Source organism: Tenrec ecaudatus, chromosome 16 (genome assembly GCF_050624435.1).
Source record: "Tenrec ecaudatus isolate mTenEca1 chromosome 16, mTenEca1.hap1, whole genome shotgun sequence".
NCBI classification, from domain to species: Eukaryota; Metazoa; Chordata; class Mammalia; order Afrosoricida; family Tenrecidae; genus Tenrec; species Tenrec ecaudatus.
In genome coordinates, this window is record NC_134545.1 from 24,188,396 (window position 1) to 24,470,066 (window position 281,671).

Consider the following 281,671-nt stretch of genomic DNA (forward strand, 5'->3'; position numbering starts at 1 on the left):
CGGAATACCTGTTGATTGTCGGTGACTTGCCCAATGTTGTTGGGCCGCAACAGAACAGTCTTCTCCAGTGGGGGGATTCAGCTGGTTGGCACCAGTTTTGGAGAACTGATACCTATCATGGCGAACTAGTTGTTAAAAATGGCCCTTGTAATCAGGGTTCTCTCTTAAGGCAGCGGTTCTCTACCTGTGGGTCACGACCCTTCCACAGGGGTCACCAGACTCATAACAGTAGTAAAACGACAGTGAGGTGACAATGAAAATAATTTTATGATTGGGGGGGCGGTCACCATAACCTGAGGAACTGTATGAAAGGGTCTCGACCTTGGGAAGGTTGAGAACCACTGCTCTAAGGTGAGTAGTAGGGCAGCTACCCAATGTGGAAATCACAAATTTACATTTCTTAACTCTAATCACTCCAACTGTTACTCAAATTTATGCAGCAAACATGAAAGCTAATGATGGAAGAAATTGAAGTTTTACCAAGAATTTGGCAGCAATCAGTCTGAAATGGACCGAACAGACATGTTAAGAGAGTGATTAGATGTCCTTGAAAGCAGACACATAAAATCTTTTCAGATAGATTTTCAAATGTCTCTCTTATTGGACAATGAATGCAACGCTGTTCCTCTGGACTGTCCATTCCCGCCATTGGAAACCATGTGATTTTCTGATTAAAAATGGCCACTTATGCCTAGAATATCCATCGTTACGCGTTCCATTTCATTTGACAGCCTCCACATTTCCTAGATTTATACTTTGTACATTCCAAATTCCAGTGATGAGATTTTTGCACGTGTGTCTTCTCCCTTTGAGCTGTGCTCCGTCGCAAATGAAGTCCCCGAAGGCTGTAGGCTGCAGGCTGGTGGGCTCTGCGTGGAGAGAGCAGCGCCACCTCAGTCCCATTTCAAGTGCCTTCCCGCCGGAGGAGCCCGTCCTCGGGCGCCATCTCTGACAAGGTTCTGCTAACATTCATTAGGCCTTTGGTATCTGACAATCTTTCCATGCTCTGCATAAGGTGTTCAGGGGCTCCTTCCCCTGAAGTGGGCAACTAAATTCTTTGTAGTCTGTTCTTAGTCTGGAAACTCCGCTGAAACCTGACATGTGAAGTACCAGGATCACAGCAACACACAAGCCACCACAACAAATTGGCAGACAAGTGATGGTGTCCCCTTAACGGTTGCTATGAGTTAGAATTGACTCATGGTATTGCGTTTTGGTGGAATTATTTTTTTTCAAGATTAAATTGTTTATTGATTACACATGATAATGAATGATACAAGTTCCAACTCCATCGATAATTGTATCTGCTACCATTATTCAGTTTAGATAGAGTGCACAGGAGGTTCCAACAACCAGTTTTTTAAATTTTCATCATTTTATTGGGGTCCATACAACTCTTATCACAATCCATTCATCCATCGTGTCAGGCACATTTGTGCATTTGTTGCCATCATCATTCCCAAAACATTTTCTTTCTACTTGAGCCCTTGGTATCAGCTCCTCATTTTCCCCTCCCTCCCCCACCCTCCTTGCCTCCCTCATGAACCTGTTAGGTAGGCTTGGTAGGGCTGGGGGATGCATGCCCAGAGGGCCAAGCTACGGAAACAAAGGAGTGGCGCACTGCACATGCTCAGAGGTTCAGGTTTCCCGCAGGTAGGCGTGGGTGGGCGCTGAACCTGGATTGGCCCACCTAGCCCAGGTGAACTCAATTCAGCCAATGGGGTGGTTCAGGGGTCTTCCACCATGCCTCCCCGTGGAATTCTTGAAGCCGAGTCCAGCGACACTTTTTCTGCGTGATGCCAAGCAGCTTCCGCCAGGCTGCATGGTCGGGAGGAGGCCTATGGGTGCCGTGTAAACCTGAAACTTCTAACTCTCATAAAATTCACTTGGATCACAAAACCAGGCTTCGGCGTAAATTCTTTCTCACGCGGAGCCAAGGACCAAGGTATAGGTCTAGATCCAGAGACATCTAACAAACCCTTGATGATTTATAAATTATTTTTTTCAACAACCATTTTTTATAACCAAATAAGCTGATAACTTGTTTGGGTGACCATTTTAACGGTGAACGACAGGTCTGCAATAGTTACACCCAAGGTTTCAGAAAATGATGGCTTCTCAGCCCCCAGCAGTCTTTTAAGGTTATGTAGAGAAGTATGCTTCAAATCATGCTGCCATCGCCCTGAAGGAATTCCACACTTCACACTGTCAGGCAATTTTTCAAGATGGCTTAAAAGTAGACCACGCAGCGTGGGAAACAGAAAAGTTATTCCCCAGGTTGTCCCTCCATAATATATGCCAAACCGAAGGCTCGGACTATACACTTGGAGGTCAACTGCTTAAAGGTTATCTGCCTGAAGGTCATCAGCCATCTAGAGCAATCAGACCCTATAGCCTGTCCCACCCTAAGCAGGGCCAACTCCCTTCTGATAGGAATAATGGCTGGTTCCCCTGAAGGAGAGCCCCAAGACACCTATGGTCAAGCCAACTCAGGGACAACCAATGTTAAGGTGACATCTTAACTCTAGAGCCCGCCCATCTTGTTACATTTGTGCCTACTGTCACATGTATGTCCCTAGTGCCTCCCCTCCTATGGCATGTACACCCCTAGCTCATCCCCTTCCTGTTATGCGTGTGGTTACCTGCAATTGGGGGGGCTTGCATGTCCCCTAAGTGTATCCAAGCCTTGGTTGGAAATATATTCTCTCTCTGCTCGGACCTGGCTCTTGAAGTCATGGGGTCCTGGAGGTGAGCACCCGCATGCTTTATCTTGTCTGATGTCTCTTTAATTTTACCCCTCAATTAACAGTCACCTCTTGGATCCTTTTCATTGTGGAGGCTGGTACCCCACAATGCAGCACGTTTTAAAAGACGTTTACTCAGCGTCATGAACAGACTATTACATTTGGCAATCAATATCATGGGTGCAAAAAAAAAATAGAGATACATTAAATCTCTTTGGAATGCTTTACACTTTCCACAGAACAGAAACGAAAATAACCTGTTTATACTTAGTCACAAATGCAGTCCTCAAGTTCCTTTGTCCGTGCACACGGGTATTGTCTAAAACATGTCTGCTTGGTAGCAGCTAGGCCCTGCCACACACACACACACACACCCATGGTGCTTGGCTGAGTTCACACTTCTGTTGTCACCTGTAGCTTCCCTGTCTCTCCTCTCCTGCTAAGCTTTGTGTCCTGGGAGTCATTCAAATCTGCCCCTGCCACAGCGACTGCTACTGCTAGACCCACTACAGCCACCTTGGTTTCGTGGTTTGGCAAAGTATTGACCTGCACCACCACGTGGGCCAGAGTTTCTGCCTCCAAAGTTTCCTCCCCTCATTGGTCCAAAATTGGAAGATTGGTTGTTGTAATTGCTGTAATCATTGTAGTTTTTCCACCACCTCCAAAATTGCTTCCACTGCCACGCCGAAGCAGCTACGCTCACGATAGCTACTGCCCTGGCTTCCATAACTGCACCACTTCCACAGCCTCCAGAGTAACTGCCTCCCACATAACCACCATCGCTCCCAAATCCTTTCCAACCATCCCCACTGCCACCGCGTGTCCACGGAAGTTTCCACCATGACCCAAATTGGCATGCCCAGCAAAACCACCACCATGGCCACTGCCAGTTTCCAGGACCGCTTCGACTTCTTTGGCTGGAAGAGGCATGGCCATCCCTTGCATCGACGGGGCTTTCCATACTTCACCGTTGTGGCCATTCACAGTAGAGTATTTCTGAGTGACAATTCTTATCTACAAAGTCATGGTTGTCAACAGTCACAAAAGCTAAGCCCTTCTTTTTGCCACTGCCTCGATCAGTCATGATTTCGATTCGATTTTCCCTTATTGCTCAAAATAATCTCGTACATGGTGCTCGTCAGCGTCAACTTCAATGCCACCGACAAAGGCCTTATGCCTAGTTGCGTGGGCACCTGGTCTTTGCGAGCCTTCTCCTGAGACAGCGGTCTTAGGCCCCACAACTCTTCCATCTGCCCACCCCCTTTTCAGCAAAACAGCCTCTGGAGCGCCTGGCATTTGGAATCTCCCATCGCCACATGGTCCCTGAGTGACCCATTGCTCAAAGCTCAGCCCCGTGAAGAAGAGTTCCCGTAGCTTAGACATGCCGGTCATGGTCATGGGGGTCTGGGGGGCGGGGTGGGATCCCAAGGATGCATCCACAGGCAGAGAGGAGCAACAGGCTTGCTTTAACCTGGAGCCCTGTGCACCTGAGCGGTGGCTCTGAGCCCTGCCTGATTGGGGCAGCAGGGGTGCTGGTCCCCAGAGTGTTGATTAACCTCGGAGGGTCTTGCCATTAAGCTGCGGCTGTAATGATTAATGTCATACACTGAGCAGCTACAAAAGAATGCCATCTTTTAAAAATAATTGTGCGACCCAAAGCGCCCATAATAAACACCCAAGAAGTCCTTCTCTCTCTCTCTCTCTCTCTCTCTCTCTCTCTCTCTCTCTCTCTCTCTCTCTCTCTCTCTCTCTCTCTCTCTCTCTCTCTCTCCCTCTCCCTCTCCCTCTCCCTCTCTCTCTCCCTCTCTCCCCCCCTCCCCACTCCCCACTCCCCTCCTCCCCACTCCCTGCAAGAAAAAATAAAAAACACCCAAGTCCTATCGATTGCCTGCTTTAAGCAAAAGCTTATGACTTTATAAGCTTACGCGTGCCCCTCCTGAGCACGCTCATTTCCGCTGCCCCCCTGCTCCAAGAGAGCTACCATCTTGAATTCTGCATTCATCTCTCTTTTTTTCGCTCTTCTTTATGTTTATACCTTTTTTTCCTTTTTAATAAATTTATAACTTGATGTGTAGTCCACGATAGTTGTCTTGTATTGCCTGGCTTTGAGCCTGAACAGATAGATTTTATTTACTGCTTGGTAGCTTGCTTTCCAGCGCTAGGCTCCAGAAATACATCCATGTTGTTAGACCAAACTGTGATTCATTCCCTTAGTTTATTGGGGGCTCTTACAGCTCTTATCACAATCCATACATATATCCATTGTGTCAGACACATCTGTACATTTGTTGCCATCATCATTTTCAAAACATTTTCCTTCTACTTGAGCCCCTGGCATCAGCTCATTTTTCCCTCCCTCCACCACTCTCCCTCCCCCCTATCCCCTTGATAATTTATAAATTAGTCTCTTTCTTCCCCAGGTCTTAACACCAACTGCTCTCTCCTTTCACCCTTTTTTCTGCTGTCTGTCCCCCTGGGAGGGGGGCCATGCGTCAATCATTCACTCCATTTTCCTATTGGTTAGCGTACCATCACTGCTGAATGCTATATAGCAATGAGCATAAATTAATTAGATCTATAGTTAAACATATCCCTCCTCTTTTTTAAAATCCACATCTCTGTGACTGACCTGTGGGCTGTTTAGTTATTATAAGTGCTGCTGGGAGCATTCCTGGGACAGAGGGGCTGCTCTCTCTAAAGTTTGAGACCATGATATACATTGCTCCTCCGTCACACCCATTTCAACTCCATTAGATAACGCCAAGTTCTCTTAAGTGCTTGTTAATTTACACACCCACTGGTGTATTAAGTGATTCATTCCTCCACTCCCTTGTCTTTAATTGTCCTTGATAGCCTTCTTTTTCCCCCCCCCCCCCAGTCAGACGGGTCTCACTGCCACTGAGTCAATGCAGACACATGGAGACCCTATGGGACAGGGTAGAACTGTCCCCTGGGGGTTTCTGAGACTGGAACTGTTTACCTGGAGTAGAAAGCTCCATCTTTCTCCCAGGCAGATGGATAGGTGCTAGTTTTTCATTGTAGTTTTAATTTGCATTTCTCTGGTTTCTAATATGATTGAACATCTTCTCATGTATTTACTTACCATTCAACTTTCTTAAGGAAGAACTTGTGAAAAAATTTGGTCCACTTTCTATTCTTTCATCTCTTCCTTTGATTTGTATTTTTGTATGTTCTGGATACACATTCCTTGTAAATTATGTTTTGAGAATTTATGCTATTGACATTCTTTTTCGCTCTTTATAAGGTCTTTGGATGAATAAAAGCCCCTAGTTTTAATGTATCAGCTTTTATTTTTTATAGTTTTACCGGTCTTTTTCTTTAGTTTTCATTTCTTGTCATTTGATTTAGAAATTCTTTCCTACCCATAAATCATGAAGACACATTCTAAAACCTTTACAATTTTGACTTTCTCATGTGGATCTGTAATTCTCCTGGAATTGAGTTTTATGTATGGTGTGAGGCTGAGCCCCAATCCATTCTTTCTGTTTTTTATATGTATGCTCAATTTTCTCAGCACCCCTTATTAAAAATTCTGACCGTTCTTCATGGGTCATATGAAAGAGCTTTAAAAAGTTCATGAAAGAAATGAAATTAAAAGATAATACAAATTTGCCATTAACTTTTTGAAGCCCCCTCATATGTCCAGTGTTCATATATATTTGAATGTTTCTGAATTGTTACATTTGCTAATTGTTCATTGTTTTCTTGTTTGCTGATATCACATTGATTTATTATAGTTTTATACTGTTTTGATATCAAATAGAGCCAGTCCTCTATTTCTACTTCAAAAGTGTCTTGACTATTCTGTGTTCTTTATGTTTTAGTGTAAATTTTAGAATCATCAAGCTCCTAAGAAAACCAGTAGGGATTTTCATTGGAATTGATTTTAACAATTATCAATTTTAGAGGAATATCAATTCCTCTAGATAAGTCCTCCAAATCATGAGGTCAGTATTCTTCTCCATTAATTAAAATCCTTATGCTCTCTAAAAACTGAAGTAATTAGTTTATTGTGCCAACCTGGCTGATAAACACATGCGGGGTTAATTGAAGGGCAAAATTCCATCCTCCATTAGCCAGGATTTCCCTCATTTCACAGCCTTTTCTGGTTCCAGCTTGAATTTCTGATGGCTCCCAGGTCTGTTTTGAATGATCTCCAGCAACACTGTGACAGGAACGATGCTGTTTGGTGATTTCTGCGTTTGGTATTTTAGTGTCCTCCTGATCGGGGCGTTGTTGAAGAGAAGTCAGCGGCAACTTCATAACAGAGAGAGCCAGTTAAAGAGCACTGGACTCACCTCTAGCCCTATTGCTTACTGTGTTCCACTCTGAGATCTGTCTTTTGGGATGCCTCTTCTGTCCACCCTCTCATGCGTCAGCATGAGTCACCCTCAGGCTTCTTCCCCCACCTCACTATCAGGAGCAGCCCCTCCCCCCTCCCGTTACCAAGATTAGGAGGAATATTGGCTTCAAGTCTGGTGAAGGATCTCTGGTGCTATGGGCTAGATATTGGGCTGTTATTTGCAAAGTGGGCAGTTCAAACCTCCCAGCTGTTCCTCAGGAGGAAGACGCTGCTGTCTGGTCATATCTCGGGAAATGCAGTTTCTAGCACTTGCAAGTGTTTTGATGACAGTGGGTTTGGTGGATGCGAGAGAGGCCCAGTTCCCCCAACCCCCAATTCCTCCTGTGGGCCCTTTACAACTGATACTACAGCCACAGTCCACGTTGGACCCGGGACCTGTCCTCTGATCTCTAGCTGGCTTCCTGGCCTGGTAGACATTCAGTCAGCAAGTCTTTATTGCGCAAGCAGTCCATTTAGGGTGAGGTGGAGAGGAGACAGACAACAACAAGGTAGTTAGTAAAACCGGTAGTACGCCGGTCGATGATCAGCATGCTCTGGTAACTTAATAGCATATTTGATTATTGACATGTCTAGTCCACGTCTCACCCTGTGATAGGTAGGTTTGTTGTGCCAACATGGCCAATGAGCACACGTGAGATTAGTCGAAGGGTGAAGATATAAATGGCTTGGCGAGCCTTGCCTCTCGCTTGCTTGCTCTTTGGTCATCGGACCAGTGTGCAGCTGCCTTGCTGGTTCTGTGCCTCCATTAGCAAGCTGCACTACCTGTGGGACAGCTAACCCATGAACCGTGTCACTGTAGTTTGAGGTTCCTTCAAGACCTGCTTCTCCACGCTATTGGAATTTACATCTCTTGAGCTGGGGACTGTTGGAACCTGTCATCTGGCTGACCGTTGGTGACCTGCCTTGCTGTTTGCTGCCTGTGGTCGGATAGCCTGAATTGCTCTACGCAGGACTACCCGGTGGTCCTCAAGGCTCGAAGGACTGCCAGTGTACTAGCTGTCTCATGGAAGTGAGTTGCACTGAGTAATTTGTACTGCTTTATAGATTATTTCTTGTTATCTAAATATATATAAAATTATTAGTGTCCTGGTTTTGTTTCTCTAGAGAATCCTAACAATCCCCACACCCCCCAGCTTTTCTGAATTTTTAGAATAATTGCTTTTGATTTCTTTTGTGTGTGAGTTACATAATCTGTCAACTTGAGTGAAGGGGTGGACCTGTCAATCAGGTCATAGCCAATGAGGCCTCTGTGTAGGCATGGCCTTCTCCTGAGGATTCTGGGTACTCCTCCTGCCTTCCTCTCTGGAGGCAAACTCTCTGCTGGGACACATACTCTCTGCTTTCCCTTTTCTGTGGTTGAGACACTCAGAGAGCTGGAGGAGACACTTGGAGACCCGCACCAGTGTTGAGATGCTTCCGGCCTGTGATCTTTCTGCACTTGGCGTCATTGCATGTGCTGCATGAGTCTAAAGAGGAATTTATTAACTGATATTGGACATATGGGCTAATATAGGACTTATGGACTTGATCTGGACTGGGCTGGGATGTTTTCTCAATAGACAATTGCTCTTTTATAGAAAGCTCTTATACACATATGCGTGGCTCTGGATTTTTCTCTAGTCAACCCGGATGAACACAGTGTGTAATTACTCTTCCATGGAAATTTAATAAGCAAGTTGTCAAGGTATTTTCGTCAAAAGAATATTGGGTGGGATTTTTACTGGGGTCACGTTGAATTAGTAGAGCTGCTAAGAACTTATATAATTGAGGTTGCCCATTCATGAATGCAGTCGTTTTACTTTTAAATCAGGTCTCCTGTCATTTGCTGACGTTTTATACATAAACCCTTTTACATTTGTTGCTCAGATCTATCCAGAGACTCCTTAGCCTGGGCTGTAGAGCCTTTCTTTCTTTCTATCGTTTTACTTGAGGCTCTTATAGTTCTTATCACAATCCATCCATCCATCCGTGTGTCAAACACATTTGTACATCTGTTGCCATCATCATTTTCAAAACATTTTCTTTCTACTTGAGCCCTTGGTATCAGCTCCTCATCCCCCACTCCCTCATGAACCCTTGATAATTTATAAATTTTCTTTATGTATTACACCAACCACTGTCTCCCTTCACCCACTTTTCTGTTGTCCGTTCCCCCAGGGGTGGTGGTATTATATGTCGACCATCATGATCAATTCCTCCTCTCCCCCCTCCCCCCTCCCCTCTTGGTCACGCTACTCTATTGGTCCTGAGGGTTTTATCTGTCCTGAATTCCCTGTGTTGCCAGCTCTTATTATCTGTACCAATATACATGCTTTGGTCTAGTTGGATTTGTAAGGTAGAATTGGGATGATGATAGTGTGTGTGTGTGTGGGGGGGAGCATTAAAGAACTGGGGGAAAGTTGTGTGTTTCATTGGTGCTATACTGCACCCTGACTGGTTTGTTACTTCTAAGGGGATGTCCAGTTATCTACAGATGGGCTTTGGGTCTCCACTCTGCACTCTCCCTCATTCACAATGATATGATTTTTTTTGTTCTGGGTCTTTGAAGCCTGATACCGGATCCCATCGACACCTCATGATCACACAGGCTGGTGTGCTTCTTCCATGTGGGGTTTGTTGCTTCTGAGCTAGATGGCCACTTGTTTATCTCCAAGACTTTAAGACCCCCAATGCTATATCTTTTGATAGCTTATGCACCCGTTTTGTCTTCAGCGATTGTGTGGGGAAGGTGAGAATCACAGAATGCTGGGTTATTAGAACAAAGTGTTCTTGTGTTGAGGGAGTACTTGAGTAGAGGCCCAATGTCCGTCTATTTTAACATATAAATATATGTGCCTAGATCTATTTCCCTGTCGTTATATAGAAATATATTTACATATGAACCTTTCTTTCCTATTACAAATTTCCCACTCAGAAGTGGCTAGCGACTGAGGGGCTTGGCAACTCAGGACAACCGCAGTGGCCCAGGTCCTGACTGTGGGGCGACATGACACTCACTAGCCAGGCCTTCCCTTCTCAGGGCCAGTGTGTACTTTGGCCTGGCCCGGGCACCTCTGGAACTAAGAGAGAGAGATGGGTGGGTTGAGACCTCCATGTGCCAAAACACTGCCCTTCTGGGGGAAGAGCATATCTGGGTCCAGGACCTGAGATATCAGAGCAGCCCCGGCCAGAACTGGCCTCCTCCCCAAGCTGTGATCTAGGAGGGCTGGAGTGCTGACAGAGTCTCCCTGCCCCCACCAGGTCTTCCACACACCCCTCTTCGGTGTCAGATGGCTCAATATACAGGGTCAGCATGGATTTATTTGTGCAGATGACTGTCCTAATCTGTAGTGAACGATTTCACATTTCTTTCACCATATAGAAGATTCGGCCTCTCAGTCTGGCTTGCCTCTCTCCCCCACCCCCCCCACCCCACCCCACGCCACCTTCCTACACAATCAAAGCCTCTCCTCAAGTGTCCAGTCCAGCATGGCAAAGAGTACCCAGTAAGCCTGGTAAACCTGGGCTTCTTTACTCTCTGTGATGTGGTGAAAACCTGGTGTCAACTGTCCATTACAGATTCGTATGGAAGCACAAGGAAGCCCGCGTGTGCCTTGCTTCCTGAGCAACCACCCTGTCCTTCCCCCCACACCAATGCCCTGCCTCCCTGTGGGGTACTGCTATTCCACCCGAGTCATGCCGCGCCACCCACCACAGACAGGCAAGTGGGTGGAAAACGCCAAATCCGAGGTTTATTGTGACCAGTCAAAAGGTGCTTGCTGACAAACAGGGTCCGGAAGAGGTACATTCACCAGCACTGCTGGTCCTCAGCCCAGAGCCCAGGGGAGGCCTGGGAGCTGCCTGCTCACTCAGGGGGTGGGAGTGGGGGGCCCTGAGGCAGTGCACACAGTGGTGTTCTCACTTTGAAGTTGTTATTTTTACATATAAAAACCAAACCAGTCCTGGAGTAGAAACTAAAACCCTATGATGGACTTTCAGGGCCCGAACTGAAGTACAAAGGGCTGGAGGGGGCTTGTGGAGGGGCTGAGACCCGGCTGGGGTTACCTCCCCGCCCCCGCCCGCAACCTGTGAGCAGAGCCTTAGGAAGTGGGGTGAGGGAGAAGGCAGGGTTGGCGGGAGGGCCAAACTCAGACAGGAGCCCTGCCGTCATCATTTTTTACTTTCACATACTATAGAAAGTTAAGCAAAATAGCGATTTCATATACATTTATGTATCATATATATAAATTGGGCAAAGAAAGGGTTCAAGGGCAGCACTGAGATGGGGGCACACACACACCCTGACCTCCCCCTGCTCCCAGGCCAGTGGGAAGCTGGGGCTCTGGGGCTTGGTCACCAGCCCAGGCCGAGCGCAGAGTTGGTTCGTTATTGCTGATCGGGGGCCTGGGTCTGGGGGCAGAGCACCTGCAGGCCCAGCTCACGGGTCCTCCTGGCCTTGGGGCGGGGCTGCCGGGCACAGCCAGAGCCTGGCAAGGCCTTTGGCCCTCACATCCCCCTCTGGCCCCTTCAGACCCTTGGCGGGCTGTAGATGGGCGGTGGCTCTAACCCCAGGACTCTGCCCTGGGCTCCTGGCAGGTGGGCAGCTCAAATGTAAGAGGGCCTCGCTATGTTGAGCTGCCCATTCTCCCAATTCAAGGGGTCGGACATCCCGATCCCATTAAATGAGGGGCTCCTGCCAGCGCCCATCAGTGGCAGGAAAGCACACTTGGAAAGTTGTCTGCTGCCAAGAGTTGTACTAAAAACACAGGTATGTCACTAAATGTCATGGCTGGAAAGAAACGGGGTCTTCTTTAAAAAGTCCACCACAGAGAGGCTCCCCGGGGAAGACCAGCAGAGTGCCCACCCACCTCCCGACCCCAAGCTCCCCCGGGTTTGGGCGGGTGCCAAGGCTGCCCACGCCCATGCCAGGCCTGAGTTGTGGTAACACAGGGAGCTTGGATCCCGGGAAGGGGCCTCAAGTCCTGTGAGGAGAGGGGCCCAGAGCGACCCGGTGCACCTGGGGGCTGGAGAAAACTCGGGTCAGTGCTCTCTCCTCCTGATGTGGGAGCCCCCAAAGAATGTTTAAAAACAAACAAACATTAAATTAAACAAAAAAAGAAGAAAGCAAAAAGGGTGAGGAGGGGCGGGAAGAGAAGGGCATAAAAACAGGGGGCCTGGGCTTGGCAGGAGCCTGTATTTGGGAGGGAGGCGGCGCTCAGAAGATGTTGGGGCACATGTGCCAGTCCTGCTGCTCCTTGGCCTCCCAGTAGCCGCCCTTGTACATGCAGGCCGTCTCCCCGGTCAGCGGATCCAGCCTCTTCTCGAACCACAGCGGCGAGTACACTTCCGCCTCCTTCTCCGCTGCGGGGTGGGGGGAAAGCCATGTGTGGGCCCGGGCACCCCCCGCCCCGCCTCGGGCACCCCCCTGCACCCCAGGCCCCGCGCGCCGGCCTCACCGTCCTCCAGGCCGCCGAAGTGGCCGCCCCGCGTGCTGGCCTCCAGCCGCCGCCGCCGCATCAGGCGCTGCTTCTCCTCCAGCCGCTGCTTCTCCGTGTTGGCCTGGTCCCAGTGCCCCTTCTCCATGAGCCGCTGGTCCGGCCGCCGGCGGCTGTCGGTGGGCGCCACGCCCTCCTCCTGCTCGTTCAAGGTCAGCGCCAGCTCCGAGAAGTAGTACATGTTCTCGGCGTTCTCGCTGCACCGGGCAGGGGCGGGTGAGCGTGCCGCTCCCACCCCCGGGGCCCCTCGCCTCCCTCCCGCTGCCGCCACGCAGAGGGGGCCGCAGACGCCCACCTGTCCACGCAGAGGGGGCCGCAGACGCCCACCTGTCCACGCAGAGGGGGCCTGCAGCGCCCACCTGCCCACGCAGAGGGGGCCGCAGACGCCCACCTGCCCACGCAAAGGGGGCCTGCAGCGCCCACCTGTCCACGCAGAGGGGGCCTGCAGCGCCCACCTGCCTCCACACAGAGGGGGCCTGCAGCGCCCACCTGCCCACGCAGAGGGGGCCGCAGACGCCCACCTGCCGCCACGCAGAGGGGGCCGCAGACGCCCACCTGCCCACGCAAAGGGGGCCTGCAGCGCCCACCTGTCCACGCAGAGGGGGCCTGCAGCGCCCACCTGCCCACGCAGAGGGGGCCGCAGACGCCCACCTGCCGCCACGCAGAGGGGGCCGCAGACGCCCACCTGCTGCCACGCAGAGGGGGGCCGCAGACGCCCACCTGCCCACGCAAAGGGGGCCTGCAGCGCCCACCTGTCCACGCAGAGGGGGCCGCAGACGCCCACCTGCCGCCACACAGAGGGGGGGCCGCAGACACCCACCTGTCCACGCAGAAGGGAGGCCGCAGACACCCATCTGCCCATGCGGGGGGGGGGGGGCCCGCAGGCGCCCACCTGCTCACGCAGATGGGGTCCACAGATGCCCATCTGGTCCTTGCTTCCCGGCCCCAGGTCCCTGGCTCCATCACTGCACTCGCCGCCCACCTGCCGCTAGCTGTCCCACCCACTCCATCCTGCTTCCCCGTACACCTCCATGTCCATCCACATGTGACCAGCATCGTGCTGTTTCATAACATCCTTAAAGGTCGGGGACAAACTCTGTCCCAGCTGCATCTCTGATATTGTGCGTCTTCTATTTTAAAGTGCGTGTCTAAGGTTGGGCCGGTTTGTTCTAGTTTGAGGATCCACTTTTGGCTCCGTTGGTGCCATTCTTCTGTGTCCTTTGGAGTCTTTCCTTCTACTTGCTGGGGGTTAATGTTGCTCTTCCTTTTAGTGCCCCTCCCCCCAATATATGCATCTTAAGGCTACGCATTTCCTTGCGGGCACGGCTTTAACCGCATCCTCCCATTTTTGGTAAATATTTTCATTACCATTCAGTTCTAAATATATCCTTTATAACTTCCTTGACCCATGGATCGGTTGGAAGTGTAACTTCATGAACATTTGATAATTATGTTTTTCTTGAATAACCACTTTGGAGTCGGCCAGTAGGCACGGTCTAATTTTAGTCCTCGGAAGTTTCCTTTTGTCATGGCTAGGTGCCATCAAGTCAGGGCCAAACCATAGCGACCCTGTGCACAACAGAATGAAACACGGCCTGTCTCTGTGCCGTCCTCGGGGGTTCCCATGCTTGAGCTCATTGGTGCAGTCGCTGCATCCGTCCACCCCCCGTGAGGCCTTCCTCTTTTCCACTGCCCTTCTCCTTTACCAAGCACGATGTCCTTCTCCAGGGACTGGTCTCTCCTGACGACATGTCCAAAGTATGTCAGATGAAGTCTCACGATCCTTGCTTCTAAGGCAGCAGTTCTCAACCTGTGAGTCTCAGCCCCTTTGGTGGGGGGGGGGTCAAACAACCCTTTCATAGGGGTCACCTAAGACCATCAGAAAACACATATTTCTGATGGTCTCAGGAACCGAGATACCGCTCCTCTGTCCGTCTCCAGGCGGCTCTGCCCACATGCATCTACAAGTACCTGGCATAATAACATCATCATGCCAACCCCATCACATACACCCCGTACAAATACAGGTGCATGTGACAGGGCTGGCACCATAATGTACTTATGCGGACCAGTCACACAGAGCAGTTACTGTGTAGAAAGCAGCTGCTGTGTTGAAAGCAGCTATTCTGTTAAAAGCAGCTATTGTGTTGAAAGTAGCAGTATTGGAGGTAAGATGATACTTCATGAATTATAATTACTGGATAAATATAAAATCATGTACTATAAAATCATCAACTGCAAAAAATGGGAACTTAGTCTGGATGTTGATAGATCTTTATATATTCAGCTGTGGTCGATGTGAATACTGCCCCTTTGCGATAGTAACAGGTATGTAAAAAAACAACAGAGGGAATGGTAAATCATAGGAAACTTTAATGAACTGTATTGACTGAACTATGCCATGGGTAATGTTTTGTATTATGAAAGCTATTGTTTTATATTATTTTCATTAGCAATGACAATGCATCATGTAGAGAAGAACACTGAGAAAAGAAAATATAGTGAGGATTTTTTATAGCATGGTTTTACCTCAATGACATCAGGAATCGAGAAACCACAATGTTTTATCTGTTGTGAAGTTCTATCAGCCGAATCTATGAAGCCAAACAAACTAAAACGCCATTTTGATAGCAAACATCCGAGCTTTGTCAGCAAGGATATCAACTATTTTAGAAGACACATGTGGAGATAACTGAAGGGCAGAGGGATAAATGGCTCGGTGAGCCTCACCTTTCTAGTTTTTAGGTCTCTTGCTTGTGATGGTTGGATCAGGGTGCAGCTGCCTTAGTCAGTTCCCTGCTTCGGCTGGCAAGGCTCACTTCATGCCAGACAGCCCTGAGAAGAAGCCACATGGACCTACCTCAATGCAGCCTTGGGTGCTGGAGCAGCTGTGTGGAGATCCCTGCCAGTGCTGAGATGTTTACATGTTCACTTATTTGGCTTTCCTCCTGTAGCCAGCGTCATAGTGTGTGTTTTGTGAGATGGACGAGAACTTTGTGGATTGGTGTTGGACATATGGGTTAATGTTGGACTTGTGGGCTTGGGCAGCACTGGGCTGGGATGTTTTCTTGATGTGTATTTACCCTTTACATAAAACTCTCTCTTATATATGAGTTTCTGTGGATTTATTTCTCTAAAATACCCTAGACTAACACAATAGTGAGGCAGCGAGAACTGATTTCTCTGCAATGCCAGTTACGAAAATCTGGATTGAGTATTTGCAGTCATATCCTGTTCTCTCTGAGACTATGTTGCGCCTTCTTCTTCCATTTCCAACAACATATCTTTGTGAAACAGGGTTTTCCAGCTTGTTGGTTATTAAGTCTAAATACAGAAGTAGACTTGTGGAAGATGATCTTCGTTGTGCTCTTGCAAAGACTGCCCTGAGAATTTCTGATCTGGTAAGAAAGCAGCTATCTTAACCTTTGCACTGACGTTGCTTTTTATGCATACTGTAGCAAAATGTAGCAACGTAGTTTACTGTTATTATATTAAGACTGTTAGGCATACTGCATCATGCTTCAATTTCTTTTATTTGTCATTGGAAATAAATATTTCACAATATAGGATTACATGTTGTTTTTGTGATTAATCACTATATTTTAATTGTGTTCAATTTGTAACAATAAAAATACACCCCAAATATCAGCTATTTACATTATTGCTATAGTTTATTGTGCCAGCCTGGCCGATAAACACAAGCAGGATTAACTGAAGGGCAGAGGGATAAATGGCTTGCTTGTTCTGTGCCTCAGTTTAAAGGGGTACACAACCTGTGGGATGCCTAGCCTGTGGACTGTGTCGCTGTAAGGTGAGGTCCCTTTAAGCCCACACGATTGGAATGTTCATCTCTGGAGCTGGGGACTGACAGTTGACGACAATTGGGGACCTGCCTTGCTGTTTGCTGCCTGGGTATATATAGACCAGCTCTCTCTACAGAAGGGGACTGGTACCTGGCAGCTCTCAAAACTCGAAAGACTGCTAGTGTCTCACTGCTTTAAAATTTAACTGTTAATTTATTGTATTATCTATCTGTATATTATTTAATGGTTTATTTCTTGAATTATATATCTATCTTTATAAATATATTTATATATAATTACTAGAAATCTGGTTTGTCTCTCTAAAGAACCCTGTCCAATACAATTATGATTCATAATAGTAGCAAAATTACAGTTATGGAGTAGCAATAAAAATAGTTTTATGGTTGGGGGGTCACCACCACAGGAGGAACTGTATTAAAGGGCCGCGGCATCAGGAAGATTGAGCACCTCTGCTCTGAGGAGCACTCTGTCCATGCTTCTTCCAAGACAGATCAGCTTGTCCTTTTAGTACACGGTGCTTTTAATCTTCTTCTCTAGCAACCACGGTGCAAACCATTGATTCTTCAGTCTTCCTTATCCAATGTCCAACTGTCACATGCATAGGCGGCCGTGGAAAATATCGTGGCTTGCGTCAGGTGCACCTTAGTCCTCAAAGTAACATTCTTGCTTTTCGATGCTCTAAAGAGATTTGTGCAACAGATTGACTTAATGCGACCAGTATTTTGACCTCCTGACTGCTGTTTCCATCTTTTCTCTTTTTACTTACTGGTTCAGTTGTGAGGGTATTGATTTTATTGGGTTGTAATTCATTCTGACGGGTGCAATCCTTTTTTTTTTAATTAATAAATCTTTTTATTGGGGCTCATACAACTCTTATCACAATCCACACATACATCAATTGAGCAAAGCACCCTTATACATTCGTTGTCCTCATCATTCTCAAAATTCGCCTTCCACTTGGGTTCCTGGAATCAGCTCGGTTTCGTTTTTTTCCCCCTCCCCCTCCATCAATATTTTAAAAAACCTATTGAAAATATGTTTCTGTCTATCCAAGGCTGCAATCCTTAATCATCATTAGCAAGTGTTTCCCGTCCTCCTCATGTTCAGCAGCCAAAGTTGTGTCTTGTCACATGAATATTGCAGGTTATTAAGAAGCCTTCATCCAATCCTGATACTGCATTCTTCTTTATACAATCCATCTTATCCGATTCTTTGCTCAGCCTACAGATTAAATAAGTATGGGGAAAGAATACAACTTGTCACACGCCTTTCCTGATTGTAAACCATACAGTAGTCCCTTGTTCTGTTCATACAACTGCAGCTTGATCCATGTACAAGTTCCCTGTGAACACAATGAAGTGTTCTGGGATTCCCATTCTTCTCAAAGTCATCCGTGGTTGGTTATGATCCACATAGTTGAAAGCCTTGGCCTAGTCGCTAAAACCCAAGCAAGCATCTTTCTGTTGTCCTCTGCTTTCAGCCAAGGTCCATCTGGCATCAGCAATGATATTTCTTGTTCCCTGTCCTCTTCTGAATCCAGCCTGAGCCTCTGGCAGCTCCCTGTCAATGTACTGCTGCAACCATTGCTGTTGGATGATCTTCTACAAAATTTTACGTGCCTGTGTTATCAAGGATATTGTTCTATAATTTGTGCTTTCTGTTGGGTCACCTTTCTTCCACTCAGTTGGTCCAGTGGCTGCCTTCCCAATTGCCTGGCATAGAGGGGCGAGTGCTTCCAGTGTTTCACCAGCTGGTTGTAACATTTCAATTAGTATTCCATCAACCCCGGGAGCCTTGCTTGTGGCCAATGCCTTTTTGCTCCTATGCTTCTTCTACAATGGTGCAATGTCGACTAGTTCTTTCTGGTACAGTGATTCTACGTATTTTTTCCCCATCTTCTTTTGATATTTCCCATATCATTCTTTATTTTGCTCATAGAATCTTTCAATATTGCAACTTGAGGCTTAAATTTTTTCTTGATTTTTAAGATATCCTGAATGTGTTCTTATTTTGGGTTTTCTAACTCTAGGGCTTTGCACATTTCAGTATAATATTTGGCTTTGTCTTGAACTGCCCTTTGAAATTTCCTGTTTCAGCTCTTGGACTTCATCATTTCTTCCTTTAGCCTCAGCTGCTCTATGATTAAGAGGAAGTTTCAAAATCTCTTCTGACATCAATTTTGATCTTTTCTTTCTTTCCTGTCTTTTTAATGAGCTTTTGCTTTCTTCGTGGGTGATATTCCAGATGCCCTCCCACAGCTCATCAGGTCTTCTGTCATTAGTGTTCAATGCATGAAGTGTGTTCTTGACATGTTCATGAAATTCAAGGGGGATAGACTCAAGGCCATGTTTTGGTTCTCACGGACTTGTTTTCATTTCTTTCAGCTTTGTCTTGAACATGCATACGAGCAATTGATGGTCTGTTCCACAGTCAACCCCTGGCCTGGTTTTAGCTGCTGAGATTGAGCTTCTCCAGCATCTTTTCACAGATGTAGTTAATTTGACTTTTGTGTATTCCATCCGGGGAACTCCATGTTGTTAAAAAAGAGGTATTTGCTATGAACAAGTCATTGGTTTTGTAAAATTCTTTTTTTTGTAGTTAGTTCAAGGATTGTTCGTTGGCCCTTAGGAATGTTTTCCAGTCCAGTCTGTTGGGGCACCACACCCTGGTCCCAAAGAACACCCGCCGCCCCACTCCCCCACTGTTCCGCTGCGCTCCCCCAGTGCTTCGCCTTGGTGTGGTGGGATCAGGTCAGGTGCAATTCCCACACTGTGTCTCCGGTGCTGTCCCCTGTATCGCCCGTAGCCACTGAGGGGCAGCATGTCTCACAGTGGGGCCAGCCATGTTGTTCCCTCTGTGGACTGGCTGCTCTACTCAGGAACATCATCCTCACGGCCTCGTGGGCCAGGCTGTGCTCCACTCTCGCCTCCTGCCCCTTCATCTGCTCCCATGTGCTCCGATCAGACATGTCCCTCTCTCGGAGCTGCAGAATCAATGTCGTCCTTTGAAACAAATTCTTCTGGGGGGAGGGGCAGGCATCCACTTAATTTTTGATAAGGTTTTGTAAAATTCTATCGCGTGATTTCCCGCTTTGATTCTATCATGAAGCTCACATTTTTCTACTGTTCCTTCCTCTTTATTTCCAACATTGGCATTCCAATCACCAAATACTTATCAATGCATTTTGACTGTAGATTTTATCAATTTCACACTGACGTCATTGGTAGAATTCTTTAATTTCTTCGTCACTAACTTTTTTGGTTGGTGCATAAAGTTGAAAAATAGTTGTACTGATTGGGTTTCCTTGAAGGGGCATATATACAAGGGGGTAACCAACAAAAACCAGAATCTGTTTTTCAAAGCTATTTAATTTTTTTTAATAAAACAACCTTGTGACCTTCAAAGCACCCTTTCATTACACTTACATTGTCCTATGACTCCATCCTTGGAAACATGTTTCGAACTCATCTGTTTGGATGGCTGACAGCGCCTCCCATGTTTTTTTCCTCACCTCTTCTATGTCATCAAATCATTGTCCTTTTCATGTCCCTCTTAAGGAAACAACAACAAGAAGTCTCATGGAGTGTGGTCAGGCGAGTAAGGTGCATGGAGCAAGAGAGGCATGCTGATTTTTTTGCCCCAAACTGGTACACTGAGATGGCTGCATGAGCAGATACATTATCACAGTGGCAGAACCAGTCCCCTATCTGCTAAAAATCAGGGATTTTGTCACACTGTTACACAATCTTATCAGAACCTCTAAAGAGAAAGCTTGATTAACAAGTCTAACCTGGTGGAACAAATTTCAAATGCACTACGAGTCAACATTTTCATCCATTCAGCAAGTTGACAGACATCCAAAGTGAGGTTTGTCATCAATCAACAACTCACCTTTTTGAAATGAGAAAGCCACTCAGACAATTGAGTTTTTCCCATCATGCTGTCCTTGGGAGCTGTGCTCAACATCACAACATTTTTCCCGAACAGGAAACAAAATCTCACAGCCGCCCACTGTTCTCTTAAATTGGCCATCACAAGAAAATGAGGTTCAAGCGAAACTGCTTTTATGAAATAACTCGCTGTGGCCAGAGAGACCCTTCCCAGGCGATGCCACTGGGTGCACTGACTCAGGGCAAGTTGCTTGATGCTTTCCTAGTGGGAAAAACACGTTCCATGAAAGCTCTGCTCAATGGAGTTTTCCGTTTGCTTTTCTTGTGGCCCCTCATATTATCATATAATAGACAGTTTTGTACTTTATGATTGATTTGACAGCAAATGCCACGTTACTTATCTTGATTGTGTCATTCCCAGCATAGTAAATCATGTTATTTTCTGATGCAAAATGGGCAGTATCAGTCCATTTCAGCTCATGCATGCTTTGCATATCAATCTTTATCGTCCCATTTCATTTTTGATCACTTCCAACTTCCTAGATTCATACTTCCGCACATTCCACGTTCCAATCACTAGCAGATTTTTGCAGCTGTTTCTCCTTCGGTTGAGTTGTGCTCCATCAGCCAATGAAGCGCCTGGAGACTCCACAGGCTTAACCTGACTCATGTCACCATCGCTGGCTACAGCCTGAGAAAGCAGCTCCTATTCAAGGGCCCGTCCTGTACTTCCATCCATCAGGTCCTCTGTACCTGACAATGCTCCGAAACGATGCATAAGGTTTTCGGCGGTGGCTCCTCCCTCCAAAGTGGGGGGCTGAGTCCTTTGTTGTCTGTTCTGAGTCTGGAAGTCCGCAGAAGCCTGCTCACCCCGGGGGACCCTGCTGGCACTTGAAATAGCAGCGACACAGCTTCCAGCATCCCAGCCACACACAAGCCACCGCAGTATGACGGACGGACTGGCAGACACGTGGTGGTAATTTCCTACATGGTAACTTTTGCAGGTGTCCCATGTGCTGCAGGGGAATGCTTTCTCGCAGTGACCGAATGCAGTGGCAGAGGCGTGCTCCTTCCCCACGTTATCATTCTCGCGTTTCTGTCTGTATCGTGAGGGTACGTACAGGGTACATTCAAATAGAAAGCTCATCTTCCTGGTGAATGGAACATTTATCATGAACTTTCCTCTTATCCGCAGTGTTCCTTTTAGTCCTACAACCTGTTTGGTGAGATTAATAAACACAGCCACGCATATTTATGGAGGACGTCTTTCTAAATTTTCACTTCAGCCCGTCTTTGTCTTCCTATTGAAATGTATCTGCCGCAGACTGCATTGCCGACAGGTTTAGGGAGGAGGGCTGCTTATCCCGACTCAGAGTGGCCCACTGAGCTCCAGCTTTAGCGACTGGGACAGCGATTCAGTACCGGTGAGGGGAGCGGCTAGCTTGTTTCAATGATTTCCAGGGCTCCATGATTTGACTCTTTCATCTATTACAGCGTCTTCACTGACGCTGACACATTAAGTTACATAAACGCCTCTCACCGTTTTAACTCTAGGGGTCGCTGCACTTACTGGGATTCCGGGAAATATCACTTTAAACTTTTTGAGAGCTGATGAATCTTGCATTTTTTATCTTAGACGCTTAACTCTTTTAGGAATACTTCCATTCACACAAGACATAAGTATATATATATAATTATGCATGTGTGTATATAGGTATATGTTATTATATATTAAGCATTTGAATATATTTATATATTTGGAAATAAACCTGCATTTTTATATTCATATGTTTAAGATATAGTAAATATATAGCATATACATATTTTATATATTTATATATTTGATATCTAATGCCTATAAAATGCTATATAAATATAAATACCTATACATATATAATGTGTTGTCTATGTTATATTATATAAACATTCATATGTAAGTATACATACACATGAATATGTATATTATATGTAGCACATGTTATATATTAGGTCTATGTAAATATACGTATTGATGTGTATGCGTAAATAACAACTGCCACACAGCTGCCCTTGTGCCGAATGGACACGTGGTGCCTCACTGGTGTCGCCCTGTGCCCCAGGGTTTCTCAGAATGGGTTTTTCTGAGGTGCCTGTGGGAGGAGCTGAGCATGTGGCAGTTGGGTGGCCAGCAGAGCCCTCTGGAGGGACCTTCTTCCTCTGTGTGCTTACGTGTGTGCGCATACCTAGGGGTTTTAGAAAGTTTCTAGAAAAATTCCATTATCATTTAATTCCATTTTTCCCCACAAACTCTTTGGCGCTCCCTCGAGTACGTGTGCATACATATACACACCATATGTATGTATCCGTGTGCATGTATGTAAATAAAGCACTCGATTCAAAGAAGAGTGAATCGGCCCTCCTGCGCCTGCGGGGTGGACTGGAGAGCAGTTTGCCCTCCATCTGCTCCTGTTCTGACAAAGGGGTCATGTGGTCATGTTCTAACTCTATCGTGGAGATTTGAAATCTCGACAATATTGGCATGTCTGCACACACGCTGTCTTCTTGGGTTCACATATGTGTGCGCTCCGTGCATGTGGTCAGACAGCCGGAGCTTCCCTCGGGAATCATTTCCTTCCGCCTGCAGGATGCCCACTAGAGCCGGTCTGCGAGTGTGAGGCTGGCTGCGACGTCGGAAACATCTGTCAGCGTGGTTCTCTGGGCGACTTTCCATGAGTGCAGAGTGGGGGGCTCGAGGGGATTCCTGTGCTGAGTGGACAGTTATCTTTCAACTGTCTTCTTGACAGCCTGTTGTTAAGTCTCTGAGTGCTGTCTTTTCAAATCTGGTTGCTTAATATTTTACCTTTCATTGAGTTTTCAGCAGTTAAATTTCACTGTTAAATTCACCACTTCTCTTCAGAGGCTGAGGCAGTGACAGAATCTCCTGGCAACTTGAGCGAAGGGGTGGGGTCTAGCCTGTCAATCACGTCATGGCTTGATGACCTCATTTGGAGGAGCGAGGGAGATAAATAGCTCACCGGAGGCCAGACCCAGTCTCTCTGCCTCCCCTTTCCTGCTGTTGAGTCACTCAGAGAGCAGGAGGAGACATGTAGAGACCTGTCCCAGCACTGAGATGCTTCCACTGCCACTGGCTCCACAAGACCTTCCACCCATTGGCCTGTGATCTTCCTGCATTCGGCATCATTGCATGTGCTGCATGAGTCTAAAGAGGAATTTATGAACTGGTATCGGACATGTGAGCTAATATCAAACTTATGGACTTGATCTGGACTGGGCTGGGATGTTTTCTCAATAGACAATTGCTCTTTTATAGAAAGCTCTTTCTTATACACATCTGAGTGTTATGAATGTGTTTCTCTAGTCAACCCAGACGAACACAGATACAGTTTTTCTTCTTGGGACTAGAGGTAGGCTAGACCCTGTTCTTGAACTCCCTATCAAGAAGAGATTCCATGCCTGGTGAGGTACACACTCTGTAATTTCTAAAGTAACTATGACAATAATGCACTTAAGTAGAGTCCCAAGAGGAAAAGAAATAAATACAAATATATTTCCCAGAATAAAAATAGCCCCCCCCAAAAAAAGTTGCCATCAAGTTGATCCCAACGCATGGCAACTCCGTGTGTTGGAAAGGAGCCAGGCCTTTCTTCCACAGCCCTGATGGGTGGATTTGGACCACCATCCTTCAGCCCATTGAAAAACTGCTTGAAAGAGATGAAAGCTCTCTGATGGGGCCCCCAGGAACCCATTCTCCTTGCTGCCCTTTCCCTGGGCTCCTCTGGTGGTAGCTCTTCCTGACCCGCACTCAGCTGGTGGTGTCCTCTCTTCTTCATTGCAGTGGGCTTATATGTCTTTGTCGGATTTCCACTCAGTTTCCTTTAGAGCTGCCACCTTCCCATTTGCTTTTCTTTCAGCCTCGCAGGAGCTGTCCTGCAGCCCAGTCGCACTGCACGCACCATACTACTTGCTACGGAATGCCCGCTGCCCAAAGGCACAGAGCTTGGCAGGTCCTGCAACCCAGCCGGGGAATGAACCCACCCCTGCCTTCCGCGCCCCACTCCTCCAGCTCATGTGCCCCTTCTGCTCTCCTCCACTCTGTCCTTTTGGCCCCTGGCCGCCCCGCCGGCCCCACTCACGGCAGTGGGTACTTCTTCCACAGCAGCTTGGCCGGCAGTGTCTGGTAAATCGTCTTCTGCTTCCCGTCCAGGGTGGGGCTGCTGGGGCCGCTCTGCACCACCTTGGCGCACTCCATCTGCTCGTCCCACGAGCCGGACAGCACGTAGTGGGCCTTGCCCTGGCTGTCACTCACCACTCCTGTCACCTGGGCACATAGCAGGACCAGCACTGGCACCCGCACCCACCCTGGGTGCCCAGGCTCTGAGGTTGGGACGGCCCCTGCTTACCTTTCGGGCTGCCTCCTTGGAGAAGTAGCTGTAGGGCAGGAACTTCAGCTGGCACCGGTCCCTGGTCTTATGGTTCACAATCTCAATGTCGCCCGTCTGGGGAGAGAGGCGGTGGTCAGCGGCCAGTCGGTGGGCGGCCCCACCAGCCCACTCCCAGCGGGCCCCCTGACCTGGTCGATCCAGAGCTTGCCCACGATGATGTTGTGCACGGTCGAGGTGCCCTTCCTCCACACGTAGTGGTTCCCGCTGGCCTGGAATTCCAGGTGGATGGCACCTGGCAGACAGCACACGGCCCGGGGTCGGAAGTCAGGCCACGGCCCAGGGTCTTGGAGCGGCGTGCTGGACAACCCGCACTGTCTTCATAGGGATTAGGGTGGGGCACCCTGGGGGAAACCTCAGGGGTGCTGGGTTGGGACAGCTCTGCCCTTCTCAGGATGTCCCTGTCGGGAGCGCCGCAGTCTGCTCACCTAAGGGCATGATGGAGAGGTACTTCCCTCGGAATTTGCTGGCGATGGTGATCTCCTGCCAGAGGCTCCAGCCGTGCTTGGAGGAGACGTGGTGCGCCGCTGACGGCGGGTGGTGGCTCACCTAGGTCAGACCCACGAGCCTTGTGAGCGTTGGTGGGCAGGTCCCAAGTACCTGGCCCGGGCCACGTGGGACAGCTTGCCCAGTACCTTCTCCCTGCTCAGGTCTCAGGCCTAGAAGCCCCCAGGGGCCATGGTCCACCCATACCCACAAGCCCAGCCAGCATCGGCCCTGCAGCCCAGCTGGCTGCCCTGACCCTGCCTGGCTGGGACAACTAGGTCTGGCGTCTCTGACCTCCCAGCCCTGGGCTGTGCAGTGGGGTGATGGGAGGGCCTGCAACCCTCAGGCCCGCCCATGTGGAAGAATGCTTTCATTGCAGTGATCCTTTTGCTGTGTAATCTTCACAGCCGGCCAAGGGACACAGCTCTAACCAGGGGCTACTAAGGCTCAGACGGCCACGCTCAGGGAGGACTGGCCTCCAGTGAGTCCGGCCAGGCTCCAGAGTGACTGAGTACGTGCCCTTCCTCAGGCTGAGGGGGGCCTTATCTGGCCACCACACAGGGCCCCACGGACACCAGTGACCACCTAAGTCCTGTTCGTCCACCCCTCGCCCCCATGCCCCTGCTGGCTTCACAGCACCCTCCCTGAACCCTCCCCTTGTCACCTCTTCCTGGAGCAGCCTGCTCCCCGGACTCCCCACCTCTGCCCTCAGGCCGGCTCCCAGCTGACTTCACTCCCTCACACAGGCTTTCCAACCTGAGCAGATGACACTGAGCTCTGGCCACCGCCCTTGTGGGTGGCCTTCCCGCTACTGGCTCCTGCCTGAGCATGGCTGCACTGTCCCTGTGGAGGGTCCTCCACTGCCCACCAGCTCTACTTCAGGGGCACACACAAGGCATGGCCTCCCAGGAGATGATCAGTGCTTCCAGCTGCTTGTTCCAGACACTTTGGAGCTGCCCTGGACTCCTGTCCCTCAGAGTCCACAGCCAATCTTGTTAATACCTCTTGCCAGCCCACGTGCCCAGAGCCTGCTCCCTCCCCCAGGGTCACCTGGGGCTGAGGCTGCGGCCAGTCTCCCTGCTTCCACCTCACCCCACAGCAGCCACAGGAACCCCGGGAATGACAAGGACAGAGACTCTGGCCTGCCTGCTTTCCCCCGGGTTCTCCACAACCCACCCTCTTCCTGACAGTGCAGATTCTGCCTTGCTCACCAGTCCACGTGCACGGACTCTGCCCTCCAACCGCATTCGCCTCCTTCTCAGCTAGACCCTTGGCAGCTCCCGGTGCACAGCGGGTGCTGAGTCAACGCTTGTAGAACGGCTGAGCGCTTGGTGGGTGTGGTAGTTACATAATCTGGTGTCAATTTGGGACTTGAGAGGATTCAGAGTGAAGGGGTGGAGTCTAGTCTGCCAATCGGGTCATAGTCAATGAGGCCTCTGGGTGGGCATGGCCTTCTCCTGAGGATTCTGGGAATTCTGGGATTTCCTCCTTGGAGGTGGGAGACACTTGGCTTTCACTCCTTCACTCCCTTGGAGCCTCTCCACTGACAAGGCCGACTCCCTGTGAAACATCCCTGAGGAGAAGCCACATGGACCTACCCTAATGTAGCCAGAACCCTGGACCTGGAGAAAACATGTGGAGACCCCTGCCAGCGCTGAGATGCTTACAATGCCACTGGATCCAAAGACTTTCTACCCACTGGCCTGTGATCTTCTGCATTCAGCATCATTGCATGTGTTTCATGAATCTGAAGAGGACTTTATAGATTGGCATCGGACATATGGGCTAATAGCAGACTTATGGGCTTGGACTGGACTGGGTTGGGATGCCTTCTTAATGTACAATTACCTTTATATAAAACTCTCTCTTATACACATATGTGTGTTCATAAATTTGTTTCTCTAGTCTACCCAGAAGGTCTCCCCATCACATCCGCATCTACATCCACAGTATCAGCACCCCTTCCCTCCCTCCCTCCGAGTCTCAGCTCTGCACTCACTGATCCAGCCAAGTCCTTCAGATCCACACTTCCCTGCTTCAGCGGACTCCCAGCAGCCCTTGAAAACGCCTGCCTCCTCTGCTCCTCCACACGCCCTCCCTGTCCCTGCCCTAGCTGGCCCAGCCACTGGAGCAGAGAGATGTCCTGTCAATCCCTTGGGAAAGGTCAGAGGGCACAACCTGTTGACCTCACTGTCCCTGGTGCCTGGGGGGCAGCTTGGTGGCAGCCCTGGCCCCAGAGCACACCTGCTCGCAGAGGGAGCGCAGGCCCATGTCATCCAGGCGGTCCAGCTCGAAGGTCTCGCCCAGCATGGGGTTGAAGGGCTTGGCGATGCGGTGCACGGTGGTGGAGTAGGAGGACACAGAGAAGGCGGCCACCAGGCACATCTGCTCCATGGAGCTGGTGCAGCTGACCGCCTTGTCCAGCAGGTGGTGGTACTCCAGGTCCTCCGTCAGTCGCTGGAGCATGGACAGGGGCTCATTAAAGTTCACCTGCAGGGGGAGCGGGGCAGGGCGATTAGGCGGTGGTGCCTGGCCAGCCACTGAGGGGGCCCATAAGACACTGTCCAGCATGGGCCCTGGGGTCAGCCCGGCAGCAATGCTTCTCCCAGAGGCTTAGGGACATCCGGCCCCGATGACACCCTGGAGATCCTAAAACTGCAGCGCCTCCTGCACCCCCCAAACCTCACCTCCCTGCTACTGTTTGCGGCATAGCACCCCCACCCCCACCCCCCCACACACACGTTCTGAGGTGCCAAGCGTTATAGAGTTTTGTTCTAGTTACTGTCAGTGGCCCCTGCTGGAGGAGACTGGAAGCCCCCCACCCCCACCCCCCGCGAAGGCCAGGTCTCTGGCTTGTCCATCACGTTCTTCAGCGACAAATCACAGGCGTGTCCCATCGGCATTGCCTGCTAGCCCAGCTGGTTCTAGAACGGACAATGGGGGGTTCCAGTGGCGAGCAGGTAGGCAGGTTTCTGCCTAGGGGTGTAGTGGAGTGGAGTGGAGGGGCCAGGGCCTGGGTGTAGAGCTTTGCAGATGTTGACCCAGGGGCCAGAGATGTCCAGGGATCGCACAGGGTCACACAGAGAGAGAAAGCAAGCCAGGCCTGGAGCCACGGGCAAGGGCAGAAGGTCCAGGGACAGCGAGCAGCACAGAGAAGACTCCAGCCACCTCACCAACAAACTCCAATCCTGTGAGCCCCCAGCTAGGAGGTAGGCCCGGCAGACTCGGGAGGTCCCGTGAGCTCATGGGAAGCCCAGGTTCCCCCCACATCTCTGACCCCCTCTCTGGAAGCCTGGAGCTGAGCAGAGGCGTGCGCATGTGCTGCCCAGGGCCTTTCCTGATGAGAGTGGTGTGCAGGCTGCTGGCTCGCTCGCCCGGTGCCAGGCCTCATGGCACCTACCGGCATGGGGATCTTGGAGAGCTCCCGGCCAATGCAGTTCTTCATGATGCTCCAGAGGTTAAGGCTGTAGTTGGGCTTGTCGGGGATGCGGGATCTCCTCTTGATTGTGGGTGGAGCTTGGAGCTCAGACGAGGTACTGTCCAGCACCTGCCGGAGGAGCCGGTGCAGTTGTCAAGCAGGGCCCCAGGCCCTGCCCGCGCTCCTGACCAGCCTGGCCCAGGGCTGAGCGGAGACCCAGAGCTCTCCGCCGTGGGACACTCACATTGTCGGTGGCGGTCCAGTCGTCCACGGAGACGGATTCTGTCTCATCCTCGGCTTTACTGCAGAGAAAGAGAGGGACGCGCTCATGACACACGCCCGAGTCCCGTCCCCCCTTCTCTCCAGAGCACTCCTCAAAGAGCGGGAGGAGGCTCGTGGACTTTGGGAAATTGCAGGCGGAGGCTGTGGGCTCTGCCAGGGCAGCGACCGGAGGTGCTCCCACCCATGTCGTCGTTAGCTGGGCTCTGTGCACATGGCCCCCGGGGACTGCCTAGTCCCGGCTGAGCCCGAGGGTGGACATGGAGCAGAGCCCACTGTGTCCTTCCTGTCTATAGGTCTGCTTCCCTGTGAAGTGGCCTCCTTGAGGGCCCACGTGGACCCGGCCTGTCCCTGGACTGGACGTACATCTGTGTAGAACAGCGGGCAGGCCAGCAGGGAGGCACCCTGTCTGGGGGGCCCTGCTCCCGGGAGCATGAGGGAAGCGGGGGCCGCCGGGACCTCAGGGATGAAGAGCCATCAGGGTTACTAAGCTGACTGGGGGTGGGCGCTGCAGATGGGGCAGCAGGGGAGAGGCACTGGGCAGGACAGAAGTGGCCCGGGCACCCAGTGAAGCTGCACACAGAGGGGCCTTGGGAGAAGAGGCCCCGGGGACCATGTCAAGTGTCATGGGATGAGTGACAAGGTCCACCCGTGAGGACCCTCAGGTAGGAAGAGGGGCAGGTGGTGACGCTGGGCCCCTGTTTCCTCGCGGGGGAGCCAGGGGCTGCTCGGTAGGCAGAGCGGGAGGCCAGGACCCGGTGGCCGCTGGGTGACAAGACGGAAGGAGAGCCTCGTGCGGAGCATGTTCACCTTGAATGTCCAGTGCTACTGGACACGAGTCAGGGGGCTGCTTGCCTCATGTGGAGCACACTGCTGCCGGGGCCTGGCGGGAGAGAGGCTGTCCGGCTGCCTCTCTTTGGAAGCCACTGGGGAGAGGAGGGCGGGAGGTGCCCAAGCCTGGAATGACCTCCTTTCACTGACTGGGACGTCCTCACTGCCCTCAGCCTCTCTGGGGAGGTGTATGAAGGCAGCGAACATTGCGGGTGGGCAGAGGGGCAGATGTGGGTATATATAGACCAGGCTCTGGGTGTACCCCAAGCGGGCGGACTTATGCTGGGGCCCTGGCTGCTGGGAGTTACAGCTATGTGTCTGTGGGGGCCGGGGTCCCTGCCCGACCTCATGCAGGGACCCTGGTGGGGACATGGCGGGGCGTGCTGACTCAGAGTAGCAGCTGCCCATCTCTCCCACTCAAGGTCCCAGGCAGGGGCCCGGGTCCCCCGGGAGCTCGCATCCCTCCACATGGAGTCCCTCACCAACTGCTCTGTTAGCTGGAAATCTGAAAAGGTCTCAAGCAGGAGCGAACTCCTACTTTTGTCCCATTTTGTGGACATCCCCACGCCCCCACCCCTAACTGCAAGGAGCCTGCCTCTCGCTCCTTTCCCACCCAACAGGCTGTGCCCCCCCCTCCACCTCCCACCGCCCAGCATCCCTTCTGTGACTCAAGAACAGCCAGGTGCCCTGGGTCTTGCCGGGGGTACTTAGAAGCTCCCCTGGCAAGTGTCTTGGAGACAGAAAAGGGAAGTAAAGCCCGTTTTGTCTTCCTGTCGAATGCTCACTCAGCTGTGGGAGTGACCGGGCCCATGGGCAGCTCTGCGGAGAATCCGCGGGAGCCTGCTTCTCAGCCCTCGCCTGTGGTCTAGCGCCCGGCTACGGTTGGGGTCTCCGAGCCACCCACCTGGACTCCTTGGACTCTGTGATTACGGTGATGAAGGACGTGGAGTCTTCCATGGCGTCGAAATACTCGGTATCTTCATCTTCCTCACTGTCCTCTCCTTTGGAAGTCAAGAGGCTTCCTGAGGACACACGGGACTTGTCACTCGGCACGTGTGCCTCGCTCACCCCAGGAAGCCTGGAGCCCCAAAGACTTGCCGACTCCCCCTGTCCATCCTGTACCTCTCCATACTGCCCCCACCCTACCCCATTCCTCTCCCTGCTCCTGCACCTGGCCCACATGGCTGGCTGCCCATGCACGGCTGTGGTTCGGGCTTGGAGGCCTCCTCTGGGAAGCCTTCCCTGATTTCTCCATGGATTCCTTGGCCTGTCGGCCAGTGTCTAGTCCATTCCTAACGGGGCCCACAGCCCGAGGACAGGGGTGGTGGTGCCTGGGCTCACCAAACCTTTCTTCGGAGGGTTTGAACCCAGGTACAGAGACGGCGGCCCAGGCCAGGCTCCACTCACCCTCGCTGAAGCTCTTGGTGGGGTTGGCGGGCCGCCCGGAGGTGCTGTTGCGGAAGGCCCGCTCCAGGCTGTTGTGCTGCTTGGCTAGCTGCTCGATGGTCTCCTCCAGGTGGAGGCGCTGCGCATGCTCATACTGCAGAGCTCGCTGCCACTTCCGGCTGTGGGTCTCCGCTAGGTCCAGGAAGTCCCTGCAGGCCTGGGGCGGGGAGGCTGCCCTGAGGGCCACCGCCCCAACTCCCGACAGCCTCCCCAGCCCTCTCCAGGTGGCCAGAAGTGGGTCTGGGAGGACCTGAGCTCAGGGGCTGGCACCCACCAGGGCCAGCAGCATGCCGTTTGGGGGAGCACAAAACCAGGGACCAAGGCCACTCACTGCCTTCCCAGCAATAGCCCTGAACCAGAGGCTTGCCAGCGGCCCCCTCCTCACCATGTGCCGGGTCTGAGGTCCTATCACTGGCTCATGTCCAGCCACTAGCAGCCATGGTCAGTCCCTGGTTCTAGCACCCAAGAAACAAAAGCCCCTTCCTGGGCTCTGAGGGCCTCGTCTGGTGGAGCGACTGGATTGGGACCCTCCCTCCGTCATGTTGTCCTCTCCCCTCAGCCCCCCCTCCCCTCCCGGCCGTGGCCTGCTAGGATGACCAGATTCTTTGCACCTGCTCAGGTCTGTGGGTGGGAAGTGGGGCCTGTCTGTTCCACCTCTACCACCGTGGGAAGGGCCGGCCTCAGCCACCCCTGGCCGGCTGTCAGGTCTAAGCCAGCATGACCTCTCTGGCTCTGGACACCGGTGGGAAGGGACGACACATGCCTGTAGCAGCGGTCTCTGGCGGCTTCTTCCCTCCTACCCTACTGCCCCAGCTAACCTGGACGCCTAGCAGGCCTCCACAGATGCCCACGGTTCGGCTGCTCGTGGGCGGGAGACCAGCACAGGCCCTCCTTATGACCGAAGGCTCATGCAGGACCCGCCCTGCGGGCTGCTGGAAGGACAATGGGAGGGACGGGCGCAGAGTGTCTGGCAGAGGGAGCTCTTGTCCTTACTGCTGCCTGGCCGCCCCCACCCGCTAGAGCCTGTCCAACACCCTCTCCCCACCTAGCGCCCCCACGGAAGTCCCAGCTGGGACAGCACATTTGTACTCTCTGTGGATGGTGTTTGCTTTTCATCCCACCCACAGCGGCCATGATGTCCATCCCCACCGCATTCCGCCCTGGATCCGGTTGCCTGGGCTGCCAACCTCTGCGGGAGCAGCTGGGCTGACCCTTCTCATGCGGAGCAGCTGGTGGGTTTGAACCACCAACCTTGAGTTTGACACTTCAACGCTCACCCCAACAGCCCCACCCCCTCAGTAGTATTTGTCATCCCATGGGATCCCCAGTCGCAGAGGGCTGAGAGAGCAGGGGGTGCAAGAGCGTCTTACAGGAGTGCGTGCAGAGGGCTGAAGACTCCTTGTCCAGAGTCAGGAGAGCGGGTTTCTGTAAGACCCCTCGCCCTTGCAGGGCGCTGCCAACAGAACCTGTGCTCATGGCACCGGGTTCCACAGGAGGCTCAGGGGAGGGGTGTTCACACCATCGGGCCCCCACCATGGCCGTCTTCCCAGGATGGGCAAGGGTTGATACTGACAGGTGCCCAGAACAGTGGCGGGCGGAGGGGGTCCTTCGTGGGGGTAGGAAAAAATCTCCTTATCTGCTTAACAGGGCCCCGGAGGCGGGGGAGGCCGAGTCTCTGCTGTGGCCACAGGTCTGGGGCTATTCTGAGTTTGCAAATGACACACCTGTAAGGCTCACTGGAACTGGGTGGTTTAAGTGGCTATTAAGCTACAGGCTAATAGTTCTAACCCGCCCAGAAGCAGCCAGAAGACAGGCCCGGCAAACCTGGAGGCTCCACAGCGTAGCTCTACTCTGTAACAGATGTGAAAACTGGCCCAGTGGCCATGGGCTGGGCTGTTGACCAAATTCACCCGCATGTGTGGTGCAGTGGTCACTGGCTGGGATACGGTGGCCTGGGGTGGGTCTCGGGTGAGCCCAGGAAACCTAAGCTGCAGCTTGGCTGTACCTTGGTGGCCCTTCCCTCCCTGGTTCTACCGTGGCTCTGCACTGTGTGTGTGTGTGTGTGTGTGGTATGTGTATGTGTGTGTGTGTGTGTGTGTCTGCCCTCTGGGGGGGAGCCCTCAGGAACTTTCCAGGCCCTTGTAGGCACCCCATGATTTGGGATGACAGAGCCTCACTCTAACCCTCAGACAGGGAAACGGGCTACACCGCTTCTCTGTTACACAGACATCCTGGTGCCCAGGCCAGCCCTGGCTGCTGCCCTGTGGGTCGCATGTGTCCCACAGGCCGGAGCTCGGTCTCACCTGTGTGTTGACCAAGTGCAATGTCACTGGCATGGCAGTGCTGCTATTGATGGACAATGGCCGGCTTTACCACTGACCCAGGTGGCGAGCCAGCCACACACGATGTTTGACGATGGTGTGGTCAGCGTCACGAACGACTCCCAACCCTCATACCAGGCGGCCCTATTGCCACCAGGCTGGCTCACTGTGACCTGCAGGATAGAGCAGCACTGCCCAGAGGGTGTCCAAAGCTGTGCCTCATTTTTCTCCTACCAAGTGGCGGGTGGGTTCGAACCAGTGGCTTTTGGGTTAGTCACCGAGGGAGGCTGAAGCACTGTGCCACTGGGGCTCACTGGACTCGAGCAGGGAAAGGTGGCCATAGCATGACCCGCCCCATGCCCCCAATAGCTAGGCGCCATGTTGTGGCCATTTTCTCTGCGGAGGGAAATCCTACAGCCCAGCCCCCGCTCCTCTCCAGCCTCATCTCTAGGGTCCATCATCACCCCCACACCCCCGGCCCCTTGCGCATGGCACCTCAGAGACTGTCTCACTGGCTTTCCCTACGAGGCACCCTGGTGTCGTCCTAGTTACATGCTGGGTGCCAACCGCAAGGTCAGCGGTTTGAAACCACCGGCCGCTCATGGGGAGAAAGATGAGGTTTTCTACTCTCTCGGCGAGTTAAGTGTCTCAGGAACTCGCAGGGCTGCTGTGAGTGAGCTTGCCCTTCCCTGCCCCCAGAGGTCTGGCCCTGCCTCAGGCCCTGCACCCCTGGGCTAAGGGCCCCTTTGGGGTGTTTTCCTATGCAGTTTTTCTATAGTCAGAAACCAAGAAGGAACCTGAAGCTCAGAGAGGACAAGGCACTTGCCCATGGGCAGGCGGAGGTGTATGTGTCTGGGTGGGAAGGTGAGGAGGAGGCGGGGCTGGGGGGAGCTGGAGTCTGAGTCTCCCTGCACCCACTCGGACCGACTTGGTAGAAACTGCTGTGCCCTAATACTGAGGAGTTCACATGGCCAGACCGGGGCCTTGGCTGCTGCCGGGCTGGCCCTGGAGCTGCTGGGGGGCCTGTCCACCCACACCACCCCCCATGAGCCTACCTGGTATCCTGCCTTGACTGGCCAGGGGTCTCCTCTGCAGCCAGCGGCCTTTCTCAGGCCTCATCTTGGTCATGCTGTAGAGAAGGGCAGCTGCCCGGTCTGGCCCTGCTGCCCTGGCATGCTGATCTGGGTTGCGGATCCTCAAGGGCTAAGCCGGATTAGGCCTGGGCAGTGAGGGGGGACCTGAGGCCCAGGAGGGCAAAGGAGGGGCACTGACTGAGCCAGAGCCTAAGCTGGGGCCACATCTCACTCTGGGCACAGCTACGCCTGTCCGTGAGATGGAAGCCAGAGTGCCCTGACCCCAGAGGCAGAGTGAGGACTCGTCCCATCCTGCCTCTCGCCTAGGCACGCCGTGGTGGTGGAATTGAAAGGCCAGCCAGAGGCCTCCTCACAGGGAGTGTGAGCACCTGCCTGCGCACCTCTGTTGCTAGGGGTGATGAGAGGAGTGCCTGGGAGGGAGGGGGCAGGGGCAGGGGGTTGGGGGTGGAGGGAGGGGCTGCTGAACAGAGCCAGGATGGAAGAGGCTGTCCTGCTTGGCGAGGCTGGGGAGTTGGCAGTTGGCAGACTCTGCAGGGAGGAGTCACCGGCAGGCGGCCTGCCCAGGGGAGCAGGGCCGTGCACTGTATAGAAGGCAGCCCTACTCTGAGAGGTGGTCCTCGCAGTGCCAGTGATGCCCAGGACAACCGACACGAGTCATTCCTGCCTCTGGCAACCTCACCACTAGGCCCAGGGCACTGCCCTGAGCTTTCTGGACGTCTGTGGAGCTGGTGCCCAGCCCAGTCTAGCCCAGCCTCACAGGCTGTCCGCCCGCTGTCACTGCCCACTGACCCAGGGGAGAGAGCTGCTGATGGACCACGGCTGGAGGGGCAGAGACTGAGCATCCAGGAGGGGTTGGGGAGGGGGCCCTGTGCTCCAGCCACCCATGGGTTCTGTAACCTGGGCGCAGGGTGGGAGGGGGAAAGGGCTATTTCTGCTGCAGCAGGGCCAGGTTCCCCAGACGTCTGACTGCCATGCGTCTGTCCTGTTGCTGTGCTTGGGATCCAGAGCTCTTCGCCGGGGGCTGGGGCTGCCTGCCCAGCATACACCCCACACCCTGTCCTCACACATTGTCATGAGGACCTAAAATGTGGCCACCAGGAGGGAATAGTCATCTCCGTGAGCCTCTCCTGCCAGGTCCCCCAGGGTCTTGTCCCCTTTCCACTGAGGAAGCGACAAGCCGGCTCCTCTTTTAGGGGAAAGCCCAAACTCAGCATGCCTGCCATGTGGCGACTGGACAGGGGGTTCAGAGAGACTCAGGCTGGTCTCCTGGCTCCAGAGCAGGTTCCAGGATCATGGTGCACATAGCCCCGTGTGGCCACTAGTCTGGCTGACGGCCTTCCGTAGCTGTGACCTGGTTAAGAGGGGTCTCTGGGGCATGGCAGGGGCAGGAAACATCCCCTGGGAGCCAGTATACCATGCCCATGCCCAGGAGATTGGCCAGGTCGGGATGTGTAGGGTCAGGGAGGTGCTGGGGCCCAGGATCCAGGGGGCAGTGCTCAGCGTGGGAGGCCCTGCCGTCACACTGCTCAGTGGACGTTCTCAAGGCGACACTGACGGGAAAGGTCCCATAGGGAGAGAGGAGCCCCACCCTGTGATGCCTGCTGGGAGAACACTGCCGCTCGGGCGGGTGCTCGCCTGCCCCACCCCTTGGACGGGACGCATCAGAGGAAACTCGGCCAGCTCGGGCGTCCCAGGCCCAGTCAGAGGCCCAGCTCTTACCCGACGGCACCACCAAAACTCCTCTGAACACGTGCTACCAAGCCCCAAACCCAATGCCCCGGATCCATTCCGATTCACAGAGACCCTGGATGAGGTTTCCCAGGCCGCAAACCTTTACAGAATTGCCAGTCTCGGCTTCCACCCATGGAGCAGCTGGTGGGTTAGAACTGCCAACCTTGTGTTTGGCTAGCAAGCCAACGCTTACCAGACAGCGCCGCCAGGGCTCCACTGAACATGTACAAACATGCGTTAATTAATTCCGCTATGCTGCCTGTACATGGCGAATGATGGGTGCTACCACAGGCTCAGCCTGGTTCCCGGGAAGGGCACAGTGTGGGGGTGGGGGTTGGCTCTACCATCCCTGCACTGGCTCTGGCCAGCACCTGGACACAGGCACGCGGTAGCTGGAGACTCGTTTTTAAAGAGTCTCATTTAACAGTGTGCGGGGAGCTGTTCTCCTAAACGGCAGGCTGATTCCCGGTTACACAAAACAGCTCAAGCAGGGGACTGTGGGGCTGGATTGTATCAGAGTCAGAAAATTCCCCAGGAGGGGACGCTACCAGACACTCGGGGCTCATCCTGTGAGCCCAGCCTTCTTTCCTGGCTCTCAATCTCTCTGAGTTGGTCTCCTATGTGCCTGGCATGAAGGCTGCAGGGTTGTGGGTCTGCGGGGGAGCGTGCCCAGCCTGCAGGGTGGAGGGTCAAGATGTTTCCATGGAAAAGTCCCTAAGAAGGCAGACCCGCAGCCCAGTAGCCAGAGCTGTCCTGATGGCCTGGCTCCAATCGAGAGGAGGGCTGCCTCATTCTCTGCCAGGGCTCTCGACCAGGACTGCCAGCTGTGTGACCTAAGCAAGTCTCTCAGGGGCCGGGTGGTCAACAAGTGGCCCGCCCAAGCGGCTGCCCGCAAGCACCTGGCCAGCGCCTAAGGCCTGCAAAACTCCCTCCCTCCCTGCCTCGGTTCCCCACGGGGAGGCCCCTCACTCACAGCCCAGGTCCCAGGCAGGGAGGGCAGGGACGCAGAGGTGACTCTAGCGAGGTGGGACTGTGGGAAGGGGCCTGGCAGTAGCTGTGGACAGGGGGTGTGGGGGGCGGGGAAGCTTGCCAGAGGCAACAATCCCTCTGGGGTGTTGACAGGTGGGAAAGGGTCTGGGACCCCTGGCTGGCAGGGGGCTTCCTATCAGGTGGCTCTTGGGACCAGGGAGGGGAGATGAGGCCAGGCCAGGGGAGGAGGGCTGATGTCTCAGAGCCAGCCTGGCCTCGTCGTTGGTTCTTGCCAAGTGGCAAGCCGTGGGCCCAGCATTGTCCAACAACCAGGTTCTGCCCCAGGCGTCCACAGAAAAGGGAAGCCAGGGTGGGTCTTCAAGTCTGCCCGCACGGGCTTTCCCAGCTCAGGGGTCGGTGTCTGATCAGCTCAGCACCCACGCATGTGGCAGCCCACATGTGGCCACCACATGCCACCTGTGGAGACCCGCTTCTACTCTCCCAGGCCTGGTGTGAGCCCACCATGCTGACTCTGCTGGCCTCGCGTGATACACCCTAAAGAAGGGCCTCATTCCTGGGGTCAGGCGGCCCTGGCTGCCCAAGAATCTTCGAGGCCCCCCACAAACGTGCCTGTCAGAGGGGTATGCAGAGACCCCTCATGAAGGCTGTGCTACGAAACACAGCGAGACCTCATGTCACAAGGGCGTCCCGGGGCCACACCTGCCTGTCCTAGGAATCCTCGCCGGCCACCAGCAGCAGGTCTGCAGCTGGAGTCCAGTCAGACAAGACTTCCTGGCGCTTTACTCCCTGACCAGCAGGGGGCTGCCTCCCTGCCCATACGCGCCCTCCACCCCAACCTCTTTAAAAAGGGGTGCCCACGCCTTTGGACCAGTGCCTGAGACCTGGCCCATGGCTGCCAGCTGAACTGTCCCAAGAGGCAGGAAGGGGGTACCTGGGGCCCAGCACGGTGCTATAGGAACATCGGGGCTGTGGCTTCTCCTCCTGGAGCCCAGGTCCATTTCCCAGAGGGAGGGCTGTCTCCTGGGGGTGCGGAGGGGGCACTGGCCAGAGCTTCTGCTTTACAGGCTGACGAATGGAACCCGCAAATGTGGGGTGGCCTCCCCGGGGCACTGCTTCATCCAGGCGAGGCCCATGGGCTGCCTTGGGAACACCCAGAGTGACCTCAGGTGGCACAGAGCTTGGGGAGGGGGCTGACACCACACGTGGGTTTGGGTGGGGGAGTTCTCCCGGGCAAGGTGATGCTGTGGGAGTTTGGGGGACAAAGGGGACCTGGCCCGCCTCTGGAGGATGGGGACGGACAGAGAGAGCGAGCGAGCGCCATGGCGTGGCTCAGAGCCCCTTATTCTGAGAGCGGCCTCTGCACATTGCGAACCTCCACCCTCGAGGCCCGAGGGCCCAGGGTACATTCTGGAGAGGGGAGGGGCCCGGTGTGCAGCATGGACTGACACCACTCATGTGGCTCCTGGGCACTTTGGAGTTCTTCCCTGCCCTTGGTCACCCCGAGCCTGGCACCTCAAAGCTTATGATTCAGACACCCTTTCCCCAGTTTGAAGATTTTTTTAAAATCGTCCTTTTACACAACTTTTATACCAAAGGGGACAGACTTTGGAGGTTACCAAGGTTGCGGGTGTGTGGGATGTGGAGAGGACAAGGGAGAGATGAGGAGGCAGCGGGTTAGAGGTGACAGAGGTTCCCTTGGGTGACGGAGAAGACAGCAACCCTCAAGAGGGGGGAGAGGAATCAGATGGAGGGTAAGCCCTTGGGGGGGGGCTTGATAAGGAGTCTAAACTATTGCATACAAAATGAAAGATCGGAAATGCCAACCCCCCCACCAAACTCACAACATAGATTTACTGAACTGGGCTTTCCACATTCCTCGGGTGGCAGGAGACTCTCAGCACACTGCTGGTGGACAGAGAGGCCAGTCCCTCCCAGCCAGGCCCTCAGGGGCACGCTTTTCCTGAGGAGCAGCCTGCTCTGCCCCGGAGCCCAGGCCAAGCTTTGTGTTCACAAAGCCATCGCCAGGTCTAATGGGGGTGGTGCAGGTAGGGGACACACCTAACTGTGACGTGTCCCTGCGGGAGGGCCCACAGCATCGGGGCAGGGCCTGGGAGATGGCCATTCCCCTCCCTGAGTCCCCCACTTCTGGAGGCCTCCAGGGTTTGTGACCAGAGACCACATCTCAGCAAAAGAAAAAAGACCCCACACTTCCTCCACATCTTGCCCTCATGAGGCAGCCCTTGGGGGTGGGGGTGTCCGTACACTGCCTCCGGGCGGCACCCTGGCCTCGCTATGTACTGAACAGCGCGTGCGTGTGACTCCCTCAGCCTCGGTGTGCACATTGCTGGTAACGATGCCCCACCAGGATGGTGCCAGCGGGTCTCACACCTGGCTGCTACCCAAAGGGCTGGGGGTGCATCAGAAGAAATGCCTGGCGACCTGCGTCTGAAAACCCAGCTGCTGTGGGGCTGACATGCCCCTCAGACCCATGCTGGGTCGCCGGTAGTGGGGTCCGCTCAGCAGCAGCTGGTCTGACAGCACAAAGGCGGCCGCTGGGGCTGCTGGGCGGTGGGTGCCCCAGGCATGGGGGCCGGGTGGGAGCCGTGGTTTTACACACTCCCCAGGCCAACCAGAGACCTGGCTGGGGTGGGGTAGGACCCTCAGGCAGGTGGTCAGTCTGCCTAGGTGCCCGCCAGCTGCAGAGGAGCCACTAGGCATCTTAAGGGACTTGGGGGCGGGGGGCTATGTGAGGCTGACATGCCAGCTTTACCCCAAGACATGGGGCAGAGCCTGACGGGGGGCCGGCTGCGCCATCTCTAGGAAGCAGGCAGCCCGTACAGTCATTCATGACGCCCTTGGGTGGCGAGCTGCTTGATGGCGTCATAAACAGACTGCCTCCAGTGCCCCGTATTGCCGTGCTGGGCCGCCGCTGGTGGATAAATCGCTCCCTCGGGGAAGTCCACACTGGCGATTCGAGGCCAGGCTGCCTCCCAGCAACGGGCTGCCCGGCCAGACAGCGAGGGCAGCAGTGGCTTCTGGAGCGAGAGGCGCGCGAGCGTGTCAACGGTCAAAGAGAACGTGTCATGCCCGCGTGCACCCCAGGCTCCAAGGGGCTCCTTCCACAGCGCCACAGTGTCCAGTTGTGGGCAGGCTGGCCACTCCATGTGGGCCCTGGCCAGCAAGCCTTACCCACACTTGTGAGCCAAGCCTGCTTCCCACGACATGGACTGGGCGAGGCAGAGGGGACACCACGTGCAGGGAGGGGCGGGTACTGGGAGGTGACAGGATGCCCCAGGAAACGGAGCCTATCTAGTCCACATCCCCAGCCTGTGGGGACAGCAGCCCCTCTGGCTTTTGTCCTTCAATCTTTGTAGGCTCACCAGCAGGGGTGGGGCGGCTGAGGCAGAGGGACCACCATGTAACCTGCGGAGGGATGGGCAGCGAGGCGCAGCTGGAACTTCCTGGCGGTGGCCAGGCATGGAAAAAGGGAGTGTCCCCCTCATTGGAACATGGAAGCTGCCAACAGCAGTCCCTCCCAGGCCTCGGCTCATGGTCCTCTTTACTGAGCGGGAACTGTGGTCCATGCGGCTCATCCTGTGTGGGTTCCGTGAGTAGCTGGGGAATTCACAAGCCCCTGAGGAGGCGGTGGGCGGTAGTACGGAAGGAGGGGCTCTGGCCAGAGTGCTGAGCCAGGGCTGGGTGGCGGGTTGTCAGAGAGCCTGTGGGGAGGGACTCTGTGCTGGCCCTGGCCGGGCAGTCTGCCACGACGGTGGGGTTTGGGTTATGGAACTGGTGACAGGTGGGCACCCCTTGCCAGGAAGAGCCTTGTGGGAGGTGCGGGGGCGGGGGGGGGGGGGACTTACGTTGATCATAGCATTTGACGTGATGCGGAAGAGCGTGGCCCGTTCGTTCACCACCTTCAGCTTCTCGCCGCTCTCGGGAGGGGTCTTGAGCCCGTCCAGCTCGTTCAGCGAGCGCTGGAGGGCTGCGCCATGCTTGGCGATGAGCTCGTTACAGGTGCTCAGAGCGTCAAGTTTCAAAGAGAGGTTCTTAATGGTGTGCTGCAGCTCACTCTTGTCTGACGAGGTGGCGGCTTCGTCTTCGTCGTCCCCAGAGTCATCTGTGGAGAGAAGGGCAATGCTTGTGGTGACTGCTGGCCGACAGGGCAGGGTGCGGCCACCCAGCCGGGGCCGTGGAGGGCAGAGCAGCTCCTGTGCCCAGCCCGCCCAGCCTCCAGACTGCGCTGCTGCTTCCTCTGGTGGCACAAGACAAGTCACTGCCCACCCCGTCCCTCCCCGGACTGCGGTTTGATTGGCAAGGCCGGGCTCGGTCTCAGGAGAGGCCCCCAGATCTCCCTTCCAGTGTTACTCGGAGCATCCCAGCTGCACCCCTGCCCCAGGCTCTGTGTGGTTTCATTCCCTCCACAGGGCCAACAAGGCCGGCAGGAGGAGCAACACAGGAGAGCAGATGTCTGCACCAAAGGGCCCCAGCACAGCGCTGGCGCTGCCAGGTCAGGACGATGGGACAGCTAGGCGTGGTGGAGTCTGGCCAGTGGGAAATCAGGCCACAGGCCACACTGACAGAGGGCTTGCAGCTCTAGGGAACTGAGCAGAGGGCTGGAGGCCTGGACAGGTGGTAGTGGGCCCGCGCTGGCCTGCTCAGCTTTGCAAATCACCAGTCATTTTCTTGCTGACCCCCCTGCAGGGTGGTCTTTCTGAAGTCCCCTGGGATCAGCCACCTGCTCCAGGGGAGCCTGCAGGTCCAGGTCAAATCTCAGAAGGGGCCAACATGCCGGGCTCCACAAGAGCTGTTCGGCTACCCGCACGGGCTGCGACTTCAGAAACCAGGTCAGGGAAGGGAAGAAGACTGGCTGGGGCACCTGGGCCAGGAAGCCAGGGCTCTTCTCAGCCACGGAGGCACCCAGGCTAAAGAAGTGGATGTCAGAGCAGCCACTGACTGAGCTACAGTTGGGAGCAGGTCACAAGCAACAAACACGAGTCCGCCGCGCCCAGCCTGGTCTCAGACATGGCCTTCTCTCAGAGAGAGCGGGCCTCCAAACATTTATGAGTCATTTAAAGTCTGCCACTGAAATCCCACATGACACAGTTCCACTCTGTGGTAGTTCCACTCTGTGGTAGTTTTAATTGTCAATTTGAGAGGATTAAGAGTGGCGGGATGGAGTCTAGCTTGTCAATCAGGTCATAGCCAATGAGGCCTCTGTGTGGGCATGGCCTTCTGAGGATTCTGGGAACTCCTGTCTTCCTCCTTGGAGTCGGAAACACACTCTTTCTGCTCACTCCTGGAAGACATTACAGCTGACAAGACACATGGGACTACACTAGTGTCCAGAGCTGGAGGAGCCATGTGGAGACCCCTGCCAGCCCTGAGATGTCTCAGCCACTGAACCCACAATGCCACTGGATCCACAAGACTTCCCACCTACTGGCCTGTGATCTTCTACATTCAGCGTCATTGCACGTTTCGTGAGTCTGAAGAGGACTTTGGAGATTGCTATCAGACATATGGGCTAATATCGAACTTACGGACTTGATCTGGACTGGGCTGTTTCCTTAATGTATATAAAGCTCTTTGTTATATATGAATGAGTCTCCCTGGGTTTGTTTCTCGAGTCTACCCAGACTAACACACACTCCAACTTGTCCGGGTGAGGGGGGCGCTGTCTCAGGGCCAGGGCTGGGAGTTGAGCATCTGGGGTTTCCGTGAGTCACCTTGAGAGACAACCAGTCATTGATCTCATTGGCTGCACTGAAAAAGTCATCACCTTTAACAAGCGAGATGAAATCCAGGCAACTCAGACTGTCTGAGTGTGACAAGGCAGCAGGCACAACTTCACAGCTCAACAACACTGCAGCTCATTACCCTGGCGCTTTGGATGTCCGAGGTCCTCAAGTCCAAGCATGTTCCTTCAAGAGGCTGCCTGCATCCCTTGGCTTGTGGCCCCTTCCTCCATCTTCAGAGCCTGAAGAGTAGCATTGTCTCATCTCCCCCTGACTTTGGCCCTCCTCCCGCCTTTCTCTGGGAAAGACCCTGGTGATGGTATCAGGCCCACCCAGGCCATCCAGGGAGTGTTAGTCTGGGTAGAGTAGAGAAACAAACCCCCATAGGCACTCATATGTATATAAAAATGGATTTACATACAAGAGCAATTGAATATTGAGAAAATGTCCCAGCCCAGTCCAGATCAAGTCTGTAAATCCAATATCAGCCCATATGTCTGATACCAATCTATGAAATCCTCTTCAGACTCATGAAATAAATGCAATGATGCCGAATGCAGAAGGATCACAGGCCAGTGGGTTGGAAATCTTCTGGGTCCAGTGTAGTTGTAAACATCTCAGCGCTGGCAGGGGTCTCTGAGTGGCTTCTCCAGCTCCAGAGGTCTGGTTGCATCAGGGTAGGTCCATGTGGTTTCTCCAGCTCCCAGGGCGTAGCACCCTGAACCTTGTCAGCAGACCATCTCTCAGGGAGTGAGCAGAGAGAGATGTGTTTCCCGCCCCCAAGAAGGAAATACAGGAATTCCCAGAATTCTCGGGAGGTCATGCCCACTCAGTGGACTCGTTGGCTATAACCCAATTGACAGACTAGACTCCACCCCTTCACTCTTAATCCTCTCAAGTCCCAAACTGACACCAGATGATGTAATTACCACCCAAGGGCAATCCTCCCATCTCCAGACTGTCCATTTAGTCATGCCTGACATCCTTCCCACCACGTGCGCATGCTCGAGGGACCAAATGTGGGCATCTTGGAGGTGGCTCATTGGCCAGCCACGTCGACCTTCCGTGGCCAAGCTGAATGCCTCCCCCCACCCTGACCACGTGGCTCACCCTCACCTCTGCATCCATCATTGGCTGCTGCTCTGGGGATGGTCCGGGAAGTGCATGCTCTCTAGCTTGTCATCTGACAAACCCCCCTTCCCCCTGAGGCACAGTGTCCTCACAAGCCCCCCAGCCTCCCCTCAGCCTGGCACATGCACCTTTCTGAAGCTCCGGCCTGGGCCGGGGGCAGAGCCCATTTCTAGGCCGGGCTGTCCTGCTTCTAATGCCACACATCGGGGAAATTCATTATCGCCCTGCCCACGTGGGCTGGCAGAAAGGTCACCTATGGGCGAGGATGTGTTGTCCCAAACCCTGTGCCAGCGTGTGCCCATCTGGGCTGGGACGCCCCCTCTGCGCTTGTTGCAACACCTGGCCCCGCTCCCACCAGGCTCTCCCCCAGGGCTCTCCTTGAGAGAGCGAGTGGGGACGCCCCCCAAAGGAGCAGTCGCCATGGTGACAACCAGTAGACAGCTTTTCTCATTTCTGGAGAAAAGGAGACAAGTTTTTCAGCAGGGAAGCCTTGTCAAGGGGGCAGCTTTCTTAAACCAAGAAGCCATAAAAGCTGCCCAGGGTGGTCCTGGGGGTGAGGACAGGGGTGGCATGGCAAGGGAGCAGGAGCTGGCTGGTATGTCTGTACCCAACCACTTACAGGGCTCAGGATGACCAATGGGGCCGAACCCCCTCACATGGGTGGTAAGGGGTGGGCACCAGTCTCTCAGTGAAGACCCCAGGAAAAGAGTAGTGGGGGTCAGCTGCCCCACCCACTCCCAACATTAGCTGAGCCGCCCTTTGGGGAGGGGGTAGTATTGAGGTGGGGTCCAGCTGGGATGACGCTGCAGCTGGAAGGGGGAAAGGCATGGGGGAGCAGTGGGAAGAACAGGGGCCCAGGGAGAGGAGGCTGCAGACCCAAAGACTCCTGAGCTGGGGGACAGTGGGGGGTGGGTCAGAGTGGTGACTAGGTTTCAGATAACTACCCTGTGTCACGTAGGAGGGACTTCCACCCGAGGGGACTGCACCCATCTTCGGTGCCTGCCCAGGCAGCTCCATACTGCTGAATAGGTTTATCTTCTGCTCAACCAATCTGGGGTCACTGCAATGAGAGCCACCCTGCCCCCCTGGCCTCCTCTCAGGGCTGCCCAGCACTAGACCCTTGAGTAGGCCCTAGCCCACGGCTGTAACATTTGTGGGTCCCGATGTCAATAAAGGACACGGCATCTTAGAGGGGCAGGTGCGTACCTGGTTCATCTCTGCAAGCCCGGCAGCAAGCTGGGCTCTCGGCAGCCAGGCTGGGCTGGGCCCTGGTGACCGGGAGATGACCCTCACCTGCTCTATAGGGAGAGACACGGGGGTGGCAGAGACTCATGGGAACCCAGGCATCTGGGTGGCATCAGGCGGGTGGGCAGGCCCGCGGCGGCAGCATGAGGAAGATGTCTGTCTTCAGCCTCGTTACTCATGTGGGGGCTGGCCCTGCACCCTGTGTGAGCAAGGGGCCCACCACCCATCTGGAGCTGACTGTACCCATGCTACCTCGACATGATCCCTGGGCGGGCAGCACGGTGAAGGGCACCTCCCTGCTGAGCTCAGTCGCAAATGCCGCCAACCAGGAGGGACCCTGGCTGGGGCCTGGTGCCCGGAGCGGCCATTCCTCCCCAGGCCCAGGGCTCCCTCCCAGGGCCCAGCAAACACTGCAGTGGGGCAAGTATCCCATGCTAAGCAGCTAGTGTATCTGCCTGCTGGCCTCAAAGTCAGCGGTTCAAAGTTCCCAGTCATCCCTCGGGAGAAAGAGGAGGCTGTCTACTCCCGTGAAGAAGCAGTTCTCTCTGTCCTGTAGCGTTGCTATGAGTCACATGTGTGTGGTGGTCATGGTGGGTGTCCGGGGAGACTTGCAGGGCCCCCTGGGGAGGCAAGAACAGACTGGCAGAAGGCAGCCACTTGCTGGACTGAAGTCACTCTTGTCTGCGCCTCCACACTTGGGGACAGCAGGTTTTGAGTCTGGGCTGGGTTTCATCTGGGCTGATGACAGAATGCAGTCTGTGAAACGCCAACACCAGATGGGCCAGCACCCAAGACCAACCTCCTGTCGTCAAAGGCCCTGCCTGGGCGAGGCAAAGGTCTGAGCCTTCAAGAGAAGAGGGAGCTGGGATGAGCCAGGGGCGAAGACAAGGATTCTGTGGAGTTGGGGTGTGGGGTCCTGAGAGGGCTCCTGGGGAGAGGCAGGGACACCCTGCAGGGTGGTGAGCATGGCAGGGGCCATGGGATGAAGAGACCACCTGAGCAAGAGAGGCACAGACACTGTGGGGCGGTGGGCCAGGCCTGAGGCACAATGAAAGGGTCGGAGACGGGGTGGGGACACCTCGGGGCTGGAGGAGCAAGCCCCTGGGCACAGCCTGTCTTGCTTGTCTTCAGCACCCCCTGAACACAAGTCCTGCAGGGAGCTGAGCACACCTGGGGTCGCCTGCACCCCAAGCAAGGAGGCATCTCCCCAGCCACTGGCCCCTCCCAGGCTGATCCCTGGGAATGGGCCACTAACCCTCTAGGGACGAGGGCAAGGAGGTTGGAGAGTGGAGAAGCCGAGCGCTGAAGAGCTAATCTGATGGAAAATCGAGTGACTATGAATAATACATGGTGAAAACTCGCAGCCTGTCATCATGACCCTTACAGCCGCCCTGTGGGCCCACCCTGCCTACTGTCCCCACCGGTCATCAGCACAGGGCTGCAAGGGCATATTCTGGAGCTGGGTCAGACCAGGGCAGGGCTGTCCAGAGCTGCTCAGAACCCCCTCCGGGATTAACCCCACCAGAGCCAGCGATCTGCAAGGCCAGGTCGGGGACTGGGGAGGGTGGCTAAGGGTCAGGGAGGTGGGGACCTCCATCTCAAAGCTGGGACTGGGGAGGCTGACATTCTCCATTTCCTGGGGTCATTGGGACCCCTGGGCTGGCAGGGAAAGCACAGAGCAGGGGTACAGGAGGGTTCAAGGAGGGGTGCAACAAGGGTGGGAGGGGGCAGGATGAGGGTGCCCTGGGCAGCCAGGCCTGCTTCAGGGAAACGGACACAGGTGTGGAGGCAGGATGGTGGCATGTGTCAGCTGCTGCTACAGAAAGTCTGCTGCCCACAGGACACCCACCACCACTGGGGTTTGTGCCGAATCCTGGATCTAGTGCCCGAGGAACTCTGCTCCCACCTGTCTAGGTGCGAGTCCTGCTCCAAGCCCAGACCCACCCACCCCCTACCCCCCACATTCTTGAGGCAGGGGCTCAGGACCTGGCAGAAGGCTGTGATGCCGAAGCCCACTCCCCTGCTCCCCACGCGAGCCGGAGCCTGCTTGTACCTCAGCATGTATGGTGTGTCCCCTGGGGCAGTGACGTCCCCAGGTTGGTGTCTGTGAGCCCCCACCTCATCCAGCAGTGAGCCCTGTCTCAGATGGGCAGCGTACCGTCACCACTGTGGGCCTCTGAACCCACCTGTCTACCTGGCCACCGGGCCAAGGGGGCGGTTTGGTGACTTTGAGCAGCAGGGAATCAGTGACAGGGCTCTCCAAGAGGGGTGATTCTGCAGGCAGGGTGCGGATCACCGGGCCAGAGGCGCAGACCCCTGGAGCCCCAGGGTCTCCCACATGCTTGGCTGCTACCAAAAGGCTGTGCTCAACCTAGAGGGAGGGCCCAAAGCAGCCCCGGAAGACCCCCAGCGAGCTCATTCTCACCCTGCAGACACGGGTCAGGGTGGCTGAGCGGTTCGTCCATACGGCCACCAGGCCACATGGCCACAGGTGGCGTGCTCCCTCTCTCTAGTGCCCTTGGTCACCTGGCTGGGGACGGTGGGATCGGCAGCCCCTGGCCAATGAGAAGGCTCATTTGAGGAGACCCTCCTGCTGAGGTGTTTCCTTTCAGACAGACACGTCTCAAGGTCTAGGTGCGAGAGGGGCTACACGCTGCCGCAGGGGTCGGGCGGCCCGCTGTGAGGACGACCGGATGTTCCAGGCCACGCCGGTGCTGGCTCTGGAGCGGGTCACTGGACACTCTGGGCTGACATTTTCCTGGCATGAAGACAGCCACGCTGCTTCTCCTCGGACACCGCCAGGCGCCCACGTCACCACACCGTGGACTTTCCATGTACTCGGCTTCCTGGTGTCATTGAAGGAGATGCGCCGGCCCCTGGCTGCCCCGAGCTGGGGCCAGAGGCGTCGGTGGGGTGAGGCTGAGCCTGGGGCTGGCTGTCCACCCCCTGCCCCCAGATGTGTGGGTGGGCCGCCTACAACTGCCCGCTTTAGGCCCGTCTTTGGGTGGGAGCCCCTGCAAGGCAGAGCACGGGACCCCACTCCACAGCAGGTGTCTGGGGGGCTCAGGGTGAAAGCTGGGGTGCCTGGCTTCCAGCTCTCTGGTGTTTGACTCTGTCTCTGTGTCCCCGAAGCCCCCTTTACAACCACTGTCCTTCAGCTTAATTAGGCAAAGACTGCCTGTCTGGTGCTCTATTTTCAGAGCTACCTGCCGGGGCTCAGTGGTAAAGTTCAGGCAGGAGCTCACGGGGGCAAGGGGTTCCACTCACAGAGGCGGCGAGTGAGAAGGTTATTCAACTTGAAGGATGTCGACCTTGTCACTGAACTGTACGAGTGGACGGTATATGCTCTGCTGTGGGCATGTTCCAACCAAAGCGGGGGATGTGTGCATATGTATATATATGTATGTATGTATATATATATATAGATATATATATACACACACACAGTGACTCATTTTATATATATATATACACAGTGAGTCACAGCCCTGTTATCCTGTAATCTGCTCCCCTGCTCAGCCCTCAGCCCGTCGTGGCCCCTCAGAGAGCCCTCAGCCCCTCTGGCTGCAGGGTTGGCCGCACCCGGGTGCCAGAGAGGCACAGGCATTGACCGCAGGCTAAGCTTGGTGGGGAGGACCTGGGCAGGGAGCTGTGGGCCTGTGGGAGGGTGCTCAGAGTGGGAGGCAGGCAGAGAAGTGTCTCCAAAGGATGAAGGGGACAGCAGGGCCATTGCCCAAGTCCCTCCCTCCCTCGTCCTCCCTCAGACCACGTGCAGGCTGCAGGTCCCCGTCTGCAGTAAGACAGGGGAACGTCTGGCCAGTGGGTGTCCTGCCCCAGTGGCCCACTCCACCTCCACACTACCCCTTCCTCAGGAAGCCACTTCTGGGAAGACGGTGCCGTGCCCCGCTGGCCCCCAGGTCCCACACAGGCCCGAGCGCCACACAGACTCACTCTGGGCAAAGCCATCTGAGCAGGAGTGTCCGGCCCACAATAAAGAGGTGCCGGAAGTCCAGATCCAGGATGGGAGCTGCCAAAGAGGAAGCAAGCAGGCCTTGGGCAGCTCCTTCCCTGGAGCAGTGAGGGGGCTGGGTGTGACCAGCACCCTCTGGGGGAGAACCAGGTGCATGGAGCCAGCCACCTCATCCTTGGGGTCCTGGCTGTTAGGTTTCTTTGTACAAACCAATCACTGGGAAGTAGAAGGCGGCTGACTCATTGTCACTAAAAAAATGAAGGGTGCTACTCCCAACTGCCAATTCCTGGCAACAGGGAGCTGTTGCCTGGGCAGGAAATCGCAAGTTAGGCCTCTTCTGGGCTGGATGGGTGGGAAGGGTGGGAAGGGTCACAGTGAGCTCGGGGTGGGGGAGTGGGGGGTGGGGTGGGAGGGAAGACCCTCATAGCAGGGTACAGCAGTGCAAGCATACCCTCCACCGTGTTCTGGGGACTGGGGCCGGTCACTGGACACTTCCTGTCACTACAGGCTGAGGAGCATAGGAAGAAACCTGGGTGCACCCGAGGACGGACACTTCCCAGGGCACAGTGAGGCCATCCAAACACGATCTGGCCAACCCCGAAACCCCACAGTCGGGCAGCACAGCTGCCAAGCCTGGTCCCCTTGAATTACAAGCAGCCTGGTGGCGGAGATCTGACATCTTTGGGCCAAGTTTCCACCATGACCCATTTCCAATGAGCTCCATGGAGCCTGGGCTGGCCTGGGGGTGGTGGTGGGAGGAGCTCTCTTTAGTAGGTCACCCTGTGGCTGAGAACCGGCTGGCAGCCTGGCCCCAGGCCCACCCAGTGCTGGAGGGGGCAGGGAGCACGGGGTGGGGTGGGTGGGGGGAAGGGGAAGCTGTTGAGGGCCGTGATGAAGATTTTCAGGTCACTTAGGACCAGAAGGCTCTGGACCTCAGACTGGCTGTGTCCTACGTAAGGGACCCTTTTCTGAGAGTCCGGGTCTGAGAGGACAGCAGCAGCCGCTGTCTTTACCACATGAAGTCCCTTCGCAGTTTACTGAGCACTTTGCCTGGTGTCACCTTCCTCCCGGGTTGTGGGCTCTCCCTCTGGCCCCCTTTACCTGCCCCGCTGATGAGTGTCCTTGAAATGCTGGGATTTGACGGCAGGGTTTCTAAGGCCAATCCCAGGCCCTAGGCCGCCCTCCTGCCCTTTCCACCACACAGAAAGGCAGGGGAACCAGAAATGCTTCCAGGGGATAAAAGTGCTCGCCGATGCCGGATGGCACCATGAGAAATGCCAACAGGGTGGGCCTCAGATGGACGTCAGATCCAGAGAGGAAAGGAGAGGGAGCTGCAGAGAAGTATGTGCATGGATAGCAAGATTCAGGCTTCTCTTGGATTTCAATGTCACCGAAAGCGAGTCCTGGTGGCAGAGTGGGTTACCCCCTGGGCGGTTAGCTGCCAAGGTGAGCAGTTGGAAACCGCCAGCAGCTCCTAAGGAGGAAGACGAGGGCGCCGATGCCCGTAAAGATTCACAGTCTCAGAAACCCGCAGGGGCATTTCTCCATGCTAGAAGTTGGAATTGACTCAGTGGTGGTGAACTGGCTTTGGTTTGAATTGCTTGCAGCAAAAGCCACCCCGCCCCCTCCAAACAAAACAAGTTCACAGATGAAGTACACCTACCTGGACAGGGTTCTTACTCGACAAAGACTGCAGTAAGTTCCATGCATAATGTAAACCCGAGAGCAACCATTCAGAACAGAGAGATAGCCTATTAGCTGACATCATAAGCTGACATCATAAGCGGATGACATCATAAGCTGACATCATAAGCTGACATCATAAGCGGAATTCTAAAGCTAACAGATCGGGTGGGAAAAGAACAAACACACAGATGAGGCAGCCAAACCGCATAGCCAAACGGAAGCTATGAACCTAACCATAGCAAATATCACCTTAATTTAAAATGGTCTCAACCCTCCAATGGAAGTTAGAGATCGGCACTCGGTTAAAGAGCGCAACTAAATCACATGCTGCCTCTGATAAAAGCCACAGCACAGACCCTTCAAATTTGAAAACAGAGATGAAACAATCAACCGTACACCCCCCCACACACACACACAAAAGAAACACCCTTCTTGACTCATGAGGCACATAATGCTTTCTTCCATTTTCCACCTCTGGGGTTTAGTGGGACGCTCTTAACCCACGTTCAGTGTGTGCTGCCATCTGCTGGGTTGCTGCAGAACAGCGTCCATCTGGAGAAACCCCTCCCAGCGTCAACCCCAGCAAGAGACCCTTTTGGACACGGTGCCCTCACCACTTGGATCATTGTCCATACTACTTCCATGTCAACCCAAAGGAATGCCCCTTTACAATGCCTTCAATTTTGAAAATACATAGTTCCAACCCAAAATGCAAAGCAGAAACGAATCAACTGTCCAAGGGTTAAGTATAAAGGTACAAATGGGTTCCAAGTAAATGGTTGGGACAGGGGAGAGAAATAAAGAAAAGAAACACACCAGGCAAACAGCATTTACAAGAGGCTGGGCCAGCTCTCTCAGAAAACAGACTTCAAGACAAAGGGGGATTTCATAATGAGGAAAGGGTTACTAAAACACAAAGCTACAAAGTCCTGTCTGGATGGATGGATGGGGCTGGGGGTGGGTGTTCTTCAAAAAGTGGCTGGGAAAAATGGAACGGGAAGATAATGGACTTTTCCCATCCACTTTTCGAAGCCCCTTGTCTAAGCATCTAATGACGAGAATTTGTAATGACAAACACACACACAAAAAAACATGGGAAGGAAAAGAGAAACACACACATGCACAATTATAGCTGGGCCTGTCACTATCCCTCCTAGCAACTGACAAAGGAAGCAGACAACAGGAATAAAGAGTTACGGAAAGAATCTTCAAATTTCCTTGATGACCTGATCAACTGGATCTACTTGATCATTTATAATACCTGAGCTTGAAGCCCGTGCTGAAGAAGATCAGGATTGCAGCCTTCAGTATGGATTACGACTCAATCTAAACAAGACTAAAATCCTCACCACTGGACCCATAGGTACCACCATGGTAAATGGAGAGGACAAACTGATCTGTCCTCAAGGAAGTAAGGCCGGGGTGCTCCTTAGAGGCAGGGATGGAGATACCTCACTTTTTACATGCTTTGTATATATTGTCAGGAGAGGCCAGTGCCTGGAGCAGGCCATCATGCTCAGTCAAGTGGAGGGGCAGAGGAAATGAGGAAGGCCCTCAGGGGACGGATGGACACGGCGGCTGTCACAATAGGCCCAAACACAGGGACGGCAGTGAGGCTGGTGGGCAGTGTTTTATTCTGCTGCACATAGAGGTCACTAGAGTTGGAACTTACTCACGAATCCTCCTCCTACTTATACCCAAAGCAAACTTCGGCCCTTGCCCCAGACAAAGGCCCAACAGTCATGCTCACAGGGACCAAGTTCATGACTACTCCACACTGTAATCCCAGCCAAACAATGGGTAACCAGGTCTTATGTTATTGCTCAGAAGAATCTTAGAAGCCGTAGAGGCAAACAGCTCCATCCAATAACTTGAATACATCTTACAAAAGATGCATATGGTCTGATTTGCATTTGAGCCAAGAGATTAAAAAAAACCCATGAACAATACACTCTCTAAATGGAATTATATTAATATACGTATATTTTTAGAACAGGGATTGCATGATAAACACAAAATGTAGGGTAGCGGTTGCCTGGAGGAGGAGGAAAGACGCAGATGCGCAGAGGGAGAACATACTTAAATCTGCGGCAGCTAGTGGCAATATTCTAGGTAGCTCGTGAGTCGGGCAGCAGCTCACTGGTTTGTTGATCTTCATGTAGACAACATCTGTCACAGGCACGCCTTCTCTTGCGTGTGTCCTCTCCTGGTGGAGATGGTGCTCAATCTTGCTGAAAACATTCCACATTCGGTACCAGAAGTTGTGCAGTCCCCCAGTGTATCTGTACACCCGTTTGAAAGACTTTCCAGTGTTTAAGCCTCCAAACATGTCGTCAAATTCAAGTGGATTTTCCCCATGGTAGGCTTTAAGAAAATGACAACCAAATCTTCTTTTTTAGCTTTATAAGACAATATCAAATATTAGTTATAAAAACTACATAGGCTAATCAGGTGTTTTGTTTTGAACTCGCAGGCAAGAACAACTTTGACAAAAAGTAGAGCGATAAATTACAATGAGATGCTACTACACATCCACTTGATTGCCTAAAATAAAATAGAAGACATCACATTCTGATGAGGATATGGAGCAACCTGAACTCTCCAACAGCACTGGGGCAGGTGGGGGAGAAGAGACTTAAAATGACCAAACAAAACAAACAAATACCTGGTATGTCAATCCAGGTTGACCAGAGCAACAAATCCAGAGATCGTCATATACATATAAGAAAGAACTTTATATCAAAGAGCAATTGTCTATTGAGAAAACATCGCAGCCCCGTCCAGGTCAAGTCCATAAGTCTGATACTAGCCCATATGTCTGGTACTACAGTCCATGGCTCCCTCTTCAGACTCACACAGCACATGCAATGATGCCGAATGCAGGAAGATCACAGGCCGGTGGGTGAAAGGTCTTGTGGATCCAGTGGTGGTGGAAGCAGCTCCACGTGGCTTCTCCAGCTCCTGAGTGTGTCTCAACAGGAAGGTGAAGCAGAGAGAGTGTGTGTGTGGCCTCTTCTGATGGCAGGATCAAGAGAGAGGAAGTTCCCAGAAGCCTCATGAGAAGCCTACACCCACAAAGAGACATCATCAGGTTCTGACATGATTGACAGGTGAGACGCCACTCCTTCACTCTTAATACCCTCCAGTTGACACGAGATTACATAGCTACCACATTGGGGAACTGCTTGATGCTTTCTTATAAGGAAACATAATATCCAACCTAACCCAACAAATGAAGAAATGAAAACCAATGTCAACCAAAAAGACTCCTTGGAGAATTTTCATCCAAGTTTGTAACAGCCAGAAAGTTGGACACAGCTCTGGTACAGAACGAACAGACTGGCGTTTAGTCATTTAATGAACTAGGACTCAGCAATGGGAAAAAGAAACAAGTTTCTGGTGCACACAAGGGTGACCCTCAAAATCACGCGAAGCGAATGAAGCCCTACGTGAAAGCGTACATGATGTATGATTCCATTAGCTGACGGTCTAGAATAGGCGAGACAAATCTAGGGCGAAGTAAACCGCTGGCACGAAGAGACTCCATGCGGTGAGAGCTAGGTCCTGTGTCTCGACAGTACAGGTTACGTGGGTGCCCACCTTTGTTAGAATTCAAAGAATAGCGTGATGTACATTTGTGCCATTTATAAAAGGACAATTTTACCTAAAAATGCCAACAACTAATGAGCTCTGGTTAATGATCTATCTGCTGAAGTGTATGGGGACCAAGTGCACTGAGGTCTACAGTTGAAATACATTTAGAAGAATATGATGGGTGGATGGAAAGAGGATGGACAAGCGTCTCGAAGGTGACAAAGTAAATTCAGTAAAATGTTAACGGCTGGCCCAGGTGCTGAGTACACAAGCGCTGACTGTACAATTTCTCTCTACAGCTTTGAAGAGTTTCATAATGGAACGTGCCGAGGCGGGGGAAGGGGCAGGGCTAAAGGAAGACCCGACAGAAAACACCCGTTACAACTACAATGACCGTATCTGTGTGACTCCGATGCCAGACCAGGCAAAACCAGCACACGGCGAGATGTCACAAACCTGCAAGGTTACCAGATGCTGAACATTCAACCCTATGAGATGTCAGAGGGGTGTACCATTGAATAACAACACATGACTTGAATCTCACGCCACACGTTTTCAAATGCTAACAAATCCAAGCGAAAGTGTACAGTGAGCTTAGAGGCTGGCGTGAGGTCCACTTGCGCTGCAGGCTATGTGACCAAACAAGCCCATTCAGTCTCAGTTCCAGCACCTGTACAACGGGAGACCCACTAACTCTGCCATCAAGGTGATCCTGATGCATAGCAACTCTATGGGGCTTCTGAGGCTGTCAATCTTTACGGGAACAGAGCCCCATCTTTTCCCCTAGGAGTGGATGGAGGGGGTGACTTGCTGACCTGACACTAAATAGCCCGACACCTACTGCCCAGTGCCAATGGAGCTCCTTAAAATGAAGGAAAGGGACTTCAACCACCTGGCGCTCCGAGTAACCGAGATTCAAGGGGTTGGCAGGTTGAACGCACCTGTCCTGTCTGGTGTATGACTTGGATTCTCAACACACCAACAGCGTCATAGTGACCCCATCCAACAGAGTCGAGCTGTCCCTGTGGGTTTCTGAGACTTTACATTTTACAGAAGCGCACAGCCTCCTCTTCCTCCCACGGAGCTACCACATGCCAACGCACCACACAGCCAACGCTCTCCGTGGCTATCTCTGGGGCATGGAATTATGGTGCATTATCTTTCCTGCTAATGCTTTCCTCTGCCGAACGTCCTGCACTGAGCATCAACTACCTTTCCGACAGACCAGCGCTGAGAATGATTTTAGCGGCCAGTGGCAATGACTCAGGGCTGTGTCCTGAAACCCCTCTCTCCAGCCGGCTGGCACTGGCACACGGGCCACCGTGTCCGTCCAAGCCTTGTCTGTACAAGGTGGTCAGGTGTGTGGCGTCAGGTCTAACTGGACAGAAGGCAACGGTGGCCGGCCCGGCACCAACCTCACAATTGCTATAATCGCTGTGTCCGTCCACCCGACGTAGGCAGGATCTTCCTCTTTTGGATGTCCTTCCTCAGGGACCCGTCCCTCCTGGCAACACGTCACAGTCTGAGAGGCCATCTTGCCGTCCCCCCCGCTTCCGAGCAGCATCCTGGCTGTGCTTGTCTCAAGACAGATTTGCCTGTTCTTCTGGCAGTCCACGCACTGGCGATTCTTTCCCCCAACACCAGAATTCAGCCGCATCGATTCCTTCGCCGTCTCGCTTATCCACTGTCCAGCTGTCTCACACATAGCAGGCAACTGAAAGCGCCATGGCTTGGGTCCGGTGCATCTGAGTTCACGAATTGGTACTTGATTTTTTAAAATCATTTTATTAGGGGCTCATACAATTCTCGTCACAATCCATACGTATGTCAATCGTGTAAAGCACATTTGTACATTCGCTCTGTAACACTTTAAAGACATCTCATGACCTGGATTTGCTCGAGGCAGGGCGTTATTGGAACTGGCTGGTTTCCGAAGCATTGGTGGTGGATCCAAACAAAGGACACCCTGGGCAATTCTGCTCTGTTGGTCAGGTTCCCTCTTCTGGGTCTGGTGTGTCTTCTTTCTGTTGACTTGTGGTCTTTGGTCGTCGTCAGTAAATGCGTTCCATCCTTTTAACCTTCAGCAACCAAGGTGGTGTCATTGCTTATCGAAGACTGTCCATCAGCCTTCCTCCCAGGCTGCATTTTTCTTCACGTCGCTTCTCAGATGATTTTCCCAGCAAGCAGCTTGAGTAGGTGTGGTGAAGGGATTCAGCCCTGACACACACCTTTCTTGATCTCCTCCCCTTGTTCTCCTCTGGTCTGGGTACAGGTCCCGCATGCGGCCCATGACGGGCTCTGGAATTCCTGCTCTTAGCAATGACAGCCATACTTTGTCGGTCTACACAATACACCCAAACTCCCTGCCACTGAGTCCATTCTGACTCGGTGACATGGTAGCGCTGCCCCTGGGGGGTTCTGAGACGGAAACTCTTTACAGAACAGAAGCCACATCCGTCCCTGCGGGGGCGACTGGTGCCTTCAAACTGCTCAGCGGGAGGTTGGGGGCTCCGTGTGCAACCACTACACCACCAGGGCTCCTCTCTCCAATAGGGGCTGGTAAATAGTCGCTAGGTCCCTGGTTTGCACTTGAACCCACCCAGCAGTGCCGCAGAAGAAAGGCCCGGTGACTTCTAACCATCAGATTACAACCCTGGGTGCTGAACACCACGAGGTCGCCATGAGCTGGACTGTACTGGTTGCTGGTGGTTCCTGACCAGTCCGATCTGACTCGCAGTAACCCTGTGTGTAGCAGAAGGAAATCCCAACCGGGCCTGCAGCACCCGAGGGTGAAACAAGGTGGAAGTGACTCCGTGGCAGTGAGCTCATCGCCTGCAAGATCCCATCTGGTTCAGATATCCTGGGTCTCTGTTGGCTTGGTTTTCCTCCATGTGGGTAAAAGTCTTTCTCGACACAACATCTTCCTGGCTCACACTTAGAAAACTTGCGGGGGGGGGGGGGGACGGCACAGATCTGAGGCCATATTTCTCATGACAGCAGGAGTCAAGTCAAGCTATTTCAGGGGCCATTTCAGAGAGCAACGTCTAGCTGCAGGCCCAGCTCTGCACACAGAACAGGGGCCGCCCCCACCCCCAAGGACGCTCCCCGGGGGCCATCTCCGGCCCTGCTAGGCCTTGCAGTGGCACCATCTGTCCTTGAATCCATGCCAGGCTATGGATTGGGCACGCCAGGCCAGGACATGGGCAGTCCGAGTTCGTGGCCTTGTCCCACCTCAACACACTGCCCTGCAAGGAGCACCTGCTATTTCTGAAGACGTGCATCAGGAGCTGCTACCCAGCCCCCCTGCACACACACACACACACACACACACACACACACGTCAGAGGCAGCAGGACATAAAAGGAGATTTATCTTTGGCAGCCTGGCGCCCAGAGCTTCATCTTTATTCATAGGGCTCATGCAGTTGCTCAGATGCTGCTGCTGCCCGTTGGAGCTGCCTGGCACTTTATAGGAACACCAGGTGCCGGGGCAAGGGGCAGAGTCTGCAGAGGGCAGGCCTGGGAGCTGCTTGTGGAGCAAAGGCCCCGGGGTGGGGTTGGGGGGCTCAGAGGACCCCTTGTTCCCATTTGGGTCACCATCCTGAGCTCTTCCCCTCCCAGCCTCTCAGGGCCTCTCCAAACCTTGCTCCCACTCTGGCCTGGGCCCGCTTCCCTGGGGTCCTGGGTCTGCACCCGGCACCCCTCTCTCTAGTTTTGTCTGGAGTGATGGAGGTCCCTGCGTTATGCTCCCGGCTGTGAATGGAGCTGTAGGACAAGCCTAGGGGGTGCCATTCTCACCAGATAGTGTGGCTGGGTGGTTCCCTTCTACTTTCAGGCCAATGCAATAGCAAGAGCGCTGCTTTGACGAGGTGAGCACGTCCCAACGGTTTCCCTCTCTGGGGCTCTTGTCTCTCCAGCCTTGGCTGATCATTTACAGCTTTTCCTTCGGGCGGATACATGTCCGAACGTCGGAACTCCCCTAATATCGAGTCTTTCTAGAATCAAGGGTTCCTGACAAACCCCACATTCCACATGGCCCAGGCTCGGAGGGTCTGTGCACACCCACTCTGTCCTCCCTCGGGCCAGACCACTCCCAAGCCCAGAGCTGGTCTTCCTCTGCCCCTTGACCCCCATTTAGCTGACCTCCATGTACACTCTAGCTTCGCTTTCCTATTTTTTAATCGTTTTATTAGGGGCTCATACAACGCTTATCACAATCCACACATATATCACTTGTGTAAAGCGCATTTATACATCCATTGCCCTCATCATTCTCAAAACATTTGCTCTCCACTTAAGCCCCAGGCATCAGCTCATTTTCCCCTCCCTCCCCGCTCCCCCTCCCTAATGAGCCCTTGATAATCCATAAATTATTATTTTGTCATATCTTTCCCTGTCCAACATCTCCCTTCACTTACTTTTCTGTTGTTCGTCCCCCAGGGAGGAGGTCACATGTAGATCCTTGTAATCGGTTCCCTCTTTCCAGTCCACTCTCCCTCTACCCTCCCAGTATCGCCCCTTACACCCCTGGTCCTGAAGGGATCATCCGCCCTGGATTCCCTGTGTTCCCAGTGCCTATCTGTACCTGGTCTAGCCAGACTTGCAAGGTAGAATTCAGATCATGATAGTGGGTTGGGGGTGGGGGGAGGAGGAAGCATTTAGAAACTAGAGGAAAGTTGTATTTTTCATTGGTGCTACATCGCACCTTGACTGACTCGTCTCCTCCCCGAGACCCTTCTGTTCTGTGAGGGGATCTCCAGTTGGCCTCGCTTTCACCCATGGCTAAGCCTGGTGGTCCTGGGGAAGTCACCTGCCCTCCCTGGGTGTCAGCTTCCCCAAAGGCATAATGACACACGGCCCATGGTCATGTGCCCTATTTGCATGACCACTACACCATGAGGACTCCGCACCCGAGCCAGTGGCTAGATACACACAGAATGACAGATGACGGCACAAAGACTGAAAGCCACGCCTGAGGCCATGGACGTGATGTTGAACCCTACTGGCTCCAGAGGACAGGGCACAACTGCCCCCATGGTGTTTCCAAGGCTGCAATCGTTTGTGGATGCAACCTGCCACCTCTCTCTCTGTGGAGCGGTTGGTGGCTTTGAACCTCAGACCTTTGGGTTAGCAGCCCAGTCCTCACCAAAAAGACACCTCGTTTAAGCTGAAGCCCGTGTGCACAAATGAAATTGCTTCGAAACAACTTTCCCCCCACCGTGACGACATCCCCCTGCTTCAGTGAGTAACAGACACCCTCCCAGGAAGATGTTTACTTCCAGAAAAATAAGCCCCCTTAAGCAGCTGTCTTTCAAACGCACAGAGAGGGGGAGCAGGGAGGGAGGGGGGAAATGAGGAGCTGATGCCAGGGGCTTAGGTGGAGAGCATATGTTTTGAGAATGATGAGGGCAACGAATGTACAAATGTGCTTTACACATGGATGGGCGTATGGATTGTGATAAGAGTTGTATGAACAACTAATAAACTGATTTAAAAAATGAAAGAAGCGGTCTTTCAAGGATGGCCAGCTTGTCCTCCAACTGGCTCTAGAAATGCTGAAACTCGTATCAGGGAACCATAATTTGCCAGAGTATATCACACGGATGCCGTCTGACCATATTCTTCCACAGATCTAGCCCTGCGCTGTCTGAATGATCACCCCGCCCCTTACAAAGAATGCATAACTTCCCCCCAAACCTCATGAATATGTATGACTGCTGTGTTAACTTTCCTGTAACAATCCCTTCCCCACCTGTTGGAGGGAAGGCGGTGCCTTTTCCAAGGAACAATCTTCACTGACACCCGCCACCAGTTTGCAAGCAGAAATAAATCTGCCTGTGCTTTGACCAGAGGGGCGTTGCTCCCCTTTTTGGTAACCCTCCCAATTGACAGCATAGCTCAGCTTCCACAACCCAAAAGATGTCCCAGTCCACATTGGTGCCTACATGCCCCGCCCCGCCTCTCGTCTGTACGTATGTGTGTGCACACACCACCAAGGGGCAAGAGCCCAAAGACGCCTGTCCCTCTTTGTGGTCTAGCAGAGACAGAGACCAGATCAATAAACTGAACGACGAAGACCAAACTGACTCACAGTGGCCCTCTCAAGCCAGGTGGAACTGCCCCACACAGCCCCTTTGGGTTTCTGGGCCTTTTAAAAATCTTTATAGGAGTAGCAGCTAACCTCATCATTCTGGGGATTGAACCAGTGACCTGGCGGTGAGTAGCTCAGTGAGTAACCCACTATGCCACCAGGGATCCTTATTAACAGTTTAACCAAACCCACTGCCATCCAATAGATCCTGACTCAGCGACCCTGTACAGGCTTTTCAGAGGCTGTACATCTTTAAGGTGGCGCACAGCCTCCTCTTTCTCCAGCAGAGCAGCTGGAGGGCTGGAACTACTGACGCTGTAGTTAGCAGCCCAATGCGTGCCCAACAATGCCACTAGGCCTCCTTCATTAATGCACACTCTTGTTTCCACCTCCCTTGTCAGGTAAGGGGGTTTAATGTCGTCCTTTAAACGAAGGAACTGAGAGGCAAAAGGGTCACAGAGCCAGCTGCAGGCCAAGCAAGCAGTGGGAGGTGGGGGTGGGGGAGGGGGCTAAGCCCACACAGGCTCCCAAGGCTCCTTGTCAAGTGCCAGGGGGAAGAGCCAGGAGGAGGTCAGCCCTTCTTCCAGAGTCTCTCCTAGGCCATCCCTACTCTCCTTGACAGCAGGGAAGGGACCCACCAAGGCCCAGAGAAGGACAGGGGCACCAGGGTCAAACAACCTGGGGCTAGCAAAGAGTCAGGACCGGGACTCCAAGGCTCCTGTTGTGGGGCTCTCCCACGTAGCAGCCCACGTGAAGACGCTCCACAAGCCCAGGCACCGCCTGGATCAACCGGGAGCCCTGAGAGTGTGGTGATGAGGTGTTGGGCTGCCATCCTCATGGTCTGAAGTTTGAAACCAGCAGCCCCTCTGAAGATGAAAGACAGGGCTTTCTACCTCGGACAGAGTTGAGTCTTGGAAACTCACAGGGGCAGGTCTCCACTGCCCTATAGGGTCACTAAGCATCAGCACAGACTTGATGGCTTGTTGCCTTCACACAGGGTCTAGAGATCCAAACTCAAAACCAACGTGCCAACTTGTACAACGTTGGGCTCAGGTGCGGTGCAATTTCAATGGGAATCTAGAAAATTGGGGAAATTTTTGCCTAGACTGACCATTCATTCAATTCAATGGTGTTCAATATGCCTGAGAGGCACTTGCCAGCCTCACCCTAATCTGCATGCTGGGGACGAGACTCCCATGCCTAAATCTGTGACACTGCAGTGTGAGGGGGCTCACCTCCCATCCAAGAGCTGACCTGCCTAAGCCTCCTGCAGGCCTCACCTACCTCTCTCTAGCTCTTGTGCTGGCAAGGTGGAGACCTCAAGCCAGTTCTCAGAGATGTTATCTGCCGCTTAAACTCACAGGGTATCCTCGAAGGACATGTTTTGTTTGGGGGAACATTTAAGGACTGGTGAGATGAGCTCTGGCAGCAAAGTGTTTGTGCGTGGGGCTGCTAACCGCGAGGTCAGCAGTCTGAAACCACTGGCCACCCCACAGGAGAAAGATGGGGATTTCTGCTCCCATAAAGAGATGCAGTCTTAGAAACACACAGAGGCAATTCCAACCTGCCCTATAGGGTTGCCAGGAGGTTGGTTTGGGTTTTTTTAAAAAAACTGGGAGCTTTATGGTTTCTCTAAACAAAAGGCCTTCGGTTCTGGCTTTGCTAGGCCCACATTCAAAGGCGCCAAGGGGCACGCACGCCCCAGTTTGCCCACACTCAACCTCCTGAGCCTCAGTTCCCTTCTCTCCCAACTAGCTGTGCAGAGCATGTCCCTGATGGGAAGTGTTGAGGAGAGTCCATTTTCAAGAGGCCAATCTTAGCCAAACTAACACTATATTGCCTCTGTAAACATTCGGTTGTGTTAGGTGAGGCCTTAAATTACCATATGAAAGGCAAGTCTGGCTAAGAGCCTCAGCATGAGCCCTGACATCCCGCACAGCTGTAGACCTGCGGAGACAAGGCTGCAGGCAAGACCCAAGATGAGGGGAGTGAAGTCAATGGAGATTGGTGCTGGAAAGGCTTAATTAAGGCTTGTGTACAACTGTAGATGGTAAAAGTACGAGTGCACATCCCTATCGGTGTGCAAAGAGCTGCTCTCTCAAGCCCCTGCGTTGGTCTGAGGCAGTCACTGGTCTCAGTTAATAAAAAGAGTCTTTTAATTCCAACTCTGGTGGCCGATCTCACGATTATTAAAAGCCAAACCAAACCCCCCCCCAAAGGGGGGTCTTACATCTTGAGGGAGAAATACACCCGCCCCCTGCCGATACCATACGGAGGGAACAGTCCCTCCCACCACCCGGCAGAAAGCAAGCAGACCACAGATCAAACCTGGTGGCAAGACTTCCAGAGAAGAGCATTCAAGAAACCCACCAGCTGGGCCCACCGAACCTCTTCACTAAGAGGCAGTTCCTTTCTGTGTCTTCTTTGGCTACATCCAAAATTCACCCCCAGAATGAATCCACCAAAACCGACAACAGAAAGCACATAAAAATACTGCAGAAAGCATTTATAACTGCCGTATAAATGACACTATACCCGAAAATAAAAACTGGAAGTAAGCCTCATCCAAAACCAGAAAACAGTCTTTGACCACATTTTACTTGCAAATTACCTCGGAGGATGCTTAAAAGTGGAGCCCTGGCAGCTCTGGGTTACCCGCTGGGCTTGAGCAGCAAGGGCAGCCCTTTGAAACCACCAGTAAAGAACCCCACCAGAGCTGTGCCACCTTGTCCTGTAGGTCGGCGTGGGCATCAGTTCAAAGGCATTGAGCATGACGGCTCCTAATGAAACACAGTGTTCACAACGGAAAAAACGGTAAGACTTCAGCTGGTGGTTCCCTGAAATGGGCCACCTGGGGCTGCTTCTTCAATCTGTCCACTGTACAGGCTGCCCCTGGGCCACGCGGAGTCGTGAGCAGGCCAGGACTTTCATGAGCAGGTTTACTACAGATCCAAGGGCGTTCCTTTCTGGTCGGCCAGTGTACGATTCTGCCAGACACCGTCTCTCCTAAGTTAAATGGATGCACGGCCACAAGGTCAGAGCCATACTTGCACCCAGTTTCACACGATACAAGATACACGCGACCCAATAAATACAGCCGGTTTCACTCACGAAGACGCTGCCATACAGGTGTCAAGTCTCAGGAAGGAGGGATGTGCAGGTAGAAGGCTGATAAATAAGAAGTCCCCTGTGGGACCAGCCATACGGGCTCCAGCGCTCACACACCCTGGGGCAGTCCTCAGGACACCTTCCCTGGGGGGTGGTGTGGGGGGGGGGGACAGGAACTTCAGGGCAGGACTGTTTCACATGGTTCAAATGGGGGGGGGGTTTGAGAGGGTGGGGAGTGGCCATGACATGCACCCAGTGGGTGGTTCGGCCAGCCTTGGTAGATCAGCGCCAGTCTGGGGAATCGAGGGGGGTGGGGGCAGGGGGTGCTGAGGGCGGAGGGTGGGTGCTAGGGAGGGAGGATGCCTTAAACAGGGCCAGCTGCTTCCCCTTCTGTCCAGAAAGCTCTGGTTTGGGTTAAACTATACACGGGGGGAGGGGGGTGCCTCTCCACGATGCCCGGTCTGGGAAGAGTCGGAAGCGCACGCAGGGAAAGGGTGGGGTGGGGGGGAATGCAGAGACCCAGGTTCCCGGAACCCCCTCGCACGGCACGCTCCACGCAGAGAAGCAACTGTGACATCAGAGGCAGAGGCGCAGCGAGGGGAGTGACAGGGAGGCCACTTGCCCCCAAGCGAAGACTCCAGAAGATGCGCCCGCCTGGGGAAGCAGCCAGAAGAAATGGGGGGCGGGCGGAGGGAGGGGGGGTAGGGCGTTTCAAAGTCTTTTCATCTTGCAATGGGAGCGGGGGTGGGGGCGCAACTTGGGCGCTCCCAGTCCTCCCGCGAGCACTCGGAATGGCTGGGGGGGCCTCCGTTGAGACTCCCGGGGCGCTCGCTCCCCTCGCCTCGCCCCCGACCCGAGGCTCCGCGGCTGGGCATGCAGCGAGCCGGGGGGCGGGCGGCAGCACTAACCCTTCTTAAATTTACTCAGGCAGCCGGAGCTGCAGAAGGAGCGCACGGAGGCCGTCTCCCAGCAGCCGCGTCCCTTCATCCCCGCGCCGGGCGGCCTCGGGGCGCAGGGGGCTACATGGCGCGGGGCCCGGGGCTCGCGGGCACGCGCGCACAGCTCGGCGGGCCGCCCGGCGGTGGCGGCGGCGGCGGCAGCAGCGGGCAGGCGGGCGGGCGCTCGCGGGTCCCGGGTCCGCGCTACCACAATGCACCACTGCCGCCCGCCGCCGCCGGTGCACGAGCCCGCTCACCCCGTGGGCACCGCGCGCGAGCGGCTGCGCAGCGCCCCGGCTCCTCCCCCGGGAGAGCGGCCTCTGCGGGCGACCCCGGGGCTCCCGCAAACCCCAGCTTCCCGTGCAGACATCGGAGCCAAGGGACCGGCCTCTGCGGCAGGGGCAGCGTGGCTGGATGTCCAAGGGAAGGGCGCCCTTGGGATGCGAGGGGCGCGCGGGAAACCTGGGAGTTGGGGTCGCCGCCCGAGACCAGGTCACCCACTGACTCTGCTGGGGCGGCTGGTACACCTGTGCCCAAGCCACCTGCAGCTACCTGTCCACCGTCAGGAAGAAAGGCAACAGGCAGGGCCCCGGGGGAGTGGAATTCCCTGGATGCTGCTGCCATCGAGCAGCTGGGGATGTCTATCTTTCTCTGGCCCACATTCCCTGTCCACCGAGCTGCCGGGCTTCTGCGTGGGCTCTCTGAAAGTCTGAATCCCCCGTGGCCTTCTCTAACCCCCACTTCATACACACCCCACCCACACACCGGGGGAGCTCCATCTTCCCAGGGCTCAGACCCCAAATCTGCTCTGCTGGTCAGGGTGTCCTGGAGGCTGTCCCCCTCAGAGCCCCATCCCTTCTCATAACCCGCCCCCACCCCCAAAGCAGCCATCACGCCCCACACATCCCGTGGGTTCTCAGAGAACCTCCCATCAGCGTCCTGCTTCGACTCTCGCACCTCACAGTCTACCGGCAAAACGAAAGCCAGAGATAGGCTGTCTACGTGGACACCAGCCCATCACTGTTAGCTCAGTGGTCTGAGCCCAAGCAGCCCTCACCACAGGCTCCGTGAGGGTTATGCCCTCCTGCGGTCTGCTTCCCCCTCCCTCCTCAGGAGCACACAGTAGAAGGCTATGTCTGAGACTCAGCCCTCTGGGCTGGAGCCACTGTCCCCCCACCCCACCCCACCCACCAAGGGAGTCCTACCCAGTACTGAGCAGCTCCACCATGGGGGTCTGGCAAATGCAGTTTCCTGAAATGAGGTTCACCATTCAGAAAGCAGCTCCTGTCCTAGCATGTAAGAGACTTGGGGAAGGCTGGGCTGCGCACAGTTAGTATGTCTTCCGAGAGAGAAGGAATCCTTAGCAATTGTGTTATATTGACTGGCCCTAGGGGTACAAGGCATGGAGCCAACCATGCTGGACCACGGTTTTTGAACAGCAGCTGTCAGTGGTGGACTGTGAGCTGAGCAGCAAGCACTGGGGCCACGTCTTTGCACTGCCCACACTTTCTTCTCCAACCCTCACAGAGAAGCCAGTGACTTGTGCAGGGTCCCCTGGCTTGGCACTGGCTTGCTCTAGCTACACTCAGAGGCCACACTCTGAACCATGCTCCAAGCTGCTTCCTGGGCCCTCTGAGGCCTCATGCGAGAATTTTTTTAAAAAGGAGGGGGGCCATGTTACATGGGATTGAGTGAAGAATCATCTGAATGCTTTGGGGAAATGTTTATACCCAGGCTCACAGGCAATGTTTTCAAGGGTTTATATGTGCAAAGGGAAATCCAGCAGTGGGGATCTCACCAGATGCTCTGAGTACCGTGGAAGGTAAGGACAGAGTGACCGTGGACACACAGGGAGCCTGGGGCAGTCATGTAGATCCGCAAGGGTAACAAACCTCTAGGAGTCCAGTGATGGAGGCCGCCTACTCCAAAAACCTAACCCACTGCCATCAAGTCAGTTCTGACCCATGGGAAACACATACAGGGTTTTCCAAGGCTCTAAGTCTTTCTGGGAGCAGACAGCCTCATTCTTCTCCCACAGAGCAGCAGGTAGGTTTGAACCGCCAACCTTGTGGTTACCAGTCCAAAGCTCACCTGGCAGCACTGGTAGGGCTCCTTGGAGGCTTTCTAGACAGCTCTAAACAACTTGAAGGATTGAATTACAGGAATAAAAGGCTTGGGCCCAAATTCTTGGGGGACAACTTAGTCAATTGGCAGAAGACAGTTCACAAAAAAGTATAAGTAATGTTGTAACCTTCCTGAGGGCCACTCATTCCAACTACCCTGGGTTTCCAGTTCCTCTGCTAACCTGGTGAGCGGCATCTGGGGTCTTAAAAACTTTCAAGCAGATATCTAAGATACAACTATTGGTCTCTACTCATATGGTGCAAAAGAGAATGAAGAAATCAGAGGTTCAAAGAAGAAACTAATCCAGGGGCTAATAGCCCACATGAACCACAGCCTCTTCTAACATGAGACCAGAAGCACTAGATGGTGCCCAACCACTCTGACCAGGGACATGGCAGAGGTCCTAGATAGAAGAGCAGAGAAAAGTAGAATAAAACTCAAATTCCTAAGTAAGGCCAGATCTACTGAACCAGATCTACTGACCAGAAGAAACTCTGATACCACCCTAAGATAAACATTGATTGTGGAAGTGAAGCTATTTCTGTAGGCTACCTTTCAGCCAAATAACAGATTGGTGAGTAATGACCTTGAACAACTAATTATATAGACCAGACAGCAAATATTACCGAAACCAAAGGCAAGGAGGGGGAGGGAAGCTAGATCAATGCAAACAGAATGGAAATAATGAGAAAGCTAACACATTAAAAAAAATTGTAACAGAACCATTTCTATAAAACTTGCTAGTGAGGAACTGGATTTGCTGTGTAAACTTTGACCTAGAACATCATAAAATATTATTTTTTAAAGTACATTAAGGAATTTTCAATAGAGCAACTTTAATTATATAGAATATAATTATTATCTGATATAATACAAATGTATATTAGATTCTGCTCTAGCAAAATGCTTGAAAATGCTTTTTAAAAAACCTACCCTATGGGGCAGGAGGAAGGTAAAAGATCTAGGAAAGCAAAGCTATGGATAGAGGTATACACATAGGTGTGTACATATGTTAATTCATTAATTCATAAAAATAGAGGTATGGGCCTATGTACATAGATTTATAAGGAAATGCACTAAGATAGTGGGTAGACTTTGGGCCTCTGCTCAAGCCCTGCCTCAATGCAAGAACATATGTATATAAGAGAGAGTTTCATATAAAGGTTAAGTGTACTTTAAGAAAGCATCCCAACCCAGTGCTGCCCAAGTCCAACATTAGCCCATATGTCCAACACCAATCCACAAAGTCCTCCTCCATCTCACAAAACACACGCAATGATGCCGACTGCAGGAGGAAAGTTGAATCAGTGAGTGTGTAAGCATCTTAGCGCTGGCAGGGGTCTCCACACAGCTGCTCCAGCACCCAGAGCTACACTGGGGTAGGTCCATGCTGCTTCTCCTCAGGGATGTCTTGCAGGAAGTGAGTCTTGCCAGCCGAAGCAGGCTAAGGCAGCTGCACCTTGATCCAACCATCACAAAGCAAGAGACCCGAGAACTAGAAAGGTGAGGCTCAACGAGCGATTTATCCCTCCGCCCTTCAATTAACCCCACATGTGTTTATCGGCCAGGTTGGCACAATAAACCTTAACTATCTCAAAAGCAGATGGTGTCCGGCTATCAAAAGATACAGCGTCTGGGGTCTTAAAGACTTGAAATTAAACAAGCAGCCATCTAGCTGAGAAGCAACAAGGCAACATGGAAGAAACACACTAACCTGTGCAATCATGAGGTGTCCATGAGATCAGGTAACAGGCATCAGAAGACCACAAACAAACCCATATTATTGAGAATGAGGGGGGCCAGAGCAGAGACCCAAAACCCATCTGTAGACAATGGGACATCCCCTCACAGAAGGGTCACGAGGAAGGGATGAGTCAACCAGGGTGCAGTATAGCACCAATGAAATGAGCAATATTCCTCTGGTTCCTAGAGGCTTCCTCACCCCCCACTATCATGACCCATGTCCTGCCTTTCACTGCAGGCTAGACTGGAGCCTGTACACAGGAACAGATAAAAGAGAAGAGCTCACGACACACAGAATCCAGGAACAGGAATGGGAGTAGTGATACCAGGAGGGGAGGGAGAAGATGGGGAGAGGTGGGGAGAACAGGGAACCCATCGCAATGACTGACACATAACACACACACCCCAACGTGGGGGGGGGATGGACAAAAGAAACCATGGGGGAAAGGACAGCGCAGTGGTCAGTGTAAGATAAGAAAATTAAAATAATTTAAAATTTATCAAGGGGTTATGGGGGGAGGGAAGGAGAAAAGAGCTGATACCAAGGGCTCAAATAGGAAATAAATGTTTAGAAATTAATGATGGCAACAGAGGTGCAAATATGCCTGATACAACTGATGTGTGGGTTGTTCTAAGAGCTGGAAGAGCTCCTAATAAGATGATCTTTAAATAAGACAAACAAAACCCCTACCTTAATAGGTTGCCAGGAGGTATCAAACCCGAATCACCGCCATAGTCAAGTCTGACTCACAGCGAGACCATCGGACAGACTAGCACGGCCCTTTTGGATGGCCAAGACTAAAGCTCTTCCAGAGTAAGCAGTGTCATCTGTCTCCCAACGAACAGCTGGTGGGTTTGAACCGCCATGCCTATGGCTCAATGCCTAGCCCACTGTGCCACCCAGGCTCCCTAAAGGGTGCCAAGTAGTCCCTAAAGAAGATACCCAAACCGGCAACCACTGAGTGGCTCCCAACCCTTGATGGCCGCCCCGCTGGCTGCTAGTTGACAGACTCAGATCACCAGGCCTTTCTTCCAGGGCACTGCTGGGTGGGTTTGGACCGCCGGCCTTCAGCTGAGCGCAAACCATTCGCAACAAACGAAAAAGTCCACCAAGCAGCGCAACAGCTGGATAGACAATGATCAATGGGGGCATTCCGATCAATTTGCTGGTCGGTATCTTCAGCCCTCAGTCCCCACAAAGTTTCTTTCCGGGCCGCCTCTGGGTGAGGCTGACCCCCAGCCCTGCTCTTGTGCCTCCCCTGCACTCTTGGCTCCCAGGCGTCTCCTGAGTGATTCCCACAGGGTGGACGCCAGGCACAGTACACATGACCTCCTAGCACCAAGCACACAAGTTCTGTGACCTTCCTGAGGCCCACTCACCCCAAATCCCTTGTGCCAGAAACCCTTGGGATAGCTGCAGTGCCCATCCCCACCCCTCTTACCTCACATCTAACCCCACACATCAAGACGGCTGACTTAAATCACTTGAGAGTCTTGGCTTTCCTCTCCTGGCTGCAGTGACCCACTTCCCTTTGTCCTGGCCTACCTGGCCTGCTGCTGCTGTGGCCTCCCTGGAGGCTGGCCTCCCCACCTCCACTTGCTACCAGCACGTTGTTAATGAGCCTCAGTTGGCGATATGTGCCCTCCTTTGCTCAATCACAGAGTACCCAGTCACAGTGCACACTGTCAACTGACGTCCACAGACATAGCTGTGTGTGTATGTGCAACTCCTGCTCGTGCACTACGCGCAGCAGAAAAACAGGTCCCCCGGGCACAAGACGAGCACCAGAAACTGGGGTGCGTCCTTGGAGGGCCACAGGGCAGCACACTCAGGAACCACCTATGTCCACCTCCCAGCCCAGGATAGCCTCTGGGATCCATCACCCGGGCATGATGGATTAGCAGCACAAAGGTGCCCGGTGCTGTTTATGAGAAAAACCAAGCATAACTTGGGTCTGGAAACAGGCAGCGATTTCCCTCCTCATATCCATGAACTAACGTGGTGCCATTAACATCTACGTCTATGGCACAGATGTAAAAAAGCATGGTTAAAACAAAAGTACGGTGGTGGAGGGGGGAGGTGCGTAAACTCCAGAGGCATGTTGCTAATTTTGTGAAAACTCTGCATATGTAGACATGTTAAGACTATAGGATCCCAGGTGGCTGTCCTGGAGCACCTTGGGCTTTTTCTGTCCCAGCACCTAGCAAGCCCTCCTGTGCGTTCCTATTTACCCGTGTGACTCCCCATCGGAATGGGAGCTCCCCGAGGGCAGAGACGGTAGCCTTTTCCCACTATCCTCGGTCTCCAGTTGTCATGGTAGGGTGCTCACCGAATGAACGAGCTTGAGGATGGGAAGATCAATGGGCGCATTGATCAAGAGCCCTGCTTCGCTGGCTGATCACACCTTTGCCTTCCCACATCCTCCATAGCTGCACCCTGCTCTACCCTTGTGCAGACTCCATCCGCCCTCCTCCTGCCTCCATACCTCTAGCCAACCCCTGACTGGATAGATAGGTCAGAGGTGAGCAAGGGCTTGGGAGTCAGGCAGGAACTAGACCCCATGTTGGCTGTCTGACCTAAGTTGGCCACAATCCTTAACCACTGTTGGCATCTAGGGATATTTGGGTTGCCGGCTTGTCGATAAAGAGGGGTCTGCAGTCCTGACACAGTTGGCTGAGTTTGTCCACACGGTCTGGAGAATTGAGTTCTCTGAGGGCGACCAGCCCAGAGGGCAGGCATGTCCCTCGTGGAGACACATTAAGAATGAAACCACTTAAAACAGCAATGTACTAAGAGTGCCCATGCTACTAATTGCCCTCATGATTAAGAAATTATTCTGGACTGAAGCCAAAGAATTTAATTCAAGAGCAATTTATGACCATGTGCTACCGGGCAATTCAAATGAACTTCTGGGGGACGGGGTGTGGTTTCAGTTCATTCCTGATCATTTTAGATCGGAAAATTAGAAGGGAAGAAAATGCAGGAAATGGAACGAAATGGAGGAAAACGGAACAGGAAAGAGTCGAAGGGTGGTGGGTGCCTGGGTCCTGCCATGCCTGCCCTGGGCAGTGAGGAACAGCAGGGAGGGCAGAGGCCACTCTCCGGGAGCTGAGCATGCCAGGCTGGCCTGCCCCAGGTGAGTGGCGGGTTCTGCTGGCATCTGCACCTGCGTGGTGGGGGTGGGAGAGACTGCGAGCTGGGGTCAGGTGTTAGCAGGCCTCTTTTCTGGACCCTTCTGCTCACAGAACTTCCTATCTGCTTGCTCCGTTGTCCAGCAAATGCTCCTCTCTGATTCATTGTTAAGAAACACAAATGAAAACGCCATTGGGGTATCCTTTTAAGTATATTAAAATGGTCAAAATGTACTTAATTATTAACACCCAAGGCCACAGAGATTAAAATGAAACTGACGGACGTGTGCCTGCACTCCTGATGGCGTTGGCATCTGGGTACCCATTTTCAGAAAGTGATGCCACAGCCCACTAAAGCACCCGCCCTCTTGTTGCTGCCTTTCACTCAGTAATCCGGCTCCTGCGGATTTTCCCTCTGGAGATAATTCAAGAGAGGCAAAAAGCTTTCTATTCAAAGATGCACACTGCATCATTATCTGCAATAACACAAATGGGAGGCTCGAAGGCTTCACAATGAGAAGATGATTCAAAGAATTAAGGGCTCATCAGCTTGCCGGAATACTATGCAGCCATTAAGATGGATCCACACTGGTTATTTATAACGCAGAATGGGAAGGGCAGACCATGCAGGGCTGTGTTTGACATAATGTTAAAGAAGTGGAACAGAAGTGTGTGTGGAAAAGGGGCCAGTAAGGTACCGTGCAGAACTCAAAAATCCCTTCCCAAGGGGACACAGGATGGGCAGCAGTCTGCAGGAAGTGTGTCCCCTGCTCAGAGGGGGTGAGTGAGGAGGCCACGGGATGGCAGCGGTCGGGCCTGTGATCAGAGAGCAGGACGTCCCGGGCAGTGGGGCTGGGGCTGTGCTCTGACCTGCCGCTTGCTCGCTGGGGAACAGTGAAGAAATGAGGGAGTCTCTCAGGGCTTCCCCTTTTGCCTTTTATCCAGACATGGGGTTCTAGCCTTTGCAGAGCCCCGAACATGACAGCGTGGGTACAGTAGGTACTCCAACAACACGTGGGAACAAGGAACCCACCCGTCCTGAAAGCCACGGTCCTAGGCAAGGCCTGGGCTAGAGGAATCCAGAAAAAAGTCCATCAGCCTGGTTCCAAAGTCCGGGCACAGACACCTCCCCTAAGCAGCTGGGCTGAGGCTGGGAGGGCCAGAGCTGGCCAAACCAAAGTCCGGTGCAGTTAAGGGAGGTGTCCAAAGGTATTGAGTGAGCAAAGACTAGTCAAAGGCCAAGAAAGCCAAATTTTTACTCTTCAAGTTCTATTTGCCTCGCTCCACTACTCAAAAAACCATGCATAAATAGCTCTTATAAAATTTAGGAATTCCACAGCACCACAGCCAAGAGTCAAATAGAAGCAACACAATAGAAGCAACAAATGGAACAATATAAGCGATGAAGAGAAAATTCTAGCACCAGACACAGCCAACAAAGGAGCCATCCCCTTAGCATAGAATGAGCTCCTTCAAATCCATGGCATCAAAGCAAACATCCGGAGAGGAGCATGGCAAGCGATAGGACTGCACAGGCCACAAACTCCACACAGCTGGTCAGTCGGCACATGGCAGTGTACTCAGACTCCGCGGCCATGGGAGGAATGCCAGGCCCAGCAAGGAAGGGGCTTTGTTTACCCAGCTGGCTAGGAGAGAGTCAAGGGAATGGCATGGCCTCTGTTGACAAGCCACGCTGTTGGGTGAGACGGCCGCATTGCTCTTTGTGGCCGACAACCGAGTAGTCTGTCCATACTTATCATGTGCCTGTCTTTGCAATCCGGTTACGTCACTCCTAGGAATCTCAGCTAAGGGAGAAGTTCACCGACGGCGCAGGCCTGCCGACAAAGGTTCCCTCCGGCACTCTTAGGAATAGTGATCAATTGTACAGCACCTCCCTGTCCGCCAGGAGGGAAAGGATGACCACATTATGAAACACCGTGGGATTCTGTGTGGTGGTGTTGTGGGCTGCCATCGAGTTGGTTCCGACCGTGTACAACAGAACCAAACACCGCTCAGCCTGCGCCCTCCTCACTGTTGTTCTCCCTGCGGCAGCCACTGTGGCCATTCAAGTCACCTGGGGAGGGACTGCCTGTGGTCCGCTGCTGCCCCGCTTTGCCAAGCATGCCGTCCTTTTCCGGGGACTGGTCTCTTCTGACAATAGGAGATGGATCTTTGTGTAGTACCATGTAGCTCCACTAAAACACCCACTGCCATCGAGTCAATTCTGGCTCATAGCGACTTCATAAGGACAAGGTAGAAAACCGAGACTGGAAATCCCTTCAGGCGTGGAAAGCCTCGTCTTTCTCCTGCAAAGCAGCTGGTTGTTTCGAACTGCTGATCGTGCAAGGGGCAGCAGCCCAACGGGTAACCATTATGCCCCCAGGGCTCCTTACTGCCATGCTAAAAACCAAACCAAACCCAAACTCACTGCCGTCCAGCCAACTCTGACTCATCGTGACCCTGTAGGTCAGGGTAGAATTGTCCTTGTGAGTCTCTGAGCCTGGAACTCTTGGCGAGAGCAGACACCCTGTCTTTCTCCTGTGGAGTGGCTCATGGTTTCAAACTGCTGACCTTGCGGTTAGTAGCCCGATGCCTTATATCTCTGAAATATATTGGTCGAGGAGAAAGCAGGTTGCTTATCAATGCATGCAATTTGACCTTGCTCACACAGAGAAGTGTACAGCTTGGGAGGCGGTCTGGAAAAGCCCCCATTACAGGTTGGTGGGGGGTAAAGGGCAGTGTTAAAAGATGGGGCTTGTTAGGTATTTTACATTGGCTTCCGTGTTTTACAGATGACAGTTGAAGCGGGTGTTCGAGAATCAACGGCGCTCTGTGTTGGAACGACTCCCGAATGGTGGGAGACGAGGCAGGAAAGGATGGTGCAGAGTGGCTAAGTTTGGGGGCAGAAGAGGCCAGAAGTCACACTAGAGCAGCCACCACACCAGTGCACACGGAACCAACCTGGCAGGCAGCAATCAGAGAGGGGCTGGATCATGTGGCACACCCGTGGCACAATCCCCATGAGGCGGAGGAGCAGAGCTGCCCATGGTGAAGGGCCCTGCAAAGAAGGGACACACAGCTGCAGGCAGGTGTGCGAGTGGGGACTCGGGGTCCAGCCACCCGGGGCCATGTTGCCGCCAGAAGCTCACAGCCATGAATCAGTGACTCTGAGCCTCATAGTTGTGACTCAGGGTTGAGGTCCAAGAGAAGCGACGTGTATGGGTATCCAGGTATCCATTCTCGTCCCCCGCCCCCACCGGGCCTGCTGTGGGCAGCATGGTCCAGAGAGGTGTCAGGGCCAGGGCCAGAAGAGGGAAGATGTCATGGGCAAATGGAGACAGGAGACACGGACAAGGCCCTCATTGTGGCCCGCACCCCCCTACCTACCCCTCTTTGAACCCCTCTGCTTCCTGGTCTTTGTGCTTTTCATAAAACCACGGTCCTCAATCTCAGGCAGGAGTCTGCCCTCAGCTCCGTTCCATCCCCTCCCTACTCCCCATGGGGCCAAGTGATGGTGTTCACATCCGCAGCTACATGTCCTATCTTCCATCAGTGCCACCAGCGCAATCCCCTCGCCAGGCTCAGGTCCTCAGCTTGTCCTTAGCTGAGTCTGCCTTTCCCTCTCCAACTATTCTTTCTACCTGAGGCATACTCTGCCACTTTAGGACCAGGCTAGAGACCCAGGGGTCAGCTCTGTAGGTTGTCCCTCTCCTTGAGCCCCCTTACATACAATGAAGGCTACCTTCATGCAATGAATTTTACCATCAAAATAGTTTGCAAACCCATATCCTCTTCTCCACCTGGGCCAGTCACCCCCCCCCACATGCCCTGCACCCTTGCTCACTTCCAATATCTCAGCTTCCAAGTTTACCCCTTCGGACCCACCTTTCCCACCACCAGCGGCACAAGCCACTGAAAATACCATCTGCTTCATACCACTTCCCCTGCCTCTGTGACCCAACTCAGAAAGTTCAAATTCAAAGTCCTTTGCACTCCATGGGCCTCCAAACCTCCCACTACCCCCAGCTGACTCCACCCACTGCCCCTCTCTCCGGTCACCTGCGCTCACCTGGCCTGAGACACTCCTTTCCTTTCCATGGAGACCCTTGCTCCTCTCCACTTGGCAGCTGCTTCCTCGGACAGGGGACAGCTGGCGCTCAGAGGGGGCCTCCCGTGCTGGCATCTCTCAGGGCACCTGCCACTCCCTTTGCGTCCAGAGGAGAGATTATCTGCCTGGCAAACAGTCCAGTCCCAGGTAGGTCCTTGGGAGTGACTGGTGTCACGCAAGTGCTAAGGCGCAAGGGAGACAGCTGGGGGGCAGGGAGCGGGCAAGAGCACACGGGCCCAACCTGGGGAGGCATTGGCCTTTGAAACCAGAAATCAAACCCACTGTCATCGCGGAGATTCCAACTCACAGGGAGCCAATAGGGCAGGAGAACTGGCCCGGTGGGTTTCCGGGACTGTGAGTCCTTATGAAAGCAGAAAGCCCCCCTTGCTATCCCGAGTGTGGATGGTTGAACCGCTCACTTTGTGGTGCCCACCACACCACTAAGGCTCCTTCATGAGAAGTCAACCTGGGGTATCAAGGAAGGGAGCAGGGCCAGTGGGGGCGTGGCCTAGGGGAAGGGGAGGAGCCGAGCAGGACTGTGGCAGGCCAATGGGCGGGGCCTTGGTAAGGAGGAGGTGTTAAGGCATCAGGGTGCTGGAGTTCTGACTGTGAGACAGACGAAGCACTGAGCCGGAGGTAGGGGGTAGGGGGTGCTAGGGCGAGGGCAGAGGTTGCCTCGGCCTCATAAAATGCCATTCAATTAAAAACCACTAGCTCCTGGACTCCTATTAAGCAAGCATTGAGATGGGGGTATATGTCAAGCAGCCCAAAGGGATTTACAGGTTTCATAAATCATTCAAATTTATGGGCCAGAGGCACATCTTTTTCTTTCAGTGCCTGGTACCCAGGCTAATAGTTACAGGCATTTTGGGAGAAAGGACACAGCCAAGGGAACCAGAAACTGAACCAGACGACCTTTAGGCGATTGGGAAACGGAGTCGGTGCAGCCTGCAAAGGCAGCCCCATGTAGGCAGCAGCTCGACGGCTCTGCATTCTGGGTAGGGTGCTGGGGCAGAGCGAACGGGCAGCTTGGGTCACTGCCAAGGACCTCACGGGTCTTTGGATACAGGAAACCCTCTTTGTCGGAGCCACCAACTGCCCCAGGCTCCCCAGAGAGCCACTGATGGGGCAGTCTATTTATTAGAAGCAGCTCCTGCCTGGGTTAGGGGTAGACCCCATGCATGAGTCATTATGGTCTCTCTGGGCCTCGGGCTCTTCCTATTGGGAGATGGTGGCCTAGTTGACTTTCCAGGGCCTACCTGTCAGGCTTCTATGGCTGGGTTCACAGGCCCCAGGTCCTGGAGGGGCAGCATGTTTTGTGACCCTGCCCAGGTGACCTCAGCCCTTGCTTGTTTCTCCTCTTCCTGTCACCCAGCACCTCGGTGCTGTCATCTTAGTGTGAGGAGAGAGTGTAAAACTGGAGAGTAGGGTGACCGCAGGCATGCTGCTCCCCTTCTCCCCTCCTGTCCCCCGAGACATCCAGACAAGAAGTCTCGCCTTCAGTGGCCTCACACGACAGCACCTCTTGTGCACACAGTGCAGGGTCTAGGTACAGGACTGCATGGGAGACAACCAAGACTGCCAGCGGGATCTCGGCCCATACGCTGCTGATGGCCAACCCTCAGATGGTCTCTTCCTCGGTTACAGAGGAGAACTTGAGTCCCTTTAATTATGAAGGAGGTTTTAAGTTGCTCCGACTCTGGGTAAAAATAGGTAGCCTGGTTGAAATTACAGGTGTGGAGCAGGCTAAAAATATATCTCCCCACCCCACCCCCCTCCAACTTGAGCTGGCTATGGGAAACTTTTTGGTTAGAAATGAATTTTCAAAGCAGATGGCATTCAGAGTCCAGATGCATTGCTTTCCGGAAGCAAGAGCAATGGTCTACTGCCCAGCTGGCTCACCCACATACTTGGGGACTTTTTATCAGTGTAACAAGTCAGCAGGAATCGGCCCCTTGGTCAGACAAGTGCTCTCTACAGGGGGCCATTCATCTGGCCAAAATACCAGGTGCTGACCTGGTAAGGTAAAAAAAAAAAATGCCCTTGGGTGGAGGAAGAGAGAATGATCCAGCACATTGCAACGGGAGCGCATGCCCCACGCACAGTGTGGTTCACCTTTCCCTGTGACCTTTCTTCTCCACAGAAGATCAGGGCCAGGCAAATGACACCTGACTGCCAGATAGCCTGCTGGATGCCCGGATGGCTAGCACCTCCTTGGCATGCCTTCCCTCAGCACTGCAGCGCCACTGCAGCTCATCCTGACCCTAACACTGTCGCCCGCCGGCATGTCATCCACAAAGCTTCCCCCACCTTGCTCCCATCTCCTTGGCACTGCCAGCTACCCGATGAGCCACACGGGCTGCCCACCGAGTCCTTTCGGAAGCCCTCAGATGACCCACAATTCAGACCCTAGTCCTGCAGCAGAAGCTTGCCAGGACCTGAAGCTCCATTCACATCCATCTGGCTAGAACTGGCGCCTCACCCGGCTGGGAATCTAGCACAACTAGAGCTCCCCTCAGGGCCCCGAAGGATAGTCCCTCCTCCCCCAACCCCTTTCTCAGGGACCCGACAACCCAGCAAAGCCCCACCCCTCACACACATACAAGCGCCGGCCCCCCAGCAGCCCACCCATCCAGGTCTAAGAGTCAAGAGGTCCAGCTGTCTGACCTTGCCAGCTGATGGTGATGGGAAGCGTATGCTGGTGGGATCGCAGGCAGAGGTGACCCATCAAGTTTAAACACATCTCCCCCTGCGGTGAGGGGCTCAAGGTAGGTGGGGTAGGGGGGCAGCCTGAGGGCCAGGGAAGCCCACGGCTCCTCCAGCGGTATAGTTGCCCAGTCTGACCCCAAACTGCTTACTCAGAGACACGGGCTGGCTGGAGAGGGCTTTCCTGGTGACAGGCACCGCTGGAATTTAAAATCCCCTTTGCGTTCTGGGGAACACACACACGCACAGACACGCAGTGCCTGCTCAGTAGCCACTCCAGAGCTCCTCTGCCTGAGTCCAGCTTGTTCGCCACAGCCAAGTGCACTGAAGTGACTCTGGTTCGCTCGCTGGCCCTGATGCCCTGGCCATGGCAGCTCTGGTGACCCAAGGGGCCTGGAGAAAGGCAAGGGACGAAGGGCTCTCTCTACCGTTGCGTGCTGCTCCAGTGAAGGCTCTGGAGCCTGCCTTTCCTGCTAAAAATGGCTGGTTGCTTGCTGGGCCAAGTTCCAATGGTTGGAGTGTCAGGGCCAGCCCCCTTCCCAGAGGAGAGGAGCGTGGCCCCTCTGTGCCATCAGTCCCAGCCAGTGCCGGCGCCCTGCTGAGGGCTGCCCCCAAGGGGGGTGCAGGACGTGCCTCGTGACTGACCCACTTCTGGCTCAGCCCTTTGTCCCCTGGCTCGTGAGGGCTTGTCCACCACCCAGGACTGAGAAAGTGCTGGGACAGAGCTCTGGGCTTTCCGCCACCGGGCAGGCTGCTCAAGACGGGGCGGCAGCACCGTTTACAAAGGGGACGGAAGAAGGCAAAGCCTGAGGCCCCCACGCCCCACCAGCGCTATCCCCATGCTCCGCTCGCTCGCTCGTCCAGACTCACCCCAGGAAGGGGCTCTCGGGGGTGGAGGTGGGTCTGGCCCCGAGGCTGCGGGATCTCTTGCAGCGGTCGCCGCCGCCGCTGCCGCCTTCCCGCCGCCGAGCTCTCAGTCCATCTCGGTGCAGTGCCGGCTGCCACCGCCGCGCCAAGCCCGGGAGAGGGAGATGGAGAGCGGTCCCCGGATTGGGCGTGTGCCGCCCGGCGGCCCCGGGCCCGCCTCCCCGCAGCTTCAGCACTGCGGCCAGCGGCCAGCCCGCGCGCTGCGCTCGGAGCAAGCAGACCGGCGGTGCGCTCGGCTCGGGCTCGGCTTGGGCTCGGGTTCGGGCTCCGGCTCGGGCTCGGGCTCGGGTTCGGGCTCCGGCTCGGGTTCGGGTTCGGGTTCGGGCTCGGGCTCGGCCTCCCGCTCGGCCTCCCGCTCCGGCCGCCGGGCGGTCAGCCTGAGCGCGGCAGGGGCGCGGCGCGCGGCGAGCGCATTTCTCCAGCTTCTGCCATGCCCGTCTCCGCCCGCTGGTGGCAGCGCCAGGTGTGCGCGGGGAGGCGGGGAGAGCAGCGGAGGCCACTAGGTGGGACCTCGGAAGACTGGACCCACCGCCTCGTTCTCCGCCCAGAGGGCCTAGACGAACGTGTGCTCCGTGGGGCGGGCGGGCGAGCAGTGGGGAAAGTGCGGCTCAGCCTTTTAAAATGCCCCCAGCGAGCTTGGCCCGGAACCTGACCCGGCGCCGAGGGCGCTCCCTCTCGCCGAGGCCCAATCCGGCTGCAGAGGGCCCGGCCCGCACCGGGCCAAGAGGAAGAGGGGGCCCTGGAGTGGCCTGCGGCTCATTCCCCACTGCCAACCGCACCACGCTGCGCTTACAGGCAAATAAAGGGTTTACAGAACTAGGCCAGCAGGAGCCCTTCGCCCACCTGCAGCACCCCCGCCCCCCTTCCTGGGTGCCAGATCCATCCATCAACCAACCAATTAATAAACGTTCTGAGCAGATGGGGAAACCTGGTCATCACTTCCGCCTTCTGTATTTCTCCGGGAATCTCTCCTGTGGCTTCCCATCTCCTGCTGGGAAAGTCCCGACATGAGACTGGAGGCTTCAGCTCTTGTGACCTGGTTCTGCCACAGACTGGAGGGGCTTGGGCTCAGCCAGCCTCGTTTTCTCTGCTGCGATGTGGGGGGCGGCACTCCCCCCCACCCCCTGGCAAGAGTCCGGAGAGAGTCCGCTGCTGCCCACGTTCAAGATGAGATGGCTTTCACTGGAGGAAACTGGCAGTTCCTGCCTAAGTCAACCTCATGCATTCAAATCCCGAGACATCTGCCTTGTTGATCATTTGGACTGAGGCCCTCCTTTGCAGGGTGAAAACTGCGACAAAGTATCGTCCAAGGTGGGGGCGAGAAGGGATGCGCTCATTCACGGATCTTGCCACCACACTAAGCTCACGAGCACCGAGTTGAAACAGCGTGAGAGCTGGTCCCTATCTGCCAGCCACATGGGCCATCAAGATTCAGTGACCGGGTGGTGGTGCTGGGGAGTAGGGCTCCTTCAAGTTTTCAGATACTGCAGAGACTCACAGTCCATACATGGAACCCTTCAAAACCCCGCACCCTTAGATCTACTTCTATATGCTTTTAACACATTTCTCCCCTCCTTTGAAAATGTATGGACACATATGGGTGAGAGTCTGTCTTTGTATGTTTCCTTACTTGGGATGGATTTCTTGATTATTGTGACAAAGGATCAACTCAATTGCTTTAAGTCCTGTCGGTGTCTTAAGTGATAGTACATCCCCGCCATCACCAGCTTGCCTGCCCCCATTGAATGCCCATGTCTCTTGTAGGAGCCCAGAGAGGTCTATTTCTATCCACATATACATACCCTGCTAGGACCCAGCTCAGACTTCCCACCGAGGTGCTCGAGTTTTTGCGCACTAACCACTGATGCCAGAGGTAAAGAAATAGAGGGTTGTTTTTTTTTTTTTTACTAACATCTGTGGTCTGACATCGATCAAACAAGCTGCATGGGTAGGTATTGGCGATTGGAATGTGAAAGTTGGAAACGATAAAGAAGAATCCCAAACCAAGCCCACTGCCATGGAGTTGATTTCTACGCACAGAGCTCTATAGGACAGTGGAGCCGCCCCCCTGGGTTTCTGAGACGGCAAATCTTTATGGGGAGCAGATTGCTCCCCATAAAGTCGGAAACCGCTGACTTTGCAGGGAACTATGGCCTTGGTGATAGAAATGACATCAGAGATCACATGACAGAACTTTGCAAGACCAACGACTTAGTCATTGCAAACGCCTTTTCCTGACAACCTAACTGGTAACTGCACGGGTGGCTCACAGGATGGAATACGCAGGAATCAATTGGATACATCTGTGGAAGAGATGACGCAGGAGCTCAATATCCGCTGTCAGAACAAGGCCCGGGGAAACTGGAACAGACCATGAATTGCTCATAAGCAAATTCCACGTGAAACTGAACAACGTTCAAACAAGTCCATGAGAGCCAAAGGACCATCTAGTCAGAGTTAATGCACCGAACACGAATGAGCGAAGAACTGGGGGAAGGCATTATAGATTAAGAAAAGGTCATTTAAAAGACAGGAAGGACTAAAATGGATATCAGAAAAGACCCTGAAACTTGCTCTCGAATCTAGAGTAGGTCAAGTCACCAGAAGAGAGGATGACGCAATAGAAGATTTCAAGCGGCATCTTGGGAAGAACAGAACATCATAATGGGCAAAGAGTAGGCGTTAGGAAAACCAAAGGGGCAGGCCACATTCAGCCGTGTCAAGCTACCAGCACTGAAGGGCAAAACTCTGAACGACTTCAAAAGCATTCAAAGAAGAAAGAGCCATCACTTCTCGGCCTTTGGGCTAGCATCAAGTGTAGTACCTGTTCTTATCAGTTTAATATCTGATACGTCCTCTATCCGAGGACAAGATATTAAATGGATTTTTGGAATTAGGAGCTGGAATAGAAGCTTGCTCCATCCACTCCACGCATCGACCTGGTATTGCAATACCTCCAGGACCAGTACACTAAAAGAAGATGAAGAAGGAGGAGGAGGAGGAAGGAGGAAGAGGAGGAGGAAGAGGAGGGGAAGGAGGAGGAGGAGGAGAAGAAGAAGAAAGAAAGAAAGAAAGAAAAGAAAAGAAGAAAGATACTGTACCAAAAAGAATTGGCCAAGGTTCAACCATTTCAAGAAGTAGCAAATAACATACACTCAAGAGCTGGTCAAACTGAAGGAAGAAGCCCAAGCGGCGCTGAAGGCATTGGCGAAAACAAGACTCCAGGAATGGACATGTTTCCACAAACAGATGCCATGCTGCACGTACATATTTGCCCGTGTCAAGAAGTGTGGAAGACATGTTCCTAGTCCACGGAGTGTAGGACTCCCTAGTTGTGCCCATTCCAAAGATAGGCGATTCAACCAACGGAAAATGATTGAAGACGCTATCATTTCTATCTCACACAAGTAAAACTTCTGCTGAAAATAATTCCAAAGTGACTGCAGCAGTATTCTGCCCGAGAACCGCCAGAAATCCAAGCTGGATTGAGACGAGGGCATGGATCAAGCGATATCAATGCTGGCAGAGAGCAGAGAATAGCAGAGATCTGTTTACCTGTGTTTTGTTGACTATAAAGGCCTTTGACGGTGTGTCTCCTGACAGATAGTGCTCAACATTGCAAAGGACAGGAGCTCCTGATCATGCAACTGTATGGAGACCAAGAGGCAGTTATGGGACGAGATGAAGGAGATACTTTAGGGAAATCTGCTTCAGGCCTGTTCCTTTCACCATACTACTCAAACTGTAGCCGAACAAATCATCTGAGAAGCTGGACAGTATGAAAAAGGACGTGGCATCGTGACTGGAGGAAGACTCGGGAACAACCTGTGATATGCAGATGACACACCCTTGCTTGGTGAAAGCAGAGAGGATGTGAAGCCCCTACTGAGGAAGATCAAAGACTGCCGTTTCCACTGTGATCACACCGCAACACAAGGAGCACAGCTGCGCCAACAAGTAGTGTCACGCTAAACGGAGAAACGACCACAGCTCCGTTTCACTCAGGCCCACAGTCAATGCCCATAGTAGCAGCAGTCAAGAATTCAAATTACGCATGGCAAGGGCCTTGTTAAAGAGCTCAAAGTTAAAAAAACAAAAATCCGTCACTTTGAGGACCAAGGTTCTTCTGACCCCGCCAAGGTATCTTCAATCGCCCCATATGCATGTGAAAGTTGAATAGTCAATGAGGAAGACTGAAGAATTGCTGCTTCTGAATGTGGTGTACAACCCAGTTTTGTTTCAAAGCTAGATTCTTTTTTTTTTTTTTTACAAAACTACTTTATCACTTTCAAAGTACTCTCCATTACATCTAATGTGTTTGTCAAATCTGTGATTCCATTCTTGGAAACATTTTTCAAACTCATCTGGTTGGATGCTGACAGCACCTCCCTCGATTTTTTCCTCACCTCGTCTAGGCCTTCAAATTGCTGTCCTTTCATGTCCCTCTTCATTCTTGGAGACAAAAAGAAGTTGCACAAAGTGAGCTCAGGCGAGTAAGGCGCACGGGGCAAGAGAGGCATGCTGTTTTGCCCAAGACTGGCACACTGAGATGGCTGAGTGAGCAGGTGCATTGTTGTGGTGGCTAAACCAGTTCCTGTCTGCCACAAATCAGACCTTTTTTGTTGCAAGCTGTTACGCAATCTTTTCAGAACCTCTAAATAGAAAGCTTGATGAACAGTCTGACCTGGTGGAATGAACTCCAAATGCAATACAAGTCGACATATTCATCCATTGAGGAAGTTGACGGATGTCCAGAATGAGGTTTGTCATCAATCGGCATTTCACCCTTTTGAAATTTTTCCCCACACTGCTGTCTTTGTAAGCTGTGTTCAACATCACAACAGTTTCTGCAGCATTTTTCCCGAGCAGGAAACGAAACTTCACAGCCACATGCTGTTCTCTTAAATCGGCCATAACAAAAAAAGAGGTTCAAGAGAAACTACTTTATGAAAAATTCACTGTGACCAGATAGAACCTTCCCAGGTGATGCCACTGGGTGCACTAACTCAGAGCGAGTTGCTCAATGCTCGCCTAGCTGGAAGAATGCATATTACTAAAGAACCGCTCTGCCCAGTGCAATTCTGTTTGTTTGTTTTTTCTGGAGTATCCCTCATAAGCAAAGGATATTGAAAAGTATCATGGACTGTCAGGAGAATAAACAAGCTTGTCTTGGAAGAGTACAGCCAGAATCTTCCTTAGAAGCAAGGATGGCAAGCCTTCCTCTCGCCTTGTTTGATGTTTACAAGCAGGACCAATTTTAGAAGGACATCATGCCTGGAAATGAAGTTCAACGAAAAAGGGGAAGAATCTCAGTAAGATGGCTCGACACTGTGGCTGCAACAATAGGCATGACTGAGAAGACAGTGCCAGCCCTGGCCATATGTCATTCTGCTGAGTCAGAACTGACTTTATGGAACCAACGACAATGCCCAAGTTTACACTGAAGACCAAACAATGCGGGATTTGGGACTAACAGAAATTATCTAAGCCACGTGGATGATGCTTACTGGAATCCCATCACGGTTATTTTCTGGGGTCTGGAAAAGTCAAACACGTCATTGCTTCTCATGTCACTCTAGCAAACACTGGGGCAGCCCTGCTCCGTGTTAGGCTGGGTGACTAGAGAAACAAATGCAGTGACACTCATATATGTATATGAAAGAGTTTTATATTGAGGAGTAATTATATATCAAGAAGGCATCCCAGCCCAGTCCAACTCAACTCCGTCCCTCTTCAGCCACGTGCAATGATGCAGAATGCAGAAGATCACAGGCTGGTGGGTCAAGAGTCGTGTGGATCCAAAGTGGGTGTTCGCGTGGCAGGGTCTGGGCAACTAACTCTCAAGGTGACCATCAGAGTCCCAGCAAGCAGGAAGGCAGAGTAGTAGAGTGAGGAAGATGTTCCCAGAGTCCTCCTTTGGAGAAGGCCACACCCCTAAGGCCACACCATCAGGCTGACCTGATTGACAGGCTTGACTCCACCCCTGGCCAGGGGTGTCTGGTTGACATAAAATCATCAAACTACCACATGCCCTATTGTGCCACAGCTCACCCCGAATTCGGACTGTCGCATCACCCTGGTGAGCATTCTGTGATGACTGTTGTTGCTGACAGTCAGGAACATACACACCCCACCGCCCCCCTTCCCCCTCCCCCTTCCCCTCCAGCTCGACTCTGGTCCACAGGCCGAGCCTGGAACTGGAGGCCTGTGGGGGGTATTTGTCTATAGTCACAACCTTTATTACACCGTGTCCCTTAAATTCAAACCAAATCTGCCTTCAGCCCTCCCAGTCCAGTCGTGCATGGGTCTCTCCCTTGTGCCCCACACAGCTGTCCATAACCTGTCCATAATCCCCTTTCCCTCAGAACAGCCCGTCCCAGATTTCTGTGCTTCCTTGACCCCCCTCTGTCCTCATCACCCTACCAGGGACCTAGAACCAGCCTTCCTCCGCTCTCCCAGGCCCACCGTGGCAGCCTCCTCCCTGGGCTCCTTTCCTGACGAGGAAAAGTTCAACTTTTCAATCCCCCGGGTCTTAGCTAAACAGCCCCTTTCTGCTCCACTGCCCCGGGGCCCCTGGTGGCAGCCCCACCATCTGATCAGGATGAGTCTTTTGTGACTCTCCACCCTCTCGTGCCAACGTTCAGTCTCACCTACACTGTTTCTCTTCTCCTAGAATCCAGCTTCTCTGCCCATTACTGAAGCCACAGAGGCCTCAACCCAGAAGCACCCTGAGTGTGGGTGTGGCCAGTGCTGTGCCTGGTCCCAGGGGTACCCACTGTCCCTGCATCTCTGCTCCCTTGGTTTCCCCCAATACTCCCTGCCACGACTGTACACTTGCCCCGCAACCAGCACACACCACTCAGTCATGTCCACTTTCGTGCACAGGCCTTTCCAGAAAGTTGCCAGCTTTCATGGAGTCCTGTGGGCACCGGCAAAGCACGCATTGAGCAAGCCACCAGTGCAGGTAGTGACCCTGCATGTCAGCATTTGATATGTGCTTTGGGATATTCTACATTTCATTCTCTCTCTCTCTCTCTCTCTCTCTCTCTCTCTCTCTCTCTCTCTCTCATTTCTCACCTCCAGGTCACACCCTGCCCAGCCCAGCCCTGGATACCAGCTCCGCCCAGGGCTGTCTTTCTGTGCCGCCAGAGACTCCACAGAACCAGTTCCTTCCTCGCCAGGGGCCCGAAGACAATCCGACACCAAGAAGGCGTTGTGCAGCCTGTTATTACATAGCCACATTCAGGACCGTATCCTGCCAATCAAACACCAGGTCTAACTGGAGCCTGCCACCCAGGCTGAGCGGCCTAGACTCGCCACAGTACTGCCTCAAAAACACAGCTGCTGTCAGGGACCCCGCCCCAGGTGTGTGTGTGGTGGGGAGGGAGGGGGGTAAGTCACAGTTTACTTTCTGCAGATCAGAAGGCACTCTGCCGACTAAGTACTGACTGGCATACTCTAGGAATAAAGCACACAGGCCTAACCGCTTTAAAAAGCACCCAATACAATTGATGTTTGGATCGTTATGAGAGCTTAAGAACCCCCTATAAAATTATTTATTTTTTAAAAAAGCACCAGCTGCAGAGTCAGGCCTGGGACGGGTGCCCAGCTTAGCCACATACACGCTGTAAAACTGACCAGGCATTTTCTCTTCCTGGGCCTCAGTTGCCTTATCTGTAAAAAAAAGGCATTGGATTGCTTCTCGGCCTTTTGGCTAAGATCAAGTGTAGTGTCTGTTCTTATCAGTTTAATAGCTGATACGTCCTCTATCCGAGGACAATATACTAAATGGATTTTTGGAGCAGGGAGTTGGAATAGGAGCTTGTTCCGTCCACTCCACGCATCGACCTGGTAATGCAGTACTTCCAGGAACGGTGCACCCCCTCGGGGGATTTCTAAAAAAGAAAAAAAAAAGGCATTGGATTCACCAATTCCTAGTCTCCTTCCTTCAGTTCGAAGGCTCAGTGGTGCTCTGTCTGAAGGACACATGAGTGTATTAATAAAGACTAGAAGAGAATCTAAACTAACACCAACCAGTTGAGTGTAACATTCACTGGTATTTCCCATTCCAGTGTAAAGGTATTTCCCAAGAGTAAAGCTAGGGGAAAGGACCATAAATTTGACCCTGAGTACCATTCTTGGAACCTTTGCTGGCCGGAGAGTTCTGCAGTTAGATGGTTCCCGGTCCGGAGACCAGCACCCCCCTTTGCAGTCACCAAGCAACATGCAACATAAAGCCCGGGCCTTGCCGGACCGTCCCTACAGAGCCTGGCAAGCTCCCAAAGACACTGTGCTGCCCTGCATGACACTCGGAGGCCCGTAAGGCACCGCAGGGCATACTACAGAGCAATGTTAGCTCCAAACGACAGATGTGGAGACACCAACAACCCTTGAAGAGTATGTCCTAATCAACTGCACTGGCGAGGTGCCGACTTCAACTATGATAAGTGAGTGAAAAATAAATCTAAAAGGACAACAGGGATGAATAAATAGATGGAGCAGGTCAACAGCACGGGAGATCAAGAAAAATAACCCAATGGACCCCATTCTAGGATTTTCCATTAGAAATGCCTGAAATTAAGAATGCATTGGATAGGCTTATCAGCCGATGGGACAAAGTCGGAAGTAGGGCTAGTGAACTCAAAGACGGGGTCAATAGCAAAGAACAAGAAGAATGGGCAAACAGACACAAGGCCCAGCCTGTGTGAGAGGTCAGCACAGGTCTAGTTCATGTTGAGTTCCAGGCTCACGAGAAGACAGGTCAGAGCAATCCTGGAAGGACACCCATTGCCCGTTGACGCAGAGGGACCCTGTCGGGCCGAGTGGAACTGGCCCCACTGGATTCCCAAGGCTGTTGAACTCTGTAGAAGCAGACTGCCACGACTTTCCCCAACGGAACGGCAGGTGGATTAGGCTCGCCTACATTTAGCGGAGCGTTTACTAACTGCAGCCGCCAGGACGCCTTCCGTGGGAAAATGTCATGGTCCTAAAGGCCCCCACATCTGGTGGGTGATATTCACTCACAGATTCCAGGAGCACAGTGAGGCCCAGGAAGGAGAAATACACAGAAAACTTTCGCCGGGTCCACCCACCACTAGATTGCTGATCATTAGAAACAGCGTTTCTTCCACGCAGCTGGGGACAAAAGCGATATAGTCTTCTCAAGGGAGCAAAAAGAAGACTCCGTGGTCTAATGTTTTCACTATAAATTCCAGAAGAGACGGTAAGATCGTGAAAGATTAAGGAAAATCAGGTCAGCCGATGTATATCCAGGTCAAAAGATTCTCCAAAACCTGAGGTAAAATAAGGATATTTGAGGGAAAATGAACAGCTAAGAGATTTCGTTGCCAGCAGCAAGCAGCACAGAGATATTCAGAGGAGCTGTCCAAACTGAAGGAAAGGAGGAGCGGGTACAAATGCAGGGAGAGCTCAAGACTGTCAGCACATCCTGGCCACCCAGGCGAAGAAAAGTCAGTAGGCGCTGTTGAAAACAACCGCGTGTGCTAGAATTTATAACACATTTACAAATACCTTTATTATTTAGTAAGACATGTAGAGAGGGGATGCGTAGAATGGAACTGATGAGAAGTATTTCGTTTGTTCGAGAAGGGATGAGAGGGCTCATTTAAATGGGGTCCAAGAAATCAAGAGTTAACGGGTGGTGCAAATGGCCATTGCCATTTGGAGGTTCGAGGTTGGAGGTTCGAATCCACCTGAGGTGCTTTGGGAGAAAGGCCTGACAATCTCCCTCGGGTTTTCCAGCAGCACACATGGGGATGACATGAGTCAGGACTTGAGGACAACGGGTGGGTTTTTTTGTTTTTATAGTAAATCCAAGATTCATAGTATGAGCGCTTTTGTTAACAGGATAGAGTACACTTTAAAATGAATACAGGAGAGACTGGAGTAACAACAACAAACGCTTGATTAATAGAAAAGATGAGGGGAAAAACTAAATTTATTACTAGGTATAGTACTACATAAACTCCTAATGTAAAAGGATAATATTATGACATAAAAGGATCAAGTAAATTTACCCTGATAATACAGAGTTATTTCAACATTAAAAAATTACTGGAGGATTGAGAGTTCTGAGGGGCCGGCCCCAGTCCCAACTATGTGGAGAGCTGGCCCTCCCCCAGGAGAATTTACTTCAGAGGACAGCACTGAAGCTGCAGCTCTGGGAGAGGGACATGTCTGATCAGAGCCCACAGGAGCTAATGAAGGGGAAGGCAGAGAGAGTAGAGCACATTCTGTCCCACCAAGCCCTGAGGACAATATTCCCACTCAGAGCACTCAATCCACAGAGAAGACCATATGGCCAGCCCCACTATGAGACATGACATCCCTCACTGACTCTTAGCCCTACAGGTACAACACTGGAGACACAGTGTGGGAATTGCACCCGATCTGATCCCACCACACCGAGGCAAAACACCAAGGGCGTGCAACAGAACAGCAAGGGGAACAGAGCAACGAAATTCCCAGGGAATACAAAAAATAGGCTTTGGGGCCAGGGCTTGGCGTCCCATCAGACTCGACTAGAAAACACTCCTAAAGGCCAAAAAAACAGTCCTTGAACTAACTACAAGCTTTTCTTTTTTGTTGTGTTTTGTTTTGTTTTTTTGTCACTGACTTGGTGTTGTTGTTTTATTTTGTTGCTTGGTTTTGCTCTGTCTTGTTTTTGTGCATGTTATTATCTCTGTAGGTCTGTCTAAATAAGATAGGCTGGATAAACAATCTGGAGAAGAAAACAACGGGACCGACAGTTCCGGGGAGACATGGGAGAGTGGGATGGGGGGAAAGGTAGTGGTGTTAACAAACCCAGGGACAAGGGAACAAGTGATCCAAATCGGTGATAAGGAGGGTGTAGGAGGCCTGGTAGGGTGTGATCAAGGGCAATGTAACCAAGAGGAATTACTGAAACCCAAATGAAGACTGAGCATGATAGTGGGACAAGAGGAAAATCAAAGGAGATAGAGGAAAGTGCTAGGAGGCAAAGGGCATTTATAGAGGTCTAAATAAAGGTGTGTACATATGCAAATATATTTATATATGAGGATGGGGAAATAGATCTATGTGCATATATGTATAGGTTTAGTATTAAGGTAACAGAAGGACATTGGGCCTCCACTCAAGTACTCCCTCAATGCAAGACTACTTTGTTCTATTAAACAGGTATTCCATGATGCTCACCTTCACGACACAATCACTGAAGACAAAGCAGGTGCATAAGTAAATGAGGTGAAGAAAGCTGATGATGGCCGGCTATCAAAAGATATAGCGTCTGGGGTCTTAAAGGCTTGAAGGTAAACAAGTGGCCATCTAGCTCAGAAGCAACAAAGCCCACGTGGAAGAAGCACACCAGCCTGTGCGATCATGAGGTGTCAAAGGGATCAGGTATCAGGCATCATCAGAACAAAAAAATCTTACCATAGTGAATGGGGGGGGGGGACAACTGCGGAGTGGAGACCCAAAGTCCATTTGTAGGCCACTGGACATCCCCTTACAAAAGGGTCTCGGGGAGGAGGAAACGAGCCAGTTGGTGCGAAATAGCAACGATGAAACATACAACTTTCCTCTAGTTCCTAAATGCTTCCTCCCACCTCCCACTATCTTGATCCCAATTCTCCCTTACAAATCTGGCTAGACCAGAGAATGCACACTGGTACAGATAGGAACCAGAAACACAGGGAATCCAGGGCGGATGATCCCTTCAGGACCAGTGGTGTGAGAGGCGATACTGGGAGGGAGGGAGGGAGGGTTGGGTGGAAAGGGGGAACCGATTACAAGGATCTACATATAACCTCCTCTCTGGGGGACAGACAACAGAAAAGTGGGTGAAGGGAGGCTTTGGACAGTGCAAGACATAACAAAATAATTTATAAATTATCAAGGGGTCATGAGGGATGAGGGAGTGGGGAGGGAGGGTATAAAATGAGGACCTGATGCCAGGGGCTTAGGTGGAGAGCAAATGTTTTGAGAATGATGAGGGCAATGAATGTACAAATGTGCTTTACACAATTGATGTTTGTATGGATTGTGATAAGAGTTGTGTAAGCCCCTAATAAAATGATTTTTTTAAATTACTGGAGGATTATTAAGAAAAAATAAAACATATTGGTCCTTTTCAGTAGACATCAGAAGAGCATTTGATAAATGTCAATTTTTCTTCCTTTTTTGAACAAAGAAAACCTGCTGCCAAGTCTGTCTCCCGTGGAGCCCCTGGGGGTTCAGCGGCTCGGCCTCTGGATCATCAGCCGAATGACTAACCACTGCATCTCCCGGGATCCTTTTAGAAGAAATGAAACTGTTGCTATATGCAGATGGCACACCTATGCTTATAGGAAAGCTGGACGATTCTAAAAACCAAGCCTTTATAAATGATGCGTGAAGTTAGCAAGGCTGATAGCTATAAAGTCAAAATATACGGAAATTAACTTTATTTTAACCCCAAACCTGGTACTACAGGGGATTAAGGGTTGGGCTGCTAACCAACCCTTAAGGCCAGCAGTTCGAGCCCATCAGCCACTCCACAGGAGAACGATGAGGCTCTCTGCTCCCACCTAGACGTATCATTTCAGAGACCCTACAGAGCAGGTGTGCTCTGCCCTACAGCATCGCTGAGTCAAAACTGTCTACACAGCTGTGAGTTGTGTTTTTGTTTTTAAACAACAAACCGTAGGAAATAAGAGTAACGATCCCATTTGCAATAGGATGGAAATGATGAAATGCCTAGAAATAAACCTATCAAGCTTAGATGTGCAAGACCTTAACTTAGAGAATAGTAAAATATTCCTGAAAGAAATAATCTAAAAACCCAAATAGCTGGGGTGGGGTGGGGCATAATAGATCATGCTCTGCTATCAGTTCCATGCTCTGCTATCAGTTCCAATCAAAATAATAGGTTTTCCCAACTGTAACTATGGAACTTTTCGGTACTGGTGCAAGGGTAGACAGGCAGATCAGTTGGACAGAGAGAGCTGAGTGCATCGTAGACCAGTAAGTTACCTGATCTAGGCAAGCTTCACTGCAGAGGAGAAAGGGGTGGACTGTCAACACACGTCGTTGGGTCAACAGCCTATTCATACTGAAAAAAATCCCTTGTGGTAGTTACACAGTTTCAGGTCAGCTTGGTCAAAGAGTGAAGGGGTGGAGTCTAGCTTGTCAATCACGTCACAGCCTGATGAGCCCTCCCTGTGGGCGTGACCTTCTCATGAGGATTCTGGAGGCCCGCTCTGCCTTTCCTTTCCTGCAGTTGAGACACTCAGAGCTGGACGAGTCATGTGGAGGCCCGCGCCAGCGCTGAGATGCTTCTACTGCCACTGGCACTACAAGACTTTCCACCCACTGGCCTGTGATCTTCCTGCACTTGGCAGCATTGCATGTGCTGAGTGAATCTGAGAGGAATTTATGGACCAGTACCGGGCCTATAGGCTAATATCAGGCTTATGGACTTGATCTGGACTGGCCTGGGATGTTTTCTCAATATACAACGACTCTTTGATCTAAACCTCTCTGCTGTACACATATGAGTGCCCCTGGATTGGTTTCTCTAGTCAACCCGGCCTAACACAAGCCTGTAGCCCCCAACCTCTACCGTCACAAAAATGAATTCATAACGGGTCACAGACCTTATAAACATGAAAACATCCGAGTTTCTGGGAGAGCATCGTTGCTATGTCGGGATCGGCAAAGAGTTTTTTTTAAACAGGATGCAGAAAGCAATACTTTGGACATGTCCCTGGAGAAGGGCATCATGCTGGGTGAAGCAGAGGGGCAGCGAGAAAGAGGAAGGCCCTCGACGCGATGGATCGACACAGCGGCTGCAACAATGGGCTCAAACATAGGAACCCTTGTGGGAATGGTGCGGGACCGGCGTTTCCTTCTGCTGTGCATAAGGCTGCTATGGGTTGGAACGACTCGATGGTACTAACAACCTTACGATACAGAGAGAATCACAGGAAGATGTTTGGAGGAGAGGTGGGAGAAGCCTAGACTATTAAGGGGAGGGGCCATGCTAGTCACACTGTCCTGACGAGGGTGATGGGGGTGGGAGCGGAGGAGGCCCACCCTGGAGGATTGGAGGGTCAGTCGGAGCACCTAGGAAGGCTTGCCCCCAAACCCCGTCCGTTAAGCCACATGCCACCTGAGTGACAAGATGACAAATTCCCCAAGCTGGGACACAGGGGCAGGGACGACTCTTCAATGTGCCGCAACTTCTCTCGCTCAAAACCAGGACGAGAATGTGTCACGTTTCTACATCACTGCTGAAGTCGAGTTTTTAGCCGAAGTCACTTTTGACAAGAGCCTTTGGCCTTGAGACGATGTGGTGAGCAGGCAGGAGCAGGTGGCCTGGGATCACATGAACCTGGGCTCCAAGCCAGCCCTGTCACTTCCCAGTTCGGTGACCTTGGGCTAATTACTCTGAGGATTGAAAACAGTTCAGCTCTGTGCACAGTTGGCAGGCATGGTGCCCGCTCTTAGGGTCTCTCTCGGGAGAGTCAGCTCTGAGTCAGCTTCTCCAAGACCCGGATTGGATGGGGAGACTCTGGGCCCTCCTGTGGAGACAGACACCCGAGGCTTGTGCTTCCACATTAGAGGAAGCAAACCTTGTCACCGCTGCCAATCGATGGCTGCCATTCTAAACTATAGTGCCAGCTAAGGATAATTGGCCCAAGATTTCACATCTTGATGGAAAGCGCTGTTTCTATGCATCTGACTTTAACGGCTATGTGCTAGTGGCGAATCCAGATGATGAATGATTCATACGGAGACAGGAGGACTAATTAGACTGGGAAGAGAGGAGCCATTGAGAAACAGAAAGGCAGACTTATTACGCACAGGCGTGCAGGAAGCGTTTGCAGGAAGGTGCATAACCTGTTTCTTCTGTAAACAGTGCTGCAGATGGTGGTTGAAAGAAACGCTTGTAAAGATATTTCTTATCACGAGAGCCCAGTGGCAGACTGTTTAAAGCGACTCCTAAACTCTTCCTTGGATCCAGTCCTGGGAGATGGCTGCAACCCTCTTTGTCTTGCTGGTCTTGCTAGCAAAAGCATCGGCCATCCCACAATTCCTTTTGCTCTGCCAAGTGGAATGAAGATCTACAATGGGCTTCACGAGAATATGCTGGGAATACTGTAAACAAAGAGGGCTCCTTTGCCTGGAATCTCCCAGTGGATCGGCAAGCTCTTCTGTTCGAAGCAAGCGGCCCACCTGGCCCCAGCTGTCAAAGACTGTCTGAGCAGTGAAATCAAAAACTCAATTAAACCGATCCTATTCCCTCTTCTCAGAGGCCTGGGGCCTGGTGGTTATGTGTTGGGCTGCTAACCACAAGGTCAGCTGTTGGAACCCACCAGCTGCTCCTTGGGAGAAAGACAGGGCTTTCTACTGCCGTAAAGGTTAGTCTCAGAAGCCCACGGGGCGGTGCTCCCCTGTGCTAAGGGGTCCCTGTGGGTCGGCATCGACTCCACTGCAGGGAGCTGGGTTTTTGAACAGTCCCTCCATTTCAGGGCAGGCTCCTGGACCATGAGGCAAGCAGAGAGGGATAGGAAGAAACACCCTCCACCCGCCTTCCTTGTCCATCCCGCGGCTTGAAAGACCCTGAGACACGTTGGCTAGGGGACGCTCAGCCAGGTGCCCCATCAAAACAAAACCTAAAACCGACAACAGCACACATTTTCCCATCTAAAGTACACCTTGGTGTGTGTGTGTGTGTGTGTGTGTGTGTGTGTGTGTGTGCAAAATGCAGCTTTCTCCATCCTTTTGGGGTTGTTTACTGCATTCCACTTAGCGTCCTGCTGAAATGTGGGCTGAAAGCTGTCGACACATGAATTATAAGAGCAGGCCACAGCAGAAAGTACTTGGAGAAAAAAAATCAAACAGAAAATATCCCCTCTCTATACTCGAATTCTCTCTCTCTCTCTCTCTCTCTCTCTCTCTCTCTCTCTCTCTCTCTCTCCTCTCTCTCCTTGCATTCTCAAAGACCGATGTGCCGCCCTGGGCACCACCTCACTCCCTTGTGTACACCGTGTGTGTGTGCACCTGCACCTACACACCTGTGTGTAAGCTTCTACAAAATGGATGATCAGCCCCTTTCTTTGTCATCATCGTTGCCTTCTCCTCCTCCTCCTCCTCCTCCTCTTCCTCCTCCTTCCTCATGCTCTCCCACCCCCCCCCCACCCCCTTTCCTGCTAAAAAGGGAGTCCACAGCAAGGCGTGTTATCTCCCCAGGGCTACAGAGCCACGTGCTCTCCCTCCAGCAGCCCCCCACCCCCAAGGCTGCAGGAGGACCCTGAAACAAGCCAGGAGCCAGTGGGCAGCCCCCCACAGAACAAAGTGGGTGCCAGCCGTGCCACCTTGCACTCCACTTCTCTGACAACAGCCAGCAGGGCCCTGACGCTACAGAGAGGCGCACAGGAAAGGATGTGGTTGCGTGAGCCTCACGGCTGCCATCCACACCTGGAACAGAGCTTCTACCGCAAGGAGCAGGAGGCGGCCCAGCTGCTGGACAAAGAGCCTTCCAAGCCGACCTGTGTTCTCAGAGACGATTCCCCTGGGCTCTTCCTGGTCCTCAGGGCTGTCTTCCAGAAAAAGCCCAAAGCCAAGCTGACTGCCCTCAAGTCAATGCTGACTCATAATGTTCTCCAGTGGGTTTCCAAGACTCTATTCACGGGAGTAGAAAGCCCAGTCTTTCTCTTGAGGAGCTGCTGGTGGTTTCCAACAGCCAACCATGTGGACTGCAGCCCAAACGCATAACCAACTGCACCCCCAGGCTGCCCCAAGTCACGTCAGACAATGCTGTCCCTCTCACTTTCACCTGGGATTGTGGGGGCCTCAGTAACTGCCTGCTGCCTGCGGTGAACCACACCTAGCTGGCCTGGCTACTCAGTCCTGGGCTCCTTGTGTGTCCAGAGCAGAAATGGCTGTGACCTTTGGAAAGTAGTTCACCAGGCCTTTTCTCTGTGGTGCTTCTGGGCTGCTTCGAACTCTGATCTTTCAGCTAGTAGCTAGGGGCCTACTCACTCAGGCCACCCAGCAGCTCCTCTGGGGCTCTTCTGATCTTTTCCTGTGCTCCAAATATTGAAGCTGTCTCTGCGGGTGTCTGGCCTGAGCTGGCGGGGCCAACAGCAGGGAACCCTATCAGCCACGGGCTTAGCTGCTGGCCCCCACAGAGAAGAGACCACAGAGAGGGCGCTGAAAAGAGGTCGGCGCCTTGCCCCTGGGGTTCCTCATTTCTCAGTGCACAGAGGACACAGCGCCACCAGCTCACCTGACTCGGACCCTCAGTGTCTGGCCAGAGCTGGGAGCCTGTCTAGAGCTGCCCTTTAAGCTTCAAATAAGCCGTAGAGCTCTTTCCAAGGTGATGCAGCCATTAGAATCTGACACCCCCCTCAGCCACCCCCCGACACACCCCCCACACACACTCAACACCACAGCAGACACCCATCTTTTCCTTGATGGGTGCAGTCTCTGTCGCGGCCTCCAGATCGCCCAGGCACACAGCAAACAGGCTGCGGCTGATGCCCTTTCAGGGTACTGCTGCTGCGCTCAGACTTGCCCAACGCTTTTAAAAAACCAATTAGTCACCTCCAAGCAGCGCCGCGTCGCAAGTCGACACTTACGATGTATTAATTAACATAGTCCTGGCATTAGAGACTCATTACACTGAAGCCGCGGTGCTGATCTAATTTTACGCGGACGCAGACGTGTAATTGCCAGAGCTCCATGAGGCTGAGCCACCGCCAAGCCAGTCTAAGCTCCTCTCTGACTCTGTCACATGACGTCCGGTCCACGGCCTTGGCTGGCTCCCCAGCCACCTCACCGCTCACTTAGGCCTTTAGGGGAGACTCAGAGGCCAGGCCTGGCTCCGTGCCCATCAGCCCCACGCCAGAAAGGGCCAGGCCCTCTTTACTGACAGGCCCTTCCTGGAGGCCAAGTCCCAGAGGGGCTGGGTGGGATTCTACATCTGGTTGCCATGGCAGCAATTCGAGCGTGGGGGGTTGACACAGTGAAAAAATATGAATGTCCCTAAGAAGTGAGGAGGGTGTGCCTTCATCCCTCGTACTTCAGACGTGTTCTCAGGAGAGACTCGCCCCTGGAGAAGGCCCATCCTGCTTGGTGAAGCAGAGGGCAGTGGAAAAGAGGAAGCCCCTCCGGGAGATGGACTGACAACAGTGGCTGCATGATGGGTTCGAATACAGACACTCTTGCGAGGATGGAGGGGGACTGGGCGGGGCTTTTTACTGTACGCGGGGTCGCTGCTGTGAGTTAGAACCGATTCGCCAGCACCTAACAACCAACAGCAGGGTCCTTGGCTAGCGTTCATCCCCTGACCTAAGGGTTGGGGTTTGAGCTCATGTCCCATTCACAGCCAAGGACAGCTGTCCCAGGTCGTGGCTGAGATTCCAGGCCAGTCCGCTTGAGCATCATGTACGGGGCCCAGCCCTGGTCCTGCAGACCCCATGAGGAACAGCCTGGCAATAGGTCCTGGCTCCGCCTCCTGGGGCGCTCCCCCTTCCCACCGCCATGGTCCCCTGGGTCTGGAGCTCCATTGTCTGGCTTCTCTCTCAGGCATCCTCCACCCAGAAGCCAGAGGGAGACCCACCCCACTCTTCAAGGTCATTGTGGCTGATAAGGTCTGCCTGGCCTGGAGCCTGGACCTATTGGTTTCTCGAGCCTCATCCTGGCATCCCCAGCCCCGTCTGCCAGCCTGCTGCTCCTGCCCCCCTCTACCCTGGAGCTGCGTCTCTCTCTGTCCCAGCAGCCAGGTCTCTCCTCCGGCACACTCCACCACAACCGCTTTTTCACTCGTCCCTGGCTGCAGGGACTGCTGGGTGTGTTTCCCACAGAGCCTTCTCTTCCCATTGTCTCTTGCTGAGATGCTACCTCTGGAAATGGTGGAATGCTGACTAGTTCTCTTTGGTACGGTGACTCTGTGTATTCCTTCCATCTTTTGCTGATGTCTCCTCCAGCCTCCCACATGTTGCCCATATAATCTTGCAACGTGGCCACTCGAGGCTTGGAGTTTTTCTTTTCTTGAGTGCTTTCAGTTTAAGACACGCTGAGTGTGTTCTTCCTTTTGGGTTTTCTAACTCCAGGTCTTTGCACATTTCATTAGACTAGTTGGCCTTGTTTTCGTGAGCTGCTCTTTGAAACGCTCTGCTCGGCTCTCCGGCTTCATCATTTCTTCCACTGGCCGGAGCTGCTCTATGATTAAGGAGAACTTTCCGAGTCTCTCCTGATGGAGCTACTTTGATCTTTCCCTTCTTTCTTGTCTTTTTAATGCCTTTTGGCTTTTCTTCACTGGTGATTTCCATGGCGTCCTCCCACAGTCCATCTGGTCTTCTGTCGTTAGTGTTCAATGCAGCAAATTCCAAGTTCAGGTGGGAGAGTCTCAAGGTCTTGTTTGGGCTCTCCTGCGCTTGGCTTAATTGTCTTCAGCTTCACCCTGAACTTACACAGGAGCAACTGATGGTCTGTTCCGCAGTCAGCCCCCGGCCTGGTTTTAGCCGCTGAGATTGAGCTGCTCCATCACCTCTTCCCACAGCTGTAGTCAATTTGATTTCGGTGTCTTCCATCTGGTGAAGTCCATGTACGTAGCCCCCGTTTGTGTTACTGAGAAAGGGCATTTGCTGTGAACAAGTTGTTGGTCTTGCAAACTTCGACCACGTGATCTCCGGCTTCATTTCTATCACCAAGACCATCTTCTCCAACGTGGCCTCTGAGATGGGGTTTTACATGCATGTCCCGGGGAAATGGAAACTGGCAGGTTGGGGAGAGGCAAAGAACTCCTACTTCTCCCCTGCACTAGAGGGCAGGCCCAGAGGGCACCGACTCGCTTCTCTCTGCTGCAGATGTCACATAAGACGCTATGATGTCTGAGACCACCACCCACCTGCCAGTCTGCCCTCCTGTGGTGGCTGTGCATGGCAAGGATGCGGCAAGCGATGTCACCGGTGTTCGCCTCTTGTGGACAGGTTGTGGTGGGGCTTCTAAATGAAGCCAGACTAGAAAGAAAGGCCAATTTTCTACAATTAGCCAATAGCCAGACGCCCGTCTCTTTGGCTTCGACTACTCGACAGCAGCCTCCTGGGATGGCGTTGCCGGGTCTGCTGCAGGCGGGTGGGTCAGTGCTCAGGCAGGCGATGGAGCAGGTGACAGGCAGTCGGCTCCTGTCCTTGCTGCTGATCTGCACTTTCATCCTCAGTCTGGTCTGCCTGCTCCGCCTTGCCGTCGGCCACGGGCTTCAGCTGCTAGCCGGGGCAATAAGTCCACCATATCTTTTCTTTTCAATTCCATTCCTTGGTCATGCAGTAGCATTTGGGAAAAGCCCAATGGAATTCCTAGGAATGCCTATGAGAAGTCTGGACCGATGTCTAGTTTCACCACGGTGGGCAAGAAGTTTACTCACCACCTGCTGGGGAGCCGTGCTGCTGCCCTGCGTTTTCTTTCTTTCTTTCTTTTTTTGGTGTGTGCATTTAAAAAAATCATTCTAGTGGGGCTTGTACAGTTCTTATCACATCATTGTGTCAAGAACATATGTACATTTGTTGCCATCATCGTTCTCAAAACATTTGCTTTCTACTTGAGCCCTTAATATCTGCTGCTCATTTTTCCCCTTCCCTCCCCAGACCCTGAGTGCTCTCACGTGGTTGACTGCCTTCCAGAGAAAAATCTGAGTGGGGGAGGGGTTCTGCGGGAGAGGAAACACCCAGCCTGAATCCAAACCTGTACCTCCATCCTGGCCGTCCTGGCTCCACAGCAAACAGTCTCCTCCTGCCCTAGGACAGCGGTTCTCAATCTGTGGGTCGTGACCCCTTTGGAGGTCAAACAACGCTTTCACAGGGATTGCCTGAGACCATCGGAAAGCACATATTTCTAATGGTTGGGGGGTCACCACCACATGAGGGACTGTATTAAAGGGTCGCAGCATTAGGAAGGTTGAGAACCACTGCCCTAGAGGATGATGCCCCATTTCCCAGACAGCCATCTCCAACCTGGGCCTGACCTGGCTTTCCAGTGTGCTGGCCCAGAGATCCAGCCTCACCTCTCATGGCCTCACCAAAGGAGGCAACACGGTGTACCCAGACAGCTGGAGGCTGGACCTACCCATCAGCACCCACCAGCCCGCTGGCCCCTCTAAAAAACACAGCTCACAGCAGCTGGAGGCGTGGATTGTCAGGGCCACTGTGTCTAGGTGAAAGCGTGTGCTCCCAAGAGCCAGCTCCATCCGGCTCAATCCTTCCTGTGCTTAAACGCCACCCTCTCCCACCGCCCCCAACCCTGGCCACTCAGCCTGCTGTACTGAGCCCCTGGTTGCTCAGCCTCCGCAGTGCTTCCCATTCCTGTCTCCCCAGACTTGTGCCCCACGCACTGCCCCCCACCCCCACCCCACATCTCTTCCACCACTTTCAATTGTCATGCCTGCCTGCTGGCTGGGCCTGCTTCCACAGCTGGGATTGACCTGTCTAGCACACTACAGGGGGCCAGGGCCAGACACACACCAGGGATGGGTGAGGGACAGCCCGGGAGCACCTGACCCTTACCACTGCCACCGGCACTCCTGTCCTCATTCTTGTCCAACTGGACAGAAGCTGGGAGTCAGGGAGCACTCCCGGCAAGAGATCAGGTTTAAGGAAGCTTGGGAAGACTAGGCGGACTTACCTGCCCCACTCCTGCGGGACAACACCACCAGTCCCTTGGGCTCTGTGCTGCCCTGCTTTGGCCACACGTGATCCGACAAAGCTGAGCTGAGCCCCGAGCCCCAGATCTGGACCTGGGGCACAGAGACTGCAGCCATGAGGCCAGGGCAGACCCAGCTTTGGCTGAAGCTACGGGAGAACCAAGAGGCCATAAGGGTGGTCAAAGCCAGTCTGCAGGGACAGAGAAGAAATGAAGGGGATCTTTGGAAAGAATCAGAAATGACAGCGAGAGCAGCAGCCCCAATTTCCTGCCCTCCCCCTACCTCTGCTTCTTCCTCACGCCCCTTTGAGTGGGTATTGGCTGCCTGCCACCAGTTGACTCTGCGTAGAAAACCTGATAAGGTCACCACGAGGGGAAATAAACTCAGGAGCAATGGTTTTTGTTTGGTTTGATCTTAAGAAAATCTTATAATTTTTTTTTTCTCCAGAAAACAGGCTGCCATCTCTAGAGGTACACTGGAGAGGTCCGTCCTGTGAGAGAAAACTGCGACCGTCCCACACGGATCTGCTGCCACCTGGACCTGCCTCCAAGAGTCAGGGATGCTGCAGTGACACCTGGCATCTGGGAGCCGTGCCACCTGGTGCCCTCTCACCTGGTGGTTAGTATCACTACCATATGGCGTGGGGCCAGCTAGCATATGGTTTCTGTGGCTCAAAGAGAATTAACTACAACAACAGTATTTGTCCTCACATTGACCTCATTACGGCCCTCCTTTGATGGGTACAGAAATCAAAGCTTAGCGCATGGGGTCTTAAAGGCTTGAAGATAAATGAGCAGCCATCAAGCTGAGAAGCGACAAAGCCCACATGGAAGAAGCACACCAGCCTGTGTGATCTTGAGGTGTCACTGAGATCAAAGACCTAGAACAAAAAATCATCTCATTGTGAATGAGGGGGAGTGTGGAGTGGAGACCCAAAGCCCATCTGTAGGCCACTGGACACCCCCTTACAAAAGGGTCGCAGTAGGAGATGAGCCGGTCAGGGTGAAGTATAGCACCGATGAAACATACAACTTTCCTCTAGTTCTTTAATGCTTCCTCCCTACCCCCACTATCATGATCCCAACTCCACCTTACAAATCCAGCTAGACCAGAGGATGTACACAGGTACAGATAAGAGCTGGAAACGGAATCTAGGACAGATAACCCCCTGAGGACCAATCATGAGAGTAGCGATGCCATGAGGGTAAGGGAAAGGTGGGGGGAGAAAGGGAGAACTGATCACAATGATTTATATATAACCCCCTCCCTGGGGGGTGGAGAACAGAAAAGTGGGTGAAGGGAGACATCGGTCAGTGTAAGACATGAAAAAAAAAAAGATAAATTATCAACGGTTCGTGGGGGAAGGGAAAAATGAGGAGCTGATACCAAGGACTCAAACAGAAAGCAAATGTTTTGAGGATGATGATGGCGACAAATGTACAAATGTGCTGGACACAATGGATGGATGGATTGTGATAAGAATTGTACACGCCCACAATAAAATGGTTTTAAAAAAATAAAGACCATATCTCATCAGATAATGACTTCTTTTATCCTCTTACCTACTAATTCTTACAAACACCACTCTTTCCACCTGCCTGTTTTTTAGCTGAAACAGGGGACCAGTTCTGGGCTGGGTTTTGGGGCAGAAGAGTCCAACAAGGAGGGTGGGTTTAGGACCATGTTGCCTGCCACCTTCACAAGGTCGAGCCAGGTTGGTGGTTTATCCAAGAGCTCAAGATCAGTTGCCCTCAAATTCTGCGTGGGGGGTGTCTTAGTCCTGGGGACTTTGGCTCTGAGTGGCTGTGGGCTCAGATTCAGATGGGGCCCGGAAGGGGTGGGGACGTGTTCCCATCCGAATGGGTCCCAGGATCAAACAGAAATCCAAATTGTTACCACCTCCTACAAAATACACAGGACCAGCACACTCTCAGACTCACACCCTCCCCCTTGACAAGGCATCCCGAGACCCCATCCTTCCAGGATCCCCGATCCCCCTGCTCCTCATCAAGGCCTCCTTTGGAAAGGGTGTGCTTGGTAGAGGGGCTTGGGGCTGCTGTCTGAAAGGTTGGCACTTCTGAAGAGAGGCCGGGCGACCAACATCAAACACCCCCATCCTTTGCAACCCTTACAGAGTCCAGTTCTATTCCTGCACACCCGAGGCTGTCGGGACTCGGCGTTGACTCAGTGGTCACCGATCTCGTGGTGTCTTCAGACGCCGCTCCCAGCCTTCTCTACTGGAAGCGCTGCGCCCTGTCCTTGTTCCCCTCCCCCACTCTGCCCCACCAGAGGGTGGGGTGCACCCCCCCACTGAGTCCACTGCTACTCTAGTTGCCATCCTACTAAAGCTCCCACCCACTGCCATCAAGTGATTCTGACCCAGCGCGCCCTGATCGAGGGCTTCTGAGGCTGTACCTCCTTCCTGGGGCAGAAAGCCTCATCTGTCTCCTGCGGTGTGGCTAGTGGGTTTGAACCTCCCACCTTGGGTTACCGACCCAAACTATGAAAATTCGTATTGTGGGTTTCCAGGGACCAGATAGAGACCCATCTCTCTGCCGATTCCAAATCGCAGCAAGCCTGCTATGGGGCAGGGCATCTCTGCCTGTATGGTTTCCGAGGAGAACTTTTCAGGGGAGCAGAAAGCCCCATCTTTCTCTTGGAGTTTCAAACCACTAGCCTTTGGGGCGGCAGCCCCGTGCATCACCCACTCTGCCACCAGGGCTCCTCCAGGCGATCTAGGGGCTCCTTGAAATAAGCCTCCTTCCAACAGATTAGTTTTCCACAAGTGATCAAGAACGTGAGTTGGTTGTTATGGCCCTTGTCTTTTAGAACTCTGCGACTAGAATGGCTAGGATGTGTGGGCCGGGGGAGAGGGCCAGGTTGGCTGGAGTTGCTAACTGCCACTGCTGAGCAGCAAGTGGAGGCTCGGCGACTCCCCTCTCGGCTTATGCTGGTGTTGGAAATAGTCCATCAACCCCCCCCACCCACTCCCCCTCAGGGCACTGGCAGCATTCCTGAGGCCTGGTGTCCACTGGAGGTTTTCCAGCAGCGTATTCACGGAGTAGCAAGTCCAAGTGTGGCTACTGCTGTGGGACACAGAGCCGGCGATTTGGGATCTGCTACCAGGAGCTCTCGGGATGTGGGGTACGGGATGCGGGGCCCCACCTCCAACCGACAGTCTCCTTCTCCCCCAGAAGCTCCAAATTCGTTTATCACACCAGGCGCTGACTTCGGCCACCCTGAGAGCCAGAGTGGGCAAGCAGGGGCTGCCCTGAGAAGGAACAGACACAGCTCTGGGGCAGCACTGAGGGGACTCCCCCTGCTCCAGGTGGGAGTCAGAGAAGTCGACCCATCTCCACACTGGAGGGTTTGGGCGAAGTCAACCCTCCAACCTGGACACGTGAGGACAAAGGACCAAGCATCCAGGCAAGTCCTGCTTCCCACCTGGATCCGGAGTGTGGAACAAAGTATCTGGCACAACTCAGAGCCCCGAGCCTGGACACAGGTGGTCACTGGGCATTACACCATTCTGCAGCGAGCACAGGTAAGATAAACTAAAGCCCCAACCAAAACCAAAGCAAACATGCATTGCCTTTGAGTGGATGCCAACTCACAGTGACCTTATAGGACAGGGTAGAACTGCCCCTGTGAGTTTCTGAGACTATTTCTTCACAGGAGTCGAAAAGGCTCATCTTTCGCTCAAGGTATGCCTGGTGGTTTCGATCTGCTGACCCTGCAGTTAGCAGCCCAATGTGTAACCACTACACCATCAGGGCTCCCGTCTAGGTAAGATGGCTACATCTTAAGCCCCAGGCTTCCACACGCTTTGCTTGCTTAGAAGGCTGGCCGACCTTCTCTGGAAAGCTGGAATTCACAGCCCAAGAGGGGAGGGACTACCCATGGGGAGCTACCGGCCCACCACAGGGTCTGACCGCCATGCTGTGCACCATCAGCTCTGGGCAGCCACTGCAGACAGAGCCCATCCCTTCCACCAGCAACACCCACCCCACAGTCACTTTCAATGACCAACCATTCACAGCCTTAGTCCCATGCGCTCAGCTCAGGGGAGGGCCATGCAGAGTGTCTGTCTGTCCTGTGAATGGAGCACTCCCTCTTGCCAAACAGGGAAAGAGCTGCCCTGGGACCTGGAAGGCGGGCCCGGAACTGGAACGGCAGCTTATGTATGCACACAGTGAACGGGAGGCCCCACAGCCTCTCTGCTGCCTTCGCAGGACCGAGCACATTACAAGAACACACAGAGTACAACTGCACAGCAATGAAGTCCCCGTTCCCTGTGGAATCAGAAGGTGTGGGCAGAGGGGCCCAGCAGGAACCACCCAGGGTGGCTGAAAGAGCACCATCGACTTTCTCAAAGTGAGACGGGATGGTTGGAAGGATGGGGTGCTTATGAAGCTAGGGGCTCCTGGTACCTTCCTATCCTTGAACCAGAATCTCGGGGCTCCCCTCCAATTATGTGCAGCTTGCCAGGGGACTTCCTGTCTACCCAGGTGGGAGAGGACTTCTTCCAAGTCCTTTCACAGTGTGCTCACAAGAGGCCTCATGACACCTTCCAACCAGTAAGGAGGAAGAAGCTGCCCCTCTTTGGGGCTTGGGATTTAGTCACTTAAGTGCCATCTGTTTCCCATGGATCCTGAGAGGAACACAACCCTGTTCCATCCCAATTCTTAGGGAATGAGGCCGGGGGAGCCAGTAGCCTCGGGGGACCCCACCTTGAGGCAGGACCTAAAGGCGTTCTCCACGTGCCACAGACTGAGCAGAACACACCACACGCAAGAATCCAGCGGGGACGTCTCAAAACAGGAGAGGATCGCTGAGCAGAGAGACAGGGAGAGACAGAGAGACTTCCCGAGGTCACTTGAATGCCGAGGCAAAAAGGATTTCTGAGAGCTGTTCACAGAGAAGACCCACCAACATGCCCTGGAGATGCGAGCCCCCCAAGCCCCATCCCAGACCATGGCCAACAGGGACCGGAGGAACGCCTGGCGTCTTACCTTCTAGAGGATTTTCATTTTGGACCAATAGGATGGCAAGCTGCCCAGATGTTGTGTAGGGTTGAACCCTGGGGCCACCAGCCTCCCTCCTGGCTCAACTGCTGGCCTTAGCTACACTGAGGGCAGGACTGGGCTTCCTGGGCTGAGGGGCCCTGGGCTGTGATCTCAGAATAGGGCCGTGACATCAAGGGGAGGCCCGTCTTGGGGACCAGTGAGGGGCCCCTGAGTGACTGAGTTGGCCCCACCCTGACGAATGAAGGCGGAGGGGTAGCAACAGGCAAGCTGGCCAGAGAGGGGTGGCCATGGCTGCTGGATCACCAGCCGTGGCAGAGGTGCCCCTGAAAGTGTGCATTGTGGGCTCTGGGAACTGGGGTTCTGCTATTGCGAAAATCATTGGTAACAACGTGAAGAAACTGCAGCAGTTCGCCCCCACGGTCAAGATGTGGGTGTTTGAAGAAGTGATCGATGGGCGCAAGCTGACAGACATCATCAACAGTGAGCATGAGAATGTCAGGTATCTCCCGGGGCACAAGCTGCCGGACAACGTGGTGGCAGTGCCTAATCTGACGGAGGCCGTGCAGGATGCAGACCTGCTGGTGTTCGTCATTCCGCACCAGTACATCCACAAGATCTGCGACGGGATCGGTGGGAAGGTGTCCCGGAAGGCGCTGGGGATCAGCCTCATTAAGGGGCTCGAGGAGGGCCACGAGGGGCTGAAGCTCATTTCGGACATCATCCGCGAGAAGATGGACATCGATGTCAGCGTGCTCATGGGCGCTAACACGGCCAACGAGGTGGCGGAGGAACAGTTCTGCGAGACCACCATCGGCAGCAAGGTCATGAAGAACGGCTTTCTCTTCAAGAAGCTGCTGCAAACCCCCAACTTGCGCATCACCGTGGTGGACGATGCAGACACCGTGGAGCTCTGCGGGGCCCTGAAGAACATCGTCGCCGTGGGCGCCGGCTTCTGCGACGGCCTGCAGTGGGGGGACAACACCAAAGCGGCGGTCATCCGCCTGGGCCTCATGGAGATGATCGCCTTCGCCAGGATCTTCTGCAAGGGCCAGGTGTCCACCGCCACCTTCCTGGAGAGCTGCGGCGTGGCCGACCTCATCACCACCTGCTACGCTGGCCGCAACCGCAGGGTGGCCGAGGCCTTCGCCAGGACCGGGAAGAGCATCGAGGAGCTGGAGAAAGAGATGCTGAATGGGCAGAAGCTGCAGGGGCCGCCCACGGCCGCCCAGGTGCACCGTATTCTCATGCACAGCGATCTGACCAAAAAGTTCCCGCTTTTCACCGCCGTCTATAAGATCTGCTACGACCGCAAGCCCGTGCGGGAGATGCTGGCCTGTCTGCAGTGCCACCCCGCGCACATTTAAAGGGACGCCTGCTCCGGGTCGGTTCCGATCGGGCTTTGGGGGTGGCCACGTGGAGAGTGGGGACTGGGCGAAAAGGTGCCTGCTTGATTATAACCCCATCACGGTGTGCCTGAATTCTGACAGGTCCATATATTCGAATTACGAGAGGCAGGGAGTTTGCTGTGGGTAGCTATACATGCGAGGGTGGGCTCATGCTTTATTCTGTGGGCATTCCTATGAACCCAATTAAAGATCTTTTTATAAAATAAAATTAAACAGCCCCCACCCACCTCACCACACCACACCCCAAACGGAGAGGTAGGTGGCCCACTTTGGACTTACTTCCCGCTTCTAGACTCTCCAGGAAGCTGGGGCCTGGAGACCTCACCTGCTGGATCACAGAGCCCACCTGCCATCTCTAGCGCCCTCTGGTGTCCAGTGAAAGCAAGGGCACCTGTGATTTTCTGACTGGGGAAGGGCTCACCTTTGAACCCCTGCAAGACGTTGGGAGCCTCCCCAAGGGGAAGGCTTACCAGATCACACGCAGATTTGAATTTCAGCCACACAAAAAACACATTTTCACCATATCCCAGATATTGTATGAGACTGACAATTACTCGTTGTTTATCTGAAATTCACCTTTAGCTGGGTAGACAGTATTTCTCCATTCCCTCACCCTCTAAACCTGGCAACCCTATCCAGGAAGCCTTTTTAAAACTGCCGGTGACCCCCAATGTGTCCCTTGTGCTGGGGCACCTGGAGGTCTGTGTTATTTCAAAGCTCCCAACATGACTCCCACTCACAATGGCTAGTTTATATATATTGTTGTTGCTGCTTTGCACATATATTTTTTTGTTTTTGAGCCAATATTTTTTAATCCATTTATTAGAGGCTCATACAACTCTTATCACGATTATATTTTTTTCTCAATTTTTTTTCTCTTTTTAAAAATCATTTTATTGGGGGCACGTACAACTCTTCACAATCCATCCATCCATGTCAAGCACATTTATACATTTATTGCCCTCATCATTGTCAACACATTTTCTTTCTACTTGAGCTCTGGTATCAGCTCATTTCCCCCCTCCCTCCCTCATGAACCCTTGATAATTTACAAATTATTATTTTTCATGTCTTATACTGTCACGTGCTAAGCGCATCTTGCCCATTATCGAGATCCAGCATCTCTAAGAGATAGTACCATTACAGGTGACCCCTTTACACAGGAGGAGAATGAGGCAGCCCTCAGGTCGGCCGGCTCTAGCATCCACTGCTGATGCTGCTCCTGCTGGTTGCTGTCCACGCTGTTGGCTCTGACTTACGGAGACCCTGAGTATCAGAATGAAATGCTGCCCAGGCCTCCAAGCTTCCCGATCACTTGTACGTGTGAGCCCGTTGCTCTGGCCACTGTGTCAGTCCATCTCATGGAGGGGATTCCTCCTCCGCTTTAGTGAGCACAGTGTCCTTCCCCAGCCAGCAGTCCCTGTGGGGATGCAGCTAGAGCGCGCGTGTCAGTATTCTGTGCCCCAGAGGATTGTTGCCGGCTGGTTGTCAGTAGATCGCCAGGCCTTCCCGCTCTGGCTGAGTCTGGAAGATCTGCTGCGATCTGTCCACCACGGCTGCCCTGTTGGTGTCTGAAATAACAGTGGCATCGCTTCTAGTGCCACAGATACATGAAAGCCACCACCGCGTGACAAATGCGCTGGCAGCTGTGCAGTGGGTCCACTCCTAAAGACAAGAAGTCTTGTCGCTGGAAGGGTGCTGGGCGAGCCTGGGGTGAAGCTCCCTGTGGACTGGCAGAGGGGGAAGCCCTGGGACTAGTTGGCAGGGGCTACTGCAACAAGGGGTACATGCTGGGTGCTTAAGAAGATACAGGCTTGTAAATGCTCTCCCAGTGCTGGAGGCTACGATCTAAAATCGAGGTGTTGGCGGTGGGGCGGGGGGGTTCCTTCCCAGGGAGAATCTCCCCATGGATACTGGCAATCCTCGACATTCCTGTATCACTTCCGTTCGTGGTAGCCCACCGGCCACACTTGCCTAGCGGTGCCTTCGTGGAATGAGCCGCTGCGTTCAGGGCCCATGCCATCCCAGTATGACCTCACCCAATGAACGGGTCACATCTGCAGAGTCCTCGTTTCTAAATAGGGCCTCATCCCGAGGTCCGTGATAGTCTCACCGTCACCACCGCGCTGCCAAGCATGAGGGGCCGGGCCAGGCAGCAGAGAGGACACAGCAGATACAGGTAGAGTGGCCTCCCCCAGAAGGCACGCTGGGGAAAGCAGCGTGGGGGAAAGGGTGGGCGCAGCGGAGAGAGAGTGCAGGCAAAGGATCCCAGCCTGCACCTCGGCCTGGCAGCAAGAACAGAAGCCGGAGCGGTCCGGAGGGCGGTAGAGAGAAGTCAAAGTGGGTGAGCTTTATTTCATTTTAAAAAGTTAACATGTGGTAAATTTGAATTCTCGGTGTACGGTTTCCTGAACTGTAACGTGCAAAGATTCATGACAGGCACCAGGACAGTCCAGCCACAGAGCAGACCCATCACCCCAAACTCCCCATGATGATCCTCACCCTCCTAGTTCTATCTCTCCCAGGAGGTTGTGCCAGCAGAGAACTGGGGGAGAAGACTGGCTCCTTTCACGCAGCACAAGACCTCTGGGATTCATCCATTCAAGCTGTGGCATGTGTCAGTCGGCCCATCCTTATTGCTGGGTAGCATGGGTGCATGGAGCCCTGGTGGTGTCTTGGTTACATGCTGGCCTGCAGTCCACATGGCCAGCAGTTCGAAACCACCAGCAGTTCCAAGGAAGAAAGACTGGGGACGTCTCAGAAACCCAGAGGGGGGTCGCTATGAGTCAGCATTGTCTCAGGGGCAGTGAGCCTGGTTTCGGTTTAGCGTGGGCGTACAGAACCCCAGTGGACCGGGGGGTTGCTGCAAGGCCACAGCTGTTCAGACTCACCCCTCGTAGAGACTCCCCATCTTAGAGACTCCCCCCTCGTAGAGACTCCCTCGGAAACCCTAGGAAGGGTTTGCTATCAGAGTCGACTTGCAGGCGGTGGGTCTGTGTATTTTACTTTGGCCTGTCTAGCCGCCCCTTTCTCGAAGGGCGTTTGGGTTGAGTGAACAAGAACAGCTGGGCGTGGGCAGGATCATGCTGCATCCGAAGGCTGTAGGCACGCTGCAGGATGCCATCAAGGTGTCCTCCAGAGGGACCATCCCAGTTTGTGTCCTTCCCTGCAGTGCCTGTGGGCCCCGGCTGCGCAAAGTTGGAGGTGAGGAGGCTGGAGTCGGTTCTGTTACTCTCTGCCTGGGTGGGGGTCTGCTTCCCTCGGGCTCTGTCGTCCCTATGTCCAAACCCCACTCCCCCCACCCAGCCATCACTTCCCACCCCTGCCCCCAGCTCTGGGTCCCAGTAGTGGGAAGAGAGTGACAGGGACACACTCGCCTTCTTGGGGCGCAGTAGTTCTGATCGGAGAGGAGGGTCCCCCACCCTCGGTGTTTGGGGCACCTACGCCCCAGCCCCCAGTGCTACCAATGCCAAGGTGCCCTCTCCGGCTCCTTCTTCTGGAAGCTCCCTATCCCCTGATGCACAGCCTCAGTCTTCCCTGCATCTGGGCCAAGAGATCCTGGAAGGAAGAGCAACTGTCGACGGCCACCTGCTCAGGGCTTCTTCCATTTAGGTGGATCGGTCCCCAATCTACCTGCTGCTGACTGGTTCCAGGGTGCCCTAGGAGGTGCCCCATCCAGTCCGCCCCAGGGAGTGTGGCTGCATCCCGTGGAAGAGGCCGAGTGCAGGGAGCTTCGCTCACGCCATCGGGATGACGGCAACTGCAGAGCCGCTCCGTAGCGGATGACTGTCCCCACTGGGCGCCTCTGCCGGGGTGGAAGTCCGACACATGGACTGTGGTGAGCTGGCGCTGCTGGGCCCGGGCACTAGCTGAGCCAAGAGAGAGGGAAGAGTCCAGGTGAAGGCTCGGCTCACTTCGGGGCCAACCTCCGGCTCTGCGAGGTGAGCTGAGATCTTGTCTCCAGCGGCTTCAGGGCGGTTGGCGGTGGGTCGGATACTGGTGCGATGGCTTCAGAGTCAAGCATCACTTCCCAGGGGAGAAACCGCCTCAGTCCAGCGTCGGCGGGGTCAGCCCGGACAGGCAGGTTGGCCGGTCCAGGTGGTAGCCGTTTCTCTGTTCTCTGGGGGAGCATGGTCCTGGGCTTTTGGGGTGGGGGGGTGGTGGGGGGGGAGAAGCAGTGGTACAGATACGATGACAGTGGCTGCAACCTCACGAGCCACTGGGAGAGGAGAGAGGTGGCAGACTGGGAGGCTGCCTTCCCAGTCTTCCCATGCCAAAAACATGGTGGTGGTTTTGTGTGCGTCTCATGGAGAAAGGTGTGTGGGCAGGTGGAGGGTGCGTGGGCATGAAGGAGGTGCGGACAAGCCGGGAAAGGAGAAGAACCCTCTCCAACGGATGAGAAACAAGAAGGCACCTGACGGACAAGGAGTCAGAGGCCCGGAACCAGGGCCACCGGCGCCGGGATGTGGCTGCCAGGGGAGGCAGCAAGCCTGGTGCAGCCAGGCCACAGGGAGACCTGGTGGGAGAAGCTGGGGTGTGGGGCCAGGAGCTGAGGCTCCGGGGCTGAGGGTCCTGGAGAATCTGAGGGCTCCACTGGTGGCTGGGAGGCCATGCTGGGAAGGGACATCAACGCATCAGACCGCATGGGCAGGGCAGGCTGGAGGTGGGCATGGCCACGTGTCCCTGGGCCCTTGTCTGCCCTGCTCAGAGAGAGAGAGGGGTGCTAGGTAGCATTCTTTCTCCTGACTTGGTTCTTCCCCATGATGATGTCACCTTCTGATGACCTCACAAGGGCCTTCAAAAGACAGGTGAGTGAGCTAACACGTGTGCATGGGGAGGAGGCAGCCCTGCCAGCCAGGGCACCTGCAGGACTCAACCGAGCCACCAGATGGCATCTGTGGACAGACACACACACACACACACACACACACACACCTGCCACACCTGAAAAAGGCCCTGTGCCCTTCCCAGGACAGGGCCACTCAGCGAGCAAGGTGAGCTTAGAGTGGACAGCTTCACATGCTCTTCATGGGAAACCGTTCACTGTCGACTGGTAAGTAAGCACAAGGCAGCCTATGCTTGCCTCATGTACTGGTTCCTCCACCCCTGGCGGGAATGAAGGCATGTGAAGAGTCCTGATTCGGTGGGAAGGTGTCATGGGGTTGGGAGAGATGCAGATGCCGGTCAGGGCGAGAAGCAGAACCTTTGGCGTGCTGGGGAAATGAAATTGTTCATTGCCGATGAGCAAGGAAGCCCGAGCGTGCCTTGCTCACTGGGGCGAGCTGACACTGGCCCTTCCTCGCACACTTGCCTAGAAACACAGGGGAGGAGGCTGAGTGTGCAAGGATAAGCACACCGGGTCTTAAAAGGCCAGTGGGGGCTGCTGCCCGAGGCCTGGTGCTGGTGGTGACAAGTGGCCCATCTCTAGCTCAGCAAGCAAATCCCAATGCACTGCCAGCATGCCACGCGTCCCCCCTACCCAGCCCACCCACCACCCACAGCTCTGCACCCTATTCCCATGCTAGGTGTGGGCATGAGGGCAGGCAGATGTCCTGCTGAAGGCCAAGAGGCCAAGGAGGGCAAGAGCAGACCAGACAGGGCCTGGGGCTGAGGCTGCCGCGCAGGTAGGACGGGCTGAGGGGAAGAAGGCAGGGGCATTGGCGTTCATTGCAGGGTTGGCGGGGCATCTGTGAGGCTGGAGGAGGTTGGGCGATGAGGACAAACGTGGCCAGCAAATGACAGACAACTCATGGTCCTGGATGGACAAAGCCATCCAGGCGGGCGGTTGGGGGTTGGGGAGTCATCTCTGGCTATGGCTGTGGCCGAGGGCCGGGAGACCAATACATGTGCAGGGGCGGTCTGGCATTGGGGCACCGTGGCTGAGGTTCAGAGGTTGATGGCAGGTCCGTTTCTTCCTAAGCAGCAAGAAGGCTGAACCATAAAGGGAGAAAACCCTCCATTTAAAGTAAGCTGCCAGGAGTACCATGTTCCTAAAACCAGCCCTGGCTTGCTCAATAGCTCTGTGAGTTGCCACGGTAACGTGACAACCCTGGGGCCAGTGCACACAGACTGAAGGGCCGGCTCTAGGCCTCTCCGCCCCCCCCCCTCCTGGGGGGCCAGCCGGCCCCTGGGGGATTGCAGTTCACAGAGGGGCTGGTCTCTGATCTCATGACTAAAGGTGCCTGGCACAGCCGGCCAAGGGCAGCGGGGTGGCCACCGTGTCGTTCCCACCACAGGGAGGGCAGTAGCAGCCAGGAGAGGCCAGGAGACTGGGGGCAGGGAGGGGCCAGCATTGGAGCATGCCAGCAGGGAGGTCCAGGCAGCAAGATGGGGACAGGTCATATTCAAGGGCCCCAGCCTGGCGCCTGGGGCAGGGCAGGAACAAAAGCTGATTCAAGAGGATGCCCCCAGAGCTCAGTGAAGGGGGTCTTGGAGAGACAGCCTTTGGGGCGTGGGCAGAGTCAGGCCCCATCTGTGGGCTTAGGAGGCCCATCAGGGGCCCTTCCTGCCTGCCTGCTATGAGCCAGTGCCTGGGTGCTGCTGCCTGCCTGCTCATCATGCCCAGAATCCCTCCAGGACTTACGGGAGGCAGCTAACCCCTCCAACAAAAAGCAGGAACGTTTGACCTCTTTGATACTTGACTCTTGAGTTAGTCTGGGTAGACTAGAGAAACAAAATTCAGAGACACTCATGTTTTATAAGAGAGAGTTTTCCATAAAGGGTAAGCGTATATTAAGAAAGCATCCCAACCCAGTGCTGTCCAAGCCCACAAGTCCAACATTGCAACATTAACCCATATGTCTGACACCGATCTACAAAGTCCTCCTCCATCTCACAAAACAGATGCAATGGTGCTGACTGCAGGAGGAAAGCAGAATCAGTGAGCATGTAAGCATCTCAGCACTGGCAGGGGTCTCCATGCGGCTGCTCCAGCACCCAGGGCTGCATCGGGGTAGGTCCATGTGGCTTCTTCTCAGGGCTGTCTCACAAAAAGTGAGCCTTGCCAGCTGAAGCAGGGAACTGGCTAAGGCAACTGCACCCTGGTCCGACCATCAGAGAATAAGAGAACGGAAAGCAAGGCTCACTGAGCCATTTATCCCTCCGCCCTTCAATTAATCCCACCTGTGCTCATGGGCCAGGTTGGCACAATAAACCTCAACTATCACAGCTCTGGAAAGAATAAGACTGGGCAGAGGATTTGAGGTGCCAAAGTGTCCTTGTCCAAAGATCACTTGGAGGGGAGGCTGGCAGTGCCTTGAGAGGCCAGCTGCTTGGGACATGGGTGGGGCTGAGAGCTGGAGAGTCAGGAGCTTGGGCGTCCAGCCTGCTGGGGAGCAGGGGGCAGGGCTCCCTCCTTACCCCCATAGGCCTTGGAGAGCTGGGGCATAGGGTCTGGGCAGGACAGGGCAGCCAGAGCCTGCAGCTGGATCTGCAGAGAAGGCCCATGGTCCCACTGCCCAGAGCTGTTGATTGAGAGAGGGGAAGGCAGTCTCTCAAGGGTCCCAGCAGACAGGGAGGGAGGGGGAGGGCCATCCCAAGTGCCAGCCAACTCAAGGACGGACCATGGACCAACCACGTTGGCAGGACCCCTATGCCAGGGTTTCTCGAGGTCTAGAACATGCGGTGAGGAGATGAGACAGAAAAGCCACTCCCCTTTCTCTCCCTTGGAAATCAAAGGCAAAAACGCCCCAGTGTCCCATCGTAAGTGGCGAGGTTCAACAGCGAGACGACAAGGCCTTCCTTTCTGAATCACGGACAGTCCATCAAATCACAAAGGTCCCGGACTGGCACAAGGGGTTTGTGCCCAAACATGGACCCCTTTGCTCAGGCTCTTCCCCTGCCTGGCTGGTATGGGGAGGTCAGATGCTCGCTCACGGGCATCCTCCCTGAGGGCCATCAGTTGCCAGACTGCAGTGGGCCCCACTCCCTGATGTTAAGGACAATGGATGCCTGCAGTCATCTATTTGGTTCCAGTAGGTGGAATTCACACCCTACTGATAATGGTTCCTATGGAAATCTAGAGAACAGGTCAAAGTTAAGCCGCCATCCTAAATCTAGGATCTGCCCATCTTGTCACATGTATACCCCAATCCCTCCTCTTCCTGTGGAGTGTATGTCCCTAGACCACCCCCTCTCATTACTGTATCACCTATAGCACAGCCCCTTCCTGTGATGTATGTCCTCACCTGCATGTCCCCAGAGAAGATAAAAAGCCTGGGCTAACATTAAAGTCTTTCTCTCCCTCCACGTGGACCATCAGGCGGGGCTGAGGTGAGCATGCTACCATGAATCGTGTCTGACTTCATTTATTTCAATATTTCTCTTTTATCTCTCATGTTCTCTATAACTTTACTATGATCTTTATTTATTATCGCTGTACAATTGCGCCTACCGGACCCGTAATGATGTGTTAGGGGCTGGCTTCCCCTGACAGGCTGGTCCTCCTCCCAGCTCGGATTGCAAACTCCTCTCCCTCCCTGGAAGCCCGGCTCAGACCTTCCCTCAAACACAGCCTCCCTCCTCCCAGGACCGCCCCACCCCTCGTCCACCTGCCAACATTCCACCTGACAGCGGGCTTGTCCAGGGAGCGGGTCCCCTACCCTCAGCGGCACACACCTGGTTCACAACCATGGCGTTCAAGGAGGGCTGGGCCATTGGAAGGATGTCCGTTTCCTCTGAGAGGCCTGGGTACCAGAGCACACACATCTCAGAAGTCTGCCCGCAGTGCCTTTTTTTCCCAGGCAATACAAATGATCAGGCTGCTGTTTAGAACTAAGTGCTTCTTCCTTCTGCTCCTTTGAGGCAGCTGGCAAGTTGAGGCCACTGACATACAACCGGCAGACCCCAAAAGGCCAGGTAGGTTCTGGGTGTCCCTGGGCACAGTCACTCCAAGAAGAGCAGAGGCAGATGGGTGCTGCTCAGGGGTGGGGCTCTGGTGCAAGGAGACATTAGGGTGTGGGGGTGTGGTGTCAGGCAGAGACGTAGCCCACAGGGACTGCTGCTCCGTGCTGGGGTGGGCTGAGCACCTCCCCCCTGGCTTTGCAGAACCCCTGGGTGCTGGCTCAGTGGACAGCAGTCCTGGGAGGAGCGACATGTTGCTCACGTGGGGCCATGCACACTACACATGTTGGAAGGTCCTCCCGTGACAGGGCTGGGGTGCCACTTCCCCTCACGAGAGGAGCTCCAGAGGAGCAAACGGGGGCTCCGAAACCTCCACTCGTCTGACCACGGCTGCAGGCTCAGCTGACTGCTCACCTTACAGATGGGGAGACTGAGGCCTCAAGACTGGGGGCTATCTAAGGGTCAGACCACAGCCATGAGCACAGCCCTCCTGGCCCTTGGCCCAGGGCTCTGCCCACGGGACCACAGAACACTACCAAATTTGAAAGACAATTAAAGAAAGGCCACTAGCCTGGAACCAGCCCTGCACCAGAGCCCTGCCAGCCCCAGGGGAACCTCGCCCCCCACCGCCCCCTCACCCGACCTCACCCTGCTCCCACACCCCCACAGGCCACACTGCTTTGCTCCTGCATTTCAAGGGAAACCACGCTCAGCACTTCCCACACCGGCCTTCTGTGCGCCTTTGAGGCCCAGTCTGTGTCCTTGGTCACATGATCCTTCACTCGTTCCACATAAGCTTGCGCTGCTGGCCTTCCCGATGCCAGCCTCCTCCCGCTCCAGGGAGGACCAGGAAAGAGAGACTACAACCCAACACCCCAGGTCTTCCCAAGGAAGCTGCTCGGTGCCCTGGTCTCACAAGAGCTCCTTGCTGGGCCCTGGGGCCACTGTGGAATCCTTTGGTACAGATCTCTGTGCTCAAGAAACCTACTTTTTTTTTTAGGGGATAAGGCCATAAATTCACGAACAACCCAAGTCAATCAATCATTGAGGACTGCAGCGAGGCGTGCAGAGAGAACTCGTGGGGAAGGGGGCAGCACAAGGCTCTCTGGGGTGACCGTATGCTGAGACCTGGAGGAACCAGCAAGCTCAAGGTCTAAGCACAGGGAGTGGGGCGAGAAGAGGAGGGCCACGGGGCTCACAGCCAAACACAGAGAGGAGCGTGGACTTCATCCTGGGCGAGAGCCTGGTCTGTATTTGTTCCATGAAACACACAGAGGTGAAATGTTAAGTACTAGTCAATAACAATACAGTCGCTGTTTCTAACCACGACCACCAGAACATTGTCATCATCCCCAAGAAGACCCTGTCCTCATTCCCCGACTCCCTATACCCCAAGGAACTACTCACTGGATTTCTGTCTCTAGGGATTCACCTATTCTGGATATATTATCTGCCCAGAGTCCTACAACACATGGCCCTTGGTGACGGGATGCAATGTTTTCAAAAGGAGCCCTGGTGACGTAGTTGTTATGCAGCCATAAGGTTGGCAGTTCAAAACCACTAGCCCCTCCAAGGGAAAAAAGTGAGGCTTTCTACTCCCATAAAGAGCTGTGGTCTTGGAAACCCACAGGGGCAGTCCTACCCAGTCCTATAGGGTCGCTACGAGTCGCAATGGACTCTGGGCAGTGAGGATGTTTTCAAGGTTCATCCAAGTTGCCGTTGTTCCTTTTCACTGCTGAACAGCACGGGCAGACCCTGGTGAGGTTGGGGGTTCAGTTCCAGACCACTGCACTAAAGCGAACAGCATAAAAGAGCAAGCCACGGGATCTTTGGGTTTCACGATGCCCCTTAGAAATCCTACGGACACCCTCCTGAAGGCGGTGAGGATGCCCCACGTGTAGCAGAGAGAGGAGGTGGGCACATGCTGTGGGAAAACCGTGAGGACAGACGCGCTTGACGCAGTTGCCCCGATTCTTTAATTTGTGAGAAACGTAATACACCTGCCTCCCATTGCCACAGCTAGAGCACAATTAGTCTGCCCATGCACCTGTTGATGGGCATGAGCTGTTCCCACCTGTGGCTAGAGTGTGTTTGTTCGAACACCTGGTCCCAATCCCTTTGAGTATGTTTCCCAGCAATAGAACTGCTGGACCTATGGGAATTCCATGTTTAACTTATTAAGGGACTTATTGAGACAAACTGTTTCCCATAGAGGTTGCCTCATTTGATGCTCCCACCAGGCACATTATGTATGAGAGTCCCCCTTTCTCCACATCCTCACCAACATTTGTTACTTTCCACTTAAAAAAGAAAACTATCCTTGTGGCCACTCTATGGTGCAAAGTGACATCTCATTGTGGTTTTGATTTACAGTACCTTTTGTGTAGTGGTTACAAGTTGGGCTGCGAGCCGCATAGTTGGCAGTTTGAAACCAACCAGCAGCTCCTTGGGAGAAAGAATGGGCTTTCTACACCCATCAACAGTGAGTCTCAGAAATCCACAAGGGGGCGCTATGAGTCAGCATTGACTCAATGTCAGTGGGTCTGGTTTGGGTTTTTGTTGGAATGACTAATGAAAGGTGCATTGGTCGCACTGCCAGGTAGGCGTTGGATTGTTGGTTGCAAAGTTGATGGTTCAAAGTCACCAGCCACTCGGGAAAGGATGAGACCGCTCTCATCAAGATTTATAGTCTCGGAAGCCCAATACAGGGCCATAGGCATTGGAACTGCCTCAATGGCCAGTGGGTTTTGGAATGACCAATGATGGTGTGTTTCATGTGCTTTGGAAAAATGTCTCTTAAGCCTTTTGCCCATTTTTAATATGGGTTGCTCTTTTGCTGTTGACTTTTAAGATATCTATGCATGCTCTAAGGTGCCCTGGTGGCACTGTGTGTAAGGCATCGGGCTGTTGGCTACAAGGGTGGTGACTGAAAGCCACCAGTAACTTCATGAGAAAAGATGAGGGCATCTGCTCCCATAAAGATTCATAGTTTTGGAATACTGTAGTGCTTCTTTTACTTTGCTATTCAGGGCTGAACTCATAAAATAAGTTAGGACACGTTCCCTACTCTTCCCCCCACCCCCACCTTAAACTAAAAGAACTAAAGAAAAAAAATTCAAGCCTCGAGTTACAATATTGAAAGATTCTATGATCAGCACACTGAATGATGCAAGAAGCCTCCAAAGAAAGATGGGCACACAGTCACTGTACAAAAAGAACCAGTCTGCATTTCACCATTTCAGGAGGTTGTGTATAAACAACACCCAAGGATACCGAAGGAGGCGACACCGAGCTCGACTGAAAGCCTTAACCAAAAACCAAGGCTTCTCGAATGGATGAAATACTCATTGAAATGTTTCGACAAGCCGATGAAGCACTTGGAAACACTCGTCTAAGCTAAAATATTTGGAGGACAGCTACGTGGCCAACTGTCTGGGAGTGATCCATATTTGTGTCCCAAAGAGAGGTGACCCAACAGAACGCTCCAATTGTAGAACAACCTCATCAATGCCACATGCAAATACAATTTTACTGAAGCTCATCCCACAACGGAGGCAGCAGTGCATTGACAGGGAGCTGGTAGAGGGTCAGGCTGGATTCCGAAGAGACGACGCAACAAGAGCTATCATTGCTGATGTCAGATGGATCTTGCCTCAATGAAGAGACTACAAAAAGGTTGTGTATTTGTGTTCCATTGACAAGGCCAAGGCATTCATCGGTGTGGATCTCACCAAGCTGATAGGCTGGAAGAAAATGGGAATTTCAGAACACCTCATTGCGCTCACGAGGAATCTGTACCTGGATCGAGAGGCAGCAGTGCAAACAGTACAAGGACACACAGGGTTTAAAGTCAGGAAAGGTGTGTCTCAGGGCTGTATCCTATGAAGAAGAACGTGGTATCAGAATTGGAGGCCGGCTGGTTAACAAGCTACGATATGCACATGAAACCACTTTAGTTGCTGAAAGGGAGGAGGACTCGAAGCACTTGCTGATGAAGATCAAGGCTTGCAGCCTTCAGTGTGGATGACAACCAGTGTAAAGGAAACCCAAATCCTCACAACCGGCCCAACAGATAACCTCATGATAAGCGGTGAAAAGATTTCATCTTGCTTGGATCTATAATCAATGGTCTAGGAAGCAGCAGTCAAGAGATCCAACAACAAACTGCATTGGGTAAATCGCTGCCAAGACCTCTCTGAGGTGTTGAAAAGCAAGGATGTTATCTTGAGGAGTAAGGTGCACCGGACCCCAGATACGGTGTTTCCCATTGGCTTGTACACCTGTGAACGTTGGACACTGAATCAGGAGGACTGAAGAAGTGATGTGTTTGAACTGTGGTGCAGGCCAAGAATACCGAACGTACCATGTCCAGTCAAAAGGGCAAGCAGGTCTGTCTCAAAAGAAGTACGGCCAGAATGTTCCTTAGAGGCAAGGATGAGGAGACTTTGTCTCAAGTATTTTTTGTCAAGAGAGACCAGTCCCTGGAGAAGGACATCCTGTTTGGGAACCCACAGAGCAGCCAAAAAGAGGAAAGCTAACCAAGGAGATGGATTGACCCAGTGGCTACAATGGGCTCCAACACAGGAACAATTGTGAGGATGGCCCGGGACCAGGCAGTGTTGCTTAGGGTCACTCTAAGTTAGAACCAATTCGCTGACACCTAATGAAACAACAACAGGAAATTTTCATTTCCTCCAGGATGACTAATTTATTGGCGTGCAATTGTCCATAGTTTTTCCTTCTAATTCTTTTTATTTCTGTACGAGTGGTAGTAATGTTGAAGCTTTCTTTTTCTGATTTTAGTTATTGGATCTCTCTCTCTCTCTCTCTCTCTCTCTCTCTCTCTCTCTCTCTCTCTCTCTCTCTCTCTTTAATCTCATTAAATATTGGCGCTCTGGTGGCAGAAGGGTTACAATTTGCACTGTTAACTGCAAGGTCGGTAGTTCAAGATCGCCAGCCACTTCGTGAGAGAAAGATGAGGCTTTCTTACCCCAGGTCTCAGAAACCCACAGGGACTGTTCTTCTCTGCCCGACAGGGTCACTGTGAGTTAGCATCCACTCAATGGCGGTGAGTTGTTAAGAGGTGAATATTGGTCAGTTTAATTGATCTTTCAAAGAATTAACTGTTGGTTTCACTGACTCATTCACTGTTCTCCCGTGGTCTGTCGCTTGTCTCTCCAGAAGGCTGGTGGGACGGTGGCTAACAGCCTTGGAAACCCACAGGGGGGATTCGACCCTCCTGTAAGGTTGCTATGAGCTGTCACCAACTCAATGGCAGTGAGTTTGTGGTTCGATTTGGTTTGTTTTATTTTTATGCTTTGGATTTTATTTTGTTTGTTTTAATAATTGTCACTATTCCCATTCCTCTGCTATCTTGGAGCTTATTTTTCTTCTTTGTCTAGTTCCTTCCCATGTAAACCTAGGTTATTCGGCGATAGATCTTTTTTGAATGCAAACATTTTCGGCAATTCATTTCTCTCTAAACACTTCTTGAATTGCATCTGTAAGTTTTAGTCAGTGTTCGCTTTCATCAGCCTCCAAGTGTTTCCCTGTGGTTTCTTCTTTGTGCCATTGGCTAAGAGGACCCAATTATTTCCCGTGTATTCATGTCTTTTCCAAGTCTTCCTTCTGCACTCGATCTCAAAGTCTGCCCACTGTGGTCAGCCAGCACACTCGGTGTGATTTCAGTACAGTCTACAGGTATCGAGAGTCGTGCTACATCGAGTCTGAAGGAGGCGGTGTCTTCTGCTGCTGTCACCTGGCGCGTTCTGGTAGCTCTAGTTGGCTTGAATGACCCAAGAGTGTTAAGCGTTGCAGTGACGGGGTGAAATCCCAGCTGTCCACACTGTGGTTCCTCTGGCTGCGATCTGAAGAAAGGACTAGAGACAGGACGACGTCTCTCGGGTGACTGCTATAAACACGCAGGTCAAAAGAAATGGAACCTGCCCGGCCTGGGGGGAGGCAGGAAAGCCAGAGCGCAGCAGATCATTTCAAGAGACAATTCAGTCTAGAAATGGGCAGCCAGACAATGGCTGATCCACAGGCATCTGTGTGGAATATTGTCTATGCCACGACAGGCAGAGAAACCAGGCTTACTTACATGAGCCTGAGAACTGTTGCCTTACAGAGTCACGGGGTCTCGGCCTTCCCATTAATAGCTTGCCTAAAGATTTCGCCTTTGCATCCTTCAGCTCATTCGGGCTTCCAAAGTCAAAATCCTGTCAAGGAAGCCTGCCATTCCTCGCTGGCACTTAACACGTGCCACCTCAAACACCATCTCTGTCCTCTGGCCCTGCCCAGAAGGCCAGCCCCCTAGGGACACAGCCATGTGCTGCTCTCCCGCCCCTGAGCACCCACAAAAAGAGGGCAGGAGAGGGGAAGCCCTCTTGCAAGGGCTCTCGGCTGCTCTGGGGGAAGGCGGGCTGGGAGGCTCTAGCATTGCCCAGCTGTGTTGGCAAACACTTCCTCCCCAGCTGCAACATAACTTGCTCCTGGCTGAGAGTCCAGGAAAATTGCTGTAGACTGACTAATCCAATACATGCCACCTTCTCTGTTATTTTCAGGAAATTCCTCGAGGGCCAGGCACCTTGTAAAACTTAGCAAGGAGAAGCCAGAAGGAAAATTAGTTCTTCCACCATCAGTAGTGTCACTGACCAGCATGGCTGTCCTGAGACCCACTAGCCCATCGATTGTCATTTCCCTACAGCCAGGCCAACTGAGACCTCAGCCAGTCGCCCGGTTGGGCTAGGTTCACTAGGCCAACTGAGACCTAAGCCAGTCACCCGGCTGGGCTAGGTTCACCAGGCCAACTGAGACCACAGCCAGTCCCGGCTGGGCTAGGTTCACCAGGCCAACTGAGACCTCAGCCAGTCCAGGCTGGGCTAGGTTCACCAGGCCAACTGAGACCACAGCCAGTCCCGGCTGGGCTAGGTTCACCAGGCCAACTGAGACCACAGCCAGTCCCGGCTGGGCTAGGTTCACCAGGCCAACTGAGACCACAGCCAGTCGCCCAGCTGGGCTAGGTTCACCAGGCCAACTGAGACCTCAGCCAGTCACCCGGCTGGGCTAGGTTCACCAGGCCAACTGAGACCTCAGCCAGTCCAGGCTGGGCTAGGTTCACCAGGCCAACTGAGACCACAGCCAGTCCAGGCTGGGCTAGGTTCACCAGGCCAACTGAGACCTCAGCCAGTCCAGGCTGGGCTAGGTTCACCAGGCCAACTGAGACCATAGCCAGTCCAGGCTGGGCTAGGTTCACCAGACCAACTGAGACCACAGCCAGTCCAGGCTGGGCTAGGTTCACCAGGCCAACTGAGACCTCAGCCAGTCGCCCAGCTGGGCTAGGTTCACCAGGCCAACTGAGACCTCAGCCAGTCGCCCAGCTGGGCTAGGTTCACCAGGCCAACTGAGACCTCAGCCAGTCCAGGCTGGGCTAGGTTCACCAGGCCAACTGAGACCACAGCCAGTCGCCCAGCTGGGCTAGGTTCACCAGGCCAACTGAGACCACAGCCAGTCGCCCAGCTGGGCTAGGTTCACCAGGCCAACTGAGACCACAGCCAGTCCAGGCTGGGCTAGGTTCACCAGGCCAACTGAGACCACAGCCAGTCCCGGCTGGGCTAGGTTCACCAGGCCAACTGAGACCACAGCCAGTCGCCCAGCTGGGCTAGGTTCACCAGGCCAACTGAGACCACAGCCAGTCGCCCAGCTGGGCTAGGTTCACCAGGCCAACTGAGACCACAGCCAGTCCAGGCTGGGCTAGGTTCACCAGGCCAACTGAGACCACAGCCAGTCCCGGCTGGGCTAGGTTCACCAGGCCAACTGAGACCACAGCCAGTCACCCGGCTGGGCTAGGTTCACCAGGCCAACTGAGACCTCAGCCAGTCCAGGCTGGGCTAGGTTCACTAGGCCAACTGAGACCTCAGCCAGTCACCCGGCTGGGCTAGGTTCACCAGGCCAACTGAGACCTCAGCCAGTCCAGGCTGGGCTAGGTTCACCAGGCCAACTGAGACCTCAGCCAGTCGCCCGGCTGGGCTAGGTTCACCAGGCCAACTGAGACCAGAGGCAGTCCCGGCTGGGCTAGGTTCACCAGGCCAACTGAGACCTCAGCCAGTCCCGGCTGGGCTAGGTTCACCAGGCCAACTGAGACCACAGCCAGTCGCCCAGCTGGGCTAGGTTCACCAGGCCAACTGAGACCCCAGCCAGTCCAGGCTGGGCTAGGTTCACCAGGCCAACTGAGACCCCAGCCAGTCCAGGCTGGGCTAGGTTCACCAGGCCAACTGAGACCACAGCCAGTCCAGGCTGGGCTAGGTTCACCAGGCCAACTGAGACCACAGCCAGTCCAGGCTGGGCTAGGTTCACCAGGCCAACTGAGACCTCAGCCAGTCGCCCAGCTGGGCTAGGTTCACCAGGCCAACTGAGACCACAGCCAGTCCAGGCTGGGCTAGGTTCACCAGGCCAACTGAGACCACAGCCAGTCCAGGCTGGGCTAGGTTCACCAGGCCAACTGAGACCACAGCCAGTCCCGGCTGGGCTAGGTTCACCAGGCCAACTGAGACCACAGCCAGTCCCGGCTGGGCTAGGTTCACCAGGCCAACTGAGACCTCAGCCAGTCACCCGGCTGGGCTAGGTTCACCAGGCCAACTGAGACCACAGCCAGTCCAGGCTGGGCTAGGTTCACCAGGCCAACTGAGACCACAGCCAGTCCAGGCTGGGCTAGGTTCACCAGGCCAACTGAGACCACAGCCAGTCCCGGCTGGGCTAGGTTCACCAGGCCAACTGAGACCACAGCCAGTCCCGGCTGGGCTAGGTTCACCAGGCCAACTGAGACCTCAGCCAGTCACCCGGCTGGGCTAGGTTCACCAGGCCAACTGAGACCACAGCCAGTCCAGGCTGGGCTAGGTTCACCAGGCCAACTGAGACCACAGCCAGTCCAGGCTGGGCTAGGTTCACCAGGCCAACTGAGACCACAGCCAGTCCCGGCTGGGCTAGGTTCACCAGGCCAACTGAGACCACAGCCAGTCCCGGCTGGGCTAGGTTCACCAGGCCAACTGAGACCTCAGCCAGTCACCCGGCTGGGCTAGGTTCACCAGGCCAACTGAGACCACAGCCAGTCCAGGCTGGGCTAGGTTCACCAGGCCAACTGAGACCACAGCCAGTCCAGGCTGGGCTAGGTTCACCAGGCCAACTGAGACCACAGCCAGTCCCGGCTGGGCTAGGTTCACCAGGCCAACTGAGACCACAGCCAGTCCCGGCTGGGCTAGGTTCACCAGGCCAACTGAGACCTCAGCCAGTCACCCGGCTGGGCTAGGTTCACCAGGCCAACTGAGACCACAGCCAGTCCAGGCTGGGCTAGGTTCACCAGGCCAACTGAGACCACAGCCAGTCCCGGCTGGGCTAGGTTCACCAGGCCAACTGAGACCACAGCCAGTCCCGGCTGGGCTAGGTTCACCAGGCCAACTGAGACCACAGCCAGTCCCGGCTGGGCTAGGTTCACCAGGCCAACTGAGACCACAGCCAGTCCAGGCTGGGCTAGGTTCACCAGGCCAACTGAGACCACAGCCAGTCCAGGCTGGGCTAGGTTCACCAGGCCAACTGAGACCACAGCCAGTCCAGGCTGGGCTAGGTTCCTGCAGAGGTCTTGGCACCATTCATGCCTGAAATGACCCCAAGACTCTTCTTCACCAGGAAAGTGGGTGGAATCTTGGAGGCTCCTTGCTAAGCTGAGGAATCTCTGCTGATATGTCAGGGCTATGTGACTGCTGATCCCAGTGGGACTAGTTACTGCAGAGCAGCCCCGAACGGCGAGACGAGCAGGCCAGGCTGGTACACGATGCTCTTCAATGCTCACTGACAGCTGGTGCCTCGGTGCCTCGGTCTTAGAGTTGCTGCCATCCTGCCTTGTGCTAGAGCTCCCAGCAGGCTTCTTCGCTTCCTCTGCTTCCAGGAGCACCAGGGCTGCGCCACGCACTCCTCTACCACCAGCTTCACCAAAAAACCACACAGAGCTGAACAACACACACCATTTGGCTCATGACTTCAGAAGGACCAAAGCTTCCTGTAACCCCTTCCCTGTGTGTACGGACTCTTTTTTTGGCCAGTCAGAAACATCTGTTACTGTTCTGGGCAGGCAAGGGAGTGGGGAGGCCAGCATTCTCACACACAGCTTGTCAGCGCCTGGCAGCCCAATCCCTAAGGGTGCTGCTTTGATAACCTCGCTCGGCATTACCAATGGACACTCCCATTGGCCCCATGGCTCCACTTCCCGGAGAGCAGACTGCATGTAGACTTGAACACGCAGGAGATGCAGTAGGTGCAGGGTTCGACGCTGCCGCACGATATGTCACAGCCAAGGAAGGAAGCAACCTAAATGGCTGTTAATGGAACGAGAGGACTGGAGGCTAAGGAAATGATGGCATGTCACTAAAATGAAATAAACCCTCCTTTAAAAAGGGAAGCTTTTCAGATAGTAACAGGGAAAATACTTCCAAGAAACTGCTAAATATGCCTGGGGGAAAGCTAGGTGGAACATGGTGTTTATTTTTAAATCAATTCATACTTCTGTATGTGTGTATGTACATGATATGTCTCTCACGTGATATCATAAATATATAAAGAGAAGAAAACACTGCTGTTGAGTCAATGCTGATTCATAGCAACCCTTGGTGGGTTTCTAAGACTAACTGCTTACAGGAGACGAAAGACCAGACATCCTCCTGCGGACCGGCCGTTGGTTTCAAACCGCTGACCATGCAGATCGCAGGCCAACTACACCACCAGGGCTCCTGCACACACACACACACACACACACACACACGACATAGATAGCTCATATATATAAATGCAGGACACATATTGGTTGCGTCTCAGTGAGAGAATTGAAAAGCTAAGGACAGTGGTCAAAAGCAGACTTCATCACATAAGCTTTTGAAGTAATTGGTTTAGGAATCTTATAAAAATGCACGTTATAAATGTTCATTTCTTAAGAAGGAAACATGTCTTGCTCAGCACTCCTGCCTCAGCTCTGGCCCATGCTTTTCCATCGCTACCATGGGGCTGAGAAAGCCTGAACCACAACACAGGCCCTGGAGCCTGGGTTCCCACCGTGGACTGCTGCTTCTGGACACGGGGGCTGAGCACAATTGGAATGGGTGGGACCACGGAAAGGCTTGCAAAGCTCCTCCCACAGAACTGGTAGCCACCCCCTCCAGCGCCTTGTCTCCTGAGCCACCCACTCACCGTGTAAGCTCCCACACCTCTGCCCACCGCCCCGCACGCTCACTACCTGAATGGCTGTTCATCATGCGGACCGCTTTGGCCTTGGCCAGCTCCAGGGCAGTGATCCACTGCTGCCGCTCCACCTCTGAACTGGCCTTGAGGTGGTAGGTCCTTGCCCCACTGCTCAGCAGGATGTTGCAAGAGTCTTCTGCGTCAATGTGCGTTGTGGACAGGTTGATGGTGCCCCGGCAGGTGTGGGCCATTTCATCCTGATTTCTGTAGGACACAAAAGAAGTGACGGTCAACCTCCCAAATGGAAGAATCCTATAGGACAAATCCTAGGACGCTCAGGACCCAAGAGCCCTGGGAACGGCTCTGTGGTGGTTACATCATCTGGTGTCAACTTGTGGAGGGGTGGAGTCTAGCCTGTCAGTCAGGTCGCAGCTTGAGGACCTCATTTGGAGGTGCTAGGGAGATAAATAGCTCATTAGAGGGGGGACACTCAGATACTCCTGTTGACAAGACACATGCAGCTAGTTAGAGCCCTGGAGCTGAAGGAGCCACGTGGAGACCCCGTCAGCGCTGAGATGTCTCTACCGCCACTGGATGCACAAGACTTTCCACCCACTGGCCTGTGATCATCCTGCATTCGGCGTCATGCCAAGGGCTAGGCAACACCATCACCACCCCAGGGCCATGTCACAGAACACCCAACAGTGCTATCACCCAACAGTACTATGGTGAAGGAAATCCAGAATGAGACTGGAGGAGGAATCGGGCATATATCAATGGCAGTCTCAACACAACACAAACACAACCACAACAGCAAAGCATGAACTTGCTTCGCACTTTCTGCTACAATCATCTAGTTCAAGGGCAAACTGGTTCATGAGCCAGCCGCAGCTGTTTCAGTGTATACATGTGGCTCTGAAGGAAAACAAGTGGAAAACAAAACGGTCCTAGTTTCTTTTATAAATATTATCGTATATACTTGTGTATACGCTGCGTTTTTCGGCACATTTTTTTACATTGCATAAATATTTATTTTCTACCTTGAATGCACAAAACCAATGCATTATTTAACAGAATATTTATGACCACAGGGATAAATGTGAGGAGAGTGAAAAGGGACAGCCTAGCCTAGTAGTCTGGGATTATTTTCTGTAGACTGGTTATCACCCACTTCTGAACGTGAGCTTGCCGGGTAAGGACAGAAAACCTGTGGGACCCAGAAAGGACACATCATAGAGAAAGCTACTTTCAGAGAAGTTCTCTAGACTCTAGTGAAACAGTTCCACATGATGATTTAGGAAGTAAATTCCACCATGCCACTGACATCAATGGCCTTGCTCATCTTCGCTGAGCCCGTATCCTGTGGGGGTTCTTCACTGCATATAGGCTGCCTATTGAAAAGATTGTTATAGACGAGATTCTCAGATCAGAGGCCAGAACGAGAGAGGAGTTACAGGGTCAAACAAAATATATAAATAAACTATAAGTAAGTAAAAATAAATAGGTAGTACATAGCCTTTCCCCCGCAAACACAACAATTCCCTACCATCCAGTCAATTCTGACTCCTAGTGATCTGCTGTAAGGTTCCTCAGACTATATTTCTTTTTTTTTTTTAGGGGCTCATACAATTTTTATCCCAGTTCATACATATACATACATCAATTGTATAAAGCACATCTGTACAGTCTTTGCCCTAATCATTTTTTTCTCCTCTTTTCTTTTTTTACATTTTATTAGGGACTCATACAACTCTTATCACCATCCATACATATACATACATCAATTGTATAAAGCACATCCATACATTCCCTGCCCCAATCATTCTCAAGGCATTTGCTCTCCACTTAAGCCCCTTGCATCAGGTCCTCTTTTTTTTTTCCCCTCCCTCCCCTTTCCCCCCTCCCTTATGACGGCACATTTTTTAATGCAGTTTTTGTGGTAAAATTAAGCACCTCAGCTGATATTCGGGTTGGCTTATACTCAAGTACATACGGTACTTTAAATTTTCCTTATTTGTAAAAATGTTTATGGCTGTAGATTAATTTTTAAATTGATGTGAGGGACAGAATCGGCTCTTCCATCTCCAAAGTTTACTGACCCCGTTCTACGTAATCCAAACTGATCAATGACAGAAGAGGGCTCTGTCACTGATGGGGCATCTACCTCCAGCCACTCCAGGGAAGGAGTGAGGGTATCTCTGTTCTCTGAGGGAAATGGAGGTCCCCTCGAGGGCATGTGAGAGCTGGTGTAAGAGATCTGAGGAGCACAAGGTATGGGCCGGATGGGGCATAAACTTTGGGTCCCCTCCTGGATCCCCACAACCAGCGTCTTCTTTCCCTTCTACTGAGTGCTGTGTAAACTGTCCATGTCTAAGCGTGTGTGAAATCACAGATGGGGAGACAGAGCAGGTAAGTCCTGATGCCCCTGCCTGCAGGCCACTCAGAGGAGTCCCAGGCCATCCATGTGCTGAGCCATGTGCTGCCTCACAGCAAAGCGGAGTCCAGCGAGGCAAGCGCTGTCTCCTCACTTTCCTCTTTCTTCTGCCTCCTTGCTCTGTCCCTTTTCGTCTCACCACCCCTGGCCAAACATCTGCCAAAGTGTCAACGCTTTCATCTTTGCCTTATGCCATACTTTCTTGGGGGGGGGCACACACACACACACACACACCAACATACCAACACCAACACGCACACACACAACACACCAACACACACACACACACCTATACCAACACGCACACCCAACACACACAGGAACACACCAACACACACACACCAACACACCAACACCAACACGCGCACACACACACAACACACCAACACACACAGGAACACACCAACACACACACCAGGAAACCACTGACAGCACAGCAATACTGCAACTGGACATCCAGAAAGACTAAAGCTACTGATTTGGAACTGAGCACTGTGTAACTTCACTCCACACCAGCTTGAACTGATCTGACTCATTTGGTAAATTCCCTCTAACTTTGCAAATTCTAATTCCGTAAGCACGTCTTCTGGGCATGTCTTCCTTCTGTGTGAAGGAACTGTGTAGAAACTGGGGAGGAGGCAGATATAAAGGAATAGGAATCTAGGTCAGAAGAGAAGAATTTAAAATATCTTCATGAAAGACAGAGCCCTGGTGGAGTAGTAAGTTATATGTATTGGGCTGCTAACCACAGTGTCAGCAGTTCAAATCTTCCAGCTGTTCCACCGGAGCAGAAAGATGAGGCTTCCTACTCCGGTAAAGTTGCAGCCTGAGAAACCTACAGGATTCATTGTACTCTATGGTCACTCGGAGTGGAATCGACTCAATGGAAGTGAGTTTGTTTGACGTTTGGGGGTTTTTGTTTTCCCGAATGAAAGATGACACCACTTTATGGTTCTATTTAGCACAAATAAAACTTGCCAGTGGGCCATTTATTCAATTTATTCACCTGGCACTGGGATTGGTGGCTCTGATGGCCAGCAGGGCTTTGCGCTGTTTGGAGGCAACGCTGTGAGCCATCTCTGCCCAGTTAGACTGGCTGCTTATCAGCAGCACTTCCAGCTCCTTGACATGATGGACCAGGGACTTGCAGAAGCCACTGGGCATCACATGCTGAGTTTTCCTTCTTTCTTTCTTAAAAAAAAAAAAATCATTTTCTTGGGGCTCGTACAACTCTTATCATAGTCAATGCAAACATTCATTGTGTACATTTTTGCCCTCATCATTCTCAGAGTATTTTCTTTCTACTTGAGCCCTTGATATCAGCTCCCCATTTTCCCTTCCTTTCCCCAGCCGCCCTCCCTCACAAACCCTTGATAATTTATAAATTATTATTTTTTTGGTCATGTCTTACACTGTCTGACATCTCTCCTCACCTACTTTTCTGTTGTCTGTCCCCCAGGGAGGGGGTTATATGTAGATCATTGTGATCGGTTCCCCTTTTATCCTCCACCTTCACCTTCTCCTCCTGGTATCACTACTCACATTATTGGTCCTGGGGTGTTTATCTGTCCTGGATTCTGTGTTTCCCGTTTCCATCTGTACCACTGTACTTCTCTGGTCTAGCCAGATTTGTAAGGTAGAATTGGGATCATGTTAGTGGGGGTGGGGGAGAAGCTTTAAATAACTAGAGGAAAGTTGTGTGTTTCATTGTTGCTACACTGCACCCTGACTGGCTCTTTCTCCTCCCCACAACCCTTCTGTAAGGGGATGTCCAGTTGCCTACAGATGGGCTTTGGGTCTCCACTCCTCACTCCCCCTCATTCACAATGATATGATTTTTTGTTCTTTTATGCCCAATACCTGATCTTATTGACATCTCATGATCACACAGGCTGGTGTGCTTCTTCCATGTGGGATTTGTTGCTTCTCAGATGACCGCTTGTATATCTTCAAGCCTTTTTTTTTTCTTCTTCAAGCCTTTAAGGCCCCAGATGCTATATCTTTTGAGAGCCGGGCACCATTAGTTTTCTTCACCATGTTTGCTTATGAACCAACTTTGTCTTCAGAGATCGTGTTGGGAAGGTGAATATCATGGAATGCCAGGTTAATAGAACAAAGTGTTCTTGCATTGAGGGAGTACTTGAGTAGAGGCCCAATGTCCATCTGCTACCTTAGTACTAAACTGATAAATATATATACATAGATCTAGTTTCCCATTGTCATATAAATATATTTGCATATGTACATGCCTGTATTTAGACCTCTATAAGTGCCCTTTGCCTCCTAGCTCTTTCCTCCATTTCCTTTTATTTTCCTCTTGTCCCACTTTCATGTTCAGCCTTCATTTGGTTTTCAGTAATTCCTCTGGGTTACATTGCCCTTGATCAAGCCCTACTAGGCCTCCTACACCCTCCTCACCACCAATTTTGGATCACTTGCTCTCTTGTCCCTGGGTTTGTTAACACCACTTCCTTCCCCCCCCCTCTCCCACATCCCCCAGGAACCATGGGTTCCATTGTTTTGTCCTCCAGATTGTTTATCCCGCCTATCTTATCTAGATAGACCTTCAGAGATAATAATATGCACACAAACAAGATGGAGAAAAACAAAGCAACAAAGGAAAAGAAAACAACAACAGAAAAAAGAAACACCTATAAATAGTTCAAGGTCTGTTTGTTGACCTTCAGGAGTGTTTTCCGGTCAAGTCTGATGGGGTGCCACGCCCTGGCCCCAAAGTATATTTTGGTATTCCCTGGGGATTTTGTTGCTCTGCTCCCCTTGCTGCTCTGTTGCACACCCTTAGTGTTTCGCCTCAGTGTGATGGGATCAGATCAGGCACAATTCCTGCACCTGGCTCCAGTGTTGTCCCCTGTAGGGCTATGGATCAGTGAGGGATGTTGTTTTTTTGTTAGTCCTGTAACCTATGCTGAGCATCAAGGTCTGCCCTTGAATCTTTTCTACATTCTGCTGTCAGTGCCTCTGGACTTGTGTCAGTTCTGATTAACTTTGATGTAACTGTCTGGCTGGTGCTGGATGATCTTCTTAGTCCTCTTCTGGACAATGTTGGGCTTCCCATGAGGTCTGAGGGTGGTCATGATGTCACAGGGAGATCGCTGCCTCTTCTGAAGGCAGCTGAGCTTTTAATTCATAAAATCTATGATCCTATGCATAGGAAATCCCAAAAAACTCCACAAGAAAACTAGAGCTAACAGAGGATGGTAGGAACATTTCAGGGTACAAGGTCCAACAAAGAAAAATCAGCTGCATTTCTACACACTATCAATGAGAAATACGAAATAGAAATTAGAGAAACGACTCCATTTACAATCACATCTGAAATAATAACATACTTAGTAATAAATCTAACCAAAGATATGAAAAATATACAAAGAATATTGTAAAATAATGGTGAAAAATGGTAACATAATGGTAATATAAATAAATGAAAGGATGTTCTATAACCTTTGACTGGAGGATTTTATATTATAAAGATGTAAACATTACCCAAAGTGATCTATAGATTCAACACAATCTCAATTAAAATTCTAACTGCCTGTCTTCTTTACAAGAATGGAAAAAGCAATCCTCAATTTCTTGTTGAATGTCAAGAGGCTCTGAATAGCTAAACCAATATTGAAAGTGACAAAGTAGGCGGATTCACATTTTCCTGACTTAAAAACCTATCGTAAAGCAACAATAACCAAAACAGGCTTGCACCAATAAAACGATAGATACACAGACTAATGGAATAGAATTGAGAATCCAGAACTAAATCCAAACATGTTTAGTCAATCAATCTTTTTGAAAGCAAGAGACCCAAGATTCTTAAAGGAGGGGCTCACGGAGCCATTTATCCCTCCACCCTTCAATTAACCCCACATCTGTTTATCAGCCAGGTTGGCACAATAAACTTTAACTATCTCAACCACAAAGGACATTCAAATGGCCACCAACCACATGAAAAGAGATGCTCCATGGCATTAGCCATCAGAGATGCAAAATCACAATGAGATACCATTTCACTCGCACCGGTATGACTGAGATAGAAAAAATTTTTTAATTAAAATGTGGGCAAATGATATGGGTAATTGCAACCCTTGGCCATTGCTGCTGTGAATGCAAAACGGTGCAGCCATTGTAAGAAACAATGTGGCAGTTTCTCAAAAAACTGAAAATAGAACTACCATATGATGTAATAATTCCATTCCTAGTAGACTTGAAATTAGAGTCTCCAACAGAGGCTGCACACCAAGGGTGCCCACATCACTATTCACAGGAGCCCAAAGGTGGAAACAACCCAACTGCCCACCAACAGATGAATGGATAAACAACGTGTGGGACAACATAAAGCGGAATACTACTCAGCCAGCAGAAGAAACGATGTCTTGATAGGTCCTACAATGTAGATAGAGTGTGAGGACATTGTGCTAAGGGACTAAGTTCAACACCAAAGGACAAATATTATGTGATGTCACTTATATCAAAAGACAAGAATACACAAATGTATCAAGATCAACGTTTCTTAGGGTTTGCCAAAGACGGAAGTAAGGAAGAGTGATTATGAGAAAACTACTTATTAAGGGTAATTAATGCAGGGTAATTGACTACAGGACCCCAATGCCTGGCTATTTGCAACCTGGAGACCTGCAAGGGCCAGATCTTGATGTCTGGCACTGGTTACAGGAGCAACGAGAAAACGGAACACCTGCTGCCTGTGGCTTCCGCGAGTTCCCGGTCCGAATGTCAAGGAGCTGGAAGTGCTGCTCACGGGCAACACGTCTTACTGTGTAGAGTTTGCTACCAATGTGAGCAAGCTAGATTATTACAGCCAGTTATTATCATTGATATCAGTACATTATACATATGTTAAAAAGGGGAATTAGTAAATGGGTAGACGTTGTGGGATGGATATATTTCCAACATCAACTTCACGGAATCCCCAATGAGACAGAGCACAGTGTAGGCATGCTTGCACCTCATGCTACGTAGCTTTAGTTCACCTATTTTTTTCTCTTCCCTCTACCCTCATCCCCCACCCCTTTTTTGACCCCATCTAGCAGGTAGCAGCAACCATATCCACACCACCTACCCACTCCTATCACATCTACCACCGTACTCACCAGATGGATGCCACCACCCACTCCAGTCTCACTGAATGGGCAATACATCTCTTGTCGATGGCCAACATGAACCCAGCTTACCCTCAGCAGCTTTCCAAGACCAGTAGAACAAAGTGGTAGAATTGAATGAAGGGAAGACAGGATCAGCAACACTGAGGACAAAAATCCCTTAAAGTTAATCTCTTTGGAACAATCAGAAGAAAGGAATAACAAAGAAACCCTATTGGGGCACCATCAAGAGGAATAACGTACATGTGATCAGAACCCCAGAACAAGAGGGGAACAGGAAGCACAGAGGAAATTGTCACAAGATTTTTGTTGGTAGAAAATTTCCCCAATATGAATCGCAAGAAATGCTCATTCAATAAATCAATGGAAAAATAAATAATTAAATCGACGAAATCCTAAGAGGATAGAGCGCAAAGGAAAATCATCATACAATAATCAAACTTTCCAATCAAAGACATCCTAAGAACTTGAGAGCAGCATGGGAAAAAATGAAATGCTACCTACAAAAAAGAAAGAAGAACCAGTAAGGCTGCTTTCTCAGTACAAATCAAGCAAGAAGTGGGTACACAGCAGAAAAGTGGTGAAGAAAGCCGATGGTGCCTGGCTATCAAAAGATATAGTGTCGGGTTTTAAAGGCTTAAAGATAAACAAGCTGAGAATCTAGCTGAGAAGCAACAAAGTCCACATGGAAGAAGAACACTAGCCTGTGTGATCAGTAGGTGTCGATGGAATCAGGTATCAGGCATCAAAGAACAAACAATCATAGCATTGTGAATGGTGGGGGGTAGTGCAGAGTAGAGACCCAAAGTCCATCTGTAGGCAATTGGACATTCCCTTATGGAAGGGTCTCGGGGAGGAGAAAGAGCCAGTCAGGGTGCAGTGTAGCAACGATGAAACATACAACTTTCCTCTTGTTCCTATATGCTTCCTCCCCTCCACTATCATGATCCCAATTCTACCTTACAAATCCGGCTAGACCAAAGGATGTACACTAGTACAGATAGGAACTGGAAACACAGGGAATCCAGGATGGATGATCCCTTCAGGATCAGTGCTGAGAGTGGTGCTACCAGGAGGGTGGGGTAGAACGGAGGAACCGATTACAAGGATGTACATATTACCTCCTCCGTGGGGGAGAGACAACAGAAAAGTGGGTGAAGGGAGACGTCGGACAGTGTAAGACATGAAAAAACAATAATTTGTAAATTATCAAGGGTTCATGAGGGAGGGGCAAAGGGAAAATGAGGAGCTGATACCAAGGGCTCAAGTAGAAAGAAAGTTTTGAGAATGATGATGGCAACAAATGTACACATGTGCTTGACACAATGGATGGATGTATGGATTGTGATAAGAGTGTACAAGCCCCCAATAAATGATTTTTTTTAAAAAAGAAAAAGTGGGTTTATTACAGAATACTTGTAGGAAGGTAACAACTTCTGATTTGTCATTAAAAAGTTCAGTTTTTGATGCTGTATAATAAAGGCATGCAGTTATAGTTATAGGCTTCTTTCTATGGGGATTCTGTGCCAGTGCGCACAGTGCTGTCATTTCTGCACTGCTAGAATGAATTTTAAAATCTCCTCTTGCTTCTCCTCAAAACGCAATGAACAGAAGATGGCATGACAAAGCCCACCCCCCCCCTTTTTTTTTTCAAAGACACTGCATGCTCGGGTGAAACCTTCTTGATCGTCTAGAAAACTTTAGATAAAAGGTGACAGTCTAAGGTTTCTTCTGGAGCCTGTTTCTGTCTCTTTACCAGAAAAGGCATATTTTTCAGGTTATTTTGTACCAAAGTATCTGTGTCAAAACTCCCTTTTCTTTGGAGTGGAGTCCTTCCACATCCTGGCATCACTGCAAAGAAACCACAAAGCCTCCCCCCCCCCCCCATGGCTTTTAGAAATGAGCACGGTTAGGTAAGAGGAGTTCGTCAGGGGGGCAAAGGATTCTCGGGCAAGCAGATGTATAAAACCAAACTAAACTCACTGGTGATGTCCTTGCCTGGTTTTGATGTCAAGGTCATTCTCACTTCCAACAATGAATCTGGGAGTTGGCCTGCCTTTTCTATCTGCAGGAACAGTTTGAGTAGAAGTGGGGCCAGCTCTCCCCTGAATATTTCGTAGGATTCCCCAACGAAGCCATATGATCCTGGGTTTGTTGTGGTCGTTGAGATGTTTTATTTTTATGATCAAATCAATTTCTTCTTTTGTTATGAGTCAGTTCTGTTTTCCTACTTCTGTTAGCTTAGGCGGGTGGTGTGTTTCTAGAAATGTATTCATTTTTTTTGGGGGGGGGGCTTCCAAAGTTGTCGGAGTAAAGACATTCGAAGTATTGTGTCATTACATGTTTTATTTCAGGTAGTTCTGGTATAGTGTGTAGTCCTTTTTTTTAGAAGAATCAATACCAGACTAGTCCCAAGGAGTTGGAGATTAAAGATGTGTCCCACATGCCCAACTCTTCCAAGATGCTAGTCTGTTCCATTCCCCCATCCCTCACTCCTCCCTGGAGTATACTCCCTCATGTCCCCGGGTTCTGCAATTCACTGTAACAGCCCACAAAAAAAAATCACGAAACTCTGACAAGATGTCTCACAAATCTAAACATCAGGCAGAATCGAGCCAACTGCAGGGTCCAGAGCCAGAAGGCAAAGATGCCCCAAAGTCACATCAGGTCTTCTTGCTTACAGTCAAGAAGCAGAGATGTGGTTTTCTGGGTGAGGTGATGTGTGTTAGAACTGTACAGTGTACACACCCCATTCGAAGAATCGAGAGACTTACTCTTTACTGAGGTAGAGCCAAGATGCCACCAAAGAGACAACAGGTGTGATGTCATTCATACGCTCTACGAATGCCAGGTCTTACTCCCACCTGTCCATTAGTTTAGCAGAGAGGCCTTCCAAAATCAGACTACAATCACAAGCATATAGAGGCCATAATTATATCACAGAAGGAATTGTGGGTAGAAGGGCCATATTAATGGGCTATAACTCATTGATGTCACCCTTTCATTTCTTCTTTGTGATGTTTGCATTTTCTCACTTTTCCTGTTGTCCAATTTGCCAGTAGTTTATCACACTGTTGTGTCTTGCTTTGGGGTTTTTTTTTTCAGGAGCAATTAAAATTTTTAATGATCAGTTTGGTATATTCTATTCAAACTTTGGTGTCTTGTATAAAATTATTATGTAGAGAGAGAAAGTGAAAGGGATTGCTGAGATTTAAGTATAATGAGTCTCTGCAGTACAAGCTGATACTTTGTAATGCAGCCACCTTCTGGTACCTTGCACATCATTAACACATTACATGTCTTCGATTGTTCTGAAAGTTACCACACATGGTCAAGTTGTCCATGCCAGTGGTATGTTTGTAAGTCATTTGCATTGCATTTTCCAATTATACAGGTCATACATGCTGACTGCAAACACATCTTGTTGTTGTCGTCGTTGTTAGGTGCCATCGAGTCGGTTCTGACCCACAGCAACTCTGTGTACAACACAAGGCACCACCGCCCAGGTCTATCCATCACTGTCACGTTCGACCCACGGTCGCAGACGCAGCGTCAATCGATCTTATTGAGGGCCTCTCTCTCTCGCTGTCCCTCCACTTTACCAAGCAGGATGTCCTTCTCCAGGGACTGGTCTCTCCTGACAACACGTCAAAAATACAGGAGACGAAGTCACGTCATCCTAGCTTCGGAGGAGCATTCTGGCTGTACTTCTTCCCAGACAGATGTGTGTGTCCTTTGGCAGCCCGTGGCACTACCAAGAGTCTTTGCCAGCAAGTAGAGCTCTACTTAGAGATGTTTGAGAGATGCTTTGTAGAATCTGTGAAACATGTAGATAGCATTGCTCCTGCCTTCAAGCAGACAGTCCTCTTAAAAGGCAACCACTTTTTAGTACATGGGAGTTTCTTTTCTTCAAAGTTACAATCGTGAACAAAGATCAACAACATAAAAGGGGAAATATTGTAAGTCAGTAACCATAGTTTCATGGCTTCGCACACTTGTCAATGCTCAAAAACAAGTTGATGGTGGGGTGGAGCTGGTGGGCAGGAGAAGCAACAGGCTAGATGGTAGACGGGTGCTAGCATGGACAAGAAAGGGAAAGGCTATCCTACAAGAGGAAGAAGAGGAGGAAGGGAAGGGGGCAGGGCAAACTACTGCGAGGTTTGACAAGTTGTTTTAGTTGCTAGATACAAACAAATGATCTGAAATGTAAACCCCCACCTATTTCCCAATAAAAAGTTAGAAACAAAAAGATGGTATTCCTCAATTTTTCAAAGCTATGCATAAGGTTTTTGGCAGCTCCTTCCTCTGAATTGGGGAGCTGAGTTCTTCACTGTGTGTTCGTCTAGAAGCTCTGCTAAACCTGCTCCCTTTGGGGGTCCTGCTTCGATCTGACATACCAGTGACACAGATTCCAGCATCGCAGCAACACACAAGCCATCACCATGTGATATGTGATACGGCGCTACCTAGAACAGCTGAGAAGTAGAAGTACCCTAGGATCCAGCAATACCTTTGCGGGGCATATCCCCCAAAGAGATAGAGCACACTGCTTTCCCATGTCCGGTGCAGCACGATTCTCAATAGGAAGAAGCTAGAAATAGTCCAAATGCCCATCAGCAGAATGGACAGACTCTGGTGCACACACACAATGGAACACTCTGCGCGCCTAAAGAGACAGTGACGACCCCTCGTGACCTGGATGGAGCAGGAAACCATCGTGGTGAGTGAAGACAGTCGATCACAAAAGAGCGAAGACTGCATGAGGCCATGAGTCTAAGGATCAACACCAAGAAGAGGCAGGTTTCCAATCTTCTGATCCAGTCTCCCAAGCAATAAGGTAGAGAGCCTGCCTTCGCCCACGAACCATCTATCACCCTCTTAAGGAGCATCTCCACAGAGCAGACCTCCTGTCAGCTGGGGTCGGTTGTTCAAGATGGGGCGGGGGGTGGTGGTGGTGAAGGGGGGAGACAGTTCAGCTGCTTTCATACAACACGGTGCTAAGGGCGCCCCAAATCATCAGACACTCCTACCAGAGGGATAAATGAACCTTACTAGAGACTCCATCCAATCCAGATGAAAGGAGAGCCAATTGCATTCCTGCTGGGAGGGAACCTAGAGGAGCAGCCTCCTTGGGGAAAACCCGCTCAACAATACTTACATTCCCCAAGGGAGGAACATGCCTGGACCGCGTTGCTAAGGATGCTCTGGGCCTAGTGCCTATCAAGCCCCTGGTGACCCAGGCTGTGTGCTGCATACTACTGGAGCTTCAAGCTGTTCTTGTACGGCATCTAACATCCTTCACAGGACACACCAGAAGGAGCTGAACGGAAAACCCCACTAAGCGAATTGGACTTTACCTCACACTCACCTATAACAGATATGTGGCATGGGCATGCTCCCTTGGACTTAAGGTTGAAATGCCCTAGTACAGCGGTTCTCAACTTGTGGGTCGCGACCCCTTTCGCAGGGGTCAGCCGATTCATCACAGTAGCAATATTACAGTTATGAAGTAACTATGAAGATAATTTGATGGTTGGGGGTATTGAAGGATGGCCGCAGGAGGTAGGTCGAGAACCACTGCCCTAGTGTGAGAAGAAGCAGATGAATGATATCCCAAGGTGGTGGAATTGGTGGTGGTTGAAGTTTGGTTTGGATCTCTTGTTTTGAGGAGACCCAGTAAGTGGTGGCCTGGGGCTGCCATGCATTTACTACTGTCATGTCTTCTTTGCTTTCTTATAACAAGCATTGATCTGGTCAGCATGGTCCTGCTTTTGTAAATGCGTGTTACTGAAAGCTGTCCCCTACCATGAACCCCCACCGTCTGCACAGTGTCCACTGACTTCAGAGTTTAATCTGTGTAAGTCAACAATTCACGTACTGCAGTCTGAAACTGGCCTGCACTTGTATAATCTCCCTTTACCAATAGTGCTTTAAATGCTATGCCCTTGGCTAGATTAGTGACACAATTAATAGAATTAACTTGGACCCCAGGAGGAGGATCTATAATGTTCTCATCATAAAATGATAATGATGTCTCTAAAATGAACCAGATATGTATACATATGCATATGTATGTATATGGATTTGGGGCTCACACTTAATTCTAGCCCCAATCTAAGAGCAATTCATTCTAAGACATAGCCCCGCTCGATGCTTCCCCTCATGCAACCAGTGAAGATGCAGGTACTATAACAAAGTGTGGTGTGAAACTAGATGGTGCCCGGCTGTCAGAAAGTCTCACGTGCAGAAACCAGATGGTGCCCGGCTGTCAGAAAGGCTCATGTGATCTGGGGTCTTAAAGGCTTGTCTTCACAAACAACTATCTAAGTGAGGCATCAACCAAGTCCACATGGAAAAAGCATACCAGCCTCTGTGCTTCAATCCACAGATTGTAAAGAATAAAATCTAAATCTGAAGGAGGGGATAATATCAGAGCTTAAATGGTGAGCACTCAGTTTGACAGCGGAAAACCAAATCCATCTGCAGGGTCCCCCCATGGATTAAGTCTCCAGTGATTCCCCCTGGCCACAGCCCAGGGATGTGCATAGCCTTTTTTTTTTAAACTCTTATCACAGTCCATACATATACATACATCAATTGTATAAATCACATCCATACATTCCCTGCCCCAATCATTCTCAAAGCATTTGCTCTCCACTTAAGCCCCTTGCATCAGGTCCTCTTTTTTTTTCCCCTCCCTCCCTGTTCCCCCCTCCCTCATGAGCCCTTGATAATCCACAGATTGTTATTTTGTCATATCTTGCCCTATCCGGAGTCTCCCTTCACCCCCTTCTCTGCCATCCATCTCCCAGGGAGGAGGTCACGTGGATCCTTGTAATCAGTTCCCCCTTTCCAACCCACCCTCCCTCCACTCGTGCATAGCCTTTCTATCACACAAAGCACACTATACAGTGGATGGTGGCAGATGCAACTAGGTTAAAGGATTGGATCTTGAGAGATTTTTTAAGTTGTTTCAGTTTGCAATATTTTCTGCTTTCTCTGAGGTTTTTGGGCTGTCTAGTCATTGTTGGGGCTTTTTGTTTGTTTGTATGATTTTGTCTGATTGTGTTTTGTATGATTTTCTGTATATGAAACCCAGGATAGGTAGATCCATAGAAACAGTAGCTGGGTGGGGCCTGGAAGGGGAGGAAGGGGGAGCTAACCACAACGAGCAGGACAAAATCATGTTCTGAAACTGATTGTGGGGTGATTGCACACAGCTTCTTAATTTGATTGAATGATTAAATTGTATGATGCATGAAGTGTACAGCAAGAAAACAAACTTACAAAATAACAAACTATGGGCAGATGACTGTGAAAAATAGATAGATAGGTAAGTAGGGAGGTAGGTAGGTAGATAGATGAGTGGATGAGTGAGTGAATAGATAAATAGATACCTTAATAAATAAATAAATAGGTGGATGGACAATAAAATAAATAAATTGGGCTGGAAGGACACATATTTACTTTCTGGTAAGAACAGAAGGCTAATTATACCAGCATCTCTATTTTCATACTTGTTTGAAATCCCATAATAAAATCCATAATTGTATTTTAAATCTCCTCTGGAAAGCCATGACGAACAAACAACATCAAAAGCACAGCCACCGGATCAATGGAATTGGTAGTTGGAAGGAGATGGACTGGCACAGCAGTTGCAACCCACCAGTTGTGAGGGAGGGGGCAGGCCCGGGCAGTGTGCTGCGTGTTGTACAGGGGCCCACACAATGGCATCTGGTGGGTTTGAACCACTGATCTTTCCCTTAGCTGCTTCTGAGCTTGTGTGGTTTGCAGCCCTACAATTACCCCAGCCATGCTGATTACTTCAGTGTTGGAGAGGGCCTCTAGAGGTCCAGGAATGAGGCTGGATGAGAAGTAAGGAGATGATGGGGTCTCCAGGGCACGGGGCTCCGTCTATTTCAAGCACAGTCATGAGCCTGTGAAGTCAGATTCTGCTACACAGAACAATTCAGGATACTGGAAGAGATTTTGAAAAAATCACCACACAATCTCTGTAGCTGGGGCCACAATCTACAGAAGGTTCAAGCAACCTAGATTCTTCCTTCAACAAGTGACCTACTACTTGAAATTCCCGCAGAACTAAAGAAAAGAAATGAGTGAATTCAGTACTGCACTAAGCAAGTAAGATTATACCAGACAAAGCCAGTGACAAACAGCACAAGTTAAGGATCAATCAGGGACACGCCTAACTAGAAATTTAACCCCCGAGTATAACATAGCCTTGAAGATCACAGTGACTCCAGTCATTTATTCTGGGTTCTCCTTCCCGTCATGACGTCTAGAATCCCAGACAGTGGCATGAATCTTAGCTGAAGCAATCTGATGTAAAAGTGACTCCCACCAAGCTTGAGTTGAAGTAGACACCACAGGCTCACCTCTCAAAACACGACAACCGCCTGAGGAAGCACAGGTCCCACTCTGCATGCTGTCTCGGGCTCTCAAAGAAGACACAGCCCATGAATCCCCTCATATGCTCAGGAACATCCATGCTTTCACATGGCAATGTGAGTTCACTGAGGGAATCTGCGTGCCAGCCTGGAGATGAGCCCAGAGCAGCCAACAGGACTATGAGGTCTTTGCCTTCACAGGGTCCTATGTGACCTTCTGTCTCACTCCCACAACCCACCACCTCAACCACCACACTGAACGGAGGCAGGGCCCTGTCAGCAGAGAGAGACAGATCTCAGTTATAAGTTACACAGGGTGGTTACACAGTTATAAGTTACACAGATCTCAGTTATAAGTTACATCATCAGTTGTCAATCTGAGACTTAAGAGTGAAGGGGTGGGGTTTAGTCTCTCAATTAGGTCACAGCTTGATGACCTCATTGAAGGTGCAAAGGAGATAAATATCTCGCTGGAGGCGGGACACACACTCTCTGTGAGACATTCCCAATGAGAAGACACATGGAGCTATGCCAAAGCCCTGGAGCTGAAGGAGCCAGGTGGAAACCCACGCCAGTGCTGAGATACTTCTACCACCACTGGATCCCCAAGACTTTCCACCCACGGGCCTGTGAGCTTCCTGCAGTCAGCGTCATTGCATGTGTTGCATGAGTCTGAAAAGGATTTTATAGATTATCGGACGTATGGGCTAATATCGGACTTATGGACTTGATCTGAACTCGGCCGGGATGTTTTCTCAATATCCAATTGCTCTTATATATAAAGCTCTTTCTTATACACACATGCATCTCCCTGGATTTGTTTCTCTAGTCTACCCAGACTAACACAGAGAAGGATGGCCATCAGGCCGTAATCCCCCAAAGGGGCCTCAAAAGTGTGCCCTTCACTTTCTGGTGAAAAAAGGGGGATAGGGAGAAAAAACAAACAAAACACACCCAGGAGTTTCCACTAAACATTTACTACTAGCAAAACTTTTACATTCAAAAACATCTTTCACTTATGAAATGGTTTATTCCAAAACAGCCAAGCAAGAAAGTGGAGGTTGTTTCTTTGCCCCAAAGAGGGTCCCGCTCTAAGTGCTTTGGTTCTAACTCCCACAACCAGGATGAGATTGAGGAATCAAGAAGAGTATGAATTGGAGGCGAGATCATCAAAGACAACATCGTTTCTGCCTTGCTCTCTTCTTAGCTCATTCTCTCTAGGAAAAGCCAGCAGCCATGTTGGGCGGAGGGCGGGAGGGGGGTAACTCAAGCAGCTCTCTGGAGAGCGCTATGTGGGGACTGAGGCCTCCAGCCAACAGCTAGCCACCCCCTTGGAAGTAGAGCCTCCGTTCCCAGGCCAAGTCCTCCGATGGCTGCTTTGCTGGTTAACATCTTACCTGCAACCTCAGGAGAAATCCCAGGCCAGAATCACTCATTCATGAATTCCTAGCCACAGAAACAATGAGCTAATGCTTTTTATTATTTTAAGCTGATCAATTTGAGAGTGGTTTCGTAGGCAACAACAGGAACTTAATACACAGGGACACTGAGATCAAGGGTGTGGCCGTGTGGACGGAGCGCCAGACCGGCTGCGAGGAACTGAGAAGCATCCCAAGTAGGGTGGATGTTGTCTGGGAACCCATCTTAACTGAACACAGAAGCAGTTTTCTAGCATTGGAGTTACGGAGAGAATGACCAGTCCATCTGGGAGAAGGAAGCTTGATGCTTTCTCTCTGCCCCCTATTCAGAGATTGATGATAACGGGGCAGAGATGCTATAAAAAGGAGTTAGAAGACAGAGAGATGGTTGGACAAGAAAGTCCTCGACTGCTGCACTATGCCACTTAACCACAGGCCTGGAAAATCTGCCCAGCTGCCCAGTGTTAGGGAGCTAGCTTAAGGACAGGGGGCTGTCCCTCCCGTGCCCGCAAAGGCCCCCACAGAGGAGGCTGGAAAGACGTCAGGTGACCATTAGACACCTATGATGACCCCAAACTGAGCATGCTTGTACGTCCTCGAGCCAGGATAGAGGTACACCTGGGAGGGCCAAACTAGGCCCACGCTCATGACGTCACCCAGGTGGGCCTAACTCAGCCAATGGGATCAACCAATACCATCAGCCACGCCTTCCCCCAGCCAGGGGGTGGGCTAGAACAGAGGCAGGGAGCATGCTCTGGGGTGCTCTCTTACCCTGCTCCTGGTCAGAGGCAGACAGGGGTAGGGTCTCCCTCCCACATGCGGGCGCACTTGTGTCCGCTCCAGGCCTACTTGGGACTCACAGCCTCGGGGCCCACATGCGCTCAGCCTCTAGGGTTCTTGGGCTTCTGGCCTCCCAGGATCCCCCCAAGATCCACACGTGTGGGTGCTCTTTTCCACGTGGTTGTTTGGGCCCAGTTGTGAACCCCCTGGAGACAGTAAAGCCCAAAACTTATCCAGTCCTTCATAAAAAAACACTTGGATCACAAAAGGGGCTTCAGGTATGAATCCTTTCATCCTGCGAAGGCAAGAACCAACGTATTACGGACTCCAGAAACCTCACGCCAGGTGCCAATGACAAACCAGGTGCCAATGACAAAGCACCTACACAGCTGCTTCACATTCACTGAACTCCGTTTTCCATGCGCTAGGGTTTCCGGGAGGAAATATACAAAACATAAGCGATGGGGTGACCACAGCTTAAAGTCAGAGATGGTGTCGAAGCAGCCCTACTTTCCTTCCCAGCTGGCAAACACTTGTCGATAGACGAAATAAATTAAGCACAAGAGAGCTGGGGCATTCTGAAGAATAAAAATACTTCTGTGCCTGCATCCAGCCAAGCAATTTCATTTTCTATAAATGGAGCATTCAGGGAAGGCGTCTTTCTCATCACAACAAATGAACAACTCGGCAAAGGTGGGGACCCCCCTGCGCTCCCCTGTAAGTCTCTCAAAATGGGCAGCCACACGTACACCGTCAGCTCAGCTCTTCTGCTGCCTGGGACCCAGGGCCCAGGGCCGTCACGACCACGGGACTAAGCCCACTAAAACAGCAGGGAAAGAGAGAAAGCCGAGTGCCTGGGGCTGCCATTGCAGGATCAGGAAGACCACGGAACAGCTGAGATCCAGCAAACTCTTCCCAATCTTTGACTACTGGGCAAGCCACACCACACGCTTCTAGACCATCACACTCAGTTAGCTACGCCATTAAGTGGGGGGGAGGGGGAAAATCAGTCCCTCCCGCTATCACGGGTCCAGTAGGCACAATTGTACAGCTGTGTTATATAGAGAGAGACTACAGTGAAGTCATAGAGAATAAGAGAGAGAGGAGAGAAAGTAAAATGAAGGAGTCCGACACATTTCATGGTAGCATGCTCACCTCAGCCCTTCTTGGTGGTCCACGTGGGGATGGGGAGGAGAGAGAGAGGGAGGGGGGAAGGAGGGAGGGGGAAGGAGGACCACAGGAGAGAGCACTGGAGGAGAGGGGACTGGAGGTCCCGGAGGGGAGAGAGCGTCTTTATTGTGTTGGGGTTTTTATAGGGAGTTACATACATCACAAGGTGGGTGGTAATCACAGTAAAGTCCCTGAGCTCACAGGTGAGGAAACCCAATACCTGCATTAGGGGAAGGCTTGAGGGGGGATGGGTGCCTCAGTGGGAGGAGCTCTACAGGGAGACACAGTCAACCATGTGCTCACTTGAAGGCAGCGTCGCTATCAGGGGAGAATCCGTGGGAATGACATTTAAAGCAGGAAAATGTGCTTGGACTTTATCTCGAATTTAGCTTTCCAGATTCCCTGTTATAAGTTAGGGAATATAGTCCTGGTCACATTTCCCTCGGTGTTAGCTTCCCACAATAAAGTCGACGACATTTCCTAAGCACCTCCCTGAGCCAGCCCAGGACCAGGCGGCAGAATCATGGTGGGCATCCCATTTCTCCTCTCTGGCATTCCAGTGGGTTGTCCATCAAGTGCTCTGGAAGTTGAGGCCAGAAGGAACCCTGAGGACCACCTAGTCCGACCCTCTGATTTTATAGCTGAAGAGGTACGATCATCAGTCAGGAGGGCAGAGGCTGAGACAGACTGACACACTTACCAACAATTCTTACCTCTGCCCATCCACCCACTCCCAATCCTAAATTACAACTACGAGTCCTTGACCTCTGTCACAGAACTTGACGGAATCGGCGTGGCATGTGCCCTGATGCCTTGATTTGACCGATGGGGTGGGGGCCAGAATGAGGATGCTCACGCTTGGCCAAGGCAATGTGGTCACGCCTCACCTCTACAATTCTGCCGCTACAAGACCTACCTGCAAGCCCGCTTGCACCCAGGAGCACTCCAGACACTGCTGACGGACACCCCGCTGCCCAATCTATCAACACTCGTGCAAGAATAAGCCCCTGTGGCTGTAAATGCTGGGTTTGGGGGTGGTTTGTCTTGGGGAGGCTGGCCCAGGAGAACAGTAGGGCTGAGGACCCAGCCTCCCCCCTCTGCTGTCAGCACCCATACACAGAACTCCCTGTCACGAGAGTGACAGGGAGGAAGAGGTCAGCAAGCGACAGGGCCGGAGTGGCAAAGACGACACTGATCCTGAGGGAGGGCAGAAGGTGAGGAAGTGTCAGAACGCAGCGCCTCGTCGGCCATCTCTGCTTGCTCATTACCCATCTCCTCAAAGGCTGCCACCATCATCCTTTCCGCATGTAGAGCGCTGGCTTGTGACAGAGCCTCGAGATGTGGAAGGCGCCTTAGAGAGCTATCTTATCTTTCCTTGATCTCAAATGACAGCTGCAGCTGTGTGAGGTAGTTAGTGTGGGGCCAATTGAAGGGTGGAGGGATAAATGGCTCGGTGAGCCTCATCTTCCCAACTCTCGGGTCTCTTGCTTTGTGATCGTCGGACCAGGGTGCAGCTGCCTTAGCCAGTTCCCTGCTTCAGCTGGCAAGGCTCACTTCCTGCAAGACATCCCCAAGGAGAAGCCACATGGACCTACCCTGATGCAGCCCTGGGTGCTGGAGCAGCTGTGTGGAGACCCCTGCCAGCGCTGAGATGCTTACACATTCACTGACTCGGCTTTCCTTCTGCAGTCGGCGTCATTGCGTCTGTTTTGTGAGATGGAGGAGGACCTTGTGGATTGGTGTCGGGCATATGGGTTAATGTTGGACTTGTGGGCTGAGCAGCACTGGGTTGGGATGTTTCCTTGATGCGCATTTAACCTTTAGTTAAAATATCTCTTACACATATGAGTTCTGTGGACTTGTTTCTCTGAAGTACCCAGATTAATACACGATCCTAACTAAGGACAAAGGCTCTGGAATGAGTCAGACGTGTCAGTGCAACTTACTAGCTTTGACGTCTTGGGCACATCTTTTTAACCTGTGGACACCCATTTCTCTGACGGTGACAACCAGATGGTAATAACAGCACCTCCGCCTCTAAGGCTTATTGGGAGGAAAAACCTGAAGAACCATGTAAAGGGCTTAGAACTAACTGGCGTGGCAAACACTAAATATGAATATTTGCACGAGCTACAAAGTCCCCTGGGAAGATGTATTTAAGTTTCCGGGTTTTATTATTATTATTAATTAGGATTAATACATAATCCTTCCATAGTTCAACTGTGTCCAGCAGAACTGTACGTTTGCTACCACAGTTTCCAAACATTCTTTTTCTATATGGCCCCTTGACCTATATTATGAAGCAGTGTGGAAGGGGCTCTCAACTCTGGGATCTGTCTGATGATAAAAAGAGATAAGCTATCAAGCCATAAGAAGTCACGGAAGAACCTTCTATACCTATCGCTAGTAGAAAGAACCCAGCCTGAAAAGGCTACGTACCTCTGATTCCCACTATGTGGTATTCTGGAGGAGTAAAATAATCATGGTTGCCAGGAGCTTGGGGAGGGGGGAAAGAAAAACAGGTGGAGCACAAGACATTTTTTTTCTTTTTTTCTTTTTTAATTTTTTTAATTTTAACAATTTATTGGGGCTGATATAATTCTTTTCACAGTTCATACATATACATACATCAATTGTATAAAGCACATCTGTACAGTCTTTGCCCTAATCATTTTTTTCTCTTTTCTTCTTTTACATTTTATTAGGGACTCATACAACTCTTACCACAATCCATACATATACATACATCAATTGTATAAAGCACATCCATACATTCCCTGCCCCAATCATTCTCAAGGCATTTGCTCTCCACTTAAGCCCCTTGTATCAGGTCCTCTTTTTTCCCCCCCTCCCTCCCCATTCCCCCCTCCCTCATATGCCCTTGGTAATTTATACATCATTATTTTGTCATATCTTGCCCTATCTGGAGTCTCCCTTCCCCCCTTATCTGCTGTCCCTCTCCCAGGGAAGAGGTCACATGTGGATCCTTGTAATCAGTTCCCCCTTTCCAACCCACTCACCCTCCACTCTCCCAGCATCGTCCCTCACACCCTTGGTCCTGAAGGTATCATCCACCCTGGATTCCCTGTACCTCCAACCCTCATATGTACCAGTGTACAGCCTCTGTCCTATCCAGCCCTGCAAGGTAGAATTCGGATCATGGTAGTTGGGGGGAGGAAGCATCCAGGATCTGGGGGAAAGCTGTGTTCTTCATCGATACTACCTCACACCCTAATTAACCCATCTCCTCTCCTAAACCCCTCTATGAGGGGATCTCCATTGGCCGACACTTGGGCTTTGGGTCTCCACTCTGCACTTCCCCCTTCATTTAATATGATATATATACATATATACACATACATATATACATATACACATACATACACACACATATCTTTTTTTTTTTTTTGCATGATGGCTTATACCTGGTCCCTTGGGCACCTCGTGATCGCACTGGCCGGTGTGCTTCTTCCATGTGGGCTTTTTTGCTTCTGAGCTAGATGGCCGCTTGTTCACCCTCAAGCCTTTAAGACCCCAGACACTATCTCTTTTGATAGCCGGGCACCATCAGCTTTCTTCACCACATTTGCTTATGCACCCATTTGTCTTCAGCGATCCTATCATGGAGGTGTGCAGTCAATGATATGATTTTTTGTTCTTTGATGCCTGGTAACTGATCCCTTTGGGACCACTCGATCACACAGGCTGGTGTGTTCTTCCATGTGGACTTTGTTGCTTCTGAGCTAGATGGCCGCTTGTTTATCTTCAAGCCTTTAAGACCCCAGTCACTATCTCTTTTGATAGCCGGGCACCATCAGCTTTCTTCACCACATTTACTTGTTCACCCACTTTGGCTCCAGCCGTTGTGTTGGGAGAGTGAGCATCATAGAGTTCCAATTTAATAAAAGAAGGTATTCATGCATTGAGGGAGTGTTTGAGTAGAGGCCCAAGGTCCTTCCGCCACCTTAATACTTGACCTATAAATATAGACACATAGATCTATTTCCCCATCCTCCTATATATATGCACAAGACATTTTTAAGACAGTGATACCATTCTGAATGACACTGTAATGATGGGTGGGTGTGCTTGCCAACCCACTACACTTTTCAATAAGGGGCGTGCGTCCAATGTAAATGGTGAGCTTTAGTTAGTAACAACGTGTCAGTGCTGGTTCACTGATTATGTGCCTTGCCAATGTGAGCTGTTGTAATAGTGGAAACTGGGCAGACAGAGGAATATTTGCAGTCTGTCCGTCTCCCTGCTCAATTTTTCTGCACACTTAAAATTGCTCTAGAAAAGCAGATTCCATTATAAACAGTAAAAGAAAAGACATACCATCCAGCTCAACATCTAAACCTTACTGGGTCCAGCTAGAAACAAAGATATCAAAAAACCTGTGATGTTATTTAGGACAATAGAAACTGACTCCTCGTGAGATGTGGATGAGGATTAGGAGTCTGTGCTCTTTCGTTTGACGTGTAACCACAGTATCCGGGGGCATATATATATATATATATATATATATATATATTTATATATATATATATATATATATATATATATATACCCTTATTCTTCTTCGTCTTCCTTTATGGCACTCAGCCATCACTCATCAACACGTTACGGCGACCGCTCCTCCCCCCTCCTTGCCCCCCCTAGTCATTCAGTGGCTTTAGAAAGCATCGAGTCTCCTATTAGGAGAGGGTGGAAGGGAGTGGAGTGAAATCTGGGTGCTCGGCCAGACATCTCGGTTCACTCTCTGCAACTTACAGATGACGCGGTGGTGGTGAGAGGCAGGACCTTCCCGCGGAGGTGGCCTGAACTCCCTGTTGGGCAAAATCCTCACCTGACCAGGTAGGCCAGGGCCCACTTCCCATTAGGAAGGCTGAAAACAGCAGGCCCACAACAGTCCAGACATCCCCCTCACCCTACACCCCCCCGAACCCTCCATATATTATAGATTATTATTGTGGTGGTTATTTTGCCATAACTTACACCATCTCAGGTATCCATTCACCTAAAAGTCTGATGTTCCCTTCGAGTGGGGTTATGTAGTCCTCAATGCTATCAGTTTCCCCTTCCTCCCTTTCCCGGCCCCTTTCCGTGTCCTCAGGGAACCATCCCTCCCCTAATGAGCTAGTGCTGCAGTTCAGCCCATAAGGTACTACGACCCGATTTGCATGAAACCCATTGGTGACACAGTTAATGCGCTCAACCAAAAAGGTGTCTCGGAAGATAGGCAGCTAATCCCCTCCAGTCAGAGACACTGCAAGCCCTACGTTCAGCTCGCCCTTGAAACACGCCCTCACTGGGAAGCAGGTCGTCCCCGTCCTTTAGAGCTGAAACGGTTACAGATCAACGATGATGTCTGGTGGGACTGTAGGTCTGCACAGTCACCGTGACGCTTCCTCACACAGCAGGGCATAGCAGTTCCTTCTGTCCCAGCGATCGGGCCACCCGCTACACACCTGGCTACGGCACGGACAGGGATCTGTGCACACGCCCACTCAGTGCAGTGTTCGTCCAGTAGCAAGACGACAGAAGCAAGCTGGGTGCCCAACAGCGGTTGAATGGAGAAGGCGGCTTTGGTACACACACACAGTGCACATCGCCAAAGAATAAGGACGAGGGGACATGAAAAAGAAGAATGGTGAGACTGAGCAGCACCTCAGGCCACGGATGGATTTGGAGGGCAGTGTGGTGAGTGAAATAAGTCAATCACAAAGCGCGAATATTGCATGAGGCCACTGATATGAAAAAAGAAAGTTTCGTGGTTATCAAGGGTGGGAGGGGGGTGGGGGAAGAGAAAGTAAGAAACCAGAAGGTAGGCAGAGGGTCCGTGTAAACTGGAGTGGAAGGGGAGACCATCTTAAAAGAGGTAGATGGGGGAAAGGGCAAGCCAATGGGGAGGGTGGATTGGTTGTTTGCGTTGTTAAATGCTAAACTGATGATCTGCTACGTAAACTCCCACCTGATTCACAATAAAAAACTAAAATGAAATCATAGTATTTGGGATCTGTAACAAAATGATCTAAGAGGGAGACCTAGACGAATCAAGGGGGGCCTGTAGATGCATAGGGATTCACTGAGCCAACAGTCAACTCTAATATGCACTTACAATTCTTCACAACAAGGACGTTTTTAAAAACACTGTACCAGATATTCTTACAATCCATAAGTTCCTTAGGTCAAAACTAACTGGAAAATTGCTGCCATCATCATTTTCAATACATTTTTTTTCTTCTTTGAACTTTCTTGATAACAGCTCCCCTTTGTTCCCTCCCTCCCCACCATACACCCCTGAGTCCTCAATATATTATATGCTTGCTGTTTTCCCATAACTTCCACCATCCCATGTCTCCATTCACCTAAAATTCTGATGTTTGTTCCCTACAGTCGTCGTTGCTATCAGTTCTCCCTTCCCCTGCCCTTCAGGGAGTCCTTGCTCCCCTTACTGTCTCTCAGGGGTCTATCTAGCAGGCATTTCGTGCATTGAAAGATCTTGATTGTACCAATGTACATACACATGCCTAGTGAGATTAGTGAGGCAAAACGAAGGCCATAATAATGAGGAGGAAATTGTATAACTAAATTAAAGGAAATTAAAGAACTAGAGGGCAATTATGTGCTTCATGAGTGCTCTTCTGCACCCTGGATCTATCGTCCCTCCCACGTGGCCCTCCTGTGAGGAACTGTCCAATTATCTTACAGGGGGGTTTGGGTCTCCACTTGGACGAAGTTCCTTCATGTCAGTTTGCTTGCTTGTTTTTGAACTTCTGATACCTCTTCCTGTCGACACCTCCTGATCGCATGATGGATTATATGATTTTTATATTGATCCTATTAGATAATGTACAAGGGAGAGGTCTATCTGGGAACTCTCTGTCCTTTCCGCAGAACTGTCTGTAAACTAAAGAAAACTGAAAGCGGAGACAAACATAACAAACCCACGGCCATCTAGTCAATTCCAACTCGTATCCACCCTGGAGAGGGTTTCCAGAGCTGTGCATCTTTATACAAGCAGACAGCCTCCCCTTTCTTCCACGGAGCAGCAGGTGGGTTTGGACCACCAGCCTTGAGGTAGGTCCAATGCTTAGTCAACAGCGTCACCAGGACTCCATGTTGTTGTTGTTGTTGTTGTTGTTGTTGTTGTTCTGAGGAGCCATTGAGTGTCATAGCAACGCCTGCACAATACAGGAAACACCTCCTGGTCCAGCACCAGCCTCACAATCGCTCTGATGGGCTCAAGCCCATAGCTGCAGCTGCTGTGCCCACCTATCTTGTCAATCTTCTTCTTCTTCTTCTCCTCCTCCTCCTCCTCCTCCTCCTCCTCCTCCTCCTCCTCCTCCTCCTCCTCCAGGGACTGGCCTCTCCTGACAACATGCCCAAAGTACATGAGAACAAGTCTCCCCATCCTTGCTTCTGAGGAGCATTCTGGCTGTACTTCTTTCCCAGAGAGATCTGTTTGTTCTTTTGGCAGTCCGTGGTACTTTCAATTTCCTTACCAACTTAAAATTACTCTACAATAAAATTAATTCATGAATGAAGTGATCAATTTTAAAAAGAATACAATGAATTCTCAAAACCTTCACATCTTCTTGGCTCCTGATAAGGATAAGAAAACATCTGACCAGGTGCAGCCCTTTGGGGTCACTTGATTTGCCAGGACTCCTGTAGAGGTATGGACGAAATACTGGCTCTTTATGATATGGAAGAGATTAAAAGGGCAAAGGGTGCTTTCTTTTTTAAATTTAGGTTTTTGTTGTGTGGTCTTTTTTTCTCTTAATCATTTTATTGGGGGCTCATAAAGTTCTTATCACAATCCATACACACACCCATTGTGTCAAGCACATTTGTACATTTGTTTCCATCATAATTTTCAAAACATTTTCTTTCTACTTGAGCCCCTGGTATCAGCTCATTTTTCCCCTCCCTCTGCTAGCCTCCCTCCCTCACGAACCCTTGATAATTTATAAATTATCATTATTTTTTCATGTCTTACACTGACCTGTCTCCCTTCACATTGACCTGTCTCCCTGCACCCACTTTTCTGTTGTCTGTTCCCCAGGGAGGAACTGTGATTGGTTTCCCCTTTCTCTCCCCACCTTCCCCTTCTCCTCCTGGTATCGCTACTCTCATTATTGGTCCTGAGGGGTTTATCTGTCCTGGGTTCCCTATGTTTCCAGCTCTGATCTGTACCTGTGTACATGCTCGGGGCTAGTCAGATTTGTAAGGTAGGATTGGGGTCATGATAGTGTGTGGGGGTGGGTGGGGGGAGAAGCTTTAAAGAACTAGAGGAAAGTTGTATATTTTGTCGGTGCTATACTGCATTCTGACTGGCTCATCTCTTCCTTGTGACCCTTCTGTAAGGGAATGTCCAATTGTTTACAGATGGGCTTTGGGTTGCCACTCTGCACTCCCCCTCATTCACATTGATATAACTTTTTGTTCTGGGTTTTTGATGCCTGATACCTGAGCCCATAGACACCTCATGGTCACACAGGCTGGTGTGCTTCTTCCACATGGGCTTTGTTGCTTCGCAATAGATGGCCACTTGTTTGTCTTCAAGCCTTTATGACCCCAGATGCTATATCTTTTGATAGCCGTGCACCATCCGCTTTCTTTAACACATTTGCTATGCACCCATTTTGTCTTCAATGATTGTGTCGAGAAGGTGAGCATCACAGCATGCCAGGTTATTAGAACAAAGTGTTCTTGCGTTGAGGGAGGACTTGAGTAGAGGAAAAATGTACATCTGCTACCTTAATACTTAGCATATAAATATATGTACATAGATCTATTTCACTATCATTATATATAAATATATTTACATATGTGCATGCCTGTATTGAGACCTCTATAAATGCCCTTTACCTCCCAGTTATTTCCTTTTACTGTCCTCATGTCCCGATATCATGTTTGGCCTTCATTTGAATTTCAGCAATTCTTCTGTTACATTGCCCTTGATCAGGCCCTATCAGGCCTCCTACCTGCTTCTCACTATCGATTTTAGATCACTTATTGTTCCATTGTCCCTGGGTTTGTTAACTCCCACTTCCTTTCCCTGCCTCCCCTCTCCCATGTCCCTCTGGAACTGTTGGTCCTGTTGTTTTCTCCTCCGGATTGTTTATCCCGCCTAGCTTATCTAGATAGACCTGCAGAGACAATAGTAAACACACAAACAAGGCAGAGCAAAACAAAACAAATGAAAACATCAAAACCAAACAACAGCAACAAAACCAATGACCAAAAAAAGGACTATAAATAGTTGCTCCATGTCTGTCTGGTGACATAAGGTGACCAGACGTCCCGATTTTTAACAATTTTCCTCGTGTCCCGCAGCATTTTTTAAAAGTCCCGATTTCTGGAAAGAATGCACGACAAGCTAGGGAATACGGTTTCCGGCTGCCCTGTGGCTATTTCGCCAGGATATGAGTTTTCTCAAGGGTGTCCCGCTGGCGTCCCACTTTACCAATGTTAAAATCTGGTCACCTTAATTTAGTAGTGTTTTCCGGTCAAGTCTGATGGGGTGCCATGCCCTGACCCCAGAGTCTAGTTTTGATATTCCCTGGGGACTTCATTGCTCTGCTCCCCTGTGGCTCTGTTACACGCCTTTCGCCCCAGTGTGGTGGGGTCAGATCAGGCACAAGTCACACCCTGTGCCTCCAGTGTTGTCTCTCTTAGTGCTAAGGGTCAGTGAGGGATGTCTTGCCTCATGGTGGGTCCGGCCCTATGGTCCTCTCTGTGCACTGGCTGTTCTGAGCAGGAATATCGTCCTCGGAGTTTGGTGGGCCAGGATATGTTCCACTCTCTCTCCTTCCCTCTTCGTTTGTTCCCGTGTGCTCTGATCAGATGCACCCCTCTCCCTGAGCTGTCGCTCCAGTGCTGTCCTCTGAAGTGCATTCTTCTGGGAGGAGAGGGGCTGTCCACATAGTTGGGATTGGGGCCGGCCCGCAGAGGGTGTTCTCTATTGAACGCGTCATCCCTGAAATCGACTGTGTCTGCTGAGTCAAAGGCACTAGGCCAAGCAGGGGATGCTGCAGTGAGAAGACATGGCCGTCGATCCGCAAGTAGGGTCAGAGAAGAGTTGGATTAACACCCAGCTCACAGGGTGACCAGCCAGGGGATGGGACAGCCATAATGGCACCCAGAGGAAGGTTGACTGGTTCCCCCAGCTTCCTGAGGGGACGCCTAGGCAGATCCAGCCAAGTTGGCCCAGCTGGGCTTTCAGCAGCCAGGAGGTGCAGAGCTCTGGAGGGGCAAACCCAAGGCATGTGGTTCGTGGAGGAAACGCGTGGCCAGCGGTATGAAGCAAGGGTCAAGGGTCGGACAGAGGAGGGACCAGAGAAGGGATAGGAGAGGCAGCTGGGAGGCCTGTGGCCGGGGTTGGGGCTTCCTCTGGTGACCCCAGGGAAGCCATCCTACTCTATTTCAGGAAGATGGTGCCTACTGCTACTTCAAAAGTAAGCCCATTCTGGCAGTCTCTGTACCAACTCAACAATGCCACTGGCCCTCCACTGGTTTGTCAGGCAATGGCCTGGCAGTGCCAGGCAGATGGTGTGAGTCAGGGCTGTTAAGTGGGCATGAAATGTAGGGCTGAGGCCAAGCGTCTGATGAGATGCCAAGCCAAGCATTATGAGGCCACCAGAATATGCCAAGAACTCTTCACAGCAGCCCAGGATGCACACATGAAAGAAAGGCGTGCCTGGCACTCAGCGTCCCGAGCGCAACTATCAAAAGGGCCTTAGAAACCCACCCCGCCGTGCCACGCTGCCAACATCACTCTTGTTCAGGGCTTTCTTACCATCTCCTCCTCCCCGTGTGTCTGTGCACAGCACAGTTTTCTGATAGCAAGCTCATCTCCTCCATCACTGAGGCAAGATGCTCTCGGCCTAAGGAACTGTACACTCTTTTCAAAGGTCTGTCTGCCTTTGCCGACGTAACGGGCCGACGACATCTCCACGTTTACAAAACCACAACCAAGCCCGCCGCTTGTCCAGTTGATTCTGGCTGGCTCGTGGCGGCCCTGTGTGTTTCACAATGGAACGGCATCTTCCAGGGTCTGCGATGGCTGGGGCCTGTTTGAAGAGGACTGCCAGGCCTTTCTTCTGAGATACCCTCAGGTGGATTAGAACAGCCAACCTTCCAGTCAGTGCATTACAAGAGGAATGAACTCATGCGCCTGACAATCCAGTCACTGGGCACTTCCCACTACGGCACTTCTTCTGAGCCTGCTGACCTCTGAGGACACTACCAGACCTGTGTAGACAGCCCCCTCCCCTTCGATGCTGGAGTGGATGGTGTCAGTCACCCCGTGTCTCCCACACCAGCTTGTCCATGGTTGGCCCTCCAGAAAAGTTACACCCAAGGCAAGTGTATCGTCACGGTCACAGATCTCACACCAGACATTCTAGCAAAAGCCCAAAACCCCTGGAGTGAGGGTCGGGGGTTCGGGGGGCAAACAGTACTCCGGTCCGATGGCAAAACTGAGCCGGCAAGGGGGCCCGGGGAAGACCTAAATCAGAAATGTGTCTCTGAATCAACAGAGGGTTAATCACTTGGTCAAAGGTCCTGGAGAGGTCCCTGTATTTCTCCTCCAGCCTCCCCTATTCCTTGTCTAGCTTTCAGTCTCCATGTTTATAATGATGTTGCGTCTGCTAAGAGACCCAGGTTAATTCCTTTGAGGTCTTTCTTGCGAGCTGGCTTAGCCACTCCTAACCATACACCAGTTTGAATAATTAACAAAACAAAACAAAAAATCTGTTTAACATAATGTCCTGTGAGACAAATTACATTTATAAGATCAATTACCAAACAGACTATTGGTCTATCAAAAATTAAAAAATAAAATAAACAGAATTTTGCTTACGAAAGCCAGTAGGTCATGAATGTGTGTAAAGATTGTGTTTGGGACATCTTCCTCTGGAGAACTCACATGGCCCCTGGAAGGGATTGTAGCACAATGTACAAATGTGCTTGACACAACGGATGGATGGATTGTGATAAGAGCTGTATGAGCCCCCAATAAAATGATTTTTAATTATTTAAATTTAAAAAAAACTGTTGTAGCATTTATGATCTTTTCCTCACTCCATGTAATTACATATTCCCTCTGAGATAAGAAATAGGGGCGACGTTTTAAAAACAGGAACTGTGGTAGCTGTTAACGGCCATCGAGTTGGGCTCTGACTGATGGTGGCCAGGATGCACAATGGACTCAAACCCTGTCCAGTCCCACATCGGCCCTCGTGATTGATTACAGGTGCTCAGTCCTCGTCTGAAACCTCAGCATCACTACCCACAGCCTCCCTGATGGATGGGGGGTGGTTGCACATGAGGGGCGACAGCTGGGAATCACGCCCAGTCCTCCCACATGGATGACAAGGCTTTTACCAGAGAACCAGCAAAATCCTCAAATGGGAACTAAAAAACCGAGGGGAGGAAAGAAAGAAAAAAAGCTGAACACAAAACCATCTTCTTCTTATTGATGTAAAACACGGTAAATGATTCGGCATGCAACTAAGAGCACCAAGCAATGGGATAAGAATGTCATCTCCACTTTATATTCATAGCGCATTACTCCCACGGATCACTGCCGATATTAGATAGATCTTGCCTGAAAGTAGACACTATTAAAACTATGTTGAGCTGGGTTTTACTCTGTGCCAAACACTCGATGGTTTGTGGAGCATCACAAACCCTGGATTCGCTTGAGAAGAGTGGGAGTTCCAGAACACTTCACTGGGCTCACGGAGAACCTGGACATGGACCAAGAGGGAGTCATTTGAATCGAACATGCAAAGACTGCATGGTTTAAGATCAAGAAGAGTGTGTGTCGGAGTTGTGTTCTTTCACCACACTTATTCAATCTGAAACCTGAGGGGGAAATCTGAGAAGCTAGGCATCGCCCCATGAAGAAGAATGCAGCATCAGGGTCAGACAAAGGCTCGACAATCTTTGAACAACAGCCAACACAACCTCGCGTGCTAAAAGTCAGGACCTCGCGCGCTAAAAGTCAGGACTTGGAGTTCTTGCAGGTGAAGATCAAGGATTTCAGCCTTCAGTATGAATGACAACTCATAGCAAAAAGACCAAAATCTTACAAATGTGCTTGACACAATGGATGTAAATGTCGATTGTGATAAGAGTTGTAAGAGCCCCCAATAAAAATTATTTTTAAAAAGAAAAGTGCTTCCAAGAATGGAATCATACATTTGAAAAAGAAAGAAAGAAAATCAAAATCTCAACAACTGGACCAATAGGTACCGTCATGATAAATGGAGAAAGGATTTTGTCTTGCTTGGATTCACAATCAATACCCATGGAAGCACCAGTCAAGAGATCAAAATACTTGCTGACTTGGGTAAATGCGCTGCATTAAGAACTCTTTAAAGTGTTGAAGAGCAAAGGTGTCATTTTAGAGATTAAAGTTCACCCTACTCAAGCCCTGGCATTTTCAAATGCCTCATATGCATGTAGAATTGCACAGCGCAGAAGGAAGACACAAAAGAATTGGTGCATTTGAATTATGATGTCGGTGAAAATCTTGGGAAGGACCATCTATTGCCAGAGGAACAAACAAATCCATCTTGGAAGAAGTACAACCAGAAGTCTCCTTGGAGAGGAGGGTGGCGAGACGTGGTTTCACATACTTTGGACGTGTTGTGAGAAGAGATAAATCCCCAGGAAAGGACACCGTGCTCGGTAACATGAAGGGTCAGCGAACAGAGCCTGGTCGACAACGATGGGATCGGAGCATGAGGACGATTGTGAGGACGACACCGATGTCATTGCTCTGTTCTGTTGTGTTGTGCATCGGGTCACTATGAGTTGGAACCAACTTGACAGAACCTCACCACAACAACAGCACATTACTGTAAAGAAGTAAACTTAAAACCTGTCGACGGTTACCCGTCCCTCCCAGAAATATTTTCTGTGTGTGACAGTATTTACAAAGAACGCTTTTTCATTCCTGGCCATAGGAATGTGACGAAGCTCACGTGGTGGAACTGAGGACTCCCCCCCCCCCCCCATAGAGTCAGCGTAAGCACTCAAATGAGCTTCTCCCACAAAACCCAGGGCAGAAGTAACTAAGAAAACCACCTTGAAAGGACACGTTCTACTTGAAACACCACTCACTGCCGTTCTATCACAGTAAAAGTAATGGAGACTGAAATGCGAGGCAAGACTACAGAGAGAGATTCCCACTGTCAGGTCCCAACGCTTTGTTCCCACTCACAGCAAACTATGTACAATGGAAACCACACCCAAACCCACATCATCCTCACAATCGCTCTCACGTCTGAGGCCATCGCTGCAGCCAGTGTGTCGACCCATCTCATCGATGGCCATCTTCTCCTCACTAATCCTCTACCAGGCATGGTATCCTGTCCAGGGACTAGTCCCTCCTGGCATGTCCCAAGTCCACGTCTATTCTTGGCTAACATAATCATTCAAAGGCATTGGGTTAGTCCAGGCTGAGTGGAGAAACAAATCCAGAGACACTCGTATGTGTGTAAGAGAGAACTTTGTATCAAAGAGCAATTGTATATCAAGAAAACACCCCAGCCCAGTCTAGATCAAGTCCATAAGTCTGATTAAATTAGCCCATATGTCCAATACCGGCCTATAAATTTCTCTTCAGACTCACGCAACATAACACATGCAATGACGCTGAATGCAGGAAGATCACAGGCCAGTGGGTGGAGAGTCTTGGGGATCCAGTGGCGGTGGAAGCATCTCAGAACTGGGGTGGGTCTCCACGTGGCTCCTCCAGCGTCAGGGCTCTGGCTGCCATCAGTGTAGCCCCATGTGGCTTGTCAACAGGAATGCCTCACAGGGAGAGGAGTGTGTATCTGACCTCCAGTCAGCTGTTTATCTTCGTGACGCCTCCAAATGAGGTCATCAAGCTGCAACCTGATTGACAGGCTAGACTCCACCCCTTCGCAAGTTGACAGGAGATTATGTAACTGGCACGGGCGTCTCTTTTTTGGTCTTCCTCATTCAGTGTGCAGCTTCTGCAGGCATATGAGATGACTGAAAGTATCGTGTTTGCATTGGGTGCTCCTTCAAAGTGACATCTATGCTTTTTATCACTTTTAGGAGATCTTTTGCAGCAGATTCCCCCAAACAACCCATCATTGACTTTTAGACTGCTGCATCCATGGGCCTGAATTGTAGATCCAAGTAAAATGAAATCCTTGATAAACTTAAATAGTGGTTTGTTTGTTTTTTAATATTGCTGTTGCTTCTGGATCCAGTTCAGAGGCCTTCTGCTTTCTTTATGTTGAGGTGTCATCCACACTGAAGATGTAGTCATGGATCTTCATCGCTACACGCTCCACGTCCTCTTTGCTTTCAACGTCCCAGGTTGCGTCATCTACGTATCACAAGTTGTTCGGGAGTCTTCCTCCAATTGCGATGCCACATTCTTCTTCCTGCTCCTGTGGGTTCAGCTTCTTGGCTTACTTGTTCAACATACAGATTGAATAAGTATGGGGAGAAGATGCAACCCTGACACACACATTTCCTCATTTCAATCATGAAGGCCCCCCCTGTTCTGTTCGAATGGCTTCCATCTCAAGGTTCTGGATGAGCACAGTTAAGTGTTCTTGAGTCCCCCTCCTTTGCAATGTTATCCATAAATTGTTGATACAGTCGGTCGCTGATCTTTGCATAGTCAATAAAATCCGGGTAGACAATGAGATATTATGTCATACCCATTTGATGGGCAAAATTTATGAAGTCTGGAAATACCAAGTATGGGACAGGATACAGATCCACGGGATCCCTTATTCCTTGTTGATGGGAATGTAAACCAGTACATCCACTTTGGATAACAGTTAGGCATTATGTAAAGTGAATATTTATATACAATGTAACAGCCCAGAGCTTTCACCAAAAGAAGCCCCTGCACATACACAAGAATTTCTGTAGCAGCCCATCAGAAAAATTGAGAAATGAAGAGGTGCACTATGAAAAAGTTTAGGAACACCCCACAAAGCTGGACCACCGTATCACACAGCAACCCCACTCTTGGGCATCTGTGCAAAAGAACTGAAAGCAAGAACACACACAGACGTCTGTCTGCCCGCATTCCTTGTTACACTGTTCAAAATGGCCCCGTGGTGAAGCAATCCCAGTGCCAATCAGCAGATGAATCGAATGTGGCACACGGATCCAAATGGAGAATCCAGCCGTAAAGAGAAGTGAAGTGCTGGAATGAGTGTCCATGGAGAAACCGTGAAAACATTATACTGAGAGAATGGCGTTAGACACAAGAGGACAATACCGCATGATCCCACTTCTATGAAGTATCTGCAGCGGGCACGTGTGCTGAGAAGAGGGAAGTGGCTGAGAAGAGGGGATGGGGCTATTGTTTTTTTGTTTGTTTGTTTTTTTAAACAATTTATTAGGGGCTCATACAACTCTTATCACAGTCCATACATATACATACATCAATTGTATAAAGCACATCTGTACATTCTTTGCCCTAATCATTTTTTTCTCCTCTTTTTTTACATTTTATTAGGGACTCATACAACTCTTATCACAATCCATACATATACATACATCAATTGTATAAAGCACATCCATACATTCCCTGCCCCAATCATTCTCAAAGCATTTGCTCTCCACTTAAGCCCTTTGCATCAAGTCCTCTTTTTTTTTCCCCTCCCTCCCCTCTCCCCCCTCCCTCATGTGCCCTTGGTAACTTATACATCGTTATTGGGGCTATTGTTTTAGTGGTACAGAGCTCTTACAAAAACTTACAAAAACGAGAGTGGTGGTCATTGCATTCCGCAGGGTGACTGCAGTGAATGCCACTGAATTCTACTGGTAAAAGCGGTTGACGTTGTCTTTTTACACAGATTTCTCCACAACTTAAAGCAGTGTACATCACACTTTGTTACAGCCGTCAATGTAAGTCCCATAAAAATCATCTACCCACAAAATATATAGGTTTCACCGTGGAGATTTACACGTGGGCATTTTCTTTACCTTTGTTGTAAATATATACATGAGCGGACGTCTATGGGGCGTGTGGTTCTCAGCCACATCCAAACCTCTGGAGTCACTGGACCTGGGGGCTCAAGACCATCATCTACAGCAGTGGTTCTCAACCTGTGGGTCGCGACCCATGTGGGGCATTCATTCATTCATAACAGTAGCAAAATTACAGTGATGAAGTGGCAGCAAAAATAATTTTATGGTTGGGGGATCACCACAACATGAGGAACTGTATGAAAGGGTCACGGCATTAGGAGGGTTGAGAACCGCTGGTCTACAGAGGCACCAAGGTCAATCGACTAACATAGTCCACAAAGGTCATGTTGTAACCTTACTCTGGTGGGTAGGATGGGGTCTGAAAGCTCACGAAGGGCTACTAATTTGTAACAGTTGGTCCCTCCCCAGCAGAGGGAAGAATGGTGATGAAAATCATAGACATGAAAACAGTAAATCCAAAGGACTCATGGACCACCCCACGCCCACCTGTTAGCCTGGGAGCATAACCAGATGGTGCCTGGCTACCCCTTCCTACTGCCCTGCCAGCAACCGCATTAGAGGGTCCTGGGAGGAGTGGATGAAAAATGTGAACAAACTCAAAATCATAAAAAATGACCAAGTCACCGCTCTGACAAAGACCAGTCGAACCTCCACGGTTATAGCCCTTCATGACCCATCGGCTCTGAAATGAAGCTCAATTTTCGGACACAGAAATGAAACTCAATTTTCGGACACACAATGGTCAGGTCTATCTAAGCACAGTAACACTCGGGAGGCGCACACGTCTTAGAATCATCAAGCAAAAGAACAGCATTTGCCAGAGGACAGCGCTCAGAAGGATTAGGAAACAAAGAGAGGAAATCGGAAACCCAGGGAGAAAGTAAGAAAGCTGTAAATAACATAACATTCCTGCCGAGAGGGGGCAACCGATGAGATGAAACAAAATGCGTACGGACGCCGAATGGAAACTGATGCGCTGTATTAAAACATCACCGATTCCCCACCAAGAAGGTTTTATTTTTTAACCAGAGAGTGTGTAACACCCCTTTATGGATTCCTGAAAGTGGCTGACATTAAAAACAACCAAACCTGCTTACAGGAACAGAAAAGAAAGGGGTTGGCGACCAGGATCTGCGGCCGTTGTGAGGCGCCATCAAGTGGGTGCTAACCCACAGCGACCTCATGCACAACAGCAGGGACGAGCCCAGGCCTGCGCCATCCTCACAAATGTCCCTGCGCTGGAAGATGGAAAAGCCCAACTACAGAGCTCCGGCTGTGTCCCCACCCACTCCGCCTCCTACGCCAGTATCTGTACCCACAACCTTATCAACAGACAGTAGGAATCGTTCCTAGCTCCCCAGAGAATCTGCACATTTGAGATTACCTTTCAGCATCAACCGTTCATATATAATTCTTGTCAGAAAAGAAAGTGGGGCGCCTTTGTTCTTTCTCTTTAAAATACAAACAAAACCCATGAGGTCAAGTTTCACTTGCATTACATGTAGGTTTTCCTGACACCGTGGGGCCCTAAGGCATCGACATGACCTTGACTCTACAGGTGAGTAGGATATGAGCTAATACATAGAACTGGGAAAGGCTGAATTCAAGGGTGGGCTTTGGGACATACCTGAACTGACACAGGTCAGATCTCTACCACCTACTGGGCAGGTGATCTCAGAGAAGCTACTTGCCCCTGTGAAACCTCAGAACCTCTCATTGGCACAGCAGGACAATCCTGGAACCCCCTAAATATGCAGCTGCAAAGGTACCATCGGTGAATGTGCCATCATCCAGTGGGAAGTGGGGTCCACGACCAACATTCCCCATGCATTCAAAGAGACAGACGTACAACCATTGTGGAAAGCCATGTGGCACTACCTCAAACAACTGGGACTGGAAATTCCACAGGAGCCAGCAATCCCTCTGCTGGGCATAAGCCCTAAAGAAGTAAGAGCCCCAGCAGGAGCAGACAAGTGTCCTCCCACGTTCCTGGCAGCACGTGTGACAATGGCAAGAAGCCGGGAGCTATTCAAATGTCCATCCGTAGACGCATGGATAAAGGCAGGTTGGTGCATGCGCGCAGCGGAACGCCACGCATCACTAACAAACAGTGATGAAACCATGAAGCACCTGGTGACATGGACGGACCTGGAGGACATGATGCTGAGTGGTGTCAGTCAACCACAGGACAGATATTGTAGAGGACCACTCCTATCCAGAGAAACACATATGCATCCTAAACAAGTGACAAGGATGTGCCTACAGGCTATGGAGGTCCCCAGAGGAAGACGACAAGGGTGGGGAGATAAGCAACAGGCTTGAAGACTGAAAGGTATGGACTCAGGTGAAAGAGGGATTGAGGCGCACAAGAGGAAGAACAAAAAGCAGAGGCAGGAAGGTGGAAGAGGATATGGGAGCAGAGGTGGGGTGGGGGTTGGGGGAAAGTGGCTGATGAGAGATTTGACCTGCTGAATGCAGAGTTGATGGTCTGAAACGTAAACCTAATTCACTATTAAGAAATCATTTGGGGACAAGACAATGATAGAGGGTGGCAAGGGCTTAGTGAATGCTTACAGACCAGACGGAAGGGCTGTCCTAAGACTGGCCGTGCAAGAAAGATATCCTTTGGACAGGGGGATCTTTTCGCTCAGAGAGATTGCACACTAAGCACAATGTGATGTGAGACAGGTGCTGATCTGCCCTCTTCCGATCAGGGGACCGAGGGGCATCTGGTCACCCCATGAGAAGAGCACGTTAGAAACACATGTCAGCTTTTCCCCTGCAGTAACTAAGGAGGGTCGGTCCCCATCCATCTTAGAGTGGGAACCATCCAGTGGTGGGATTTATCCAGTTCACACAGGTTCAGCAGAACTGACACCTAATTTTTTGTTGAGTCTGGCAAACTGGTTGTTAAAATGGCCCGTGTAATCAGGGTTGTCTCTAAGGTGGGTGGCCGACCCTGATGCCCAATGTGGAAACGCAAACTCAAATTCCTTACTCTCTTTTTCATTTCACTTTACTGGGGGCTCTTACAGCTCTTATAACAACCCATACATCAATTTTATCAAACACATTTGTACTTATGTTGCCATCATCCTTTTCAAAACATTTTCTTTCTACTTGAGCCCTTGGTATCCGCTCCTCATTTTTTCCCACCCTCCCTCCCTTATGAACCCTTGATAATTCATAAATTATTATTTTCATATCTTAACTGACCGCTGTCCCCTTCACCCATGTCCTTCCTCTTTGTGAATGTTCATTGGCGCAACAGTGTATGCTAAGCACCTGCAGTAACGTTCATTCTATCTAGAGGTATAAACAATCAGATGGAACAAGCTTGTCATATGTATTTATTCATTTTGTAAAAGTTGTTAGACTTGTGATCAACGGCTACATTTTCCCCCTTTCGTTTGTTACTTCCATAAACAACCATGTAACGTGAAGGTAAAAGGGCCAAGCACCCAGAGGGTGACACGCTGTGCCCCTTGTTTTAGCTTTGTGTTACCCTCCAAATGCCCACGAGCTGCTGTGAGTGAATGACGCAATTCCTGAAAGCGTTCAACGAGCTAAAATATTGTCAGGCAATTGCTGCAAGTTTAGCAGCAGCCGAAAGGGCTTTTTCAAAGATGAACATGGTATGTTCAGAGAAGAGAAGTCGCCTGTTTCTAACATCCCAAACACAATGACTACTGTCTAATTGGTCACCTCGAAAGGAATGGGATCCTGCTCCTACAGTGAAAAGATGGCTAAGAGCGAGCGCACAGCTGACGATGCCCAGAGAAAAGTGAAGAATATTGTAAGTGAGGGCACCAATCAAGAAGCAATATGGAGGTATCCTAAATAACAGATGTATTGTTTTGTCAGGTATTATTTAATATAGTTCGTTAATATTTTAAAACTGCCCTATAAGATAATCTAGTTGTATGTACTTCTTTTTTATCCTTATTTAAGTATCTACTCAATGAAGTAATAAGCCAATAGCGACCCCAGAGGACAGAGCAGAACTGCCTCTGTGGGTGTCCGAAAGTCTACCTCTTCATGGGAGTAAAAGGCCTCCGCTTTCTCTGGAGGAGCTCCTGGTAGTTTTGAATCGCTGACCTTGCGGTTAACAACCCAATGTGCAGGCCATTCCGCCACCAGGGCACCTCAGCAGGAAGACAGTGTTAATTACTTCACCTGGAATCCCATTTTTAATAAGTAAGGGAACAACAAGATGCTTCCTGATTCTCCACACAAGGCCAAGGTGGGCTCCTGAAGGGCAGAGGGTGGCTGGTGCATCTGAGGGTCTGCTGGATTCGAGGCAAGGCAAGCAGCCTTAGGAAAGGTAGGGAAACTGAATGGCCGACAGGGAGAGGGAATAAACTGCCAATGGTTTCAGCTCCTGGATCAAAAGGACAAGGACTTTGGGGCTGACTCCAGTCAGTAATAGCCAAAGTGAGGCACCACTGCCATTGAGTCGATGCTGACTCACAGGGACCCCGTAAGACAGACTAGAACTGCCCCTGTGGGTTTCTGGGACTGCTTACAGGAGTAAAAAGGCCCATCTTTTCCCCAAGGAGTGGTTTCGAACTGCTGACCTGGTGGACCAGAGCCCAATGTGTAACCATTATGCCACTAGGGCGCCTCTAAAGTTGGGCTAGACGACGGCACCTGTTTCACCTACTTCCTGAAAAAATATATCCACTTGATCTCAGACACAGTGGCCTTGATCTCAGGCCACCGCAGGCTTAGCCAACCAATAAGCAGGGAACTCAAGACAAGAGACATCTGGAACCTCTGCTGGAAGTCCCCCAGGATCCACAACTCCCAGGACCATCTCCCTCTTACAGGAAACCCACGTTCACTAAAGGCCACACCTGGAGTTTAGGACCCCAGCCGGGAGTTTAGGACCCCAGCCCGCAGAGACTAGCCAGAGGTGTCCTATCCCATGCTGGAGTGCATGCCCTCCAGGCGTCTCAAGGCGAGTGGTGATGACCCTCAAGTCAACTCCGAGGACACCCAAAACATGGCCTCCGGACAAGAGGCAGCACCTCTACCATCAGCCTTGGTCCCCTCCCTGGCACTTCCATACCTGTAGTAAGACAGGAGGCCATTGCTGAGCACGAACCAGCGGCGCTGGTACCCCTTCAGGTAGTTGGTCCACTTGAGGAGCCAGCCCTTGAAACTGTCCAGAGGCAAGAGGATCGCCCGGGCAGGGGAGGTCATAGCCGCGCCGGAAAATGCGGCCCCCGACTGCGATGCCCTGCTCTGTCCTGGCCGCGGCACCGCCCCGCACCTGGGGGCCTGCAGAGGCCCCAACGGGGGGTTGGCCAAGGGCAAGTTTTCCAGCTGCTCCAAGGCGGTCTTGGTGACGGGCCCTGCCCCTCCGCCTGGGGGCCTGGACCCTGACCCCAGCAGCAGGGCCGGTTCCTGCCCGGGTCCTGGCTCCATCACCGGTTCCGACGCCACCTCGGGTCTTAGCACGAGCTCAGAAACTGGCTCCAACACCTGGTCAGACTCGGGCTCCGGCTCGGACAGCGGCGGGGGCTGCGGCTGGGGCTGCGGCTGAGGCTGGGGCTTCGGCTCCGGCCGGGCGCCGGGCGTGGACGCGCTCATGCTCGGCGGCGCCGTGTGGCAGGACAGGCAGGGCACCACGGTGAACAGCGACGAGAGCCCGCGGGAGCGGCCGCCGCAGCCGCCACCTCGACTCGGAGCGGCCGCTTTCCCCATAGAGCCCGCCGACCCGAGCGCGGCCGGCCTGCGCGGGGCGGGGCGGGGCGGGGCGCCGTCGGGGCGCGCGGGGCGGGGGCGCGCGGGACCGGCTGTTTGCGCACGTGCAGGGGCCCCGGCTCAGCCCCCCCTCCCCTCTCCCCCCTCTCCGGCTTCTCGGCGTGGCCTGTGGGCGGCTTAGGATCCGCCCCGAGGGACACCCGGGAGACCCTTGCGGGCCGGCGACCAGAAGGGACCGCGCGTTTCAGCCCCCAGCCCTGCGTGCGCCCCGACCCGTGCCAGGCGCTGCGGGAACAATGGTGACTGCCGAGCTTGCCAGCTCCCAGCGCAGCCCTGCGCCGCCGGAGCGGAGAGGGGACAGGTGCGGCTCACCGAAGCGCAGCCGGTGCCAGTGTGTAGTTGTTTCGTCCCGTGGTCACCAGGCGCGGTGGGCCCCCGCCCTTCGTGGCCTCTGGGCGAGCTGGCTTCTGATGAGTCCTGGGTGCTTGGCAGCAAGTGGTGCCAGAGGTGAGGCTCTCTAAATGATCCAGGGAGCGTGGGGGTGAAAGTGGTCGGCTGCTAGCAGAGGTCCGTCGGACCCACCGCTGGGGAGAAGATGTGGCAGTCTCGGCCTCCTTCCAGGTGGCACGGCCTGGAGAACCCCACGGTGGCAGAGCTGTTGTGTCCCACTGGATCGCAGGGCACACCTGTCTATCAGCTAGAAAGGTTCTTTCGTCAACAGAGCATTGAGGACAAGGTTCTGAACCTAGACCTGGGTACATCTGGGATGGTCAATGACGTTCCCTGGAGTTATCGTGTAGCTACGCATTTCGCCGTTTCCAAAGGACTCTGGGAAGGTTAAACACCACTGATGTTACAGTTTCGATTGCCAAGGGCATAATGAACAAGGCTGACTGAAGAAATGACTCCTTCAAATGGTGGGGTTGGTGAAGCACATTGGATATACTGCGGGCTGCCTGAAGAACAAGCAAGTCAGTCCTGGAGGAAGTACAGCCAGAAGGCTCCCTAGAAGTGGGTGTGGCGTGGTAGTTACATAGTGTCCTGTCAACCTGGAGATTTATAAAAGTATAAGGATGGAGTCTAGCCTGCCAACCAGGTCACAGCCTGACATGGCCATCTTTGGACATGGCCATCTCATAAGAAGAGACCTGGGAACATTCCCTCTCCCTGTCCCCCCTCTTCTCCCTCTCCCCATCCCTCTTCCTCTCCCTGTCCCCCTCTACCTCCTTTCCCTCTCCCCCTCCCTTTTCCCCCTCTCCCTCTCCCCCTTCCCTCTCCCTCCTCTCCCTCTCCCCCTTATGCCTCTCCCCCTCTCCCTCTCCTCTCCCTCTTTATCTTCCTCTCCCCTCTCTCTCTACCTCTTCCTCTCCCTCTCTCCCCTCTCCCTCTCTCCCCTCTCCCTTTCCCTCCCCTTCACTTTCCTGCAGGAGAGCCACTGTGGGACCTGCCAGAGCCCTGGAGATGTGTCCACCATTGGCTCCACAAGACATTGCACCCACCAGCCTGTGATCTTCCTGCATTCCGCATCATTGCTGTGACTGTGTGAGTCAGAAGAGGGACTTATGGACTAGCATCGGACTTATGGACTTGAGTTGAACTGGGCTGGACCCTTTTCCTGATATAAAAGCTTCTTGATAGAAAGATCTTCCTTACACAGATATGAGTTATCAGTGGATTTGTTTCTCTAGTCAACCCAGTCTAGCACATATGGCAAGACTTCATCTTTTTTGTTGTCTGTTTGTAATGTGTTTTAGGTCAAAGTTTTCAGAATAAGTTTCCCATCCAGTCATGTGTACAGATTGTTCAGTGACATTGGTTGTGATCCCTACGATGTGTTAGCACTCTCTCCCTTTCCTCTGCGGATTCTCCATTCTTTTTAACCTGGCTTTCCTGCCCATTCTTGCCTCCTTAACTTTGCTTTTGGGCAAATGCTGCCCTTTTGGTCTTGTACAGTTGGCTGTTATGAGGAACACGTTCCTCTGTGGGGGGGGGGCGGGTTTCACTTCATGTTCTAGGTACCATCAAGCTGGTTCTGGCTCATAGCAACCCAATACTCAACAGAACAAAATGCTGCTGATGGCATTTGAGCGCATTGTTACAGTCACACGTCAATCGATCTGGTGGAGACCCTCCTTTTTTTTCGCTGACCCTCCACTTCTCGAAGCTTGATGTCCTTCTCCTGGCAATGGTCTCTCTTGTTAACATGTCCAAAGCATCGCTCACCACCCTGGCTATGAAGCAGCATCCTGCTTGTCCTACTCTTTGTGGTTGTTTGTTCTTCAGGGACTCCACGGTGCGTTCAGTATGCACGTTACAGGCCTGTCTTGAATGTGGCTGCGAGGCGATCCCTGGCAGTGTCTCACTGCTGCTAGAAGGGTGGCTAAGGGCCATCGTGGTGGCAGTGCCACCAGTATCTGGTCACTTTTCTGCATGGGGATTTTATTCTACCTTTTGCGCCCGCTCTATTCAGTACCTTCTATTGTGATCCTGGTCAGAGTGATTGTTAGTGGTAGGCAGGCACCAGCTGCCTCGTTCTGGTCTCAAGTTTAGGCGAATTGGTTCCTTGAGTCTTTGGTTTTCTTCACTCTTTGATCCCTAAGGAAAGAGACCAATAGTTGTCGTCAGGATGACCCCTCAAAAGTTTGTAAGACCCCAGTAGCTACTCATCAAAGTAGGCTGTCGCTGCTGCATCTTGCTTACTTTGGATACATACTCAGGAGGGACAACTGGCCAGAGAAGGATATCATGCAGGTAAAGTGGCCGTGAATAAGAGACCTTCAAAGAAGTGAGGGGCACAGCAATGGGCCACACAGAGCAACCGCTGAGAGGAGAAGGGTGCGGGACTGGGCCATGTTTCATTCTGTGGTGCACAGAGTCACTCTGAGGCGGAGCCAGCCGACATGCACCTACCAACAATCAAAAAGGGAAAGGTCGATGGTTACCATAAATAAGAGGAAAGACCAATTAAGAGGTTGGATATTGGCCTAATCTCAAGACACTTCCAGATTTAGACTTCTGTATAGCCCACACCCCCATTCCTTCATTTCTCTTCCCCCCCACCCCTCTCCTCCACCGACGATCCACCCATCCCTTCCTGTTCTTTGCCTGGGACAAACCTGTGCTGGGATGAGTCTCCGCCATGAATTGAGAGACAATGAACAACAGAGCAAACTGGAGGGTCCTAGAAATTGGAGGTGTAGACATTTCGGTGAGCAGAAGTCTCTGCCATCTCATTTGGTGACCCTGGAGCCCCTTTCTAGGATACCTGCCTTTGAATGGTGGTCTGACCTGCAGTTTTGCAGTGAACTCTGGAGGACGGAGACCTCCCCCTCTTAGTCTATCCAGTGGTAGCCCTCAGACTCAGTGTGCTAAGTCACACCACCGGAGAAATAATTTTCCCTCAGGAGCAGAGGGTTGGGGAGAAATTTTCACTTGTACCTTTTTAGACATTTTGAATGTTTTGTTGTGTGTGTGTTTTACCTATTGCATTAAGCAGGGTTCTCTAAAGAAACAAAACCAAGACACACACACACATATATGGAAAGATTTATACAGTGAAGAGGAATATAGCAGCTATTTCGTCCACACAGCAGTACAGAGGGCTTCGTTCAACTCACTTTTGTGAAAAAGCTAATATAGTGGAAGTCCTTCAACTCGTGGGCTGCCGGGTCCAAGGCCAAGGAAGCAGACAGCAGAATCTTCCCTCGGGCAAGGCAGGCACAGTCTGCCCACAGGCAGGAGACAGGAGAGTGGGTCAGTAAGAGTCAGTAGTTAAATAGTTCTAGGTTATTTACAGTCAGAGTTTAGCCAAGCAGGCCCGATGGGATCTCAAAAGGGCGACAGGATCCACCAGCCTCAAGCTCTAGCAATGTATGCACTAGCAGGTCTCGAAGGAGCCTCAAGCTCTAGCGACACGATCCACGGATTCCCTTGGCCCACAGGTAGTGTAGCTCACAGGTTGAGGCAGAGAACTAGCTACAGCAGCAGCACTCTGGTCTGATCACCAGGGAGCAAGAGGGAGATGGAATGCCAGCTGTCTTTATTTATTTCGGTCATCCTCCAATCAAGCTGCAGCCCAACCAAACCCCGCCCACATGTTCCCCTTGACCTAGTTGCCATGGTAAACCCCACTATCACACCTATTCAAAAAGCAATAATAATTGCTTAAATCGCCCCAGGGAAGCTTATTAGAAACTCAGTGTCCACCCACCTCTGTAAGAGGCCGCAATGCAAGAGGTCTGAGGTCGAATCTAAGAACATGCATGTTAACAAACTCCCAGGGATAGTGCCCACTTTGAAGGACAAGGAGATGGGGAGAACATTTCAGATCACTGAGAGCCAGACCCACTGGGGAAATCTAGCTCCTCCACTTCCTAGCTGGGGGGCCTTCAGCCACCCCCCTGGGTACCCACTTGCTAATCGATAAAATGAGGAGAATGGTGCCTACGTCACAGGGGCTGCCTGCCTCCCAGGTTGTGAATGCCAAGTCGCGCTAGGTACAGTGCATGCTGAGTAAATAACCTAGCATTGTTTAACTAGAGGACACGCTGGTGAAATATTGGACAAAATGAATGAAAGGCCAGGGGCGAAACTGAGCTTAGCATCAAGAACCGCCACAACTGGAAAAGTTCAATACCTACTATGTAGGTGCTAGTGGTGTCTGCAGCCCTGGGGAGAGAAGCAGACTCGCCAATATTAATATATTTTGACCATTGTGAAAAGAAGGCTTCCCAGGATGACTTGGCTTAAGTCTTTATTGCTCTCAGAGGTGGAAAGAAGGCATCCCAAGAGGGGCCAATGTGTGTGTTTAATCAGGAGGTGGTGGAGTGGTGAGGCATTCAAGACCCCAAAGCAGTGGTTCTCAACCTTCCTAAAGCCACGACCCTTTCATACAGTTCCTCAGGTTGTGGTGACACCCCCCCCCTTAAGCTAAAATTATTTTCGTTGCTCCTTCATCACTGCCATGTTGCTACTGTTATGAATTGGGAGACCCCTGGGAAAGGGTCGTTTGACCCCCAAAGGGGTCACAACCCACAGGTTGAGAACCGCTGCCCTCGAGGAACCAGTCCTTTGGACATGTCATCAGGAGGGTCCGGTCCCTGGAGAAGGACATCCTGCTTGGAAAAGTAAAGGATCCACAAAAATAAAAAAGAGGAAAACTCTTTACGGGATGAATTGACGCAGTGGCTGCCAACCACAGGCTCAAACTCAGCAGTGATGATGAGGATGGCATGGGACCAGGCAGGGTTGCATTTTGTTGTGCCTGGGGTCGCTATGAGTCAGAACCGAACCCATGGCGCCGAACAACAACACAAGGTCCCAAATCAGGAGAGCACACCCTGTCTGAAGAATGTCAAGCTTCGATATATGTTTTAAAGAATTTAACAGGAAATGAATGGACGCCATACTAATGTACGTGAGACATGGAGACCTCTTCATGAGTCCCAGGCTCTTACTGGGTCAGAAATGGACAAGAACAGTCTGCATAGGACGTCTTGTAGGACCAGAGAGGGTTGTGTCAAAAGAATTCAGGAGCCAACTTGAAGGGGCTCCACCGGCCCATGGGAGAGCAATTTGAGCCTTAAAAAACAGGGCAGTGTATTGAAGCATCAACTGCCCCAAGTTCAAGTAAAAATCCATAAGTTAAACCCACAAGTTCATAAAGTTACAAACACAAATCTGATTGCCACCTTTGAAGGTTGCTGTAGCACCAATTCATTTTCTGAAAATTGATCAAGAAAAAAATGCATTCTTGTATTCATTGCATTTCATACTCACTAGATTCTAGAAGAATTCTGTCTTTGGTTGGGTTCTCTAGAGATGCAACCCCAGTTGCTTACATAGATAGATGATAGTAGATAGATAGATAGATAGATAGATAGATAGATAGATAGATAGATAGATAGATAGATAGATAGGAGAGAGAGAGAGAGATAAGATAGATTTATAAGAAGGAAATGGCTCACACAGTTGTAGGGGCCGCCAAGTTTCAAGACTATGGGTCAGAAATCGGTCTCGAAGCTGCAGGGGTTGATCAATCGAGGTTCAGCAGGTCAAGGGACAGGTTCTGGCTATACAGGCTAATGCATCTAAAGATGGCAAAGTTAGATGGCCAGGATCAATGGGCAAGAGAGCAGACTGATGACTCACATCCAAACAACCAGAGATTGATAGGCAGATGAGTATCTGGACACAGGAAAAAGCAAGCAAGGTTTTCTACAGTATCCGTCTATATTGGAAGCAGGTTATATCCCCAAGATCTCATCATGGGGTGGGGTGCTAGGCCTTGCTGATAATCCTAACCCAGACAAGTTAACAAATCTTAATTATCACAAATTCCTGCTAATGCAGAGGAGTTGTGTGTGTGCGTGTGTGTAACTTTTGAAAACCCCTAATAAAAGATCTAGGCAATGACCTCCAGGAAAGATCATGCTGAAATTAACTAAGCCTACTGATCAGTCTTAGCGCCACCAAAATTGCAACAAGGTAATATGTATCTCATAATGTTTTCTGGTAGGAAACATATAGCGGTATATATAACATATTTTCCCCCTCTCCAATTCAAACTCAATTGTATCAAGCATCCAGCTGTGTTAAAAATCAATACAGGGGGGCAGAGGAATGTGTTATATCCCAAGGAGTTAATGAGTCAAGTCTAAAATATAGGAAAATCTACAGAGCAAATTCATGATCTGAGAAAAAGATTGGAAGAGCGAAGTGTGGTTCATTATCAAAAAATATGAGACATATAAACAAGAAGCCACGTGTGGACCTCGTTTGGATCCCTGATTTGATCAAGTGTGGAAAAACACATTTTAGGGACAGATGGGCAACACATCTTTCTATGAGTCAGATCAACTCAATGGCACCCAATGACAACAAGGCCAATATCTGTAAAGGTGCCTTCAAGTCACTTAGACTCCTGGGGACCCAGTGCACCCCAGGACAAAAGACTGCCATCCTCATGATGGTTGCTGTGCCGGAAACCATTGTTGCAGCCACTATGTCCATCCAGTTTGTTAGGGATCTTCCTCTTCGTTTCAAGGACCTTCAAGTTTACCACACATGACATCCCTTTCTGAGGACTAGTCCCTCCTGATAACGTGTCTAAAGTACGTGAGAAGAAGTCTTGCCATCTCGCTTCTAGGAAGCATTCTGGCTGTACTTCTTCCTAGACAGAACTAGTTGTTCTTCTAGCAGCCTATGGTACAACATTCTCTGCCCACACCATAATTCAAATGCACCGATCATTACCCGGTCTTCCTTATTCATTGTCCAGCTTGTATACGCCTATGTGGCTACTGAGACAACCTTGGCTTGGGTCAGGCGCACCTTAGTCCTAGAAGTGACATATTATCTCTTTAACACTTTGAAGTGTTAAGAGCTCTTGGGCAGCAAGCAGATTTTCCCAGTGTCACTTGATATCTGGACGCCTGCTTCCATGACCACTGATTATGGATCCAAGTCAGTGGAGACACATAACGAAGTACCTATGAAGGAGGCCTGTGATGTCGGGGATTTGCTTTCAGAAGAACATTACTTTACAAATGAAGGGAGTGGACCAGAGACACGCACGACCAGCCTAGAGCTGGGCGTGTGTTGAAGCTGGCAGCTAAGGACGTGCACATGCATTGCATCAGTGGTTTCAAAGCTTTCATGTGTTGGCGTCAGAAGCACCAGGCCTTTGACATACATCACCTTCGGCCTTACAACAATCCTCCAAGGTGGGCCGCGTTTCCTCCATTTTTACACAGGAGGAAAAGGAGGCTCTCAAGGCTGAAGACGCCTGGGCAGAGTCCTAGCACTGGCAAAACTCTGAGGCAAGAGGCAAGCAGAAAGTTCTGTGGTCCCAAAGTTTATCCACCCAGAAGAGAGCATGTCGGATGCACAGGGAGAGCTACGGGATGAGAAGCAGCCAAGGCCCTGTGGGCTGCAAGGCTTCTGGGATGGTCCCTGCAGAGATGCTCAAGGTCATCCCTTCTGCCAGAGGACAGCCCTGTGAGATGACCAGCACCACTGTCTCCATATGCCCCAGCCCCAGGTCACATCAATTGGATAGGAAGCCAGGTTTCCCCACTCCCATCCAGTCTTCAGTCTATAATCCAGACAGGTTCCCTGAGGAGGTCTGTCCACAGAAACGTAGATGTGTTTTTTCCCACACAGATCTGGAGTGGGTGGAGCAACACTCCCTCCATTGGTTCTGGGAGATGCAGAAGTCAAGAGGTGGGACAGCAGGGAGCAAAGAACCTCAGTTCTAATCCCAGGTCTGCCACTTTCTGGCTGTATGACCTTTAGCAAGTATTTGTGTGTGACCTTCAGCAAGTATTCCCATGTGACTAGAGAAGCAAATCCAGAGCTTTATATCAAAGAGAAATTGTATCTTGAGAAAACATCCCAGATCGAGTCCATAAGTCCAATATTAGCCCATAAGTCTGATATTAGTCCATGGCTCCCTCTTCAGACTCACACAGCCACATATAATGATGTTGAAAGCACGAAGACCGCAGGCCAGTGGGTGAAAAATCTTGTGGATCCAGTGGTGGTGGAAACCTCTCCACGGCTTTCTTGGGTCTCAGTGAGTCTCCAGCAGCTCTTTAAGTGACTCAACAGCAGGAAGGTGAAGCAGAGAGAGCGCTCTTGCAGGTCTCAGCAAGTCTCTCATGGCTTGTCAACAGGAGGACCAGGGCGGAGAGAGAGAGGAAGTTCCCAGAATCCTCATGAGAAGGCCACGCCCTCAAGGAGGCATCATCAGGCTGTGACCTGATTGACAGGCTAGACTCCACCCCCATTGACTCTTAATACCTTCAAGTTGACATGAGATTATGCAACTGCCACAGGATGCTATTATGAAGGCATCGGTTAACGCTGGTCCCTCCCCTAAGTGGAAGTGCTGTGAGGGCCAGAGGCATGCATGCTACTGTTGCTTTTAGTTATCACTGAGGTGATTCTGGCTCATGGTGACCCCATGTGAGCAGAACAGAATGGCTTCATTCGGTTTTCAACGCTGTGACCTGTGGAAAGCAGATGGCCATTCCCACGCCTTCAGCGGTGTCTTGAAAGCGTGTGAATGACCAGCCTTTCAGTCAGGAGTCAAGCACTTAACCATGTGCACCACCAGGGCTCCTGCAATAAAAGAATATCAGAGTCAACAGGGCTTTCTTCCAGAGCACCAAGAGCTGTATCACGGGTCCTAGTTCCCCTCAGTATTTAATGTCCTGCCTGGGAATATTGTTCCCTGGCACTTGTGGAAAAGGGTAGGGCAGTGGACTGGAACGGTGGTTCCCTGACCCCCAGGTTGTGTGTTCATGTATTCTACACTAAGCAGAGACTTAAGAGCCTTGTGAAATACGTGTGGAGCCTTAAGAAGATAATACAAGGCACCCATGGTGGCAGAAGCCGTTTTTTAAGAATAAACACCTTTAATACATGTGCCAGGATGGGAAGATTTATTTCCCTTGGCGAGCTTTGATTTTCCTCAGCTGAAACTCCAGCTCCTTCGCCTTCTCCTCTAGCACATAGCCATCTGCTCGGCCACACTGGCCTGGCCTCAAAGCTATACAAGCGAGCAGCTTGCCCTGCTGAACGGCTCCTCCAGAAGACTGCTGATGTTTGCCTTCTTTTTCCGTTCATCGTATTTCTTCGGAATTTTCTTTGATTGCTTATTTAGTATCTCCTCGTCTTCAGGAGCCGGCTTAGCCCCCTTTTTCCGACCCAGGGCCAGAGCACAGTGGGACTCGCACCACTGTCAGGATGGTGTGCTGTCAATGAGCACGATGCAGTTCTCCACCAGCGTCTTGGTGCGGACCAGCTCATTGGTGGATGCGTTCTAGACAGCATCCATGATTCTTGTTTGCGGGTACAACAGGAGAAGTCCCCCACGTCCAGCCTCAGGGCCCTGTGTTCCTTGTTGCCTCCTCTTACACGGACTGTGTGGAAGCGGCGGGGGCCGATCTTAGTGTTGGCAGCAGGGCGCCCCAGCTCATACTTCCGCGCTTCTCGTGGTGGGGCTTTCTCTTGCCCCGTCTTGCTTGTGCCAGTTGTCCCGAGAGATGCCCATCGCTGGGCGCTGGCTGGAAGGAGCGGCACGAGCCTTTTAAAGGAGGCAACCCCTCCCCCTATTTCTGTTGCCACTCCTCTCTCCTGCCCTCCACCATGACCTGTCACCTTCCCCTGAGTTCTTTCCAACAGCCTGGCTCCCATCCTCCCCCTTACTCAAGTCTCTGCAGACGCCTGGCCACCCTATTGGACAGGGTAGAACTGCAGCCCCCCACCACCCCCCGTGGGTTTCTGAGAAACTCCCTACAGACCAGAAAGCCTCGTCCTTCTTTCTCCAACCGCGTGGCTGGAGGTTTCAAACCGCTGATTTGCAGTTAGCAGCTGGAGGTGGAAGCACGGAGCCCTCCCCAAAGCTGATGGCATTTCATTAAGAGCCAAACACACACGGGGGTTGATGAGACTGAACATGCCTGTCATCGGCTCCCAGGCGGTCCTCTGCTGAGAGCGATAGAGACTCTAGGTTTGTGGGGAACCTCTTTGGGGAACCAGTGAGGCCTCCGCGGTGGAGTATGCACCTCTCTGAAGCAGCAGGAGGGAAAGAACACCGTTCTGAGGGCACGGCCGGTGGGGCGTGATGCATGTTTCACAAAGGAAGCAGCAGCCCAGCCTTCCTTTCACTGACTTGCCCAGTCCTTAACTGGGCAGGTGCTCACAGGCTGATAGAACTAGGAAATGAGAGGCCAATGGAGGAGGGGGACCAGGCTGGGAAAGAGAAAGCCCATTGGGGTTCACTCCAGGTCTCCAGGGGATGAGGGCGTGCCTGTATTCACAACAGGGCAAACAGTAAGCTCCAAGGCTCAGATGTGGCAAAGCAAAGGGTCTCTTTGGAGAAGAGAGAGAATTCAGTGTGGCTCATGGGAAGAAAGATTTACGGGTATTCCTTTGGCTCATGGGAAATGAGGCTGGGAAGGTTGGTTCCTCTCCCGGGCCCCACCCCCACCCCTGCTCAGTCTTATATTTCCCCTTTAAAGGACACACAAGGAGTGGTTCTTCTCCTCCACGATCTTGTCTAAGTCTTTTGGAGCCCTCAGCTCCCAGAACTCCCGAGTTGGTCTCCGGTGGGTGTCACTATAGAGATGCCCTCACGGGCCCATAGAGGTCTGAGAGGTATGCGGTCTGACTTCTTCATCCTGAGGAACTCAGTGATCCTGAAGGGAAGACAGAAGGCCACCATGGCTCAGGGAAAGATGGATGCTGCCCAGGGTCTCAGAGCAAGTTAAGGAGTCACAGAAGCCGAGCCCCTATATCTCCAGGCTCCGAATTGTCATACTAGGGTAACACGTTCCCACTCAGTAAGGACTGGGCTGGCCTGCGTGCTCGTCATGTGTTAGCTAGGTATCCATCCACAGGCTTGGAAGGGCTCGGCATCCCTCCTGCCAGCTCAGTGCACAGGTACTTGTATCTACTGACCCCTTGTGGCCACTGTGGAATCTGTCCTATGTCACCAGCCAGGGCCATCTGGGTACCTCCAGGCCTTTCTGGCTTGTCAACTTCTCCAAGCTCTTTGCCTCCATCTACCTCAAGGGCTCCTTCCCACAATCCTGGGAGATAAGAAGAGCTGGGGTCCCCATCCCCACTGTACAAAAGAATGGTAACACCTTAGTATCTTGATCTGACCTTGGCCAATGAATTCTCAATACCTGTGCAATACAAGCGCTAAGGTCTCTTCTAGCTCCCAAAAGGCTCGGGAACAAGTTCACAGTGAGCCAGAGGCACCCCTTGTGACCCCCCCCCAATGGGAGAGAGGTGCCAGAGCAAGAAAACAAGCCAGTTCTGCCACCATTGTGCTTTGATTGTATACAAAGGGTCTACCTGGGAAGATGCATACGTGGGTAGATAGATAAGTCAAGGAATAGATAAACAAGCAAATAGGTAAGAAATTGGGGATCTTTCACTCTGAGCAGCACCTGGGAAGTTGCCTGCCTCCCCCTGCTCCCTGACAAGCTGTCCCCTATCATCCCAGTTACCTAGTTACCTAGAAGCCTCAGTGCAAACGTTGGAAACAAAGAGGAAGGAAAAGAAGTTGGAAAATATGGTCTTGGTGACAGAAACAAAGCTGGAGATTGCATGATAGAATGCTGGGAAACCAAAGACTTGTTCATAGCGATTCCCTTTTTCAGCAACACAGAGGGCGACTCTACATGTGGATTTCTCCAGATGGAATACACAGAAATCAGATTGACTACATCTGCGGGAAGAGATGATGGAGAAGCTCAACATCAGCAGCTAAAACTGAGCCAGGGGCTGACTGTGGAACAGACCATCAATTGCTCCTATGTAAGTTCAGGTTGAAGCTAAAGAAAATGAAAACCAGTCCATTCAAGTCAAAATATGACCTTGAGTCTACTATCCCACCTGAGTTCTGAGAACATCTCAAGAACAGATTTGCTCCCCCCCCCACACACACACACACACACTATCATGATCCCAATTCTACCTTACAAATCTGACTAGACCAGAGCAAGTACATGGGTACAGATAAGAGCTAGAAACACAGGGAATTCAGGACAGATAAACCCCTCAGGACCAACAATGAGAGTAGTGATACTAAGAGGGTAAGGGGAAAGTGGGGAGGAAGGGGGAACCAATCACAATGATCTACATATAACCCCCTCCCTGGGGGGTGGAACACAGAAAAGTAGGTGAAGGGAGACACTGGCCAGTGTAAGACATGAAAAATGATAACAATTTATAAATTATCAAGGGTTCGTGAAGGAAGGAGGGTGGGGAAGGGAGGGGGAAAATTAGGAGGTAAGTGGGTGAAGGGAGACATTGGTCAGTGTAAGACATGAAAAAATGATCATTTATAAATTATCGGGGGTTCGTAAAGGAAGGAGGGTGGGGAAGGGAAGGAAAAACTAGGAGCTGATACTAAGAGGTCAAGCAGAAACAAAATGTTTTGAGAATGATGGTGACAACAAATGTACAAATGTGCTTGCCACTTGGATGAATGGATTGTGGTCAGAGTTGTACGAACCCCCAATAAAATTATTTTTTTAAAAAGAACATCATTCATGAAGAAAGCAAGAGGTCATTAAAAAGAAAGATCAAAATGGGTGTAAGAAAAGACTCTGAAACTTGCTCTTAGTCACAGAGCAGCCAAGGCAAAGGGGAGAAATGACGACGTCAAAGAGCTGAACAGAACATTTCAGAGGGAAGCTCAAGGAGACAAAGCCAAATAGTATAATAATATTATAATTAATACTATATTATTAGATATAATAGTATAATAAACGTGCAAATGCCTAGAGTTAGAAAGCCAAAGGAAGAACACCCTCAGCTTATCTGAAACGGAATGAACGTAAGGGAAAGTGGAGCCTGGGTTGCAACACTGAACGATTCTATGGGCAACATATGGAAAGATACAGGAAACATCAAAAGAAGATAGATTGAGGGGAACCCTCGGCTCGGCGGGTGTCCGGTAGCAGGGGCTCGAGGTCACCATACATGTAGTGCCCTGGTGCCCCCCTGCAGCCACTCAGCGGGTTGGGAGATGATGAGCAGGGATCTACATTTGGCCCAGGAAGACCCCCCCACCCACTGGCATCCACCTCCATACTTAGGGTCCACAGGGCCCAATCGAATGTGAGATGGAACTGTGATGGGCAAAACCTCCTGGGCCTTGGCTCAAGGTGGAAGTGTGTTCACACCGACAGTGTCTGGAGTGCTGGGTCACTGGGAAAACTGATGACGATAATAGTGTGATCCACTTATACCCCAGGGGGTGCTTGACAATGCTGTACTTCTTTGGTTATATGGCGTTTTGCTTCCCTGCTTGTAGCTCGCTTTTCTGTGATTTTGTTTTTATTTTTGCTTTTCTTTTTCAATGTGTTTTCTGGTCGTTTGGGTGCTTGTTGGCTTATGGCTGCAGTGGGTGTTATAGGGCTGTGATTTTGCCATATTACGACCGCCAAAGTAAACCTGAGACGGGCAAACCCCACGGACAAGCAGATGGCGTCTGGGCTCCTATGTAACTCTAGCCCCAATTCAAGGGCACTTAGTTCTGATAACATAGTCCTGCTCCATGCTCGCCTTCATGAGAGGGTCACTGAAGATCAGCATGCTACAGCACAGTGTGGTGAGGAAAGCAGATGGTGCCCCGCTGTGAAATGAAATGGTATCTGGGGTCTTAAAGGCTTGTATTCAAACAAGCAGCCATCTAAGCAAGGAGTCAACTAAGTCCACACAGAAGAAGCACACCAGCTTGTATGATCCAAAAATGAGAATTTTAAAAATCTGAATATAGTAAAAGTATCAGAGCTAAAATTATGAACACCCAATTTGTAGGAGGCTACGGAGGACAGCGGGAGCCCCAAACCCATCTGCAGAGAATCTGGTCAGACGGAGCTGCTGGCAGATCCGCTCTAGCCACAGGCAAGTCTCGAACAGCCTGACTGTCAGGCAGGGACCACTGTCATCTTGATCATGCTGAGTCGACCTTGATTCTTGGTCAGATGACCTCCCTGTAGACCCGGCCTGAGCTGGTTCTACATCTCTTACTTGTTCTGAGACAGAAATTTCTTCCCTACTTTTGGAATGTCGATGAGGGTCTTTTCTTTCTTACTCATTATGCATAGTTTGATCTTTATGTTATTATTCTTATTTTATCCTTACTATTTTATTTTGAATCTGGTTTTTATTGTTTCTGTTGGGATTCCCAGTTTGTGACCCAGAGGAGGAGCGGATGCACAGTGATAACAACCGATACAGGGGCTCATAAGGGATGCAGGGATGAGGAGTGGGGAATAGGGAGGGAGGGGAACTCGGGGAGTGGGAAATGAAGACAAGAGCAGGGAGAGAGCAAGAGAACTGACTGTGACTGCACAACTCATTTGAAAGGGGATTTAACCATGGGGGGGGTGATGTTCTAAAATTGATCATGGTAATGATTGTACAATTCTCCTTGGGATGATTGAACGATTGAATTAGTGAAGTGGTATTTGCTATGTAAATTATGTGCCAATAAAACTGTTAAAGGAAAAAGAATATGGACAGAATACACAGTCACTTGCCAAAACAAAAAAACTAGTCCACAGTCCACCATTTCAAGTAGTACCATGTGAGCAAGAATCAATATAACTGAAGGAAGAAGTCCAAGCTGCACTGAAAGCATGGGCCACAAACAAGGCTCCAGGAATTGGTGGAATACGAATGGAAATGTCTCAACAAGCTGATGAAGCACTGGAAGCACTCACTGGACTATGCCTGGAAATTAGAAAGACAGCTACTTGGCCATCTGACTGGAAGAGATCCATGTTTGTACCCATTCCAGAGACGGGTGACCCAACAGAATGTTCAAATCGAGACCAATCTCATTGATATCACAGGCAAGCAAAATTTTGCCGAAGATCATCCGACAACAGTTACCACAGTACATTGACAGGCAGCTGCCAGAGATCCAGGCTGGCTTCGGAAAAGGACGTGGAACAAGGGATATGGCTGATGTCAGATGGGCCTTAGCTGAAAGCAAAGAATACCTGAAAGATATTTACTTGTGTCTCATTGGCTATGCAAAAGTATTTGACTATGTGGACCATGACAAACTACAGGTAGCCTTGAGACGAATGGGGATTCCAGAAGACTTCATTGTGCACATGTGGAACTTGCCCATGAATCAAGAGACAAACAAAGAATGGTGTACGGTTTACCATCAAAAAGGTGTGCCCCGGGGTTGCATCTTCTCACCATACTTATTCCATCTGTGTGCTGAACAAATAAGCAGAGAACCTGGCTTCTGTGAAAAAGAGGGTGGCATCAAGATTGAGGAAGGCTGCTTACTATGCAGGTGACACGACCTTGAAAGTGAGGAGGACTTGACTTACCAATGAAGATCAAGGATTGCAGCCAGCAGCATGCATTCCAACTCAATGAAGAGAAAACCCAAATCCTCACAACTGGACCTGCAGATGACATCGAGAAATGGATAAAAGACTGACATTGTCCAGCATTTTGTCTTGCTTGGATCCACAATCAATGCTCATGGCAGCGGCAGTTAAGCCACAAAAACACTCAATGAATTGGGTACACTTGCTGCACAAGTCTTTAGAGTATTGAAAAGCTGGGAGGTTACTTTGAGGTGTCTTGTATACCTGACTGAAGCATAGTATTTTCAGTCGCCTATGTGCGTGTGAACACTGGACATTGAATCAGGAAGACTGAGAAGAACCGATGTGTTTGGAATGTGGTGTTGGGGAAGGATATTGAAAATAACGTGCCCAAAGAACAAACAAACCTGCTTTGGAAGAAGTGTGGCCAGATTGCTCCTTCGAGGCAAGGATGGCGAGACTGCATCTAACATACTTTGGACATGTTGTCAGGAGACTGGACCCTGAAGAAGGACATCATGCTTGGGAAAGTGGCGGGGCAGTGAGCAAAAGAAAGGACGGCTCTCAAGATGGACCGACAAAGTGGCTGCAACAATGGGCAGACGCATGGGAAAGTTGTGCGGATGGCACAAGACTGGGCAGTGTTTCGTTCTGTTGTGCATAGGGGTGCTGGGGGCTGGTGGGGGACCAACTGGATGACACAACAGAATCCCTGGTGCTGCAGTGGTTGAAGCAGTTGGCTGCTGATGAAATTCACCAGCTGTTCCACTGGAGAAAGGTGTGGTAGCCTATAGCCATACAGATGGGCCAGTTCTACTTGGTCCTACTATAGAAACGTTTCCCAAGGGAGACGAGACTTCCCCATGAGGGGAAGACTTCCCCCTCGGGGTTGGAATGACTCAAACTCCAAAGCCAGACTCACTGTCATGAGTCCATTCTGACACATAGGAATCCTAGAGGCCAGACCTACCACGATGTACTTCTGAGACGGTAGCTCTTTACGGGAGTAGAAAGCCTTGTTTCTCCCAGGGAGCAACTGGTGGTTTTGAACTGCTGACCTTTCTCCTGAGCAGCCCAATACATAGTCACTCTGTCACCAGAGCTCTTGTAGAATGATCTTGGGGGGAGAGGGGCGCGGAGCCTGCAAGAGCAGATGCCTATACTTTATTCTGCATTGTTGACTGTGGCACTACATTCTTCATTGCCAGAGGGGTGCCCGGTCAGTTTTCTTCCAAAGCAGTGTGGGGCCCAGGTGTGCCTATGGGTCAGAATTGACTCAAGGGCAGCGGATGTTTGTTGTTGTGCTGCTGGTGGCCTGGAGTCCCTGGCTGGCACAAAGCATTAGGCACTCAACCACAGCGGAAAGATTGGGCATTCAAAGTCACCCAGAGATGTCTCTGCAAACGGGCCTGGTGATCTTTCCAAAGGTCATGTCCTTGAAAACCCTAGGGAGTCATTCTGCTCTGACCCATGGGGGCAGCACGGCTCTGAATTGGCTTGATGCCAAAGAACCACAGCAAGCCGCTTGGGTTTGCTGAGACAGCCTGGAGACAGGACCACCCATGCGGGGATGAGTCCCCTTCCCTTGCTTCCTGAGGGGTCCTGGCCAACGGCCATGGAGGGAGAGATCAGAACACAGCCTCCTTCACAGAACAGTTTCAGTGGCCAAACATGCGCAGCCCAGGGCTCAAATGGAGCTGAGTGCTCACAAGGAAGCCTCAGCTGGCGTGGAAAGAGCCCGCCATGTGTATCTCACACCCTGGGTTGAACTTAGTGACTGAGCGAGTTCCTTGGCCTCTATGTGCCTTGATTAACCGGTAACATGTGTTGTGAGGGCTGGGTGAAGTGAACCACAGAACACAGAACGCCTTGCAAGGAAGAGATGCTCAGCACACAGAAGTCCCCTTCCTTTCATTCCAAGTCAGAGAGGACTTCTGGAAAGGGAAGGAGCGAAGCTCACTGCACTCCCAGCCGGGGGTGTTTTAAGCTGGGAAGGTTTCCCATGTCTTCTAAACAGATGAAGTGAAGGGGGAGGGAAGTGCACAGCCAAGCACCCTTGCTGTGATTGGGGATCATCGCATCGATTCGGACTCACGGGGATCTCATGTGAGAGTCGATCTGCCCCATAGGGTTTCCTAAGCTATACTCTTTTCAAAAAAAAGCTGGCTGCCAGGATTTTTTGCTGCAAGACACCAGAGCTCCTTAAACACGTACCCACTTGATCCCTAAAAAAGAGAGACCCCTTCCCCCACCTGCAGCACAGAACTTCAGACACAGGGAGAGTCCCTAGAGACTTCCCAAGGGCGAAGTCGGGCACGCCTTAGTCCTCAGAGGGGCATCCTTGCTTTTCAACACATTGAAGATATCTTGTGCAGCAGACTTACCTAACGCAATGTGTCACTCCATGGAACTGGGACCAGACAGGGACGGGGGTGGTGTGTGGAGAAGGGGGAGGCTGGGGAGATGGGCTTGGAGTGAGACAGGCTTGGCTTTGACCTTGTAATATTGGCCTCCCAACCTTGGTCAGGATTCTTGCAATTGCTCATCTAAAACGGAGTCAGTGACATGGCCCCCTTTCCTATTGGGAGGATTCCACGAGGTCATGTTTTCAGAGGTAAGCCTCGTGCCTGGCATAGGAGTGCTCGATAACTGTGCACGTAAAGGGGCCCTGGTGGCATGTGGTTAAAGCATCAGGCTGCCAGCAAGGTGCACCAGTCATTCCTTGAGAGCAAGACGTGTCCGCCCGGTTCCGTAAAGATTTAGAACCTCGGAAGTTCTATGGGGCAGGTCTGCTTGGAGTTGGGATCAACTTGATGGCAGAATGGATGGCTACTGGAATGAACATGCAAATAAAGAGTTCATGTGAACTAAGATGGATTATAAAGTTATGAATCAAATTATGTTCTACGCATTCCCAACCCCGCCAAATGATGTTGAAGTCCTAATCCCTGGTGTCTATGAACATGACCTTATTTAGAAGTAGTGACATTAGGAGATGTCACCTGTTTATGTTCATATGAAGTCAGGGTGTGTCCCCATCCCATATGAATGGTGTCCTATAAAAAACGAAGCGAGACACCGAGGGAGACATATGGCAATGGAGTTTTGTCACAGCTGCAAGCTAAGAAATACCTGGCACGGTCAGAAGCCGTGAGAGACCAGAGAAAGGCTCTTCCTCAAGCCTGTGGAGCGAGCACAGCCCTATTGACACCTGATGCGGACATTCCGGCTCCAGAGCTTAAAATGATCAATGTCTGTTGTCTAAGCCACCCCAAACCTGAATCGAACTCACTGGCATCGAGCTGGTGACAATTCACAGCTACCCTACAGGATAGGGTAGAACTGCCCGTGAGTTTCCAAGAGAAGTAGCAGGCTCCATCTTTCTCCTGCGGGGGGGCTGGTGGTTGAATCGGAGGGGATGGCAGTCAGCGCTCATACCATCAGGGCTCCTGTGTGGTGGCTTACAGCCACCCCTGCCCTTGTCACGTCCGCCTGCCCCAAACTAAGCAGCCTCTCCTCACCTGCATCCCTTTCAGTCTCCTAGTTCAACACAGCATCTCAAGTTCTAGTGCAAAACTGGGAACACTAAATACACCCAGAAGTGCTTGCTTCGGCGGCACATATACTAAAATTGGAACGATACAGAGAAGATTAGCATGGCCCCTGCGCAAGGATGACACGCAAATTCGTGAAGCGTTCCATATTTTTAAAAAAATAAAAAATAAAAAAAATAAATACACCCAGAAAAGGACATCATGCTTCCAAGTAGAAGGGCAGCGGAAAAGAGGAAGACCTTCCAGGAGATGGGCTCACTCCGTTCAAACACTGCAACCATTGTGAGGTGGTGCAGGATCGGGCAGGCTTTCTCCGCGGGCCGAAGGTGGCTCTGAGCCACAACGGGCTTGCTGGCACCTAACAACAAAGTACCAGGGGCTGCGAAGAGGACAAACCAATCTGTGTTGAAAGACGTCCGGCCAGAGGGCGCCTCAGAGGCAAGGATGGCAAGATTTGGTCTTACATACTTTGGACATGTTGTCAGGAGAGACTCGTCCCTGGAGAAGGACATCATGTTTGAAGCAAACAAGAGGAAGGCTGACAAGGAGATGGATTGACGGAGCAGCTGCACCAATGTACTCAGGCACAGGAACAACTGTGAGGCTGGCACAGGACCGGGCAGGGTTTTGTTCTGTTGTGCACAGGGTCGCTGTGGGTCAGAGCCGACTCAATGGCACCCAACAACAAAGGTCACCCAATTAGAGCTGAGTTAGTGGCTTGGGACTCACTAGACTGACATCCCAACCTCCCCAGCAACCATAAGGGCCCCCAATCTATTGAGCCACTGCATGGGGGGAAAGGAAGAATCTCAGTGCATGCTGGTCCTGAAGGGTGGATGTGGGGGGGCAGTGCTGACTGCATTGAGGCAGATATAGGGGCAGAAAGTTCCTAGGGACTGTTCAGAGGAAAGTGGGGCTGAGGCTGCTCTGAGGATCCTCTGGAAAAATGCCCACTCCCCTTTCTAGGTACTGAAAAAATGAAATAAAATAAAGTGTTGTCAAGTCAACTGGTATCAAGGAAAGAGAGTCTGCTATTGGACCAAACCAAGCACCTCAAAATGCTAGCCGCGGTTGAGATCAGTGGTTTGGGGTAAGTGTGGTACTCTTGCTTGTATGAAATTTAAATATTGATTTAAATAGATTGATTAGTCAATTGTCCTTAGCCAAGTGCCCAGGAGATGAGCAAGCACCAGGATGTCAAAGCCAGATCAGAAAGGAAGAACGTGAAAATAACCACTTGCAGCTCCCGACCCCCCACCACAGCTGCCCCATCTCACCGCAGCCATTGATGGGGCAGCACTGCCTGGCGAGGGGAATGAAGATGAGGGTGGGAGGCAGATTTCCCAGGAGCCCTTTGGGGGCCAGAAATCACCGAGAGGACTAAACACACCTAGCAGTTTTGACCACCCTGTGGGAGTGAGAACATCTGGCTTGATTTCGCTGCGACTCACTGGCTGTGTGACCTTGAACAGATCAGGTCACGTGTCTGGGCCTGTTTCCTTGGGACCTGATTAACTTAAAACGCATGTTCTGCGTACCATGCTGGCATAATGCAAAAATGAGTAAGAGAGTCATTTGCTCATAAAACATCTAGAGAGACTCTTAGCTGGGCATTGTGGTTACAGGGATGAATGCCGGTGCCCCTGCCACCAAGACATTAACCACCTGCTCAGGGACACCATGCATGAAATCACCAAGGAAGGAGTGGTGTGTTCTGAAGGGTCAATTGAGGCAGGGGGGGGGAGACGGGGCCCCTGGGCTGAATTCTTGGATGATCCTTGGCCCCTGCCCTGGTCAAAGGTTAGGATACATTCTCAGAGAGCTACCACAGTGTCTACAGGGAATGCAGGAAGTCTGTGCAGCATTGGCAGGCAGGGCGATGCGTTTGGGAGAGCTTTGTAGGCAGCAGCACTGAGACAGACCTTCAAGGATAAAACCCTAGGGGGCTAGACAGTGGCGCCAAGTCAGTAAAGACACCAAGTGGAGGCGGACTCTCCATTGCGGTTGGGAACCCAAGCAGGCCAGGGGATGGCAAGGACAAGGCCAGACGCCAGTGTAGCCACTGGGATGGGACCTACTGGGGAAAGGATGGGCCCTGGGCCACACATGTACCTCCATCCTGACTACCTGTTCCCTTCTTTCAAATTAAGGCAACAGGCTCAGAAAAGTTTCCCCAACCTTCTGACCACGGCCATGGCAGGCAGCAGCGGCATTCCCAAGCCCTTCCCGGCGACAATACTGTCGCCTCAGAGCACCTGGCCTGGTATTCCACCTCAGCGATGTGGGGACTGCAAGGTCACACTCTTTGCCTGAATCATGGAAGCTGGTGTGACGGAGTGACTTCTCAGGATCTCCTTCACTATTCAAAATAGCCAGGGTGGGGTGGGGTGGGATGGGGGCATGGGGTGTATGCAAGGAACCTTAGACCTTCAGTGGGGTTTTCTGTGCTCTGCAGTCTGCTGCTCTCAGTTTATTATGGCTGCCATGCTGGTGTCTACCGGCTAGTTCTTCTGGGGTTGCTGTTGCCCTTGACCAGGTGTGTCTTCTGGTGGGCTTCGGTTTGAACTAGATCTTGTAGGTTCGCATGCTATCCAGGTATTGCTGGAGGCTCAGGGACTCCCGTCTCCAGCGCCCCAGCTTTCGGAGCTGGTCGGTCATGAACTTTTTTTTCAGGTGGTCATACAAGTGGCTCATCTTTTTCTTGGTCCTGTCTGAAGCTTTTGTCTTACAAAAAACAGAGGTGACGTTAGGAGGCATCTGTGCTGTCAACTTGGGGTGCGGGGGTGGGTTGTCTCTGCTGAATCCAATATTCTATAAAGAACTGGACTCACACGGAACACCTTTTTGTAAAATGCGAGCATTGAGCCAGAGAAGCCCTCTGGGACTTGCTAGTCTGCCATTGGACGGAAACAACTCTATTTGAATACTGATCAGAAAGAGGCGGGGAGTGGGTGGGAAGAGGCTAGAGAGCACATCTTGTTCCTTTTCCCGGCTCCCAATATGCCAATTATTCACTCCGTGCTTCCTGCCTATTGCCCGTATGTCACCTAGCACTCTACCATTTCTTCTGAGATAGAACTTCTGCCCTGTTCCCAGCAAGACTGTACTTCTAGGGAGGTGCACCCTCTACCTCCCTTGTTCGTTTAGTTACTGAGCCAGCTACGGTGGGAGTGCCTAAGACAAGTCAGCTGTAGGGCTTCACAGCACCCTGCGTTGGTCGCACACATGCCCAAATGTTTCTGGGCAAAGCTGACGTTTTTAACAGACTCCCTGGGGGATTCTAGGAAGCATTAACACGGTCTCAAGGTCTTTCGTGCTCAACGGAGTTATGGACAAAGGTCAGCTGACGTGGATGCACGCACACTCACGCCTCAGTTCGAAACACAGCTACTCTCCGAAGTCCAGGTTGTTAAGCAAAAATCAACCTTATGCAAAAACGGAGGATGATGACATCATCACACTCCCTCACCTCTCCTGTCAAAGTCTTGCTCGGCCACCTGTCACTGCAGCCCCCACCCCACCCCTCATTGTTTCAGCTGAGCTCAGACTTCACCAGCACCCACAGGAGAGAACCCTTGGGCCTCCAGGGCCCAGGTGGCCCAAGAAGGTTGCAGGCAGCATCCCACCCCGACCGGCTCCACTCTAGCTCCTCCTCCCTTCCTCCACCTGGCACTCCAGCAGCTCAGGGAACCAAGCCCCTGCCCCTCCCAGTGGTTACATGCCATACGAGCTTCCCCTGTCCATGCGCACAGGGATTCACAAGTCACAGACCCGGTCAGGGACCCCAGCCTTCATCACTGCCAAACACGTATCCTTCCTGTGCAAAATAGCCCATCGATTTTTTAAACCATTTTTGTGATTGTAAAATGTCAGATATGAGTCACTGAGAAATAAATGTACCCTTTTATCCCAAGCCTCACAATGCATCACACAGATTTCAGTTGCTTGCTAATAATTTTCTTAAGTTGACTCTAGAGCAGTGGTTCTCAACTTTTCTAATGCTACGACCCTGTCATACAGTTCTGATATAGTTTATTGTGCCAACCTGGCCAATAAACACATGTGGGGTTAATTGACGGGTGGAGAGATAAATGGCTCAGTGAGCCTCACCTTTCCAGTTCTCGGGTCTCATGCTTTCTGATGGTCGGACCAGGGTGCAGCTTTCTTAGCTGGCAAGGCTGGCTTCCTGCAAGACATCCCTGAGGAGAAGCCACATGGACCTACCCCCATGCAGCCCTGGGTGCTGGAGCAGCCATGTGGAGACCCCTGCCAGCACTGAGATGCTTACACATTCACTGACTCGGCTTTCCTCCTGCAGTCAGCATCATTGCGTGTGCTTTGTGAGATGGAGGACTTTGTGGATTGGTGTCGGACATATGGGTTAATGTTGGACTTGTGGGCTTGGGCAGCACTGGGTTGGGCTGTTTTCTTGATGCACTTAACCTTTATATAAAACTCTCTCTTATATATTAGTTCCTGTGGATTAGTTTCTCTAAAGTACCCAGACTAACACAAGTTCCTCATATTGTGGTGACCCCCAACCATAAAATTATTTTTGTTGCTAGTTCATCACTGTAATGTTGCTACTGTTATGATTCGTAATGCAAATATCTGATATGCAGGGTATATTTTCATTGCTACAAATTGAACATAATTAAAGCAAAGTGACTCATCACAAAACAATATGTAATTCTATATTGTGAAATATTTATGTTTTCTGATGGTCTTAGACAACCCTATGAAAGGGTTGTTTGACGCCCAAAGGGGTCATGACCCCCAGGTTGAGAACTGCTGCTCTAGAGTCTAGATGAGAGGGCCTTACCTGGGGACCAGTAATCTATATTTGTACCATATACCTGAGATGGTTCTGGTACCGCCAATGAGAAACAGGTCCATCCTCACTTACCAGTAAGAAAAGAGTCTGAGCAAAAGGCCGATTCACCAAAAGTCCCACAAAGTAGGCCTAGGCATCTCCACGTCGACTCTACCATGTCTCTTGAAATTTAGCCAAGGGCCAACAACCCCTCATTCGGTCTATGTGGGAACCCGCCGCCATCTTTTAAGCCTTTCTCACACCGAAGCCATTTGCTGTCAGCATTTCACGGACCCATCCAGACTTGGACGTGGAACATGGAGCAAAAGCTCAGCAAAGCCAAAGAAACGAGTAAGTTCGTGGAGTCCGTTTGTTCTAGTCTCTTCTACTGCTGCACACAGGGTCCGTCCCAAACAGGCCCTTTTCATTCCCACATATCAAGCAAGGTCTGTGAGGAGCAGTGGGCGGTGGAGGGGTGGCCTGATGGCTCCCCTCCTTTTCAGAGGGCTTTAGTCAGCAAGTCAAACCCTATTTGTCCACAATCAAGTTCTCATCTGTAAATGGGAGGTAATCTCTGGTAGAGAAAGACTAATCACCAATCACCGTGGATGCTGTGGACGCCACTTCAAGCTCTCGAATCCCAGACTTCTTTAGATGCGAGACAGTATGTAGGGATACATTCATAGATTCCCGGTGGCCAAAGAAACAGGTCGGGTACTTTAGGGGGGAAATGCCGCAACAGCAGCCAAGAGATACGGAGTCCCTCTCCCCGGCTCCCGGGAAGTTTGGACCTTAAGTCTAGTCAGCAGCCAAGAGTTTCAATGATCTCATGTGTAAAAACGTAGGCTACATTAGAGCCCCTTGAAGGGACCCCACAGTGAGCTCCCCCCGAGTTAGCATCCAAAGTGAAGTGTGGCCCAGCCATTAACACCCTCGAATGCGAAAGCCGTTTCTACTTTACCTCCATCTCAAAGATCCGTTGGGTACTGAGGTTGTCACGGATAATCACCCGCGATAAATGGCTCTTGGGCAAAAATTTCGTTACTGCTGCTTCACTGGAATTCATGATGCTGGAGGAGAGAGGGGAAGGCAGTGGTGTTTGAAGAGGGCGGGGGCCAGGGCAAGGCAGGGCTTCCTGGCACAGAGTCCTAACTTCCAGAGGAGTGAGAGAGCACACGGAGGTTTCTTTGTGTGGAACAAATAGGCTAACACGTTAGATGTGAAAAATTGTCTCCTAGTTCGTGTCTGGGGTGTTGAGAAGAAAAGTTCTGAGAGGGCTGTTGAAGGATCTAGAATGGTCTATGAGACGGGTCAGCAGGAACTCGGATTCCAGGGGCAGTCATCATAGGGGAAAATGTAGGCTGAGATCGGAGTGGTGTTGCTGATGTTAGCAGTTTGAGCGCAGGATTCAATGGAGGAATTGAGGTGGTTGGCAGGTCCTCGCTCCAAAGTTGCGATCTAAAGGTGATCTGAGGAGGATGAGGGATCCGAGGAAGGAATGAAGAGTTTGCACAAAAGGTGGATTGGGTGAACCGGGGAATTCTAACGAAGGAGGGTTGGGGAAAAGTTTACACAAGTGAGTTAGGTGTGAGGTTTCAGAAGGCTAGAGGATGACGGGGGTGGGGGGGGGGTGTTTCCGGTAAAAATAGAGATGTAACATGAGACACGGGCCAACAAGAGATGGTGTCAGGCAGAGTTGTCATTTTTGATCATCTGCTCACCTCACAATCTCATTTTACCCAAACCCACCTGAATCCATCCCCAGCAAGTTGATCTCTTCTAAGTGCTTCTGCTCATGTAAAAATAATTGTTTGTTCTTTTTAAATGCTTGGAAACTCTAAACGTGTAACACTAGGGACGTCTATTCCACACATTGTGGTACTATGCAGATGTTAGTTATGATGATACACATAGACATGTGGCATATTAAATGGGGGTGGGTGATTAGGCAGCAGGTTACAGATCAGTGACCATTGTTGGTAGTAAAGTCTATGTTTTTCAAAAACCAAACCCTGTCAGCAATGCGGTAATATGTACGTTTAGACGGACCTGGAAGGCTGTATCTGGTTAAGTGGTGTTGTTGGTGTTTTTCCAATTGTCCTTTGCTGCTTCGTCTTCTGTGATTTTCCTACGGCGTGTGTACGCTTTGCTACTTTTATAAGGAAGACCCAAAATGACACTTTGGAAGCATTTACCAACTTGGTTCCTGGTTCATTTTCAACCGGTTTCATGAGTGTTGTGACAGTGACAAGCTGCTGAAAACAAGCTCACATCCCAGTCACCTCTTTATGATATTTGTTTCCCCAATATCTGGCAACACACCACACCTGATGAAAACGCTGAATCTGAGAAACCAAAAAGTTCACATACATCTCCAGAAGCGGTTACGAAAACAAATTAAAAAAAAATAAGGCCCGAAACAGCTGTATCATTAGACACTCTTCATCCATGCAGTGGTGCACCAAATCTATCCATCTGGCAAAGGAAAAAAGTGTAGAAGGCATCTATCCATTTGGAAGAGGGGAGTCAGTGTGGAGGAGGCTATGCTTGGAAAATATTGGCTATTTTAAGCCAAACCGCTTTCCCTTAACAGGCCTCTGTAGGAGCTTAAGGGATGATGCTGGGATGAGGGGGGAAAGTTGAGGTTCGCGGGGACTGAATTAATTAGTTTATTGTGCCAACCTGGCAGATAAACACAGGTAGGGTTAATTGAAAGGCAGGGGGATAAATGGCTAAAAGGGGTGAGCCTTGCCTTTCAAGTTCTCGGGTCTCTTGCTTTGTGATGGTTGGACCAGGGTGCAGCTGCCTTAGTCAGTTCCCTGCTTCAGCTGGCAAGGCTCATTTCCTACAAGACATCCCCAAGAGGAAGCCACATGGACCTACCCTGATGCAGCCCTGGGTGCCGGAGCAGCCGCATGGAGTCAGTGCAGAGATTACACATTTACTGATTCGGTTTTCCTCCTGCAGTCAGGCATCATAGTGTCTGTTATGTGAGATGGAGGAGGACTTTGTGGATTGGTGTTGGACATGTGGATTACTGGGTTAATGCTGGACTTGTGGACTTGGGCAGCACAGGGTTGGGATGTTTTCTTGATGCACACTTAACCTTTATATAAAACTCTCTGTTACACATGAGTTTCTGTGGATTTGTTTCTCTAAAGTACCCAGACTAACACAGGGACAGTACTTTCCCAGGGTCCCGGAGGGAAGCCAAGGCCGAAAAGAAGAAGGTCTATGGGGGTAGGTTCAGATCCAGGGGATGGATTCGGGCTGCAGAGGGTGCTGCGGATCCCGGGGCAGGGCAAACCACTCCGAAAGAAACAGAAGGTTGTGGGTGTGAATTCGGATTCTACCAGAGATCCCGAAAGCCGGGGCCCAGAATTTCTGTCCGAAATCCAGACATCCCTGGGGACCTAAGGGCCTCCACGCCCCGTGAGCCTGGGCCGGGAGTTGGTGGGGCAGGCGGAATGAAATGCCCCGGACTCGGGGAGCTCGGCCCGACGGGCCCCCAGGCCGCACCTGAAGAGCACTGGCGGGGCCGAGGATCGCGGCCGCAGGAAGCAGATCTGGGGCTGGGACTCCGTGAAGACCTCTGGGCCGTGGTCCGACTCGCGCCGGAGGAAGCCCGCGGTCGAGCCGCTGCTGGTATTGGGGACCGACTGGGTGGAGGTCCGGTGAGTCGAAGGGGAGTTCAGGTTCCAGGTGACTGAGGGCCGGAACGACTGCTTCTGAGCGTTGCCCTCATTCTGTTGTACCTCTGGGATGGGACACAGAGGGTGTTCACCGGGGAGAGGCATGCTCGGTGGCGGCAGGCACACGCAGAAAGCGGCCCGGAGCAGTAAGCTTACGCAGAGCGCCGCACGTTGCTATGGAAACGCGCGCGGCGGGGGCGGGACTCGAGCAGGGGTTCTGGAATGGCGCGGGCGCGGCCTGGCTGGTCCCTCGGCGGCCGCCATAGCGCGGCCTGGAGCGTTGCCGTGGAGACCGGTGGCGGGGGGGAGGGGCCAGGATTCGAGCTTGGATTCTGGGATGGCGCGGGCGCGGCCTGACTGGTCCCTTGACGGGCGCCGTAGCGCAGCCAGGTGTGTTGCCGTGAAGACCGGTGGTGACGGGGAGGGCAGGATTCGAACTCGGATTCTGGAATGGCGCGGGCGCGGCCTGGCTAGTCACCTCGACGGCCGCCATAGCGCAGCCCGGCGCGTTGCCGTGGAGACTGGTGGCGGTGGGGGACAGGATTCGAGCTCGGATTCTGGAATGGCGCGGACGCGGCCTGGCTAGTCCCTCGGCGGCCGCCGTAGCTCAGCCAAGTGCGTTGCCATGGAGACCGGTGAGCGGGGAGGGCAAGCTTCGAGCTCGGATTCTGGAATGGCGCGGGCGCGGCCTGGCTAGTCACCTCGACGGCCGCCATAGCGCAGCCCGGCGCGTTGCCGTGGAGACTGGTGGCGGTGGGGGACAGGATTCGAGCTCGGATTCTGGAATGGCGCGGACGCGGCCTGGCTAGTCCCTCGGCGGCCGCCGTAGCTCAGCCAAGTGCGTTGCCATGGAGACCGGTGAGCGGGGAGGGCAAGCTTCGAGCTCGGATTCTGGAATGGCGCGGGCGCGGCCTGGCTAGTCACCTCGACGGCCGCCATAGCGCAGCCCGGCGCGTTGCCGTGGAGACTGGTGGCGGTGGGGGACAGGATTCGAGCTCGGATTCTGGAATGGCGCGGACGCGGCCTGGCTAGTCCCTCGGCGGCCGCCGTAGCTCAGCCAAGTGCGTTGCCATGGAGACCGGTGAGCGGGGACGGCAAGCTTCGAGCTCGGATTCTGGAATGGCGCGGGCGCCGCCTGGTTAGTCCCTCGGCGGCCGCCGTAGCGCAGCCCCGCGCGTTGCCATGGGGACCGGCGGGCGGGCCTGACCGCGCGAAACCCAGTCGGCTCTGGACCAAAATTGCCAGGGTCTGGCGTGCTCCGCGAGCCAGTACGTGGGTGGGCCGCGGCGAGCCGACGCCCGGCTTTCGCGGAAGCCTGGCCTGACTGATTCCTCCCGGCGGCGAGCGCCCATTGCGCAAGACTTCCTGGTGCGGCTGCTTCCAGAACGAGCCCGCCAGCCTGCCCAGGAGACGGCCCAGAGAGGTAAGGCGGTCAGGGTCTCGCTGCCGTGGGTGCTGTGGCCCCGAGCCGAGGTCACACGCCTTGGCGAAGAAAGGCCACCCGTAGGCAGCCTGCCAGGCCCGCATCCCTAGACCTAGCGCCGTGTGCGCATCCGCCTCCCTGCCTCACTTTCACACTGTGCAGAACGGGGCGATTCTCCCCGCTGGTTACTGCGAACGTGGAGCCACAGGAGGAAAGGTTCTCGACCTGTGGGTCGCGACCCCTTTGGGGGGCTATCAAATGATCCTTTCACAGGAGTCGCCTAAAAACCTTCGAAAAACACCTCTTTCTCACGGTCTTAGGAACAGGAGACAACGCTCCTCCATCAGTCTCCAGGCAGATATTGCCCACCGGGAATTACCCAGCGTGAAGACTTACTCATGCTACACCATGGTGAAGACTTACTCATGCTACACCATGCTTCAAGACAACATTTCACTGATTTATCATTAGAAATATTTCGCAATATAGAATTACATACTGTTTTGTGATGAGTCACTATGCTTTAATTATGCTTAATCATGCTCAGCTTGTAACAATGAAAATGCATCCTGCATATCAGATATTTACATGACGATTCATAACAGTAGCAATATGACAGTTATTAAGTAGCAATGAAAATAATTTTATGGTTGGGGTCACCGCCACATGAGGAACTGTATGAAAGGGTCACGGCATCAGGAAGGTGAACCACAGCCTATAAAGAGATGAAGCAGCTGTTGGGGAGATGCAGTTTGTCCACCTCCCTCCACTGCTGCTAAATGTTGTATGTCACTTTGCAAGATCTTAGCGACACCCACCCCAGTCTAGAATAACAGTTCACCCTACACACACAAACACACACACACACACACCACCCCGCGCCCGCCTGCCTAGAAATTCAAACTCAACTGCCGCTGAGTTCATTTGGACTGAACAGTGACTTTCTAGGACTGAGTCGAGCTGCCTCTGTGGGTTCCTGAGGCTGTACATCTTTACAGACACAGAAAACCTCCTCTTTCTCCCACACATCAGCTGTGGGTTCAAACTGCTGACCTTGCAGTTAGCAGCCCAATGTGAAATCCACTAAGCCACCCTGTAACTATCCCCATAGGGTCTTCTGGTTTGTCATTTTTATGAGAGCAGTTCACCAAGTATTTGGGGAACATCCAGTGGCTTGAGGGGCTCAAACATCCAACCGTTTCCTTAGAGGCCCAGCACTTAACAGTAGTGCCAAAGGGCCCGCTTGCAAAAACAGTTAAAGTTCATAGAGAGCTTGCTCTGTGCTAGGCCTTGCATTAAACACTTGAGTGACACTCATCTGCGTACAAGAAAGAACTTTATATTTTTATATGGAGAACTAATTCCATAGCAAGCAGGCAGCCCAGCCCCGTCCAAGTCAAGTCCAATACCTGCCAGGCCCTCTTCAGACTCACGTAGCTGCAGGCAGATGGCGCAGAGACGTGAAGCGGGAAGCAGAGTTGCATGGATCCAAAGTTGGTAGAAACATGGCAAGGTGCTAAGAGCTCTCAAAGTCACTGGTAGCAGACACGGAGTCCCAGCATGGATGAAGGCGAAGGGCAAGAGAGGAACAGCTCCCAGTGTCTCTTACACAAAAGGCCACACTCCCAAGAAGGTATCCTCAAGCTTCCATGTGATTGGCAGGGAGGGCTCCGCCCCTACCTCTACCCAGGTACTATCAAGGTGACATCCAGTCTGCCCTGCATTGTCTCATTTCATCCTCTCAGAAGCCTTAGGGGTCAGCACTATCATCTTTCCAGCTTGGTCCCGGCTGTGGCTGCTTGTGTAGTGTGTGCCTCACCGGTGTAGACTTTGGGCTGTGTACGAAGTACGTGTTGGAATCCCCAAAACCTTCATACAGTGCCTGGCAAATAGTACTGTACCTGAGTGGAGATATGGAGCTTTGTGGGAAACAGATTTCTCCCAAGTCGTTCCCCCAAATATATGTTAGATTTAGGACACTGCTTGCAGCTAATGGTAAATGATTGTCAAGTTACCTCCCTGAAGGCAGTCAGCTGCCAGACTACTTACTGTCTGGTCCCACCACAGGTAGGGCCCACTCCCTGCTGTTAAGGACAGTGGGCTACTTCTCCCTAAAGGCTTGCGACCTTTAGCCTGGTCCCTGTAGGTGGGGTTTACACCCTACTGATAATGGTTTCTATGGAGATCCAGAGAACAGGTCAAACCTGCTCAGTGACATCCAAAGTTAGGCTGCCATCCTGAATCTAGGATCCGCTCATCTTGTCACATGTATACCCCCAATCCCTCCTCTTCCTATTGCGTGTATGTCCCCAGATTGTCCCTCTCTCGTTGCTGTATAACCTATAGTGCAACCCCTTCCTGTGACGTATGTCTTTACCTGTAATTAGTGGGCTTGCACTCCCCACAAACATATATAGGCCTGGGTTAGCAATAAAGATCTCTCTTGGCCTCCACTCCCCCATCCTTTCTCTCTCAGTCCATGCTCCCCTGTTCCCTTTCCCCTTGTCCTCCTTCCCCTCCCCCTCTCACCACGTGGACTACCAAGTGAGGCTGAGGTGAACATGCAGCCATGAAGTGTGTCTACCTATGCGATCACAAGGTGCTGAAGGGATCAGTTATCAGGCATCAAAGAAAGAAAAATCTTATTGCGTGCTCACCTCCATAGATATGATTGCTGAAGACAAATGGGTGCATAAGCAAATGTGGTGAAGAAAGTTAATGGTGCCCGGCTATCAAAAGATAAAGCATCTGGGGTCTTAAAGACGTGAAAGAAAACAAGCGGCCATCTAGCTCAAAAGCAACAAAGCCCACATGGAAGGAGCACACCAGCCTGCATGATCACCAGGTGTCAAAGGGATCAGGTATCAGGCATCATCAGAACAAAAAATTTTACCATAGTGAATGAGGTGGGGAGTGTGGAGTGGAGACCCAAAGCCCATTTGTAGGCCACTGGAGATCCCCTTGCAGAGGGGTCTCAGGGAGGAGAGGAGCCAGACGGTGCAATGTAGCAACAATGAAAAATACAACTTTACTCTAGTTCCCAAATGCTTCCTCCCCAACCACTTTCATGATCCTAATTCTACCTTGCAAGTCTGGCTAGACCAGAGGATGTACACTGCTACAGATAGAAACCAGAAACACAGGGAATCCAGGGCGGATGATCCCTTCAGAACCAGTGATGTGAGTGATGATACTGGGAACATGGAGGGTGGGTTGGAATGGGGGAACCGATTACAAGGATCTATATGTGACCTCTTCCCTGAGGGACGGACAACAGAAAAGTGGGTGAAGGAAGACATTGGACAGGGCAAGATATGACAAAATAATAATTTATAAATTATCAAGAGTTCATGAGGAAGGGAGGGAGGGGAAAAATGAGCTGAGGCCAGGGGCTTAAGTGGAGAACAAAAGTTTTGAGAATGATGAGGGCAATGAATGTACAAATGTGCTTTGCACAATTGATGTATGTATGGATTGTGATAAGAGTTGTGAGTCCCTCATAAAACAATTAAAAATAATAAAAAAGTAAATGTGTCTGACTTTCATTTCAATCTCTCTTCTATCTCTCATGCTCTCTAGGACTTTACTATAACCTTTATATATATATATATATTTACCATATACTTGTGCCTATCGAACCCGCTGTTAATTGTGAGGGGCTGGCCTTTCCCCCACAGAGTTCCTGAGTGGTGTGAACAGTTAAGCATGAATAAAAGATCTTCGTTTAAACCTGTTCACAGGCACCTCGGAAGACAGGCCTGCCTGCTGAAAGGGCCACCGCCCAAAAACCCCGTCGAACACTTCCACTCTGCACACGTGGGGCTGGGATCCACTTGGCTGCAGCTCACCTCGCCAGCCAGCATGGACGCGGCTCTCACGAACCGTTTCTCCTCCTCAGACATCTCGTGGCTGACAAATGGTAAGCTTCCACATTCCTGTTGATCACCGAGGCTCCTTCTCCCTGGCTTGTCTGAGGCTGAGAATCCACAAGTCCCTCAGCATTTAGTCTTACTCCTGGGTATTTGGAGACTTTTTTCCTGCCCCTTGGTGGCCTTGGGGACACCAGCACCATCTGCTCCCCTGATGCATTTGACTCTGGGAAGATAGGATTTGCCTATGCAGCCTCTGGCCTTCCTGGCTGGCAGCCAAGTAATCACCTCCACCCCCACTGAACTCCCTCCTAAACCTGTGGAGAATAAGGCAGGAGAACGTGTCCTTGTTCCCAAACCTCGTAACTGGGAGGTGTCATTCCTTCATCAACCAATCCGAGAGGACTTCGAAAAGTCCATGGAAACTTCCCATCTTCTTTTAATTCCATCTTCCCATGAAGATTTGGAAGCCCTTTCTTACTTATCAAGTGCCTGCTGACGGGGATCCACTTGACACCGGTGACCCAGTGCGAATGAAGGGGGACATCATCATATCCCAGCAATGCGCATGGTCTCTTGGAGGGACAGGCACAAGTCAGATACTCAGACCAGTGAAGGCGAAAGCGCACGCAGCCTCAGTAAGTGCTAGTGAGCCAGGAGAGCGCCCAGGGCGGGAAACCCGGAGAGAGGAAAGCAGCCTCAATAAGTGCTAGTGAGCCAGGAGAGCACCCAGGGCGTGAAACCCAGAGAGAGGAACTATCAAATGAGGGAAGGCAGGGATGTGGTGTTTGAAATGACCTCCGGGCTCAGAGCTTAAGGCTCCCTAGGCTTCTTCGTGCCTCGGCTGAATGGAACAGATCAGAATGGAACAGGATCGGATAGGTATGGAGGGAAAGGGGGGCTCTGGTTGGCGAGCGTGGCAGAGGTAAAGGCCTTGAGCCAGACAGGGCAGAGGGTCACTCAGGCACTACAGGCGCCTCAGCCTATTGGGCTCCTCAGGAAGGAGGCAAGGCTTGTAAGAGGCGGCAGGTTGAGCAGGAGCCAGGCCCTCGCGGCCTGGACACTGACTTGAGGAGCTCAGTCCCACCATGACAGTGAGCAGCCCCCGCAGTATCTTAAAACGGGAGCAAACTGGGTCTCCTCATGTGCTTGTCCTGGTGAGAACCGTCGTTGGCCTTGAGCAGTGTGGGCTAAGGACAAAGGAATGCTCCTCTTCCCGCGAAGCCCATGAGGCCGGGCTGTTGGCAGCATCATTGCCATCGGGGAGGGGACAGGCCCAGAGGAGGCAGGGGTCGGCCCTACCTAGATACACACCACAGCAGGCAACATCCTTCTGCGGAGGCCCTCTGCCTCTCTCTCCTTGGTCCTGGTTTCTTGTTGGTGCCTCTGAGGCTCACCTCCCCCAGGAACTTGTCAGTGACTCTTCCTAGACCCTTAGCCGTCAGGGACTTCAGCGTGTTGAAGATAGTGACTTTGTAATGCAATGACCATTTCACTCGGGTGCATGCTGTCTTTTCAAAGTGATGGCTATTGAGACGGGTGGGGAGTGGGAGGTTGAGGTTGGCACCCTTCCCTGTGATTTGGGGATAAACTGAGGAAGCGGAGCAGGAAGACTGTATGGGTGGTTCCCACTTAGAGGGGCTTAAAGGAAGGGGAGAAATGTTGACACGAGACAAGAAAGGGGCTGGATCTGACCACAGTACAGCTGAGGGACAGGCTAAGGAGCCAGGTACTTGCCTGGGACCCAGTAAGGCAGTGCATACAAGGCCCCCTCCCGAGAAGTGTGTGGCCCCTCATCCTGAGGGTCTGGCTGAGTGGGCCAGGGAAAGGGCGAAGGAACTACATTTTTAATGAACTCCCTAGGGAAGTCTGCTGCAGGAGGTCAGAGGACCACCCTTAGGGGAATCATTCTGTGAACCCAGAAATCCCCAGGGATGCCTGCCAGCCCCCTGCCCACACGCTTCCCCTTGCTCTCTGCAGCTCTCTGTGGACCCAGCCCAGATGCTTCCCTCGCTCCCCACTGAATGTGAGTCACCGCCTGGATGACAGCACCTCCGTGTGCCTTCCCGGTCCAGCTCCGACAGCCCTCAGTCAGCGGCCTCTCTCAGGTCACCAGCAGCCTGTACATCAGTAGTGGTGCGGCTGCCAACAACAAGCTCCTGCTGTCCCACCACCAGATCACCACAGTCATCAACATCTCGGCAGAGGTGGTGAACACCCGCCATGAGAACATCCAGTACATGCAGGTGCCTGTGGCCGACACGCCCATCTCACGCCTCTGCGACTTCTTTGACCCCATCGCCGACCACATCCACGCTGTGGAATTGAAGCAGGGCCGGACGCTGCTGCACTGTGCCGCTGGCATCAGCCGCTCGGCCACCCTTTGCCTTGCCTACCTCATGAAGTACCACGCCATGTCGCTGCTGGATGCCCACGTGTGGGCCAAGTCATGCCGACCCATCATCCGGCCCAACAGTGGCTTCTGGGAGCAGCTCATCCACTACGAGTGCCAGCTGTTCGGCAAGAACACTGTGCACATGGTCAGCTCCCCTCTGGGTATGATCCCTGACATCTACGAGAAGGACGTGCAGCTGATGATCCCACTGTGAGCCAGCCCCGCCAGCCCCTGCCCGGGGGCAGACAGGGCAAGGAAAGAAGAAAAGTTGTTGCCGTTTTTAACCTCACGGTCCATTATCCTTCAAGATCAAATTCAATAAATATTAGATGATAAACTTGTTCTTGTGCTGCTTTAAGAAAAATACCACAAGAAGATGGCTTTCACAAATTTATTCTCTTCATAGAGACTAGAAGTCAATTCAAGGTGCAGCTCCAGGAAGTCTTTCTCTGTCGGCTCTGGGTCTGGGAGTTTCTCAGCATAGGAACTCTGGTCCAAAAGACAAGCTCTGCTCCCAGGTCTTTCTTGGTGTCACTAGTCAGCCGTCTTTTTCTGCTTGTTTCTCTTTCCTTTCCTCTTGGAAGATAAAAGGTCAGGCAGGCCACACCCCCAAAGAAAACTACTTTTATTAGACTTGATTCAGGGTGTTGTAACCCACTTACCAAATAAACATTGGAGCTGGTAGGTGGCATTGTGGTTACACATTGAACTGCTAACCACAGGTCAGCAGTTCGAAACCACTAGCCACTCCAAGGGAGAAAGACAAGATCTTGTATTATCATAGTTAATCTTGAAAATCCACAGGGGCCGTTCTGCTCTGTCCTATAGGGTTGCTATGTGTTGGGATCAACTTGAAGGCAGTGGATTTTGATTTTGGGGGATCCCACTTGTAACTGATAGGCAGATCTCATCAGATCATAGTATGTGATGATTACATCATTAGGTAGCTTGCAAACCACAGGATCATGGCCCAACCAAGATGACACATTTTGGGAGGACATAATTCACTACATGACAAGGATGAAAGTAAGTTTTCTGCCTTGTGAGTGGCAATCATGGCTTCCGGGACCTGGCCAAAATAAAGGAGGCATGGTGGTACCCAGCTCCAATGGATCTATGATTAGCACCCAACCCTCCTGCGGCTCTCTCAGCCAACTAACTCATGAGCTAATCCATCCACACGGAAGACCACCTCGTTCATTTCAAATGCAAAACCAGAGCCTGAAACCTGATGAGGGAGGCACTAGGCTTCTCCATAAAGAGTTACAGTGGGAAACCCACAGCGTAGTTCTTCCCTGCCCATGGTCTCGGGGAGTCAGGATGGGCTCGATGGCAGAGGGGTTTTGTGTTGTGTTTATGCTGCTTACAGGAAGTATCTGCCGACTGGACGGATGGCCGTTAAGTGGCACTTCTGGAGTCCCGAGGGAACCTCAGCTATTCTGCTTCCTTCCACTGCATTGGCCTTAGATTGGATGTACACAGATGATCATTTTGGAAGGAAGCATTTGCTTTCTACAAAGATTTTCTAATGTTTTAAATTTTGAATGTTCTAGAAGGCAAGGTCTGAAGATGTTCCCTCCCCTCCCCCCCCCCCCAGCCTTTAGTCTCCCTCTCGGGGACACACGAGGAGCTAGGCCCATCTTCACGTGACTTGGGGCCTTTCAGAGACTCCCTTTCCTCACCTGTCATAGTAACAAGACCCCTCCTCTACAAGGTAGTTGTCAGGATTGCACGGTCCCATGGAGCTTCATGTAAGTCCTACTGGTTGGGTATCAGCACATGTATCCTCACAACAGCATTTCCCCAACTGGACACAACCTTTAATGATTACACAGCCAAGTAACCAAGCCAAACCCACCGCCTTGGTAAAGCAGGACCGCTGGGGAGTGGGGGTGAGGAGGAGGCTATAAATCTTTACAGCTGCAGACGTCAGCACTCTTCCATGGAGTGGCTGCTAGGTCCAGACCAGGAACCATTAGGTTAGCTGCCCAGTGCTTAACCCACTGTGCCATTAGGGCTTCTTTGTTTACAATATGCCTTCCCAAAGATCATCTTGTGTCTTTAAAAAACAAACAGGCTCAAGGTCCGTTCTTACCAACCTCACAGGCCTAGAATTCCCAGCCTTGTCAGAAATCCCATTGTGTGTAATCGTGGGGGAACACAATTCCAGCTCCCCTCAAACGCCTTGTTTTAGTCACTCAGAACCCGTTAACCACTGGGATCCATATGGCACTTGCCACCTACCAGCACAGAATCAAGAATTATTTAGACCCCACATACAGACAGAAGCACAAATGCTCCAGAGCCCAGTAGAGGTTGAATGCCCTTTTTCCAAATTCAGCTCCCCCCCTTGTGCACATGTGATCATTAAAATCACTGACCTAGACTGATGTTCCCTTATTAGAAATGGGAAAATTGACCCAGCAAATGTCAGGATCAGCGTGAACTCAGCCTGAGACAGCATGGCAGAGCCCACATAAGAACAGCCCTTTTGGAGCAAACCTACATGAGTAGTTTTATTTAAAAGCACTTTCAAAAGACATTTATTTAAATACATTTTTCAATTATCTATACTTACTGACATCAAGTTGAGGCTTACTGCGGAGTGATATGCCCTTTGGGGCATTTATTAGCAGACCTGAAAGAACTTTGTAACATGCCCTGGTAAACAATTCACTCTGAGCATTCCTCATTGTCAGTACAACCTGTTAACTTCCTTAATAAACCCTTTAATCATGAATTTTGTCGGTGGGTTCTGTGTAGCCATTGCAAAGGATATTAGAATCTAGAGAGAAATAGAGAATAACAGTGATGACAACACACCAGACAAACTTCAGAGGGTTAGAAAAAAAGGAGGAACAGGAACAAGAACCCTAAGGAGGAAGCAGAGTAAGTCATGGTAATACTGATGGAATACACTGGAGGCGTTGAAACAAAATGTGTATGAATTGCTGAATAGAAGGCTGAGGACCTGCTCTGTAAGCATTCACCTAATTCATAATAGAAAGGTTTAAAAGCGGGGGGCGCGGGGAGGATTCTTTTCAAGTGCACATAGAACAGTTTTTTATGACAGACATCAACTGGGTAATTAAACAGCAATAAATTTGAAAGGATACAAATTATAAAAATATGTTCTTCAACCACATTGGAATAAAATTAGCCATGTGTATCAGGAAAAAATCTTAAACGCACAAATATGAGTTTCTCTCACATACAAAATTAAGTGAAACACAGTTTCAAACAACCAGTGATTCAAATCAGAACTAAAAAGGGAAGTCAAAATATTTTGAGCTGAATGAAAAAGGAAGACACAGCCTACCTCAACATGAGGGACACGGCTAAGCACTTAAAGGAAAATGCGTAGCTATAAATGCATAATTTAACAAAGGAAGTTCTTGAATCAATAACTCCCGTGGAAGGGTATTAGAGAAAAATTAGACAAACACAGGAAGAAGAGAAGAAAGATTAGATAGAAATTAATTTTTAAAAGGGACAAAAATGTATAAACCATTAGCTACGCTGACAAAAGACAAACCACATATTCAAATCAAAAATTAAGGGGAAACATGGATACATTACTAACAACTTTTCAGAAATAAAGGATTATGAAGAAATTGGATAACTTTATACCAACAAAGTAGATAACTTCGATGAAATAGATAAATTAATGGAAAAAAACAACCCACAAGTACCAAAACTAACTCAGGTAGAAAAAGACAATCTAAATCAACACAAAATAAAAGCTTGAATCATAATCTTAAAAACTCATAAAGAAAAATCCAGGCCCAGAAAACATCATCACTGTATTCTATCAACATTCAAAAAATTAATACATAATCTTCACAAACCCTTTCAAAAATCAGAAGCAGAGAGAATATTCAGCCAGTATTACCTTGATATCAAAACTAGACAAAGACATTACTAGAAAAGGAATCCACAGATCAGTATCACAAATATGAACACAAAAATCCGTAACAAAATACTAGCAAAATCCACGAAGTTGTAAAAATAATTATATGCCATGATCAAGTGGCATTTATCTTAGGAATGCATATTTCCAATGCAGTCAATGTAATACATCATATCAATGACAAACTTTCAAATCCCATGTCATTAATAGAACACACACAAATGCACTTGACAAAATCCAGCACCCTTTCATGGAATTCAAGGGGTACCCACCCGGCTGAAAATGTATGAATTCTCTTCCCCACCACCCCACCCCCTACCCCCAAGGCAAGCATCAAGCAACTTGTTCTGAGTTAGTGCACAGTGGTGTCACCTGGGAAGGTTCTCTCTGGTCACAGTGAATTCTTTTCATTAAAGCAGTTTCGCTTGAACCTCCTTTTTTTGTGATGACTGATTTAAGAAAACAGCATTTGGCTCTGGGATTTTGTTTCCTGCTCAGGGGGTAGGAAATGTCACAGAAACTGCTGTGATGTCAACCACAGCTTACAACACACAACTTCATTCTGGGGAAAACTCAAGTGTAAGAGTGGTTTTCTCCTCTCAAAAGAGGTGAAATGTTGATTGATGACAAACCTCTTTCTGGGACACCCATTCTAGTGTAGTTGGAGTTTGCTCCACCAGTTCAGAGTGTTAATCAAGCTTTCTATTTAAAGGTTCTGAAAAGATACTGTAACAGTGTGCAACAAAAAAAGCCTAATTTGTGGCAGATCAGGGACTGGTTTTGCCACCACGACCATGCACCTGCTCACGCAGCCATCTCAGTGCACCAGGTTTTGGCAAAAAAAATCTCAGCATGTCTCTCTTGCCCCAAGCAGCTTATTCACCTGACATCACTCCATGCAACTTCTTTTTGTTTCTGTGAGTGAAGAGGGACATGAAAGGACAGCGATTTGACCAGGTAGAAGAGGTGAAGAAAAAAAACAAGGGAGGTGCTGTCAGCCATCCAAACAGATGAGTTTGAAAAATGTTTCCAAGAATTAAATCACAGATTTGACAGATGTATTCAGCATAATGGAGAGTACTTTGAAGATGATAAGGTTGTTGTTTTTTTATTTCTTTTCTTTAATTGTTTCATTAGGGGCTCATACAACTCTTATCACAATCCATACATACATCAATTATGCAAAGCACATTTGTACATTCATTGCCCTCATCATTCTCAAAACACTTGCTCTCCACTTAAGCCCCTGGCATTAGCTCCTCATTTTTCCCCTCCTTCCCCCCTCCCTCATGAACCCTTGATATTTGTAAACCATTATTTTGTCATATCTTGCCCTGTCCAACATCTCCCTTCATCCACTTTTCTGTTGTCTGTCCCCCAGGGAGTAGATCACACGGAGATCCTTGTAATCGGTTCCCCCTTTCCAACCCACCCTCCCTCTACGTTCTGGGTATCGCCACTCACACCCCTGGTCCTGAAGGGATCATCTGCCCTGGATTCCCTGTTTCCAATTCCTGTCTGAACCAGTGTACATCCGCTAGTCTAGCCAGATTAGGAAGGTAGAATTGGGATGATGATACTGGGGGAGGAGGAAACATTAAGGAACAAGAGGAAAGTTGTATGCTTCGTCTTTGCTACATCGCACCCTGACTGGCTCGTCTCCTCCCCGAGACTCTTCTGTAAGGGGGTGTCCAGTGGCCTACAAATGGACTTTGGGTCTCCACTCCGTACTCCTCCCTCCCCTCACTCACTATGGTATAATTTTTTGTTCTGATGATGCCTGATACCTGATCCCTTATCCCGTCGACACCTCGTGATCGCACAGGCTGGTGTGCTTCTTCCATGTGGGCTTTATTGCTTCTGAGCTAGATGGCTGCTTGTTTGTCTTCAAGCCTTTAAGACCCCAACACTATCTCTTTTGATGGCCAGGCACCATCAGCTTTCTTCACCGCATTTGTTTATTCACCTGCTTTGTCTTCAGTGGTTGTGTCCGGAAGGTGAGCATCATAGAATGCCAATTTAGTAGAAGAAAGTATTCTTGCATTGAGGGAGTACTTGAGTGGAGGCCCAATGTCCTTCTGCTACCTTAATACTAAGCCTATAAATATATGCACATAGATCTATTTCCCCATCCTAATATATAAATATATTTACATATGTACATGTCTATCTAGACCTCTATAAATGCCCTATGCTTCCCACCTCTTTCCTCTATTTCCTTTGACTGTCCTCCTGTCCCACTGTCATTCTCAGTCCCCACCAGGGTTTCAGCAATTCCTCTTTGTTACATTACCCTTGATCATGCCCTACCAGGCTTCCCACATCCTCCTCACCACCAATTTGGGTCACTTGTTGTTTCCTTGTCCCTGGGTTTGTTAACACCACTACCTTTCCCCCCACCTTCCCCTCCCATGTTTCCCCGGAACTGTCGGTCCCATTGTTTTCTCCTCCAGATTGTTCATCCAGCCTGTCTTATTTAGACAGACCTGTGGAGATAATAACATGCACAAAAACAAGACAGAGCAAAACCAAACAACAATATACAATAAAACAACAACAATAATAAACCAATGGAGAAAAAAAAACAAGTAAGAAAAGCTTGTAGTTAGTTCAAGGATTGTTTGTTGGCCTTCAGGAGTGTTTTCCAGTCCAGTCTGTTGGGGCACCACGCCCTGTCCCCAAAGTCCACCTTCAGCATTCACTGTGGCCCTTGCTGCTCCATTCCCTTGCTGTTCTGTTGCACCCCCTTAGTGTTTTGCCTCGGTGTGGTGGGATCAGATCAGGTGCAATTCCCACACTGTGTCTCTGGTGTTGTCCCCTGTAGGGCTATGGGTCAGTGAGGGGCATCATGTCTCATAGTGGGGCCGGCCATGTGGTCTTCTCTGTGGACTGGCTGCTCTAATTGGGAACATCATCCTCATGGCCTGGTGGGCCAGGATGTGCTCCACTCTCTCCTCCTCCCCCTTCACCTGCTCCCATGTGCTCCAATCAAATATGTCCCTCTCCCGGAGCTGCAGATTCAATGCTGTCCTTTGAAATAAATTCTTCTGGGGGTAGGGGCAGGTATCCACTTAGTAGTTGGGATTGAGGCCGACCCCCCAGACCTCTCCACTGGTTCCCTACTCCACACCGGCATGTTGCATTCACATCTTGAAGCACATGGTTGAAGTCTGGTTCCTCTTTCCCTATGGATATATAAACAATACCTTCCCCTTGGGTGGGTTAGTGCCCTGTGCCCCAGCTACCCATTTGTATACAGTAGTTTTTCCCCTATGCCCCTTTTGCATTTTTTTTAAAGCTTACCTCAGCAGACTCATGTTGCACTTCTCCTTTTGTGCCTGGCTTACTTCACTTAGCCTGATTTCCTCCAGTTCTTCCCATGCAGCAATGTGCTTCATACGTTCATCACTGCTTTTTAGTGATGCGTAGTACTCCATTGTATGTACGTACCACAGTTTTTAAATCCAATCGTCAGTTGATGGAAATTTGGGTTGCTTCCAACTCCTTGCAATTGTGAACTGTGCCACAGTGAACATTGGAGCACAGATGTCTGGCCTTGGTTTGTTTCTTGCCTCTTCTGGGTATATGCCCAGTAGGGGGATTGCTAGGTCATATGGTAGCTCAATTTCCATCCGTTTTAGATATCGCCAGATCGATTTCCATAGTGGTCGTACATACTTATAAGTCCACCAGCAGTGGATGAGAGTTCCTGTCTCCCCACAGCCCCTCCAACAGTTGTTGCTTTCTGATTTTTTGAATTGGGCTACCTTTGAGGGTGTCAGGTGGTACCTCATTGTTGTTTTAATTTGCATTTCTCTTATGGCTAAAGATCAGGAACATTTTCTCGTATGTTTGTTGGCCATTCGGATTTCTGCCCCTGTGAAACTTCTGTTCAGGTTCTTTGCCCACCTCCTCAGAGGGCAATTAGTTTTTTTTTTTCCTTTTGGGAGGCTAGCAGAGTATTGTATTGTAGATTTTAGTAATAAGGCCTTTGTCTGGTGTGTCATTGCTAAAGATGTTTTCCCAGCCCACTGAATTCTTTTGATGTACACAGGTGTTTCACCTTCAGTATATCCCATTTGTCAATTTGTGCCTCCTCTGTGTTTGTGTCCTTCCCTATTGCTGATTGCCTAAGTATCCCCGGTGCCAAAGTTCTCAAGTTGGTCCGAATTCCCTCATTGATGGCCCTAATAGTTTGGGGTTTAACTTCAAGGTCTGTAATCTACCTTGAGTTTATTCTTGTACATGGAGTGAGATAAGGGTCTTGCTTCATTTTTCTGCAGGTAAATATCCATTTTTTTCCAGCACCACTTGTTAAAGAGGAGTTAAGGTTGTTGTGTAAAAAAATTTAAATACATAACTTTGGGGGAGGGTGGAGTTCTGGGATTTTTTGAGGGGGGTACCCGTGTGTGTGTGTGTGTGTGTGTGTGTCTGTATCAACAAACCAGGAGCAGAAGGGAACTTTCTCAACCTGAAAAAGAACATTTATGAAAAAATCGTATATCAAAACAAAAGCCCACAGCTAACATCAGGAGCAAGACTACTTTCACCACTTCTCAACCATCATTTTATGGTAAGTTTTTAAATTATCAAATCTAATTTGTTATTTGTTCGCAAAATTGTGTTGTCTATTTTGGGTCCTTGCGATTCCATGTGAATTTTAGAGTCAGCTAGTCAACTTCTGTCAGGGAAAGCCGGCCCCTAACACATCATCACGGGTTCGGTAGGCGCAATTGTACAGCGATAATAAGTAAAGATCATAGTAAAGTTATAGAGAGCATGAGAGATAGAAGTATTGAAATAAATGGAGTCAGACATAATTCATAGTAGCATGCTCACCTCAGCCTCGCTTGGTGGTCCAGTGGAGGGGAGAGGGAGAGTTTAATGCTAGCCCAGGCTTTTATATTCTCTGGGGACATGCAAGCCCCCTAATTACAGGTGAAGACATACGTCACAGGAAGGGCTTGTGCTATAGGTAATACAGTAATGGGAGGGGGTGATCTAGGGGCATCCACGGAATAGGAAGAGGAGGGACTGGGGGTATACATGTGTCAAGATGGGCGGATCCTAGATTTAGGATGGCAACTTAACTTTGGATGTCACAGTGCCAGTTTGGCCTGTTCCCTGGCTCAACTGATAGAGACCATTATTGGTAGGGTGTGAAAGGTTGGTCGCAGGCCTCAGGGAGAAATAGTTCATTGTCCCCAGCAGCTGGGAGGGGGGCCTACCCTGTAGTCTGGTGACTAACTGCCCTCAGGGAAGATGTCTGTAAATGTCTGACCTCCCCCCACAAATTTCTACCAAGAAGTCAGTTGGAAATGTCAAAGGGATACACTGAATCTGAAGATTTGTTTGGGAACATTACCATCTTAACAATGTTCAGTCTTCTCATTCATGAGTCTCTGATGGTTTTCTAATTACTTAGATCTTCTTTCATTTCTTCCAAGAAAGTTGTGTAGTTTTCCAAGCATTAGCTTTGCACTGCTTTTGTTAAATTTTTTTTCTATGTATTTCATTTTTATAATACTATTGTAAATTATTGTCTTCATTTTATTTTTTTTAAGTTTTATTGGCATCTACTTCACATATCATATACCGCATATGCTTGAGTATAAAGCCGACCCAAATATCAGCCAAGGCACCTAATTTTACCACAAAAACTGCATTAAAAATATACTGAAAAACTTGGCTTATATACAAGTATATACAGTAATTTAATCATTCAATCATATCAAGAATACTTCTGTAATCACCACCACAATCAATTTTGGGTCTTTTTAAAAAAATCATTTTATTGGGGGTTCAGACAACTCTTATCACAATCCATATATCCATTGTGTCAAGCTCATTTGGACATTTGTTGCCATCATCATTCTTAAAACATTTGCTTTCTACTTGAGCCCTTGGTATGAGCTCCTCATTTTTTCCTCTCCCTCCCTGCTTCCCACTCCCTCATGAACCCTTGGGTGAGTTAGTGCCCTGTGCCCCCGCTGCCCATTTCTTTATTATTAATATTTTTCCTTTCCCCACCTCCTTTTTAGTTGACTACCATATGTATCCCTGTATTGGGTCTGGTCCCTGCCATACTACCTGGTCCTTGCCCCAGGAATGTTGCACGTAACATTTTGCTGACGACCCTCAACAATGGTTGCAGCGGTCCAGTGACAGGGAGCTGCCCGAGGTTCAGAAGGCGGATCAAGGAAGGTTGTTGCTGACGTCTGATGGACCTTTGCTCAAAGCAGAAACTCTCAGAAAGCTGTTTACTTAGGTTCTGTTAACTACGCCAAGGCACTCAACTGTGGGGATCATAGGGAACTTCGGATAACTTTGAGAAGAATGGGAATTTCAAAAGAGTTCATTGTGCTCCTGCGGAACTTGTCCATGGATCAAGAGACAGCTGTGTGAGCAGAACAGGGGCCACACTGCGTCGTTTACAGTTGGAAAAGGTGTGCATCAGGGTGTAGCCTGGCACCAAAGTTACTCAGTCTGTGTGCTGATCCAATGATTAGAGCAGCTGGGATATAGGAGGAAGAACTCAGCATTGGGATCGGAGGAACGCTTATTAACAGTCTGTGATATGCAGATTCTATAACCTTGCTTGCTGAACGTGTGGAAGAACTGAAGCACTTGCTGATGAAGATGAAATGCCGGAAGCAGGTGCTGCCAGGCACTGGCAATGCTTAGGAGAACACGGGGATTTGAGGTCTCCAGAGGAGGGGGCAGAAGGGCTCAACCAACGGTGGGAAGAAAAGCAGGTCCATTTAAGTGGATGGATCGAGAGAGCCTGGGTGGGCTTGGAGAACACCCAGGGCCTCTGATGCCTGCAATGGAGAGAAAGGAAAGCAACTTCCGTCCTTCACAGCACGCAACAGTCACGAAGTGCCAGCCACGGGCCAGGCTGCTGCAGCACAGGTTTGGGAAGATGCTGAGGTATGGCATCAAGATCTGGCCCCGCACAAAGTGCCCAGACTACTTTCTCAGTGCCCTAGGCATTGTCCTGACTCAACAGTCACTTAACCTGCTAGCCAAGGAGCCCTGATAGCATAGTTGGTTATTGGTTGGGCTGCTAACCGAAAGGTCCGCAGTGCAAAACTGCCAGCCGCTCCTCGGGAGAAAAATGAGGCTTTGTCCTCCCATAAAGAGTGACAGATTTGGAAACCCAGAGGGAGGGGCCGTTCTACTCTGTCCTGTGGGGTCATTTTGAGTGAGAATCGACCCCTGGCAGTGAGTAATGTGGTGGCCTCCACGGACCCCTCCTGGTTTCATGCGCTTGTGTAGTCAGTGTGGGACGGAGCAGGTTGAATGCAGCTGACCTGTGTACCTACTAAAACATTGCAAAATAGCAGCGTGTGATGCCTGGGATTAGATTACGAGGTTATCGTGCCTCCCTGCCCTCTCGGATCACACAATCTGGTGGAAACCAACTCCCATGGCATGAGAGGGCTGAAGATGGTGAGGCCTGCGTGGCAAGCAATGGGGGTGACCCATTTTAGGAGTCCACCCTCTAGCCTGCAGGGCTTCTAATGACCACCAACATCTTGACTGCCGTGTGAAGGGAGACCGAGACCGAACCCAATCAGCCCACCAACTCACTCACTGGCATCGAGTTGATGCTGTCTCAGAGCGACCCTAAAGAGCAGGCTCGACATGGCCCCGTGAGTTTCCCAGACTGGAACTGTTTACAGGAGTAAAAAGCCCTGTCTTTCTCCCTCGGAGAAGCTGGTGGTTTCGAACTGCAGACCTTGCAGATCCAAGCCAAACGTGTAACCACTCCACTAAGCCCTTCCCAAATTCCTGATCCACACTGAATCATGAAATGATACCTCCAGATGCTTTAGATCTATCTGTATTAGAGCTTAAATCCCGAGCCCCAATGTTGCAGAAGGCTGCGGTGCACAGGGAAGCCCCAAATCCATTATGAGCCTCCACATAAATTCAACCTCGACTCAATTATTATAGTGGTTACTTGTTGGGCTGCCAACCTCAGGGTCAGAAGTTCAAACCTGCCAGCTGCTTGCAGGAGAAAGACGAGGCTTTCTACTCCTGTGAGCAGTTACAGTCTCTGAAACCCCACTCTGTCCTTTAGAGTCTTGATAAATGGGAATCAACTAGAGGGCAGGGAGTTTATTCACTTGCGATGTAAATAGCCTTGTCCTCAAGCAGGGTGCATCAGAAAGGGGGTTACTCCCCCTTCCGGGGCCAGCCCTGGGATGAGTAGCCTACCCCTTAGACCTGCCTGGGTGGGTCCTTGAAGGAATTTGGGGTACCAGGTTCACATGTCTTGGGTGGGTCCTTGAAGGAATTTGGGGTACCAGGTTCACATGTCTTGAACCAGACCCTGACTTCTCTGGTCAGAGGGCCCTGAGCCAATCTTGTAAGCTCTTCTGTCCAGCATGAGGCATGTGTCCCTCTCTGTAGTCCTGCCTGCAGCCATGATGTAGGGATCCGCTGCCAACTGTGCTTCGGTGAGTTTCTCTGGTGCTCTCAGGTCCTGTTCAAGGAGCCAGCTTTCCATAAATCCTTGGACGTGTCATTATGACCTTCTGCTGATGGTCTCCCTCATCTGGATGCTTGTCTTTGTCCTGTTTAAGACTTAATAAAGATGTGAGGGGCGATACTGGGAGGGTGGAGAGAGGGTGGGTTGGAAAGGGGGAACCGATTACAAGGATCTACATGTGACCTCCTCCCTGGGGGGTGGACAACAGAAAAGTGAGTCTGGAGACATCGGACAGGGCAAGATATGACAAAATAATAATTTATAAATTATCAAAGGTTCATGAGGGAGGGGGGAGCGGGGAAGGAGGGGAAAAATGAACTGATGACAGATGCTTAGGTGGAGAGCAAATGTTTTGAGAATGATGAGGGCAATGAATGTACAAATGTGCTTTACACAATTGATATATGTATGGATTGTGATAAGAGTTGTATGAGCCCCCAATAAAATGATTTTTAAAAACAATTATGTTTGAGATTCAGGGCCTCTTGTTCCCTACAACAAGCCATAGCATTTAGGAGCCACTTGACACCCCCAAATGAATACAATCGATGGCCACTCTGCACTAGCATGTGTGGAAGATACTGTCCCCATTACCAGCGCCTAGTTTATCTGGACTCCCCCAAATCGTTCCTCGCTGGTCTCCTCTGCCTTCTCCTCCATAGGAGACCCAGAGCCAAAGGGAAGACCCATTTATCCAACAATGTTCATGAGCATCAGATCCCGTCTGTCTCCCGTGCTCCCTGGTCCTGGACTTGGGGCTCCAGGAAGCGTTTGTAACAAGGCCAGAACATGCGATGGAGGCGTTCCTGGCATCCCAGGCTGACTTGGGGCCAGTGTAGCAAGTGTAGCGTCATTCCAGGACCTCTTGGGGAGGCTGGGAGGGACATGTTGGCAGTGGCAGGGGCTGAGACAGGGCAACAGCTTTGTTCTGAAGGCCACAATGGCAGGATGCCCAGGGCAGACCCAGCTTCCCCAGTTTCCTCCAAGGCAGGACAGCAGGGCGGGAAGCTGGGCCCTCCACCCTCCGGTGCTCTGTGCATTGAAAGCCAGGGCTGGAGAGGGCCAGCACGCAAGCCTTGGTGGGAAGCAGTAGGAGGCATCTGGGAGCAAAGTCCATTTACAGGTTCAAGACCCTGCTCCATTTCAGTCACTACTAAGTATTCTCCATGCAGTCGCCCTGCTGCTTCCCGGAACCACGTGGGTTAGGTCCGGGGGTGGGTGGGGGGGTGGGGTAGGTCTTGCCCAAAGTCAGATCCTAGAGCTTGGATTTGAACCCAGATCGGACCTGAGAGCCCTGTTCTTGACTCACCTTCTGTGCTGCCCGCTCCGGGCCCTGTCAGGCAGCCCTCACAGCCCAGGGCAAGGGAGCAGAGGCCCAGTGGGGGAGCGGGCAGCACTGAGGAGCAGGCTCAGCTGGGGGGCAGCGGCAGAGCTCCCAGAGAAGTGGCATCTGCTACCCGGAGGAGCAGCTTCTCAACAGAGTCCCGGTGCAAAGGGGATCCTCCCTGCTTGAAACCCACCAGTCTTCCCCACCGGCTACTCCTGGGACCCTCATTCCCAGGGTCACTGCAAGGTCGGGAGAGGCTCACTGAGGACACTGGGAGTAAGGGGAGGGGACCAGGACCCACGCCCAGCCCCTGCCTCCCAGTGCAGTGCTCCTGGGTTCACTCCTGGGAGGACCTTAGTGGTGACCTTGGGGAATCACCTCCCTGGCCTCAGACCCGGTGCAGCTCCAAGTCCCCCTGCCCACCTGTCCCAGCCACACGGGGCAGGCTCGTTCATGACCATGTGTAATTTCTGAGTCCCCAGAGCAGAGGTGGAAGTAGTGAAGAGCTATTCGTGAGCTGTGACAGGGGACCCTTGAATGGGAAAGAATCCTGAGTCACTAAGCAGGCGCTGGCCAAACCTCAGGGTGGAGGCTGGAGGTGTCCAGGCTACCCAGGGACTGGGCCAGGCCAGCGGCATTTCTGAGTCACAGGGAGGGTGGGTGGTGGGTGACTCAACCAGTCCAGACTGGCAGCGGCGAGGGCCAGGAGCCCTTCCGCCTGTCTTCCCAGGGTGGGTGACCCCAAGGTCCCTCGCGGTCCTGCCCTCAGCCTTGGGCTGGCCCTTCCTGCAGCCCGGCCTAGCATTGGCTGGCAGGGACTCAGTCACCTCGAGGAAGAGAGGAGCCCTGTAAAGCCCAGGTCTAGATCCACATGCTGGCTGGGCTCACCCAGCAAGGAGAGACGGTTCTCTCCTTCAGATGGGCCTGGAGCTGGAGAAAATGCAAATAAACCAGTCCAAGAGAGGGACACCCCACCCACCCCTCACTCCCCATTCCCGGCCCTGCCCAGTGGGCGCCCCATTTCACTGAGGCGCAGTGAGGGGAGGCTACCCACCCAAGTCGTCTAGTGAGGCTGCCAGGGCAGGACGGGCCCCAGGGCTCCTTGCCCCAGCCTGAGTCTTTGCAGCCCGTCTTAGCGAGCAGCCTCTGGAGCATGGAGGGAGAGTTGAGTCGAGGGCTGAGAAAGACGGGGAGGCGAAGTGGCAAAGGCAAAGCTCATTTGGCCATCCGTGTGGGAGGAGCAACGCACTGTGGGGGCTGGGCCTCCTGGCCAGGGTGTCTACCTGGGCGCCTGGAAGGCCTTGGACCAGTCCTGCAAGGCCCAGGCCCATGCTATGGCAACAGGTCTCCCTGAACGGGCCTGGCCAGGGAGGTTAGAAAGAACAGGGGTGCAGGTGGGGTCGTGGGCAAGGGAAGACACCCTAGCTGCCACGTGGGTTGTTGGAACCATTGTTTTCCCTCCTCCCTTGGCTGAGCCCCAAAGATGACTGACACAGGTATACAAGCAAAAATAGTTTATTTTAGAATGGAAGCCCCAAAACTGGGGGGCCCAGGATAAGGCCAAAGCAGCTGCCTAGAGTTGGCACAGACTAGCCCAACTCCCTGCAGGGAGCCCAGCAGTAAAGAAGCCCTTCCCAGACCCACCTCCCCTGGCTCCCCCTGCCCCCAACTAGGGGGGGGTGCCACCCCTAAGTCATCATCATGGTAACACGTTAAGGTTTTCCAAGCTGGCCACCCGTTTTGCTCAGAGTAGCTGATGCCCACCATCATGATGATGGCCAAGCACCCTTGCTGTGCCACACCGTCCAGTGGTGGAGGGGTCTGGATGGGCCATGGGAGGCAAGCTAGGGGCGGGCCTCTCTGGGAGTCCCAAGGCTGCCCTTCCAGGGGTGCCTCACCCTCCCTCGGCCCCAGTGGTTGGAGCTGCCTGCCCTCCACTTCTCCCTTGGCCACTGGCTGAAGTTGGGTCTAGGCTGGTGCTATTGCACATGGCCCAGAAGCTCTTCCACGTCTCAAAGGCCCTTGCCAGGCTGGTCCCTCCGCCACAACCCCCTGCGGGCAGCCCAGGAGGCCACACACTCACAGTGGTGGTAAAGGAACATTCCAGAGAGGGTGAGTGCAATGCCCATGTAGCTGGGGGCGCTGAGGTGGCTGCCAAACAGGAGCCGGGACAGGACGAGGTTGCCCACCACGGTGAGGTTACCCAGGACGTGGACAGTGAGGGCAGAGGTGAGGGCCAGCAGGGAGAAGCTGGCCAGGTTGTAGAGTACAGACAGGAAGCAGCTGAGCAGGATACAGGCCCAGAGGCGGGAGTCGGTGGGAGCGGGTGGCGAGGCCACGCCAGCCTCCAGCACCAGGGCCGCCCCTGCCAGCACACAGAAGCTGGGCACCGAGGTGGCGTACAACAGGGTCACTGCGTCCAGCTTCTCCTCCTGCAGCAGGCCACCTGTAACCAGGACAGTGGCCATCAGCACACAGCAGGTAGGTAAACCCCAGCGCGGCCGACGGGGGCACCCAGCACGGCCTCCCCTCCCAGGCTCACTGGCAGTTGGTGAAAGTCCCCTGCCTGCCGTTCTGCGCTACCAACACCAGGCCTCAGACCCTGGGGTAGTGCCCTGTGCCCACTCTGTACAAACCTTGACCGGGGCTCGTGTGAAGCCCTTAGCCTCTCTGAGCCTCAGTTTCCTCACTTGGAGAGTTAGGGAAAAACAAAACCTGACACAACCTTGGCGCTCAAAACATGGGTCTTCCTCACAGAGGCACAGGCTCGGAAGCCCACAGGTCCAGTTCTACACTATTGGGCCTATCCTATAGGGTCGTCCCTATAGGGCTTTCCACTCCTGTAGAGAGTCACGGTCTCCGAACCCCACAAGTGCAGTTCTCCCCCATAGGTCTAACCCCATCGGGTCTCCCCTATGGTCCTTTCCTATGAAGTTTCTATGCGGCTCACGGTGGGGAGAGAGAATAAGCCTGGAGGGACGGTGAGCCTGTGTTAGAGGAGGCTGGCGCGCAGCCCGAGGAGTGCCATCGTGGCACTGACTGGCACTACGGAGGGCGAGCAGGACTGGTTGGTGTTTAAACAAAAGCTCACTGCCATCCAGTCAGTGCCAACTCACAGTGACCCTGTAGGACAGGGCGGAGCTGCCCCAGTGAGTTTCCAAGACTGGAACTCTTTATTTCTTCTTTTTTTCCTTTTTAAATAATTTTTAGTGGGGGCTTATACAGCTCGTATCACAATCCATCCATCCATCCGTCGTGTCAAGCATATTTGTACATTGGTTGCCATCATTATTTTCAAAACATTTTCTTTCTACTTGAGCCCTTGGTATCAGCTCATTTGCCCCCTCCCCCACCCTTGGTAATGTATAAATTATTGTTTTTTCATGTCTTCCACTGGCCCATGTCTCCCTTCACCCACTTTTCTGTTGTCCATCCCCCTGGGAGAGGATTATATGTAGATCATTGTGATCGGTTCCCCCTTTCTCCCCCCACCTTCCCCTTATCCTCCTGGTATCGCTACTCTTATTAACTGGTCCTGAGGGGTTTCTCTGTCCTGGATTCCCTGTGTTTCCAGCTCTTATCAGTACCTGTGTACATGCTCTAGTTCTAGCCAGATTTGTAAGGTAGAATTGGGGTCATGATAGTGGGGGTGGGAGGAGGAAGCATTAAAGAACTAGAGGAAAGTTGTGTGTTTCATTGGTGCCATACTGTGTGCACCCTGACTGGCTTGTCCCTTCCTTGTGATCCTTCTCTATGGGGATGTCCAATGGCCTACAGACAGGCTTTGGGGCTCCACTCCGCCCTCCCCATCATTCACATCCATATGATTTATTGTTCTGGGTCTTTGATGCCCGATTCCAGATCCTATCGACACCTCATGATCACACAGGCTGGTGTGCTTCTTCCATGTGGACTTTGTTGCTTCTCAACTAGATGGCCACTTGTTTATCTTCAAGCCTTTAAGACCCCAAACACTATGCCTTTTGATAGCCGGGCACCATCAGCCAGGCACCACATTTGCTTATGCACCCATTTTGTCTTCAGTGATCGTGTCAGGAAGCTAAGCATCACAGCATGCCAGGTTATTAGAACAAAGTGTTCTTGTGTTGAGGAAGTACTTGAGTTGAGGCCCAATGTCCATCTGCTACCTTAATACTTAGCATATAAATATACATACATAGATCTATTTCCCTATAATTTTATATAAATATATTTACATATGTACATGCCTGTATTTAGACCTCTATAAATGTCCTTTGCCTCCTAGTTCTTTCCTCTATTTCCTTTTACTTTCCTACCGTCCCACTATCATGCTCAGCCTTTATTTGGGTTTCAGTAATTCCTTTCCATTACATTGCCCCCGATCAAGCCCCACCAGCAATCCTATGCCCTCCTCGCCATTGACTTTAGATCACTTGTTGTTCCCCTTTCCCTGGGCCAAGACTATAACTCTTAAGGGAGTAGAAAGCCCCGTCTTTCTCCCAAGGGGAGGCTGGTGGTTTCTAATTCCTGACCTTGCTGTTAGCAGCCCAAGGAGAAATCAACAGCAAAATAAAGAAAATGTAAAGGAAAACAGCAACAATTAAAACCCAATACTTGGAGTTGGTGTAAAGACTGAACTAAGGTAACAGGCAGAAACCCCTTAATTAAAAACTCCAAACTCAGGACCATCGAGTCACTTCCAAATCCTGGTGCCCCCATGGCTTCCAGAGCGGAACTGCTCCGGAAAGTTTTCTGGTTGTCATCTTTATGGAAGTAGATGACCAGTGCTTTCTTCCAAAGTGCTGCTCAGTGGGTTTGAACCAACAACCTTCAGCTTAGAAGCTGAGGGCAAGCTGCTTGCCTCCCCCTGGGAACCAATAACCTGCTTGTGGTGTTTTCCCGGCTTAAAGCCCTTCAGGCTGTCTGGGCCCTGAAGGAAAAAATGTCCTCATCCTCAGCCCAGCTCTCTAGGTCTGGCACCAACTGGCCCTAACCCACCAGAGTCCTGGTCATACCCACCAGGACTCTATGTCCCAGCTTCCTAGCACCACAGCAAGGACAGGCCAGCTCCTGCTCTGCCACTTCCTCTCCACGTGACCTTCCCATTAAAAAGAGGGTTTTAACATAAATAAATTGCTTGGAGCCCACATGGTGGGTCCCTCCGTCGCTTCCGTCATCTTTGACCACTGGGATGACAGGGGCACAAGAGAGGCATTGTTTGTGCTGGACAGCCACCAGCTGGCTGGGATAGCAGCATCTTTGGTGATTAACCTGGAAGATGATCAAGATGACTGCTGGTCTGAGAAGACAACTGCTAGCAAGTGTGTGTATGTATGTGTGTGCATATCTGGCCAGTTCTGAAAGGAAGTAGCCCCCCTGGCAGCACAGGTGGCTGGAGCTCAGGTGAGATGACTGCATTTACCATGATGGTTTGGGAGCCGCTCCAGGTTTTAGTGGCGAAGGGCGAGGCAGTGATCCCAACCTCCTCCCTGGGCCAGCACTCAGCACCGTCTCTGACACACACGTTCCCAGAAGCCACCGACAGGCCTGCTGACTCAGAGGCCATGCTTAGAATAGGACATTTTCTTTCTCTCTCGAATGCATTCTTATGTTCTGGCTTTGTTCTCTAGGCAACAGTCCCTCCGGCTGAAGCATTTCTAGAAATGAACAGAGAACGCCTCCTGGTAGCTCACATCCAAATTTAGCACCCTTACGAGCCACCGTGGCCTGTGCATTCAAGGACCCATCACAGGCAGGCCTCCCAGTTTCCAGGTGAACTTCACCTTTGGCGGATTCTACACCCTGCGGTGTCACCGGGCATGAAGGACCTCGCCTCCCCCAGCCCCTTACAACCTGCTCTGCAGCCCATTCAGCACCCCCACCCCTCCCTGCACCCCAGGGAAAGGACAGTGAGTCCTTGGGCAGGGGTGGCTCACCCCCAAGCCTGGCCCCCAAAGCCAGCTGCTGCCCTGCCTCCTCAGTAACCCTGCATTCCCCCGCCCCTCTGCTTTGAGCATCTGGAGTGACCCCTGCTGCATGCAGACACCCAGCTGGCTCTTCTCCATTCTCCCCCTTGCCATAGGCATGTGGCTCTGTGCCTCCAGAGCAGAGTGGCTGCAAGGCGGGGCACCATCCCGCCTTGCCTCCGTCTCCGGAGCATACAGTAAGCGGGTGTCGGCACTGCCCTCACAGGGGCATTGGAGGTGTCAGAGTCCCGAGGCAACTGTTCAAACTAGCAGTTGTCACGACTCACTCTGCTGGCCGATCCTGATGCCCTAGCCTGGCCTGTTTCCTGTTCCCTGATATCCTTCCAGGGTCTGGGGAAGAGCTGGCAAGATGTGGGTGGGGGTCGGGGTTTGCTGCTTTTACTGTACCGTTGTTATTAGCATCGTGCCCTGCCTGGTCGTCGTGGCAGCAGCCTTCCAGGGTCTCCCCAGGAAGAAGTAGGTGGCCCACCACACCCAGGTGCCACCGTGCACCCCCAAAACTAGCTTGAGAGGACAAGGATCAGGGGTGGGCCGGGTGAGGGGCAGGTGAGTACAGCTGAGAATAAGGCTCTCCCAGAAAGCAAACTGGCACCCCACTTCTCAGCCCTTCTACAGACAGGTACACCACCCCTTCTTGCTGGCCTGCAACTGAGAGCCCCGCTGGCCTGCAACTGGCCCAGGAAGGCAGGAAGCTGCTGGCTCTGCCCACAGCCTCCAGTACGCTCCTCTCAATGGAAGAGGTCACCCCCAGCTCCAGGGAACCCACTCTCAGGAAAGGAGCCAGATCAGTCATTTGTACTGTAGTCTGAATTTTACCCCGGTGCCTCTCCCAGAGCCTCTGGCTGTCCAAGCCTCCTCTTGTCCTAACCCCCTATCTTTCCCAGCTCCAGCCTATTCCTACCCACCTGCTGAGCTCCCATCTGGTAGGAGGAGTGGGGGATAAGGGGGGAGAGGGTGCTCCAGCTTCTAAGCTCTCTTCTTAGCAGCCCTGCTAGCCTGTCCATCCACGGTCAGAGCCAGAACGAAGCCACCATTTAAGGAGCATCCATCCTGTGCCAGGCCTCATGCAGGGGGCTAGGGCCTCCGAGATGCCCCACAGTCAGTCCCTGCCCTCTCAGTGCTCCTGTGTGTTGGGGATGGACAGGTAACAAAATGGCACCTGGAGCGTGGAAGCTGTGGGCGTTTAACGGAGGCATCCTAATGGACACACCTCAGGGGCCAGGCCCAGGGGACACTTGGAGAAGAGGAGGGAGCTGGCAGAGGCCACGAAGCAGTCCCTTGCCAGGCACCTGCTGTACCTTGCCTGAGTGCCAGCACCCTCCTGCCCGATGGGGCTGCCCAGGGCACCCTGCAAGTGACACCGGCCTTAGTTGGTGATCTGTGGGCCCCCAGTCCTGCCTGGGAGGGCCTCACCAGGTCAGGTTTCCCACTGCCAACTCATGCCCGAGCTCAGTTTCCAGTGCTCATGTAGCCTGAGGGCAAAAATAGAACTCGGCTTTGGCTCTGTCCAGGCTCTGGGAGGATGGGGAGAGGGCTCCAAAGATGGCAGGGCATTGGGCACAGGCCGCCTCTGACCGAGGCCGGCCCCCGTGCCCTTATGGTGACAGGATCTCAGCTGAGCGGAGGGACACAAAGATGCCCCTCTATTGACTGGACAAACGAGGGGATAGACCAGAACAAGATCCAGCCTGCCTGAGGTTGCCCAGCAAGCGTAAGCAAGAGTGGTGCCTGGAACCCAGGCCTCCCCACGCCAAGTGGGTGCCTTGGCCTCCTCCACGTCTCCACTGGGCTGAGGAAGAGACAGGTGAGTTCTGGCTGGACTCAGAAGGTTCTCAACAGGGAGGCAGAAAGGTAGCCTCCACTCTCAGGCTGCGAGATTTAGCAGGTGCCGGCCTGGAAGTGCGGGAAAACGAGGAGGCTTTCTCCCACCAAGAGTTACAGTCTTGGAAAACCACAGAGACAGTTCTGCCCTGTGGGACAGGGTCACCAAGAGTCTGTGCAATCAGAAGGTGAGAGCACAGTGGCACAGTGGTGAGTGGGTTTGGTTTGGGGTTTGAGGCTGGAACTCGATCCCACCCTCTGCCGGGCCCTTACCTGCCCTTTCAATCAGCACTGGGCTCCAGCATCACACAGACCAAGTCTGAGTGGCCAGGAGCCACGTGCACCTAGGCAAATCACAGGACCTCTTTAGGTCTCCTGTGGGTGGGTTCCAGCATCCGTAAAGCAGAGCCCAGCATGGACGGGGCCTGCTGTGCCAGAGCCTCCCAGAAAGCATCAGCCGGTACCAGACTGAACCGAAGCCTCGCCTCCCAAAGCCCAATCAAAGGCCTCGCCCTCTTCCTCTCTCCCTGCTGCACACCCAGGGCAGCCCATCACAGCATGGAGTCAACTGCTGGCGGCTCACTCGACACAGGGCCCAGGCAAGTCTCCCAGCTCTCAGAAACGGGCCAACACAATACCTGCCCCAGTCAGGGTGCAGTGCGGGAAGCCAGTGACCCGAGCACAAGACACGGATCTGGTGGCTATTATTAAATACAGGGTGGGCCTCCAGGAGGAGCCCAGGTGGCACAGTGGTTAAAGCACTGTGGCTGACCAAAAGCTGTGCACAGATTGAACCCAGGAGCTGCTCATCTGTACTGATTACCAGCTTTGTAAGCCCTGTCAAAACCCATTGTTCTGGTGGGGGGTGGCCTCAAGATATTACGTTTAACACTTGCAACCGTCTGAGCTTCTATTGCTATCTCTTCCAAAGCCACGAGCCTCTATTTCCTCATCTGTAAAATGGGCTCACACCAGCCTGCCCCACCTCCCCAGCCAGGGCCCCAGCACTCACTCTGCTGGACGGACTTGAGGCCTCGGAGGCAGGTGGCGGCCAGCAGGAAGCCGCAGCCAGCCGGGGGTGCGCGGAGCTCTCCAGCCAGGCTGCAGGCAGCCCCCAGGCAGAGCGGGCCCATGGCTACGAACTGCAGCGGGTGGTGGCGACGGCCGAGCAGCAGCGCAGACAGAACCAAGGTGAACAGCGGTGTGATGGTGGTGGCCAGCTGGGCCAGGTCCAGAGGTACGGCGCTCAGGCCCACGTTGCCGCAGGCCATGGAGGCTCCGAAGGTGAGGCTGAGCAGCAGCACCCGGCGTCGGGTGCGGCCGGGCAAGGGGCGCCGTGCTGCCCAGCGGCATGCCAGCGCTGCCGCAAGCATGTGCAGCGCCGAGAGCAGCAGGGGCCGCCCGAAGCCGTGCACTGTGAAGATCCACTTGTTGAGGCTTGACATGCTGGCTCCCGCCAGGAGCCACACCAGTGCCGCCAGGGCCACCCGGGCCCGGCCTGGCCGCCTGAGGGCCTGGGGGATCCCGAGTGTCCACTCGGGGGGCTCAGCCACCCGGGCACCATCACCTCCTAACGCTGCTTCAGCCGAGGTCATCCTGCCATCGTGGTGCTCCAGGGGACAGCGGCACATCGGCACCCGAGGGGCCGCAGCGGAGGGCGGGCCCCCCAGGGAGGCGCTCTGGGACCCCAGGGGGCCCCCCTGCGGGCCAGGCCCAGTCCAGGTTCCGCGGGCCCCGTGCCCCGCCTCTGGCGGGTGAAGGCACCCCTTCCTGGGTCAGGCTGGGCCAATCAAGGTCGAGATGCTGTGCGGATGGTTTTCGAGCTCCAACCGGGAAAGCTGAGGTCTGGCCTGCGGTGCCCAGGACCGTGCGACTGGGCTACCAGGGAGGGCAGCTCTGCCCTGTGCCAGGCGAAGCCTCCGCTCTTCTCACGCCTAGTGCCCACGCTGCGCTCTCCGGGGGAAAAGATACATCGTGCTTTTCTCTCTTCGGGCCCCAGGCCGTTAGGATGGGCACCTCTTGCGTGCCCGGGCAGGGCGCTCCGGACTCCGGGCTCCCGTGCCTGGATGCCCGGGCTCTGGGCTCGCTGTCTCCGATAGCGTCCAGGCCGCGCAGCTGACACCCGGCCTGCTGCTGCCACACGGGGGGGAAAGGGGGGGCTGTACGCGGCGGCGGGATCGGCTGCCTCCGGCTCGGCTTGCGCTCCCGATCCGGCTCCGGCGTCGGCTCCGGCTGCGGATGCCTCGGGTTCGGGGCGCTCCCGCTGAGGATGCTACTCTGGCGGCTGCTTCCGCCCGGCTCCAGCCCGGCGCCGCGGGCGTGGCCCCGGTGGTGTGGGCCCCGCCCCGGCCCCGCCCCGGCCCCGCCCCTAGAGCGGGAGACCGCGCGGGTGGGCGGGCCGAACAGACCTGGCCCCGCCCCTCGCCTGGTATTCCCTCCCTGGTCCTCCGCCCGCGCATCTGCGCATTATACCCCCTGCAGCCGCGATGGGCAGCCTCTCCTTCCCCTAGCCCCGCCGAGGCGGGGTGCAGGCTCAGGTTCCCTGATAGGGACCAACATAAGGTGGGAAACCCAGTGGGAGCGAGCCCCCCGCACTGTCTTCACGGATGGGGTGGGACCCCGCGGAGGACGCCGAGTTCATCCTCCCAGGATGAGGCTCGGGCTCTTCCGGTCGGTCGATGGCCGTGGGACTTTGGCATCCAGCAGAACCGGGCCTCTCCGTCGCCACTCCTTAGCCCCTGCTTCCTCTCCCCCGAGTCCAGGGCGGCGGCCCCTCTGACCGCAGGGCAAAGCTGAATCACCGGGGCAACCCACAGCTGCGGAAGCAGGGCAGGGCCTGTATCCATCTCCAGGACCAGCCTGCCCCCGGTACTCGGAGCAGAGTCATAGTGGGTTTCCTGACGTCCACCCTCGGGCCACAGTCTTGGCAGGACATAGAGTCCTGAGCTGGCGTTGGAACGGCTTGCCGTCCAGCTCCTGCCTGGCCTTGGCTATCCCATAGGAACAATGGGTATTCGCTGAAGTCCCACCCGCTGCCCACTCAGGGCACCCCTATAGAGGATTACCCAGGCTGTAACTCTGCGGAAGCAGACAACCTCCGCTTAACCCCCTCTGATCAGCTGGAGGGTTTAACTCCCTGCCATCTTTGCGGTTAACGGTCCAACGCCTGGCCCCTATGCCACCCGGGCTCAATCCTCTGAGCTCAGGGAGACATAAAAAATGCTGGCCAGAGCGAGGCGAGCCGAGCTGCCTTCCGGGCCCTGTCTCGGTCTCTATCGTGGGCCCAATGCCCACTGCAAGCCGTCTTGACAGCTGGCTGCCTTGCCCGCCCAGTGTGGGATTTCCCAGTAGGCAAGGTTAAACACGAGTGTAGTGATCAGTTTCACAGATATGACGAAGCCGTAAGTGAAAATGTTCACTATAAGCCCATGCCGATTTTGCTTATTGGGGAAGCCACCCTGCTCCTGCCCCACCAGCAAGTCCTAATGACAGCTACCTGCCTGCAGGTATGGGCCTTTTAGCACGGCCCACAGCACCCTCTGGTGGTCCTGGCTCAGAACGGCTGCATGCACCCCCGCAGACCAAACCTCGAACCGAACTTACAACGGCGGACTAATCGGGCAGGGTCGACCTTCCCCTGTGAGTTTCCAAGACTGTCACTCTTTCTGGGAGTAGAAAGCTTCACAATCAGTGTTAAGTTTAAGCCCATTGTGGTAGTCAGCGTGGCAATCCAGCTCATTGAGAGTCTTTCTCTGTTTTCAATGATCCTTGACCAAGCACGATGCGCTTCTGTAGGGACTGGTGTCTCCTGATAACATGTCCAAAGCACGTGAGCGCAGGCTTATGGCACTTTCCATATCCTTCACCAAATCCATACTATGCGAATGCATCCATTATTTTGCAATCTTCCTTATTAGTCATTGTCCAACTTTCATATACGTCTGAGGAGACTGAAAAGACCACGACTTGGGTCAGGGCTTAGTCCTTAAAATAACATCTTTGCTCTTCAACTCTTTAAAGGGGTCTTGGGCAGCAGATTCGCCCTATGCAAATGTTTGATCTCTTGACGGCTGCTTCCATGAGCACTGAGGATGGAGCCAAGCAAGATGAAATCCTTGGCGACTTCTATCTTTTCTCCATTTATCAGATGTTGGCTGTTGGTCCGGTTGTGAGGATGTGGGGTTTGTTTATATTGAGTCGGATCCATACTGAAGGCTGCAGCCCTTGATGTTCATCAGCAGGTGCTTCGAGTCCTCCTCGCTCTCAGCAAGCTAGGCTGTGTCATCTGCATATCACAGATTGTTAATTAGCCTGCCTCCGACCCTGATGCCCCGCCCTTCTTCATATAATCCAACTTCTCAGGTTATCTGCTCACAGATTGAATAAATATGGTGACAGGATACCACCTGAAGGCACAACTTTCCTGACTTTAAACCATGCAGTATCTCCTTTTTCTGTCCAAAATCTGCCCCTTGGTCTATGTTCAAGCTCCACACGAGTAAACATGGAAGCGTCCTGGAATTCCCGTTTTTTGCAACGTTATCCGTCGTTTGGGATGATCCACACAGTGGAATGCCAATAAAACACAAGCAAACATTTTTTTGAACTCTGCTTTCAGCCAAGATATGCTTTGTTCTACATTCTCTTCTGAATCTGGCTTGCATTTCTGACGGCTCCATTATTGATGTGCTGGGACCATTTCTTAATTTTCTTGAGCAAAATTTTACTTGTGGTGTTGGATAATTTCCGATTTCTGTTGGGTCACCTTTCTTGAAAATGGACCCCAAAATGTGCATCACTTTTTTGTCTGTGGGCCAGGAAGCTGCCTTCCAAGGTTGTTGGGTTTTTTTGCATGGATGGTTGAGTACTTACAACACTACATCAGTTTGTTGAAACATTTCAGTTGGTATTCCATCAATTTCCTGGAGCCTTGTTTCTCACAAACACCTTCAGGGCAGCTTGGAATTCTTCCTTCAATACCATTGACTACCTCTTGAAATGGACGACTGTCTACCAGTTCTTTTTGGCGTCATGGCTCTGACTTTGTGGATTTCTTTTATCTTCCGTTGATGCTTTCTGTATTAATATTTTCCCTCAACTTAAACTCACTGCCACAACTTCAATCCGTCTATTCCAATTCATAGTGAGCCTGCAGGGCAAAGTAGAAGTGCCCCTGTAGGGTTTGTTCCTGATACTGCAACACTGTGCTCGTGTAGGAAGCCTGGCTTTTTCCCTTTGAAGCAGCCAGTGGCTTCCAATGGCTGATCTTGTGGTTAACAGCGCTATGGGAAAAACTCAAGCGTATGAGTGGTTTCGTCATTTCCGAAAAGGTGAAATGTTGAATGATGACAAACCTCATCCTGGACATCCATCAATTTCCTGAATTGATGAAAATGTGGACTAGTAGTGCATTTGGTGTTCGTTCCACTAGGTCAGACCATTAATCAAGCTTTCTATTTTGAGATTCTGAAAAGATACCGTAACAGTGTGCAGCCAAAAAGGGTCTGATTTGTGGCAGATCGGGGACTGGTTCTGCCACCACGACAATGCACCTGCTCACACAGCCATCTCAGTGCACTAGTTTTGGGGCAAAGAAGAAACAGCATGTCTCTCTTGCCCCTAGCAGTTTACTCCCCTGACCCTGCTCCGTGCGACTTCTTTTTGTTTCCGAGAATGAAGAGGGACACAAAGACAATTATTTGACCAGGTAGAAGAAGAAAAAACAAACAAAAAACGAGGGAGGTGTTGTCAGACATCCAAACAGATGAGTTTGAAAAATGTTTCCAAGAATGAAATAGCCAAAAAAAAGAATGAAATAGCAGATTTGACAGATTATTAAGTGTAATGGAGAGTACGTTGAAGATGATAAGATTGTTGTGTAAAAGAAATCTTTCAAATACATAGCTTTAAAAAATAATTCTGTTTTTTTGGGGGGTACTCCCTCATACAATGTTATTGATGTCATCCCATAACTCAGCTGGTCTTTGGTCATTAGTGTTCAATGAGTCAAATGTGTTCTTCAGGTGGTTTCTAAATTCATGTGTGATGCACCTAAGATCATCTTTTGATTTTTACAGACTTCAATTCTCTCTTTAAAAAAAATTTTTTTTCAGACTTTAATTCTCTTTAGGCTCAACTTCAACTTGCAACTGGCCTTGTTTTGACTGATGACATTGTTTCTCCGTTGTCCCTTCCCAGAGACATAGTAACCTTTGAAATAGCTTTATTGGCATGTACGTCACATATCATAGAACTTAATCTAAGAAGATTTGTATACACATCACCTCAATCAATTACAGAACATCTTTTTTTTTCTCAGACTCCTTAACTCCCATCTCCCTCACCCCCTTGCTGTGCCCGTCTCTGTAGATCTACCTATCCTAGATTTCATTTACAGAAAGTCATACAAAACAAAGCCACACAAAGCAAACAAGCAACAAACCCAATAACAATGACTAGACAAAACCCAGAAAAACCTCAAAGAGAAAGCAGAAAATGAGTTAATAAAAAAGAGATCAAATGAGAGGATGACCTTTTTAACCTAACTTGATCCTGGTGTATTTCAGCTGGGGATGCCCACGGGAGCGGTCACCATTGACGGCAATGTAGAAGATGACCTGTAGTAAAGATTCATTGATCTTGAGAAACTTGATGATACAATATTCAGCTGCCTTTCTACCCCAAAGCCATATTTCCCAATTCTTTCATTCCTTTGCATGCTAATAGCTGGTAGTGATCAATGCATCTTGATTGTACATTTGGTCGATGTCAGATTGAAGACATTAGTAGAATTCTTTAGTTTCCTCATCCAGGGTTTAGTAGATGATGCATAAACTTGACGGACCAGTCCTCCTTGTGGGCATTATCCTGTCACATAGCGCATTCACGATCTTTATTTTTTTAAATCACTTTATTGGGGGCTCTTACAGCTCTTATCACAATCCATCCATACGTCATGTCAAGCACATTTGAACATTTGTTGCCATCATTTTGGAAACATTTGCTTTCTACTTGAGCCCTTCCCTGATGAATCCTTGGCAATTTATAAATTATTTTTTTCATGTTTTATACCAACCGGTCTCCTTTCACCCACTTTTAAGTTGCCCATCCCCCAGGGAGGGAATTATATGCCGATCATTCTGATCGGTTGCCCTTTCTACCTCCACTTCCCCCTCCCCCACCCTCCTGGTATCCCTATTCGTATTGGTCCTGAGCGGTTTATCTGTTCTGGATTCCCTGTGTTTCAAGTTCTTATCTGTACCAGTGTACACGCTCTGGTCTAGCCAGATTTGTAAGGTAGAATTGGGATCATGATAGTGGGGAGGGGAGGGGAAGAAGCATTCAAGAACTAGAGGAAAGTTGTGTGCTTCGTTGGTGCTACACTGCACCTGACTTTGCTTATCTCTTCCTTGTGACCCTTCTGTGAGGGGATGTCCAATGGCCTTCAGATGGGATTTGGGTCTCCACTCCGCATTCCCCCTCATTCACAATGATATGATTTTTTTGTTCTGGGTCTTTGATGCCTGATACCTGATCCCATCAACACCTCATGATCACACAGTCTGGTGTGCTTCTTCCATGTGGGCTTTGTTGTGTCTCAGCTAGATTCTTAGCTTGTTTATCTTTAAGCCTTTAAGACTCCAGATGCTGTATCTTTTGATAGCCGGACACCATCAGCTTTCTTTACCATATTTGCTTATGCTCCCATTTTGTCTTCAGCAATCGCATCAGGAAGGTGAGCATCATGGAATGCCAGGTTAATAGAACAAAGTGTTCTTGCATTGAGGGAGTACTTGAGTAGAGGTCCAATGTCCATCTGCTACCTTAGTGCTTAACATATAAATATATGTACATAGATCTACTTCCCTATTGTTATATATATATTTATACATGTACATGCCTGTATTTAGACCTCTATAAATGTCCTTTGCCTCCTTGTTCTTTCCTCTATTTCCTTTCACTTTCCTCTTGTCCTACTATCATGTTTGACCTTCAGTTGGCTCTCAGTAATTCCTCTCAGCTATATTGCCCTTAATCCAGCCCCACCAGCCTCCAACACCCTCCTCACCATCGATTTTCAGTCACTTGTTGTTCCCTTGTCCCAGGGTTTGTTGGCTACCCCCTTCCATTCCCCATTCAGGATCTATCTTGAAAGGCTTTTTGATGACGAATGCGGCGCCATTCGTCTTCATTTGGTCCCTCCCAGCAGAGTGTACCCATTGATTGTCCAACTCAAAATAGCTCAGCCAGGCTATCCCAGCTCATTAACGCCTAGGACATTGATACTAATGTATTTCCGTTCATTTTTAATGACTGCTAACGTTCCAAGAGTCAGACTTTCTGCCTTCCATGTGCTGGTCATCCGGAGATGTGTGCCACTCTCTCTCCTCCTTCTGAGTTGTGCCCCATCCGTGATGAAGGTCCCCTAAGCATGGCTCCGTCCACACCAGTAAGATCAGCGTGTTGATATTTAAGAACCCAGACGCTGTGTCTTCGGATGGCCGGGCACTGGTCAAATTCCCTGAGGAGGAGAAATCCAGGCTACCTTAGGACTATATTCTTTTGGGAATTGTGCCCCATTGGGAAAAATGTTTTCTTTCTTCAGTGTCCAAGGAACCCTCCCCACCTGCCACCATCACGCCAGTGCTCAGAGAACCCCCACCACCACCACCATTCCATTCACCAGAGAACCCTCCCCAACCGCCACCATCACGCCAGTGCCCAGAGAACCCCCTTCTGTGCCACACCCCCACTGCAGTGGCTGGAAAGCCCTCTCCGTTGCCATCATATTTCCAGTGCTCAAAGATCAAGAACCGCTCTGCTTGCTCCTTCCCTCTCCCTCTCTCTTCCCTCCCTCCCCCTGCCCCCCTGTGAGCAGGAGGCACCAGGATGCTGCAGTAGGCACACACCAATGCTTTAATCATTAGGAGTCTGGTCACCTTCCATGCCACAGCACCTCTGGGGCAGCACCCTGGCGTGGAGCGGGGCTCAGAGCTCCAGGGGGCTCCTGCAGGGTTGCTGGGTCAGAGTGGCCGCTGCAACCAGATGAAGCTGAGCCTCCTCCTGCCCTTCAGAGCAGGGTGACCTTCCTGGGACGGTTGAAGGGCCCACATTGGGCCAGACCTCAGTTCAGAAAGTTCTGGAACAGGTGCTTGGCTCTCTGCTCCAGGAGCCTCCAAGGGGACTCAGTTGGGGATCCAGGGGACATTGCTCCAAGTGCCCAGTGGACAGCAGAGGGCCAGGCAGCGCCTGTTACAGGGGCAGTGGGAGGAAGGGAAAAGACTGGGGTGCTTGGGTCCTTGCCGGGTGAGCGAGCCCAGAGGCTACCAGCTAACCAGCCTCAGCTCGATGGTCTCTCCATCCCGAGGTGTGTAGTCAGCAATGCCTGCAGAGACAGGGGGACCAGTGTGAGGTGCTGGCAGCCAATACACAACCTCCCCCCACCCCCATTTTCTGGAGCCTTCCATCCAGAGGCAGTTTGGAGCCTGCACTCAGCTGTCTTCTCGGGGGTCACTGAGCCCCCAGCGGGAGCCCCCAGAGGAAAGAGGGCTCGACAGCATGGTGGCCAGCACGCACAGGACAAAGGAGCCAGGACCCTGAAGAGGACCCATGACAGACAGCTCTTCACAGTATCTGAAAGGTGTCCGAAAGAGGAACTTGCTCTTCGTGGTCCCAAGGGAGAGCCGGGACCCTGGGTGACTCTCCAGGGAGCCAGCCCGCAGCTCATTAGAGAGGGTCAAGGCCCCAGTGTTCCCCTGGGCCCAAGCCCACCTCTGCCACCCACTGGGGCGGTGAGTTTGGGCAAGTTACGTAATCCCCGGGAGTCCCCATTTTCTCATTTGTGAGGAGACTCTATCAGCAACGCATCGCATCACTGGAAGGGTCATCTGAGGGAACCCAGATGTTTGCTTTCAGTGGCGGGAAGCCTGCTCTTCTAACTACCAGTCACCAGGAAGTGCCCTCCGCTGGGCTTGGGGAGGTCTAGGCCCCTAACCTGCCCCTCTCTGCCGCCTCCACCTTCCAGCCTGGCCCCAGGGAAGAAGGAAGGGTGGCTTCGGCCATTGGTTAATTTGGGAAGGATCCATCAGGTGTGTGTCGCCGGCCCCTCCCTTCTTCCTGCCAGAGAGGCCTGAACTCAGGGCTGGGTTTGTCTGGTTCATCTGCCAGTCTAGCCGTCCTCAGTCCCAAAGGCCATCCCTGGGAACGCCCACCTGCCGTCACCACCCCACCCTGCCCCTCCTCATGTTCTTTCTCCGTGTATTGACACCTGGCAAGGGAGAAGGATGCATTTGCCTGGGCTCCCTCAGAATGGCCCACCTTCTAGGAAGCACTTGGCACGGTGTTAGGCACATGGGAAGCGCCCCGCAAAATGCCTAGGGAAGTTGATGTAAAGGGAGCAAAGTAAGAGGAACTTTATGAGTCTGTCTGGTTCCCAGGCTGCTTCTTACAGCGTGGGGCGCAAGCCTTAACCCTTGAGATACTGGAAAGGTCCACCACCCAGAGCTGACCCCCTGTGACTCATCCATCCCACTCCACACTCCTGCTGTGCTAGGGCCCAACGCTGTGGGGGCAGGACCTGATGTGAGAGGCAGGACCTGACTGGTCCAAGCCAGACGTGGAAATTCCACCCTCAAGTCACTGGTGGGTTCAGAACTTGGGTGATATTCTAGCAACAAGAATGAGTCCAACCCAGAACAAAAATCATATCAATGTGAATGAGAGGGAGTGCAGAGTGGAGACCCAAAGCCCATCTGTAGACAATTGGACATCCCCTTAAAGAGGGGTCACAGGGAAGAGGCGAGCCAATCAGGGTGCAGTTTAGCACTGACGAAACATACAACTTTCCTCTAGTTCTTTAATGCTTCCTCCCCCTACTATCATGATCTCAATTCTACCTTACAAATCTGGCTAGAACAGAACGTGTACACAGTTACAAATAAGAGCTCGCAACACAGGGAATCCAGGACAGATAACCCCCTCAGGACCAATAATGAGAGTAGCGATACCAGGACGGGAAGGAGAAGGTGGGGGTAGGTAGGGGGAACCAACCCAATGATCTATATATAACCCCCTCCCAGGGGGAAGGACAAGAGAAAAGTAGGTGAAGAGAGACATCAGTTAGTGTAAGACAGGAAATATATATAAGTTACCAAGGGTTCATGAGGGAGGGAAGGAGAGAGGGGAAAAAATATGAGGAGCTGATAGCAAGGGCTCAAGTAGAAAGGAACTGTTTTGAAACTGATGAGGGCAACAAATGTACAAATGTGCTTGACACATGGATGGATGAATGGATTGTGATAAGAGTTGCATGAGCCCCCAATAAGATGATTTTTCAATAATGAGTTCAGGACACCAAGGTCTACTTGCATAACATGGGTCACAAGACCTCCTGGGGTGAGTAGTGACTGGGGCCTGAAAAAGTTCATGCAACCATTGGCCCCTCCCCTGTCTGCAGGAAAGAAATACAGAAACAATTAGTCCAATCGACGAATGGGCCACGATAGTAACTAACATCGACTCCCACGACCCTGAGCCCAGAAGAACTGGACGGTGCCTGGCTACTTCTATCAGCTGCTCTGAAAATTATCTCATTAGAAGGTTCTGGAGAGATGGGGAAAACTGTGGAACAAAAATCAAAATCCTCAAAGAAGCCAGTGATACTGGTCACAAAGAAGCAGGCGGGATTCCTGAGACTGTGGCCCATAGTCACCCTTCAGGTCTGCAACTGAGCTCACCCTGTGGTAAAAATCATCAATTATTTAAGATCAAATCATTTAAGATCAAAACAGTCGCGTTTAACCAACAAGGTTGGAAGGTTAGGAAAGAAAGAAGAAGGGGAACAGAAGACAGGGGGAGAAGGCGGGCAAGTGATGGTCCACTGAGGGAATGACAATGGTCGAGTTGAAACAAACCATGCTGATTGAATTGCTGAATGGAAGCCTGATGCTCTGCTCTGTAAACTTTCTCTGCATGCACAATAAAGAGTCTTTTAAAGGGGGTCGGGGTGGGGAGTGAGCCCAGGGGTGGGCATGAGTCCCTTGAGATGCCAGAGTTTTCAGGAGGACTTGGGGACCCTTTTCCTGTCACAAGAGGTGACACACAGGCAAGGAGCCACAGGAAGAAACAGAGTTTCCGAAGAATGAAGTCAATGAAGAGAGGACAGAGCCAAATGCATGCTGGAAATGGTATCAGAGTCCAGGAAGCAGCAAGCAGCTCAGAAGCGCTGCTTCCGAAATTCCAGACACAATAGCCTATGGAGAGCCTCATTTCCATAGTGTTTCCTGTTCCTTTAGCCTGATGGATGATAAATTCTATGTGACATGCCGTAGTGGGGAAGATGTACATATATCAACATTAAAATATGTCTACAATGGATTAAGGGTGTGTGTGAAACACGGCAAAGTAATATATATACATATATCTGCTCTCTCTCTCTCTCTCTCTCTCTCTCTCTCTCTCTCTCTATATATATATATATATATATATATATATATATATACATATATATATATATATATATATAAAATCTGCTTTGTCCAAGATGACAAGATGAGCTGGTTGCCCTTGTAAAGACTCAGCCTTGGGAGCCTTCGGTAGACTTGCTGTGGGTCAGAATTGATGGCGATGGGTTTGGTCTTAGTTTCATGTGGCTATTGAGCATTTGCAATCTTATAAGAAAATGCATATAAAATCTGCCCTTAGTCATTTTATATTGATCACAGATTGAAATGATAGTATGTTAGACATACTGGATTTAATAAGAGATACTATCTGTATTAATTTCACCATATGTGTGTAGAGGGGGGCTACCAGAGAATTATGAAATGACCTAGGTAGTTCACATATTTCTATTGGACGGCATAGAGAACAGGTCCATTTCAGTGCAAATCAAACTGACAGATTTTTAAATAAGTTATATACAAGGAAATACACCCAACATTTTATAAATGACCGAGGGCTGATTATCATCTTTTCTCTCCGATTTCCATAAGAACTTACATAGAAATTCTAAGAATTCACTTCAGAAAATATGCGTCTCGCTTTGCGCACCCACAATTTCTTGGTTGCTATGACGGGGCTGGGGTAGGGACATGTTCAAGGGTCCAGGCCACTGACTCACCTTGCAACAGTGGGGTGTCAGGGGCTTGGACGATCTGCCAGAACTCCCGTTCCCCAACCTCTTTGCCCATCACGGAGGTCAGGTAAGGCCCGGACAAGGAGGCTTGTGTTTCATATCTGCAGAGGCAAAGGTGCAGGAGAAGTGACTGCTGGGCCCATCACAAGGAGAGATGTGGAACTTGCCGGGATCAACAAAGTCCTCCAATCACCCTCAGGGTCAGAACTACCCGAACCCTTCCAAGGCCACCTCACATGGGTCCGACCACCTTCATCCTCCCACTGACACTGTCCACCCAGGCTTCTCTTCTTGCTGACCATGAATATAGCCTCCAGGAAGGGAAATCTGCTTTGTTATCCACTCAGCAGGTGTCCCTTCTTAGGGGCTGAGCTTGCAGAGCAGGTGGGGCATAGGCGACAGAGGCAGCCACCTAGTGGTGGACCTGGGTTACTGCTTCTGGGAATGTCGGCTCAGGCTTCTCCACAAATCCAATGTTCTCCAAGTTTTAGGAGGATCAAGTTCAATTTCTAGCTCTTGTAAGCAAGGAACCCTTGACTCCCTGAACTTCTCACCTCCAAAGAAAACCCACGGTCATGCAGCCAGTTCCAACTTGCGTGTTACAGCCCAAGTAGAACTGCCCCGTAAGGTTTTCTTGGCTGTAGTCTTGTATTATTTTTTTTAAAAATCATTTTATTGGGGGCTCTTACAGCTCTTATCACAATCCATACAGCCATCCACTGAGTCCACCACATTTGTACATACGTTGTCATCATCATTTTCAAAACATTTTCTATTTGAGCCCTTGCTATCAGTTCCTCATGTTTCCCTCATGAGCCCTTGATAATTTATAAATTATCATTATTTTCTCATGTCTTATACTGACAGATGTCTCCCTTCACTCTCTTTTCTGTTGTTCATCCCCCTGGGAGGGGGCTATAAGTAGATCACTGTGATTGGTTCACCCTTTCTCCCCCCACCTTCCCCTTCCCCTCCTGGTATTGCTACTCTCAATATTGGTCCTGAGGGGTTTATCTGTCCTGGATTCCCTGTGTTTTCAGCTCTTCATGCTCTGGTCTAGCCTATCTGTAAGGTAGAAATGGGGTCATGATAATGTGTGTGTGGGGGGGGGTGGGACGGGGAGGAAGCATTAAAGAACCAGAGGAAAGTTGTATGTTTCATCAGTGCTATCCTGCATCCTGACTGGCTCATCTCCCTTTTGAGCGGATGTCCATTGCCTACAGATGGGCTGTGGGTCTCCACTCTGCCCTTCCCCTCGTGCACACTGATATGACTGTTTGTTCTGGGTCTTTAATGTGGGCTGTCATCTTTACAGAGGAGCTTGCCAGGTCTTTCTTCAGCGAAGCTGCCGAGTCAGTTCAAACGAGTCAGTTCAAACGATCGAACTTTAGGTTAGCACCTACTTGGCAAACCATTTGCTCCCCTCTGTCTTCCTCGCTCCCAAAGGCATATCAATAGCTTGGGTCTTGGAGAGGGTTGGGAACTCATTTGGTTTTATGAACTAGAAACCCACTCAGGTGGCACAGGTAAAGGGCAATGTCCAGGTAGGTTCTTAATTCTCACATTCTTTCTGTATCTTTCACCTCCACCTCCTATTCCTTCTCCCTCTCCCCCCATCTCCCCCTAATCCTAGCTTCCTCAGCTATGGAAGGCTGCCTCACCCATGACCCCCATGCCTGCCAGCTGACTCGAACCTCCATCCCCACGAGCGAGACAGTGATTGTGCCAAGTCTACTCCCTGAGGTCTTCTCAGAGGTCCTCACGCTCTGAATGAAAAGGTCAAATTCTGTGGGTTTCTTTTGATTTGATTTTTCTCGGTTCATTTGACCCTAATATCCACAGATGCTTAGCAGCGGGTCTGGGTAAGCCCCGGGGTGTTCAGTGGGAGTCGCTGTCTCTTCCCGTGTCAGTGTCCAGCGTGGCAGGCTGTACATGAGGTGCACTGTTGAGCCTCCAACCCCAAACAAAGCAAACTCTCAGCCGTCAGTTGACGCTGGCTCACAGCAACTCTGGACAGAGGTGAGCCTTCTACTCGGAGCCACCGCTGCCCAGAACTGTTGTCTTTTCAGGAGTCAGGGAGTGTGTGCAGTTCCTCAAATCTGAGCTGCCTTGGCTCATCTGGCTCCAGAGGGCGTGGCTGTGGGTCCTCTCTGATGACTCGCTGTGGACTGAGGTTGGAACCTGCCTGGACTGCATCATACCACTGCAGTGGAGCATTTGGGGGTCTAGGAAAAGTCAGGGACCCCTCATTTGTGACACGAGATCACACCCATCCTACCTCTGTATGGCTCTACACTCGTGGGTGTACAAGTGCATAAGAGTTTACATATGGACATGTACAGATATACATGTATGTGTGGTTCTGTACTGCCTGGGCATGTGTGCACATGTACATATACATATAAGAATGGATATATAGTATGTATACAAATGGGCATGCATGGAGGTACATTGTGGACATGTGTATCTTGTTGGATGCACACATATATACACACATAGATATGTGTGTGCATGGTAATAAATATGTAGGAAGATACATGTAGTATGTATTTGTGGATGTGCATGTATGTGGATATATGAAGATGTGTCTTATGAATGTATGAATAAGTACATGTATGGATGTGTGGAGATGTATGTTATGATAAGTGCATTATGGACACGAGATGTGGGTGTGTGTTATGAATGGGTATATGGGTGAATCAATGAATGGGCAGAGATGTGTATTTGCATGAATGGATGGAGAGGTGTATATGGAGGATGTGTATATGGTAGGTTGATGGAGATATGTTCATAGTTGGATGTGTGGATGGATGGAGATACATATATGACTGGATATGTGGATGGAAATGTGTATATGAATAGTTGGGGATCTGTCTGTATGGGTAGATGGACGGAGATGTGCATGTGGATAGTTTGGGAGATGTCTATATAGGTAGGTGGACGGAGATGTACATGTGGATGGTTAGGGACCCGTCTGTATGGATAGATGGACGGAGATGTGCATGTGGATAGTTTGGGGGATGTCTATATGGGTAGATAGACAGAGATGTGCATGTGGACGGCTGGGGACCTGTCTCTATGGGTAGATGGATGGAGATGTACATGTGACGGCTGTGTGGATGGACAGAGATGTACTGTGAGATGTGATGGACAGAGGTGCACGGGCAGGACCTGGCACTCCAGAACGGCACCTCCTCTGGCTCATTAAATCTCAGGGTGAGAAGGGAGTTTCAGAACACTGTCCCAGCCTCGTGTTTACAGAGGGCTTGCCTAGGGTAATTGATAGCAGGCGCTGGACCAAGATTATTTGCGAATAAAAATCGTATGGTTGTCATAAAAGCTCATCTGTCCTCAATGCTTACCATGAGCTAAACTCTGCATATGTAAAATGCAGGTGCCACGTCCTCTCCAACACGAGCTCCTGGGCTCTCAGTCATGATGTTCACATATGCACATGCACATCCACACATGCACACACGAGTATAACCCACTGCCATCAAGGCGATTCTGACTCACAGTCACCCTCCAGAGAGCGTGGGGCTTTGTAAATCTCTGCAGGAGCAGACGGCAAAGCAGCTAGTGGATCTGAACTGCTGACCTTGCAGTCAGCAGTCCACTATTTAGCCACGAGGGCTCCCATATACACGTATATTAACACGCATATCCCTATGTATCCATATCTACACATACAGGTACAGTATAGATATACACACGTGCACACACACACATAGCCCAGGAATGAATGACTTGTGTTTGCTTTTGACAGTGTAATGCATCACTTCTTTATGGCCTTCCGCCCACGGTCATGTAACGCAAATAACTGGGCTGGAATACGAAATGAGGTGCTTGATGCTGCTGCTGCTGGTGGGGACCCTCTGCACAGCAGAAGAAACCCCGCCTGCTCCCGAGTCGGCCTCACGAGGGTTCTGGTGTGTGAGCCCAGGCTGCAGCCATGGTGTCAGTCCACCTTGTCAAGGGCCTACCTCTCTATTGCTGCCCCTTTACTTTACCAAGCGTGATGTCCCTCTCTAGGGACAGGTCTCTCCTGACAGCATGTCCAACAAGTCTCACCAGTCTTGCCTCTAAGGAGCATTCTGGGATGTGCTTCTCCCAAGACAGATTTGTCTGTGGTTCTGGCCATCTGTGGGTCTTTCAACATTCTTCACCAGCGCTGGTGAAGGGGACAGGCTAGCTTGTTCATCGTGGAAACAAGGTACCTGCCAGACTTGTGGGAGCCAGGCCATGCAAACAAAGCGCACAGCACCCTCCTAAGTCTAAAATGAGCCATCCCAGAAGCAGATGCAGGGACCTCAGGAACACCCAGAAAGAAGACCCAGGAATGTAGCAGACTCTTTGGATCTGGGGTCTCTGTGCAGGAAGCCTCCTGGAACCAGGCGGCCAAAGAGAGACCTGCAACTCCAAAGAGCCGCCAGCAGCAGCAGCAGCAGCAAGGGAACAGAAGCAGGAGGTGGTGGGTGAGTGTGTGCCTGTGGGTTGGAGGCTTACTGGTGGAGTGGGGTGCCTCTGGGCACTGATCGGCAAGGCTAAAGAGTTTTAACACTTGTTCAAGCAGGAAAGAGTCCTGGTTGTGGGCACAGCTGGGAAGAAGCTGAACTGATTGAAGGGCGGCAGAACAGGTTCTCCGCTCCTGTAGCTGCTACTTCCAAGGTGATCCCGATTTGTGACATGTCACTTCCCCAGGAAACCCCATCTTCAGGAGTCATGTCTGTGAGTTCTATGTGGCCACTCAGTCCAGCAGATTAGACACGGCTGGTGTCAGCATTGGTTAAAAAAAAAAGGCTGAAGCGAGGAGACAGGTCTGACCTCCGAACCAGCTTTGGGCCTTGGGCCTGGATTCTCCTCCCCCTGGGGAAGTGAGAGGGCCCCACCAGCTCACTTTTATGTTCTACTCCTCTGCTGTGCACAATGTCGCAGGGCTTTCCTCGACGATGTGGTGGAGACCAGAGGAGGAAGTAAGCTCAAGTGAGCCTGCGCTTACCTTGCTTCTGGGCACTCAGCCCCTGTCAGGGATTAGACACTTGAAAAGTGGTTTGTGGTTCTATAGGCAGTGCGGAAGGGTTGGGAGAGATCCAGAAGCAGATCTAGAGCCAGATCTAGAAGCAGAATCTGGTAAGGCGAACGTGTGTGAGATTGTCCCTACAGATGGGTAAGTGAGCCCAGGTCAGCCCTGCCTACCTTATTGGGTAATTCGCCACTGGTAGATCACACACACCTATTTGCATGTGTCCACATACATCCAGAGTGCTCCTTAGAGGGCAGGGTGCTCACACTTCATCTCATGGACTTTGGACGCATGCTCAGGAGAGACCCGTCCCTGGAGAAGGAGCTTGTGCTTGGGAAAGTGCAGGGCAGAGGACACGAGGAAGGCCCTCAGGGAAATGGCTTGGCACTGTGGCTGCAGCACTGGGCTCAGGCACGGGGACAACCGTGAGGCTGGCGCAGGACCGGGCGGTGTGAACTTTCCGTTGTGCATGGGGTCGCCACCAACTCGATGACACCTCACAACCACCTCTACACGCACATGTCTGTCTAGCCAACCCTACGGGCACCCACCTACATCCTGGATTCCCGCCCAGGCCCGGTGAGGAGAGCACAGTTGGGGTCACGCCACGGTGATTAGGTAACTAGTTCTGGACAGTGGCAGAGGGGAGACTCCAGTGCAGGAGCTGGTGCTCCTGCGTCCACTCCCTCAACGACAGCACATGCCCAGGGCACCCTGCTTCCCCCTGCAGTGGGAGAGTGTGTCCGGAGGGGAGAACCCAGGCCCGTACCTCTCCGGAGGGGAGCCTCTCCTCCCTCCCCAACCTTCCCATGACACGGCTTCAGAGATACAGGGTCAGGGGTGGTGAGGGACGGGGGTGGGGGGTCTCACATGAATCCTCCTAGCTCCTGGGCCTTCTTCAGGACGTCTTCCAAGGAGGAGCCAGCAGGGACAGAGACGGAGTGTTGATATGGTGGCAGGAGGCTGGGGACCTGCAGCGTGACCCTGATGGCCTCTGGAACTTGGAGCTCGGAAGGGTTCTCCATGGCCGGTTCCAACAGGGCTGCCCGGGAAAGAGCCAGAGAGGGGCCGCCGGCGTGAAGCTGGGCACAGTGGTTAGTCCTTCCTTCTTCCCACAGAGACACGAAGCCCAGTGCACACCTTCACCCCAGGTCCCCAACTCCGTCCTCACCGCCACCTCCACAGCCTGGAGCCCGGCTGCCACCCAGCCCCCTGTGTTCCGGGGCCCACATCCCACCACGCCAAGTTCTCATCCCTTACGGGCCTCACTACCTCCTGTGTCCTCTTCCCGTCCTGTCACAGTCCCCGAGGGCTCTTTCCAGAACATGATTTGTTCAGTTCACTCCCGGGTTGCCTCCAAGGGGCTCCTCCTCCATCCCATTCCACCTCCACTCCTTCTCCCAGACCCCTCTCTCTAGCAAGACCCCTGCACTCCAACTCCTGCCTCCTAACCCCCCACCCCACTCCCCCCCCATGTTGCTGCTCTTGCTCAGCCCTTCCCTCTCCCCCCCTCCATGTGCCCGCTCCAAGCTCTCTCCCAGGGGGAGCCTGCCTTCCTGCTGCTGGCTGGGGCTTGTAAGGTGGGATCAGAGTTCACCAAACACGTGGCTCCTGATGGATTAAATGGTCTGCCCCACCCCACCCCTTCCCAAAAATGGTGGCAGTCCCAACCCCCGTCTCTGTAAATATGACCCTGTTTGGAAACAGGGGTTTTCTTTGTGGTGTTCAGGAGGCCGTCCTGGATTGGGGAGGGTCCCAAACCTAATCTCTTCCGAATGGTGTCGTGGTCGTGAGATGATTTCATGCCAAATTCGAAGATGTAGGGAAGTGGAGGGGTGGAGGCCAGCCTGTCAACTGGGTCACAGCCTGATGCCTCCTTGGGGGTGTGTGTGTGGCCTTCTTGTAAACAGGGACCCTGGGGACCTCCCTCTTTCTCTGCTCCTTTACCATCCTGCTGGCTGGGACTCCGCCACTGAGCCTGAGAGCTGCCAGGTTCCCACCGACCTTGGATCCACACGACTGCGCACCCACCAGCCTGTGATGCCCTGCAGTCTGCGTCACTGCCTGTGGCTGTGCGAGGCTCAGAGGGACTTATGGACTAGCATCAGGCTGACGGGCTTGAATTGGACTGGGCTGGGATGCCTTTTTGACACATAATTACATATCTCAATAGAACGTGCTTGCTTATACTCAGATGAGGCTGGATTTGTCTCTCTGGTCCACTGGGTCTTATCAAAAGACCAGAACGGGCCTGGACACACATGCAGACACAGACGTGCACACATAGAGGGGAGACAAATGCCAAAGGACACCCACGAACTTTCAGAACCATCACCCAAAAAGGACCTGCCCCGAGAGCGATGCCCTGGCCTGCCAGCCTCTCAAGCCAGGCGTCCCTGTTCTTTAAAGCCTGGTTTGTTCTTGTGGTACCTGTGCTGCAGGAGCCGAGGAAAGGTAAACTCCCCCTGTCTCAGCCTCCCTTCCTCCCTTCCCTCATTCATACAGACTCTCCTGTGCTGCACGAGGGCCTGGAGATCCCGTCTCGGCCCAAGTGGGGCGCTCTGTTTCCCTCTCTACATGCTGAGCTTCTAGAAGCAGCAGCCGCATCACCACTGCCAGTGCACCTCCACATACCCACACCCCCCTGTTGATTCAGCAGATCTCGACCGAGACACCTCCCTAGGGAGACCCTCAGACGCATCAAGAACGAGTGGTTCTACTACCTCTTGGTGCCAGGCAGTCTGGGGAGAGGAGATCCACGTAGCTCTTGTGGTTCAGCGCGGGCAGTAGTTGGGAGAGCACCATCGTGTTTGGGAAAGCTCCATCCAGCAGGCTGGCCAGCAGGGCTGCCTTTGCCTTGTGGCACACTGCGCCGAGCCTCACCCCAGGCACGGAGGACGTCATCAGGAACTGTGATTGAGTGGGGAAGGGAGGGAGGCGAGTGGTCAGCAGGCAGAGAGGAGTGGGCCGTCTAGCTCCCAGCCAGTTCACCCTCCACCAGTCCTGAGGATGGCGCGGTACCCCAGGGCCTCTGCTCCACCTGCAGTGCCAACGGGGTGCTGTAGATACTTCCAAAGTGGCCTTCGGGCGTCTGGGCCTGCAGGATTCTCTCACGCACCATCCCGATGGCCAGGATGATCCGTTCTCTCTGCTTGGGGTTCAGGTGGGAGCGTTTCAGACAGCTGAAAGCCAAGCCTGCCATGGCCGCCGTGTCTGAAGGGAGAGGATATGGGATCAGGAGGCGCCAAGTGGGGCGACGCCAGGCAGGGCCTCTGTGAGACCGTGGAGGGGCTGAAGGAGGGAAGCGGTGTGGTCAGGTGAGTATTTTAGAAATCTTCTACCAGCTAAGGGGGGCATCTCGGGGCAGGCGGTGCAGGATTTTCCCAGTACGGGCACTGAACACCCCGTGTCCTGGAAAATCCCTCCATCTGGGCACCCTGGCTGCCCTAACACAGTGTACTGTGGGGGATCAGAAGGAAGGAAGGGGTGAAAGGAGGCTCAAGAGAACTTATTTCAAGGCTTGTAACAGGTGCACACTGGTTCGTCATGGCCGACACAATAAAATGAGAACAAATCAAAATTCTAAAAGTTTGGTGGAAGAAGAATTATAACCAGAAAGGGGGTTTGGAATGGGTGACATGGCACAGGTAAAGAGAGCCCCTTCTGGGGCCTGATCACGGGAAAACAGATTATTGGCAGGGACACACACTCTAAGCGGCACAGTGGGGCGACGCCGTTTCTGGCTCTGCCGATCAAGCATGTGGTTGTGATGCCGTTGAAAATACAGGCGGCCCTTGTTTTCTGAGATGGTGATTCGGTTGTTAGCAAGGGTGTCAACCGTCATCATGCCCATTCCAGTGGTGAACCCAGGCCAGTTTCCGTGTTACCTCATCAGCCGTGACTGATGGGAAGCCGCAGCCAAAGCCCTGCTCTGCCCTCCGCTGCCAGCTCTCAAAGCTGCTGCCCCTTGCATCCCCAGGGGACTTCACAATGTGGTGAAGCCAGGGCCTGCCCCCGATGGTCTGGTGGCACCGGCACAGGGTGCTGCCTGGACACGGGGCTTTTAAAGCACGTCAGGGCATGGCACAGTGGGTGGGCATTGGGCTTCTAAACCATCGTGCGGGTAGCTTGGAACCAGCAGCCTCCCTGCAGGAGAAAGACGAGGCAGCCCGCTTCCATAAAGATCAACAACCGTGGAAACCTTCTAGGGCCATTCTGCTGCGTCCTCCGGACTCACAGTGAGTCAGAATCAACTCGACGGCTGAGCGATGGAGGGAGAACAAGCTTCCTGGTGACAGACCCTGGTTCCATTATGGGGGGTGGGGGCACTTAAACTGCTCTAAACCCACTCTACCCTTCCCTCACCCTCTGTGAGTCTAGACTCATGGAACACCATGTCTCTCTGGGACACTTGACTCACAATGACAAGATACAGAAATGAGGGCCCAAAGGTAGAAGCAGATACTGTCCTGAGCAATCTGGTGGCATTGTTGCTGTATTGACCCGGCCAGCTGGCCCCTGACTCCTGGCCACCCCATGCTCGACAATGCAAAACACTGCCGGGTCCCGTGCCCGGTCGGGCCATTGTGGTTGAGAGGGGCTTGGTTGGCTGATTCTCCAGAAGAGGAGGTCACCTGGTCTTTCTGGCGAGTTGGTCTGAGTTTGGAAGCCTCACCCAAACCTGTTCAGCTGCCAAACAGCACGCAAGCCTGGATGGCCGGCTGGGTGGGGCTGCAGGCGAGGTGCACGGTCCAGGAATCGAACCCCGTGTCCCTCACAGAGAGTGAGAATTCTGCTACCAAACCACTTGGAAGTAAGTTGACTTTGACTTCTAAGACATCCGTTAGCCAGAGAGATGCTCCTGGGCAGTTATTTTACAGAAGGGGAGGCTGAGTTGGAAAGGCTCCCCACCTTGCTCTGAGGGTGTAGGACAGCCTGGCTAGGGTCCTGTGCCCCACCCCAGCCCTGGATGGGCCTTATGCCCCTTGATGAGGGACGGTCATAAGGAAAGGCAAAAACCGGGGTGGGGGTGGGAGTGGGAAGCCCCCAACTGGCCCAGGGTCCTTTCCTCACCCACAGAGAGGTGGCCCTGCTGCAGGGGCAAGTCTTGCTCCACAGCGTGCAGGAGCTGACCCACCACGCTGTCGTGGAGCCGCTTCTGGTGGACACACAGGGCCAGCATGGCCAGGCCGTACTGGTAGTAGCTGGTGTGGGGGTGACCCTTGTGATTGTGCCCTAGAAGAGAGAAAATTGCATGCTGGGGGCCCGGCTCCCACCTGCCAGCACCCAGCCCACCCCATCTGTCCTCCCCCATGCCCATCCTTCCCCTTCATGCTTCCATGACCTAAACCCACATTCCTGAGGCCCCACTAGGTGCCAGGGCCGGGCCAGTGAGACCAGGACAGGCACTGAGCAGACAAGACCGCTGACAGTAAGACCACCCCCACTGTGAGAGTACAAGATAGGTCACCAGCTGAGGGGTCAGAGCAGGATTCCCTGTGGAAGTGACCGCAGGAGGGGAGGAGAGAACTAAACGTGGAGCATGAGTGAGCCAGACGAGAGGGCAGCCAATGCGGGCAGAAAGAGCCCCCGCATGAAGACCCCGTGGAGGAGGAGTCTGGTGGACAGCCAGGCTGGTGGGGTAGAGGACAGGGGAGAAGCTTGCACGCTGAGAATGGAGCCATAAAGAGCCCAGGTGGGGCCTCAGTGGCAGCTCACAAGAACAGATTTATGCTTGGCCAGGCTGCTGTGCAGGAAACCTCCAAGGGGGGGTGGGGGTGCAGGGGGAGGGGGAGGTAAAGAAGTTGCGTGGTTTCTGCAGAAGTTGGGTAGAGACAGGTCTTGGTTGTGGTCAAGCTGTCAGACTTTCCCTTGGAGTGTTTATGGGGGATATAGGAAAGGATGGATCAAGGCTCTGGGCAGATTGGACAGTAAGCCTGACAGAAAGGAAGTGGGCAGAGGAAACCCCAAGTTCAGACGTGTTAGATGATCGTGAAGTCCCCGCTGGGTACAAGCTGGCTGAGGTTGGTGCTCAGGGCAGCAGAAGCTGGTGTAGGGCAGATCTTCCATGAGCCCTCCCAGCTGCTCCCTGGCCCGGCCAGCAGGGTCCCCTCACCAATGGCCCGCTTCTCGTCCTCTAGGAATCTCTTGAGCTGTGAGACCAGCCTGTCCCCCTTGCGGCCCCCAACAGTCTCGCAGTTGGCTCTGAGAGCCAGCAGGTAGAAGGCCAGCTGGCCCATGGAGGGCTGAACCTGGAAGCCACTGTCTTCATCCCCGTCACTGGAGCCAGTCCTAAAACGAGGCGTTAACAACACTGACACGAGCAAAATCCACTCCGTAAGACTGAAGGTGCCCTGATAACCTCCAAGTGGGGAACATCACAGCTAGAACCTGCTAATGTAGATGCAGGTGGCTCTGTACATCACAAGGTAGAAGCCACAAGAGATCATGAAATGAAAATTCAAGGGCAAACTGAATTGCATCCAATGACCTGCTCATGCGCTCCCGTTTTCTCTCTTTTCCCCACCCCTGACATAGCCATAGGACTCCAAGCAGGTGCTGCTTCTGTACCTCATTCAAACTCCTTCACTGATCTCCAGAACAAACCTCCCTCACCGCCCTCTGGAAAGGGAGCACAGAGTCAACTGATCCTTCTGGGCTCAGTGTGGTCATGGATTAGTGATGCCTGCGCAGGCACAGGCAGGCACATTAATAACTCATGAATCTAGAATCAGCATTTCTGGTCTAACCCAACCAATCCTGGGTGGAGACAAGTTTAGAGCAAACAAAACACCCCAAGGCTCCCAACAAAGTAGTGACAGGCAGGCCTGGCCCAGAGCCAGATCTCCTGTCACTTAAAAAGCAGAGCAGTCGGGGGTGGGGATGGGACAAGAAAAGAGAGCTTGACAGTACTCCAGGAGGCTCTGCTGGTAGTAGAGCTTGAGGTTGTGCAGGTAGAGGGCCTCTTTGGTCTCAGCCTGCACGCTGGAGAGGCGCAGGCCCACGTAGATGCTGGGGTTCAGTTCCTCCGGGGAGAGCCGGTCCATCCAGGGCAAGAGGTCCTGACCCAGCATTTCTACCAGCTTGCTGTCCACCGCTGGCAATTCTTCAAGAGGAGAACAGGACAAGTGAGGGCTCAGAGCCAGACCATCAGCAAGTAAATATTTCTATCTTATCAAATCTTTCCCCAGGGAATGAGTGTCCTACCCTCACCTCCACCTAGCATCCCCCCACCCCATCCCCACACACACCTGCATGGGGAAATTGATTGTACTGCTAATTCTGAAAGGCAAGGGGGTGTGTTGCGGTGGAGACACCTAAAAGCAGTAGAAGTGGAGGTGGGAAAGGTAGCCACGCAACTAGCTCCAACCCATCAGGAATGACAGCAGGCCTGGAGGCCAAGCCACCTCACCTGGTCTCACTTGGTTTCCATGCCACCCCTTGGCATGGGCATGGCTTTGTATGAAAGGAGGAACAGAGGTATGGAGTCATGCCATGTCTTGTGCACGGGTGCCAAAGCCCCTGCTCTTTGACACACTGCCCAACCTGTCCACGAACATGTCAACCCACAGCCAAGGCATGATGCCTCACCCCAAGGACAATTCCGCAGACTCCCACTTGCTTGTACAAGCTCCCTGGTGACCGCCCCCTGCTTTTCCCGCCACCTCTGTTGAAGCAAAGAGGATCCAGGCTGGCGAGGTCATTGTCAAGGAACCGCCTGGAGCCACGTTCCATCTTTGTGCTTTGGGATTTACTTTAAACGTCCAATCAAAACACTGAAGTGCTTAGCAGCTTCTTGCGAAGGTACTTCAGACTTTCCAGCCCACCCATGGCTGCTTCTCCCTGCCCAAAGGTGGCCTCCACTCGGCATGTCCCAAGGCCCTGGGCAGGCCCCTTCCTAGAAGACCAGGCTACTCAGTGGGTCTCACCTGTCTCTGACACAAGAAATCGGTTCCTAGCTCATAGCCCATCACCTCAGGCCCATTTTCCCGGAAGTCACAGATCCCCGTTGCTACAAGGCGATCTTCCACTCCTGTGCACATCCTAAACAAAACAATTCTTGGCCGTGTGGGCCCAATTCGTGGTGACCCATGTGACAGAGTAGAACTGCCCCACAGGGTTTTCTTGGCTGTAATCAGAAGCAGATCACCAGGCCTTTATTCTGTGGGACACCTGCCTGGGTCCTGTCAGCCCTTTGGTGAAGTAATCAAGTGCAAACTGTGTGAACCCACTTCCCCAGGGATTGGAGTGGCCTCACCAGCAGGACACTATCTTAGCTTTTTAGTGCTTATGTGGGCCCTGGCTTGAAGAATGTGGCTCTTTTCTCACGGAGGCTGAGAGAGGAGGAGGAGGAGGGGTGGTGATGGTGGTGGTGGTCTCTCTCTCTCTCTCTCTCTCTCTCTCCATGCCCCACTCTTCTTTCTGCAGAACTCATTCTCTCTCCTCCCCTGGGTGATGCAGGCTGTGAAGCCTTTGGCTGGTAACCAAGAGGTGGGAAGATTGGGCCCACCCAGTGGTACTTCAGAAAAAGACCTGTTGATGTACCTCCCCACCCCCACCCGACCCTCCACCCAAACCAGCCACTGAAAACCTGGGGGGCATAGTTCTTCCCTGAGACCCGATAAGGGGTCACCATGAGTGGGACTGACTGCACTGCGTGCGACTGGTTTGCTTTGGGTTTTCTTTCAACTGCGGAGCCCCACCCCACCTTTCCCTCCTCCATCAGGTGAGTCAGCTCCAGAGCAAGGGGTGATAAGATGGGATTCCACTGATAACAGCAATTGGCCTCCTGAGAGGCAGGCAGCTGGGCAGATTCCAACCCCAGGGCCCTCCGGCTGCCTCATGGACCCTGAAGGGCAGAGCACCCAGAGTTTCCTAGGGTGTCACCTTGACAGGAGCACACGCCACAGCCTTTTCCTCCAGAGCGGCTGGTGGGTTAGAACTGTCGAACTTTCGGTTAGCAGCCGAGCACTTAAACACTGCAACCAGGACTCCTTGGGCAGCGTCACCTGGTCATAAATGGCCCCTTGGGCCAGCTGCCTCACAGTGGGCCCCAGCGCTGTCAGCTGGGGCTGGTGGCATTGGATTAAAGCCCCCCTGGAGCCCCTGGCACTAATTCAAGCCCAGCAGCTCCGGGCACTATAGAAGCAAGGGCGGGCCAGAGAAGCTCAGGAAGGAGGACTGGGTCAGCAGAGGCAGGCTGCATCCTGAGCCCCAGGAGGTGGAATCTTGGGAAGGTTTCTACCCAGAGAGGGTTAGTGGAGGGCCAGGCAGGCATCCCGGAGAGAAGACTCTGGGAGCCAGAACCTGGGTCTCCCCTAGACTGTCTGACCAAGAAACAAGGGCCAAGGGCTCAGGAGTCTGATTGGCCGGTGGAACCAAGGCTGGAAGTTCCCAGGACTCAGAGGAGGGGACTGGCTGTGAGCTCTGAGAACTGAGTCCTGCAAATCCCTGGTAACCCCAGACTCCCTCCAGGGTTCCTGCAGCTCCTCTGACCCTGCCCTGCTATGTTGGCACCTGGAAATGACTGTCCCTGCCTCTCGGGGTTCCTCGAAGGATTTGAAGGCACAGAGGACAGCCCTGTGTGCAGAGTTCAAGGGCAGGACGATGAGCAGATGGCTTGGCCTCCTTCTGCTTTTGGCTCAGACCCAAGGACTTGTCTAAGGGGCTGCTTGGTCCAGTCCTGGGGTAACAAAGACAGAGCTGCTGCCCACCTGCCACCCACCACACCGCCGCACGGACTAGAGTCCAAACGCCACCCCACAAGACCTGTGCACATTCGCACACCTGCCTGGAGCACAGGCCCCTGCTTCCCTCACTGGCTCCTTCTCCCCATCCGGGTCAGCTCTCCTATTGCCTGGTTCAGAGACCCTCCCCAGAGTCGCCACCCAAGCTGGGGGCTGCCCTCCAGTCGCCACCCAAGCTGGGTGCTGCCCTCCACCACCTCCCAATGCTCATGAACTTGTCTTGGCTTTTGTCTGTCCCCTCCACTACAGTCAAAGCTCCAGGAGAGCCGGGGTGGGACCTTGGTCTTGTTCCTTGCTGGACCCCAGCGTGGGCCACAGAGAAGGCCCCACCAGTGCCCTTCAGAGAGAGGCGATCAATGAGTGACAGGGCTGCGGTCAAGCATACATTCCTCTCGTGACAAGGTGGTCACCCAGGCGGAGGTCCGGCAAGCCCCAAGTGCTGAGGGATGGAGAACCCCTCCTCCTCCCACCTGCGGGCCTCAGTTTCCCCAGATAATGAGGAATTGAACAAGGTAATCCTCCCTCCGAAGGATCTAAGAGGAAAGAGGATGGTGTAGGCTGGTTGGTTACTCACCACAGCGCTCAGCAAGAGCTCCCAAGCCGCCCAGCAGGACAAGGAGAGCCCCCAGGGACCCCATGGCAGGAGCAGGGGGCCGGCTCTGCGGACCACAGCGGGCCCCTCTTCCGAAAGAGGTAGCTTCCTGCGACGGAGTAATCTGCCCCGCCGGGCAGCAGCGTTGCTGCTAAATCAGCAGGTGGGAGGGGAGAGGTCTGCAGTCAGGGGCAAAACAGGGCAAAGAACAGAGGCAGGAAGGGCAGCGCTGCCTTCCCCGGGGAGGGGCGGGCAGGGATTGCCCCTCCCGATCCGGAGCGGCGGCGGGAGGAGGAGCAAGCGAGGCCCCGCCGGTCCAGGGGCGCGTGGGCGGGCCCCGGACTGACCTTGTGCTTCCTATGGAAGGGGCCTTGGGGAGGAGTGGCCACCCCTGCCCAGGGCGGGGCCCTGAGCGGTCACATGAGCCTGGGAGTCAATTGTCCCAGCTGGGGAGCCAGCTGGCCTCAGGGCGGACACACTATTTTCTCAGCCCAAAGAAAGCCTGGACACACGCAAAAGCGGAACAAGTTAAGGAATGCCAGACCCTCGGGCTCCGGGCGACACCTCGTGATCGCACAGGCTGATGTGCTTCTTCCATGTGGGCTTTGTTGCTTCTCTGCTAGATGGCCGCTTCAAGCCTTTAAGACCCCAGACGCTGTAGCTTTTGATAGCCGGGGCATCGGGTAAAGGGCATCAGAAGACCCAAAACAAACAAACAAACAAAAACATTGTTGAGAACAAGGGGGTCAGAGCAGAGATCCAAAACCCATCTATAGACAGTGAGAAATCCCCTCACAGAAGGGTCACAGGGAAGGGATGAGTCAACCAGGGCGCAGCAGAGCACCAGTGAAGTGAAGCACACAATAGAGGCTTCTGCACACACACACACACACACACACACACACACACACACTCCTTGAGGCTTCTACACACACACACACACACACACACTCCTTGAGGCTTCTACACACACACACACACACACTCCTTGAGGCTTCTACACACACACACACACACACACTCCTTGAGGCTTCACACACACTCCTTGAGGCTTATACACACACACACACTCCTTGAGGCTCACACACACACACACACACATACACACACTCCTTGAGGCTTCTACACACACACTCCTTGAGGCTTACACACACACACACACACACACTCCTTGAGGCTTCTACACACACACACACACACTCCTCGAGGCTTACACACACACACACACACACACACACACTCCTCGAGGCTTACACACACACTCCTCGAGGCTTACACACACACATACTCCTTGCGGTTTACACACACACACACACACGCACACACACACACACACACCAACCCCACTATCTTGACCCCAGTCCTGCCTTCCACTGCAGGCTAGGCTGGAGCAGGTACACAGGTTCAGATAAGAGCTCGGGACACAGGGAATCCAGGTCAGAGAAAGCTCTCAGGAACAGAAATAGCAGTAGCAATACCAGGAAGGTAGCAAGAAGGTGGGGGGAGGAGGGAAGGAAGGGGAAACCCACCCAAATGATGCACACATAACCACACCCCTACCTCCAGGGGACAAACGACAGAAACAGTGGGGAAAGGGAGACGGCGGTCAATTAGACATGAAAATATACAATTTGTAATTTTTCAAGGGGTCACAAGGGTGGGAGGGAAAAAAAGAGGAGCTGATATCAAGGGCTCAAATAGAAAGTAAATGTTTAGGAAATAATGATGATATACAAATATGCTTGATACAATTGATGTATGGGTTGTTGTAAGAGCCCCCAATAAATGATCTTTTAATAATAAAAAGAATGCTCTCAGGCTCCTTGTCGGATGAAGAAAAGGCACCATAAAAATCTCTGCCAGGAGGAAGGGACCCAAGATTCTTGTGTCCCCAGGAAGAACCAACAGAGCTGACCAGCTGTGTGAGCTGGGCCAGGTCACTGAGCCTCTCTGGGTGTATTTCTTCTGTGGGACATGAGAGGCGTGTGGTGGGTGCCACCTGGCCGTCCCAGCTCATCACTGCCCCGTGTACAGTAGAATGAAACACCGCCTGGTCTCTGCTATGCCCAGCACAGCTCCATCGGAGCCCATTGCTTCCTTCACTGCGTCAGCCCATCCCTGGAGCCTGTTCCTCTTGACCACTGACCCTGAAGCAGCCATGAGGTCCTTTCCCAGGGATGGCACACTCCTGATAATGTGCCAAGTACACCAGTCTTCTCAATCCGTTCTTCCTTATGGATCTGCTTGGTTTCTGGGTTTAGTTGTGAGTTTATATATATTTATATATATTTGAGGTGTCTTCCTAGCCTCGTTTCAAAGAAGCAGAATATTCTTCCAAAACAGCTTTATTCATTCTTCTGAAAAAAAACAACAGGATATGTTCAATATTCCAACCAAACTCACTGCCATTGAGTCCATTCTAACACCAGGCGATCCCACAGGACAGGGTCGAACTGGCCCTCTGGGTTTCTGCGACGGTAACTCTGGACCGAAGTAGAAAGCCCCGCCTTTCTCTCTCTTTACCAATTCCGTAATTCAAAAACACGAATTCTTTGCTCTCCCGTAGCCATCACTCAGCTTCCATGCATCTGAGGTGATTGAACATTATTTTGGCTTGCCTCAAACACACCTTAGTCCTCAGACTGTCACCTTTGCTCTTTCACACTTCAAAAGAGAGTTTGTGCAGCAGATTCCCCCAAAGCAGTACAACATATGTTTATGAAATCTTGGCCAGCCTCACTCTCCTCTCCATTTATCATGATGTTGTCTCTCGTTCCAGTTGCGAGGATGCTGTGGTTTGGTTTTTCTCTCTTGTACATTGAGGAGTGATCCACCCTGAAGTCTGTGGCCTTCAATCTCCACCTGTAAGCATTTCAAGTCCGCTTCCCTTTCAGCGAGCAAGCTTGTGTCCACACAGCCAGGGTTATTCACGAGCCTCCCTCCGACCTCATGCTGAGTTTTTCACCCCAGGCTTCTCAGATTATTTGTTCAGCCTACAGATTAAATAAGTATTATCAAAGGATGGAAGTCGGACACACGCCTTTCCTGACTTTAAGCCATGCAGTATCCTCTTGTTTGGTTCGAACGAAACAAAACCGTATGCTCCAGGTGGGTGTACAGACCCTAGAGGAGCATGCTTCTTCTGAAATTCCTGTTCTTCCCAAGATCCTCATAGCTTGTTCTCATCCACATTGCACAGTCAGTAAAACACAAGTAAACGTCTTTCTGGTATTCTCTGTGTAAACCAAGATATCCTGTGCTCTACATGTCTCTGCTGCATGGCTTGGCTCTCTGGCAGCTCCCTGTCAATGTACTGCTGCAAGAGACTTTGAATTACTTTCTGCAAAACGTTGCTTGCATGCGGGACTAGTGATCATGTCCAATCATTTCCACATTCTGTTTTGTCGCCTTTCTTGGAAATGGGAACAAATATGGATCTCTCCCAATCCGCTGGCCGGGTAGCTGGCTTCCGAAGTTCTTGGCATGAATATTGCTTTCAGCACTGCATCAGTTCTGGAAACATTTCCATTGGTATTTCACCCATTTCTGGAGTCTGGCTTTTCACCAATACCTTCAGTGCAGCTTGGACTTACTCCTTCAGTACCGCTATGTGGTTGGAAGGGTGCCAGCCGCCACCACTAATCACGGGTTCGAGAGGCACAATTGTATGGTTGTGATATATAAATATATTAAATTCATAAAGAGCATGAGAGATGAAAGAGAGACTGAAATAATGGAGTCAGACACATTTCATGGTAGCGATGCTCACCTCAGCCCCGCTTGGTGGTCCACGTGGAGAGGGGGAGGGGAGTGAGGACAAGGGGAAAGGGAACAGGGGAGCGAGGACAGGAGAGGAGAGGGGGAACCAATGAGAGGCCAAGGGGGAAGCCGGAGAGGGAACTCTTTATTGCGAATCCAGGCCTATATATCTTTGAGGGGAGTGCAAGCCCCCTGATTACAGGAAAAGCCATATGTCACAGGAAGGGGTTGTGCTATAGGTTATACAGTAATGGGAGGGGGGTGATCTGGGGGTATATGCGCAATAGGAAGAGGAGGGATTGGGGGTATACATGTGACAAGATGGGAGGATCCTAGATTCAGGATGGCGGCCTAACTTTGAATGTCACTGAGCCAGTTTGACCTGTGCTCTGGATCTCCATAGAAACCACTATCAGTAGGGTGTAAACCCCACCTACAGAAACCAAGTTAATGGTCGCAAGTCTCTAGGGGAAGTAGCCCATTGTCCTTAACAGCAGGGAGCGGGCCTACCTGTGGTGGGACCAGGCAGTAGTCTGGCAGCTGACTGCCTTCAGGGAAGTAACTTGACAATTATGAGCTGCAAGCAGTGTCCTAAGTGTAACATATTTGGGAGAAATCTTTCTATTCCCCGCACCACTAGTTCTTGATCTTGTGCTACCTCTAGAAATGCTTGGACCTCAACCAATTCTTTTTGGTACAATGGCTCTGTGGGTTCTTTCCATCTTCTATGGACGCTTCCTGCGTCGTTCAGTATTTTGCCCATCGAGTCCCTCCATAATGCAATTTTGAATTTCCTCCAGTTGTTGTTTTTTTTTTTCAATTTAAGAAATACCGAGTGTGTCCCCCTTTGGGTTTTCTAACTCTTTGCACATTACAGTGTGATACTTTGTCTCTTTTAGGTGCCCTTTGAAATGTTCTATTCCACTCTTTAACTTCATTATTTCTTTACATTCAAGGGCAAGTTTGAGCCTCTTCCAATATCTATTTTTGTCTTTTCTTTCTTGTCTTTATAACAAACGACCTTTTTCTTTTCTTTTTTTTTCATGAAGACGTTATTGCTGTCACCCCACAGCTCCTCTGATCGTCAGTCATTAAAGTTTAACATGTCAGATCTGTTCTTGAGATGAGATGGACTCACGCTTGTGTCGGGAGCTGCGTGTCTCCCCACCCTGGATTTTAGCCATGAATCTACTCTCGCCATACAAACTGCCCAGAGGTTTTTCTGCCCTTTGTTCCTTTCCCGCCAGAGGGTGGCTGCCCTGACCCTTGCTAGGATTGGTGCTCTTTCACTAGTAGCTGCTATGCTCATTGGTCAATACATGTCTGATGGCATCTCCCCCCAGGCTCACCAGGAATGCTTCATTAGCATACTTACCAGTTTGATCAGTTGACTGCCATCCCTTCCTTGTTTGGAGATGCACGACTATTTGCCACCTCAGCTGTACCCTATTTTACATGTGACGTAACGGTGACAGCCCCTCGCTGGCTATTTAAACCTCTGCTCTCAACTCAATAAATGAGGCTTGATCAGATTCCTGTCTTGTCTCCATTTCTCGCGCCCTTGCCCATCTTCATTCCCAGTCCCTCTTTCAGGTCCACGTTGTTGATGTCCTGCGGGCCAGGACACGCTTGTATTTTGGCTCCTATGGACTTGCTTGAATTGTCTTCAGCTTTAATCTTTAACTTGCATGTGAGCGTGTTAGACGAGGTTATTCCATTCTTTCTAGTTCAATCTGTGAAGATGTTTTGCTTTGTTTTTTAATCATTTTATTGGGGGATTGTACAACTCTTATCACGATCCATCCATCCATCCATTGTGTCAAGCACATTTGTATATTTGTTGCCACCACAATTCTCAAAACATTTTCTTTCTACTTGAGCCCGTGGTATCAGCTCCTCAAATATTCCGCCTTCCTCTCCACTCCCCCCTCACGAACCATTGATAATGTATAAATTATTATTTTGTCATGTCTGACATCTCCCTTGTGAAGCTGTTATAACCATGAAACACCTCTAATCATTTCTTAATAAGATTTGTTTTGCAATTATTTTATGGCCAATTGCCAAGGTTTATTCTTTCCAGATAATCTGTCTTTGCTCTGGACTTATCACCCTTGATATAGATAAGCATTGAGATGAACATCTGTTTTATGGACGGACTTCCATACAGTCCAGGCTCAATCTCTGTGGAACCTTTTGCCCCGATGTCCAGGGACCCCATGAGTATTTGTGGATGGGACCACCTTTCCATCTGGTCTACCTACCCTGCAGTGGGTAGCAGGGATTCTTGGCTAGGTCACCTGTGGGAGGGAGCTTAGAGAAGGTGGCTGTGGTGGAGGATTTTCCCTGGCACGCACACCCAGCCTTTGGGTATGGCAGCTTCACCCTGGAGGTCCACAACTGATCCTGAGGGAGGGATGATTCCCTACTGCCCGGTGAAGAGGCTGATACAGGCCTACCCATATGGACTCATTTCCTGGGAAGGATGGGCACGGTTCACTAGTAATACAAATAATCCGAGGGATTCACTGGGGTTGGGCAAAGCGCAAAGGAAAATGTTGTGATCATTTTGATCAGAATGTCTGTTGGGGGCACTGTGAGATTCCTCAGGTGGGAAATGCCTTGAATCTTGGCTGTGTAAAGAGAAAGAAATCCACAGCAAAGATGGTATGTGATCCAAGTGAGTTTTTATAAAAGATAGAAGAAGTTTAGGTTTTACAGAACATGGGACTGCACCCTCACATACTTGGTGACCTGAGGGGGTCGGGGTGGGGGTGGGGGTGGGGTGGAGGTGGGGGTGGGGGTGGAGGTGGGGGTGGGGGAGAGAGAGAGAGAGAGAGAGACCACAACACAACCAAGCAGAAGGCAGAAGAACAGCCAGAAAGAAGAGGGCGGTGACTTCCAAGTTCCAGTTTTCAGGAATTTGTGCTGGGAGGCGTGATCAGTGGTACCAGCTGATCCTATTAGCTGAATTAAGCCCACCTGGCCTAGATTGCGCCAATCCAGGTGTACCTGCCACCTAGGTGTACCGACCCCCACCTCTCTGGCTTGGGACCTGAATTGGGGCACATGCCTGATGGACACCCTGACCCCTGGTCTGCTACCTCACAGTATTAACCCTAATAAGGGTCTGTGCCCTGGAGCAGCAGAGGGAATTCACAAACTCTAAATTTGAGAGAATAAGTTTATTACGACGTGATACCAGCTGGGATACTGACAGATTCCCAAGGCTGCCTCGTTGGGGTCTCCCTTGTGCTCCGAATACATAGAGATTACATGCAGAGAGACTACTTCGGGGCTGGGGGCTGGGGATCACTTTCCCAGGCAGGCTTTAGGGTTATCATGGGATGCCGTAGTTGACAGTGAGCAAGCAGACAGAACAATGAGGCTTTTTAAGTGCTAGGATGGTCTAGGATGTTTTTGATTGGTGGCAGCAGTTAGCGGTAGGTAAACCAGTAAGAGAGGACTCTCAGAGCTGTCTGGGTATCTACACCCAACATGGTTGCCTCTGAGTAGTGCAGAAAGTTGTAGAACATCCCTAAGAGACCGGGCTGGGGGAATAGGGCAAACATGGCGCGATTTAGGTCAAATACAGCAAGCCAGCCAGGTTACAGAGGGCTGGAGGATGGGGGTAGCGATAGATGAGAGAGTGAAAACTACCTTAGAATGGAAAAGCAAATGTGCATGGGGTCGTATAGCCTTATGGCACACCAGGCGCAGAGAAAGCCCGCTGTGAAGTTGCTGGGAGGGGTATCGTGCTCACTTTGGCAGCACATATACTGAAACAGAAAAGGCAGTGGAGGTACTGAGGTAAGATGCTCCCCTATCCAGGTGATATAACTGGGTTCCATTCCCAGGCAATGTGTGTCATGCACAGCCACCACTTGGCGGTCCCGGGTGGATTGTACATGACCCTGAATAGGTTTCAGGGGAGCTGCTAGACTAAGACCGTGGCTAGTTGATCTCCTTCTGGTTATCAGCCTGAAGACGCCATAGATCACAAGGGTCCGATAGGTTGATCACCAGAATGGGCAGTATGGTGCAAGGGGGTTCCCAAGAGTTCTAGGGGAGCAAGCAACAACATTCACAAGAAACATTCTTTCTCCCAAGGCCTGAGATGATGCTGAAATAGTCCACCCACCCAACCCAGTGTCAACCCACAGCCATTAACCTGTAGGACAAAGGAGAACTGTCCCACGAGGAGTCTAAGCTGTCGTCTCTACAGAAGCAGACTGCCACAACTTTCTGAATCCCCCAACCTTTTGCTAGCTGTTAAGTGTTAAGGGCTCCTCAATGGTGAATAAAACAAAACAAAACTCACTGGCATCAAGTCCATTCTGACGCATAGTGACCCTACAGGTCAGAGAATAACTGCTTCGTTGGGTTTCCAAGACTGTCTATCTTTATGGGTGGAGGCAGCCTCGTCTTTCCCCGATGGAGTGGCTGGGGTGCTAAGACTGGTGAGCTTGTGATTGGCAGTGCAGGACGCACCTCACTGTTGCAGGATACAAAAGAGACCCCGTCCTGAATACGATTTAAAGAGAGCATGTATTAAATTCTTAAAAGAGACAACACAGAGACACAGTCCCTCGTCCAGATGAGGGTCGCGATTTCAACCTCGTATGGATGGTCTAGTCGGAAAACAGGAATCCAAAGCTGTCTTTCCTGGTGGGATCTATGGGAGGTCTAGGGAAACTTGGTACCAGAAAAAGAGAGGGAGAGAGAGACAGAGACAGACTTTCTTCCACATTTCGATGGATCTTCAGAGACCCTACAAGGGCAAGTGCTCTTAGAATTACGAACCTGGGTCTTGGGGCTTTCAGAAACTTTATTAAGTCTTACAAGTCTTGCTAAGTGTTCTCCTAGCTGTGAATTGTTCCTTTGATCTCTTTGTCCCATTTGAATTCAATGCCTCCGTTTGGATGACTCAGTCTTCTGAAAATTGGTGATTTACTTTGACTTTTGATAGAGGTACTTCCTACATTTGGAAGGAGTTCCAAGGTCATGTGGTTTGGCGCATGGTTGGAGTGTGGGGCAGCAAAGGAAACTGTCACCAAAGCAAGTGTAGTTGGTGGCAGATCAATACATCACAATTGCAGGTGGGGGGGTGGGCACAGAAGCAGAAACGATGAAGACGACGAATCAATCCTCCCTCTAACCATCCCCAGGCTGGTGACCTCCATCAGGGACACACCTGGGCTGACCAAAGAGGGGTGGAGGCAATCCAATCTCCAAGGCATTCTCCCTGAGGTTGAGATTATCTACATCCTTGGTTAATGATCACAAAGTAGTCAATAGACGCTCAATCTATGTGGGGACTCTGAAAACAGAGTTTGAGCTGTCATTGACGACCCTTTTCAAAACCAGGGTGCTCCAAATTTAAACTCTAAAAACCACTATGCCAATGGGGTGATACAGGCATCATAAAATTACACCACCTGTTAGCAAAGTTTAAAGTTTACCTTGTACAAATAATTTAACTTTATCTAAAGTAATCTGTTTTCTGCCCTTGTTTCCTGAGACTCTAAACCTTTGGAGTTTCCTGAACAACTGAGATAGCTTTGTTGTACGAATTTATGGGGTTGGCCAATCCACAGGACCAACAGGTAAACTCAAGAAAGAAGGGGAGGATCGTTAGTCAAGTGGGTTAATTTTCTAAATTGTAGTTTCTCTCTTTTTTTCCAAAGAAGTTTGCAGTGTAGGACTTCTGTAAAGATGATGCCTTTGGCAGACATGCTACACAGATCCTCAAGAACAAGGGTGTGAGAGACCAAATGAAACGCAGATGATGACGATCCTAGAAACCGGGGCTGTGTGATTATAAAGAGACTTTTCCCAGCTTTGTATCCCCTAGAGACACGCCAAACATTAGGAGCTTTTTGCCAGCATGTGGGGGGAAGTCAGATGCTTAGAGACCTCCTCCCTGAAGGCAGTCAGTTGCCAGACAACTGCCTGGTCCCATCAAAGTAGGGCCTGCTCCTTGGGCCATTAGCTTGGTTCCTGTAGGTGGGGTTTGCACCCTACTGATAATGGTTTCTATGGAGATCCGGAGAACACATCAAACCAACTCAGTGACTTCCAAAGTCAGGCTGCCATCCTGAATTTAGGATCCGCCAATCTTGTCACATGTATACCCCCAATCCCTCATCTTCCTCTTGTATGTATATCCCTAGATTTCCCCCCTCTCATTGCTGCATAACCTATAGTGCAATCCCTTCCTGTGACATCTGTCTTTACCTGTAATCAGTGGGCTAGCATGGCCTATCCCCACACTGGGCGTTAGAGGGAAGGACAGTGAAGTGGACTGAATACCAGCTCTGAGAAGAAAATAAACAAATGCAGCTAGAATACAGACAAACAGGGGTGAACTGTCAGGTGACCTGACACCACACTGCTTTCTTGAATTTTCGCAAGCAGCACTCAATTGAGACAACAATCTGACAACACAAACACACACCAGTGGCTCTTGACAAGAAAGGTGGGATCCTTTCTTATTCTTCTCTACCTCCTGGTGACCAGAAATTGGCCAGGTCCCACCCTTACTAACCCCGAGGGCTGGCAATACCCCCACCCTGAACCCCTGCACTGCTCCTGCTCTGCTTGAGAGCAGAGTTGTGTCTCTTGGTTCAAACTCTGAATCTCATCATACCAGCAGAACTTGCAGCCCTGGGTCCCTAGACACTGGGTAGACAGGAATGCCTTCCATAACCATCTGCCTTCCTCCTAGCTGCCCTGTTGGTCTGAAGGAATTCCATCCAGTAACAAGCCACCCTGAGTGAAACTCCAGCACAAATTACCTCTAAATCAGATGACCCAACCCCAAACCTCTAGGCAGGTGAGACTCTATGTAGGACAGAGTGTCCGACCCCCATGAACTCCTTGCTGACATACAGGGTTGGTTCGTATGAGGCACCCTGCTTTCCAGAGTTTTCTCCTCTCTAGGTCTTGCCCCTCACCAGAATTTTTTTCTTTTTTCTCTTTTCCTTCTCTTGCTTTATAGTCTTTCTTCCACTGCCTTCCTCACTCCTTTAAAAAGAAAGTTTCCCTTCCCTCTTTTTTATTAATAGTATTTAAATATATATCAGTAGTAGTATTTTTAAGTTCTTTTTAAAATTAAATACTTTCATTTGGGGCTCTTACAGCTCTCATCACAATCCCTATATTCATGCATTGTGTTAAGCACATTTGTACATATGGTGCCTTCATCATTTTGAAAGCAGCAGTACTTTTTTTACGTACTCTGTTCTTTTCCTGCCTCCCTAGTGTTACTAAGGAACTCTGGTGGTGTGTGGATGCACATTGGGTTGCTAGCCTCAATGTTTTCAGTTCAAAACCATCAGCCACTCCTCAGGAGGAAAAAGAAGCTTTCTACTCCTGTAACGTGTTACAGTCTCAGAATCTTATCGGGTCAATATGAGTTGACATTGACTCAATGGCAGTAAGCTTGTTTTTTTAGAGCTTTACTTAATTATATTTTTTCTTTTTCTCTTTCTTTGTTTTAATTTTTCTTGCCTTCTTCCTTCATTTGTTATTAAATTATTTTTCCTTGCTGTTGTTTGCCTGCTTTTTGCCACTTTTTCTTAATAGTTCTCGCTCTCTTTCTATTCATGTTTGTTTTGTTTTCTTTGATTCCCTCCCACCCTACCCCCCAAAAGTGCAGCCATAGCCATAGAGCTTTCAGATTCACCCTTCACCCACTTCTGACTATTAATAACCAGTGGCCAACACCAATCAAACTGGCCCTCAACTGTGCTACACATGCTGAAATCAGAACTGGTCACACACTCAAATTTCCTGTAATACCCACCAGGAGGCAGATGGTGAGTTCCTAAGAAGACCCCAACATCCATCCATCAGTTACATTTACAAATACATCACCACCAGAATACCTCCAAGGCAACAAATACTTTCAGTTCCCATAAGACAAGATGGAGTAACTCAAGCAAGTGACAGAATTACAGAGTTAGAAACCCTCTCAGAAGATTAAATAACATTGGAACTACCTGAAAAGGAATTCAAAAGAATGACAGTAAAGTAGTTCCAAAGGGTTGAGATAAAGATTGAGAAAGCTGCAGAGGAAATTAAGGAAAACACAGAAAAAGACAACTCTGGAGGAATTCAAGAACACACTACAAGAAAAACTGGCACAATAAAAACATTCAAAATTATAAACCATAAAAAACAGGAAATAGAAATCCAGAAGATTCATACCGCTTCAGAAATAGGTAACACCCAAAAAAAGGGCAGAAAACTAGAAGTGAATCAATAAAAGGCTGAATTAGTGAGCTTTCAAAGAAATCTTTCATTACTAACCTCCTAGAAGAACAATATGAAAACAACAACCAAGCAACCAGCAAGAAATCCTAAGAGTTCTGTGGAAAACCATCAAGAGATCTTACATGTGATCAGAATTCCAGAACAGGAAGAGGGAGCAAAAAGCCCAGATGAACTGTCAAAGAGTCGTTGGAAGAAAGCATTCCTGATGTCATGAAAAACAAGAAGATATGCATTCAAGAAGCGGAATGAAACCCAACAGATAGACCCCACAAGAAAATCACTAAGCTATATCATAATGATCCTTCCAAAACCAAAGACAAGGAAGACATGCTAACAGCAGCTTGAGGGGAAACCAAAACACCAAAGAAACACAAAAAGTTACCTACAAAGAAGAACCAATAAGACTAAGCTCTGATTTTTCTGCAGAAACCACACGGGCAAGAATGCAATAGGATGACATATCGAAAACGCAGAAAGAAAGAACGTTAGGAAGAAAGAAGCCAACCAAGAATCATATACCTAGCAAAAGTGTCCTTTCAGTACCCAAAACCAAAACCACTGTCATTGCGTTCATTCCTATAGAACACATTAGAACTGCTCTATTGGGCTTCTGAGGCTGTAAATCTTTATGGCAGCATAAAGCCTCACCTATATCCCTTGGAGTGGCTGGAGGATTTAAACGGCTGACCTTGCGGTTAGCTGCACAGTATGTCGCTCACTAAGCCACAAGAACTCCTAATGAAGCCACTATTATGTAGTTGATTTTGACTCATAGTGGCCCTATCAAGGGTTTTCAGGGGCGATACCTTTTTATTGAAGCAGAGAAGCTCACATTTCTACCACAAAGTGGCCCGTTGATTTGAACTGCTGACCTTTCAGATAACATTCCAACACTTACCCAATCGCACCGCCAGGGCTTGATGGCAAAATGAGGACAATTCCAGATAAACAGAATTAAAGAAATGTGTAAAAGTGAGACCAACCTTACAAGAAATATTAATGGGCGTTCTTCAGGCAGAAGAGCAACGACAGTAGATAACAACCTGAGAGTCACACCTGTGACAACAACACCCGGAAGACAATGGTCGAAGTATCCAAAGTAAAACAAGCCTATACGACTGAAAATAGGGAATCAAAGAGGTAAATGTGTAACAAAGACAATTCTATGTTAAAAAGAGGAAATGACATAGGTACAGAACTTACGGATGGAGAGGAAGTCAAGTAGATTTAACTTGAGTGAAGGGGAAGGCAATTGATAATAAGAGGGACAGTGATAAAAAAATGATGAAGACAGAGGAAGAGACTTGAGGGAGTGTTGGAGTTACAGGCAATGGATGCCAATACTGTTGCATACACAAACCTGCAATAACACTGATCTACAAGTAGTTGCATGGGGAGACAAGCAGGCTGAATGGGTGTTGGAGGGTGAGAAAGAATATTTGACAGAGGATATTTGTACATAGTACTTACCTTTGATGCAACTGTATCTATAAATGTGGTGAAGCATACAAGGGTCAAAGTGATTACAACTTTTAGCCATCCCCAAACACCTTGAGTGATCTAGTCTGGGCCTAGGGGATTAGGAGTATGGTCTGACACCAAAGTCAACTGGCATCACACAGTTCACTACACCAATGTGCTAAATCCTTCTTGGGTGACTGGAGTCTTGAAAGCTCATGACCCATCATCTAAGGTACAACTAATGGTCTTTCCCCAACAAAAAGAAAGAAAAGTGATAAAAATGTAAGACACATGGAAATAATTAGTCCAATGTACTAAGGAACTACTTGAAATCAGTCTTCATAACCCTGACACCAGAAGAACTAAATGGTGCTCAGGGACCACTACCAATTGCTTTGAAAGGGATCACATTAAAAGTTTCTGGATACAGTGTGAGAAAAATGTGGGACGAAGCTCAAAATAATGAAAATATCATGCTTACTGATCTGATAGAGACTAAATGGACTCGTCACCCTTTAGGTCTGTAATTTAGGTCTGTAATTGTTCCCCTTGGCTGGCTTTTCGGCCAAACTGTAGACAATTATATTAGGGGAACAATAACACCTCAGAATGAACATTTAAGATCAAAGTTCAGAAGGGTTATGAAGGAGGGAGATGGACACAGGAAACAGAGATAAGTGGGATAAAAGATCTTACCTTGAAGGGACTGCAATAAGGGAGATGAAACAAAAGGTGCACAAATTTTTAGATGTAAAACTCATGATCTGATCTGTAAACATTCACCCAATTCTCTCTCTCTCTCTCTCTCTCACACACACACACACACACACACAAACACACACAGATTTAGAATTTCTGAAACCCCAAGAAGCAATACTACTCTGTCCTATAGGCTCTCTCTGAGTCAGAATCAAATAGAAGGCAGAGGGTTGGGTTTGTTTGTTGTTTTTTTTAACCGTGCTATTGGCACTTCACCCACATGTCATACAATTCAATAATTCAGTTATGTCAAGAAGAGTTGTACAATTATCACCACAATTTATTCTAGAAGGTTTTCTTCTTCTTTGTACTTATTGTTATTCATGTAATTATTATTTAATTGGGGAAAAAAGTATACACCAAAAATTCTCCAATTCAGCAAGTTCCACGTATATAATCCAGTGCCATAAAGTGTACATTCTGTGTGGCACAACCTTTTCCAAATTATTCTACCACCATTAACATAAACTCAAGTGGGTTTGGTTTATACATATAGGTGTAGAACTATAGGTGTATAGGTGTATAACTAAGGCTTTCTTGGTTACCCTAGTGAGACAATTCTCAGTGAGGGTGTGTCCTTCATCTAATCTCCTCTGAGTTATAAAAAGAACAGATTAGACTCACAGGCCAGCACAAGTGATGCATGCAATACGAGGGCTGCCAAGGAACCAAGGGCTACCATTGAGGAGAGAATGGGCATGACTGAGACCCTTGTTCAGACTTTAAGGCTCCAGAACTGTGAGAAAATTAATGTCTGATATTTAAAGTCCATAAACAACAACACAAAAATTAAAAATCTAATTGTCACTAACCAAAGGAAAAAAATGGAATTATAGGGGAAAAAAATTTCCACACACAAAAAATGTTTGAGTCATTTTATTGGGGGCTCTTACAGCACTTATAACATTCCATACATCAATTGTATCAAGCTATGTGGGTCTCCACATAGCTCCTCCGGCTCCAGCCTCTGGCTGCATCAGCATAGCTCCATTGGGGTTGTCATCAGAAATGTCTCGCGGGGAGTGAGTCTGTCTCCTGCCTCCAGTGAGCTATTTATCTCCTTAGCACCTCCAAATGAGGTCATCAAGCTGTGACCTGATAGACAGGCTAGACTCCACCCCTTCCCTCTTAAGTCTCAAATCGACAACTGATTATTTAACTACCCCAGAGGACAATGTTGCAAATCTTGCTTGCTCTTTCCTGGGTCTGGATCCTGCATCTGGCTTGTCATCTGGTCTCCAGCCCTTTGGATGTGAGCCAGATGCCTGTCGTGTTACCTGCAGACCCTAGCAGTCACCAGCAATACGCCATTTTATCTGCCAACTTTGGATTCACTCACCTCTACAGGCAGGAGCCTGCTGTCTGACCTGCTCATCTTGGATGCAGTTACTTCTGAAGCGAGACCTTTGTACATCTGTTGCCCTCATCATTCTCAAACATTTAGTTGCTCCTTGAACCCTTGGTATTTGCTCCTCATTTTTCCCCTCCCTCCCCATAGCCCCCTCCCTCATGAGCCCTTGATCATTTAAAAACTATTATTATTTGGTCATATCTTACACTATCCGACGTCTCCCTTCACCCACTTTTCTGTTGTCCGTCCCCCAGGGAGGAGGTTATATGTAGATCCTTATAATCGGTTCCCCCTTTCCACCTCACCTTCCCTTGACCCTCCCAGTCTCACCACTCTCAGCACTGGTCCTGAAGGGATCATCCATCCTGGATTCCCTGTGTTTCCAGTTCCTATCTGTACCCGTGTACATCCTCTGGTCTGGCCGGATTTATAAGGTAGAATTGGGATCATGATAGTGGGGCCGGGGGGGAGGAAGCATTTAAGAACCACTAGGGGTCCTCAAACTTTTTAAACAGGGGGCCAGTTCGTTGTCCCTCAGACTTGTTGGAGGACCGGACTATAGTTTTTTTTTTTTAAAAAACTATGAACAAATTCTTATGCACACTGCACATATCTTATTTTGAAGTAAAAAAAAACAGGGCAAAAACGCCTGGCGGGCAAGATAAATGTCCTCGACGGGACACATGTGGCCCACAGGCCATAGTTTGAGGACACCTGAACTAGAGGAAAGTTGTATGTTTTATGTTGCTACACTGCACCCTGACTGGCTCTTTCTCCTCCCCATGACCCTTCAGTAAGGGGATGTCCAGTGGCCTACAGATGGGCTTTGGGTCCTCAATCGGCACTCTCCTCGTTCACAATGATATGATTTTTCTGTTCTTTGATGCCTGATACCTGATCCCATCCACACCTTGTGATCACACAGGCTGGCGTGCTTCTTCCATGTGGGCTTTGTTGCTTCTCAGCTAGATGGCTGCTTGTTTACCTTCAAGCCTTTAAGACCTCAGATGCGATATATTTTGATAACCAGGCACCATCAGTTTTCTTCACCACATTTGTTTATGCACACATTTGTCTTCAGCAGTCGTATTGGGAAGGTGAGCATCATGGAATGCCAGGTTAATATAACAAAGCATTCTTGCATTGAGGGAGTACTTGAGTGGAGGCTCAATGTCCATCTGCTACCTTAATACTAAACCTGTAAATATATGCACATAGATTCATTTCCCCATCATCATAAATATATTTATATATGTACATGCCTTTATTTAGACCTCTATAAATGCCCTTTGCCTCCTAGTTCTTTCCTCTATTTCCTTTTGTCCCACTATCATGCTCAGCCTTCATTTGGATTTCAGTAATTCCTCTTGGTTACATTGCCTTTGATCAGTCCCTACCAGGCCTCTTACACCCTCTTTGCCACTGATTTTGGATCACTTGTTGTTCCCTTGTCCCTGGGTTGATTAACACCACTTCCTTTCCCCCACCTCCCCCTCTCCCATGTCCTCCTGGAACCATCGGTCTGTTGTTTTCTCCTCCAGATTGTTTATGCCACCTATCTTATCTAGATAGACCTGCAGAGATAATAACATGCACACACGAAAAGACAGAACAAAAGAAATCCACAAAAGAAAACAAAATGACAACAACAACAAAAAAATGACAAAACAATAAAAGCCTGTAAATAGTTCAGGGTCTGTTTGTTGACTTTTAGGAGTGTTTTCCAGTTGAGTCTGATGGGGCGCTGCGCCCTGCTCCCAAAGTCTATTTTTGGTATTCCCTTCGGACTTCCTTGCTCTGCTCCCTTGCTGTTCTGTTCCACGCCCTTAGTGTTTTGCCTCGGTGTGGTGGGGTCAGATTGGGTACATTCCCACACAGTGTCTCCAGTGTTGTCCTTCATAGGGCTATGGGTCAGTGAGGGATGCTGTGTCTCATAGTGGGGCCAGCCATATGGTCCTCTCTGTGCATTGGCTGCTCTGAGCGGGGACATCTTCCTCAAGCCTTGGTGGACCAGGATGTGCTCGACTCTCTCTTCCTCCCCGTTCATTTGCTCCTGTGTGCTCTGATCAGACATGTCCCTCTCCCTTAGCTATAGCTTCAGTGCTGTCCCTCTGAAGTAAATTCTTCTGGCGGGAGGGACAGGTGTCCACGTAGTTAGGATTGGGCCGGCCCCTCAGCTATTGCTTGATTTCTAGTCTATGTTGTCTTTGCATCTAGCATGTTGATGGGTCATGTTTTCTTATTCACTGTGCTACTCTCTGTTGACGGGTGCAGTCAGTGTTCTTACCGATAGGTGCGAATTTATTGTTTTCATTTGACCGTTGTTTTGTTTTGGTGATGTTGGTTTCTTCCCACCTGAGTTCATTTTGCTTTCTCTCTCTTTTTTACCTCTCTCTCCTGTCGTTTTACTGTTTACTGTGTCTTTGGGATTCTTCTCTTTTTAGTTTTGTTGAGGGTTATCTAGTTTCTTTTAGGTTAGTTTATTATTTATTCCAAACTTTAAAGCAGTTTGTTTTCTATGACTTGACTTCCTCTCCGTTCAGATAGTTTGTATCTACATTATTCCATCTATTTGCGTTTTAATTGTCTTCACTGTAGGTTGATATATCTAGATCCCCCTTTTCAGCCTTGTAAGCGTGTTTTACCATTATTACTACTATATTTGGGTTAACTTCTGAGTAGCGTTGTCTTTATGTTGATCCCCACTGCTGTTGTTGATTCACTGTTCAAATAATTCCCTTAGTGTTTGTTCCTGTAAATTTGGTCTTGTTTTTACAAATTCCTTTCATTTTATCTGGAAATGTCCTCATTGGTCCCTTGGATTTGTTGGATAACTTTACTGGAGGTAAGATTTTTTACTCAGAATTTTATATATGTCTTTCCATTGCCTCTTACCTGCTTGGTTTCTGCTGGAAAAATTCAAGTTTAATCTTACTTGGTCCCCTCTGTAGGTAACTTTTTGTTTTCTTTGAGTTGTTTTCAGGATTCTTCCCTTGTCTTCGATTTGGGAAAGCTTGATAATGACATAGTGTGGGATTTTCTCTTAGGGTCTGTCCTGTTTGGGATCCTTTCCATTTCTTGTATGATTGCTGTATATACTCAAGTTAAGTATAAATTGACCCAAATTATCACCCGAGGCACCTAGTTTTACCACAAAAACTGCATTAAAATGTGCTGGAAAGACTCGGCTTATACTGGAGTATATGCTCATTTTTTATGATGTTTGGTTAGTGTTCTTCCAGTAGCTCTTGGACAATTTTCCCTGTGCTTGTTTTGGTTTCTTCCTGTTTTTCAATTCCTATCACATGCATGTTATTCCTCTTAAAAGATGTCTCCAAAAAAAAAGATGTCTCATATAATTTTTAGACTTCCTTTGCAATATTTAAAAAATTTTTTTAATGGATTCTTGTTCTCAAATTCAGCATTGAGAGAATCATCTTCAACATCATTCATTTTGCCCCTCACTGCTTAAATTATACTTCAACACATTAATAGCTCTTATAGCTTAGTATTGATAGTTTGGATTTCTGTTTGACGTTCTTGTATGAGTTCCAATTTTTAGAAATTTATTTGGTCAGATTGCTCTTGTAGTGTTTTCCTGAATTTTTCTTTACTTATTTATTTTTGTAGCTTTCCTGTTCTTTTTGTCCCTCTGTTGTAAGTACCAAATAATCATTCTTTTGAATTCTATTTTCAGGTTATTCCAGTGCCTTATTTTCCTCACAACGATTTTTAGGCTTTTTATTATTGATCACTCATGATTTGAGGAAGCCAACAACAACTAGGGGTATGCATTGGCTTTTATAGGGTCCAGGTGGCAGGACTCCACTGCCTCACCACAGCTCCTATTGCACTTCCCCATTGACTCTTATTCTTGCATTCTGATGGTTTTTTTCCTTCCTTTTTTTATCATTCTATTGGGGGCTCATACAACTTTTATCGCAATCCATACATATATCCATTGTGTCAAGCACATTTGTACATTTGTTGCCATCATCATTCTCAAAACATTTGCTTTCTACTTGAGCCCTTGGTATCAGCTCCTCATTTTTCCTCCACCATTCTCCCTCCCTCTCCCTCATGAAACCTTGATAATTTATAAATTATTATTTGGTCATATCTTACACTGTCCGATGTCTCCCTTCACCCACTTTTCTGTTGTCCATCACCCAGGGAGGAGGTCACATGTAGATCCTTGTAATCGGTTCCCCCTTTCTACTCCACCCTCCCTCCACCCTCCCGGTATTACAACTCTCACCACTGGTCCTGAAGGGCTCATCTATCCTGGATTCCCTGTGTTTCCAGTTCCTATCTGTACCAGTATACTTCCTCTGGTTTAGCCAGATTTGTAAGGTAGAATTGGTATCATGATAGTGGAGGGGGGGGAGGGAGGAAGCATTTAAGAACTAGAGGAAAGTTGTATATTTCATCGTTGCTACATTTCACCCTGACTGGCTTGTCTCCACCCTGCGACCCTTCAGTAAGGGGATGTCCAGTTGCCTAGAAATGAGCTTTAGATCCCCACTCTGCACTCCCTCTCATTCACAATGATATGATTTTTTGTTCTTTGGTGCCTGATACCTGATCCCTTCGACACCTTGTGATCACACGAGCTGGTGTGCTTCTTCCATATGGGCTTTGTTGCCTGATGGTTTCTTATTCCAGCATAAAAGTTGTTTTCATAATCCATGGCTGTGCACCTCATTATCATATGAGGCATTGTTAGTTGATAGGTTATCTGGACATGATTTCTGGAATGGATCATGTGAGGCAATCTGGAATGGGTCATGCAAATGTCTAGTTGACCCTGACATTCCGCTCTGAGGAGAACAGGACTCTGAATTCATTCAGGACATTGAATGAGGACCAATCTGGCTACTTCCTCCTGAAATGGGATGCAGGATATATGTACATCACTTAATTGACCCTAACACTGTGAACTGCCCTGTTGACCATCGGGAGTGTGATGGTACCTATTCTGTAGCTAATCACCACCATCATTATTACATGAAACTGCTGCAATCTGGAAGAGACAAACTTGATCAATAGGTTAAAGATACATGGACTTAACAATAGGCCACAAATAGCTTGTTGGCTTCAGGAAGTTATTTATCTCTGTCACACCTCCAAAGAGGTCATTAAGCTGCGACTTGATTGACAGGCTAGACTCCACCTCCTCCTCAAGTTGACACTAAATTATGTAACAGCCATATTCAGTGTTGTACAGATGGGAAACTTTGCTGGTGTGTAATTTTCCCTCTGTCAGAGTGTTACAAATATGTTGCAATCCCATTGCTTTCTTGCCTGTATGGCTACTGCTGAGCAATCAGAGCTCAGTCTTGTTTCTTCTTTGTAGGTAACTAGTCATGTTTCCCAAGCTGCTCTCATTTGGTTTGGAAAGTATAATTATGACATGTCTTGGTGATTATATTTTGTAATCTGCCCTGTTTGGGGCTCATTCAACTTCTTGAATGACTGCTATAGTTTATTGTGCCAGCCTGGCCGATAAACACAAGTAGGATTAACTGAAGGGCAGAGGGATAAATGGCTCGGTGAGCCACACCTTGGTTGTTCTGTGCCTCAGTTTAAAGGGGTACACTACCTGTGGGATGCCTAGCCTGTGGACTGTGTCGCTGTAAGGTGAGGTCCCTTTAAGCCCACACGATTGGAATGTTCATCTCTGGAGCTGGGGACCGACAGTTGATGACAGTTGGGGACCGGCCTTGCTGTTTGCTGCCTGGATATATATAGCCCAGCTCTCTCTACAGAAGGGGACTGGCACCTGGCAGCTCTCAAAACCTTAAAGGACTGCTAGTGTCTCACTGCTATATAATTTAACTGTTAATTTCTTGTATTATCTATCTGTATATAATTTAACGGTTCATTTCTTGAATTATATATTTATCTTTATAAATATATTTATGAATAATTACTAGCAATCTCGTTTGTCTTTCTAGAGAACCCTGTCCAATACAATGACTATCTTCTCACCTTTTGTATTAGGGATATTTTCTTCCAACAATTATTTGACAATCTCCCTTCTGTTTTTTGTTGTCTCTTCTTGGTCTGGAATCACTATCTTGATGGTGTCCCATACGATTCCATTCTTGTCTAATTACATTTTCTAATTACACAATAAAAATCAGAAATAATTTTGCCAAAATGACAAATGGATATGGATAGAGTAAGAGTGTCTAATATAATTTTAAAGGCAGTTCCATGAAAGGCCAATGGTGATAATTTAAAAGGCAATATTTGGCAAGATATTTGGCAAGCTGAACATGTTTCAGAACTGAAACTGGGAAACAATCCTTAAATTGAGGAATCCCCAGAAATTTTAAGCAAGATCAATACAAATAAAACAAAACATATATCACAGTGAAACTAAAAGTATATAGTAAAGAAGCTAGAAAAAAAATCACACTACAAAGAGACCATTCTTCTGATAGATGATTTCTCAGTCGCAACCACTGAAGTCAGAAGCATTAGAATGATCTATTTGGTGTATTAAGAGACTATAATAAACCAAACTGACTGGCAGACAAGCGGTGCAACAATGGGGTCAAGCATGGGACCAATTGCAAAGATGGTGCAGGACTAGGCCGTGTCTTGTTCTTTTGTGCATAGGGTGGCTATGAGTCAGAACTGATTTGATGGCACCTCACAACAATAAACCAAAATACTTTCAGGGTCTTCAAGTCTATTCCAATTCATAATGACCCTATGGATCAGAGAAGAGATGCCCATATGCTTCCCAAGGATGGAAATAGTTGCAAAAGCAGGCTGCCACAACTTTTTCCCTTAGGGTGGCTGATGGGTTTGAACCACTGACTTTTCAGTTAGCGGACAATTGCTTAAAGCACAGCACACGAGGGCTCCTTACAAGAATATGTCAAATTCAACCTTCAGTGACCCTGTAGGATAGAAAAGGACTGCCCAAGGTTATCCATCTTTGCACAGAGAGCCTTGTCTTTCTCCCACTGAGTACTCGTGGGTAGAACCACTTACTTTTTTGGTTAGCAAATCAACACTTAACCCACTGCACCGACAGCAGTCCTAAGAGACTATAATAGCTACCTGAAATTCTCTACCCATTGGAATTATCAGAAGCAATTATACTGAGAATTTCTTCCCAATAAAGGAACATCGCTAACATATTTCATGAAGAAGGAAAATTATTCTAGAAGGGGAGACCTGTGATATGTGAAAGAATGGGAAGCAAAGAAAATGGTAAGCATGAGGCAAATATAAACAAATATCAACTGCATAAGTAATACCAATAATGTCCAGTGTAGAACAATAATACAGAACTACCTAAAAGAGTACCAATAACTTCTAGTTTAAAATCAGGATAAAACTAAAAATAGTTACATGTAAGTCAAGATAGAGAGAGGATTAAAGTTTTTCTAAGGTCCTTGCATTGTCCTTGAGGAGGATAATGATTAACCTTAGAAGTTACTAAGTAAGAAAAAGAAAGAAAAAGTTTAACGGCGCATATAACTTATAAACTAGTAGAGGGAGAAAGTGGAATTGGTGTTGGGATAATTACATCTGAAAGGAGACAAAGAGAAAAAGGAATAAATTGAATAAATATCAACAACCAACATACACCCAAATCTACCAACCATCAAAATCTCTATAAAAGGTTAAACTAACCAGTTAAAGGACAAAGATTATCAGACCGGTTTAAAAAATAATCCAGCTATATGCTCTTTTCAGGAGACACACCTGTAAGGAAAGATAAGGAAAGAGACAGACTGACAATAAAAGGTCATGAGAAGACATGAGATAAACATCAACCAAGAGAAACCGGGTTGAGCTGCATGAACAGCACACCACCAAATCATCTTTAATAAAATAAAACCATGCACCTAAAGAAGAGATGTTAGACTGGATCTTCCAAAAGTGGGTGCAACGATATGTCCCAGCCTGCATGGCTCTCGGTTAGCTTATCACTCCACCACAGGTACAATCTTGTTCCTTTTGCCTTGAGTATGGGCACATTTATATTTGAGTGTCGGGGTGACTAACAGAATGCTTCAGAGGTGATGACACGGGACCACAGAGGAAAGGCCAGCAAAGAAAATGCTAGCTCTTTAGAACACATGAGCTTCCACGAAAGGGCCCCGATTGCTCTGAGCCTGCTATCCGGTGGGGAAGTCCTTCCTGGCCCACAAAGCTAAACCACATGGAAGGTTCTGAGGTTATCTAAGCAAGAGCTGTCCAGCCAGCCCCCAGCTACTCCAGCCCCGCCCCCTCCCAGGGGATTCCCATTTCATGACTGCACCCATATGGATGACTCAAGCCAGAACCGCTCACCTGCACACATGTCAAAGGTCTAGCCCACAGACACAATGAGATAATAATGAGTTTCAAGCCACTACATCTTGAGATAAGTTGTTATACAACAATAGTAACCGAAACAGGCTTGCTACCTATTGATAAAATATGCATGTCTTTAAGAAGATTTAACTATACTAAACTTAATAATATTGCTATGACATTAAAGGTAAATTCTGATAACATTACAGGGAAAAATAGACAAGTCCACCATAAAAAAAAAAAACCACTACCATCGAGCTGTTTCCAACTAAGCGTTGACTCTACAGGACACAGCAGAACTGATCCGCGGGGTTTCCAAGGTTCTAAGACTTAATGGGCGCAGACAGTCTCTTCTGTTCCCCCACGTGGGCTGCTAGTTTTAAGTGTCAACACAAATAAGTACAGAAGCTTAACCCACTACACCAGCAGGACTCCTAAGAGATTATAATAGTTACCTGATATTCTATCCTTCATGATATAGGGGTTCCTTTCCCCATTCTTTTAAAAATCATTTTATTGGGAGCTCTTACAGCTCTTATCACAATTCATACATCCATCCACTGTGACAAGCACATTTGTACATATTGTGCCATCATCATTTTCAAAATATTTTGTGTCTGCTTGATCCCTTGGTATCAGCTCATTTCCCCTCTCCCCAACTCTTCTCTCTCCCAAACCCTTAATGATTAAAAAAAATCATTTTATTGGGGGCTCGTACAACTCTTATCACAATCCATACATACATCCATTGTGTCGAGCACATTTGTACATTTGCTGCCATCATCATTCTCAAAACATTTGCTTTCTACTTGAGCCCTTGGTATCAGCTCCTCATTTTCCCCCTCTCCCTCCCCGCCCCCAACTTCCTCATTAACCCTTGATAATTTATAAATTATTTTTTTCATGTCTTACACTGACCGCTGTCTCCCTTCACCCACTTTTCTGTTGTTTGTCCCCCTGGGAGCGGGTTACATATTGATTGTTGTGAGCGGTTACCCTCTCTCTCCCCCCACCTCCCCCTTACTCTTGTGGTATCATTGCTCTCATTATTGGTTCTGAGAGGTTTATCTGTCCTGGATTGTCTGTGTAGTGAGCTCTTATCTGTACCAGTGTACATGCTCTGGTCTAGCCAAATTTGTAAGGTAGAATTGGAGTCATGATAGTGCCAGAGGTGGGTGTTAGCATTAAATCACTAGAGCAGTGGTTCTCAACCTGGGGGTAGCGACCCCTCTTCGAGGTCAAATGACGCTTTCACAGGGGTTGCCCGATTCATTGCAGTATCAAAATTACAGTTATGAAGTAGCAACGAAAATAATTTTATGGTTGGTGCAGGGTCACCACAACATGAGGCACTGTGTTAAAGAATGCAGCATTAGTAAGGTTGAGAACCACCGCACTAGAGGAAAGTTCTTTGTTTCATTGGTGCCATACTGCACCCTGACTGATTCGTCTCTTCCTTGTCACCCTTCTCTACAGGGATGTCCAATTGTCTACCCCCACCCCTCTTTTGCATTGATATAATTGTTTTGGATACTTTGATACCTGACACGTGATCCCATTGACACCTCATGATCGCACAGGCTCGTGTGCTTTTTCTATGTGGACTTTGTTGCTTCTCAGCTAGATGGCCGCTTGTTTACCTTCAAGCCTTTAAGACCCCGGATGCTATATCTTTTGATAGCCGGGCACCATCAGCTTTCTTTACCACATATGCTTATGCACCCTCTTTTGTCTTCAGCGATTGTGTTGGGAAGGTGAGCATCATGGAATGCCAAATTAATAGAACAAAGTGTTTTTGCATTGAGGGAGTACTTGAGTAGAGGGCCAATGTCCATCTGCTACTTTAATACTTAACATATAAGTATATATACATAGATCTATTTCCCTATCGCTATATATAAATATATTTACATATGTACATGCCTATATTTAGACCTCTCTAAATGTCCTTTGCCTCCTAGTTCTTTCTTCTATTTCCTTTGACTTTCCTCTTGTCCTATTATCATGTTTGACCTTCATTCGGCTTTCAGTAATTCCTCTCCTTTCTCCATTCAAAGTGGGATATTTTTAACTTATCTTAGTAACCGACAGATCAGAGAGACAAAACAAATCCATAAGATGTGCAGGAATGTTTACTGAACAACACTATTCATAATCAATATAAATTAGAAACTCCCCAAATCCCCATCAACAATAAAATGGGTATTTGTTATGGTATCTTATAGGTTATATAAAAATATGGCATATTCTGTACCGAAAGGCAA

At 50.9% G+C, this 281,671-nt stretch overlaps 5 protein-coding genes, 3 non-coding genes and 2 pseudogenes across 10 annotated transcripts; 5 read left to right on the forward strand and 5 right to left on the reverse strand.

The window, feature by feature from the left end:
* Positions 1-10,857: 10,857 nt before the first annotated feature.
* On the reverse strand, positions 10,858-169,831 carry OSBP2 (oxysterol binding protein 2). 2 transcript variants are annotated; one of them, XM_075533920.1, is made up of 14 exons: positions 169,194-169,831; positions 127,829-128,037; positions 41,215-41,471; positions 31,177-31,372; positions 30,674-30,791; positions 28,904-28,961; positions 28,642-28,788; positions 27,486-27,731; positions 25,184-25,304; positions 24,887-24,990; positions 24,717-24,812; positions 24,450-24,634; positions 12,564-12,799; positions 10,858-12,468 (listed from the first exon to the last, which is right to left on the reverse strand). In XM_075533920.1, exons 1-14 carry the CDS (start codon positions 169,829-169,831, stop codon positions 12,323-12,325), a joined length of 2,757 nt encoding a protein of 918 aa, XP_075390035.1. In that variant the 3' UTR covers positions 10,858-12,322. The 2 variants fall into 2 exon arrangements, with proteins under 2 accessions (XP_075390035.1, XP_075390036.1); XM_075533921.1 differs by lacking the exons at positions 127,829-128,037; positions 169,194-169,831 and adding an exon at positions 64,822-64,900.
* Positions 82,377-82,567, forward strand: LOC142429945 (U2 spliceosomal RNA). Its single transcript, XR_012780454.1, has one exon. It is a non-coding gene; the product is annotated as a U2 spliceosomal RNA (small nuclear RNA).
* Positions 87,286-87,476, forward strand: LOC142429943 (U2 spliceosomal RNA). Its single transcript, XR_012780452.1, has one exon. It is a non-coding gene; the product is annotated as a U2 spliceosomal RNA (small nuclear RNA).
* On the forward strand, positions 106,591-107,667 carry LOC142429514 (glycerol-3-phosphate dehydrogenase 1-like protein pseudogene; annotated as a pseudogene).
* A 9,446-nt stretch (positions 169,832-179,277) lies between the features above and the next one.
* On the reverse strand, positions 179,278-179,888 carry LOC142429518 (small ribosomal subunit protein eS8 pseudogene; annotated as a pseudogene).
* Positions 179,889-189,313: 9,425 nt separating this feature from the next.
* On the forward strand, positions 189,314-189,420 carry LOC142429978 (U6 spliceosomal RNA). The gene has a single exon (XR_012780473.1). It is a non-coding gene; the product is annotated as a U6 spliceosomal RNA (small nuclear RNA).
* Positions 189,421-191,831: 2,411 nt separating this feature from the next.
* Positions 191,832-198,861, reverse strand: C16H5orf52 (chromosome 16 C5orf52 homolog). Its single transcript, XM_075533408.1, has 3 exons — positions 197,599-198,861; positions 195,041-195,149; positions 191,832-191,990 (listed from the first exon to the last, which is right to left on the reverse strand). The coding sequence occupies exons 1-3, from the start codon at positions 197,874-197,876 to the stop codon at positions 191,832-191,834; spliced, it is 546 nt and encodes a 181-aa protein (XP_075389523.1). The 5' UTR covers positions 197,877-198,861.
* DUSP18 (dual specificity phosphatase 18) lies at positions 198,085-205,803 on the forward strand. 2 transcript variants are annotated; one of them, XM_075534356.1, is made up of 3 exons: positions 198,085-198,161; positions 202,935-203,113; positions 205,044-205,803. In XM_075534356.1, exon 3 carries the CDS (start codon positions 205,106-205,108, stop codon positions 205,670-205,672), a length of 567 nt encoding a protein of 188 aa, XP_075390471.1. In that variant the 5' UTR covers positions 198,085-198,161; positions 202,935-203,113; positions 205,044-205,105; the 3' UTR covers positions 205,673-205,803. The 2 variants fall into 2 exon arrangements, with proteins under 2 accessions (XP_075390471.1, XP_075390470.1); XM_075534355.1 differs by lacking the exon at positions 198,085-198,161 and adding an exon at positions 198,445-199,194.
* A 14,888-nt stretch (positions 205,804-220,691) lies between these two features.
* Positions 220,692-229,294, reverse strand: SLC35E4 (solute carrier family 35 member E4). Its single transcript, XM_075534168.1, has 2 exons — positions 227,995-229,294; positions 220,692-221,638 (listed from the first exon to the last, which is right to left on the reverse strand). The coding sequence occupies exons 1-2, from the start codon at positions 228,611-228,613 to the stop codon at positions 221,205-221,207; spliced, it is 1,053 nt and encodes a 350-aa protein (XP_075390283.1). The 5' UTR covers positions 228,614-229,294; the 3' UTR covers positions 220,692-221,204.
* A 6,581-nt stretch (positions 229,295-235,875) lies between these two features.
* Positions 235,876-255,836, reverse strand: TCN2 (transcobalamin 2). The gene is made up of 9 exons (XM_075534054.1): positions 255,461-255,836; positions 252,053-252,245; positions 251,256-251,431; positions 250,214-250,375; positions 248,181-248,353; positions 247,864-248,050; positions 246,011-246,182; positions 240,103-240,218; positions 235,876-236,367 (listed from the first exon to the last, which is right to left on the reverse strand). The coding sequence occupies exons 1-9, from the start codon at positions 255,522-255,524 to the stop codon at positions 236,306-236,308; spliced, it is 1,305 nt and encodes a 434-aa protein (XP_075390169.1). The 5' UTR covers positions 255,525-255,836; the 3' UTR covers positions 235,876-236,305.
* Positions 255,837-281,671: the final 25,835 nt, after the last annotated feature.

What these genes read in the sequence shown, in the direction of transcription:
- C16H5orf52 (XM_075533408.1), bottom strand. Translation starts at nt 197,876, where the DNA reads ATGCCTCTCCCCGGTGAACACCCTCTGTGTCCCATCCCAGAGGTACAA. An exon ending in GCCCCGCCAGTGCTCTTCAG is followed by an intron (nt 195,150 to 197,598) that starts GTGCGGCCTGGG and finishes TCTCTCCTCCAG; the next exon opens with CATCATGAATTCCAGTGAAG. An exon ending in AACGGATCTTTGAGATGGAG is followed by an intron (nt 191,991 to 195,040) that starts GTAAAGTAGAAA and finishes GTTTTTTGTAAG; the next exon opens with ACAAAAGCTTCAGACAGGAC.
- OSBP2 (XM_075533920.1), bottom strand. Translation starts at nt 169,831, where the DNA reads ATGGGGAAAGCGGCCGCTCCGAGTCGAGGTGGCGGCTGCGGCGGCCGC. An exon ending in CATGATGAACAGCCATTCAG is followed by an intron (nt 41,472 to 127,828) that starts GTAGTGAGCGTG and finishes TTCTCTCCACAG; the next exon opens with ATGACTCTGGGGACGACGAA. An exon ending in CCTCTCCATCATGCCCTTAG is followed by an intron (nt 24,991 to 25,183) that starts GTGAGCAGACTG and finishes GCTGTCTGCCAG; the next exon opens with GTGCCATCCACCTGGAATTC.
- TCN2 (XM_075534054.1), bottom strand. Translation starts at nt 255,524, where the DNA reads ATGGGGTCCCTGGGGGCTCTCCTTGTCCTGCTGGGCGGCTTGGGAGCT. An exon ending in CAGGAGCTAGGAGGATTCAT is followed by an intron (nt 240,219 to 246,010) that starts GTGAGACCCCCC and finishes TTGCCTCTGCAG; the next exon opens with ATATGAAACACAAGCCTCCT. An exon ending in TGACACCCCACTGTTGCAAG is followed by an intron (nt 236,368 to 240,102) that starts GTGAGTCAGTGG and finishes CTGTCTCTGCAG; the next exon opens with GCATTGCTGACTACACACCT.
- DUSP18 (XM_075534356.1), top strand. Translation starts at nt 205,106, where the DNA reads ATGACAGCACCTCCGTGTGCCTTCCCGGTCCAGCTCCGACAGCCCTCA.
- SLC35E4 (XM_075534168.1), bottom strand. Translation starts at nt 228,613, where the DNA reads ATGTGCCGCTGTCCCCTGGAGCACCACGATGGCAGGATGACCTCGGCT. An exon ending in CCTCAAGTCCGTCCAGCAGA is followed by an intron (nt 221,639 to 227,994) that starts GTGAGTGCTGGG and finishes TCCTGGTTACAG; the next exon opens with GTGGCCTGCTGCAGGAGGAG.